This window comes from Agelaius phoeniceus, chromosome 8, assembly GCF_051311805.1.
Source record: "Agelaius phoeniceus isolate bAgePho1 chromosome 8, bAgePho1.hap1, whole genome shotgun sequence".
NCBI lineage: Eukaryota > Metazoa > Chordata > Aves > Passeriformes > Icteridae > Agelaius > Agelaius phoeniceus.
Window position 1 is genome coordinate 33,189,885 of NC_135272.1, and position 277,421 is coordinate 33,467,305.

Consider the following 277,421-nt stretch of genomic DNA (forward strand, 5'->3'; position numbering starts at 1 on the left):
CCACAGCACTGAGCAGCACCCAAGTGGGACCTTACCTCCCACATAGGAGATGGAGAAGCCCCTCTTGGCCGTGTTGCGGTCGGTGTGGAGGAGCAGTAGCAGCCGGTTGCTGCGGGAGGTGATGGGTGCCAGGCTCTCCCTCCCACACCACCGGCCCAGCAGAGATCCACTCTCGGTGCCACCATCAAAGGCAGACAAGTGATCATAGTCACAGCCCCCTGTCAGGCTGCTCCGGCCCTCCAGCTCCATGTCCAGGAAGAAGACCTTGACCCGGTAGCCCGGGGGCAGCTGGATGCTCCACTGGCACTTGAGGTTGTTGGGGTAGAAGTTGGGGTACTGAGGGCTGGAGAAATTCCCTTTGATGGTGGTGAACACCTCCTGGCACTCTCCTGCTCAGGGAAAAAGGGGAAAGGAAAAATCAAAAGCAAACCTGAAGCCTTCTTGTTTTATTGCTAAGAGATGCTCTGCCCTTCACCTCACTGCTGTCAGCCTTGTGTTTGGCCAATGGACAGCCAGCAGTTTTGGGAGATGGAAACTCCCAGGGCAGTCAAAATCCTACAGGAGCAACCCATATCCCCAGGGAATGGCACGAGCATGGGTGACTCCTGCTCAAGAGGGCAACCCAAGTCTTGGAATAGCCACAGTGATGCTGTTTGCATTGTGTGGTGGTTTACACTTCACACCACGGGCTCTCCTCAAAGGGATCCTCACCATGATCATCTCCTCTTGCTGCTGTGGGAGAGAATCACCACCCCAACCCAGGGCCTGTCCCCACATCCTTCCCATTGCCCCATCACCCTGAGACCCACAAACCTGAGTAGAAATGGGCCTTGAAGCCCCTGCCACCGATGTTGAAGTCCGACTTGAAGATGATGAGGAGGTGTGGGGTGGAGGAGACGGTGCGGGGCGGGCGGGCGCTGCCGCAGTAACGCCCCAGGCTGGGGGCAGCGATGGTGGGGCCATCAAAAAGGGCCACGTAGTCAAAGCCACAGCCTTGGCCCCCCTCCATCTGGAAGTCAGCGAACACCAGGGTGAGGGGCCCACCCCCGCTGGCGCCCCCGATGCTCCAGCGGCACTCGGCATCGTTGGGGTAACTCTCGGGATAGCGTGGGCTGGTGATCTCCCCAGAGAGCCCCGTCAGCTGCCCACCGCAGGCGTCTGCAAGGAGGCAAGGACGATGAGGGCAGTGGCAGAGCAGAGATGGATGGATGGATGCTCAGTGACCACCACACCTCCTCCCTGCTACCTTTCCTGTAGGCGGCGGCGAAGCCGTGCTTGGCCACGTGCCGGTCGGAGTGGAAGACCACGGCCATGACGTGCCAGGCGGAAGAGAAGGGTGGCGGGGGGCTGTGGCCACAGAAGGTGCCCAGGAGGTTGCCCCGGTCCCGGGCAGCCCCGTTGTAGACCTGGAGGTAGTCGTAGGCACAGGTGTCGTGGTACTCCAGCTCAAAGTGGCTGAAGGAGAGCAGGACGGAGGAGCCCTCGGCCACCACGATGAGCCACGTGCACTCTGTCTCGTAGGGATACAGCCCCGGGAAGTTGGGGCTGGAGAAATTGCCAGAGGGTGCTGAAAGTACTCCCCCACATTTGATGCCTGGGAGACACAGAAGGGGGTGTGATGTCCCCTTTCCAGGGGAAGCCTAGAAGGATGGAGACAGGATGCACAACACCAGCTCCGTCCCACCACCACAGTACCAGAACACCAGCATCCTGCAGAACTCCACTGGGCTTGTCCACCCACTCTCCCTGGAGGACATGTGTGCCCCCACCACCTCTCATCCCTCCCTTTTTCCCATGCTGCCATGTGGGGGCTGCAGCAGGGCTCAGCTGTGCCCTTGAGCTTGTCCTGCCAGTGCCAGCATAGCATCCCCACCTGTTTATGGCTGGGAAAAAGGAAGTTGGGAGGGAGTTTTTAAGGCTCCGTGGTACCAGGCTCGCTGGTGCCCCAGCTGCCCAGCCCTTCAGCTTTGTGCCTCCCACTGACCCCACTCCCTCCATATAAGGGTGGTATCAGAGAATTCGAGCTGGGAGAAGCAGGGGTGAAGGGCTCGATGTGCTGAACAATGAGTTATGCATGTAGGGATCGATTTCCTAATGAAATCTTTATACTGAGACATGGTTATTATAAAATAAGGCTGAGAGGGGCCGGCTGTCACCTGCCCCTGGGTCTGATTAGGGCTGGGGTGAAGAGGCTGATACAGGGGGAACATACATCATGTCTGGGAGGGATACAGACCCTGCACAGCCCCCAGGAGACATATGTGGGTTCCCAAACAAGGCTGGGCGCTCGCTGCCATTAATCTGGGCCAAGTATATTGCAAATCAATAGTCAGCCTGTGCACATTGCTTTTCATCGTGCTCACTGGCACAGTGACCTCCCAGCAAGGGGGTCCTGGGATGTGTGGGATGCAGCACCATGAATATGTTTCTGGTTACATCTAAAATCACCTTGCTAATTACTGGGGATAGGCAGTGAAGTAATATGGGGCTGGTACTGAAGGAATAACATTGTTGAAATAAATACCCAAGGGGAGCCTGTGGGAGAGGTGAGTAGCCACAGTGAAGATAGATGGATGGATTAAGGGCTGGGAGCCTTGGGGTGCTCTGGGAAGCCCAGGTGGGTTTATGTGGGGGATGAGCAGGCACCACAGGGCAGTGGTGTGCCCTCAGGAGCACCTGTACCTGGGCCAGGGATGGGTTTTGATTTCTGGCTCAGCCCTTCTGTGAGAAAGGCCCTGCCATTTTGGGATAGGGGATTGCTTGGGCCACCCTATCCCCTGAATTACTGTGTCATCTGCTAACCCTGCCCTGCATTCTGGGGGCCCTTTTATCTGGGTGAGAGATTCATTGCATGCCTGCCACATACACATACATGCATATATTCACATATATACGTATATGTGTATATAGATTTATATAGGCAAGTGCAACTCCAGAAGCTAACAAACCCTTCACCAAGCACCTCTACACCACAACAGGACAACCCCTACCTGCAATCCTCAGTAAGGTAAACATGAAGCAGAAACCCAAGCACGGAGCAGTGTCCCACACTTGCTGCCACCACAACAGTGACTCCAGATCCCAGCTCCTTTCCCCTGGCCTGAGCCAGCCCCTCTCCCTGCAGGAGAGCTGGATCCCACTCGCACCCCAGAGCCTCTGTGGTGCTGCAGATGGCCCTCCCTTCCTCAGGAACCATGGGTGCCCATCCAGCCCACCAGGAGCTGGGACCAGGCTCTTACCTCTGCTGGGAGCATCCCCGAGAGCCCTGCAGAGCATGGCCAGTGCTGCCAGACAGCCCAGCCCTGTGCACCCCATCCTCCAGCAGGGAAATCTCCCTCACCAGTGCCCAAGCATCCTTTTGGAGCTGTCTATCTGGGAGGAAAAAAAAAACAAATAAAGAGAGAAATAAATAAAAAGCAGGAGGACTGTAGAATTAATAGCGGAATGAATAATTCATCGCTTGTTTGAATTAAGAGCAGCAAGGTAACTTGATCTATTCCTCCCTTCCTTCACTCAGTTTTAATGATCTGGATCAAATGTCCCAAGGATTTACACTATACCAGATACCTTGTCAATACACTATATTTAGAAGAGATATTAATGTTTCAGAAATGGTGTATAACGGCAATAAGTCTGGGCTGACAATATGCCCTTAAGGGGCTATGAAAATAATTTAGTTCGCCAGGCAAGCCAGCGAACCAAAATGGGAATTTCAGACTTACCGCGGAAAAGCATCTCAGGAATTAACATGATTTATACTGCGGCACCCACTGCACAAAGCCAGCTGGTGGTGAGGGCTACAGAAACAGGGAGCAGGATGGAAAGGCAGCTGGCTGCCAGGTCAGCATCCCTGCAGCAGGAGTCCAGGCTCAGCGGGATGCTCAGCCCGGGAAAGCAGCAGTCGTGAGCACTAAAGATAGCAAATCCCACCTCCCCCGAGGAAGATTAGAGATGAATTGTGACTCATGGGCAAAAAACATCGATTATTATAGAACCTGCTAAGGCCTTGGAGAATTGCCACGTTCTTCCATGCTGGCTCACTTCTCGCCCAGGCTCTTGGATGCACTCAGCTGAAGGTAAGCAAGCCTTTGGGTTTGGTGGGAAAGATGTGCTCCTTGTGCTGTGCCACATTAGCTGGAGAAACCCCAAACCCAACAGCAGCTCAGTTCCTTCCCTCCCGCCCAGGAGAGAACAGACTTTCCTGCTGCCACAGCCCACACCCACATGAATGCCAGGAAACAAAATCCCACGAGGGCCTCCCAGCGTGAGGGACCTGTGCTAAAAAAGTCACCTTCAAAGCAGCAGGGAGAGAAGCAGTGAGTATCTCTAAATCTCAGGCAGGAGACAAGTTGCATTTATTAATTAAGCAATGAGGATCGATGCCCGAGACATTTCCTGTGGATTAATGATGGGCTGGGAGGAGCTGATGGCCTGAGGTGCAGCTAAAGACCATTAACACCCACTGGTCATGAATCCCCAGGAAATGCTCCATGCCAAGGTCGTTAAGTGCCTGCATATATTTATGGGGAACAACAACAACAATAATATTTGTACAGGCTCTCTCCCCTCTGCCCAGCCTTGCTGGAGCCATGCCGAGGGCTGCTGGGAGTTCTGGGACATCCCAGCCAGGAGCCCTCTATCCTGAGCCCAGCTGAGGCAGGGAATGTTGGGTTCTGCCCTGGGCATTGAGCATGAGTCACCCCACCAGCACCAGGACTAAGAGCACAATGGAATGAGGAGGAGCAGGGCAGCTCCCCCTGTCCCTGGGCACTGTGGGAAGATCCTGCCCCAGTGCAGGCTCTGGGAGATGCTGCAGTGCTGGCACATCTCCTGCTGACCTCCCAGGAACATTACAGAGCTTAATTAGCTGCTTCCCTAATGGCTTGGAGAGGAGGTCTGTCCTTGTCAACAAGTGTGGGCCCACACAGCAAAGATGCAGGCGAGGTCTGGCCATGGCACAGGGGCCTCTCCTGGTTATTTTCCATTGCCACAACCCTGGTTCATCCAGGAGGAATGCCCAGCCCTCCCAGCCACCATCCCCTGGGCTCAGGAACAAAGTGCTCCCCGGCTTCTGCATCACTGCACTATGGAGCAACATGTTTATCCTCATCACATCCATCCTGGCCAACACCCACTGTCTTCCAGCCTTTCCACCACAGCCTCAGCACCAAGCCAGTGCCCAGGACCCCTGCACAGCTGCTCCTCTCCCTGCCCTTAGCTGTGCTCTGCATCAGCAATCCCCGGGAGATGGGGGCCGGGCCGTGCAGCACCGCAGCTGTGCCCCGCTCCCAGGGGACAGCATCCATCAACCACCGGCACATTCACCCTTCTCCTGACCCGGGGATGGCCATTCCAGGCTGGGCCTGAGCCCAGGCAACCCGGCTGTCAGCTGAAGAGTCGGGTGGGAGGGTGGAGGGAGGCAGGGGAGAGTGACATGCAGCAGGGGAGCCAGGCACGGAGGTCTGGGTGGAAGGTGCTCTGGATCAGCCCAGGGTACTTCTGCTCCAGCCACAGACACGGTGGGTGATTTCAAGGTGTGCCTCTGTTCCTCTGTGGGCAAATTTATAAATCATGAGTCAAAAAGGCATTTGATTCATTTAAACAGAAAGGACGTGATCAGGACTGTGAGACTTCAGAGAAGATCAAAGGTTTAAAAACGGTCCCCAGGAGAAACGAGAATTATTTAGGCAGGAAATAATGAGATGAAATTAAGAAGGTATTTAGGCTGCACATGAGGAAGAAAAAAGGGAGCAAAGCAAAGCCCCTCTGCCCTGCACAGTGCTGCACGGGTGGCAGGGGCTTCCTGGGGGCAGCCAGAGATCAGGAGCATCCCACCTGCACCCCCCTGCCTGGCAGGAGAGGCAGGATGTGAGCCCCTGCCCTGGCTGGGCATTGGCCACCCACCCGAGCTCACACACCCCCAGCTCCAGGGATGCCCCAGTCACCAACAGCACCGACACCAATTCCCCATTAAACTGGCACCAAGGGGTGGTGCTGGGCCTCCAGAGCGAAGGAAACCTCTCATGTTTCCCTAGCAAGGAATATTCTGCACCAGAGCCTTTCCAGTCCATCCTCTGAAAGGGGCTGTCCCCATGGGGGATGGTTGGGATGAGGGGACTCGTGTTAGAGCCAGCCTGAGAAACAACAAAAGGCGGGAGGGGGAAGGGAGAGAAGGGCAGAAAATAGAGAACAAAGTGCCTGCGGGCGGTTTAAAGGCTCCTTCGAGTTCCTGCTTCCAAGGACATCATCTCCCCCATGGAGAATGTCTCGCAAAGCCCCTGTCCCCTCGGGCGGGACATGCCCCGCTCCTCCCGCTCGGCCGCAGCCCGCCCTTGCAGGATGGCAACCCGCAGCACTCACAGCTTGCTCCGTCTCTCACCACCCTCCCTTTGAGCCACGAACAAAGACGGAGCTGCGCGGCAGAACGGCCGGACCAGCTGGGTAGGGTTTAAGCATCGTGGCCCATATGTGCTGAAATACCCAGACATATTGGGGTTGTGTTTAAAGGAACAGTCCCAGCTTTCACGCTGAAAGCCGGCGCTTTTCCAAGGCGAGCGTGAAGTTTTTTACCTTGGGCCTTTTGCAAAAAGGTGGGGTGTGGTTTTAGCAAAATCTCAAGAAGGCATAATAATTTAAGCTAGGGGACTAAAAGCAAGGTTTTCAAATACTTAATATCTGACAAAGAAGATTTTGTCCATATTCCTAGCTAAGGCCAGAGCAGGGAGAACAACTGGAGAAAGCATCTCATTATTTTATCGGCCTGTGTACAAAGCATCTTCACCACACAGTGACTCAGGGAGGCTGAAGCACAGTATGGATTGGAGATGAGAGCTTGCCTTGGACTGACCATGGACAACTTCCCTGATCTCCATGCCTTTAAAGCCAGAACACCAGTTCTGGGTTAGGAAAATGGCTTTCTTGTCAGCCCTTTCTCCAAGGAAGTTAACATGAAAGCTGCAGCTACACTTGATTAATTCCAGGCATTTGGTAACTGGAGACAAATCTCAGCAGTGCAAAGGGAACTTACACTCCCTCCCAAATGTGTGAATCAAGCCCCCACTTCAGTGCACGCTGTGTTTTTTGTGTAACAAACTACATTTCCTTTGTGCAAGGTGTAGTGTTAGACACAGGTACAAAAGAAGCATGAATGATAATGCAATAATCATCTGAGACAGCCTGGGAAACCCCAACACAGGGTGAACTGGGAATGAACAGAAAAACACAAAGTATGCAGGACTGCTGTACTTCCAGGTGTAGATACTAAACACACCATTCTGAAAAGGGAGAAGAGTGGATAGCACATAGCTCAGAGGAAAAGCAGCAGCATTTTGGACTGAAAAAAGAGGAAGATGCCCAGGTGTCCAGGCTGGCTGCTGTGTCAGGCTGCCATCCCTGAGGGAGCTCCCTGTCCCACAGGGAAGCACCCCAGCAGATCCCATGCAGCTTTCCCTCCTCAGGTGGTGTTCCTGTATGCTTAGGGAACCTCCTCAGGCACCTGAGAGAGTCCTGTGACAATGTCAAACAGCTGTCTATTTGTAAAGAGGTTCAATTTAATGAGCCAGGGTTATGATGCAACACTTAGGGAACATGGAAAGCAAACAACCATCCTTCCTGACAGACAGCAGCCACCACCCAGCCACGCTCTCCCAGATTTAGGACATGCTTTTTGTGTCCCCAGGTAGCATTTCTAGGGCTAATCACAGGGTAGGTAACACAGGCTGTGCCAGGACAGGAGCTCAGCCTGCCTAGGCTCTCACTAGACAGAATGTATCACTCCATCCTTATGGAAACTTTTTCCATATATAGTTTTCAGAGATCAGTGCCACCTTTTCTGTATTAATGTACAATGGGGCAACTGAGGCACAGTGAGGCTGAAGGGACTTGCCTGACATCAGCCTGCACATGACAGAACCAAAGTGATCCTGACTCTGCTGTCCCCTTGGCCTGGCAAGGATCCCTGAGGATTATATCTCTCCTCTGGACACCCAACAGGGCACAACACCACTGCAGAGTAACACAGATTGCAAAGCAAGTCACCAATCCTCACGTCACAGCAGAGCTGTGTGCATGGATGCTTTCTAGTACCCCCTTAGGAGATCTCTCTCTCAAAATTGCACTTGAAGACTTCCATTAAAATTGCCATGCAGGTTCCTGAGGTGTGGGTAGCACAGCATGTACCAGCCACTCTGGAATGGCACCCATTCCTTAAAACACCCCAGAGTGAGGATCAACAAACAGCTGCTCCAAGGAGCTCAGTCTTCTGAGCAGGCCCTTTTGTGCAATGTCTGCAAAGAAACAAGGACATCCAAGGCTCAGCCCAAGGTTCCTCAGGAATGTACTGCTAAAAGACAAAACAGGAATTTTCTTCAATTCCTGCAGCTTTCAAGTATCTACTCATATCTTCATTGAATGCAGAAGAGCCACAAATTAATACAAATGGCTTTCTTCGACAGGAATTTACTATTGTCTTCATCAAGTCCTCATTGAGACGAGCAGTGTACGTGTTTTCCTGGTAGCTCCAAGGAAGTTTTTCCAGCGAAGTCTCCTGGAAAGGTAGAAGGTTTTGCTGTGTGTGATATTAAAAAGGACAACATTCCTTAGAGCTGAATCTGCCTCCTCCCCTCAGAGTGGTGCACAGGATGATTTTCACCTTTGTGACACCATGTGGATGACAGTGACCCTTCCTGAGAGCTGCATTCCTCTTCCCAAGCCCAGATGAAATATTTCCCTGCCACTCACTCAGAGGGGACTGAACAAAACCAGAGTGTAACTATCACAAGTAAATGCTGCAGAACTTTATCCATTGAGAACCATCTCCCAGGTTTCCTATTCCCAAATCCCCAGTCTATTCCTCTCCATTGCCTCTCCCATTCCCAAGTCTCTTTCAGTACCATCTCCCTTGACCAAAACTGAAAGAAGGCAGCTCTGCTCCAAAGCCAGCTCTGATCCCATGAGAAGTGTCAGCTCCTGTGGTGCTGGATCCAGCAGGGACTCCCCTGCAGCAATTAATCAGGAGCAGAAGGTGCTCAGATGTGGTGGTGACAGGCAGCACAATGAAATACAGACAGATACATAATCCCAAGAGGGAGGATGCACGAGCCAGCCTTGGACTACCACAAACCTGCTAAGAGAGGAGGAAAAAGGGAGAGAGGAGGGGCAGACAGTGTTGACAGGGGTCAGGTGGGTTTCGTGCCCTTTGCTGATTGAATTTCAAGACCTCCTCATGCTCTTGAGACAGCAGTCAAAGAGTTTAAACACCCTGAAAAGGGTATTTAAGCCATGTCACCACAGACAATTATGGTTATGCTCCCACAGAGCAGCTGAGGGGGTACCCAAGTCACCAGCACTTTTCCCTCTACCAAATCTCATCCTGCCGAGGCCACGTGTGGAACAGAATGTATGAGGCAGTTCCACTGTGAGAGATACAAGAAATGATTCATCTGAGGAACTAAAAATGCAATGGGATTCATTCCCTTAGCATAAATAATTCTTTCTATATCCTCCCAGCAATGAATCCTTATTTCTGACGGAAATAATTTTTAACCACCAAATCCGTGCAGAACACAGGCAACTTTGGGACCAAATGGAAATAAAAAAGACTGCTCAAAATGTAAGACCATTGAGAGGTATGCCCTCATCCCATGAATGTGGCAGAAAAGTAATTTTACAGAGGGGGAGACAACTTTTAGAAGTTTAAAAATGGGTCAGCAAGGAAAAATAATTGCTGGGAAGTTGGTGCTAGCAGACCAGAGGAGAGCTCTAGCCACGAGTGAAGAATGGAAGATAAGGACAGATTAAGGCACTGGTATTAGGAAGAAACAAGCTTATTTGCTGTTTAGGTGCAACAACTACTGTCTGAAATGGATGGGAGTAACCAACAGTGACTATGGAAGAGCAGCTCCATCCCAACAGAACAGGGAGGCAGAGAGGAACAGTGATGGCCACTTCCCCAAAATTCTCCAGACCAGTAGCAGTGTCAGTATATGTAGCAGATTTAAGAACAGCAGCTACTGGATCACAAATTAGGCTGGATGATTGGGAAAGAATTAAGCTCATGAATTGCTTATAGAAAAATGGAGGAGGCAGAGGCTCATCCAGCACACAGAACCCTCACACAAACACATTTCATATCCATTTAATTACCTGGCTTAGGACATAAAATATTCTAATATTCCAGTACCGAGCCAAATCCTGCAGAAGAGGTTTTAAATAAATTTTGTCAAAGGTAGGGAAGCAGCCAACAAGAGTTACAAAGGTTTCATCCTCTTCATCATCTGTTATGGACTGAAGGATGGGAATCATTGGTGCAAGGCCGGTGCCAGAGGCCAGCATGAGGAGTTCTCCATGCTAACAACAAAACAGAGAATTTGGAATGAGCTGTGGTGGCTGGAAATGGGTGTGCTCATGGTCAGTTCCTCCTGTTGCCACCCTGGTAAAGGATCTCTTGAGAAACAACATACCAGAAGGTCATGAACTGGTAAATTCAGATCCCAAAAAGTATTTTTCTGCAAAGGATTACAGATAGCACTTAAGGAATTTACATATCAAATCCAACAAAACTGGATTTTATCCAACTATAATAATTTATCCTAACTTTAGCCTTGATTTCAATTATTCATGTTTCAGTTTCAATTCTGCAGTATGCTTTGCTGACCCACTGTGTGTTTTCTTCCACTGGAAATGCTCCCTGGGTTTCTCTTGGTTGCTGCAAAGTAAAATCCTGAATGTCCTCTGGAGGGAATGAGTGTGTCAGGAAGCAGGACACAATTGCTCTGCATAGAACTTGGCCACTCAGATTTTAGTTATTTTTGTTGGGGGAAAAAAAACCCAAACAAACAAACAAAACCAAATCCACAAAAACCCCAAAAGACTTTGGGATCTTAATGACCAGTGTTTCAAATTTGCTCCTCATTTGAAAGGTCAGAATTAAGTAACTGAATTAGCGTGTGTGAGAAGTCTCCCTCTGAAACCAGATCTGCCTTTCCCTGCAGCCAGCCTGGTATTGGCAGGTGGGATCAGCGTTTGGGGAGCGACCTGACACCTCAACAGCTCAGGGAATACCCAAGAGAGGAGAGGATTAACACCTCCCCTTCACCCCTACTCACTCACAACACAGATGTGGGTCAAATCAGGCAAAAACCTATCCACACCCACTGCTGGTGCAAAGAAAGTCCCCTTTATTAGGAACTCCTAATGCAAGTGATGAACACAGAGCCTTGCTAATATTTTCCTGTCTCCCATCCACCTCCTCTTCCCTGTTAAATATTCTGCAGTTCAAGAAAGTGCTCCAACTGACTGCTAATGCTGTCACACTGTACAGTAACCCAGGAAGTCTCTAAAATAATCATGAAAACAGTAATCAAATTGATGTCTTCCCTTCAGAGTATTGAACAAAGCTTGCTGCCACAGGCTGAAGCATCCTATGGCTCTTAGGAACTAACCTTATTAGGTTGATATGGGAACCCTCCAAACGGCCCACGCCAAAAGACCACGTCTCCTCTTTTCCATGTTTTTATGTATTGTGACATTAGCCCAGCTTCATAGCACTAATAAAAAACATTGCACAAAAGAAAAGAATAATTATACTCCATTGGAAAGTTTCCCAGCTTCAAGTCGATTATAAAGTTATCTACATTTAAACGAAAAGGGGACAAAAAACCATTTCGTGTATTTAAAAAAGAAAGAATGATCTGTTTGAAAAATAACTCAAAGTTATACCCAAAACAAAGACATTTAAATTAAATCATATTGGAACCACTCCAGCTTGACTATAATGTAAACACAACCCCCCTCTCACGCAGCCTGAATTTCCAAAACTGGAAAAAGCTTATCAGAGTTCTTGCTTACAAAGCACACAGAGAAGAGTGTCTTGAATGCAAAGCACAGTGCAGGCCTTCAAGTGTTCTCCAAATCTCAGGGTATGGGGGTCTGGAAATGCCCTCTGGGTACTGTTAGTTATATAAACACTGCATAGCTCTTGCTTTGTTTCAGTCTCTCAGATGCTGCACTGATACAATTAGTGACCCAAAGTCAGGCTTCTCATTTGTAAAACTCTTTGTTTTCAGACCAGATCATCTGGATGCTGAGGGATGCCTCCACAGTTCCAAAAGAATATATTAATGTTGGCCCCATGGAAGAAAAACACGAGCAAAAAACCTGCCTCACTTTCCACCAGGCACAAACAACATTATCCAGGCTGTTGCCTGCAGGAATGCTGCTCTCACTCATGACTGAGGAGAAGGGCTCAGTGCTTGCTGGAAACTGAGAAGGGATGAGAAGCTGGAAAATGAAGGGCTTGTCCAAGCAGTCATGTTGCCATCCATGCCCTAAATGTGTGACCACTGGATGTTTAAAGAGAGAAATGTGAGCAAAAGAGCAGCCACAGTCTGGCATGTGGCTGGAGAACCAGGACTGGCCCAAGCAGCAAGAGCTGAAAAGCCCAAAGCTGCAGCACACAATGGGTCTCACAAGGATAAGCCTGGGGAAGAGCAACAGGACCAGGGGTCAGAAGATGGGATGTGATACAAGCCCACACAAAAGAAGTGTATTTGGGGGTATTTGGGGGTATTTCCTGCACAGGCATTGGAGAGAAGCCCGGCTCCACACCCCAGTGCCTTGGCTGGCCACCAAGCTGCACTGCAGGCAAACAAAATTGGTGAACCACAAAGCAGCTCAGAAAAAGCTAGTGAGGGAGCCCGTGCTTGTGCTTGCAAGCAGTGTTAGCTAAGAAAAGACACAGATGCTCCTCCCCTCCCAGCCTCTCACTTAAACCTGAAATATTAAGAAGTATTAGCACCAGTTGTTACATTCAAAAGGTAAATCACACTCATGTCCAGGCTCTGAGTTATTGTCAGAATTCTTTTATATTCAGAGGGGTCTGGGAAGGTGCTAAGTCTCGTGCAAAGAGTGTGCACTTGCTTCAGAGAAGCAAATTTTATACCTCCTTTCTTCAAACACATCCAGAAACCCAAGGCAAGAACAGAAAAGTTCACTTACTGCCTATTCCCGAAGGACAGGGGTAATGGAAACTAAAACAATCCTTCTTTCACCAAAATTATTAAAAAAAAAAAATTGAAGTGAAAAGTGATTGAGTGGGTTTAAAATGAGTTTTTCTAAATAAAAAGGAAAAAAAAAAAATCTCCTGGGGGAAAAACTTCCACACCCCATTTTACATGGAGAGAAACCCTAACATTATAAAATCACTCCAAAAGAGGGTTATGCTCTGTAAATGGCAACTCCCTCACTCTTAACTGTAGTATCACAAATGCAATGCCATAATAACAGGAGACAGAAGGGTTTGAACAGTGCTTGGATTGCATAGTAATAATAATATACTACTTTCCAAAATTGCCTCAATAGTGTGAAATATACCACAACCTACAGAGTGAGTTATAAAAATGGCTGCTTTACACTGGGTGTTACCAACCTCTTTTGTCACTGCCAAAGAATAACTATAGCTCCTTTTGGGATGAAAGGTTCTATATAAAGGAAAGGTATCATTACAATCATTACTATTATTATTGAAATGCAAAACCTGTGAGTAATGAGCTGCTATACATGAAATTTCAGTCATCCTGTGAATGTATCCTATTAATGCAACTCAAATGCAACGTTTCTCTCCCCTACCACACACCAATTGCCACAAGAATGGAGAAATGACCCTCCCACAGGTGTCCTAGAGAAGCTGTTCACTTTTCTAAAGAGCAGGGTTTGTGTTAGAACATACAATGCATAATAAACCCCAGAAACATGAAATCCTGGAAGACAGGCAGAGAACAAGTGGCCCTTCTCTGCAAGCCACCTGGGATACCCAGCACTCTGAATTTCACACCTGTACTGAAGTCTGGGTCTGCCCTGAGGAGTCCCTAGTGACATAGGGATGCAGTATTGGAAAAATGTTCAAGTCAGTATTTGCCACACAAAATAATCATTTATGAGCACCCTGAAGACTTACATGAGACAGACTTGTAGCCAAATCTCCTATAAAATCCTTTTGAACTCAACCAGCATTTTGTGGTTGACTCCATAAAGGTGAGGACACTTGTCCAAAATGGGCTTTGCCACCATGTCCACCTCAACAGATGCAGCCTGTGCCTATGGGACACCTGTGTCCCCTGTGGGCCACAAAGTCCCTCTCAGACTGCAGCTCCAGAGCCCTCTCTGCACACCAGGGGCAGCTGCCCACTGACAGAGGGGTGTTCTTCAAGGAAAATACAGAGGGGAGGATAAAGGCAAACAGTTCCCAAAATCAGTGGTTCAGCTGGGCTGACAAGTGGGTGCAATTTCAAAGACAGCCTGAAAAAGCAAAATGAAAGGAGAGAAGTAGAATGGACAGATCTTTCCATCTCAGGGGCTCTCCCAGGTGATCCCAGGGCTTCTGCTGCAAAGCACTTGTTTGTGTGTCAGCTCATTCTGCTTTCAGTTTTGTGGGGAAAACGGCAATTTTTATCAGCAAAGCAAAAATCCTTCAAAACAACAGAGAAACAGTCCATGAGGAATTTGAGAGAGTCTCACTTAAAACACTGACAGCATGCTTGGTTCTAAAGAAAACACCTTGTACTCTCATCCATATTGTCCAGGCTTACTTACTTTAATTAGAACTTCAAAGTAACCTTCTGCATTCCTGGGGCTAATTGGAGTATAGGCTCTCTGGACCTCCAAACCATTCACCACTCCTCTGAAGAGAAGAGAAACAGGAAACCCCTGTGACTTGGGTCATCTGGGGGGCTCCTGCAGCTCTCTGGGAGACAGGTCCTCTGCCCAGTGGCCCAGCCTGTGCACAGATGCAAAACATTTCCCTTCCAGAGGCAGAAATCCAGGGGGAACAGAATGGCTAACAGCACCTTTTGTTTTCCCAGTGGTGGCCTCAGCTGTACCACATCCAGCTCCTGGACACACCCCTGAGAGGGATTTTGTAAGAACATGCATGAGTGGCAAAGGGGAGAGAAAACACTTAAGTTTGCAGTTCCTTTTAGGCTGGGGTCACTTTCTGCATCCAGTCAGCATATGGTAATCAAATAACAAAAGCCAAGGCACAGCCTTGACCTCAGGCCTTGTCAATACAGACTGTGTTTTCCTGTAAGTCTTCCCTTTCCATGGAATTATCCACCCTGCTCTTTGCTACTGACCACGGGAATTGATTGCAGTGACCAAACCTTTCTGTGTGCTGAGCCAGGGCTGGAGGGAGGAGTGTGTGCTGTCAGCAGAGCCAGCTGCACACACCAGCCCTGAACGTACCAGGCACGTCAACAGATGCACATCAATGGCATCCTAACAGGACTTTCTCTATCTGGCAATGATCACCACAGATGGCTGAGAGACAGAAACTTTCCCCAAGTGGCCCCTTTCTGGCAAGCAGCAAACTACATAGGAGGGTTGTTTTGCTAGAAATCAGTCAGGCAGTGCTTGTGAACTGGGGTGCTCAGTTACCCCAAGATATAGGGCCTAAAACACCCAGCTCTGGGACAAGTGCAGCTCATTGTCTTCATTCCAACACGCTGGAGTAAATAATCTGTTGTAACATCTATTCTTTTAGATCTTTCCTTCTGCAAATGTATTTTCTTAATCACACCTAGTTCTTTCCGAGCCACCAACGCAGGGATAATGCTGAAGAAAACTACAGCTTTTACCATAGAATTAGTAAAGGCAGCGAGCTCACGAGCTCTTTCATCTGTGTCATTGTGGAGGTACAGAAATCATGATTTGCCTGCTATGAAGCCTTTGTCTATTGACAAAACCCTACGTGTTAGGTTACATAATGCAGACTGTTTAACTAGCACAGAGAACAATACCTTAACACGATATGTTGTCCTAAACTCAATCGCAGGCTGCTATTTCCCGGTAATTCAAATTTGTACTGGTAGGTGTCCTCTGTCAGCTGCTCCACCGAGCTCACGCTGAATGCAGTGAATGTATCTGGATTCAGCTCTGAATTATTGCTCTGCAAGAACAACAATAAATAATTACTTGGTTAGATGATGTCTTTTATTATTTCATTTTTCTCTGGAAGCAAACGTGTGTGCTCATTTAGTGCCAGAGATACTCAGGACGTATATTAAACACTGAGGCCCGGCGCAAATTCCAGCTCTCTGCTGATTCATTATCATGTTCTGCAGCGTGCACTTTGGGATCTTGCATTTCTCCCCACCACCACCTTTTCAAATTACTTTTTTTTACACCTTACAGCAAGGTCATCCTGTTATGACTCACTGCGATCATTTTCTCGTATCTGGAAATAAACAGAAATAATTCTGCTAAAAGAGCCAAGCGCTGCTTTGGGGGCAACTTTGCAACCTGCTGATGGCCACAGTGAACAGAAAATATTGTCAGTTGTTTCAGCTGATCTTTTTTGCTTGACCCAGCATAGTTAATCTAATGTAAAAGGGCACTGACAGACTTAAAAATTACACTCTGAAGACAACTGCTCCACCACACACAATGTATTGTTTTCTCAGCATCAAAATACGAGTCTAAAAATCAGGCAGAGATGAGAAAGGTGAGGAAAACAAAGCTTCTCCGAGGAAACTCGGAGAGGAGAAGCTGCAGAGCTAGAGCTGTAATGCGACACCAGGGAGAACTCTACACTTGGAAAATCACATTACAGCAGGGAGAGAGTGGCCAAGGGGGAGGGAGAAGACTGAGTTTGGGGAATTGTATTTACAGCCCTCTCTTAAGGCACCACTTGAATTTATCCCTACATCCTTCACCCATCACCACCACCCCACACTCGAACGAGTACGATCAAAGCACAGGCTCCAGGATGCGATGAAGAGAAATCGACCTGCTCCTTCTTTCCCATGAGAAGGCTTTTGTCTTGCTTTGCTTTGGCTCTCTCCCACTGTGCAAGCTCCTTCTCGTACACATCGTAGATGCAGGGCTTGCAGCCGCTGCCGCAGCACTGGGATGGAGAAGGTTCCTGGGGCCTCAGAGCCAGCCAGTCCTCCTCGTTAGCACTCTCGTTGTCACTCATTGCCTGCAAAACACAAGCCCTGCATCAAACCCAGCACGATGAAAAGCAGCGCGTGCTCATTAGCTGGGTGTTTTCGGAGAAGGACAGAAAACCTCTCTTGAGCATCTTGTGTGTATATGTTAAACTGAAAACCTGGAGCTGATCTGTGTCTGCACACCTCATTTTTGCTCGAGTGCTCAATGCCTCTGCACAAACGCCAGACCTCGCAGCCCAGAGCAGAGCCTCAGCCCAGCCTCGGGCCCTCCTCCCCAGACAGGCTGCCCAGGCAATGCTACACCCTTTAATCCCGCTCGTTCCGCCGTGCTGATTTCCTACAATAGAGCCGCTTGGTCAGCCGGAGCAGAAACATCTTAAAAATCTGCTGCTCGGCCCAGGAGAAAGGGTGACAAACCCAACGAGCAGGACAATGGGTAACAAGCCCAGGCACCAGATGCGGCCTGAGCTCAGCGCAGCTTTGGAACGGGGGTGGGCGGCCAGCTGAGAGCAGCGTGCAGAGCCAAGAGACCTGAGGGCGAAGAGGGCAAAGTCTCAGGCAAACAACCACTTTGTATATTCAATGGGCTTTGAATATACAGGTAGGGGAGGCCAGCAAGCACAGGATTTTATCTCTTGCTCCTGGTCTTCCCAATGAGTTGTATCCATAGAACATTCTTCAGGTCAAAACCGCGCTGTAGACCTCGCGGGGCCCCTCCATTCTCACACACGGGCTGAGTGAAGGCTGCTCACAGCGCGCTCGTGTCTGCATCCCTTGGACACAAAACGGGCCGCAGGAAATTATGAAGCCACGGGTGACGAAGCGCAGGAAGCGAACATTTAGCGCTTCCAGCAGTTTCACTGTCAAGGTCAATTAATTAAGTAACCTTCACCTCTGTAACAGAAACGCACTCATTTCAAGGGGGGGGGGGGGGGGGGGCGGGGAACGGAACAGAGAACCAAAGGCGACTGGCCCGGCTTCCTACCGCTGTGTCCGGGGACCCGGGGCACCCATGGGCTATGAACGGCGGGTAACCCTCGTGGCCGGGAGTGAGGCCGAAACGCCCGGGCTCGGGGCTGCGCAGATTTACAGAGTTTCGAGCACTTACTGTGCGCGCCCGGGGGCTCGGACAGGCCTGCCCAGGGCAGAGCGGCCCCAACCCCGAGACGCCCAAGCTGGCCCCCCCGGCTCCCGCCCAGGAACGGTCTCTGAAGTATCCCCACGCCCCACAGGTGAGGAGGGGCCTCTCCCCGCTCACCCACCCAGAGCCTGCCCTCACCCGCCAGGCAATTTGCCGACCCTCCCTTACCGCGGGGCGCGCCTGCCCGCCATTGGCCGCCGCCGCCGTCAGTCACCGCAGGTGACGGTGGGGGACGAGCCCTCGCCAAGATGGCGGCGGGCGGGCGCTGAGGCGGCGGCGGGAGGAGGAGGAGGAGGATGGCGGCGATGGCGGCGGGGCCGAAGGCGCTGAGGCGGGCGGGGGTGGCGGCTGCGGCAGTGGCAACGCGGGGCCTCGCCCGCGGCATTGTCACCCGCGCGGGGCGGCCCCGCCACCGCGCGCCGCTTCCGCGCACGCCCTGGACCGTGCGCGGGCCGCCGCCGGAGGTGCTGGCGGAGATGGCGGAGCCGCGGCCGGTGCGGGAGCAGGTGGAGCTGGACACCGTCACGTACGCGGAGCGGCTGCACTACGTGCCCGGCCTGGCCCGGCCGCGCTTCCCGCCCTGGGAGCGCGGCTGGCGCGACCCCTGGCACTCGCCGGGGCCGCGCTACGAGGAGATGCCGCTGTACAAGGAGCGCGGGTGCTACATCTGCCATCAGGGTGTCCGCATGCTGGAAGGTACCCGACACCCCGCGCTGTCCCCTGCCCAAGCACTCGCCCTGCTCCTCCTGCCAAGGGTTCTCCTCGCACTGAGTGTAAAACACGGGCTGTGGAGAGCCTGCCCAGCCCCATGAGCTGCCAGGCAGCCTCGGTCACACAGGGAATGGCTTGGGTTGGAAGGGGGCCTGGAGCATCACCACTGTCACTTGTGATAGATCGCTCTGGGTTGTGTTTCCAGGAGTGCGGCAGGCGCAGTGGCTCACCAAGACGAAGCTCGTGGAAGGTTTGCCCCCAGCCGTGCAGGGCATTATGGATAACCCGGCTCTTGGGCTCCAGGAGCTGGAGGAGAGGGCGAAACACATGGTGTCCCACGCGCGGCTCTGGGACACGGCAGAGGCTGCTCCCAGGAGGGAACGATATTGGTGAGTCCTCAGCTGTAGGGCAGGTTTTAAACTCTACAGAGACAATTCATACTGAGCTCTTCTGTAGAAAGAGGGCCTGCTGTGCAAGACCCTCTTCATCAGATTGTCAAACAAAAAAAGCAACAACCAGAGCAACAAATAAAACCCAATTCTGAATACTGGCAGTAGCACTGACATAAATATACGCTGGATCAAAGCTTCTTTCAGGCCAATGTCTCTGTTTCAACTCAAGATCTACTAGCTGATGCAGAGTATCAGTTTTTAAAATAATTGTAAGCATTACCTCTGCCAACTTGAAACAGGCCTGGTGTGTGTGATACCAATCTGCAATCTCTGTTAACTGTTTGGGAGTGCTATGCCATTGTATGTTTTACATACAGTAATTTTACAGCATTTGTGCCCCAGAAGCGTCTGCCTGCTATTATGATCTCATTTTTATGTAACTGTTTCTTTTCTTGTTTTACAGCCCAATGCTGTTTGAAAACCTGATACATATATGCCGGTTAATGTCTGGGAAGTATCCTTCTCTGAGCAAAAGGATGTTGGCTAGAAACTGCAGGATAGCAGCAACGTGGGAAAGAGGTCAGTTGCTGCTGTGGTGGAAGCATTTAGCTCTGTAGGATAAGAGGGGTAGCAGAGCTCCTGGCTTTAAGGCTGAGGATTTGGAAAAAATTAAACAATTTCTGGAACCGGGTAATTCTTTCTGGTTTAAATAGCACTGTTGGCATGGGCTCCCTTGGATAATGGCAGGATGCTGTCCCTGAGGAGATTATTAGGTGTTAATCAATATTGACAAGATGGTGGGAGAAGGGAGCCAGTCCCTTCGACCTGATTGTTTATTTTCTTGTGTCCTAAATCAGTGCTGTTGTTTTTCTAAGGATGTTTAGTTAAGAACTTAGCCCTAGCAATTAACGTTGGCATTTTAGAAGAACCTACAGCTGAGCTACTATTTAGGATGGGTTTGGAGTTGAGGGGGACAGAGTGAGCCTTGCAGAACAGACAGGCAAAAGGAAATGTACATCTTTCCCTGATGTTATTTCACTAGTGTTTGACTGTGGCCTAATTTCCCTCCCCAGAATCCATCCTCCTTCAGGTCCGTGGCCTGAGTGGAATACTCATGAACTCTATGAGCCCAATACCACCAGTAGCCTCCAAGGAGGAGATACTGGCCACCAAAGAGCATGTTCTGGAGACCTTCTATCCCATTGCACCTACAATCGACCTTCAGGAGGTGAATGTGTACAAAGAGCTCAATGATACAGGTCAGTGCTGATCATAATTATCTGTGTTGGGGTTAACTTGGGGCTCCTTGTCCTTTTGGGGCAGCTCAGAGTAGGGAGTGTGTGGGAATGAGGGAACAGGTTTGCAGTGCAAGTTCTCCAGACCTGTGGTGGGTGAGTATATTGTTGCCTAAGCAGGACTGAGGACAAGAACTCAAACGCCAGCAAACGACTTGAGCAGTTCCTGAAGATAATGGGAGAAAACCTTGGCTGCCTCGCGTCTTCCTGAGCAGTTTCTGACATGAGTATGTGCCCTTTAGGTTTCAGAGATGGTTATCCCTACTCTCACCTTCACACCCTGTTCTTCCTGGAGTCTGCCAACGTTCGCACTGACAGGTTCAGACCAGAACAGCTCCGTGCTAAAATGCTGATGTTTGCTTTTGGCAACGCGCTGGCCAAGGCCAAGGCGCTCCATGGGGTACGTATGGGAGCCTCCTGCTGGGCCTCTCTTCTTCCTCTGCTGCTGCAGCCCCTGCAGGGAGGCCTCAAAGCCCCTTACTTGTGTAATTTTTTACACCCCCTTGTGTAATTTTCACATCCAAGCTTCCCAGTCCGGAGGTGAAAACTCAACCTTCAGAAATCCACTGATGAGCAATGTTTATGATGCACTGGGGTGGTATGGGCAGGAACGAGGGAATAGGTTCAGCTGTAAAACTCTAACCCATCCCACAGCTCAGTATGTAAATTGACAGTTCGTTGTTGGCTGAAGGAGGAATTTTAATTAAACTACAAAATCTACATTCAAAACTTGTTTGACTAGAGTAATTTTCTGGGCAAGGTAACAATATATTTATTAAAATCTTGGCTTTAAACCAACCCAAAGATGCAGAATCAGCAAGTACTCCTACAATTTCTGTTGTAACTAGCTTTTGAAACATTCTCCCCCACATGCCCCTTCTTTTCCTAGAATGATCCCAAGGTTTTGGAGCAGCCAATAGTGGTGCAAAGCATTGGCACAGATGGACAGCTCTTCCAGTTCATGGTGTTCCAGTTAAATACAACAGACCTTGTCTCTAATGATGGTGTAAAAAACCTAGTCTGGATTGACTCTGATCAGAACCTGTATGAGAGAGCCCAGTGTGTCCCAGAAATCAAGAAGGGAGTTGTTACGGTAAGGAGAACTTGGGAAATGTTGGTGGAAATGCTGCCCTTTCACCACAGCTGGGGTTCTGGGAGCTGGCACAGAGCTGCAGGAAGTTTTGAACTAGCTGGAGTGACCCACAGGGGACATTGGCCTCATTTTTACCTCGGCAGGTGTTTCTCAGGAGACCAGTTCCTGAGTGTTTGTAGTGCTGATGTGTGACATGCCAAGCTTAACGTGAACTCCTACATACAGATACCCCCAGCTGAAATCCACCATCCCATAATGTGCTTGTTCAAAGCCAGCTCTGAGGAAGGGAACTCTCACAAGCAGCCATCAGCCTCTCTGGGGAGTAAATAGAGCACGGGGCTGCCAGTACTGGTTATACTGGGAGGGCATCTCACTCACAGGCAAAGGGGTTCTTCCCTCTGAGATTGACACCAGTGGAAGTACCCCCACCCAAGCCCTTCTGGGGAGGGAGAGCACAATTTGGAAGCTGCCATGCCTGAAAGTCTTATTCAAGCATGTTTAAAGCCGTTGTTTGTCTACATTAATCACTTCACTGCAAACTGAGCATCCGTGTCTTTCTCTCTGCAGAAGCCCGCTGGAATTTCTGGCTTTCAGCCAGACACATTCAAGAAGTTTCTGGCACTGTATCTGCATGGAACTGTGTGAAATTCAGCTCAAATGAAAATACTTCACCAACTGTACCTGCTGCTTCTCTTTGCCAGAACCGTCGTATAATTAAAGAAAGGTGGATTAATTTACTTTAAAAAATAAATTATATTGTTACAGAAAGTAAAATTTCTTTTTTTAAACTAAATAGTGCATGAAGAAACTCTTTCATTTTAGGGGCTCACCCCTCTGGATGTGGGTTAGAGAAGTCGTCAGATGCATCCTCCTGCACTCTTCCTCCATTGCCTGGGAAGAACATAAGCCAGTCATTATTCCTGTGCGCAGGCTCTGCTCTCAGTGTGCTTCTGCACAGAGCCAGACTCAAACCTATTCCCGAGGTTGCTTTGAGTCCCTCTGAATGCAGAAGAGACTTACAAAGCTTCAAGGGGAAAGCCTGAGCCACGAGGCTTTTTCATTCTGCCTGGCTTTGACTTTGTTTTACTCCTGGCTGCCGTGGGATGCGTCGTGCTGCCCTGTGCTTAGTTCCCAAAGCACTTAATCGGAGGGATTGCTTTGTTGGATCTGTAGAACCACAGTCCTTTTATCCCCCAATCCTGGATGAAGAGACCTGTGCATTTGGGGAAAGTGGTGTAGAATGTAGCGGGAAACTTTGGTGCCTGTAGCTGGTATTTGCTGCTAAAAATACAAAGGAAGAATTTCTTCCTGCCACACAGAGTTAACTGAGCAGGAAGCATATTCTTTTTAACATGGGGGGATTAGTGTGGGTTTTGTAAAATGAAAGCTAAATTAGCTGCAGCCAAATGTAGAATGTTTTGCAGTTCTGGTACCCTCCAGCACATGGGAAGGGAGAGGACAGCCTGCGCTATTTTAAGGTGTGGAAGAGCACATTTCCAAGAAATTCATCTCACTTCAGTGCCTTGTGTCAGAGGCTGGTCTGTGCTTTGTGATCCCTGGCCATCTGGATGAGCACCCCAGTTGTGTGTTCCAGCCCCAGTCCATCAGGCAGCTCCTCTCTGCAGGCTTTGGGAACATTCACCAGTCACATTTGAGGTCAACAATTGCACCCCGTAAATTGGGATGCAGTGGCTGCAGGCTAAATTAACAAATCCCTCCATAGTTAGCAGAAGTGCTTGAAAGAGAATAAAAACTCATAAAGCGTTGCAATGCTCTGCATCATCTTAATCCTGCCTGCTCCAGGGATGCCTAATTCAGCCCATCGGAGTGAATCTGTTCAGGTCTGTGATTTGCAGCCAGGTGTTTGGGAATACATTTTACCAGAGCTGTGCTCTGTGGAGCCTGTCACACGCAGTGGGTGTTTCTTTCTCGGGCTGCTGGCTCCCTGCTGTGTCACACGGACCCTGCCTGACATCCCCTCGCTCTTCCAGCTTCGGGTCATTACCCGTCCTAGGGAGGAAGCCCTGTAGGGCAGCCAGCTGCCTGTTAGCATTCCTGAGGAGAGAATTTCCCCGAGGAAGCCTGCTGGAAGAGCAGCTGTGGTGGAGAGGGGTTGTGTGGAGGTGAAACACCTCATGTGCTTCTCGTAGATGTGGGAATTTGTGGGGATGGTCTGTCTGGAAGAGGCAGAGTCCCTTCAGTTGCTTTTACCTCTCAACAAAGACATCTCTGTCAGGGCAGGCAGTTGAAGGGGAGAGACTGAGGGAAGCTGGAACCCTGCTGTGTCCAAGCTGAGCTGAGACAAAGCACAAACACGGGGAGGGATGGACGAAGGCAGAGCAAAGGCAGTTTTGAAAAACAGCGGAAGCAGGGAGACATGGGATGGTGAGCAGGAAAACAAGGCTTCAGGGGTTGTGTGAGGCACCAGGAAGGCACTGCAGGTGAGGGGATCATACACAAGGGTGTAAGGCCATGTCCCTGCTTTGCTGAGGCACAGCCCCTCTCACCTGAGGCTGGGGGGAAGTGGTATTGGAGTGTTGTTGGAAGGAGCAGCTGATCCTTGTGCAGGGAATGCTCCTCTGAGGGCTGATCCTTGTGCAGGGAATGCTCCTCTGAGGGCCTGGAGGGGAGCTCAGGCTGTGGGCAAGTGGAGCTCCCAGCTTGGCACCTGGCACAGATGCTCAGGTTGGCCCCTTGTGGTCCTTGAACCAGGCAGCCCCTAGCACCTCTCCCCGGTGTCCTGCTGCACGTCCCAAGCACACTGCATGGTTCAGCTCTCCCAGTTCCTCCAGTGTGGCCTGCTGGAATCGGCCCAGCTGAGGCAGGTGGGCTGGGGAGCCCAACAATGGGTCACAGGAGCACATCTGGGTTGACATCAATAACTTATAAAGGCTCTCAGCAGACGAATGGCGTTACCTCAGCACGGACCAGGGCCAGGCATTAACTTTTCATGAACGGCAGCCAGGGAAGCAGAACGTGCAAGAATGAGGTGGCAGGAGCCCGAGATGAGGAGGCAGAGGAGCCTGGCTGCCCACAGGAGAGCTCTGCAGGACCCAGAGGAGCCTGGCTGCCCACAGGAGAGCTCTCCACCACTCCACACTCCCTTCCCCTGAACCGCTCCCACTGCAAAATCCAGCTCCACAGGCTGCACACATCGTGCCAACAAGTACACACCGTGCTCAGCCTGGAGCCCCTGGTTGTTCTGATCCTCCTCCTGCATTTAATTTAATGAAAACTAATGGGGGAGACAATTATCCCTGAGGCTGGGCTCAGGAGACGTTTCGAGGAGGGAACTTGGCAGTTTCATGGTGATATTTAATAATACCAGCCTGTAACCCTTAAGAACCATCAGGAAGGACTTTTCTATGCCCCACAATAAAAACACAAGGGGCAGCAGTGCAGGAGCCTGCTGCTCTGGGCAGCCAAGCAGGGCCTGGATGGGCAGGGATGGCCCCAGGGGTCTGGGAGGGCAGGATTTCCTCATCAGCCTCAGCCCCTCAGGGGTCATGAAACCAAGTGATGGACAATGCTCACACTCTGCTTTCTGCAAAGCACAGAGGCATGTGATTGCCTGGACCAAAGACCTAAAACTTCCCAATCTTTCCCCCAGCCTCTGATGCTGCCCATTGGGGAACCAGGTTGGGCTGCCTGGGTTTCTCCATCCCCAGTAGCTCCTGGAGCTGTTTGTTCCTGGGAGGGTGTGTGCACCCACCCAGCACCGCAGCTCTTGCCCAAGGAGGGGTCACTGACCCCACAGCAAGCTCAGTATTTGTGTATTTGAGAACAACACTCGTGTATTCCCCTCCCTTTCCTACCTCCCAGCAAGGCAGGACTCTGGCAAGGGAAGTGGCAGCGCCCAGCTCCTGGCCCAGGGAGCTGCTGCAGGGCAGACCAGCCTCCATCACCACCACGCTGGTGTCCCAACTCCCCCAGCCTCTAACGAGCAAAGCCTGGGGAGCAGTGTACCAAAATCCCCTTTTCAGCCCCTAAAGCAGCCCCCTCTGCCTGCAGCCTGATGGGCTGGGTGTGGGGAGGGCAAGCATCCAGCCAGAACATCCTCAGCCCGGTGCAGAAAACACTGACCATTTCTAGGCTAAATTTTCAGAAATACTTAAAAAAAAAACCCCAATTCCAAGAAACAAAGAGGCTTCACTAAACCTCACCCAGGTCCTGAACTGCATCCTGAATGGTCCTGAATCCTTTTGGGATTTTGAATTCCCAGGCTCAGCCAGTCCTCCTAAAAAGCCACCTCAGCTCTGCATCACCTCTGCTCCTGCACCCCAAATCTGGGGCTTGGCCCTTGCTAAAGGCTGGAAAAAAATACCCAACTCCCACCCTGGGTCTGGCAGCAAACACCAGGAACAAACTGCAGAGCACCGAAATCAAATGTTTATGTTGATATTTATTACAGCAGGGGGAGGGGGGAGAAGGAGGGGGAACCGTTTCATTCAAAAAACCATCCCATACCAATGAAGACAATAATTTAGCTATTCATTTTAAAATACATTAAAACCGGTCCTTTCATTTCCTCACATCAGAACAAAAAAATTAAAATTAAAAAAAAAAAGAAAGGAAAAAACCCCCCACACCTGAACAAGATGTAAAGTGGAAAAGGTAAAAATTTGACCCCTTGGGGAGCCCCTGGGTATGCAATGCAACAAATCTGCATTAATTGGAAAATATTAACCTGACTGTAACTATGAGACTGACACCCTCAGACCCCCCATCCCACCCGCCCCTCCCTCCCTCCTGACTTTCTACAGGTAAAGCAGAATGAAAATGCCTAGGAAAAAGAAGGCAAACATTAAAAAAAATTATTATTCGTATTACACACTAAAAAAAAAAAAGTTGTTTTGTCATCTCATGTCTTGCAGTCAGAATAATAAAAACAAGCCAAATGTCCCCCAAAAACATTTCAATGAAGGGGTGCGGAAAAAAGACATCCCTTTAATAAAACATTATCAACAAATATCGTACACAAACTACAATGTATAATAATTATTTTTTTTTTCCCTCTCGGTAATTTTCGAACCAGACTACAAGGTAAGAAAAAACACTGAAACAAGATACAATGCTTTCAATAATCCGCACAAAGGTCAAATCCAAGGGAGAGAATATTTTACAGAATATGATATACATGGAGCAGAAATGGGAGCTGGAGAAAAACCAAGACCAAACTACAGGGTAGTGTCATGTACAGAGATCCCAACCCGCCGCCTTGGCTCGTCCCTTCCTCTCCCACCAGAAGGAAGGGCCTTCGATGCTTGCCATTAATTTTTATTTTCTTGTTACAGAGCGAGCCTACAGAATAGCAAGGTTACATTTTAACAACAAGAAATCCTTAAAAAATATCTCCATCCAGTTCCAAATCATAGATAAGTGAAATCCTGACAAGAGCACATCTCTAAAGAAAAGAAATCCCCCCGCAAAATACCCCCAAAGCAAATAAAACCCCCAGAAAATCCCAAAGTTAGCTGGAGATCACAGTTTCAAAGTCCCAGGTCAGATTAACCCTTTTTTTTTTTCTTTTTTTTTTCTGGTGGATTTTAAAAAAAAAGTTATTAAAAAAAAATCTATTTTTGCAGTGAACCAGCTGAAGGATTCTGGGGAAGGGAGGGACAAGAGATTTCTTCTTGTACTCAGAGGAGGGGGAAAGACTAACACAGTGCATGCCACAGTCACAGAGAGCAAGATCACGATTCATTGGAGGATGTGATCCTGGAAGGGGTCACCTGTTATATTAACAAGTTTATAACGAGGTGCTGGAGTCTCTTCCCCAAAGCAGATCTTGTTAACTGGAGGAGGAAGCGTTGTGCTGCAAACGAACCAAAAAAAAAAAACAAAACCAAAAACAACCCCAAAAAATACACGGGAAAAAAAACCCCAAAACAAAAAAAAAGAAAAAAAAAAAAACAGGCCTTCTGAACGAAAACCACCATTGTAAACTGTCCAGTTTATTTAAAAAAATGACTACAACAGAGACAACATGATTTCATATCTAGACTAGCTTCCTGGTGTCGCACGGCACAAACATACAACAGGTTCGGTTTCTGTCTTTATTTAAAAGAACAAAGCAAAGAGATCGGAGTTGGGTGCTAGAGGCTTCCGTTTGTTTCCAAAAAGAAGTGTCATGTACATATATAAACCCTTCTGCACAAAGAAGGGTCTTGTCATGTCTTGAAATATTTTAAGTTTTGTCCTTCATGTTTTATGGAATAAAAAGTTCAGCCTTTTTATTGCATGAAACTAAACCTGGGGTTTTGGCCCCCGCCACGCGTGTCCCTGCCCATACACCTAGCTTCTTCTTCTTCTTCTTCTTGCATAATTCGTTGAGATCCTCCGAACGGCAGCTGACTCTCTTGATCCTGGAGAGGAGGAGGGGGAGGGAAATCACACACTCATCGTCATGCTGGGGGAATACTGCAAGAGAGACAGAGCCACGGTGAGAAACCAGGCGGGTCACAGCCCCAGACATCGAAGGGAGGGATGGATGCAAAAGAGGCTGATGACAACTACACAGCAACCTAATTGGATCTAATAAACCAGGAAGAGAGGATATGCTGGAGACTCCAATTTATCAGGGCCTAATCTGCGCTTGTAACTTGCTTTTCCGGGAAGAAAATCAGCAGAACAGTATGGGGCGAGATGCAATTTGAAACAAATAATTAACATGCACATGTGTATATGCTGCTAATAGAGGAAGAACAGGAGGGATGTCTGCAGCCACCCATGAAGCCTCCAGTTGGCCAGGCCAGCACAGCCACCTCTGCACCAGCTCCTCTCCACCTGTGCACTCCATCCCACCACAGACCCCAAGCTCCCACTGCCTCATCTCCTCCTGCCCACTCTTCTCTCCTGCAGCAGCCTCCCACATGGCACAACGCAAGTCCAAAAGGCCCCCACTGTGCCAAGCCCACCCATCCCAGTGCTGGGACACCTCGGGGACTGTCCCCCCATCCCCAGGCAGGCACTCACTCACATTGTCATTTTGGAAGGAATGGAGAAAGTTGCCTCCCAGCTCCCCGTCGTCTCTTGGAGTGCCCGGGGGATTGCTAATGCCACTTATGTTGTTTGGAGAATTCTGTGGGAGATGGAGGGGAGGTGGTGAGCGGGTCCCCACAGCCCCCCTGAAATGCCACAGGGGGAGGACACAGCCCTGCCCACCCCAGTCACATTCCCTGTGTCCCCATCCATCAGGGTCACAGCAGCACCCCAGTGCTGAGGGAAGGGCAGATCCCACACACCCGCCCTGCAACCAACCCCACTTACTTTGGGAAGTCCATCTATGTCTCCTGACCCTGCAGAGAGGGGAGAGAAAGGAGAAGAGCCTTACTGGGCCTGCAGCCATGGCCCTGTGCCCCCCAGAGCCCCGCTGGCTTCCCCCCAAAGGCTCTGCTTTGAGCACTGGTGCCAAGTGGGGGCTGACTCCAGGATGGGAACAGGCACTGGGATGCTCTGCCAGTGTCCCCCAGGGGATGGAGGACATCAAGGCTCACCTAATGATCCGTTCATGTGATGGGGCTCCATCCCGCCCATGCCGCCCATGGGGCCGTCAGAGCCGGGGCCCATTGGGAACTGCGCAAGAAAAAGGTGACAAACCCAAAATCAGCCACAGAACAACCCCAAGCAGCTGCCACGGTGGCTCCTGGGGACTGTCCCTGCCCCAGGCATCCCTCTGGAGCAGGGCAAGGAGGGAGGTATGGCAGAATCACTGAATTGTTGAGGCTGCAAAAGTCCTTTGAGATCACCAAGTCCAACAGTCAACTCAGCACCCACTAAACCATACCCTGAAGTGCCAGATCCACACATTCCTTGGACACTTCTAGGGATGGTGACTCCACCACTGCCCTGGGCAGCACTTTCCAATGCTTGGCAACCCCTTTGATGACAAAAAGTTTCTGAATATCCAATCTAAACATTCCTTGGCACAACCTGGGGCTCTATCACCCCCTGAGGCTGCGGGGCTCATGGTCCTCTGGGTTCACCCATAAATTTGGCTGGATGGTCAACCTAGAGCTGCAGCACAGCACTCCAACCGGAATTCCACAGGATTTAAGGTTGCCCATATCCCACAAAACCCAGCACCTTGGCCGGAGCAGCAGGACTGCTGCTCTCTTAATAAGCATAAAAAATTAACAAAGTCGCCCAAGAGTTAATCGCTTTTTGATGGTTTGTTTTATTTCTGTTTTGTAACAAATGGCTGAAATCAATTAAACTGCTTTACTCTCAACTGATGAAGTTAATTATGATTTGTTATGGTATCTGATATGTAAATTATTAGAAAGCAGACTTACATTTGATCGACTGCCTGCGGGCGGTACTGGATTAATCATTGTGTAGATGTTGTCACTTGAATTTGTTGAATCTGTGGAACAGTGAAGCCCAGTAAGTCGGGTGATTAATTCATTTCTTAATTAAAACAAACTCATGCCACTTGAACTCATTCTTTTGTATTTTATCACCCAAAATTCCCTCTAACTACCACCATTTTCTGGTTAATTTGTATTTAATGAAGATCCACAAAGTTTTTAATCAAAGAAATTCAACTGTGAAAAATAATTCAACTCCTGGCTGGGAAGGGTGGGGGGATAATTCCTCACCTTCCTGAGCCCCCCAGCATCCAAATCCACAGGGGGATGTAGGAACATCCCCAAATGCAATCCCAAAGTGAAGAAGCCCATGCTCCTCACTTCCCAGAAAGCCAAAAGCCATAAAAATTGGTCATTACCAACAGGGCAGGGATGGCCCTGGAGAGAGAGGGGTCTCAGAGGGCTCGTACCTGCAGGACTGGGCATGATGGGTGTCCCTGGAGGGCCACCGCCGCCGGGCGGACCCTGCGGAAACAAAGCTGGTGTCAGATGTGCAAACATGAGCACTGCCCACCTTTCCATGTTTTCAAACACCTCCCCCAAAACCAGCCCAACAACGACTTCCAACCCCGAAACCCAGCCCAGTGCCACCTCCCACGGCACTGACTGCCCCCTCAAACCACATGAACTCCTGATGAAAGGACAGACAGCAGGGGCAGGAGGACTCACCACGTATGTACCAGGCGATGAAGAAGAGTATGGGATCTGTAGGGACAAGAGGGACAGGTTCAGCCATGGGTGAATCCCACCAGGGCACGGCTAAGACCCCCTGTGCCCCCTCAGCCTGGCCAGGATGGGAGTCCCAGCAGCCTAAGAAAGAGGCTGGGGAACCCCCTCTAATTAGCAGGGCTCAGCTAATGGGGAATGATCCCATTTCCATGACATTTCCCAACCAACCCAAGATACTCACTGAGTTAGCACTGCTGGGGTTCGGCCACGGTCTACCAGCGCCTGGCCCCCTGGGGACAAAATTGAACAGGGGTAAAAATAAACCTTGTGTTTTTCTGCAGACAGTCCCGAGCCCACGGTGAAACCTCCCAGTGTGGGGATTGCCTTACATGTTAATTCCAGGCATGCCAGGACCTAGGGAGTTGGGTGGAGGTCTCATGCCGCTGCCGTAGTTCTGCAACGATAACCAAGGGTCAGTCTACCGTAACATGCAGGACACCAGAGAGACAAGAGAAAGGGGGAAAAAAGCCAATAAACAAACAAAAAAACAAGCGGGTCTGTGTGCAAAAATGAGCTTTAAAAAAAAAAATTAATGACGATGAACATAAGAGGCAATTGTGTTAATAAAAAAACCCCAGGCAGCTGAATATGGATGGGAGCCAGGCTGAGCCCCAAAGTTCCCCCTCCCTGCTCTCTTTGGAGGGAAAACATCCCCCTCCCAGCTCTGTGCACAGCCCCCAGTGCCAGCAACAGCCTTTTGGATTTTTCCTTTTGTGCAGGAGAAAACGGGCAGGAGGAGGAGAAAAGGCACCACTTGGAAGGTTCCTGCTGCAGTGTAAGGATGAGGAAAGGCTGCATGAGCTCCCCCCGAGATGGAGCACTCCTTGCTCCCTGGATGACTGCTGGAGTAGGGAACACCAAGCCAGGCTTGTTTTTCTGTTGCTCCCCAGCTCTCTGCTCCATCCCCTGGAGCAGGCGAGGGCAGGCAGCCCCCTGGGCCCCCTCTCCTGCCTTATTCCTCCCTGGCTTAGCCTCCAGCTGGGACTGGGAGCCTCAGATCTGCATCCCTCATCTCCTAAAACCAGCTCTAGTACAAAGCCAAGCCCAAGGCAGTGGAGGAAGAGGAATCCCCCGAATGCTGCGCTCCATTTGGTCTGTGCTTTGCTCCGTGTGCCCTCCAGGCGATGTGCAGCCAGATTTAGGTCCAGATTTAGGTCGCGTTGCCACTCTTCCCCTCCCACCTCCCTCTCTTCTGTAATGCATCTTTTTGGACTGTGTTTCTGCCATTTAAAGAAAAAACTGCTACAGCAGGAGGAGGGATGGCTGGCCACTTCCTACACCACAGCCCCTTGGAGTGCTCCAAATTGGATTTTAAGTACAATACTTTAGTATTGTCAGTTTTTACCTGAATTTACCAGTGCACGGTGCACTGCTGAGGGCATCACTAAAGTTTGTTTTGAAGAGGCAGAAAAGGGTTTTCCCCAAACAAATTACCAGCAAGTCCCTAATTGATAGAAATTTCAGCCATTTACACTGAATAGCAGCATCAAGCCCCTTGTTTAAAAAAAAAAAAAAAAAAAAAAAAAAAGGGCTCAGCATTTTTAATTGGAGCTGAAAGGCTGGAAAATGAAGCCAGCTGAAAGATGCTCAGGGAGGGTGAGGAGGGAACGCAGCTGCGCCGAGCGACCTGGGCAAGGCACCACCAAAACCCAGAGAGCTACAAACCCTCTTCATATTGGTGCTGGCAAACCCTGTCCTGGCTTCTGCAGAGCTACAAATGGGACTCTTAAAGGGAAAAATGCAGCAGCAATCAGCTGAAAGGGATGATTCATCACTGCTGTGTAGTAAGGAGCTGCTGTCAGGGCTCCAGGATGTCCTGGCTGGATGTTCTGAAGCCCTCTGGAATCATCTGAGAAGTATTTAGGAAGGTCCCAATGCAAAGCTTAGAGGAAAACAAGCCCAGAGCACACAAGGTGTGAGGGGCTGCAGGGTCTGGGTCGGTATTTTTGGTGGCTGCCTGCGCAGGCGCCGATTCCTGGATGGCTGCAGGCAGGCAGCGCCTGTGGGTGCCAGATTGGGAAGCCCAGCGCTTCTCCAGGGAAAGGCTGCCTCTTAAAAAACCTCTCCCTAATGTACATACACAGGGAACGGTGGAGTCAAAAATAAAGCTCTGAACATTTCACAACTCCTGCCGGCTCCCGGAGCCGCCGCCATCCCACGCGGCGCTCAGCGCGCGCTCCCCGCTTCCAAGTTTCGCGGAGAGCTCTGGAAGTGGGAAGCAGCCTCCCCCGGGCAAGCCGCCGCCGCTCGCCTTGGCGCAGGCCATGCTTGCAAATGCCTTTGTTTTTTTTTTCCTTTTGGGTGTAATCCTCCAGGAAAGGAGGATTTCAAGCACAGCAGCAGCGCTATGGGAGGGCTTGCCGGTGAAACGATGCGTGCGCAGGTTTTTTGTCCCCTGCCTGAGGATGGATTCAGGTGCCCGTGGACGTGGCTGAACACCCCTGAGGAGCATCCTCAGGTTGGTGCTAAAGACATGACACAACTCCCTCTTTACACAACATTCACTTATCTCAACAGTCTCCAGGGGAAAAACAAAACAAAACTCCAGCGCCCGCTCATCTCCTGACAGACTCTGATCCTCGCGCTACAAACTCCACGTAGGCGACGATGCAGAGAGGATAAACCTCCAACCAAAATATGGTAATCTGGTTTTGAAGTCTCGTAGAAGGAACAAACAGGAGTGAGTCAACAACAAGCCACTCCATGAACTGAATCAACGGAACGACAGCATATATTAACCCAGATCTGCTTAATTTCAAGTTTACTCCCCTTTCCTGAAATACAGAGCTCAAGCAGGCAGCAGGAAGGGCAGGTGGAGGGGAACCTCGCAGGGGAAAGCCTTATTCCCTTTGCTCAAGGGATCTTTGCCATTTCTTTTTATTTATTAATTTCAAATGCAAGCCTCCCTCCCTTTCCTGCAGTTAGGGTTGTAACTGTTTCCCAGGCAGGCAGTGTAATGCACTCAAAGGCTGCTCCAGCTCGGAGCTAAGTGCCATCCCCTCTGACAGAAGGGCAGGAGGGAGGCTCTAATACCCTTAATGAGCTCTGAAGACCTCACTCCTGTTAAAAGGAGGGATTTCCAGATGCAAGACTAATGTAAAACACATTAACACTAATGGGGGGACAGAGTGTGGGGGGGAACTCCGAGCCCCAGGAGGTTGCTCCCATGGTTTGTGTAGGATGTGCTCTGGCACCGGGCTTACCTGCGGACCGGGACCCATGGGGCCCATCCCTCGCGGAGGATTCATCCTTTGCATGGGGCCGCCCATGTTGGGGTGCCCTGTTGGGAGGAAAGCAGGGGTGTTATACGGCACCACAGCCACTCTGCATCCCGAATTAACAGCTAATTAAGAACACCAGTGCTTCACACCCTGCTCTGCTGGGTTTACCTTGCTGTCGCGTGGGATCCATCGAATTGGGCAGCAATGGCTGTGTACCGGGAACAGCACCCGGGGGCTGTGAAAGCAAGGGAGCAAGATTAAAAAAAATAAATCCTGCATCCCCCTGCATCCTCCTGCATCCCACATCCCCCTGCATCCTCCTGCATCCCACATCCCACTGCTACAGCCTCCACGTCTTTGCCTCCCTCATCCTTCTGCAAACCCTCTCTAAACCCCAAACAAGGCGTTTCCCCCTCCCCTCATGCCAAATGCTGCTGTATTTTAGGAAAGCAGGGGAAAACCCGGGCTGAGCAGGGCAGTGGTGTCAAATCCAGCAGGGAAAGGTGACCAACAGCGTGGCACTCTGGTGACACACAGCACCAGGGCCAAACCAGGCAGTGATTCACTGGCTCTGGCAGGGAGATGCTTCATGTGCAGCAGAGCAAGGCCCCCTCCCCAAACTCACATTCCACTCAGGCAATGCTGCTATTTAAGCTTCAAAGGCTACTCCAAGCAGATAAAGGGGAAGAAAAATGCAGATACTGTCTGCCTGAGGGAAGCAAACTGTAAACAGCTTTGCTACACTGGATGCCAACACCGAGGATCCCCGTGCTACAGCACAAGCTCTGGGTGCACACGGCTGTGCAGAGGCACAATCAACCCAATCCCAAGTTTTTTGCAGGCTGGAAGCTGGCAGCAGGAGGAAGATAAACCAGGAGGGTTGCAGAGGTGGATATTTACACTTCTGCTGCCTGACCTTCCTGCCCGCCTATTTATTCCTCTTGTCCCTCAGGATGTGACCATAACCTCGCTGAGCTCTGCCTAGGTACAAACGTAAGTTTTTTATGTGGTGTTTGGGGGGAAAACATGAAATCTTTCTAATTAACTTTACCCACTCCTGGATGCTTGATCCTGCTGTGGGAACAGCCTCCTCAAACCAGTCCCCCCTGCCTCTCCTGCCTGCCCAGCTCACTGTGCTCACCGGCAGCAGAGCCTGGGATGAGCCAAGAACCACTGCAGGATGGGGTCCTGTTAAAACTGACCCATGAGGAGGTGCAGTGAATTAATACCTTGTTAGATCATCCATCAGTGGCCTGGGTGGAAGGTTCTTCCAGCCATGGGGGTCCTCCATTAGCCCCTTCTGGGTTTTTCTCAGCTACATCTCAGCTACGTCTCAGCATCAGTTAGTAAATTCCAAAGATTCAAGTCTCAAATCCAGCAAGCACAAACTCAGAGCAAGCTGGTACATCCTACTTCCTGACTATCCTGCTCTTTCTGCTAATTAGACCTACAGAAGAATCATGCTGATAGCCAAAAAAAAAAACAAGCTCCCAAGATAATTTTTAACAGACACCTTTGCTGCTCAAAGGAATTACAGGTTTCCTTTAATTTCCCTTTGGTGACAAATTTGGTCATTACTCTACAGATCTGCATGGCACCACTGTCAAGAAGATGAATTCCTTAACCAAAGGCCATGCATGCGTCCAGGCAGGGCGTGGGGTGGAAGCCTCCATCCACAAGGCCAGAAACAAACTGCCCTTGTATAAGCTGGGATAAGAGGATAAACCCAACCCAAAAAATTCAGCGGTGACCTGCCCCGCTTGACCCCGCCGCTGATCTAAACACTCGGTCAGCCCAGCAGCAGGATTATCTCCATCACTTTAATTTTCTGCTATTGCAGGGAAAATCCAGCCAGGCAGCGAGCATGCAGCATGGCACAGCCCTGCTGGGAACACCATGGCTGGAAAGCAGCACATTCCCCACTGCTGTTTCCACCCTGGATAGGCCCAAACCCCACAACAAAATTAAACCATCATCGTTAAGTGACACCTGATGATCCGGAACTAGGAAAGAGGAGGGTGATCAAGGAGGTGATGCTTGCCACCCAAACCCAAGGAGCATCTGCAGGACACCTGGCTCTCATCCCCCTTCCCAAATAACAGCTACCCCTAGGAAATCCAGGATCCTGGGAGTGCAGTACCTGGTTGCCCATCCTGATGGGGGGCCGGGGACCTCCGGCGTAGCGCGGCGACATGAATGGCTGTGGGGACACAAAAGGGGGTCAGGGCTGAGCCCTGGGGAGGTGGCACGCTCCCCACGCACGCTGGTTAGCCTGTACACACTGGTTTTGTTTTGTTTTTTTTTTAATTTTTTAAATTTTTTTTTTCTGGAGACATCCTTTTAAAAAAAGTGACGTTTCAAAAGGGGAAAAAAAAAAAAAGAGAAAGGTGTCTGGACTCTGTTTTTTAGACATTTTTCTCTGTAGGTTTATTGTTTGAGACGGTGTTTGACATTGGCAATACTAGGTGAGGCTGTTAAAATTAGTGCATGGGAAACCCTGAGTGTTAGATAATGTTCAAGTTTAAATATATAGAGATATATTAAAAAAAAAAGTGGCAAATAAGCACATACAGACACGCACACACAAAAAACCCCAGTGCTAAGTACTGAAAAAAAAAAAAAAGAAGAAAGGCTTAACGTTACTTCTTTTTACAACTGCTGCTACTAACAGAAGCTTAAAAATCCACATCAAGTTAAATTTCTCAGGCTACCTTGGGAAGGTAAAACAGTCTGATACCCACGATTGACTTCTCAGTCCATTGACAACTGCATATCCAAAAAACACCAAAAAAAAAAAAGAAAAAAAGAGATAAAGAAAAAAAAAAAAAAGAAAAAAAAAAGGGGAAAAAACCAACATTTTGCTTCGGAGCTGGGGTGCCCGGGGGGATGCTCCCCGGGGAGCGGGTACCCGCTGCCCAGCATGCTTACAGAGGGGGGAAAAAGAAGTAAATCGAGCGCACGTCCCGGTTCACAGCCCTACCCATCACTAGTGTCTTTACCTGACTGTGGGGTCCCATCATGCTGTTAGGATTGTGGGGTGGAGGCTGTGCGTGTGGCGAGGGCTGTGACCCAGGCGGTCCCTGTGAGGTCAGACAGTAGAAGGAGGTTATAGATTAGCACATGAAAGCGCAGAAAGAGCTAAAAAAGGATTCACGGGTGGACCTGTTCAGTCGGGGAGTCAGTTCTCCCGGTTTTTAAATAAATTTTTTTTCCTTTTTTTTTTTTAAATTGAGGTTCAATTCATTTGCAGCTGAACAATGAGTAATGATATATGCAAAAAAAATATATATTCAAAATCAGAACATCTGTCAAAATACAGTGGCCACATTGAGAGTAAACGGTCCAGTGGTTCAACCAAGTCTGCAATGATAAACACACAGGGAAACACTTTTCAGGGGCGTGCAACGAGGGAAAAAAAATATGCAGGAGAGGACCAGAGAGGTTGGGGGGAGAAATAGAAAAACTACCCCCAAAACAAAAAAGAAAAAAAAGAAAAAAAATTCTAAAAAAAATTTTAAAATAAAAATGATTTTTTTCCTCTCTCATCCCAAAGGTTGGAAACACCTCCGGGTTTGTGTTTTGACCGTGGTTCATTGCAGGTGCTGGAGTGAGCAGAGAGGATGAGGAGCACATCCCAGCTCACGCCTGGGCAGCGTTTGGGTGGCACAGCTGGGGCTGCACCACCACGCTGAAGGGATGCAACATCCTTCCTCGAGGTGCATTCCCTAAGGACGCCAGTGAAATGGCTTGCGAGCAAAGAAAGGATGTCTAGGGGAAAAAAGGAGAGATTAGTTGGTGCAGGTTTAAGACTGCAATGCAGCAGTCGCTGACATTTTGGGCTTGAACGCCCACTTTAAATTTTTTTTTTTTTTTTTTAATTTCCCTTAAAAGCACAAAATGAAAATTTGCTTGGAAAAACCGCGAGCTCGGTGCAAGAAATATACCGGTGCGTGTTAACGTGAGGAAAAAGGGGGGAAAAAAAGAAAAAAAAGAAGAAAAAAAAAGAAAAAAAAAGTATTTTTTGAGTCCAAGGAGGTGTAATTGGTAGAGAAAGCAGAGGAGCTCTGTCAGTAGGTGATGGGAAGCGACGGCAGGCTCCAGGACCGGCGCCGGAGCAGATGTTCTCTACCTGCCTCGTTACTAATTTCAACAAGTGTTCGCCTTCTAGCTGCTGCCAGCAATGGCATGGTTTGTTACCATGAGCAATTTTCTTAATTAACAGACATTAATTAGCCATTTAGCAATTTTGCAAGCATTTGTTTAGCAGCTTTCCTAAACATGAATACCACTGTGATAATGGTACTGATTAGAGGGTCCCCTAATTAACAGTACAGGGAAGGAAAATTGAAATCACATAAATTAAAAAGGGAGGGGAAGTTAATGAAGGCAGGACATATTTGCACCTGCAAATCTTTTGTACAGCGGAAACTTGAGTGCAATGTAAATAAAGTAAGAGGGTGGGTTTTTTCTTCTTCTTTTTTTTTTTTTTTTTTAAATTTTTTTTTATTTGAATGGTTCAGTGGTGAGATGGAGCCAAGCAGATTTAAACCAACAGCCTCCTGCCAGCTTCTCTGCTCCAGCCGCTGATATCCCACCACTTACACCACCATTTATCTTCCAGGTGCCAAAAGGAACCAGCCCCTGCCCTTAGTTCCTGGCCAACCTCATCTGGATGAGGTCACAGCACCTCAAGACAGCCCTCCCCACTGCCTTCTCCATCCATGTCCCACCAGAGAGGAGAAGACAAACCTCTGAGGTCCAACTGCAGCATCAACCTCCTTTAGCAGAAGTCCTCTCCAGGCATGGAAGTTGACTTATTTTTGCTTCTGAGCTGCTAACTCTGTCTGTGAATGCAAAGTGCAGCAGGGGCAGCAGACACCTCCCACCATCCCCCAGTAAGGTCTGGCCACCCCCAAAGCCCTTCCTACACATCTCAGCTGCAGGATTTGGGGTAGGGAAGATCAGAAGAGGTGAATGAGTGATGAAACCAAGTGGAAGGTAAAAACCAGGGCTGGCAGAGGCCAAACCTCAAGCCCATCAATGCAAGAGCCAGTGTCCTCCACAATGCCTGCCCTGTGCTGCAGGAGGGGGTCATTGCTGTCCAGGTACTGATGTCCTTCCCCCTGTATCCCACAGCAGGTGAGGGTGTGGGGTGAACAGGTACCAAACACACGGGGGACACGGCCACCTGAAGGCACCCTGGCTGGGCCTGAAGTGACGCTTGGGGTCTGCATTTCGAGCTGGAGAGCAAACACTGTTTGACTACTGGAGAAGAAGCATCTATGGGACACAGCAGCATTTCCACCAGAGAAAAATCCCCTGTGGCAGCTGGATCCAGAGAGCATCATTGTTTGTGCTGCTGAGTGCATCCTCTGGAGCGAGCTCCCGCCCCAACACCAAGGCTGCTCCCGGGATGCTCCGGGCTCGGCGCCACAGCATCCCTGCCCCTGCTTTATCCCATGTGGTACTGCTCCCAGAGGACACTTCTGGATAAGGTGACGCCCAGCTTGTGCAAACGTTTTGGCAGGCAGGGAGGAGCTGAAAGCTGCTTTTTTATTTCTCCTTCTTTTCTTGCTTGTTCTGTGCGGCAGCATCCAAAATGTTCGCTCCAAGCTGCGACCGCCGCGGCCCCCTCGGCAGGGCTGCCCTGCTCTGTCAGAAAGGCAGTCCCTCTGCATACTGTTATCTCCATAAATACTTGCAGATGTTTCGGGGCTGGGACCCGTGCTGGGCTGGGAACGCCTGCTGGAGTGGTTGGGTTTTTGCACGGGATTGCCTCGCTGCAGAGGGAGCAGCAGATGATCCCCATGGATCACGGCGGTTGGGACAAGTGTTTTGCAGAGATGACATGTGGGCTCCAACCAACAGAACATCCCCTTTTTCTTAAAAAAACGTGTGTTTAGCAGTTATTAACTACTCCTGTTAAAGGAGGAGGCTGAACACATGCTGTCCTGCTTCCTCCACCTCCCTCCATCCAGCCCTGGAGTCGCATCCCTGCGGCACAGCTCCTTCTGACACGCCATGCTGGGGGAGCAGGACCTGCTCTGCAGCTGCTTCACTCTCATCTCCAGACCAGCACTGGAAACCCCATCATCTTTCAAGCTTTTCCTTTTTCCCCCAAAACTGGACACTCTTTGTGTGGGGTTATTCTTCATCTTCCTGTAGCTGCCTCAAAAACACCCAAAAAAGAAACCCAACAGCTAAAATGGTGTTAGAGGAAACTGTTTCCAACAGCTGCCAGTGCCCCAACCTCCTCTCTGCTTCATTTCTTTCTCCCCTCTACACTCCAGGGACTTTAAAAGCCCAACCTGGCCCGCTGGACAGCCGAAGTTTGCTGCCACAGCTGCTTCCTACAGGGAGTTTCCAGGAGATCAGGTTATTTCCACTCTGTCTTTCATGAGCTCGACTCCTCAAACTTCTTGTAAAATATTAAAGATGGAAAATGGCACGAGCGATCATAGCTCTGTGTGTGTCAATTTATGTTTCCAGCGTAATTCACCACAAATGGATCATGTTTTATGGGCTACATACTTTCAGCTAATGGGGGAGTTTTGCTATTTAAAAACATTTTCAAGCACCTCTGGGGGTGGCAGAACAAGGCAGGATGGTACGAGAAGGCAAAGCATCACTGCCACGAGACACCGATGGTTTCGAGTTAGCAATAGGGAGGCATCTTGTGTTTAAAATACCTGCCCCTGCCTGCCAGTTTTGACGTTAGAAAACACTAAAATAAATTAGATGGATATTAATTAAAGCCATGCCTGGGTTTATTGGAGAGGAGATTTATTTCTACTGAAGGAGAGAGATGTTTTGCAAGTTGACAAGGAAAAAAAAGAGAGCTATCTCTGAAGGAGCCTTTAGGAGAGATGCTCCAGTTGCCTTCAAAGAGAAAGACCCCAGTTGACTTCCAGCGTGTGCTGCTGGGTGAGGACCTTCCCGAGACAAGTGAGGCCAGGAGAGGTTAGACAAGGCAAGGCAAGGCAAAGCAAGGCAAGGCAAAGCAAGGCGAGGTTAGGCAAGGCAAGGCAAGGCAGCAAGGCAAGGCGAGGCGAGGCGGGCCAAGTTCCCCCCGCAGACAGAGAAAGGCAGCCGTGGGCAGGAGCTCTGCCTCGCCTGCAGCTGGGGCTCCCAACTGCAGAAGCCTGGTTTTAAGGAATATGTTTAACACAAGCTCTTCAGGAAACAAACCCGTGTCAGCCAGAGCCAAGAACAGTCACCTCCATCTGGCTGGAGCACCCGAGAGAAAGTTGACTGCAAATCCCACCATATGCTCCAGACGCTCAGTACAAAAGCCTCGGGCATCCTACTAAACTTCCAGAAAAAAAACTTTCTCTGATGCTTGCTTTTCCTTTCCTCCAGTTTGTAGGCTACCTTCCTTCAAACCCTGCCTGGTGCAGGCTGGTACCAAGTTCTACCCCAGGATTTTTGGAAGAGTAGCCAGGGTGGCTGGAGCTGGTGGCACCCGATGAGCAGTGGGAAATCCCACTGAGACATCAGGACAGCAGGGGGAAAATGGTGGCATCCAAGGAGGGAGCAGGACAACATGGACCCCTTCCTATTGTCCCTGGCTTCACCATCCTCACCCCACAGGCGACCTCACCCAAAGGGGGGAAGTCTCCAGGACGTGGGGAGGAGAGCTGGGGAGGGCAGGGGATGTGTGGGGGGAGCCCCCCGGGCTCTGGAGGCCCCGTCCTCCCCAGCTCCCGAGGTCTGTCTGCATTAGGGGGCAGTGTGGGAACACGGAGCAGCCGGTGCTTTGTTTTGGTGCATCTCGGCGCCGAGCCGCTGATGCATAGCTAACGCAGCGCCGACATTGATTTATGGTCAACTTTCCATTTCATCAGCGCGGGGTACGGGGACTCTGCCTGGGGACAGCAGGCATGCCTGGGGGGGCTGCTGACTCGCCCTCCCCCCGGTTGTTTAGTGGTGTAAAGGTGTGGTATTAATTGCTTTCAATTTTTTGTTTTCCTTCCTGTATTTCCCTGGCATCCCCCCATCCCTCTTGCGAGGGATCTGCACCCCGGCATCAATCCAGCTTTCAAAACAAAAGCAGGAACGCCTCTGATGACCTTTAGGAGGATGAGCAGAGGGTTTGTTTGCTCATCTCAATGGGACAAAGAGAGAGATTTAAATAAAAGCATCTACCCATGCTGGCCATCAACCCAGCCAACCTTTTGTCCGGAGCGCAGCCGATGCTGTGCTGTTGGCTGGCACCATGAAATGCCCCAGCAACCCAGGAGTGTCATGGGCCTCTCCTCTCCATCATTTTGGGAGATTCTGCAGGCTGCACTTCCCTTGGCCCCTGACCTGAAGTGCACTGCTGGGCACTGGGAAGGGAATTTCACTGCAAGGCAGTGGCTGTGGATGGGCGCTGCAGCCTGGAGTCCTCCTTGCTTCTCCCTTGCCTGGAGCACTTCTTCTCCTCCAAGCTCACTCACATGTGTTTGGGCTACAGAGTCCCAGGTCCATATCAATTTTTCCCTTTGCCTGTGGTGGACATCTTCACATGCAGGCCTGGGGGGGGTTCATGAATTGCAAAGTTTCTGCTACCTGAGCTTTGCTGGTGACTCACTCCTCAGCTCCCTGTGTGACTCCCCACCATGCCTGGACACGATCAGGCTCTCTAAATCCTTTCAAAAACTATCTGTCCATGCCTGCTGCCCTTGGGGATATCCCTTGCAGGTCCCTGGTGCAGAAGAGCAAGATGCTGAAAACCCCTGAGCCATCTCCTGGCATGAGAATGGCACTGGCTGAGGTGGCACCACCTCACTCACTCCCAAGGCTGGCACACCAAGGGTTGGGGAGAAGTCCTTTCTATCTTCTGTGACCTTTTTGTTTTTGCCCTCTGAATTCAGGCACTTTAATCTCCTACAGATAGGAAATTACCCCCGAGCTGTGACTGGCTCGACACTGAGCCTCCAGCCCATCTCTGCAAGAGCTGCTCTCCAGCATCTCCTGAAGCTGGAATGAGCCCCAGCACCCGCAATAAATCAGACAGGCTTTCATGGAGGCGATGTTCAGACTGTGTTAAAAGGTGGGATTTTTCTTCTGCTTTCCATCCCGAGGGCTGGGAGGAGAAACCAGATGTTGGAGGGCTTTCAGGAAAGGCAGGCTCTTGAGATGTCACATGTGAGCCATATGCACCAGCACCCATCCTCTCTTCCCTCTGGCAGTGCTGGGGATGGGCAGCATAACCTGTCCTGGTGTTATTACATTGTCTGGGGTGTCAGGATCCACTCCTGCTTCTGAGCCACCCCCTACCCTAGTGGCTCCTGGGCCAGCTGCACGGGAGGCAGGGAGCCAAGATGGGTTGGTTGCTCCTGAATCAGACCCTCAGTGCAAAAGTGCTACAGGAGGGCAGAGAGGAAAGAAGGGGGCACAGCTTGGAGGCTGTCAACAGGAAAGAATCGAGACGGCAGCATGAGCAGTAGAAGTCTGGAGAGATGTGACTCCTCTCCCTCACCATTCCCACTCTGGGAAAGCCAACCCATCCTCTCGATGCCTTGCCCTAAATTCCTGCCAGTTTTGCAGCCCTCGCAGCTCGGCGTGAAGCAGAAGCCCCAGAGGACAGTCAGCTTCACCGCGGGGCGAGATCAGGACGTTTTGGAGAGACATTTGTTGGAAGCAGCAGCTTGGCACTGGGAGTGCTGGCAGCAGCTCTGACCTGCGAGATTCCATCTCCGCCGTTGGCTTCACCCCCAGCCCCGAGCGCTGCTGCAAGGCTCGCCTGTTTTAGGGTTCCCCATCAAAATCGGATATTCTTACTTTGTCAGAAGCATGTTCAGGAAATGGGATCTCTCTTTCTCTCTCTCTCTCAAAAAAAAAAAAAAGACAGGACCCTCCTTCCCCCTTCCCACACAAATGTAATCGCTGATATCGGGCTCAGATATCGCCACAATAAATCACAAGCTCCTTATCGAGCTCGCCTGTCTACTGCCCGAGAAGTTCTCCCATATACAAATCACAAGCCCAGATTAAAAAAAGCCCAGCTTGCCAAAACAAATATTCCTTTCAACTCTTATCCCATTTTTTACACGAACAAGTGTTTCATCCTCAAGCAGGAGGATTTTAAAGCACCGAAAGCTTATGTTGCTGCAAATCAGTGCAGCTCACTCCGGGCAAAGAGATTCCTGAGGAAAAACCCTCAAGGTTCAAGGTTTGAAAACTCCTTTTCTTTGTGCTTCTTGATACCCTGTCTGCCAGCACCACTCCAAACATGTTACTCCCTCCTCTGTCAGAGCTTGTTTTGGGATAAGGAAGGAGCGAGGGGACTTTGGGGACTTTGCTGGGTATTTGCTTACAAGGTGCCTCCATGGCATTCAGGGATTTGGCTGGAGCCCACTCCCGCCTGCAGCCGCAGCCAGGGTTTGTTAATGCATTCAGTGATTGCATTTGGAAAAAATCAAGTGGTTAACCAGAGGAGGGGGAAAAAGTTTCAGGAATCAAAATCCAGAATGTTTTCAATTACACACGTCTGTTAGGACTGGAGAACAAATACAATCCCAACCCAAACACAAACCAAGCAGCTTTGGAAAAAAAACATTGGTTGTAAATACACAGTAACCTCTTCGAGCAAGAAAGGAATTTGCTTTAAGGCCACAAAAGATAGAAAGCAAACGTGGAAGGACAGCAGAACACAAGTTATTCCTAGACAGGTCAGCTGTGCAGGCATGCTGCTTCCTTAGCATCCTCTTGGGGGAAAAAAAATCCAACAAAACACAGGCAGGACAGCGCTGACACCCAGAGCAAAAGCAAACACGTGCGTGGTTGGAGGGGAGGGAGCAGCGGGAGGAGCCACAGCCTACCTGGAAGAACCCGGGCGGGATGGGGCCCCCGGGCATCCCGTCATTCGGGGGAATGTTTCCAAGCACGGGACTCGGGGCAGCAGCTGCGCTCTGCGGGGAACAAAACCAGGGCAAACATGGTCAGAGTTATGACAAAAGCACGTTAAAAATGCCACCTCTCCTGCCACATCCCACTGAGTCCATCTGCCTTGTGTCCCCGGAGCCCTGAGCAGGATGCTCGCAGCTGGAGGGACACCGGCCTCTGTGACTCACCCACCGAGGAGATGGCCACACACAACCTGGGAGATGATTCTGGGGTTTGTTTATTCATTTACCCAGGCACTGAGTCTTGTTAATCCACCAAGGAGCCACATCCAACGTGTAATTTTAGGCAGAAGCTGTTTGAAAGCTTTAAAATGCTTCTCCTCTCATCTCCCCACAATGCTCACTGGTTTAGCCCTGTCCTTTGAAAATTATGCTTCCCTGACCTCACCAGCATGCCAAGGCTTTATTATTAATTTCCAAATTCACTGCATTCAACCTGTGGAGTCACATTCTCCCTCGTGCCTCCCTAGAATGAGCCACCAGACCCAAAAAGGAGGGACAGGGAGAGACAAGGGGTACCTGGACACCCCACTCACTCCTCTCAGCATCCCTATTATTCACTTCTGAGAAACACCAGCGTGATGGGAAGCTCCTACTCTGAAGAAAAATATAAGAAAAAGATCTTCTCTAAAAGCCACTGCTGGTGACACATCCCTGTCAGAAAGGAGCAGTACTGTGCCATCCAAGTGCACCCCAGTTTGCCCAACACCAAGTGACCCCATTCCAGTAACAGGGCAGTTATAAAGGCACCCCAGTGGCATTAATTGGATTTGGATCACTGAACTACTCCCCTCACCAATTTTTATGATGGATGTACTCACCTAAAACCATAGTGGGAAAACTTTCCACTGAGGAAATCCCACGAGCAGATGGGGTACATGTGAGCCTGCTCAGGCTTGGTTTCACCCAACAAACCCCACGTCCCAACAGCAGCTGAGCCAGCCCCGGCTCCCGACCGCATCCGATGCAGCAACAACCACAAGATGTGAGCACAGGGGGAAGCCAGGCTGTCAGGGCAGCCTGAAAAATTAAGGATTATTACTAAGGATTGCCAAGATGGGATCCCCATGTTTGGTCGGCAATCCTGCTATTCCTGATCAGAGAGCCTTGCAGAGGCAGGGGAGCACCAGACTAATCATTGCCTTGTGCCTTCCCAGGGCATCCCTCGTGCCCCTCACCATGCTCTCCAGCAGGAGCTGGCATGCAGGATGTGGGATGAAGGCCAGGACCACGCCAGATGAGGGGGTGGTTTTCCTACCCCAGCATCTCAGAGTTGCAAGTGTCACAGACAACAGTGGAGGCTGATTCCCCAGTAAGAGCCTCCCTTCATGAAATAACCAATTCCCCTGAGGCTACAGGGTCCTGCACCCCCAGGCACACCCCATGCCACGCTCCCTCCCCTGCCCCTGAACAAGGCATCCTGAACAGCCTTCCCCCCATCAGCAGCAAAGGCCAGATCTGAGTGTTTTTACAGTTAATAAAAAAAAAAAAAAAAAAAAGTCCTGGCAGGAAAAATAAGCCTGCCCATTCCAGGCTCTTTTTATACATCAGACGGCAGCAAAAATAGATGGGAGAGGGAGTGAACCCACTTCTCCCCCTCCCTCCATCCCCCCAAGTGGGTCAGCTATAAAAGTAAAACCAAATCTTAATCCAAGGCCATGAACATATTGCAGTTTCTCTGCAAAGCAGATGACTGTTCTTAATGCAAAAATATATAAGACTGAGCCCCAAACTGCAGCGAGCCCATTTGGAATTTCCTTTATTAAACCCTCTATCACGCAAAACGCTTCTCTCCCAAGGCGGCAAGCGCTGCAATAAAGCTGCCAAGGTGATATTTTATGGTTTCAAGAGATTTCCAGCACACTATAATCCTTTGCTTAGGGAATCTCCCAAAGCGAAATGGATCCCAGAGTGGTGGGAAGTGAGCAGGAACATGGATTTGGGGATCTGGGGGGAAAGGCTCCTCTGCTCTTCTCCTCCCCTCTGCAACAGGGAGCAGAGGGAGAAGGGCAGAGGAGCCAAAGAAAATCTTGAAGCAAATGCCCATTTTTCCACAAAACCACAGAGTATTTTTCCGTGTTAAACACCCTGAAACCTCACCTATGCCTTCGCAGCGTAAACGGGGATTTAAAGTTCCTCACACATGTGGCGCTTGGCAGAACTTGGTAATTAAAAACCCGCAAGTACCCTGAGCATATTGTAGGATGAGAGCCAAATTGGTCAGCCCTTGATGAATGATTTACAAGGCTGCGAAGTGACATTTTATTTCTTTTTTTTTTTCTTCCCCTCCCCATCACCGCTGCTAAGGTAAACACTGAGGCACCTTTAGCCCTGGTGAAGCGATGGGAGCGCAGCTGTGGCTGGAGCAGCTCTGTAAAACACTTGGGCATGCCAGAAATGAAAGAAAAAAAGGCAAAAAAAGACAGCAGGAACAACTTTTCCAAGCCTTAAGGGTGAGCACCCAAACCCTAAGGGTCAGCGCACAAACCCAAGGGCTTTCCAGCACCCATTTCCAGGACTTTTTTGGCCACACAGCTCCTCCCACATGGTTTATTTTCAACATTTTGTCCCAGAAACTCTTTTTAGGGACTCTTGGTTGCAGTTTGCTTTCCAAAGCTCCTTCCTTTGGTGAACATCTAAAACCCATCGAACTTCCCTGGTGAAGGTACAGACAATGTGCAGTTGCCATGGAAGCTGGCAGAAAATGGGCATGGAACTGCTGTGCCACCACATCCAAGCTGGAGCTGCACCGGAGGCACATCAGCCACACAAAGGTCTCCATTGGCGTGTGACACCCCAAATTTCCTTCCACTGAAACACACGGAAACCACCGCCAGAAATGAGCCAGGACATCTCTGGCAATGCTGGCACGCCAGCTCATTTGCCTTTTGTAAGATGGCAAATTTTCCCCACGTTGGAAATCAATATATATGCGTTCCTGGGGCGCACATGCATAGCTATATACACAAACACACATATGTATTTTTAATTCCCTGCCACACACGTTGGTATTTTTCCCTCTTTTTTTTGGTGGAAGCCAGTGGAATGATGACAATCTGGATCACCGCGTTTCGCTTCCAAAGCGAAGCTCTCAGTTAACACACCGGCCTGGTACGCCAGCAGATGCCGTCTAAGCCTTTAAATCGCACACTAATTGCACTAATTGAGCTAACAGTCTCTGTTTCGTCTCCCTACCCTGAGTCAACCAGCATCTTCTGGTACTGCTGTAGAGATCCAAGCTGTTGACTGTAGTGTTATTTTGTCAGCCATTAAACGATTCATCAGAGTCATTAATTGATTTATTACCGCTGCCTGCGAGTATAGCTTTGCAAATAAAGAAGGATGGAGGTCAGGAGGCAATGGAAAATGGACAAAACAGCACAGCTGGACAGGAGCTGGGCACTTGAATTATCGATAGGAGCCCACTTGCGCAGGACCACTGGCATCAGGTTATGGAGGGGAAAACAGGGAAAAAAGGAGAAGATGCGCTGTCTGGCTGTGCTACAAAGCTGGTTAGGGTCTTCAGCTACAAATCTATGCAGGATGTAAAAGGGCTATTAAAACCATCTTGTTTTCTTAACCTAATCCTTCAGGAGAAACCAGGTTATTCAGCTGTATTAACTGAGCTGAAGAGCAGCAGGGAAGAAGCAGCGGCGCGGCTGCCCTACAGCCCCTGGCGCATGCCCATCAGCACTTTGGTGTCACCCCAATCTGCTTTCCCAGGCCGGCTGAGCCGGGAACACAGCTCACCTCCGCTGTCCCCCAGCCCTGGGAGGAGCTGCGGTCCAGTGCTTTTATTTATTTACTTTCTTTACAGCAGGGCTGAGGTCTGTGCTGGGCGGGAGGGTTTGCAGCGAGCAGGGTGCGGCGAGCCGTTTCCTGCCCCCCGCCCTGCGCGCTCGGCCCCAGCGCGGCCGGGAGGCACCGCCGAGGGCCCGCTGGGGTTTGGGGGCTCAATTTAGAAACCAGAGCAGGTGGGGTGAAATTACCCTCACCGCCAGAGCGTGTTTGCTCCCAGCTCACAGGTAAACTGGCTAATAAAAGGCAACACCCTACAAGAGAGGGCTTGGGAAGCCAAGGAGATTTTTTGATGTGTTGCCCACACACGGGGCTGCTACAAGGGATTCTTCCTCCTCATCCCCCCCAATCTGTGGACCTTGAAGAGCAGCCTGGAGGTGGGCTAAGGCACTTCACCCCTTCCTGCAAGGCTCTCAGTGTCACCATCATGACAGCCAAGCCCCAGCTCACCACCCACCCAAACCTGCCATGCTTCACCAACACCAGCAGTGGTTACTATGAAATATCTATGAAAAATAGGTTCCAGCTGGTGGTAGTAACTCTGCCATTAAATGCAAGCTGGTGTCCCCACCACACACTCCAGGCAAGCAGCTTGCCCCAGCATCCCATGCTGGCTTTCACCAAACACTTATTTTTAATAAAAATAACATGCCAAGAGTGGTGCAAGGGAGAAGAGAGGATCCTCCATTTGTGAGAAGCATCACCAGCACTGGCTGCTTGGCCAGACACTGCCCACATCAACCCAGCAGTGATATGGGGAGAGTAAAAGTATCTTCACGGCACAGACCTAAAACCAAACTAAGGATGGCTGGGTATTTCCTTTTTGAGCTCCAGCTGTTTTTGCCCTCTCTCCTCTCCAGAAGAGTGGACCAGATGATTTTGGCTGCATCTCACACCTTGCAGCCACTGTGGGAGCAGCACAAGGCTTGGGGGCAGCTGCCTCTGGTAGGAGCACGCGGGGGTGCTCAGGCCATGCTGGTGATCTGGTATCTATCTGTCTCCTTTGATTTTATTTTTTTGCCTAGAGCACAGGCTTTGGAGCCTAAAGAAGAAACCAGCGTGCGGGTCAGGACTTAAGCAGGCTGCGTAAACAGGTAATACGGAATTTAATTGGACTCCAGTTAAGCCTTTTCATCTCGTTAAAGCTGCCTTCATCTTATATAGCCAGGTTTTAAATTTAATAATAGAACCCTCCCACACCTCAGAGTAACCCGATTAACGCCAGGGAGGACGACACGCCGACCGCTTCCTCTGGACCCAGCCCTCAGATCCTCTCCCCCATCAGTCCCCTCCACAGGGACTGTGTTCTATCAACGTGCACCAAAATAAATGCAACACCAGCCTGCTGCAGGTTCTGAGAGTGTGACTGCCAGCCCATGTGCCAGCAGCGGGCACCCACCGTGGCACCCACCACAAAACCATGGTGCCTGCAGAACCTCTCAGATGGGCTCAGCATTTTTTTGGGGCATGCTGTGCTCACCAGTTAGGGTATGCCAGAGTCCATCCTGCTTCCTCCACCTGGCTGGATGCTCCAGAAGACAAAACAAACCAGCTTTGGTTTATTTTAGGGTAAGAGAAGGTAAAAGAACGCTGGGTTGAAGCTTGGTGTGTTCCCAAGATATAAAAAAAACCCCCTCAAAACAGATTAAATGGGCTCATAGCAGTATCACCAAACCACCCAAAAGCCGTCGCTGTGCTCCCACAGGACACCACACTGTGCACACAAGTTCAGCTTAATTATACTTCTACAACAGCACAAGCTTTTTGTGCTTATTTTAAATCCATCACCTGTGAGCTGCCTGGCACACAAAGCTCCAGCACACACACACTGGTCAGCAACAGCCACGCTCGGCAACTTTTCCCCTCTCCTTTATGGAGAAAGAAACAACACCCAGCCCCATATTTTCCTCGAGCCTTAAAAAAACCCCCAACCATTAAAAAAAGGCACAACAGTTGAATGGCGTTTCAAGCTAATACGGGGGGTTTTTTTGTTGGTTTTCTTTTTCCCCTCCCTTGTAAAGGATAATCTGAGACAGCAGCTCCGGCTATGAAACAATAGGATTTTAATCTCTTAAGTCGGCGTCCCCCTTATCCCCGGGAAGGAAACCCCTTCAGTCATTTACAAGTTTGTAAATAAGGCTCTTGGTAGCATCTCGCGGACATCTGCTCCGCCAGCCCGCCAGCGTTCCTGCTAACATTTACAAACATCCTTCCACAAACACCCAGCGCGCTCTGCTGAGCTGGCTTTCTCTAAATATATCCCAAGGAAATAACTTGGCAGGGCCGCAAAAATTTCACAGCAACCGAATTAAAGGGGGGTGGAGAGCAGGGGAGGGGAGGGGGGATAAGCTCAGGAGGTGTAAAACAGACTAAATGCAATTAGGTTTTGCACACGTGTGTGCACAGGGAGGTTTACAAAGGGAAACTTGTGGGAAGTGAAGCTGGGCTTGCTGGAAGTGCTTCTCCTGACTCAGGAAGGGCTTTGCAGAGGAGAGCACTCCAGGGCTTCACACCATGTGGATGGGTGTACAGATTCACCCCAACCCTGGTATTTAGGGATGCTTTGCCATGGAGTGGGCCCTATCCCTGGCTTGGAGTGAAGGTGAAGCTGATGGTCCCATTGCCAGCATCTTCCCCAGCACAAGATCCGAGTCCAGCTACACCTCAGAACCAGTGTATGAACCCTCCCCACTGCCAAACAGCTTAAATGGGTCCCATGCAATTAGCACCCTGGAAAATGCTGTAAATACACAGGTATTAATTACTATCAATTCTCCTCTAATAATTCCAGCAACAGACAGGCCAGGCTCTTTTCCAGCAATCAATACCATCCATTTCAGGGTCTACCTGCCAAAAAAGTTATATAAAATAATTATATAAAATTTTCATTAGATAATGCAATTGCTTAGGACTATTAATCTACTGCTCATCTATCAGTGTGGGAAGCTCAGCTCTGTGAGGGACACCCAGCAGCTCCTTGCACCAACAACCTGCATTCCCTTCTGCACTCAACACTCAGTGGTTCCACCCAAACGTGCTCCTGATGTACCCACACAAGACTTTATGGAAAGCTCAGAGATTATTTTCAGATTTAAAAAAAAAATCACAGTCCTTAAACCAAAAGGGAAGTGTTCCCAGCAAGCAAAGCTGCTGGGAGAGGTAATTTCCTGGAGTTCACTACAAAATTGTGATGGCTTCAAGTTCCACAGTTCTTTACTCCCAGTGATGTTGTCCCTTGCTCCAGTTTCTGGGGTGTAACTATGTGGGATTGTACGGCTGGATGCTCAGCGCCATGTGCGCCAGCTCACCCTCCATCCTTCCCTTAAGCATCACAGCTAAAATCAAGTCCTCTCTGTTACCAGCCTTTTCAAAGGCTGGATTAAGGAAAATACTGCCTACCCTCTCAAAAACTAGTAATGATGTGGTGATGAGGTGCAGGCAAGGCTGCTGGTGTTGGCAGCTGGACTTCTGCTTCCCAGCGCCTGCTGCTCTCCACTCCTCTGCCTTCTTCCACATCCAAACTGCCAAGTGCATTTTGGAAGGGGTTGTAAGAAAAGCTAGATTTAAATTGGTAATCCAATTCAGGAAGGAAAAATAATAATAACTCGTGACTTTAGAAAAATGCCACGCCATTGCACCACGTGCATTTGAAGAAAACTAGTTTTAACTTGTCCAAAGGATTTACTGACAACTAACGAGGATATTGCCAATCCCATTGGCAAAACATCCCAAAGGCATCCAGAGCCCGGCAGCAATTTCCCCGTTAAAGAGAGGTGCAGAATACAAATATATTTTTCAATTTTTTTTCTTAAATTTTTGCCATCTTGTGTTTCAGCCAGTTGATCTCATCATTTGCTCTTTGCAATCAAAAATAACACAAAAACAAGCTGTGAGTTTGCATGGGGAGTCAGTGATATCTGGTAACTAAACCTCATCCGAATCCAGGGAAGAGGGTGAGACCCCCTTTCCCTGCAACTGCCTTTGCAGTGCAGCAGGAAACACCGTGACCTCCCCGGAAAAACATCCTTTTCCATTGTCTGGGCAGCTGGATGCTGTGGGATGGAGCACTGACACCCCAGCACAGCATCCAGCACTTCCCACCCCCAATCCAGCCTGAGAAGACCAGGCCCTGGCTTTACCCCACGGGAAAACATCCCAGTTTTCTCCATCCTCTCCCGCCGCAGGGAAAGAGAGGAGAGAATTAATGCAAATACTCCCATTCTTGTCGTGCACTTGAATGCCAAAATATCCCATTTGCTTAAGCCTATTTTACTGCGAGCAGCTGCCCCGGCATTATTCCCCGACACCAAAGGCAAAAGGGCAAAAGAAGTTGGTCCGGAGCAGGTGAACACCATCTGCCTGTCCCTGACAAGAAGCTCGTGGCCACCATCTTCGTGTGCTCACACAAAGCCAGCCCGAGCGCCTGTGAAAGGTGACGGCGGCGCTTCCCCAGCAGTGCCGGAACCTTTCGCGGGTCCTGTGCGCCCACGGAGGCGGCCAAGCATCCAGCCCCGCTCGCACTGGCCCCTGATGGATTTGCCTGCTGATCTGTGAAGTTTTACCACAGCCAGCACTTTAAAAAGGAAATCATTTTAAAAACAAGGAAAAAAAAATAAAAATTCCTTTCTCTAACAAAGCGGCAGGTTAACAAAAAAGAAATCGGTGTTTTTAAAAAAGGTGGCTCTGTTGATGTTTGATGGTGCTTTGTGGCGCCTTCTCTGCACAGCATCTTCCATGAAAAATGCTGTTGAAGGAGTGGAAATGCCTTAAATTGAGGTGGAGGTGGCAGCTGAACTCAACTCAGGGCTGTGACTGTCTGCATGGGGACAAAGTCCGGCACATCCTATAAACCCTGGCGAGGCGGATGGGAGGAAGGCGGTGGACTTTGCACGGGAGCAGCCAGACCTGGGGCAGCCCTTCAGAGCCCTGAATTCACTGGGATGGATGGACTCAGAGCACATCTCAGCGCTGCTGTATTCACTAACAAATTGATGGCTGTGGCCTTTTGTCCTTGTCACCACCCAAGTAAAACCCATCCTATAGGACCCACCCTCCTGGGAGCATTGCCATGACTGACCAACCCTCCATGTTTCTGCACCTTTGATTCATCCCAAGAAGCCAGTAAGGGTTTAGACATCCTTCATGAGGCTGCAGTTGCACTCCAAGAGCCAATCCAGCTCTCAAGGAGCCATTGCTGGGACAGCAACACTGGAGCACGAGGAAAGCTGCTGGCAAACCCCAATCCCAAGCAAGATGGGTTTTGTGACTGAGTGATGATGGAGAAAAGCCATCATGCCTTGATTGGCGTGATTCCCACGATTTCCAGGGTGATGTCTGAAAAATGGTGAAAATATTCTGCCCTCCATGCAGACCTTTACAGTGACATCCTGCCTTAGGAAAGGAGCCATGAAACATCTTGCATCCTGGCATCCCTGCAGTGTTTTGCTGAGCAGCAATGGAGCTGTGGTGCATCCTGGATCCCTGCAGTGTTTCACTGCCCAGTTTGGAGCTGCAGGGATGCACATCCCACAGCAGCAGTGGTGACCCTCCCCAAGCAATGCATGGCCACCAACAAGGTCACAACACGCACAACTTCCCAAGTGCTGTGTCCTGGGCTCATCCATCCCTGGGGAGCACGGACTGAGCACCACTGAAACTCTTTCCAGGCAAGCTGAAAGCTTGAGCAAGCAGCTCAGGTTGGAAATCAAGCACAAGGGAAGGTGCAAGATGTGGGTGTGAGGCGGTGGCAGGAGGAAAATCCCAGCTTTCCTCACCACCTGCCAGCACAGGATCCCAGCCCAGGCCATGGGCACGGCTTCACCCCGGCAGCACCGAGACCCAGCTGTGACTCCAGGGGCACAGACAAACCCAAAGCAGTGCTAATCGTCCCCAGAAATCATCTCTGCGCATCTGCCAGGGGTCAGAGATGAGGATTTTTGGGGAGGGGGGATTGCAGCAACTTTCCCCTCCTCTCCACTCATCTAATCCCCCAGGCTAATCCCTTCCAGCCATATGGAGCCCTCACATCCCAAACCTGCTCCAAGGCTGCCCCTTCGCACCCTCTGTGCCCCTGGGAGTAATGTTTTGGACCTCAAAAGTGATGTATGGGTGGGGAAAGGGTGTGATTCCTCCTCCAGACCCCTGAGGGATCCCCAACCACTCTACACACACGGTTTCTGAAGGAAATTCACATTAAAACACTCAAAATCCAGGCAAGCACAGCCCCGTGTCTGGTGTTCCCTCCCCCTTTTCAACAGCAGGGTTTATTGCAGTTATTTGTAGGTGCTGCCCCCCAAAAATAGTGTTTCCCAGGTTTGATAATTGCTCAAGGCATATCAAAATTAATAGAGCAGCTAGAGCAAAGGACAGGAGGAGTAAATCTGACGTAAGCCACTGTGTAATTCAGTGTTGTTCCCAAGAACTGGTGGCTTTCTCCACTGCCAAAAAAAGCCAGGGGCTAAGCTAGCTTGGAGGGGGTGCAGAGCTCCCCTGGTAGGCTGGGATTTCTTGGGAGGGGGAGGGTGAACAGGAAGAGGCATTTTAACCATTTCAGCATGTTCTGGAGGAGAAGAGGTACACATCCATGGGATAAGAGGGAATTCACCACACCACCTCCCCTCCTGCTCCGCTGCCTCTTGCCTGCCTAAACCTGGGGATTGGGAACACCTCTCCAAAGTGGCCTCGTGTTTTATTTACCTTAACACCAGCTCCCTGCATTGCTTTGGTGTTGCTGGCACTGGTGATCCAGGCACAGCTGAGCTGCAGGACTTCCCCATGGAAAAGTCCTCCTGGGGCTGCACAACTGACAAGGTGTACATTGGGATAGGGAAGGATTTCTGATAAAAATACAGATTAAAAAAAAAATTGTTTTCTGCACAGAGCGGTTTTGTTAGATGCAACTCCAAACCACATCACCCTTAAAGCTTGCAAAACATTAATTATTTCTCTTCTAAGAGCAGCTCTCCCTGTCAAAACACAGTGGTTAATACAAACCCCCCATTTATGAACTGGGAGCTTTTTGAAGCCAGCTCTGGAGGGACCCTATAAAACCAGCGTGCAAACCCCTGCCCCCTGACCCAGCAATAAACTGGTACGTGAGGCAGGAAAACTTAAAGTCTGGAGAGCAAGGGGGAAAAAAAAAAAGAAAAAAAGAGCCCCAGGCTTTCAGACAGCAGAGAGGGGGAGGGAGTGATGTGAATGTGAGAGAGCTGAGCATCACTGCAAGGTCTTGTTTAGGCTGGCAGTGCTGGGAAACACCTGGCTACAGAGCCAGTGAGTGGAGTTCAAGGGATGGACCGGGATGAGGAGTGCAGGCAGCACAGGCACGATGGTTATGGCCACAAATTGCTGGTGCAAACTTGCTGAGAGGCTTTTTCTCTTTTGTCTTTTTCACATCCACCATTTGATATCCATAGGTAAGAACAGCTCCTTCGCTGCCCACAGTCAGAGCTGCTCCTCCAACACCCTGACACAAGCCCAGGCACAACACTGGTGGCACAGCCTCCCCACACCCTCCTCCCCATGGTGGCATTCCTACCAGCTTGTGATGCTGACCATCCTCAGTCCCCAAAGCTGAGCATCCCAAAACCTTCCAGCTTTGAGAGCTGCTGCAGCCTCACCTCCCTGAGAGCAAAACCCCCCTAAACCCCACAGGGAGCTACAGGCAGACCCCGAGCTCCCCAAAAAGCAGAGGATGTCCCACGGTATTCCAGTTAATTTTCCTAGGTCTTTGTAAAGGCTGGAGAGAACCCCCCAACCCTGCCCACCCTGCAGATTCCCAAGTACTGCTGAAGCTCCAGGGCTCTTTGGGGTTCCTCCCTGCCCTTATCCCGGTGGGACAGAGCACCCACCAGGCTTTCCGTGGGATACAGCCTCTCCTGGGAAAACCCTTCCCAGCTGCAGCACGGAGCTGACAGGAGGGACGCGGGGCCTTTGTGCAGGCAGCACCCTGCTAAGCCGCACAAAGCTGGGAGCAGGGGGGTTCAAAGGCTCCTGGTGCAGGGAAGGGGCCCCTCCATCTTCCCCCCTCCCCGGGCACCGGCTTTTGTATGGCCTTGGCCGGATTGTTAACTCCCCTGCCGGAGCTGGCTGGGGCCTCCTCCGCCTGCAATCCCTGCGGATTTTACCTCCGGGCAAGAGCAAGGGGGGGAGAAAAAGGGGGGGCAGCCCAGTGCCTTAAAAGAGCCTGGTAAAAACAACAGACTGCAGTTGGGGGATAGATACACGATGGCTTTAAAAAAGCACACCGCCGAGGAGAGTTTGATGGCTCTGCCAAAAGGAAAGAAGTGTCTTCCCACTTGCAAACAAGAGTTAATTATAGAAAAAAAAGGCCCAGGAAAGTGTTAAAACCATCTGTGCCACGAGGAAGAGGCTGGGGCTGGGCGGGTGAAGGCAGCAGCGCTGACAGCTGCTGTGTACAGGCAGCCTGGACCGCTCCCCCGGTGCTGCCATCCTCCTGCCCTGCCACCCTTGCTGTGACATCCTCCCACCCTGCCATCCCTGCCCTGCCATCCTTGTCGTGCCATCCTCCTGCCCTGCCATTCCTGCTGTGCCATCCCTGCCCTGACATCCTTGCCGTGCCATCCTCCCTAGCAAGCCACAGGTCCTACCTGCCCTAGCATGTACTGGGGGTCCCCAGCAGGATCCCCCCCAGCAGCCTCCCTCCTGTGCAGGGGTGCACAGGGCAGGAGCTCCAGATTCATCAGGAAAAGGCACCATGAACCCCCAGAAGTAGCCTGGATGGCACAGAAGGGATGCACAGTGCAGCCTTGCCAGGAGACCTGCTCTAAACATGCCCCACTGAAGCATCACACTGGTACACCCCAAGAGAGAGACCTCCAAGCACCTGTTTTTACCCCACACCCTAGAGAAACGTGGCCCAAGTGATGCTGCCAAGTGCCCTGCAGTGCCTCCACCATCTCCTGGGCAGGGCTGAGGGTGGACATGCCTCCTGCTGTGGGAAGGATGGGATGCACAGGAGGCCAGGCCAGCCCGCAGGGCTGCGCACAGCGCCTGACCCCGCAGCCGGATCCCAACCGCTTCACAAATATTTACCTAGCTGGTTTTTAAACAAACCCCAAATGCCAGAGAGTTTAAAGTCCATGTCCTAAACAGCTCCTGTCTTGCTCTTGCCTGCCCTCGGGTCCCCAGCTGCCTGCCCAGGGAGCCTCCAAGCCTGCCCCGACCCCTGGGTTTAAGGAAACTGCAGGCAGCAGGCTCCTGCCTGGTCAGGCAGCCGGGCTGCAGGCAACTTCTGCCACTTCTGCCTCTGATTTTATTAGGGACATGAAGGCTGGATGATGCCTGAACATGCAACCAGTGCAGTTCAGAGGAGCCCTCATGTTGAGGAGCTTCTGTATAGATTCAGCGCAGAAAATAATTAGCCATAATTAAGGGCTTCTGGTTTATGGCTCCAACAATTGTTTAAACAGAAGAGCCCTGTTCAAATTAAGCTCAGGGCTCACCAATTAATATTTCTTTATCCTGCTATGGTTTAGTTTCAAACTTCTGCTCAGAGAGCAGCCTGGGCTGCTCAGATCAGGGCTGCCACTCCTGTGAGCAGGCAAAGGAGCCGCGTGGCTGGGCCCAGCCCCAAAACCACTTTATTTTGAAGCAAAAACCTGATGAGGGTAAGAGAAGAGAAGAAGGAATGGAAGGATAAAACTGATGGGAGCTGGAGAACATGACAGTGGATGAAGAGCAAGAAGGTGCTGCCAGTTTGTAGATGGCTCTGAGACGTGACATGGCACCAATGCCCATGGCACAGACGGATCAGCTGCAGTCTTGGCTCACCAAATCTGAGTTTTTGAGGCAGTTTCAGGCTCTTCTGTGTAGCAACTACCCACCAGGCCAGCCCCCGCCCCACCTGCGGCGCTCCCTCCCTATGGACAACATATGGCACGTCTCACCTCATTAGAGACATAACTAGCAGAAATAATAAGCAAGTCTTTACACAAAATCTGAACTAGTGCACTAGAACAGGCTCTTCAGCCCTGAGGTTTTTGGTGTGTCCCACCAAACCCTGTTCCAAAATCCAGATGTGCATCCTGTAGCCTGCTCATCCTCCACGCCACCAGCCTGGGCAATATCAACTGGGCAAAGCAGAGTTAAATGTGGAGATCAATATTCATATCAAGGCAGCTTCTGAGAGGTTTCAGTTGGTTAAGTAGCCTTGAGATTTTGGCTGTGAAAGGCAGTGCTGCTGACGTGGCCGTAGGTGCACTCCGGGGTCATCCATACAATTGCGATCTCCGGAGGAAGTTGCTGACGAGAGGGAATCATAGAATCATTTATGTCAGAAAAGACCTCTAAGAACATCGAGTCCAAACGTTCCCCCAGCACTGCCAAGCCCACCACTAAACCACGTCCCCAAGGGCCACATCTACACAGCTTTTCAATCCCTCCAGGGATGGTGACTCCATCACTTCCCTGGGCAGCCTGTTCCTAGGCTTGACAAGCTTTTCAGTGAAGAAATTTTTCCTAATATCCAATCTAAACCTCCTCTGGTGCAACTTGAGGTCATTTCCTCTCATCCTGCCTGTTACAGCTGCTAAGATAGGACGTAGGAACCCCTCATAGGTGGAAACCTGCAGGCAGCTCCACAATACATGTACTAAAACTTTACTTTTTTCCACTTGCTAATTAACACCAGCCCTCTGCCACTGTCTACCACAAGGGACCACACTGTGATGCAGTCCCACTATGCTGGGCCAGGTAAAGGACAAGAAAAGTGGAGCCCATACAATGGCCTGCTAGGAGTTTTGTCCCCAGCATGATGGGGACATCACATGAGGATGCTGGCCCTCAGCCTGGGCAGCTTCTCCTCTCCAAGGCAGGTCCTGAAGCCACCCCAGGGCCACCAAGGAAAGGCCAGATGATGCTGCAAATCAGCAGAAATCTTTCCACTGTTTTCTTCGAGGAAAAAACATGTTTCCCCCTGTGTCTGCTTCCTCCAGCAGAAAAAAACTTTAGAGACTCCTAGGAGCAAAACCCCAATGCTCCTCTGTCACCCAAAAGGGCATCCTCACAGACGTGTGAGGCACAAACCAGGAGCACTGCTGGCTCCTGCCAGCTGCAGGGTTTTTCCCAGTATGATCGAGGAGCACCGTGGGAAGCACGCAGGGAAAACAGCCATATCATAAACCAACTCAACTTCATGACCTGAACGTTTTAAGACATAGCAGGAGCCTTTGCACTGTGGCCATAACTGCAATATATCAGTTAGCCATCGCTTCCACCAAGATCTAGTGCTCCAGATCTCACAGCAAATGCTGACTTAAAGACCCATATCAAATACATTATGATACCACTGTTTCCCGTTACCCACGCTGATGATTCAATTAATTTAAAAACAGCAGTGAAATTTAATTTCACCATTAACCCTGCAATCCCCAGCAAATGCCAGCTGGGAAGGCAGCAGCCACCTGCCCAAGTTTGGATGGACAGGAGGGGTAGGAACAAAGTGAAGGGGCAAAAGATGAAATACAGATGTGAGAAGGAAAATGGGGCAGAGCAGGTTCTTTTCTAAACCCTTTGATGGGGTAGAAATTCGAGGAAAGTTTGCAGGAGGGACAGGAAGCAGACGAGGAGTTGCAGAGCAGCATCTGCAAAGGGTTTCATTGAGAACAGGCTCTTGCAAGAACAGCACCACTCAAACTCACAGGGTCCAACTCCAAAGACAAATGCCATGCAGAGCACAAAACACACCGGCAGACACCCTCTGACAGGGCAGCCCCTGGAGCCTGCCCAGGATCCAGCAGCAGGGCCAAGGGTTAACAAGAACCATCAAATGGAGCGCAATCTGCTCTTTCACAGGGTTAAAAGGCTGCCCTTTCCAGATCTGCAGGGATGGTGTGCACGTAGGCTCAGGCCTCAGGTCAAGTGGGGTTCACCCAGGGCTTCAGCAGGCAGCCCAGCTCCCCACAGAGGAACAGCACAGAAGGGACACGGCCGCCCGACGAGCTTCCCTCCCCGACACGTGGCCGGAGAAGAATAGTTAGCCTGAGCAGAGCTCTCCCATCTGCTTTTGTTTTCCACTCTTCAGTCCTGGGCTCTGCTAAAGCCCCTGAAGTCACTGGGCATCTGTTCTCCTCCACCCATCGCAATCTGCCAGCCAGGGCCGCTCTGACAGCCATCCATCACGCCGTAATACGCTGACCACGAGACCCAGTGGGACATCATTTTCAAGTCAAATGCTGCAGTTAGCATAAAATAAAGCATCGCCCTGGTTTGTTTTTTTCTTTCTTTCTTTCTTCCCCCCTTCCCGACGATCCCGCAGCTGCAGCAAGGGACTCGGTATGCAACAAAAGTGAAGGGGGGGAAAAAAAGGCACAGGAAAATGGCAATTCTACTCTTCTGAGTCATAACAATTATGACGTTGTGATAAGAAACATTTTCTATGAATTTTTAAGTACCAGTAATCCTGTTTTGCAATTGTCCCCCGGGAACAAGGCGACAGATTGAACGGGGCTGACAGTTATTTCCATCCTGACGAACGCGGCTCCGACGCGCCGTCTCCTCCCTCCAAAACTTCCCGGCCCAGCGCTCAGCCCACTGATCCAGCTTGTTTGGTTAGAGCTGGCTTGGTCACTGGTGTGACTGAGGACATCCCCAGACAGCCTCTGAAACCACCCCCCTGGCTCCAAGCCCCAAGTATAAACTCTTCTGTGCACCCACAGAGCAGAGCTGCCCTCCAATAGCACGCGCAGGGAGGAGATGCACCCATGAAGCCCCTTTTCCCTGGACACACAGCCATGCCCTCCAGAAACCTTCAGCTGTGAGCTACAGGCGAGTTGAGCATCTTGGTTCCTCCTATCCTGTCATAGGAAACACCCTTGGAAGTCCGGGAAAGATGGGGATCAACAGGGAAAGCACTGCTCGATGTTTTGCTACTTGAGATTCCAAAATTTTTACCACCACGCTAAAACTCTGCAGATTTATCTCACTGATACAGGAGAGAAGGCGGGAGGAAACACCTTTTTGTTCAAGTCTTTCAGACTGGGAACAAAACCAGCTCCTTTTACCTCTTTTGTAAAATGAGCACCGTCATCAGAATCAGTGCCGAGGAGCGAATTTGTTTTGCAGAGGATCAAATAAATAATGGATGACGAAGGAAAGCTGCCACGGCGAGACTGCTCGGGAGATGCTCTGCTCTGGCAGCCTTTCCCGAAATGCTCCTAAACAGATCCTCACACTGGCTCCAGCTCCAGCAGTGCTCCCCAGATCCAGGTACCAAGGGGTGCTCTGGCCAAAGGGACACTCTCCAAGACATCAGTGGCTCGTGGCTGTTGTCTATGGCAACTCGTACCAACGATGGGAATGTGTTTGAATTGCTGCCAGGCAAGGACAGAGATGTGGGATGTGCTCCTGCAAACCCAGGGCATTGAGTGGGCCCTGTAGTCCAGCAGCCTGGCACAGAGCAGCTTCCCTACAGGAAAACCCAGTCTGCTGTCCTGTGTTGGCCATTCTCAGCTACCAGCCTCTCAGTAAGTCTCAATGCTTTAAAAAATCGGTTGTTTTTTTTTTTTTTAAAAAAAGGAAATACTAAGTTTCTGCTTCCCTGCAAGCAGTCACCCCATGCCTCTGCCACCTCCACCCTGGAATGGCTCTGTGCCACCACACCAGAGCCCAGCAAGTGTGGGGGCCATGCCACATGCCCACCTACAAGGAAAGCCTGGGCCTTCAGTGCTCTATAGCCAGAAGACATTAAAATCAGCCTGTCAATTTACATGCAAATTTATTTTAGATGCGACAGAGGGCTTACAAAAGAAGGTGTACTAGATGCTGTTTGCTTCTGCTGAGGCTGTTGTGGTTTGGCTCCCAAAGGTATTGGATGGGTGAGCTTGAGGGGCAGGTGCTGGGATGCAGAGGCTTTCACCTCTGGATCAGTGTCTGCCTGAAACCCAGCTCCCCAAGCACCAAAACCCCTCAGTGTGACAGGGCAGTGCAAGCTGCTGCTGCTGCTGCTGGAGCAGTGCAAGCACGGAAGCGTGCCCAGCACCACCGCCCCTCTGCCTGGCAATCCCTCCTTGCTGTGATCCCACCTCGCTAAGATTCCCCCACATCCTTTGTCTTGTGCTTTGTTTGCCTTCCCTGAGCCTGGGGAAGCCTTCCTCCTGTCCTCCTCCTCCCCTCCTCCCCGTCCCCAGCAGGTCCCCGGGGCGGTTTCTCAGAAAGCACAACCGTTTCTGCAGAAAGTTTGGCACTCTGGGCCAATGGCAGGAGTTGCTTTAATCAACTCAAATGGCATTTTCTGCAGATAAGTCTCTCACTCTCGGCCGCCAAGAAAAAGCCACTCGGACAGCAGCAAGGGAAAAAAAAAACCCCAACACAACCCCCCCCAAGAGAGGCTGCAAAGTCACCGCACAGGCTTGCAGGGTGATTATTTATAGCCCTTCCCTCTGCAAAAGCCAAAAATAATTGTTCCAGCCCAATTAATGAATTTCTGAACGCTGGGCTCAGGGGTAGCCACCAAAGTGCAGCACTTTGAGCTACTTGCAATGTATTGGGCTCTAGAATAATGTATTTAAGAAGGGAGAAAACTTATTGTGCAGGAGCAACTGCAGACAGAGCAGAGAGGAGTGAGAATATGAAGGCAGCAGCCCTGCAGACCCCAAGGTCGGTGGGGAAGGAGGGGGAGGAGGTGCTCCAGGCACCAGAGCAGAGATTCCCCTGCAAGCTGTGGTGCAGACCATGGTGTGGCCCTGCAGCCCATGGAGCTCCATGGTGGAGCTGAGACCCCCACCCCGCAGCCCATGGAGCTCCATGGTGGAGGTGAGATCCCCCTGCAGCCCATGGAGCTCCATGGTGGAGCTGAGATCCCCCTGCAGCCCATGGAGCTCCATGGTGGAGCTGAGATCCCCCTGCAGCCCATGGAGCTCCATGGTGGAGCTGAGACCCCCCTGCAGCCCATGGGGAACCCCACACTGGAGCAGGGGGATGCCCAAAGGAGGCTGTGACCCCACGGAAGGGACCCACAATGGAGCAGATTGGGAAGAACTGCAGCCCAGGAGAAGGACCCATGTTGGAGAATTTTGTGGAGGAATGTCTCTTGTGGAAAGAACCCCACGCTGGAGCAAGGGAAGAATGGGAGGAATCCTCTCCTGAGGAGGAAGGAGCAGCAGAGACAACTGTGATGTGACAACTGATGAACTGACCACAGCCCCCATCCCCTGTGCTGTGGGGTCACTGGTGAAAAGGAGGGAAGAGAAAACCAGGAGTGAAGGTGGGCCCAGAAAGAAGGGTGGGGTAGGGGGAAGGTCTTTTAAGATTTATTTGTATTTCTCATTATCATTTTCTGATTTGATTGGCAATAAATTAAATTAATTTTTACTCAAGTTGAGTCAGTTTTGCCTGTGGGTGATGTTTCCCTGTCCTTATCTGACCCATGGGCCTTGCATGGTATTTCCTCTCCCCTGTCCAGCTGAGAAGTGACAGAGTGGCTTTGGGGGGCACCTGGCCCCCAGGTGGGGTCAGCCCAGCACCTGCAAGTGGCCCCTGGTGAGGTGGGATGGCTGAAGGCTGTGGGCAGCTCTGCAGAGCCAACACACTGGGCATGGCAGCGTTTCCTGGATGGGTTGGTGAGGAGGATGTGCCTTCCCAACTCATCTCCATGGGGCTGAACTGGGGCTCCCAAGGGGTTCCCCAATATACAAGTGGGCTCTAACAAGGTTTAACTACAGCCACTGTGGAACCCCAGAAACCCCTGTGAAGGTCTGACCGTGCTCACCAGCTGGGAACAAGTGAGGGGAAACACTGAGCTGGGATCCTTCCACCCTGCCCCAAACCCAGCAAGGCCAAAAGCCTTCTGCAGCCCCCTCCTCAGACATTTCTACCCTCCCTCAGCTTCCCGATTCTTCTCACAAACCCTCTGGTTTTGTTTGGAGAGCGTTATCCCTTCTCCACAAGCTCAACCCACTCACACCACCACTGCCTTTTCTACCAGCAGGAGAAGAGGAGCAATTGCATTTGCATGGGAAGAAAGGGGGGGAAAGCACTAGGCATCCTCTCCAAGTTCTGCAAGCAAACCTTCTCTAATACAAAAAAAAAAAAAATATTGCATTTCCCTGGTTTTGTCTGGGATAGAGTTAATTTTTTCCTAGTAGCTGGTACAGTGCTGTGTTATGGATTCAGTACGAGAACAACGTTGATAACACACTGGTGTTTTTGCTGTTGCTAAGTAGTGCTTACTCCAAGTCAAGGACTTTTCAGCTTCCCATGTTCTGCCAGTGAGGAGGTGCACAAGAAACCATGAGGGAGAATGGCCAGGAGAGCTGACACAAACTGGCCAAAGGGTTACTCCATGCCACAGAATGTTATATCCAGTATATAAACTGGGAGAATTTGGCCAGGAAGCTTGGGGACAGGCTGGGCATTAGTCAGTAGGTGGTGAGGAATTATATAGTGCATCAGTTATCTGTTTTATATTTTACTTCTTTCTTTCTATCATTCCCTTTTCATTCCTATTATTGTATTTTATTTCAATTAATAAACTACTCTTACCAAAATCCATGGGTTTTACTTTCCCCTCCTACCCCTCATTCTCCTCCCCATCCCACTGGGGCAGAGGTATGAGCAAGATATATGGTATGGTACTTAATGTGGTTTAATCTCAATCAGCAAATCATATATATACATATATATATACACATATACATATATATATATACACACACCCCATATATATGGCATGTGTGACAAACATCCACAGACCAAAACTGCTGCTGATGGAGCCAAGCCAAGGGGTAGTTCAGGGCTCCACAGCTGCTGTCCCTGCAGTCAAAACTGATCTCCCAGATTGGGTATCACACACCCTGGGAATATTCATCTCTTGGCTACCCCCTAGAGAAGCCAACCACCCACACCCCAGCATGAGCCCCAGCTGCTGAGGACAGGGCTGCCTTTTGAGGGAGAAAGCCTGGGTTTTCTCTGTATCCCATCTCTGTCCATTGGCTTGACCCACTGGAGAGTCTCAAAAAAATACCAGTTTTGTAAAAATTGGTAAAGCAGAGAGAAACCCAACTGCTCTGGTGGCTTCAGCTGAAGAGCCAGCAGAGGAACTTGTGTGGGAACCCACACTAGAGATGCTCCCATAGCAAACCCACAAATAGACACATTTCTTTCTTTTTAGAGACAGCATATACTTTTTCCTTATTGGGGAAGGAGTTTTCCTTTGGTATCCCCCTTGGGAGGAGCAGATGTGTCCTGCTGAGCCGCTCTCACGACAGCAAACCCCCGAGGTCCCCATGAGACGCGGCCTACGCCACAGAGCACCCTGTGCCAGCAGGTGCTTCCACCCCAGTTAGTTAGACTAACTTTCTGTTACTCTGCTCTTTCTAACCCGTACACTAGTCCTAAGGTAAGGAGGAGGATAAGTGAGGAGGTTCAGGTTAGGGTGGTGGTAGGAGACTGTAGTTAGGTGGCTCATGGTAGCGGGAGGAGTAGGGTGATTTCTAAGTCGAACAGGAGGAAGAGGATGGCTACTAGGAAGAAGCGGATTGAGAAGGGGAGTCGAGCAGATCCTAGGGGGTCAAACCCACATTCATATGGGGATATTTTTTTTTTTAGATTCCTAAACCCACCAAAACCTGCCATTCCCTACCACACAACTCATCCCACCCCACAACCACCTCCACCTCTGGATGACCCACGGAGGGAGAGGTGCATATCCTACATCCACGGGACAGCTCCAAGCAGCGCGAGCTGGGGATCAAGCCCGTCAGCGCGGGCTTCAAGCTGACCTGGAGGACCCCAGCAGGGAGGAATTGGGGGCAGGGGGACCCTATCTTTACTGGTGCCCCCCCTTTCCCGCGAGGCTGCGCCGGCTCCAGGCGCTGCCGCGATCCAAGCGGAGCAGATGGCACGCGCAACACTTACGGCTTCGCTTTCCAGCCGCCATCGCAGAGCTGCTTCTCAGCAGGGCGGAGGCGGGGGGGGAGACGGCTTTTTTTTTTTTTTAATATATTTTCCCTAGGAATTTTTGATTTTCTTTAAAAAAAAAAAAACAACCCGTGTATAATCCCGTGCTGGAGCCCCAGGAGCCCCCAGCAGCAGAAGGACGGTGCGTGCTGGCTGACTGGCAGCCTGTCCGTCTGTCCGTGCCTGGGGACCCGGCTGACCGCCCGAAATCCCCGCCGAGAGGGACAAATCCTGGAAAGCCTCACAAAGCAGAGATATGGGGGAAAAAAAGGGATGAAGTGATCAAAAAGGGCTTTCTAGGGATTCTGCTGGCTCGCCTGGATTTCCTCCCTTTGCCTTCCTCCAGCCTTTGCCTCTGCCATCCCAGTCCTGAGCAGAGAAGACCCAGAAGGAAAGCAGAGCTGTTTGAGCTCCCTGGGACATTGGTCCTCCTGTCTCCATCAGGTAACATGGAGCAAGGGAGATACTATCCCACCCAGGCTGATGACAGGCTCTGGGGCCATTTGCCAGCTTGGGGATCTGACTTGGGGTCCAGTGTCACTACATGCCACAGTCCTCTCATCCTATTCCAATGGCTCAAACCAGGTTTTCTACTTCCCAGTGGAAGCCAACACCTCAAACGAGGCTGGGAAACCATAAATCTGGGCATCGCAGACACCAGATTGCTTTCAGCAGCCGCGCTCTGCACAGAGCTCGGCGATAAGTAACAAAAAGTCTGTGCTTTGCACCACTGATTTCTTGTCTGGGGATGCATAAAACCTGGAGATGACAGATCAGCACCTCGATCCAAGAGCATCCCCGCCCTCGCTCTGCCGGGGAGGCGGGTAAACAAAGGCGGCTCTCCCCGGCGTCCGTCCGCAGGCAGCTGCCATCGACGCCGCCGTGGAGGAGTGGGAGGGGGGAAAAACAAAAGAGGTCTGCACGCTGGGATCTGTGGGAATGGGATGCCCCTGGCGCTATCCTGGCTCTTTTATTCCATGGGTAGCCAGAGGGAGCTTGGCCCCAGCCCTTTGGACACTTCCTTCCCTCGGGGTCTCCTTGCCCAGCCATCCTGGCTGGGTGCCAAGGGCACAGCCACACTCCATAACCACTCAGCATCCAGCAAGGGGGAAAACATCCCGGGTTTGGGCACAGAGAGTGGCTTGGCCATCCTGGCCAAGAGCTCAATGATGATTTGGACCAGAATGCAACAGTTCTGTGCCGACAGGCACTGTTGGGTGTGACCAACATCCACTCAAATCCCGTGCTGGACTGTGCAGGCAGAAGTTTGAGCCCCCATCCAATGGCACACAGAAATTTAGTGAGGCCAAATCAGTTAGGGAAGATTTGGGATGCAGTTTCTTAATTTAGATGGCTCCACCACTGGCAAGGACAAGCAGGTGATCACCAATGCTTTGCACGGGGTGGCGACTACAGCAAAGGAAAAGGGACAGCGCTGGGAAAAAAAGGGACAGCACTGGGAAATGCCAACTTGAGGATGTTTCCAAGAAAAAAAAAAAAAAACAAACTAGAAGGCTGTGGCACTGAAATGCTCACGTCTTGGTCTATCCATCTGTGGGTATGTGCTGGTTGTGCCCCTTGGCCCAGTGAGACCAGAAGAGCCTAAAGCAGCTGCAATAATGCTGCCACACTCCTCCCAAAGCCCACCAACCTTCCCCAAAACCCTGGCTGGATGCTGCATCTCAACTCCATCATCTTTTCCAACCACTGTGCTTCCCTGTTCATGCCCCATCTGTTTGTTACTAGAGCCACAGACCCCAAAACACAGGGTTTGGAAGTACCAATGAGCACACCTTTAGCTCTGGGGCCACATGGATTATTTCGTCTGGGTCCACCACGGCAAATCCTTTCAAAGGAGGAAAGGCAAGGCAGGAAACCATCTTTACAATCCTAAAGTTGAATAATTATCACCTGGGCTGCGGGAAGCCCTCTCCCCCTTTCTGAGCAAGAGCTCCCAGGACTCAGCAGTGCCCAGGGAGGGGATGGTGCTGCTGGCCCCTCCGGGGCTTTGCCAAGGAATGCCGGGGGCGGCAGCGGGGGGAGCAGCGGCGGTGGCGGTGCTGGGAAGGGAACCAGCTGGAGAGCTGCAGCCTCATGAAATAATGAAATGCCAAACCAACCCCTGCATCTTCCACAGTCTCTCAGGTCACCTACCAGATTAGGAGGCCTGTTGCTAAGGCAACCATATCTTGCAAGTGCTAGCTGAACTTCCCCATCGGTTTTAACCCTTTAAGGAGCAAAAAAAAAAACCACCAACCAACCAAACCAAAAGCCTCCCTAAGAAATATGTATAAAAATAAAACGAAGGGGTAATGCTGATGATGCAACCCACAGGAGACCAGCGGAGGCCAAGGGGGGGGCAGCTGGGAAGGGGAAGCAAAGGGAAGGCACCCCAGCAGCCACCTCCCGCACGGTGCACGCTGTGCTGGCTCCCTTCCAGGCAGCTAATAAAATTATTCGGCATCCGCACACACACACAAGACCCAGCAAACTTTTGATGCGCCTGGCACGGCAGCAAGGGAGTTAAAAAAAAAAAAAAAAAAGAAAAAAAAAGCCCCTCCCCAAAAGGCAACAAAAAGTCAGGTTCTGCATATGAAATGGGGGCAAACAAAGCAAAAATGGAACTTTTTTCTTTGTAATTTTTCTTTTTTTTCCTCCAGTGGCCTCGCAGACGCTGGGCAAGCCCTGATGGCTCGGCGAGCAGCCGGCAGCCCGGCGCCGCACAGGAGGGGACAGATGGCCGGCGCAGCAACGTCGCATGGAGGCGATGGGCACCCGTGGCCACCTCGCCAGCTCTGCTGCAATCCATGGCCAGGAGCATCCAGAACAGGGATGCACGACTTGTGCTCTGCAGCCATAAAACAGAATAATAAAAACAGCCCCTCCTACATGCAAGGATCATGTCCCAGTGGGGTGATGGGGATCACAGTTCCCTCCTCTGGGAGAATAAAACCCCACTCAGGCTGCACACCAGGCAGGGAGCCCTAAATCTTGCAGCCTGCTGGGTTAACAGGGAGGCCTGTGAGCAATAAGGGGGAAGAGAAAAAAAAAAAAAAAAAAAGGAGCAAGGCAATGCACAGGCAGCACAAGGGAGGAGGGAAAAAAAAAAAAAAAGGAGGGAGAGGAGAAAGAGGCATGGAAAGGAGGAGAAAATGTGGAGCGGCATAAATCAGGCGCGCGGGGGGAGCGGGGAGCACAGCAGCAGCACGTGCTGCGTTCCAGGCGCGCAGGCAGCGCACGCGGACGGCTCCTGCCCGCCAGGATGAGCACCGGGAAGCAACCAGCCCTGTGCCCCACAGAAAGGGGCCCCCAGCCCCTCCTGCTGCTGGTTTGATGTGGGGTGTGGGCTCTGCTGGCCAGCACACAGTCATTTCCATGTTAGCCTCTGTGGGAAAGAAAAACCCTCTGCTGGTGCTGGTTTTGATAGCAAAAATTAGAAGGGTTTCTGCACCCTTCTTCCCACTCCCAGGTCAGGCTGGGGACAGCAGGTGTCCTCATTTGAATTCCCCTCAAATGAGAGCAGCAAAATGGAAACTTGCTCCTGAAAGTCTCCATCTTCCCACCAGCCTGCTCCAAATTCATAATAAAGAGAGGGGCAAGGCTCAGTGCAAACCCAGCTTTGCTCTCACTGAGGGGCTGCAGTGAGATGGGCTCACACCATGCTAAGTGGCTGCTGGTATTGCTGCCTGGCTGTGATCCTGCCCTCTGACCTCACCCCCATGCCAGCACCCCTGCACCCTGCCAACCAGCTGACAGGAGAAACTTAATTAACCATGTCCATCAACCCCAAACATCTGTAAGCAGCAATATTTACAACCAGAAATAAAGAGGAGTGACCTTCGCGGTGTTGAAAGACAGTTGGGTTCTTGTATTACAACAGTGGGGACAGGCAAAATTCATTATCTCTAATAGCCATCCTTATAACCAGATTAAACACAAAGGCAGCAATTCCGTATTCCCTGACCCGCCACCATCCCCATCCCAAGCAGAGGGGAGCAGGGCTGCTCACACAAACCCCACGGCTGCACGTTCAGCTGATGTTTATGCATGTGGCCATCTCCATCCCTCCTACTCAGAAAAGACAATACACCCTGGCTCATCCCACCCCAAGGGCTGGGACACCCAGCTGGGGTCACACCTCTCCTGGTGCTCCTCCAGGCAGCTCTAAGGAGATGCTCAGCTCCCCTGTGAACGCTCTGGAGGCACCAGGGGTAAGCTCCCTGCTACACCAGGAATGCTATGCTGGAGATGTCTGCTCACAGGATGCAAGCAAAAAGCACTCAGTTTCCAGAGCACAACCAAACAGAGCCCAACCCTCCAGAAACCACCACTGTCAAGTCCCTCATGCTCAGACACCCCCAGCATGAGGAGTTTTGTCCTGAAGATGCAGCCAAGGCTTTCACCTCTGGCTGTGAGATCCTCGCGGTGCCAACCACCAGCCAGGGAGCCAGAGCCTGTTATTTTCATCAGAGGATGGTCTCTGTGGGGACCTTCAGCTGCCAGCCAGGAGAAACAAGCCACTGGAGAAAACCTGAGCCTCCTAATGGCTTTTCCTCCAGCAGCAGTGTGAGGGAGGGCAGCTCCTTCTCCAGAAGATGAGCACCAGCGGGGCCAGCTGGTTTCTCCAGTGCTCAGCAGCAACAAGTCAAACTGCTTGGAAAACACTTAAGGTTGGGGGGGGGGAAGCTTCAAATGGACCAGGCGGGCGACGCACCGCGCTGGAGCAACGGTAAAAGTTAAAATTAATTAGCTGGCAGGATGACAAAGAAGCCATTGTGCAGCACGGTGGAGCAATCCAAGTACAAAGGCTTTATATAAGTCATGTTGAAAACTCCTTGATGACTGCAGGTAAGGACGGACAAGCTGTCAGGACGTGCCACAACACCCTGAAGGGCTCCGGGACAAGCAAGTAAATCTGCTTTTAACGATGAAATGAGCCCTGGGAGCCTCAGCCTGGACCTTCTCTCCAGCTGAGACCGGCAAAGGTGCGAAGCACCTGGGTGTTATTGGTGCTGTAATACCCAGGATAAAACAAAACCATCTGTTTTGGGGTTTCTATGGAAAACTGCGCTTGAGCTGGGCTAAAGGGACCCATATGCAATGTGAAGCAGCGTTTGCTTCCTTGTGAGCTCCCCACCTCCATCCCCAACCCTATCCCACAAAGCACATCCCTGCCAAAAGTCCCCATGATGAGACCAAGCATTTCAAAGTGTGGCTGTCCCTGCCTCAGACCAGACCCCAAGAGGGTCTCACAGAACCAGAGCCACCTCCTGGTTCACAGCTTGCACAGGAAGACCCCAACAGCCAAAGTGTTTCCAGCACCAACAGGCAGACCCAGGTTCTGCACCCCAGGGAGGAGCAGGCACTCCCCCAGAGCCACAGGGACAGCAGAGAGGGGCTGAAGCTGTGATGGAAAGTCACTCCAAGCTGCCACCAGCCGTGACCCCCCCCCCATACCATTCTGCTGGCAGATGGGCAGAGGGAGGCTGGGTGTGATTTACACCCCATCAGCTGCACAGTGCTCCGGCAGAAAGGAGCCAAGGGGGAGAAAAGCAGCTCTCCCTCCTTGCTGTGAGCATCACTCGTGGGCAGGGAGATGTGGGGGTTTCAAGCAGCTTCTGCACTAGAGGCTGCCTCACACCCCATGGGGCTTCCCCCAAAAAACAGGATGAGCACCCAGCGAGGGCTGGGCAGAGCAGGAGGGCAAGGAGGATGCTCTGCTGGGCTTGGCAGGGCAGAGGAGCCAAGTGTGATGCAGCACCCTTATCTGCCCACCCCAAACCAGGGAGCTTCAAGGAAGCGCCCTGCCCCCTTCCTCAGCGTGCCCTGCCTTTTTTCACTAAAAAAAAAAAAAAAAAAAAAAAAAAAAAAAAAAAAAAAAAAGGAAAAAAACACAACCCCAAACAACCAACCCGGAGGCTGAGTTAAAAACACTGCCTGGGGCAGGAAGCAGCCACCTGCCTGGGGACACAGCTGGGCAATGCCAGCTACCCATGGGGTGACAAAGGAGCATTTCCCACCTTACAGTTATTAGAAATGGGTAAATAAGGAAAGCCAAGGCCTGGGACACCCTCACAGCAAGGCTGCTCTGGAAGGAAGGAGATGCCAGCCAGCCTCCTGTCATGGTGGGCACCAGGCAGTGCTGGACCAGGTGACCCAGGTATGATGCCAGCTGTGTGGGTGGGAGCTGGGAAAGGAGTGGGGCACAGCAGGAAATCCATGTCAGGTAGGAGGGACTGGCTGTGGGCTGTTTTACCTGCTGGGAATGCCATGGGATGCCAGCACCCCAGCTGTATTGGGCAGGTCATGCTCACCAGCAAGTCAGAGCTGCTGCAGTGCATCCCCCCTGCTTCAGTTTGTAGCCAAAAAATTCCAATTATAGGTGCAAGCTCAGCCTTGAGAGATTGAAAAAAAAAGAAAAGCCAGCCCAAATCCAGGGAAAATGGGAAGGAAACCCCCCCCCACTCCAGACCCTGTTTGAGGCAGGCAGGAGGGGTGGTGAGAGCTCATTTTCACTACAGAAAGCTGCCGCACCCCAGGAGGAGAGGCACCAGATCAAATGTTCAAGGGTTGATGCAGAAACATTAAGGAAAAAAAAAATTAAAAAGAAAATGTTAGCTCAAGACACAGCCAGAGGTCTTCCTTTGGACTTTATCTTAAGGCAGCAGGCGCAGCCTCACACATGGACAGACAGACAGACAGACAGACCAACCGACCCCACAGGCTCCCACCCAGCCCGATGAGCGCAGGGGTGGAAATCACCTTGCTGAAAACCACTGGTGGTGGTGGCAAAGGCCATGGAGGAGGAAGGGTAAGGCAAGAGGGAGGGCACTGGATGGCCGGGCACAAAGCACTGCTCTGTCCCACCACTCCAAAACACACAGGCACACGCCCCTCTATCTTTATCCACATGTACATCTCAACAGTGCATATTCCACAGATGTAATTGCATATGTATACATTTGTCTTCTGCTTAATTTTGATACTAACAGTCACTGTGCATGCCACATTAAGCTCGGGCAGGAGAATGAGCACTTATCCTCTTATTGAAGAAAAAAAAAAATTCATTAAATGCACAAATTCAACACAAAAGAAAAGCTGGTCTTACCACACAGAGCTGTGCCCCCATCCAAACCCAAATCTTACCCAAGCCACCCAGGTGTCCCTCTTGCCCTGACTGGCACAGGAGACTGGTGTCACTGCTCTGGGGATAAAAGGAGGTGGCAGTGGCTGAGCAGAGGGGTTCCATCACACACAGGCAACAGCACCCAGAAGCCGTCCCATATTTTGGAAATCCCCCATTGACTGCACAGCTGTAGCTTTGAACTCAGCTCCTGGCACTTGTGGCCACAACAAGGAGTTTTGAGAGACCAAAAAAAAAACCCTAAACCCGAAACCTAGGCAGAGGTGAGGTATTTGTTTACTTGCAGGGATATTTTTGCTCCCTGCCAGCCTGAAGGAAAGCACTGCTCGTGCTCTGCTGAGACCCCAGCCCTGCATGACCCCCAGGAATCTGCAGGGTGAGGACTCAGAGGGAGAAGATTCTGGGAAAAAAGGAGGAATGTGCCTGTGGGCTAAGCAGAAGCCTCAGCACAAGTCAGGGAGCCTCTCTGAGTGAGATGCTGGCAAGGCAGGAGTGTGATGCTCAGGGGGATCCAGCCCATGCTGTGTCCTGCAGGGCAGGGCAGATCCCAGCGCCAGCCAGGCTGGACACAAGGCACAGGGCAGATCCCAGCACCAGCCAGGCTGGACACAAGGCACAGGGCAGATCCCAGGAGCAGCCAGGCTGGACACAAGGCACAGGGCAGATCCCAGCACCAGCCAGGCTGGACACAAGGTGCTCCGGGTGCTGCATCCCTGCCATCCCCTCTGTTCCCAAGGAAAACCAGGAACAAATGTGGCTGCAGCAGCTCCCCCCGGGGCACCCCCACCAGGGAGGGCTCTGCACAGCCGGGTGTCATTCCCGGTGCCATTCCGGCGGTGTCAGCTCTGCCGCGGGGGTGTGAGCAGCAAGAGAGGAGCAGCAGCCAGAGCCCCCCGCCCGCTCCCCAGGACCAGCCCTGGCAGCTGTTTCCAATAGAACCAGGGACAGCTTTACAAGAGAAAAATCGGGAACAAAAGGCAGGAGAAAATCCAAGTTTCCAAGGTAAGGAAGGAAATGATCAGGAGCACAGGAAAGTCCCACTCGTACCCAACAGACGGCGTCCTGACCTAACACCTCCCCACCGCCGGACAGCAGCGCCCGTGCCCGCGGCTTCCCGGCACGGCACGGCTTGGCACGGCCCGGCACGGCGGCCCCTCGCCCTCTTTGTTCCTGCCAAGGGACCCCCGAAGGGCGGCCGGGGAGGGCAGGGCTGGAGCTTTGTGCTCTGCCGGAGCCCAGCATCTGCCGGGGGCAGCGCTCCCCCCGCGGGTCCCCTCGCCGGCCTCACCGCGCTCGCCCACGTGGCCGCCGGGGCAGACAATGGGATGGGGATGGCGCTGGGGCTGCCGCGCTCGCCACCACGGCAAGGCCTTCCTCCTCCTCCTCCTCCCCGCTGCGGGCTCTGCCTGCCGCTGGAAGCTGGCCCCTCTCAAGCACTGGGGGGAGGGGGATTAAAAAGATACTATAAAAAAAAAAACCAAAAAACCAACCAAAAAACAGGGAAAAGAAAAAATGCTCGAGTCCGGCTCGCTGCTGCACTCGTGCAAGGCGAGGGCATGCACGCAGCGGGATGGGCAATGGGGCAGCAGGGCAGCACCCCCGTGGGCAGCAGCCAGACCTCAGCACCCAGCCATGCAGGGGGTCCCCAGCCCTGGCACAAACCCCCATTCGCCCTCCCATCCTCGGGCAGGATTGGAGAAACCCTTCCTCTCCTCCCGTCCCGCTCCCGGCTTTTTTGGAGAACCCCCTCCCGGAGCGGAGCCAGAGAAACTTTGCGTGTTCGCACCATTTGTTGATATAAAACCCATCCCCTGCCTTACTTTTGCACAGGCACTCGGGGTGGGGTGGAGGGGGGGAACGTCTGTTTCTATTTGAAACCGTCAAAATTAGCATTCAGTAATTAAAAATCACACCCTTTCTCTTAATAACCTAACCAGCATGATACAATCAGGTTGTGCCAACTCTTTAATCTAATTGACTAATTACAGATTTTAATTTAGTCAGTTACTGAACAACTGTTGACAATTTGTTTTCATTAGGGACAGAACAGGATAAATATTTAGGCTCCCCAGTCAAAGACTAAGACATAAGCTCTGGGCTCTGACCTCCGGTTTCACAATGGAGCCTTCTCCATGAGCATCACCCGTGGAAAGGTGCTGCTCTGCAATGCCCTGGTCCTGCTGCTGGGCAGCAGGAAGTCTGGAAGCCGAGGTTGCTCTGTCATGAGAGCCAATGTTGTTTAAGATATAATTATTAAACTAATCCACCCTTGCATGGTACTCCAGCAAGAGCAGGCTTTAAAGGACACCCAGGTTCACCAGTACCCTTAACTGGGAGGGAAGGCTGAGGTAGCGCTGCCAGGAGAGGGAATATCTGGATTTATTTATTTTTGTTGCAAATTTTTTTTTTTTTTAAGTGATGGGGAGTTTTGCAGCTGCTCCTGGCAGCCTGCCACTCCTGAAAGATACTCCTCTCTCTGGTTACCTACCAGGGAACCCTGTCCCTGCAGAGTGGAGCTGGATGGAGCCCAGACAGAGCGCAGTCCCGCATGGAAACAGGACAGAGCTGTGTGTGCCACCACTGAGCCACATGCCCAGGACTCAGGCAATGCCTGTGGGGCCACACAAAGCTGTTCCCAACCCCTGTCGCTGCATTGCACTAAGCCTGCCCAAAACACCTCTTCTCCTTCACAATATGTTTCTCCTCCACAACACTGGCTGCACACAACAGGAGAAGCTCTCATGGACCATCACCACCACAGAGGTACTCATGGATCAACACTCTCTGTCCCACCCTCACAGCCTTGGGTGCCTCAAACAAGGCATTACAACTTTCACTGGTCCTGGAGCAAGAAGAGAGCCTGGCATGGCAGAGGAGACAGTCACACCAAAGCCTTCATGCACGAACTGCATCCCTTCCCAGGGGTCCCACAAGGCCATGTCACCTGCCAAGGCCATGTCCCAACCATGCCACGAGTTGGCCACACAGACCCTAGGGAGCAGATGGTGCTGGGACAAGGAAATGCTCCCTGCAGCCCAAGAAAACCCAGGCAGTGATGCTGGGATGGGGTGCCTGTCCCACACCTGGTGGGGTGTGACTGGCAGATTCATCATAGAAGAACCATCCCTGGGACACCCCCAGTCTGTACAGCCAGCAGACCAAAGTCCTTCCAGCCTCTTGGGCTTCACCTTGTTTCCACCGAGCACACTAACTCCAGCAAGCCTGAATTCTCCATCCATCCATCCATCCATCCATCCATCCATCCATCCATCCATCCATCCATCCATCCATCCATCCATCCCCACGAGCTTCAGAACCCCCTAAGATCTCTCTAAGGGGGACTTTTTAATATAAAAAGGAGGAGCCCTGGTTATCCCCAACCAAGACAGGAGCCCCCAACACACCATCTTTTCCCAGACCAACCACTGCAGCTCCAGCAGCAACCACCTCCACTGCTGCAGACATCTTTCCAGACCCAAGTTAGAAAGAACTGCAGCAGCTCTCCAAAGTTAAAAACAAAAACAAATAAATCAATGCTTTGCGTTAATGGCAAGTTGAAGCCACAGCTCCGCAGATCTTGTGCTGCAAAGAAAACAGCATTTCAAGTGCTCCCAAGTGCAGGTCCTCCTCGGGAAGAAACTGGGGGAAACAGAGCTAGGGCATGATGAAGTCAAAGTCTTCATCAGCTAAAGGCTACCCTGAGTTTTCTCTCCTGCATGTTGACATGAGCTGGCTGTGCAGGCAGAGCAACACCACAAAAAAAGTATGTAGCAAACAGTCAACTAGATTTAAGTTCATTTTCTGTAGCTCGAGGCCAAAATCGACTGAAGTGGTTCTGGTGATCAAGTTTTCTGCAATTCCCCTTTCTATGTATTAGCTCTTTGACAGAAATTCACTGCGGTATTTAAACTGGCAGTCATCACCGCTAACTCAAATTGTATTGGCTTTCACGGCGTTGAAATGCTCAACTGTGAGCAGCCATCGGCCAATTCCCAGATAACGCGGCGGCTGAAATCCCCTGTCATGACCAGAGATCCCCTTGCAAGCTCTGGGAGCGTGCTGGAACGCTGGCCTGCTCGCCACGGGGCTTGGAGGAACCTAAATCAATGGCTGACTTTTAGGAGTTGGTGCTTGTGGGGCTGTTAGCTTGGACAAACTCTTTGTGTACAGGTGGAAGGGGATGATGAAGAAACCTGCAACAACACAACTTGATAGTTGTGTTAACAGATGCACAGACATGCCAGAGATGGAAGGGTAGAGCAGAGCAGCATTCCTCCTGCCTGTGCCAGGTGAATCCCCACTCCTATCACTCTTCTTCCAACAAGCACCTTTCTACAAAGTCCCAGCAGGCTTTTGTCCCAGCCTGGGAGAAAAACCTTAGGGGAAAGGTAAAAAGCAGTATTTTCAAGCACTCACAGGACTCCACAGTTTTCAAGGATCACCTCAAAAAAGAGTGGTGGGATTTCTCCTTAGTTTCTTAATTTCCTTACTTTAATTTCTCACTGAAGATTTAAGCACTCAAAACTGGAGGGGGAAATCAGCAATTTGTCCTGCTGCTCCTAACAGTTTTCATACAGTTATGCCAGAAAATAAAGTGGAAATGACACACCACGCAAATCCCACCCTGCTAATAAGGAGAACTGCTCCCCCTTCCCAAAAGATCTCTGTCCCAGGCAAGAACCTCTCCAGTGTTGGCTCTGGGAAAGTGACGTGCCAGGCTCCCAAAGCATCCCCTCTTTCTGTCCTTACAGTAGCACAGTATCAGGGTTAACACACACCATATTTTGGGCAAACACCAAGCAGGACACACAGAGTTTGCCCGTTGCTGGCCAAGTGTAAACACAATGCTCTACAAACCTGGGGCAAGACTTAGATTGGGATATTTTTAACCACAGCCACCACATGAAGCAATTCATGACTCACTGATCCAGCCCCATTTGGGGCTCACATCCCATTTTAGCTGCCATGCACTGCTGATGGCTCGCTGGGTTTGCTGTTTGACACTGCCCACCAAGCTCACCAGTACCAGCAGCCTGCCCGGGAGCTGGAGAGGAACAAGGCTCTATTCACACTCCCACGGTTATCATTCGGTTCTTTGGTCAATATTTAAGTTTTGGCCAGGTAGGTCCCTGCCCTGTAAAGTACACGCTGTGCCAGGAAAACACCACTCCTCAGCGAGGCACTGCACCCTGAGCATCCGTCAGCAGCCACGCCACGGAGAAGCACAAGCCCTGTCTTGGGGCCAAAACACTGCCTGGGGAAACCAACCCAGTGCCACCAAGCCAAAGCACAGGGGAGTGAGAATCTTAGGAGTTACCCAAAAGGTAAAGCACTCGGGGCTCTTAGAAAACTGCATTACACTGAGAATTAAAAACAATCAGAATTGTGTCTATTTACTGTAAGCTTAAAGCAACGTGTATTAAAGAAGTTTATGCGAATCATCTAATGCACTCAGGCCTATTGTTAGAATTATTACCAAGCTAAAAAAAGATTAATTTCTCTAAATACACTAAATCCTCAGACACGATGAGGAGGCTGCTGTGGATGGAGCATTACCAAGTCTTGCTTGCTAATGTCATCTTCACCTGTGGCTCTGCTGCCCAAAGATCTACCTTTGCCTTGCTCCTGATGACCCCACTGTCCCATCTAGGCTCCCAAACCCCCCACAATTTGCCCCGAAACATCCAGGAAGCCAGCAGAAGCCAACAACTGCTAGACATGCTGCTGGTTATCAGCTCTGACCCCTGGTTCAGAAGTTCACCATCTTAATCCAACCCAGTGAAAACAAGCAATGCAGACAGCGGCCGCAGGGATGGACAGACAGACAGACAAACTCCACCTAGCAAATACCCAGACACACTTGTCCCAAGACCCAGCGGGGTGGGAAGAGACAAGAGGCAGCTCAGCAGCCAGCCCAGCCTCTCTGGCACTGCCCGTGCCCCAGGGTGACTGCTGTGCCCAGTGCCAGCGTGTGAGAGCCGCGGAGGTCCCCGAGACACTCGCCTGGCACTGCTCGCCAGCAAACCCTCACATATCCCCAGCCAGGCATGTCCAGGCAACCAGAAACTTGGGAAGGGAGGAAAAATGGTTTCCATACCATAGTCTCCCTGGAGCAGACAAAACCAGCTCCTGCTACGAGGTTTAAACGCGCTTGACTGGGGTCCAAGCCCGCAGCCAGGTGACTAATGCTTTGATGCACATTCCTCCCAACGCTGTGGATGCGGGCACCGCGTGCGGGACGGGAGCGGGCAGCCCACCCGTCACCCGTGGGGCAGACATGCCATGCACCCTTGGCAAGAGGGATCCTTTGCGAGACACCTCAGACTCAAGCATGCCACCATCCATCCCTGGGTCGTACTGCCAACTCTGCAGAGAGCAACCCAAACCACGGAGAGCCAAGATGCACAATGACCAACCAACCAACCAACCAACCAACGGGGATCTGCAACACCAGCTTCAACCAGACAACACCTCTCCCCTTCTGGGATCAAGGGAGGACTCAGGAAACCAAGGAAGCCCCCAGCCTTGCCAAAGGCAGGGAGATATTAACTGGGGCATTCAACAGCGGCTTGGGGAATTCCCCCTTCTCCTCCCCACCAAAATCCAACCCCCGCCCATCCTGCAAGGTGCCCTCAGCATGAAACACCTCACCACCAGAGTGTCCTCAGCATGAAATATCTTGCCATCGACCCTCTATAAACGCTTTGTTGTCCATTGCTATGCAAAACTTCTTAATTCTACCACTAGCCCGAATGCCTTTAAGTGCTTAAGATAAGTATCTGAGCTCATTTACATAATTGCAACATTATGAAATACTGTTCAGTCAAATCAGAACATTGCTGGTTAAAAAAAAACCCCACGCTTTTTGCCAGTCGGTTACGTTAGGTTGGCTCTCGGTGCGCCGGAGCTCCCCAACGCCGTAATTACCGCGAGGATTAGAAACTTGTTACTCACGTAGTCATGAAAGGCTTTGGCTTCACTCGAATGTTCACAAGTGTCTCGCCTTTCGGGAGCCGCGCAGTACAGGTCCCAAAACACGCTGCACGGCAGGGAGAGACGGGAGAACAGCAGTTACTCATCAGGGATCGGACACCCCAGGTCAGCGCAGGTGAGCGGCTTCCCAGCCCACGGCTGGGCTGGCACCTCAGCTGGATCCAGCTGTGCATCCCAGCTTTACACTCCTCGGACCTGACTCAGGAGTGGGGATGCTGGGCGCTTGAGGAAGCAAAAGTAGCCTTCAAGAGGCAACACCTTGAAGGGATAACCCCCGAGAGACTTCAGGGACTTCTCCAGCCTCGCAGCCGCCCAGCCCTGCTCCCCTGGGCGCCCCAGCGGCACCGGCACAGCCCGGTGCCTGCGGCTGGCCCGGCAGCTCTCCAGCGGGAGCCCTGCCCGCCGCTCCCGCGGGGCCGGGGGTGGCTCCGCCGCGCCTCGACGCCCGCGGGGAGCGGGAGCCGGGGCGGTTCGGGGCTCGCCGCCGCTGCTGACTCACGCCACTACCGGGGCTGTACCCCGCGGGGCCCCGCGCCACCGGCGCGCACCCCCCGCCCCCGGGGGGCTGCTCCCACCCGCGACGGGACACCCCCGCACTTACCACCACCAGGAGTGCAGGAAGCCGGGGGGCTCGCCCAGCGTGATGTTCTTCTCCCACCGGATCTGCGGGCAAGAGGAAGACGGCGGGGGGTGGGTTGGGAGGGGGGGGCGGTGCGGGCGGGGGGTGGTCGCGGGTGGGCGTGGGCCCCCACGCGCGGCGACCCCCCGGCGCCGCCGCCGCCCCGCGCAAGATGGAGGGCGGGCGTGCGGCGGCGCACAAAGGGCGCGGGGGGCGGCGGGGCTCACCTCGGACAGGAAGGTCTGCGCAGACTTCTGGGCGCCGACGTGCAGCAGGTACTCGTAGACGTACAGCGCCAGCCTGCAACAGCCGAGCGCCGGGTCGGAGGAGGAAGAAGCGCCCCGCTCCCGCCCCGCACAAAGCCGCCCGCCGCCACCGCCGCCCCGCTCCCCCCGCCGCCACCGCCGCCGCTGCCGCTCTTACTTCTCCCGCGCCTGCCCGTCCGAGGGCACCGCCGAGCCCTTCCCTTTGGCGAACATGGTCCGCGCCGAGGAGGAGGGGGACGGCCGCCAAGAGCCGCCGCTGCCGCCGGAGCCGCTGCGCCCGCCGCCGAGGGAGCGCCGGGGGCTGTCAGAGCGCCGGCCGCCGCCGCGCCCCCATCGCCCCGCGCCCGCCGCCGCTCGCTGCGCCCAACGCGCCGCTGGCCGCGCACCCGAACGTGGCCGCGCCGGGCGCCGCCCCCGCCGCCGACGGGCGCCCGCTGCCGCCAATCACCGCCGGGCGCGGGCGGGGCCTCCCCGCGCCACGCCCCGCTCCGGAGGCGGCGGGCGGCCTCCCGCGGCGGGCAGGGAGGGCGGGCGGCGGCGGCGCGCGGTCCTAGAGCGCGCCCGGCTCGGCCCGCGGGCGGCGCCGCTTCCCCAGCGCCGCGCGGCGCGCGGGCCCTTTAAGGCGGCGGGCCGCGGCGCGCAGCGCGCGCTGATTGGCCGGCGCCGCGGAGACCTCGGAAGGGGGGACTTGAAACCGCCCGTCGGGGGGGCGCGGGGAGCGGCGGTGCGGCCGGGCGGGCGCTGCCGCTCCGCGGCGCCGGGCGGGACGGACCCGGCGGGAGGCAGGCACGGAGAGGAGGAAGGAGGGAGGGAGGCGGCCGGGGGCTGGGCACGCCGCCTGCTCCTCCGGACCGGCCCCGGCGGGTCCCGCCCGGCGCCGCGCACCCCGGCCCCGCGCTGCCGGCGGTCACCCCGGGGGCCAGGCGCGCCCGGCTGCGCGGAGCCCTGAGCGGAGCCCGGGGCCAGAGTGTCCTGGCTGCCAGCTCCAGTCACGGGGCTCGTTCGCTTCGCTGCCCTTAAAAACACGCGGGGAAAGGCACCCCCCGCGGGCCGGGCGAGGGTCTGTGGGGACCCTTCCGCCTCTCTCCGGGGGCTCGGGCAGGGCCACGCCGTGTCCCAGCGCGCCTCCAATTTAAAACTCAGGGCTTTGCCTCCCTGCCCCACCAACATCTGCTTCTGCAGAACCAAACTAACCACCAGTGCCGGCCTCGGGTGGCGGCGCCCATGGGGACAGATGTTGGAGCGGCACAAAAATAAGAGCTTCAAACAGCTCCTTCCCCCTGCCCTGGCCTCACCTCTCCCTCCGAAGTGAGTGGCTGAACAAAACCCAGCGGCTGCGCGCCTGGCCGAGGCTGTGTGATGAGTTACCCCCCGCTAGAACGGGGATGCCGGGTGCGAGCGGGGCCATGCGCTGCGTGCGGGGGCTCGGAGGCTCCGGGCGGCGGCGGCGGGGGAGCCGCGGGGCGGGGGAGGGAGGGACTCCCGCGGCGGCGGCAGCGCTGCGGCGCCCGTGGGAATGTTCACGGCCACCGGGACCTGCCCGAGCAGGGCCAAACTCGTTCACAGGTTAAATTGAGGTTTAAATTGAACTGGGTGGGGGGGGGTGGGGGGGAAGAAAAAAAGTCTTGCAATGCGGTAGGTCGAAAAGGATCAAAACTTGCAGGATCGTCCAAGATCGTCTCAGCTGAAAAAGAAAATCTGGGGCTTCGCCTAAGTTTTGGGTTTTATGGTGGGGGCCGGGGTGGCGGCGGTGATGACAAGGCAGGCGTGAGGGGCTCTGCTCCACGCACATCTCTGCAGCACAGACCAGAGGGACAGGCCAGACAAACCCTAGACTTTGTGTCTCCCGAGCCTCTGCATCCCTCTGCTCCTCTGCTGCTCTGATGGGTTCAAAAATAACTGGGAGTGTCCCCTGGGACTGAGGCTATGGGATAAATCTGACCCTCCAGCAGCACGTGAGAAGTTCACTAAATATCCCTGGTTAAAAATAATACCATGATATCCTGTACCTCCTGCGTGGAGGTGGAAAGCACTAATGCCACTGGAATGATGGGCGCCATGCCCTCGGCAGCAAAAGGGGCCTCTCTGTGCCCAGAATATTGCCCTGCCCTGCTCCTGTTCATCGGGAGCTTGTTTTCTTGTAACTCTATGATTTTTTGGGATAGGTGAGTAGGCAAAACCCAGCCACTTCCTCTCCCCAACCCCTGGAGTAGTTTGGGACATGAAGCAAGCCCAGGGAAGTGAGATGGGAGGCAGGATCCCTTCCTCTCCAGGTGCCTTCAGCAGTCTGGTTCCAGGTCTCCAGGCAGGAGTGGAGGATGTTTCCGAGATGCTCAGAGGAGAGAGCAGGCCGAGAAGGGAGACAGGAAACCACCACGGCTTTCCCTCCTCTCTTGCGCACAGCTGTAGTTCCCAGCTTTTTCTAGTGGAAACAGCCAAAAGCAGTTGATGAAAACCTTCCCAAAGTGGCACCAAAAGAAATTATCAATGTTGTCATCCCAGGGTGGCAGAGCCTGACCTGCCAGGTGCCAAATGCCAGCATTTGAGGTGAGGGTGGAAACTCCCAGCCCGTGTGAATTCACCGGGCACCGGCCCTGCCTTCGCATCTCCCCCGACCTGATGATTAGAGCAAATTATAAGCTGGTGCTTTGGACCAACTTAGCTAAAGATCAGAAGGGAGACATTTCATATCATCACCACCGCAGAATGCAATTAAGTGGCTCTGCAAAGTTTTAACGCAAGTTGTGACAGGAAATTTAGGAAAAAATAAATTCCCCACACCCAAAGCCAGCAGCTTCATCTAGCCGAGTTGCAGGAAGATGTACCAAGGCTACCGAGCGCTCCCAAGGTGTGGAGGGCCACCTGTGGGCTACCTTACTTTGGCCAGACTTTCTCTTCGTCAGGAGTTTTTCTTGGGTTGCAGCAATTAAAGCACCAGAAGTCATTAAAAACCCCAAACCATCACCCAGCTGGTTGTTTTAAACACCTGCCCATGGATTTCTCCCAGCTGTCGGGGTGTCTCCCATGCCGGGGCTGCGTTGCATGGCACCCACCTGGTGGGCACCCAACAGATCCTGCTCCACTGAGCCCGAAGGCAGGAGAAGGTGCCGGGTGCCAGGGGGAAAAGGCAGCATCCCCTGGGCACAGCAAAGGGAAGGCTCAAATTTACTGCACACTGCCAGTGGCTCCGCTGGGACTGCTGTGGGATCCCCGTGGGCAGGCTCCCAGTGGGCAGGGATGTGCAGCAGGAAGGACAGGTTTGGGAGGGAGTAGCTGTGGGAAGAGTGGCCTCTCCACGTTGCATATTAATGCTCCTTGTGCTTTAATTGCGGTGGGACCTCTCGAGCAGAGCCATTAGCATGCAATGCGGAGGAACATGTATTTTTGGGATGCCTGCCTGGCTCACAGACTCTCAGCTGTGGGGAGGGGTAGGCTGTGGGATGCAGGGAGAGGTGTCTCGTTACCCCCCCCACCCCAGGGATGCCGCTGGAGTCGCAGCTCCTTCCTCGAGCCCCTGAATCATCCCCGCTGCCATCTGCTGCACCCTCGCTCTTCCCCACAGATGTCCTTCTTCCTTCCCCAGAAGGAGATGAGAACTGAGGACGAGGTGCCAAACACGACTTCAAACAGCATCTAATAAAACACGGGATTAATTTCTTCTGACTGGTGCTCAATGGCTCTGATTAAGCAGAGCAGGATTTAATTAGCTTGTTTGGACTGCCTCGAAGCCCGTGCCAAAGGTGGGGGAGTCTCAGCGCTTGGGTCTCCCCAGGCCCTGACCAAGAGCTCATGCAGGCCTTGAAGAGCAGAGCCCACTGCCTGCCCTGCCAGGATCCTCCTTCAGGATCCTCTGACCACCCTTTACCAGCCAGGATGGGTGCCTTGGCTGTGCTTAATCCCAGTGACACCCATGGGGCAGGCGTGGGGGAATGACAGGAGCAGGGTGGGGTTTGGTGGGGGACACAAGTTGGTGGCCCCACCAAGAAGACACTCTTGTGTCTCATCCTCTGAACCCCGTGCCTCTTGGCACAAAGCAAACTTGCCCTGCCACCAAGACCTTGAATTTAAAGTAACCCTGTTCTCTCCCTGATTTACTACCAGTTGCTGGCTCCTCTCCTCTCCCTCCGCCTGTCTCCTTTAACCCATTTCATTATCTATGCTAGCTTAGGCTTGTCTATGTGGGAACATCATGGTGAAGTTATTGCAAAATAGATGGGCTGTGAATGTAAAGCGTGGCAGCTATTCCCCAGCAGCTCCCAGCTCCAATTCCTCACCCGCAATTCCTGCGCTAACCTCGGCTGCAGGCAGGCACTGCAAAGGAGCCCAGGAGCACCCATGTGGGACACAGCTCCTGGGCTTTCCCCTGGGAAAGCTGGGAAACCATGCTGCGTTCCCATAGCTGGGCTTTAACTCTGTGGGTTCCTGTCACTGCAGAGGAGACAAACAGAGATAGAAGGCACAAAGGGAGAAGGAGACAGAGATAAAGCTGAGGAGGACTGCCCTGTCTGAGGAGCACAGGCAACTTGCAAGCCTCAAACTCACGCTTGTTGTTGGACTCCTGAGGAACGGGGCAAAGGCAAAACCCAAAATGTCAGACCCTGGTTACCCTGACAAGGTGTCACCTCTGCTCACCTCTTGCCAGTGCCAGCTGCTCTGGGCGAGTCTGGTTCTCCTTGTTCCCACCTCCTTTGCCACTAACCTGCATCTCCCTGCAAGGAACATTGTGCAATTAAATACCTCTCCCCACACAAACCAGCATGCAGGAGCTGTGGTCCTGCAGGGTGACAGCCCCAGCCTGGCTCCCAGCAGTGCTGCTGACATTCCCACATGGTGCTCTCTGTGTCTGACCCTGCTCCTTCCCTGTGGCTGAGCTCTGGTGGCTGCCATGTGGGGCCAAGCAGGGCACTGGCATGAAGTGAGGTCACATCTAAGTGCTGCCTGTCAGTCTCCTATGGCAATGGCATTGCAGGGACCCTCCCAGGGGGTGCCAGCAGAGCTGTGTGTGCCTGCAGACCCTATAGATGATGGGATGGTGCCCATCTTGGAATTTTCTCAGCCATCCCACAGGACAGCCTCTAAGCTGTGCCCAGTGCCAGCCATTCTCAATGAAGGATGGCAGCCTCTCCAGAGTAGCAGCAGTTTTCAGCTGCCTTGGGAGCCAGGCAAAAGCCCCACTGCCCCACCAAGTATCTGCAGTTCAACACCAGTGTTTTCCTCACCCCCCTGCCCTGGGCAAGGAGGGGTTTAGTCAGGGAACAGGATTACAGGATCTAAATCCAGCTCTGCTGGGGCTGGTTTTGAGCCTCCTCTCTCTGTTGGGGCAGAGCCTTTGGGTCCTATCTCTCCTGTTCCTTCTCCAGGCTGAGTCCTTTATCTGTCACCTCTTCCATCTGTCTCCGCCTGATATGTGCCGCCTGCAGTGCCCCGAGCCAGCCGCCCCCTCCAGCGCCCTGCAACGGGGCCAGAGCCCCTGGGACAGAGGGTGACCTTGGGTTTTGCAGCAGACCTTCCCCTGCTGCCCCGTGGGTGCTCCCCCAGCAGGGTGGGACCAGTGCCAGCTGCGTGCATGGAGCTGTAAATCTGCTGCCAGCGCGGTGACAGTTTGGGTACTTATTTTAGCAGCCTTATTTTAGGTAAAAAGCTGCTGCAGGGTGAACCGTGGTCCAACTGGCTCTGCTGCCCACGAGGGTTTCCTCCATTGCTCCTGGGAGTTTTGTGGGAGGAAGGAGGACCTCAGGGCTATAGGAAAGGCTTTCCAGTCAGCAGCCTGCCATTAGAGCCAGTGTCCTCAGGGACACTCACCTCTGCAGCATCCTCCAAGGTTTCAAACTCAGCTCTTGCTGCTTGGAAGGCTTGCTCTGGCTCCGCTCACACACCCAGCCATGCATGGCCACCTTGCTTCCTAGCAGGCAGTGAGGAGACCTGGCTGGTGCTCATCCATCCCCTGGCCTGCAGAATGCTGTATGGAACAGACTCGCCCCCAGGCCAAGGACCACACTCCAAAGGGACCCCTTTCCTGCCCCCACACGGCACTGAGCACCCCTTTTTCTAACTGAAAAAACCCCAATCCAACCCATTTTATCATGCTCACGTTCTCCTGGCTTGCACCTTCACTTTGTCACATGGAAACACTGTGACTGGCTCTGCCCCCTGAGACCTTCAGGCAGGGAGCCACTTCCCCCCCACCCGGCTTTTACCTTTACTGTTTTCTGTGCGGTGTCTTCCTTCTCCCTCTGAGCACTCACCGCTCATCCAGCCTGCATGACTTGCTGACCCAGCACTCCTGCCTGCTCCTCCATCCGTTTTGCCTCCACACGTAATGCACTTTCATAATCTTCCCCAGGAAGGTCGTGCAGAGCAGGTCACGGTGCTGCATCGGGGGCTGTGACCGTGCAGGGTCCATCCCTGCACTGCCTGGGCTCCTGCACCTGGGCCTCCCTCAGCATCCACCCCACTGCTTGGCCCAGACACCTCCAGGGATGTATTTTTGGAAACCCCAAAATGCCTAGTTAGAGGGCTGCCTGCAGGAGAGGTGCTCCCATGTCGTGTCACTGGTCCCAGGGAGTTTTGCACTAAGCCGGGCTCAGTACTTAGGCTGCCCACAGCCTCCCCACATCCTGGCCCTGCTTGCTGCCAGATGAGTGGGGAGGGGGCAGGGGCTGGTGACTGCCTGCAACAACAGCCCAGGGGAACAACAGCCCAGATGTGAACCCCAGCAGCCCAGATGTGTACAACAGCCCAGATGAGTACAACAGCCCAGATGGGAACTGCAGCCTGGCCCTGCCAATGCCACAGGCTGAGGGATGCTTTGTGCCAAGACCACTGCCCCAGTGCCTCCCTCTGCTCCCAGATTTCTTCTGGGGGCTTTGCCATGCCCACAGTGTGCCCATGGCCACTGCCATCATCCCACCCACGGAGAAACATGAGAGCCATTGCAGAGACCCTGCCAAAACCTTTCCTATTCTGATCAGAGCAGGCGAGGGCTGCTCACCACAGGGCCTCGTTAGCTTAATGAATGAATTTCAAAGCTGGGCTTTCAGATGACATTTGGGCATACAGCTTTGGGCAAAAGACTTCCGGAGTGCCAGGCTAGAACACAAGTCTCCATGTCTCCAAAAATCCTCATCTTCTGGTTTCTGAGTGAAATAATAACCAAACCAGGAGACTCTCATAAAGGAAATCAGCAAAGACAACTACTTTTATATGTGCGCTTAAGTATTTAGGTCAGTATTTTTAGAATAAATAGCCGTGGGTTGGTTCCTATCTTTTCACTTTCATTTTTCACACTTCAGCTTCATTTTCCTGAATCTGGTTATACTGAAGCAGCAATTGGGTTCTGCAAAGCACTCACACCTACCAGCACACTGACCTCACTGCCTCCTGCTTCTCCATGGCTCCTCTGGCCTCTCCTTCTCCTCTGAGATAGCACCATGGGTAGGAGCTGGATCTGTCCCCCTCTGCTAGAAAGATTTCCCCACAAGCTGGCGAGGGAAAAAAGAGGAAATGGGCTGCAGTGGGATCAGCTCTGCAAGGGAGTGAGGCTCTTTGCTGGTCTGAACCAGGAAAGGGATGCACGTGAGCACTGCCACGGCCCACCACGGATGTGTGTGGCTCCCTGCACGTCCCCAGCCCTGCTCCCAGTGCCATCCAGTCCCTTCCTGCTCCAAAGAGAGCCCTGGCCACGAGCTGGGCGTTGCACCCTGCAGCCTGCTATTAAAAGCAAACCATCTAGAAGAGTCCTTCGGAGTGAAAGCAGCTTTTAAAGGAAACATTGGCAGCCTCGTTTGGCTGCAACAGTGCCTGCTTTGCTTACGGCCTCCAAAATTAGAAGAGACTCAGAAACTTAGGATGGATATTACTGCAGCAGAGTGGGGAGGGGGTATGAGGGGGAGGCTCCAGCCTGCTCAGCCTCAGCTGTGCTTCCCCAGGAACCAGGATGCTGCTCCATAGCTCATTGATACAACCTTTTTTTTTTGTGGGGTAGAAGAAAAGATTGGCATGGGAAGGGAGCATGGGGCACAACGCCTGGCCAGCACGGAAATCCCGGGCACGCACGTGCTGCTGGAGGAAGCAGCGATCTCTGCTGTGCTAAACACGCTCGGCAGGAGCCACGGAGATGTGCCAAAGCCTCTTCATGACTTAGCTCCTAATAAACACGCTGCAGATGGGAAACGAGCCCTCGGCTTCCCCCAGCGTGGGCGAGCGGCGAGCTCACCCCGGCCATGCCCCAGCCCTGCGAGCTGGGGGGCACAGGGCATGCCCCTGCTGGCCCTGGGACTGGCTCTGGGCTCCTGCCTGCCCTGCACCGCCCCTGGGACTGGCTCTGGGCTCCTGCCTGCCCTGCACAGCCCCTGGGAGAGCTTTTCCCAAAGCAAAGCCTTCCTCTCCTCCCTGGCTCAACGGCCGCTTCACCTCCAAGAGTTATTCACAGATAAACTCCATAAATTTGGGGGACAGCCATTTTATCACTCCTGGCAGCTCTGTGCATTGCCTGCCACAAGGTGAAGCCGCGGGAGCTGGGAAGGGATGGGAAAAGCAGCTCCTGGGAGAGCTGGAGCAGCGGGATGCCTGGCCAGGACCGGCTCTGCTCTGGGACAGCTGGGGCCACGGCTGGCTGGATCCTGCCCCAGCTCCTGCTGCCCACCTGGGGTTTCTGAGGCTTTGTTAGACACAGGGAGGCTTGAGAGCAGCAAACCTCCTCCTCCTCCTCCTCCTCCTCCCTGCCTTGCCTCCATGGATGATTTATTTCGACACGCGACTCCATCCTGTTTTGCTGCATCACTCCAGGCGCTTTATTGCTTCTGGCCTGGGCTGGCGACATCCCTGCACCCATCCCTGACTTCCTGGGAGCAGAAAGGAGCCCTCAAACCCCTGCCACCAGGCCTTGTCAGGATATCAACATGCTCCCGAGTTTTGGTGGTTAGCTGGCCTTTCCTGACCTCCCAGAGCAGCTTCCCTTCTCCTGGCCCCTTCCTTGAGCTGTTGGTCCATCACTGCCTGGCAGCTTCTACCCAGGGCTCTTTAGGGTGCCCGTTGCTGGGAAGAAAGTCTGTGCTTGTCATTTCACTGGGAATATTCTGCTGGAACATCACCTGTAAAAAAAAGCACATTTTTAAAATTTCCATCCCTTATTGTGCCCTGCACTTAGAAAGGTGCAGTAGCTCTAAAGATTCCGTGAGCCCCCAAAGTGACATGGCCCCTATCCATAGTGGGTGAGTGGGCAGTGTGCTCTGGCAGATGGGCACTACTGCCATCCTGGCTGTACAGGCTGCATTCCTGCCTGGAACACAGCACCCCAGCCTGTTGCAGGACTGTCCTCCCACCAGGCACTGCTGCTGGCAGTTTGGATTTTGAACTTTAACTTTGACCAAGCTATAGGTTGTTTTATTTTCCATGTTGCTGCCAGCCTGGTATTCCCTTTTCCCACGGGAAAACCAAAACTCCGTGATGACTGCTGGAGATGCTAATGTGGAGGACGGGAGAGGGGCTTCCATCCAACACACTCCCTGCACCCCTCCAAAACTACCCCCTCCATTTCACAACCTCCCTGGACTGCCACGCAACCACTGAGAGCGGCTGGATTTGGTGCCTAAAATTCTTCTAATAAGGCTTTTTTTCCCTCTAAACCTGAGAGAGCAGGAAGAACCCCCTCCTCGTCTGGGCGAGATTTCCACACCTCAGTGGCGGTGGCGAGCGCTCTGCATGGCTCGCATTCAAATGAACCCGGCGCAGGCAGCGCTGCCGGGGGGCTGCCACCCATCCCCACGCCCGCCGAGCCGCTCATGTTTTTGGGAAGGAGCATTTGCCTGCCGTGGGCTCGGGGTTTCTGCCTCTGGCCGGAGCTGCGGTGTTGGGGTTTCCTGTTTACCCGCGCAGCTGTGCCGGCGGTTGGAGGGAGCTCGGCGTTGGCCAAAACATCCCCAGTGCCAAAACATCCCCGGTGCCAAAACATCCCCGGTGCCAAAACATCCCCGGTGCCCTGAGCGGCTCCGGGGCGCAGAACCCCAACCAGCCTTTTGGCTTTTAATGTAGGCAGCAGCAGCGATCCGCTGGTAGAGGCTGCATGCGCATAATTAATTAAATTGCATAATTAATAACACTGCATTATTCATAAAGGCCTGGGGGCCGTCCCCAGCATCACCCGGGGGCGAGTGCCACCCTGCCCCGGCAGCCCGGGACGCGGAGGCGAAGCCCCGCGCTGGCAGCACCCGAAGCCCCGCGGCCGCGGGCACGCATGGGGGCGATGCCCTCCCCCAGGGCAGCGGGAGGGTGGGCATTGGGGCCGTGTCCCGATCCCGGTTTCTCTCCGGTCCCGGTCCGGGTCCCTCCCCCCCTCAGCCCGAGTCCCCCCCGGGGGCCGCGCGGCGCCGCGCGGGCGGGGCGGGGCGCGGAAGGGGCTTCTTGAAACCGCCGCGCGCTGATTGGCCGAGCCTCGCTCCGCCCCGCCCCCTCCTCCTCACAGCCCCCCTCCCTCCCTTCCCTGCCGCCCTCTCTCCGCTCCGTGGGGGCCCGGGGGGTACCGGAGGGCGCCGTCCCCCCGCGGTGCCCGCCCCCGGCCGCGGGGACAGGCGGGGACGGGCGGGGACGGGCGGGGCGGGTCGCGGCTGCGGGCCGGGGCCGGGGCCGGGGCCGGGGCGGCCGCGGCCGCCGGGGGGGGGGGCGGGGGGTGCGCGCCGCCGCTCGGAGCAACGGCGCCCCCTGGCGGCCCGCGGCGGCACCGGTACCGCTCGGACCCGCGGGCGTCCCGTGTCCGTGTGTCCCCCGGGGCCATGTGTCCCCCCGTGTCCGTGTGTCCCCCTGTGTCCGTGTGTCCCCCTGTGTCCGTGTGTGCCCCTTTGTCCGAGTGTTCCCCTGTGTCTGTGTGTCCCCTCGTATCCTGTGTCCGTGTGTCCCCCGTGTCTGTGTGTCCCCCTGTGTCCAAGTGTCCCCCCTTGTCCGTGTGTCCCCCCCGTGTCCTGTGACCGTGTGTCCCCCTGTGTCCAAGTGTCCCCCCATGTCCGTGTGTCTTCCCGTGTCCCTATGTCTCCCTGTGTTCTGTAGCTGTATGTCCTCCAGTGCCCATATGTCCCCCCGTGTCCGTGTGTCCTCCCGTGTCCCTATGTCTCCCCGTGTCCTGTATCCATGTGTCCCCCTGTGTCCATGTGTCCCCCCGTGTCTGTATGTCTCGCCGGGTCTGTGTGTCCCCCATGTCCAAGTGTCCCCCCATGTCCTGTGTCTGAGTGTCCCCTGGGGGTGTCTGTTTCCCCCGTGTCCGTGTGTCCCCGGGGGTCCCTGTCCCTGTGTACCCACGGGATCCTATGTCCCTGTGTCCAGGAATGTCCTGTGTCTCTGTCCCTGTGTACCCCCAGTGTCCTGTCCCCCTGTGCCCCCAGGTGTCCTGTGTCTGTGTAACCTCTCCAGATGTCCAAGTGTTCGTGGGCTGTCCTGGGAAGGCCCTGTCCTCATGTACCCTGAGTGCTCCTGTCCCCAGGGATTCCCTGGGACTCTGCCTGCTCTTGTGGACACCTGGAACTATTCCTGTTCCCTTGCAGTCCCTGCCCACATTGGGACCAGCACCTCCCAGAAAGTCCTGCTTCCCCCTGGGCTTTTCCTGCTGCCTGCAAGCATCCCACCAGGGCTGGACTCTGCCTGGGTGTCCCATGCCATGTGCTGTCCCGTTCAAACAAACCTCATTGCTCTGAGCTTTGGTGTCTCAATTAAACCCAAACTAAACCCTGAGCCTGGCTCAGCCCCTGGCACACGGCCTCCCTCATCCTCTCCCTGGCAGGGTGGGCAGGCCGGCCTTTAAATTAAGTAAATACGAATGGAGGAGTTGAAAAATAGGTTACCTTGTAATTGATTTTTTTTTTTTTTTTTGCCTGCAGCTAAAGAAAAATTAGCCTCCCTGCTATCTTGTGCAGTGTGTTTGAGAACGTACTGGGGTGTGTAGTAGCTGAAGGGGTGGCATGACAGCTCCTTGGCCCAGCCTTTCCCACTGCCTCTCTTCTGAGATTGGCTTCTTTTTTTTGGTCCCTTTCCCCAGCAGTTAAACTCCAGGCTCTGCCAGGGAAATCTAAAGCTCTGATAGCTTGGAGGAGCCAAGAACAGGGCTCCTGGCAGAGCGATGCAGCCCTGAGCCCGTGCCAGGAGCCGTGGGAGAGCCCTTCTCTGAGGGAGACCCAGGCTCGTGGGGTGCCACTTTATCACCCTGTCCTGTCACCCTCTGCCACTGCCTCTGTGCCAGCCAGAGCTGGGGAGCAGAACCTGCCAGGATGAGAGGGTGGCACAGGGCAGGGCACCCCAGTGCTGTCCCTGAGCACTTGGAGGGCTCATCCTCCCTGGTCTCCCTTGTGCCCCCAGCCCAGGCTGTCCTCCCTCTGGTGCAGAGCTCCTGATGCAGCAGGATGTGAGAGTTTGATTTATGAAGTGCATTAATATCACTTTTTCTCCTCTTTTCCATAAACGAGCCATTTGTGTGGTGGTGCCTGTGTGCTGCCCTCCCTCCTTCCCATCAGTGCCCAGGTTTTGGGGGGCCTTTTCCAGGGAGAAGAGACCTTCAGCTCACCCACCCCTGCTACATGCTGGGGCCATGGGGTCCCTTCACATCTCCTCTCAGGGGCTGTGGAGGCAGATTGTCAGGGCCTGTGGGTGATGACTGCACCCCATGGCTGGGAGTGGGATCCCTGCAGTTTGGGACACATTGAAAGCCTCTCCAAGCCCCTGTTGTTGTCTCCCCAACAGGAGACCAAGCCCCTGAAATCCTGTCCAAGCCCCTGTTGTGGTCTCCCCCAGCAGCACAGGAGAGCTGCTCAGGCTCCACTAACCCTGTTCCTAGTGTGGGTCCCACTCCTGCCCTCACAGGGTGCTGGGATTAGCTGTGGCTGCATCAGCAGCATCTCCAGCATCCCCTAAACATCTGACAAACCTACATTTCAACAAAGATCAACCTCATACCACAGCCCCTTCCCCCCACTGCCGAGCCCCTGAGCACTTCATCCTCCCAACTACTCCAAGAAGCGATAAAAACCAATGCGTCACTTTTTCTTTTTTCCCCCCCTCTCAGCAGTAATTAATGGTTCAATTAACACTCACGACATCCAATTTCCATTGCTTTGCCTGAGCAGCCTCCTCTTACCGGGGCCTGGCTGCGAGCTCCGCGGCAAGCGGGGCTGGAAAGGGTGCAAAGGGTGAGCCGGGAGCCGCCGGCTGGAGCCGCCCATCTGGCCCGCATTTCTTCCGAAGCTGGAAACTTCTCCTCCTCCCGAGCGGCAGAGGCATATCCAACACTCTCCAACACGTTCCACAGCCTGCTCCGCTTTTGCTCGGGCTTGTTCACCGCGATGCGGCTCTCACAGCCCGGGCGCCATCGGCGCTCACGGCCCGCGCGTTATTTACCCCGAACGATTTTCCAGTGTTTTAACACCAATCCCCGAGAAATTTTAGCCGTCCCAAGGAGAATAGCTGCTTGTAACCGGTTGCTAATTACAAGTATGAATGTCAATTAATTCATTTAGCTAATTATCCACTCTCTGAGCATCACGCACCAAAGAACTGTAAAAGACGGGCATATGGTGATGGATCAGAAGGAGGGAGCTGGAGCCGGCCGGGGCGAAGGGATGCAGGCAGCCCGAGAGCTCGGGAATTACAACATTATGCTAATTGGGCCTGGAAAACATCAGCCTCTCCTTGCAACTTTTGTTTGCAGGCTCGAGCGTGGGTCAAGCATTTGAAGTGTTTCTAATTGTGCTGTTCCCTCTGACTCTGGCGAGTGGGAAGAGTCGTTTTCAGAAACCTTTTGATCCTAATCTCTGGCTGCAGAAACAAACAGCCCTAAGGAGGGAGGGAGAGATCCCTGAAGATCTTCCTGGCCAGGGGCCTGCGTGTTAAAGGTGGGGAGATTTTTCTGGAGGATGCCTGCTGTGATCTGGTTTGCAGGGCACCTGGGCTGCTGCAAGTGGGTAGGAAACCATCCTGGTGGGAAATGTCTTATTTGCTGTCCCAAAAGTGAACGCTTTAAAGGAAGTGTTGTTTTCTGAAATTATGGAATTTAATCGCATCTGGGTGTGCAGAGCCACCTGCAAGACATGGAAGGGCCTCTCTGTTCCTGCTCTTGGAATGAAGAATGCAGATTTTCTCCAAGTAGCTGAGCAGCGAATGCTCAGCGGGGTTAAAGTCCTCAGGCAACAATCTTCTTCCAGAGAGACTCTCCATCACCATAATCGGATCAATCACCTGGTGCAATGCAGAGCTTCCTCCATCCCCCAAAGGCTCCAAACCCCCTCAGGGGGTCATCACCCTGAGCTGGGCCCCATCTCCACCCCTGCCCAGCCCAGCCCTTGCAGAGGTATCCTGGTGTCCCACCTCCCCTCTGCCTGGGTCTAGCATTTTGATGAACATTTTCCACAACCAGCCTAAAATTTAGGCGGCTGAGGCAGGGGCTTTTGCCCTGTTTCAGTGCTTTGTTATTCTTATTTACAAAAAAAAAAAAAAAAAAAAAAAAGAGTGGGGCTTTATTTCCCGTTGAAATGGCTTAATTATTTCTCTGCTGGCTTTCCAGTGGCGATACTTGTGCTGCCGGTGCCTGCCAAGAGCTTTGATCAAACTCTTGTAGGCTGATGACCAAGAGTCACTTGTGAAAGTGTGTAAATCAAATACAAACAGAACAACACCTCCCCTAAACCCAACAGTCATCAATGCGGTGACACGGCAATTTGCATTTTATTTCCTTGTTAAAAAAAAAAAAAAAAAAAAAAGGAAAAAAAAAGTGGGGTTTGTGACAAGCCCTGTCAGAGTTACTTCAAAGGCAGCAGGGCCAGGGAGCAGCTGTGTATTGGATTGGCTTTGGAGAAGTTTGCCGAGGTTTTTCCGGACAGTGAGCTTGGTGTCGGCACCTGCGGTTCACACCGATATTTTCAGGTAAATCTAACTGAGTGCCCCTGGCTGGGGAGATGGGGGCAGAAGAGGATGACGAGTGGGCTGGGGAGGGGATGTCACCCCAGGAGCTGCTCCCTGGCGCGGGATGAAGGCGAGCATCATCACCCCGCTCCGCAGAGCTGCTGGCAGCGCGCCGGTGCCTCCCGCCGGCTCCGCAGCCAGCCCGACACATTCCCTGCTGCATCCAGAGCCAAGCTCCCGAGCGCCGGCCATTTTCCAGGCAGGCTCGGATCTGCCAAGCGCTACCTTAAGAAAAGTTGTGCCTGGCCATATTTGAGGAAGCGGGAGGGGGTGTGCGCTGGCCCCGGCCCAGGGCTCCGCGCCAGCCCGGCCTCGACGCCCGCGCCCGCAGGTGTCCGGACGCTTCTCCTCCGAGCCAGCCGTCGCCTCGACACCTCCCGCAAATGCTCAGCTTCTTCTGGCTGAGGTGAGGGCTGCGGGGAGCTGGGCACCGTGGGATCAGGGAGGGAACGCCAGGAATGGGGGAGCGGAGCTGCTGGCGAGGCTTCTTCTCCCGCTGCCGGCTTGTCCTGGCACGCATCGGCGCTGGGCGGCTCTTCCGGGGGAAGGATGTGGGGTGAAAGCCCCTTGTGACCCCCTGCTCACCCGGGTGATGCTGTCCTGCCTTTGGGGTTCGTAGCGAGCTGTGCTGCTGCTCCATCGTGCTGGGCACTGGCGGCTTGTCCATGGGGACGTGGCATCCTCGGGCTGCAGCGGGGACAGCAGGCCAGAACTGGGGACACCAACAACCCCCCAGGTCCTTCTGGGTGTGACAGGAGCAGTGCTGGGGGCTTTGGCTTGAATCAGCTTCTTTTCACTTAAAAGTAGGGGCGGATATTTGGGAAGCGTGGGCATGGGGTTGCTGGGAATGGTGGCAGCATGGGGAGGGCAGAGGGATGTGCTGGGGCTGGTGGGTGGCACGTTGCCATGGTGGTCTTGGCCACAGTAGGGACCACCACATCACCATGGTGTTCACCTGGGTGTTTCCTACTCCAGTGATCTCCGCCGTGGTGACCCCCATTGCAGAGACCACACAGTAAAGACCACCAGGGTGTGGACCTTTGCACCAGCTTGGTCTCCACTATGGTGGTTTCCAGCTGTGGTGCTCTGAACGTGGTGGTATTGATGTTATGGCAGTCTCCTCCCTGGGAACGCCGTGGGTGGCAGGGCAAAGCTGCATGGGCTGGGCGGTGCTGTTGGTGTCCCCATGCGTGTGAATTTTGGCCCTGGAGGTGTTTGCAGGTGCTCTGGGGTGGCATATGGCTCTGTTTCCCCCCTGCAATGGAGCCAGACCTTTGTCCCTTTGTCCCCTGGGACACTCCCTGGGGAACTTCGCCCCTGTGCCGGCAAACCAGCACCAGCCTTCCTGGGAGCCTCATGGGAGCTGCAAAGAGCACTCGGGCAGGGGTATGGATGGAGCTGTGGGCATGGCTGGGGCTGGGGGTGCTTCACCCTGTGCTGGGGAGGGCTGTGAGGGTGCTGGAGGTGTCCCTGCTGTGCTCACACTGAGTGATGCTTTCCCATGGGTGATGGCTGGAAAACCATCAGCCCCTGGTGAGAGGAGTCATCCTGTGTCCCACTCTTGCCTTTGACCCTTGGTTTGCACTTTCCTGGCCCCGTGCCTTGCTTTGCTCCATGTACTCTAAGGAAACATGATGTGTGGTCCCAAAAATACCCATTGCAGTGTGTCCTGGCCTTTCTTCTGGGCTGGCCACTCTCCTGCACCACACTGCATGGAGCTGCTGTGTTTCCTCACCGTGCTGTGACCTGGCAATTCAGTCCCCATCCTGAGGGTCCCATCCTGAGCAGCAGCTCTCAGGCTGGGGACCCTGCTCCATCCTGTTGGGCATGGGGTGATGGGGCTGGGCTGTGCTGGGCATCTCCAATGCTGCTGGCTGGCACCAGGGCTTTGTGACTGCTGGCAGTGGGACTGGCAGGCCGGGTCTTGGGGCATGGACAGCCCTCAATGCCCTGTGGAGATGGCAGAATTTCCCAAAGTAGGTCAGGGTAATTTTTTAACGTGTGCAGATTTGCTTGTTACCATGGATATTGCTCAATTATACACCAATAATCCGCCATGTGAACTTCATTGTCGCCCGCTTTCTTCCCCACCATCTCCCCCCTTTTTTTTTCTTTAAATACTTCCAGGGAGGGGTCAGGTTACACCGAGGGGCTGGAGTGGGGATAGGAGACAGAGCCCGGTGAGGGAAAATGGGAATTAGGTATTTGAGAGGTGGCAGTGGGGTGGTGAGAGAGCTCTGAGGGCAGCCTGGGGTGGCTCAAGGAGTGAGGCTGCCCTGCTCTGCCCAGACTCCCCCACCAAAGCCCAGCACTTGGGACCCCCACCCCAGTTTCACCCTTGCCTCTCCCTCTCATCCACTGTCTTGGGGGTGGCTGAAGCAAACCAGTGGGCTCAAGATTTGGGGGAAGAGCTGTTCTCCTGCATCTCTGCCCAGCACCATCCCGGGGAGCTGTGGCACCCACGAGGGTTTGCAGTGGAGGTTTGTGCACAGTGGTGCTCCCCTGGTGATTTCTGAAGAGGCCAGCTCTGAATTTCACAGCAGAAACATTCCCTGGAGCTTGTGGGTGTTTTGGTGCTGTGGGACACCCCTCTGCCAGGGTATAGGAGAGGTGTGGGGTGCTGTGGGGTCCCTCTCCCCAGTATTTGCAGGGTTGTTGGTGTGTTTGTTTTCCTCTCTGTGTCTTCCCTGGTTTGCTCTGTGGGCTCCTTACGCCTTCAGCAGCACAGGAAGTGAGCATGGCAGGAGGCAAGAAAAATATTCTGCTGGAAGGGATTTTTTTTTTCCTAATGCAAACTTTTTTTTTTTTTTTTTTTGGTAGAAGTGGGTCACTTGAGGGGTGACAGAGTAAGAGCATCATCGCCTGGGTACTGCATCCCGTTGCCATGGTGACCCGAGGGCTGCATCAGTCAACAGCTTTAAAAATGTGACAGTTGAGTGAGGCTGAAGATTTTAATGAGGACAGACACTTGCTGGCTTGGTTTCCATAACAAATACTCCACAAATACCCACCAGCTGGATGGCTGCAGGTCTCGGGGCGCTCCCCTTCCCCGGGCTGGGAGCGTGGGCTGGGGCTGCCTGGGAAGCAGCAGGGGGATGATGCAAAGCAGACAGCTCTGGCTGTTTTTCCCCCTCCTGCTAACGCAATCCAGGGACAAGGTGACACCATTGCCGAGCCAGCAGCAGGTTTGGGTTTCCAAGGAATGTCCCTCTGGAGCTGTTGGCTGGGGTTGTGGGGTGTAACAGGACCACCCCCAGTCACTGGCACCGCCTTGTGCCTGCATTGGGCAGCAAACCCATCCTGTTAAACAGGACGGTAACCCTTGCAGCGGGCTCCTGCAAGGGCAGGTGAGCCATCAGGAAGCTCCCAAACCTCAACAACAAGCCTGGAGAGGTCATGGGGCTAGGGAAAAGGTCATGGGGCTGGGGAAAGCAAAACCCAGTGCTGCTGGGGCAGGGGTGGGAGGCTGCAAGAGGCTCCTGTTTGTGTCTTGTTTTGTACTGACCACACTGGGTGCACTCTGTGGGATGCCCCAGCCCCTGATGGTGCAGGAGGCAAATCTACACCTTCCACTTTTTTAACCCCGTGCCAAAATCAGTCAATTCCATACATTGGGAAAAGAGCTGCTACCTCCAGCAGCCTGGTTTTAGCTGCACGGGAGAGGGATGTGTGCTGGGAAGCTGGGGGTATGCCAAGGGCCTGGCACTGTTGTGTTTAAAAGCAAACTGTAAATATGAAGCCTCTTCCACTTTTTTTTTTTTTTTTTTTTTTTTTGCTGCAGCTCCCACACTGCCTTTCCTTGCAATGCCACCACGATGTCCAGCTTGGACACAGTCACCCTGCACATGGCCTGGGAGCCTGCAGGCACCCAAGGACACAAGATGCCCTTGTGGAATGCCAGGGCTTGGCAGGCAGAGGGACTGGAGCAGGGCACAGCAGCACTGCTGGAGCCGGGTGCTTCCCATTTGCTGCCCCCAGTACCACCCATGGCAGCCTCAGCCCTGCCTGCTGCCAAAAATACGCCCCTGGCTGTCTTGTGACTGCAGCAGTGTCACTGCTCTGGCCAGGGGAGCTTCAAGGCACAGCCCTGGGTCACATGTAGCAGCATTGACACAGCATCACTGGCTGAGGGCTTGGCCACGGCCCTGCAACGTGTGCTTGGTCCAGCTCCCCGAAATAGCTGGGACTCTTTCATCTGGGCTGGTGAGCGTGGGACCTGACCCCCATGGAATGGCAGGCACCTGCCCCAGGTCTGCCCTTCTCCCTGTCAGCTCTGACAGCCCCCTGATAGGTGCTGGCGAGGGGTCAGTGGAGTGGGAGGGATGTCAGCATGGGATGTGGGGACAGGCCGTGACAGCCTGCCACACACTCTGCTGGGACACAGCCGCCCCATCTCTGCCGGTCCTGCTGTAACCAGAGCCACTCTGCTCCTTTCCAGGTGTCTCTTAAAAATGGTCAAGGGGAATATTATAGTCCCTGAAGACATCTTGAGCTTCTGTTGCAATGGCCTCCAGGTACCCTTCGTGCCGTGCAACTAACCCGTTGTGCCGCCAGCTACTAACCCAGGCCGTGCCAGGGGGATGCCACCCCGTGCCAGGAGCTGCACAGGCCTGGCTGCATCCTCTCCCAACACATCCCCACAGCCAGCAGCTTCTTCCCTAAGATTCAGGGCTGTCAAACGCCGGCAGAATGACCGGCGGGATGGCGGGCCAGGCTGTCTGCTCATGCTGCAGCAGGCGGCTTTGGAGCTCTTTGCATTGCTGGCTCGTCCCCCAGAGCCTGCTGGCTTCCCAAAATAGCTCTGTGCTACTCGTGGAGGCGCTTCTGCGTGCTGGGAAGCAGCCCGGGAGGTTCACACAGGGGTGTGGAGGCTTCTGGAGGGGCTCTGGTGGCCGGGGTGGGTCTCACTGTGGGGTGGGGGATGCCACCTTTGCCATGGGCTCGGTGCGCTCGCTGTGTCCCTGCCCGGGCGAGGTTTGTGCCGTTCCCGTTCCCGGGATGTCGTGTACCAGTAGCTATGGAAACAGAGGTTAGACCCGCTGGAGGAAAATGCTATTCTGAGAGGCAGCGAGCTCAGGGTAGTCGGGAAAGCTTCATTTTCAGCATGAGCCCATCTTTAAAGAATCTGGGCAAAGCAAAGGGCAGGGAAGCTGCTGCAGTGGGACTCCTGCAACAAGTGCTGAGAGCAGGAGCTGTAGCGGGAGCAGAAAGCGGAAGGAAGGGCTCTGACGAAGCCCAGACAGCTCCTCGTGTCTGCTCAGTTACTCACCAGGCTAACTGAGTTCATCCCTTGTGTAACACGACTCACTTGACATCTCTCATCAGCTTTTTTCCCTGCCAGCACCACCTCAGCCTCCTCTCTCTCCCACCCTGCTTCCCAAGGGGTGCCAGGGGAGCTGCTCTGTGCCCTGCAAATGGACAAGCCAGCAAGGAACATATTTCACTGCCCAAACAGCCCCAAACTGAGGATGCTCCTCCTCTGCTGCTTGTACCACATAGTGCTTCCTTTGGTGAAAGGGGGGTGTTGGTGGAAGGTGTGGAGCACTGTCCAGCCCCAGGAGGGCAAACCCACCCTGTGCTGCAGCACCCTAAAAATGAAGCTGTCAAGGAGAAAAATTCCTTCCCAGAAGAATGATTAACTTTGGGAGGGGTTTTTAATGGATTTTGGGAGGGAGCAGTGGGGTTGGGTGATAAATGGCCTGAAAACCTGGAATAATCCCCTATGGAGCTTGTTTTAGAGGGATCATTTCCCTTTCAGCTGCAGGCACCTTGTCTCTGGCAAGGGCTGGGTGGGTTTGGTGGCATCCAGGCGTGTGCAGGGCTGGGGTTCTCCCAGCTCTGTGTGGGGAGTGTCATCACAGGTCACTGTTCCCTCAGGAGATCTGCTTCTCCTGGGGGTAAAATGGAGCTTTTGTGCCCCACAGGGCTCGACCTCTCCACCCCGTGCCCGGGAGCCAGGGGAGCGGGAGGAGGCGCCGGGGGCCATGGCGAGCCCCCCGGCTGCCCACAACCCCACTGAGGTGCAGATGAGCCAGCTGGTGCTGCCCTGCCACACCAACCACCGCGGAGAGCTCAGCACGGGCCAGCTGCTCAAATGGATCGACACGGCCGCCTGCCTCTCCGGTAAGACATCCTCTTCCTCCAGCAAGCCATCCTCTCCCTTTGGTAAGCCATCCTCTCCCTCTGGTAAGCCATCCTCTCCCTTTGGTAAGCCATCCTCTTCCTCCAGCAAGCCATCCTCTTCCTCCAGCAAGCCATCCCCTCCCTCTGGTAAGCCATCCTCTCCCTTTGGTAAGCCATCCTCTTCCTCCAGCAAGCCATCCTCTTCCTCCAGCAAGCCATCCTCTCCCTTTGGTAAGCCATCCTCTCCCTTTGGTAAGCCATCCCCTCCCTCTGGTAAGCCATTCTCTCCCTCTGGTAAGCCATTCTCTCCCTCTGGTAAGCCATCCTCTTCCTCCAGCAAGCCATCATCTCCCTTTGGTAAGCCATCCTCTTCCTCCTGTAAGCCATCCTCTCCTCTGGTAAGCCATCCTGTTCCTCCTGTAAGCCATCCTCTTCCTCCTGTAAGCCATCCCCTTGTCCTGCTGGCTGCCCAGGAAGGCAGCAGGCAGGATGCACAGGAGCCAGCTCATGGGCAGCATCCCTGGCAGTCCAGCACTGTGTGTGCCTCAGAGTGACGCCAGCTGGGGACCCACGTCATGCCATTTTGCTGAGTAATTAGAGAGCAAAGAGAAGCAGGACAAGGAGGGGAGGAGACGTGCACTGCAGCATGCCTGCTGGCTTGGGGACAGATCAAAATCTGTGCCTGCTTCCTCTACAGTGCTGTCCTTTTCCTTGCCTGCTGTGCAGGGCATGGGGAGAGCAGGCTGGTGGCACCCCAGCCGCAGCCAGAGTGGGCTGAGCTCCTCCACTCAGCAGGAAGCAATGGAGCTCACCAGCCAAGCATGGGGAGGTTATGGCAGGGGAACATTTCTGCATTTGGATGGGGTTCCCAGAGCAGTTTTGCAGTCTGAGGTTCCTGGAGTCCCAAGGGAAATCTGCGCCGGCAGAGCAGCTTTGAAATATTTGCTGTGTACGGGGAGGTGGAATCAGCTGCTGGTGCATCTCCACAGCTGCAAGCTCATGGAAGGAAGGCAAACACCAGCACACCCTCCAAACCTTCAAACATCTGCAAACCCACGCTGCTGTGGGTGGAGAAACCCCAAATCCCACTCTGGTCTGGGATTCAAGGGGCTTCAGCAGGGAATGGGACGCTGGCTGGGTGTCACCGGTGCCACCAGCCTGGGACTGTGACTGTGTTCACAGGGGTCTTAGGATGAGGGAAGAGATGAGGATCTGACTCTATGTTTCAGAAGGCTTGATTTATTATTTTATGACATATATTGTATTAAAACTATACTAAAAGAATAGAAGAAAGGATTTCATTAGAAGGCTAGCTAAGAATAGAAAAAAAAAGAATGATAACAAAAGCTTGTGGCTCAGACAGAGAGTCCAAGCCAGCTGACTGTGATTGGCCATTAATTAGAAACAACCAACATGGGCCAATCAAAAATCTACCTGTTGCATTCCACAGCAGCAGATAACCATTGTTTACATTTTGTTCCTGAGGCCTCTCAGCTTCTCAGGAGGAAAAATCCTAAGGAACGGATTTTTCATAAAAGATGTCTGTGACGTTGGGCAGAGGGTCCCTCGTGCCCCTCGCAGCCTCAGCACGCTGCTGCAGGTTGCTGATGCCGTTTGTTTTTCCTTTCCAGCCGAGAGACACGCCGGCTGCCCGTGCGTCACGGCTTCCATGGACGATATCTATTTCGAGCACACCATTAGGTAAACACCGCATGCAGGCAAACATGGGGCTTTCCCTCTGCCCACTGCAATGTGGGCAGGGGCTGGAGCTGGAGCAGGGAGCAGCGTGCCCGGCAGAGGAGGAGGAGGTGCAGGGGCAGTGCCAGGCTGGCAGGGCAGCCAGGGACTGAGGCTGCAGGGCTGCTGTCTGCTCTGATTTATCCGCCGTCTGCTCGCCTGGGGAGCTCCTGCTGCGCTGGCTTCCCGGTATTTCCCCCAACGCCAGCTCCTCCCTGGCTTTGTTCAGGAAGCAGCTCTGATTTAGTGCTCTGGAAAGCTGGAATCTTGCAGATCGTGCCTCTGGAGTGGCCGTGTGGGTGGCAGAGGCGTGGAGGGGCTCACCCACCCAGCGGGTGCTCCCGGCTTTGTGGGATGTGTCAGGCTGGGCAGTGCCTGCTCAAAATTCCATCCCTGGCTGGTCCTGGCATCCCCTGGGTGCTGCCCCACAGAGCTGCCCCCTCTGATTCATGCAGCCCTTGAGATGTGGTGTTTCAGGGGACAGTGATGAGAGGGGACAAAAACCCTCCCAGGGTTCTGCCCTCATCCTCCACAGTCTCCCAGTACTGAGAGATTCCCACCCAGCATTCCCAAAGCAGTCTCCTCCTTTTGTACCCCCAGTAAGCCCAGGTACTGCCACCCACCTTTACTCATCTCTCAGAGCCCCCACACCCACTGTGCCTGTCTGAACCACCTGGGTACAATTCCAGGGGGCTCCCTGAGGCTTTGCCATGCAATATGGGATCCATGTGATATAGGATCCGTGCTGCCCAGCAGTTCCTGCCTTGCCATATGGGATCCATGCAGTGCAGGATCCATGCTGCCCAGCCACTCCCTGCTGTGCAGGCGCCAGTGTGGGTACCCAGGGCTGGCACTGGGGTCCCTGGCTGTCAGCTCATTTGTTTGGCACTGAGAGGCCTGACTCAGTCTCGGGTTTTACTGTCATTCCCAGGAAATGCTGAACTCACACTTTTGCCCTCCCACATGAGGTGCCCGTTGCCCTGGGGGTCAGCTCCATGAGAAATCCACAGTGTGGGGATGTGGTGCAGCCACGGTGCCACCTCCTGCTGGCAGAGGTGGCACCACTGGGGTTGATACCCTGCTCCTGGGGCAACTTTTCCCCATGGGCTTCAGGAGCAGGGAAGAACAGCCCCAAGCCCACTCCACAGCATTACATCTAGCCCTGCAAAGCATTTGTCCCTCCTCGGGGGTGAGCTGGGCACTGCTCCAAGGGGGCAGGGAATTTGTGCTGCTCCTGGCTCAGATCCCACCTGCTGTGGTCCAGCTCAAGGCTCTGAGCAAGGGGCCTGGCAGGGATTTCCTGCAGAGCTGTTGGAAGGTGGAGGAGTTTTGTGTCAGATCTCCTTCCTGGCTGTTTGTGCCTTCTGCTGCCCTTGTGCTGTGGGGGAGAGGCAGAGAGGAGACCCCAAATTATCACTGGCTTAAAACTCACTGGCTGGGCAGCAGATTGTCCCCATCCCTGTGCCCTGCTCTGTGGAAGTGCAGCCTCTGGGGAGGATCACACATACCCTTGAGTGGGGCTTTGTGTGGCATTTATGGCACTGGCCTCCAGTGTTTGATAAGGACAGAGAAGATAAAGTCCTTTCAGGGCTATATATAGACATGTGGGGCTGCCAGCCTGCCTGCCTGGCCCCTTGCCCTTGCATGCCCCTTGCCACAAACCCATCCAGAGCATCCACCTGGCTGCTTCCATGGCCTCTAACCCTGTCCCCTCGTTTGCTGTCTCTCTCTGCCCCAGCCAGCCGTCTGCCAGCCCTGCTGGGCAGCGGGACGGGAGGAGCGCGCTCGGGTACGGACATGTTTGGCCCTAGAGCAGCCAGCCTAGCACAGTGCTGCCGTGAGTTGGGAGCCTTAACCCCACTGACCAGGCATGGCATGTCAACAGGGGCTGCTCACCTAACCCTGCTAACCTTCTGGCATGTCAGGGTCCGTGCCAGGGGACGGCCAGAGGCACCAGCTCCTGCCACTCCTGCTCCAGCCAGAGCCAACGTGCAGAGTGTGACATTTACAGAGCTCATTTGGAGCCTGAAGGCACGTGTGAGGGCACAGGGTTTGGAGAAGTGGTGGTTACAGGGTTTATTTTTCCACTGAGTTTCCTAGCACTGGCCTCTTTTGGGGAATGAGGAATATTCCTGATTTAAACATGTTATTTGGTAAAGACTGCTGTCGGCGTCACTAAAACGTTTAATTTGCTCATTCCGTGGGTACCAGTCTGGAGTAGCTCAGGCTGCAGGGTCTGTGTGTGCACTCTGAAGCCTGCTGAAGGCACAGAGGAGAGCAGCAGCTTGCTGCCAGCAGATGTTTCATTTCAGAGATGGTGCAAAATGCCCCTGGCTGAGCCCTGCCTCCTGCCACCTCCCATTATCCCAAGGTATCCATTGCTTGTGGGGAGGCCCCGTGGCTGGTCCTGTGTGCAGGACAGTGGATGCGAGGCTGGAGGAGCCGTTTGCTCTGGCAGGAACGTGCATGCCCACATGGGCAGGGGTGCCAAGCAAGCCTTGGGCACCTCTGCCCCCCTCGGGTGTCCTGGCAGTACCCAGACCTGGGGACTCACTTGCACGCAGCTGCTCAGGGCTGACATCTCACTGCTCTCACGTCTCGGGGGTGGCTGTCTCCGTGTCCTGCTGGCCATCTGGCATGTCCCACAGTCCCAGGGAGCCTCACCACAGCGGGCAGTGAGCTGGAATGCCGTGGCAGCTCAGAGGGAGCTGCTTGGTTGCCCCAGTAACCCCAGACCCTTTCTCCTCTTCCTGTTTTTCAGTGTTGGGCAAGTTGTCAACATCAAAGCCAAAGTGAACCGAGCCTTTAACTCCAGCATGGAGGTTGGTGTGTGCCCCTGCCCCTGTCCCCCTTGCTGTGTGCCCGTCCCCACCAGCCACGTGGCCAAATCCCCAAATCCTCCCACAATTCCCAGCTTTAATCCCATTGTTCGTCATTTTTGGCTGGCTCTGGCCAGGGGTGCGTGGTGGGATGTGGGCTCCTGGGGAGCAGAGCCAGCTCTCAGGGGTGCTTTGCCCTCTCCCAGGTGGGCATCCAGGTGAGCTATGAAGACCTGTGCAGCGGGAAGCATTGCAGCATCTGCAGGGCGTACGCCACCTTCGTGGCACAGGGCCCCTTGGGCAGCAAGGTGAGCAGTGGCTGGTGCCTGGGGGGACTCTGTAGCCTGCCTCAAACAGAGGCAGTAGGGAAATGGCCTCTGTGAGGCTGGGCTGGGCTCAGCTTTCCGTCAGGGCAGCTGCTGTTTCTTCATGGGTCAGTGATGCCCTGTCCCGTGCTTGGGGGATGGACAGTGGGTGGCTCTGGGCCTTGTTTTGGGCATGGAGGGCACCTGCTCGCTGCTGCTCGTCCCCCAGCAGGGCTGCACCCTGCCCCATCCCTCTGCAGGTGAGGCTGGAGCCGCTGATCCCGCAGACAGAGGAGGAGAAGATCGAGTACAGCATCGCTGCCGAGCGCCGCCGCATGCGCCTGGTGCACAAGGACACCCTCAAGGACCTGCTCACCAGCAGCCCCCAGGAAACTGGTACTGTGCCCTGTTTGCTTCCAAAATATCCCTGATGCCCACTGGTGACATCCCACTTCCTCAGCAGGGTGCTGGGGTGATCACCACACAGAGGTTTGGGAATGTCACGGCGGGGTAGGGATCAGCCCCACCGTCCCAGACTGCCAGGCCTGGAGGTTTTGGGGTGCTGATGCAGTGGGAGGGCAGCTGTGGGGAGAGGGACTCGCTGCTCTTTCCAAGGAAAAAAAGGGACTTTTTATTTTCTGACTCCAATATTTACAGATTTTCAAAAGTGACAGTGGATTGGAGGGTGAAAGTGCCACCTCTCCAATGACACTGGACAAACAAGCAGTCCATCAAATTTCTCCTACCTCATAAAAGAATGCAAAAACAATAAGTTATTTACATAAAGCGTGTGAGAAGGCTCATTACAAGAATGTAAACATCAGAAGGCTTAGAAAAACTTAAAAAAAATCAGGGTGAGAGACAAGGGCTGTTGGGGTGCTGGGAGAGGGGTCCCAGTGGCTGTCCAACACCCTGAACCCTGCCTTTCCCCCGTGGCAGAGCTGGAGACGCGGGACGGCAGCGGGGCGGTGCCGGCGGAAAGGACGCGCGTGGAGAGCGTGGAGCTGGTGCTGCCTCCCCACGCCAACCACCAGGGCAACACCTTCGGGGGGCAGATCATGGCCTGGATGGAGAACGTGGCCACCATCGCAGCCAGGTGACCTGACAAGGGGGTCAGAGGGACCCAAAATAGATGTTGGCTCCGGCAAAGCACAGCTGTTAGCCCAGATGGAGCCAGGACAGGGAGGGGACACCAGTGGCTGGGTCTGGCCACAGCTGGACTGGAGGGATGGTGCCCAGCACGTCACCCTTGTGTGACACTGCACAGGGAGTCCCACGGGTGTGTGGTGCTGAGGGACCCCAGGGAAAGGTTCACACTCATTGCAGTTCACACTCATTGTTCCTTCTCACGGCTGGCTTTGGCCGTTGGGATCCAGAGGTGACATTTTTTGGGCTCTCCTTGTCTCTGGCTGGGTCGGGGAGGGTGCCATGGTGTGGGGCCATAGCCAGGGGGGTGACACCTGTCCCCACAGCCGTCTGTGCCACGCCCACCCCACGCTGAGGGCCATCGAGATGTTCCACTTTCGAGGACCGTCGCAAGTTGGGGACCGCCTGGTGCTCAAAGCCATCGTCAACAACGCCTTCAAGAACAGGTGGGTGCCAGTGGAGGGGGTGCCCTTCCTGCCCTCCCCACGGCCCTCTGCTCCCTCATCCCTCTGCTCCCTCATCCCTCTGCTCCCTCATCCCCCTTCTTTCTGGCAGCATGGAGGTGGGGGTGAGCGCCGAGGCCTACGGGCAGGAGATGTCTGTGAGCCGCAGGCACATCAACAGCGCCTTCATGACCTTCGTGGTGCTGGACCAGCAGGGCCAGCCCCGCACGCTGCCCATGGTGGCACCCGAGCCGGGGGTAAGCACCATCCCCAGCCTGGTGGCAATGGGGAAAAATCCCACTCAGACCCCAAGGGCTCTTGGATTCGCGGCAAAACAAATGGAGTTTTGTGATGGTGGGAATGCAGTTGCCCAATAGCAATCAAATTGAGTTGATTGCTCGGTGTAACTAATAAAATAAACTACTTGCCTGAGCAGAGAGGGAGGTGTATTAGCCATGCAATGCTTAGCAGAGTATTGCCTGCAAATTCCAACTCATCTTTTCTATAATTTAGGGGAAGGAATGTTGAGGTGGTTTTGTACCTTTCAAAGCATCCTAATCCGTAATTTGCTGGGATCCAAATATTTAGGGAAATCTGTCACATGAGCACAGCGGCAAAGCAAACACTCGGGCATCTCAGCTTCTTCTGGGCTGTTCCTTGTCCAGCTCCCTGATTTTTTGATGCCTTAAAACTAGGATCTCCTACTATGATGGAAATCATCTCATGGCCAAAGTTGGGCTCCCTGAAACCTCCTCTCATCCACTTTAAAACACCACACAATCACTTTCTTAAAAATAAGCTGCTTTTTTTGGCTTTTATTTCCCCAGGAGAGGACATTTGCAGGTGCTAGGGTACCTAGGAGTTTTTGTTTCAGGGGCCTTGTTCAGGTTTGCAGCTACAACAAGGGTTTTCCCTAATGTGCCAGTGCCCATCACTTGATCAGAGCCTGGTGACAATGCTGAAATAAATCACAATTAATCACTGACCATCACTGCAGTGTGGCCAGGGTGGCAGCCGGCAAGCAAGGGGGCTTCACCTTTCAGCCCTTCCCTGCTGAGTGTTTTTCCCACTCCAAAAAAGGTGTGGTGGTTTTTTTTTTTTGTTTTTTTTTTTTTTTTTTTTTTTTTTTGTTTTTTGTTTTTTGTTTTTTTTTTTGTTTTGTTTTGTTTTTTTTCCTCCATCCTCCTTTTCCTATTAACTTAATTGCCTTTTCCCATTTATCAGGATGGAGAAAGGAGGTACAGAGAAGCCAGTGCTAGGAAAAAAATTCGGCTGGACCGGTGAGCAGCAAAACGAGTGGGCTGTGGGGATGGAAGAAGGGGGAAAGGGGGGCTCAGCACTGGGGGGCAGGGACAGTCTGGGGGTGCTTTGTGTCCCCTCACAAGGGAAGCTGTTCCTTTGCTGCAGAAAATACCTCGTCTCCTGCAAACAGACTGAGGTGCCGCTCTCCGTGCCCTGGGACCAAAGCAACAAGGTAGGATGATCCCCCATGGCAGCTGCTGCCTCCTGTTCCTCCTCCTGCTCCCCCTCCTGCCCCTGACATGCTGCCCCTGCCCCAGGTTTATCTGAGCTACAACAACGTCTCTGCGCTGAAGATGCTCGTGGCCAAAGCGAACTGGGCACTCGCCAGAGAGAAGGAAAAGGTACTAAACCCTGTCCCCTCTCCCTCCGCCCCAAAGCACGGCCAATCCAGGTGGGAACAAGTCCCAGCTGTGCCCTGTGCTCCCCCAGGTGCGGATGTACACGCTGGAGGAGGACAAGTTCCTGTCCTTCCGCATCGAGATGTCCGTCTGCATCCCGGCCAGCCGCGCCTTCTCCCTGCTCTCCAACCTGCGGCGCCGGCACGAGTGGGACAGCCACTACGTGTGAGTGCTGCAGCCTCCCCAAAATCACACCCCTCTCCGAGTTTAGTTGTTAATTGCTGCCCCAGGATGTCTCTGTTTCGGCCCATGCATCCAAAGAACGAATCGGAGCTCTTCAGTTTTCTGTCTTGAAGTTGTTTATTAATTCTTATCTATAAAATTTTCTTTCTGCCCAGCCGAGATCTGCTCAGCAGGGCAGCCACAGGCACTCTGACTGCCCCCGAGGCGGTGTTGTCTTTTTATACTACAAACTACATATAACATATTTACACTTAATTCCCAATACCTATCACCTATGTTAGACAGTGAATTTCTATTCTAAACCAATCCCAAAGTGCCAGCATCACAGCAGAAGATAGATACTAAGAAGAAGAAGAAGAAGAAGAAGAAGAAAGGCTAGACACGCCCAAGTTCCTCCATCTTGTCCCCAAAACACCCATTCCAAAAATCCTAAAATCTACATTTTCACCCTGTGATAATTTTATTATGGTACCATTCAAACCTGTGTGACTTTCAGGTCCTCATACAAAGCTGGTAACTTGCTCCAGGGGTCACAATCAAACCCACAGGTGCTCTGGGCTGTGTGCCAGGGTCTCCAAGCCCCCTGGTGGGGTCCTTGGCAACTCTGGACACCTGGAGGGATGTGCTGAGTTCCGATACACCCCCAGGCTTAAGCCTTGTGGTTGAGCATCCCTTTGGGCTTTCCTGGCAGCCAGTGTGTTGCCTTGTGTCTTGGTTTGGAAAGCCAGGTGTCTGCTAAGGAAGGCAGGAGTCTCTCCTGAAAAGGAGAATGTAAACCCTCCCCACCCCTCTGAATTGCTGTAAATTTTAAATCAAGGAGCTGTCAGGCAAAAAATATGGGAGCAGGAAATAACAGGTCTTTAATAGGGAAGAAAATAAAAGGATAAAATAAACAATGCAGCACACTAGAACAACACTGACAGAGTCAGAGCTCAACCTGACACCCTGTGTAGGTTGAGGTAGCAGTCCAATTGGAAATGTGGCTGCAGCCCTCCTGGAGTGTCAGGTGTGGGTCTGGTGGAGCAGGGATCCTGTAGAAAAGGTATAGTCTTCCTCTGAAGATCCAGTGGAAGAAGAGGCAGCTGCTGTTCCTCTGGGAAAATCCAGTGGAGAAGCTGTGCTGGTGTCCCAGAATCTCCAGATTACACCTGAGTAGCAATTCTTGGCTCCTCCCTCTGGGCAGAGCATCTCCCAATGGGATGCTGTAGTTCTTATCAGCCACACAGTGACATTCCATAGCTGTTATCAGCAGATGTCCCCTCCCAAGGGAGGAGTGATTGTGGAAGAGATAAGGACAAACTGCCCACAAGACAAAAGACAATTGCCATACAACAGATGGTAATAGAATCCATCTTGCCTTGCAATCTGGAACACCTTGCTTGCTCCTGGAGACCCCTCACATGGTGTGTCCCTGTCCTGGCTCCATCTGGGCTGATGGCCGCGCTTTGCTGGAGCAAACATCTATTTTGGGTCCCCCCAAATATTTTGGGTCTGGTGGTGGGCTGTAAATGTGTAAGGCTCAGATTTAGGGGCACAGCAGAGTTTCTGTGACCGGTCCCCTTCCCTTCCAGGAGTGCTGAGCTTGTCCAGAAGGTCGATGACGATGACATGATCTACCACGTGGTGAGCCAGAAGCTCAGGGACGAGAACAAGCCGCAGGACTTCGTTATCCTGGCGTCCCGGCGGAAGCCCTGCAGCAAGGGGTGAGTGCCCAGCCCGAGCCCTGCTCCCTGCCACGCAGGCTGTGCCAGCTGACCGGGCTCTCTCGTCCCCAGGGACCCCTATGTGGTGGCCTTTCGCTCAGTGACGCTGCCCACCCACCCCGCCAGGGCCGAGTTCACGCGCGGGGAGACGCTCTGCTCCGGCTTCTGCATCTGGCCAGAGTCACAGGAGATGAGCAAGGTGGGAGATGCTGTGGCTGTGCTCCCACAGCCCCTGGGGGAGGCTCCTCCCTCCCCTGTGGCCCTGCTGACCTTGCCCTGTGCCTCGCAGGTGGCTTATTACAACCAGGCCATGCCGGGGTACCTCACCTACGTCACCACCAACGTGGCGGGGCTGTCCTCCGACATCTGCTCCACCTTCGAAGCCTGTGAGAAGTTCCTGCTGAAGAATAAGGAGGACCTGATCTCACGGCTGCAGGACTTCTAGAGCCACGGCCCCCTGCGGACAGACGGACAGACAGATGAGGGGGACACTTCTGTGGTGGAAGGGAACATGGGACAGTGGCACCCAGACCTCCCTGGGGGCTTTGGTCCCAGGGGCTGGGGTGGAGGGGCATTACTGTACCACCTCATCCCTTGCACTGATGTGTCACACCTCTTCTTTCTTTTTTATTATTTTATTTAGAAATTTTATAAGCTGATGTACAGGACTTGGTTTTCTAGTTCACTTAACGCTACTTGAATCTTTATATGATCCAAAATCTTCCCAAACCAGATTATTTTTTTCTCTAGTTCTCAGTGGGGCATAACTGGTTCCTTTTGAGGCAGCGAAGGGACAGAGGGGGCAGTGATGTGGGGTGGGTGCTGTGCCCCTCCCTGGTGTAGGGGTGGCTGGTGGAACATCCCACTCTCCCCAGTGCTGCTCCTTTTCCTGGGCAGGGCTGGCAAACATCCCACCCCAGCAGCAGCAATAGGAGTGTTTTGAAAGGATGGACATCCCTATCTGCTCTGGGTAAGTGTCTGCTCCAGGGGCTTGCTGTCTGGTGAGCTTGGAGCAGGGGTCCTGCACCCATGGCTCACCTGGGCTCAGGTGGAGCTGGGGTCCTTTGAGGCAAGACTGTGCTGCAGGAAAGGGGTGGTGCTCCCTGAAAGTGGCTTTTGGGGACTGCCTGGAGGTGTGGCTCTCATGTCTGGGACGGCCCTCGTTGTCCCCCTCTGCTGGGTGCACCAACACCTTGAGATGTAAACCCCAAACTGCCTCAGAGGTGCTGAAAAAGGAAAAGACAGAGCCAAACCTTGCTCCCCTAAGTCTGGGATGCTCTGGGAAGGGCACCACAATGAAGCAGGGGTGACAGTGGAAGTGCTGCTCAGTCACAGCACAAGGGACATCTGCCCTCAGCCACAGGCCTGTGGAGAGCCCCCTCCTCAGCTTTCCTGGGTCACACAGCCAGAGGCTTTCTGATGGCATTGAGGTTTCTGGAATAAAATGAGCAAGCCCTGGAAGTCCTTGGGCACGCAAAGCTTTGGGCACAGCAGGTCCTACAGGTGCCAGCTGTGCCCTTGCCTCTGCCTGCAGAGCCCTGTGCTTAACCCCAAGGATGGGTTTTGTAGAGCTTAACCATGAGCAAGTGATGGTGATGCTGTACTCGGGTACTCGGGGTGAGGTGAGGCCATGGGGTGCCAGAAATGACCACAGGGTCTTTTCCAGGACCCCAGGTGTCCCTCTGCAACACCCAGTCCCTTTGCCACCCAAATTCCCCATCCAGTTTATAAGCACAAGGAGCTCCTGCCCCTCTCCTGTGGCCATCAGGCAGTGGCTCCCAGCCCTGGGCTGGCTGTGGCCATAAACCCCTAATCTCTGCTCTATCTCCCATCATAAACATCTCCGCTCAAGGCCTGGCATGGCAACCTCCAAAAGATAAAGCCATCTTAGGCTAAACATGGTACAAACCATTCAATTTTTATATAGCCCTCTTATCTCCCAAAACTCAGAGCAATCCTGCCTTTTTATCACGGGGACAAGAGCCATCCTTCCTACTCACCGTTAGGAATTGCTGCTGCTTGATTAAAGTGGGATGATGTATTTGCCTGAACATTAAACTTTAACTGACCTCTCCCTCTCCTCAAGTATTGTGCTTCTTCCTGCTGGGAGGCCCTGGTCAGGCCTGGCTCCAGCCTGGCTGGGTCCCTGGGGGTGCAGGGTGATGGAGCAGGAGTGACCTGGGGGCACGGCAGAGCCTCCTGTGCTTTGTGCTTCTGCAGGAAAGCTGCAGCCCTACAGCATCTGCGGGCCCTTGGGGCATGGCCAGCAGGGCTGGGCAGCTTGGAGCATCCCTGGAACACCCATCTCCACTGCCTCATCCCACAGAGAAGGAGGGACCTGCTGCTCACCGTCCCTACCAGTCCTTCCCAGAGCCCTTTCTTTGCCCTCCCCATCAAATGCACTGCTCTAGGACCAATTCAGCAATCAATCACCATTTTCCTTAATCCCTTTAAAAAAACCAAGGGAGTTACCCCCTGCTCTGAGCAACCTTCCAACCTGCATGAAAACACCTTGGAGCTCTCACTGCTAATTCCTGCATGGAGGCAAATCATTTGGAGAGGCAGATCTGGGACCTTGGGAGCAGCAGGGCTCTGTGCTGGCTGCTGGCAGAGCCCACCACTGCCTTCCTGCCCAGCATGATGCAGGGAACAAAGCCCCACCTAAGGACCACGGCTGCCTTGCCTGGGCCCCTGCCATCCTGGATGGAGCAGGGAAAAATCCCCAAAACGCCAAGAAGCTCTTGGAAAAGAAAAGGCCATGAATACAGCTGGGGATTTACAGGCCAGCACTCCAGGTTGGATGTGGGTGCCTTCTCTGGTGTGCTGCCATCATGAGAAAGTTTAAGGACCTGATTTTATGGGTGCCTAAATAAATACATGGAGCTAATATATCACAATACAGGGCATATTTATCTGCTTTGCAGGAGTGGGATAGAATCACACGGCAGTGTCTCTCTCAAGGCCAGCCCTGCTGTAATTCATGCCCCGAGGCAGCAGCCGAGGGGAGGAGGAGGAGGAGGAATTCTGCAGGCAGCAGTATTGATGGGCTACTCCCAGAAGCTTTGTTTTAATTAATTTTCAGAGCACTCCTTGCAGTGGATCAGGCAGCTTTTTCAAAGCCTCCCTCCACCCACTGTCTGTGCTCTTGTGCAGGGTCTGGGGTGAGCCTGGGAGCCCCCCTGCTCCTTTGAGCCCCCAGGTTTTTGGTTAAACAGTGCAGAAACTGTTCTGTTTTTAAACAAGGAGACTTCCCCCTGGCCAGGAGGCCTCCGATGGCCACAGTGTAGGCAGGTGAATTTGTCCCAGCTTTTCTCTTCCCCTTTTTATTGACTTTCTGCCTGTTCCTGCTGCCAGGGGTCAGCGGGGCGTTGGCTGGACTTTGCCAAAAGTCCACCCCAGGCATGTGGCTCCCAGGTGCTGACGCAGTGCCCTGCCCTGAGATACGAGGGGATTGAAGAGCAGCTTTGCAGCCCAGTCGGGTGTGTGGTGGTGGTGAGGCTGGAATGGGGCTGTGCCAGCTCCAAAGCTTTCCCTGAGTAAGCAGGTTTGTGAACCTGAACTGCATTTGCCCTGTGAGCAGCAAGGTGACAGCAGCAACCACAGCTCAGCGCCGAATTTGGGGTGACCTGGCTGACATGAAGGGACCTGTCCCCATCCAGCACGCCATGGCAAGTGACACGGAGCCCTCCAACGCCATCAAACTGCTGCACCTGCTTGTCCTCTCCACCTCCTGGGGAATGCAGGTCTGGGTGACCTTCGTGGCCGGTAGGTTGGGCTGTGCTGTGCTCTCTGCCCAGGGGGGTGGCACAGGGAGGGGGCTCTGCCCCAGGACTCACCTGCCCTTCCCCTCGCAGGCTTTGTGATGAGCAGGCGCCTCCCTCGCCACACCTTCGGCTCCATCCAGCGCGAGCTCTTCCCCTACTACTTCCACATCAGCTCCACCTGTGCCTTCCTCAACTTGACCCTGTTTGCCATGTCCCACCCCAGCGAGCAGCTCAGCCAGGAGCACAAGACCCAGGTAACCTCCCTCTTCCTCACACACAGCCCCAACCCCTTCCTCTGCTCCTCTGGCTGGCTTGCAAACCACAGAGACCCACACACAGTTCAAAGAAGCCCCCAAGCACCCAAACTACAGCGAGCCAGGGGGCCTGGGGGAGAAATTGAACCCCCCACATGCGGGGTGGCTTTGCTCCCCGCAGATCATCATCTTCCTCGTGTGCATCGCTGCCTCTGTGCTGAACACGCAGTGCTTCGGGCGGGTGGCCTCCGACCTGGTGGCTGAGCTGCAGCAGGTGGAGAACAGCCACGGGCTGGGGCAGGAGCAGGAGCTGGGGCTGGCAGCCAGCGAGTCCCGCAGGCGGCTCCGTGCCTCCAACCCCAGGTACAGGCGGCTGGCGCGGAGCTTCGCCCTCCACCACACTCTGTCCTCGCTCTGCAACCTCCTGTGCATCCTGTGCAACGGGCTGAGCCTGCAGCACCTGGCTGGCCAGCTCTCTGCCCTCTGAGGGCACTGCCAGCTGGTGGCTGCACAGTGCCCAGCCCCTGCTGCCTCGCTGTAAAGCAACCCCAGCTCTGGGCATTAAACTGCAGCATCCTCGGGTGGAGAGACTCTTGCTGTGTTGAAATTTGGGAAATGTTTTCTCTAGAGCTGCCTGCAGCCAGCCTCTGTGATGGAAGCAGGAGTGTTTTATGGCTGAACAGCTTTCTAATGCCCCGTGTCTAAAGCTACAGTGTGCTTTAGACATTTTACATTCCTGCAGGAGAGAAATAAATGAGAGATTGACAATTACTTCTGATTAAAAGCCAAACGCTAATACAGAAGTACAGAAGACCCTGCCTGTTAGTGTAATGGATAAGGGTGTTATGTTGGGGTTTACAATCAGTGTCTGTCATTCTCTGGCATTTCACAAGGTGAGACAAACTGTTGTCACATTCATTAGGCAGAAGTCAGTCTACTTAAAATAGCCATGTTTATTCCAGGTTCTGTAGGACATTCAGTAAGGTATCAAAAGGGTCAGTCAAACACTGCTCCAAACAAAGAGCTCTGCTGTAGCCTGGCCAGCAGCACAGCCAAGCAGGGACAAAGCAGCAGCTGCTGAGTCCCAGACAGGAACCTGACTGCATCCACCCTGCTGCAACAGGCAGGTTCCTCCCCAGGCCACTGCTGCTGAACCCCAGCAGCCACAGCCCACCCCCGAGCAGATCTGTGATGTTCTCAGGTAAGGAAGTACATTCCCAGCTGCTCTTACTGCAACCACAGCCAGTGCTTGGCACTGCTTCAGGTTTATTTCAAAACCACATGCAGCCTATCATAGAGGAGACCTTCTGCAAGCCAGCTGGGTTCCCTTTTAAACAAATAATCCCCTCATGTTAGCCCTTCCTTCTCCTGTGCTGCTCCCCTGGAAGTTTCCCTGTGTGCCAAGATTATTTTCCTCCCCTGAAGAGTGCAAGGTATTTTTGTTCAAGCAGAAGTCTGCAGCCTGGAGCTGGGCTAACAAACAGCAGCCTCTTGCACAGGATTCCTTGTTTCTTTCTTGCTCATTACAGTCGATGCACTTTCTTGCCAGAGAAGTATTTCTTAGAGAAAGGAGAACGCTTGGCAAACACCAAAACTGTCGGGGTCCCGGCCTTTACAAAATACCTGCAAAGATCAAAAGGAGTCCTTGGCTTCTTTGTAGCTGGCCCAGTGTCCTGCAAAGCAAGTCACTCTTGCCCAGCTCCATAAAGACTGACCCCTCAAAGGCTGGAGATGAGATTTTGTGCTGATTAGCAGAGCCGCTTGTAGCCAGGGCTAAGCACATCTGAGGAGAAGTGTTTTATGAATCAACTCCTCTCCCAACAGCTTCTTTTAATTAAGGCAGCTGTTATTCTCCCTCTGGAAGGAGGGCTCTTTTGCAGCTGCCCTTACAGCCTGGAATCTGAGGGCCTTTGGGCACTGCTGAGTTTTATGGGGTGACAGAGATGCCGCTCCCACTGGGACAGACCGAGCCCCCCACGCTGAGCAGCAGCTCCAGCCAGCTACGAGATGCTGCAACTCAGCTGCACAGGAACTTTCTGGCTTCACAAACAGCAAATTCTTCTCTCTCACCAACAGCACCACTCCTGAAAGGCAGTTTCAGAGCAGAAGAGTGCTGTGTGCTGCGCCGGGGGCTGCTCACGCAGCAGCATGAACAGCGAGAGCATTGTTAACCTTCAACGTGCTCTTTAGAGGCTGCTGCCTGTTTTGCTGCTTCTTTTTTTTTAAAGTAGTATTGTGTAGATGGGATCTGGAATAGCTCTTCTGTGCTGCTCAGCTGTGCCCAGCTCCCTTTCCTATCTCCATCCAGGCCTGGAAAGAGCTGTTCATTTTTTTTGGGGGAAAACACGTGTAAGTTGCTAAAGCCAGGCACAAAATCCATGCAGCTTTATACCTTCAAGAGGCAGGACTATTAAGTCAGAGAAGAGTTAGGACTATTTAAGAACAAACTGGACTTAAGGCTCATACTTTTTGCCCTTTTTCCCCTGGACATGGACAGGTACAGCCTCACCTTTCATGCTGCAGCACTTGTAGCAATGTGTGTTCTGGGTTCACCTCATACATTTCTTCTCTTTCTTCATCTTCAAAATAGAGCTGGGAAAAAAAAATTGGGGGGGGTGGGGGTGGTGGTTATTAAATGCCTAAGGTACATGAAGGAAAGCACTAAGCTGCTGAAAGCCCAGTAACAGCACACCATTATCAGCTGGGGCTTTATCAAACCTCTGTAGCTTGACCCAGCTATTGGATGCAAAATGCAGCAAGGCAGAAATTGCTTTGTGTGAATTCCAAGTTTTCCCTGTATAAACCAGCTCAGGCTCTCCTGGCAGTGGCAGCAGGAAGGCAAAATACACAGGCTGTTCCCATGCTTTACAGGTAATCAGTCCAAATCTAAGGGCTGCATTTCAACAGGTGAAATGCAGCAATGTTATGAGATAAACTGAGTGGGTTTAGAGGTATTTGAACAAAAGAGAGTTGATTTAAGAGATTAAAATCCAGCAATGGTGCCTTTGACTGTAAATACACACAGGATTTAACCTGGAAAAGTACACAGCCACTGTCCTTCTGGACCTGTCTGCTCACTGTACACAGAGTTGTGCTGCTGCTGCCTGGCACAGATGACACTGGAGTGGAAAATGAAAAATAAACATTCCTATCCTTCTATGTACAACTTCAGAAAAATTCTCAAAACCTGCTGCACCGACTCACAACCCTCCTTTGCTAAAGTGTTAATAGAGATAATCTAGATCTGATTATGTGCTCAAGTAACTCCACTTAGCTCTGATAAGAAATTATTTTTAAAATAATACTTTCTTATTTGTATTGACCAACTCCACAATGCAATTAAAAAACCAGGCCACCTATCAGCCTGATGATTTAAATCTTAATTATTGTTGCAAAGATGGAATCTAAGCAATATCTATAAATACCTTCTGTCAAATACAATGTAACTGGAAAACAACTTCCATTTTCATCAGTGAATTCTGTCAGCACATGTGGACAATGTTTGAGTTTATAAGTGAGGGGTTTAAGCTCTCTTGATTCCCATCTGTGTAAGGTAACCAGATGCCAACACTTTCATACCCTCAGAGCTGTGCACCTTCTCACTCCAGAAATAAAAAAAAAAACCCACACCACAACAACCCTGAAATTGAAGGAAAGTCAAACTTCTCACCTCAAGATTGTTGGGAAGGTACTTTTTTTCTAAATCCCAAGGAGGTAACTCAGCAAACATCACCATTAAATGATCAATAAACCTAAAAGCCAAAATACACTTGGTCAGCTTAGCCAAAGTGCTCAGCTTCAGTAACTTGTACACTTGCATTTGAATGACAACAAAAATACATTAGCAAATTAAACAGATTTGAAAGTAAGTTTAGATCACCAATAGTTCCTTCCCTTCAAACTCATCACTTTCCCAATAAATCCAAGGCCCTGTAATTCAGGTTATTGGCTTCAAATTTGAGCAGTGCAACAACTAATTACTTTTAACTTCCCATTTTTACACTGAAAAAGATGTCAAATAAACACCCTGCATTTTGTCTAAAGTGGATTTTCCTTTGACACAGTCCCGTGCTTCACCAGATCAGAGTGATGAGAAAATGTCTGTGTGTCCAAGGCTTCTTTATTTTGGTACTTGAGGAGTGTTGGGAGGCCAGTTTGTCCTAAAAATCCATTTCCACTTCCTTTAGTCACAAAAAAGCACAGTGAACACTACCATAAAAGTACCACAACTTTACCAGCCTGTTTGCACTGGAATTTTAAAACCTAAACTTATTAAAAGATCTGAGGGATACGTCTTCCAACAAACAAAAAGTTACAAATTCCAAGTCTGTTCAACACTACAAGATCAGAAATTGAAGTTAATATCAAGGAGAGTGGAATTCTGAGCTTGCCAGTCTGAGTCTGAAAGGTCTGCAGCACTTCAGCCAGATCTGCTGGAGGCCCTGAGGAGAACTTTGGGGTCACTGCTGGTTATGAAATGTCCCCTTTGGAAGCTTTTAATAATTTTTAACTTTTTTTTTTTTTTCTGAGATCTATTTGGAGGGCTTTGAAACAGCACCTTAATGAATCTCTAAAATCCACACGTGTGGATGGTCACAGGTATCCCTGGCCTCTAATTAATTATTGGCCTGAGTAATTGCACTCCAAGCCCCTTCAGTCACCCTGGCTAAATGTGTTTGTCTGCAGCACAAATTTAGATAAATCACAGAATAATTCAGGTTGGAGAGGACCTCAGGAGGCCATGGAGTGCAGCCCCCTGCTGAAAAGCAGGGCCAGCTGTGTGATTAGACATCTGGGGCTGCTCCAGCATGGCAGTGTTTCACTTGCTGCCTGTTCTCATCTGCTCAAACACCTCCTCAGTGCAAGAATGCTGCTGGCAGAGCACTTACCTGGAGCTCTCATGGAAAGCCACAGTGAAATCTGTCTGCTCGTGCTCAGGGTACAGGAAGAGGACAGGCCAGATCAGGCTGCCATCAGCATCCAAGTGCACCTTGGCCCCCATGGCACTGCCAGAGTGGAACCCATCCAAGGATATCTCAGCCAGGCCATCTGACACTTCCTCTTCTTCATCTGAAGGCTCAAGAACCAGCTTGATATTTCTTTCCTGGAGGGGATGGAGGGGAAAGACCAAAAACCAACTAAAAATCCAACAGTTGTGGTGGGGAGAATAAGAAAAAATTAGCAGTCAGCAAAAGGTCAAATGATGCTATCCTGGTTAATGAGTCAGCTCTTAAACATGCCATCCAAAGCTTTCCCACAGTATCAGACTCAGGTGACTGGACTTCCCAGTAGAACCCAGAACCTCAGCCAGATATCCATGACCAAATGAGGAGAGCTGGGAATCCAGAGGAACCCACACGTGGAGAGAAGAGCCCGAGAACACATGTGGAAAGGGATGCATTTAAAATCCTTTTCTCTGGGGTCTGCCAGGCATCACTACAGGGTGCAACTACACACACCAGCTCCTGAGAACATCTACTCTTTCAGAGAACTGAAGAAAGCTCACTCTTTTCCTTGGAAAAGCAGAAAAGCAACACCAGAAGAGATCTGACTGTATGTAAGAGCCTGAAATATTTTAATGTAGTTTAAACATTCACTGAGGAAGGAGAGGATCCAGGACTGAGTCCCTCCTGTACCTTATTGAACAGTTATCTTCTATTCTTCCACAGAATTAATGCCTGTGGGCAGCAGAGAAAGCCAGGTTCACTGGGCTGATGTGATGCTGCAGCCAGAGCACTCACAAAGCTCAGCCCATCTCCTAACACTGGGTCTGTATTTTGCATTAGTTGGTACCTGAAATACAGACAGCTGGGAGGTGGGGATAGAGCCATGCAGGCCTGGAGAATCATGGTTTTAACTCAAATTTTTTTTGCTCTATCCCTCAAAAGCCAATGTATGAGATCCAATTTTTAGAGAAAAAAGAGAGAGCTCTTAAAAAAAAAACCCCAAACCACAGATAACCAGCCCCTCTCAGCGACTCACCTTTATTGCTGCAAGTAAAATTTCCTTCTGACGCTGATCCTTGCTCTCCATCACCTTTGCTTTCCTGGCATCCCTGTCCTGAATTCGCTAGAGGCAAGGAAAGGATGAACTGAGGTCACACAGAGCAGGTCAGAGCCCACCACTGCTCTTCCCTGACATTTTCTCCTGCTGGAGAAATCAGTTTGGGTCCCCAGGAAGGTTCCCTCCAGCTCCTATCCCTGGCACATCCCAACACAGAGCCCATGGAAGCACCACTCCATCCTGCTTGGGGAGCCACACTACACAGAAACCCCCCCAGGGACCCCAAAGAGACAAGCACTGCAGATGCCAGCCTGCCTTCATCCTTACCTTTAATTTGTCAGCTTTATGTCTCATTTCCACGAGCTTTTTCTCTTTTGAGTCTATTTGCAAGCCCTCCTCACACCATGCTATTGCTTCCACGAAATTCTTTAGCTCCATGTGACAGAGAGCTCCTGGAAGGATGAATGTTTTAAGTTTCCAGTGTTGGAGTCAGAGTACAACTGCAAAAGTGGTGATTATATAGACAGCACTAGGTCTGGCACTTCTGTACTAAACATTTCTGTCTTGTGTGGTCATGTTCAACCAGAAACTTCCAGCAGGTCAGTTGAGAAGAAAATTTAAAGTATTTAATCAGTTCTTACATCACTTAGTCACAGAAATCAGCAGAATTATGCTAAAAGTGTCTGTTACAAAAAAAATTTATCATTGCAATTAACATTTCAGTATTTGTTTTGTTAGGAAAAATAAGAGGGGGACTTTTATGGAGTGGGAAAAAAGAACAGCATTGTGGAAAACAGGAAAAGTTATCCTGTACTCCACAGTACCTCTGATAGATATAGGAGATGAAGAACAAAAGGATATTTTGATTGAAAATGCAAAGCAAAAGGCAGAGCTCTGTTTTGGGGAGAAACAGCAACAACAAGTGAAGAGATCTCTTCCAGTAACTGCTTTCCCTTTCTGAAATGAACTCTGTCCAGAAACAAAGTATGATGCCCACTCACAGTAATTTCAGCTTTATAAACACAATTATTAAACACGCAAGGAAACAAGGCAACAAATAACAACAGCCTGTTTCAGGGCTGGTAACAATAGCAGCACAATCAGTAAAGTTAACATCAGCCAAGCATTTGGAAAGGACTCTTGGTGCTCCATGCAGCAGCACCAGCTTTAACTCTCACCTCTTATGATGGCTTTGAGATGGGTGGGCTTCAGCTTTTTGGCTTGGATGGCATCATTGAGAGCAGAACGGTAGTTCCCTGTAAAGCAAGTAAAAGTGCTCACTTGTATTTAAAATCTATTTAAAACCTTCACTTGTATTTAAAATCTAACCAGACACCAAGGTGACAAAATGGTTTGTGCAGAGACCCTGTAATTCACTGTTCCTACAATCACAGCGAGGTGAGAGGAGGGTAAAAAAAGAGCAAATTAAGAACAAGAAGTGAAAGGACAGAGATCAGTCACACAGGTGAGAGGTAAATAAGGTGGTGTGAGCAGGTCACCTCCCTGCTGCAACACACAGCAGCACTAAAAGGGCCAGAACACCCTCCCCGTTGGTAGGATGGTGGTAGCTGTAAGAGAATCACAGAATTATTAAGGTTGGCAAACACCTCCAAGATCATCAAGTAATGGTTTTAAACTAAATGAGGGTAGACTTACATTAGATATAAGGAAGAAATTTTTGACCATGAGAGTGGTGAGGCACTGGCAGAAGTTGTCCAGAGAGGTGGTAGGAGCCCCATCCCTGCAAACATTCAAGGCCAGGCTGGGCAGGGCTCTGAACAAACTTTAGTTGAAGACGTCACAGCTCTTTGCAGAGGGGTTGGACCAGATGGCCTTTAAAGGTCATCCATCAATTCCAACCCAAACTAGTCTATTTTTGAACAGACTAAAAAACCCACTGTTTTTGCCCTGTCCTGGAGCCAAGGCTCGAGCAGCAGGTAACAGCTGCAAGGAGCAGAGAACAAACCCTGCACGCAGCCATGTGCTGAAGCGAGCCAGCTCTTCAGGCTTCGAGGCGCCTCCTTCTCACGGATAACCTATCACACAACCAAAACAAACAAAAAGAAAACCCCAAAAGGGGAGGAGAAGCAGCTCTGGAGCGCGGAGCCGCGTTCCCAGGCGGTGGGAGCCCTTACCCAGGTGGAACTGTGCGGCCGCCCGGTTGGTGAGCAGCACCGCGTCCAGCTCCGCGTCCCCGCAGCGCCTCCGCAGCCCCTCCGAGTACGCGGCCAGAGCTCTCCCGTAGTCCTTCTCCTTGAAGTACGCATTCCCTTCGTTCTTGTACATGCTGGCCAGCTCTGCGGGGATGCAGGGGGTCAGGCTGGGGCAGGGTTAGCACCTCACCCGCGCACGGCAGGGCAGGGCGCACCTGCGGGGCTCCGCTCCTCGTCGAACAGCAGCGACTGCAGGCAGGCGAGCTCGGGCTGCCGCGCCGCGTCGATCTCGGCCGGGCAGCGCTTCATGAACATGGGGATGGCCTCCAGCTCCTGCGGACGGACACACGGACAGGCATACAGCGCCCCGAGTCCGGCCCCTCGCCCGGCCCCGCCGCCTCACCTGCTCCCACGTGTCGGGGTGCAGCGCTCCCCGGTACCGCGGCGGCGCCGCCGGGGCTCCGGACACGCCGTCCTGCTCGGCCTCCGCCATGCTGCCGCTGCTCCTCCCGCTGCCGCCCGGCCCCGCCTGCCACCGCCCCCGCCGCGTCAGGCCCGGCCCCGCTCCTTCCCATCGGCACCGGCATCCCACCGGCACCGGCGTTACACCCGCCCCGGTATCCGACCGGTACCGGTACCGGCACCGGCATCAGACCCGCCCCGGCATCCCACCGGCATTGGCATCCCACCCTCCTCCGCCTCAATCCCAGCCCCGCTCCTTCCAAGCAGCCCCGGCATCCCACCGGCATCAGCCCCAGCATCCCAACGGCACCAGTATCGGCACCGGTATCAGCCCCAGCCCCACTGCTTTCGACCCACCCCCCCCGCCCGCCCAGCAGGGATATTAGGAAAAAGCTCTTTATCAGACAGGTTGTGAAGCATTGGAACAGCTCAGAGAAGCGATGGAGTCACCATCCCTGGAGAGATTTAAGGGGCGGTGGGTATGGCACCTGGGGACACGGGTTAGTGGTGGCCTTGGCAGCTCAGGTTAATGGCTGGACTCAATGATCTTAAAGGCATTTTGATTCAGTGATTTTATTACAGTATTGCTCATGATCTCTAGATCTCAGATCGAGGAGCTGTGGCACAGGGTGAGGTGACCCCTCCAAGCAGCTCCCTGTCCCATCAGTGCTGATGGGATGGCACCAAGCAGTTCCTTGCAGGAGCCCTGCCACGGCAATCTTCCACCTTCATGGGCCCTAGGTGTTCCCAAAGAGATGCAAACAGAGGAAAGTCACCTTCCTTTGTCTCTCTTACAATCCTTCATGCTGAGAACATGGCAGTGAGGGGAGCCCTCCTGTCCCCCTGTGCAGTTTTGGCTGTCCTGTGCTCCTGACAGAGGCCATGTCCAGTCTGTCCCTGCCAGGCAGTGAAGGGATGCCCCTGCCAGAGCTCCCACAGCCACACGAGGCTACAAGTGCTGGAAAAAGCAACTTCCAGGGACCTGTACCCAGAGGGAGGAACATCCCCAGCCCTGTGGTGAGATGTGTGCTGATTCCAGCTCAACCTCAGCACCTGGCACACCTGCAGGACACCATGGCTGGCTTTGACATGAGCTGGACTTGCCTCTGCTCACCCAGAGCCATTGCCAGGGCTGCTCAGATGAACTCACTGCAGCAGACATGACGGATTCAGAGAGGAGCCATTTAAGGGACTTGCACTTTACTCAGCAGCTCTATGACTCCTTCTTTGGTAAGGAACAAAACCTCGCCGGCATTCTGATCCCAAACCTCAAAGACCGGGGGGTCCTCGCAGACCCTCTTCCCAGCCACCACCACGTAGGGGTAGCCCAGCCTCTGGGCATCCTTCAGCCTCTTGCCGATGGTCAGCTGGCTCCGGTCGTCCAGCACCGCGTCACCGGCGAGCTGGGGCAGCGCCTGGGCCAGCTCATCGTACACCTGCTCCAGCAGCGCCGCTCCCTCCTCCTCCTCCCTGCTGCCCCTCTTGGGGGGGATGAAGCAGAGCTGGTAGGGCGCGATGAGGCTGGGCCAGCGGATGCTGTCCTCGGTGGAGAGCACCTCGATGGAGGCCGCCAGGATACGGGTGACGCCCAGGCCGTAGCAGCCCATTTCTGCCAGCTGTGGCTTGTTCTCGGCCGAGGAGAACACAGCGTTGGCGACCGAGGAGTACTTGGTGCCCAGGTAAAACGTGTGCCCCACCTCGATGCCTTTGGTCTCGCTGAGCTTCTCCCCGCACTCAGGGCATGAGGTTTGCTCCCCGTTTAGCGTCTCCACGTTGGCCGCGAAGTGTCCCTGAGGGCACAGCAGCAGCCTGTCCTCGCCGATGTCAGCCGGCAGCTGGAACTCGTGGGACGTGCTGCCGCCGATGCTGCCCGTGGCCGCCCGCACCTTGACGAAGGGCAGCCCCAGGCGGGAGAAGAGGCTGCAGTAGGCGGCGCACACCTGCTCGTAGGTGCGCCGGGCCGCCTGCTCGGAGCTGTCGAAGGTGTACATGTCCTTCATGTAGAACTCCCGGCTGCGCAGCAGGCCAAAGCGGGGCTTGGGCTCGTCACGGAACTTCCTGGTGACCTGGTAGAGGCGCAGCGGGAGCTGCTTGTAGGACAGGCCGCTCTGCGAGGCCACCAGCGCCGTCACCAGCTCCTCGTGCGTGGGGCCCAGGCAGTAGCCGTGCTTGTGCCGATCCAGCAGCCGGAACAGCTCCGGGCCCATCTGGTCCCAGCGGCCGCTGGCGCGCCACAGCTCCGCTGAGCACAGGCTGGGCAGGTTCAGCTTCTGCCCGCCCACGGCCTGCATCTCCTGGTCCATCAGCTTGATCAGCTTCTCCATGGCGCGCACGGTGGGCGGCAGGTAACAGTAGCAGCCGGGGCTGGTGGGGTGGATGAGCCCTGCCTGCAGCATCAGCCGCTGGCTGCGGCAGCTGGGCTCCCCGGGCCGGCCCTCGGAGCCCGCCTGGCCGCCCGTGGGCAGCGCCAGCGGCTGGAAGAGCTGCGAGAGCAGCAGGCGCCGGGCCCTGCCCGCGGTGCCGCCGCTGTGCTGGGCCCTGGCCCCGCCGTGACGGGCACCCAGCGCCGGGACTCGGCAGCTCCTCAGCAAGGCCTCCATAGTGGCACCGAGAGGGCTGCGGAGGGAGACGGGACACAGCGGGGTCAGGGGCTGCAACCACCGGCACAGAGACACCAGAGCTCGCACGGACCCACACACACCTGAGCGCTCTCCGGGATGCACAGGTCACTACACGGACACGGGAATGCTGCACGGGCACACCTGGGCACGCACACCCAGGTGTGCACAGACAGGTGCCCCGTCACAGCCGAGCGCTGCACAGCGCTCACACAGCCCTGCGCGCTTTCCGGGACACACAGGTACGCAGACACGGCCCGGGCACACCCGCACACACACACCTGGCTGCACACGCGGGAGCGAACACCTTCCGGGGTGTACGGGTATGGGCACGGACAGGTGGGGATGCCGCGGAGGAACACCTGAGCACTGACACACGTGCACACTCGCACACGTGCACACTCGCACACCTGAGAACTCACAAACTTGCACACGCACACACACCTGAGCGCACACACCTGTACACACAACTCACACACGTGCACACTCACTCGCACACGTGCACACGCACGCCCGCGCGCGCACTTACAGCCGCGGGGGGCGCGCGCCCGGCCCCGCCGGCGCGGCCAATGGGGAGCCCCTCCCTGTCACGTGGGCGGACACACGCGCGCGGGGAGAGCTGGGCGGCGCGCGCCGCTCTCTATGGTTCCGGCGGGCGCGGCGGGCGCCCCCTGCCGGGCGGGAGGAGGACAGGGCCCACACAGGACCGGCGCCGTCAGGATTTGGGCGTCCCTTCATAATTAGGGCGCCTTTCCGAGGCTTGGAAAGCCGAGGAGGTGCCGGTTCTTGGGAGAGGTTGCTGCTATGGAACTCGCTGCCGTCCCATCGGCTCTGAGGGACAGTGGCCATTTGTCTGTCCTGCCCTTGGTAGAAGAGGTGCTCATCCCCTCACAGAGCGCTTTGCCAGCTCCATCCGCCCCCGCTGGTCGTGGGGTGTGAAAAACGCCAATCACTTGTTTTTAAAAGTTTAATGGTAATTAAATGGTTATAAAAATAGCAATACAATTAGCGTAATAATAATTTAGACAGTTTGGATTAGGACAATATGAGACAATAGAAACAAAGAGTTATGGACAGTCCAGGTACCTTTTTCTGGGCCAAATAAGCCAAAAAAAGACTCACGTTAACAGAGGATTAACCCTTAAAAACAACAGCCTGTTGCATATTCATACACCTCATACATGATGCATAAATTCCATTCAAATACAGGATTCTGTCTGGGCAGTGTCAGCTTCTTCCTCTTAACCCTGATGGTGTCTTCAGGCCTGAGTGAGGCAGGAAGAAGTTTGTTTCTTCTGATAAGAGAGCAATAAATTCTCTTTCTCTGAAAGATTTAGATGTCCTGTGGCTGCTATCTCACTGCAAGTCCTTTCTTTAAGAAAAAGTATCTTACATAGCATATTTTAACATTGTTATAACCTAAACTATATTTAACACACTACTTAAAAAAAATAATGCAGCATAACTTTCTAACAGAACACATATAATAGTCATTTTAATATTTGTGAAAAGCCAAATTACGCAAAATATACGCATAAAATACGCATTTTTCACACCAGGGCAATGACCTGCTCAAAGCACTCGATGCCAAATGTTTCCTATTTGTCCCTGAGGAGCTGCACTTTGGGAATGGCATCAGCCAGGTCAAACTCCACGGCTTGGCCCAGGAGTTCTGTCCAGCAGGAACAGTTCTTGCACAATGCCCACCCTCGTGTAACAGTAAAAAAAGAGCAAATAGAGACAGGACAAAAGGGGTCCCTGAAAGTAAAGTACTCCACTGGAGTAGGAGACAGCACTTGAAAGAAGAGTTAAATAATCCTTTTTAAATAGAGGGAAATAAGAATGAATCCTTATTTTAAAAATGGGATTTGAAGAAATCTTCACAATGCTTTTATAATGTGAAATCCCCATGTTTACAGAGGGCTTGAAATGAGCAAAAGCAAGGAACTAAAGGGCACATCTTTGATGCTCCAGGTTATCTAGAAGCATTAAAGTCATTAAAGAGTTGAGCCAGTTCTGCCAGGTGACTCAACACCCTGTGTGCCCAGAGGGAGCTGTGGCAGTCCCTCAGCAGCTCCGTGCTGGGATCTGGCCCAGGTTCCCTGGCAGCTCCCAGACCAGCCTGCCCTGGTTCTGTCAGGCAATCACTTCTCCCTCCATGTTTGTCACCACAATTAGGCACTGCAAACGCTGTGGCTGTCTGTGAGGCTGGAGATCAGGATGGATCCTGTGGGAAGGGAATGTGCTCACACCTCGGACACCCAGGTGCTGCTGTGTGTCCATGGGGATCTCCAGAGCCACACTGCAAACCCCTTTGTCCATCTCCCCAGGCACTGTGAGATTTTCACCAGGACAGAGGGGTTGTCTCCATTTCTATTGCTGGAGCCAGAGAAGTGAAACACATTTCCATCGGTGACTTATTACCTGCTGTGCTGATCAAAGGGACAAAACCATCTTGGATTGATTCTCCAGGGCAGTGTTTTAACCAGGAGGGTTTAAGGCTGCACAGGAGATGTAGTCTGTGGGGAAAGCTGATCTCTTATTAAATCAGCAGACAGGACTGAGTGCGGGGCTCAGCCCAGGGGTTATGTGCCTGAAAGCCTGTCTGGGCTCCTTATTTTTTCCAGCTGTGCTGGGGGAACCTAATAAAGGTACTGCTGTCCCTGCAGCCTTTCACCAAACTGCTCCCCTGCTGCTTTGCTGGGGCTGATTTATGGCACTGGGGCCAAAAGAGTGGCCTGGGAGGGGCGTGCCCTGCACAGGAGGGGCTCAGCTCCTGTCTGGGGCCTCACTCCTTGCCCCGAGGGATTTCCGGGAGGGAAAATGCTGAGGATGGGGAGAAGATAAATGAGAGACCAACAAGGCACTAGCAGCTGTCTTGAATCAGTGCCTGGCACAGCACCAAAGAGATCAAGGGGTCAGTGTGAGAGTAGCCACTGGGCCGGTGGAAAATGGTTCTTCCCTTTCCAGCAGCATCCCCAGGAAGCACCAGGGCAGAGCTAGGGAAGAGAAGTCAGGGCAGGTGAGAGGCCAAGTCATTTTGTGGTCAAACCTCTCTCCATCCTGCAGAGGATTTGCAGTTTGGGCTCGGGGTGGGCACAGGGGGGTGGCACATCCCATCTGCCCTTGGACAGGCTTTACACAGCTTGTAGGGTCTGTGCCCCCACAGTGCTGGCTCACACCCTTGGCTCACAGATTTGATCCCCTCCAGTGATGTTACTATAACTGCTGGACAATGTTTTTATGCCCAGTGGAGTGGTGGTTACAGGTCCTGCCTTTGATTTGCCCCTTGGGGAATATAAAATTACTGCATAGCCCCTGCAGCCTGGCAGCTACCCCAGGTGCAGGGGCTCCCTGTGGGGTAACCCTTGGGTGCTTTCCACAGCTCCCCCTGAGCAGACAACACTTTTGTTTTTTCCCTGCTGTTTTCCAGCCCTGCCTGCACAGGGGAGGGGACATTCCCTGGGGAATGGAGATGCTGGGTGCCACGGTGATGGTTGCCATGGCAAGGGCTGCCACCATCCCCTTGGGGACCAGAGCTGTCAGCATGTGCCTGCAGGCAGTCCTGGGGACATGGGCAGCCAGGGGAGAGCTGGATGTGTGGGGGCAGCTGGACTTACTGGGGTTGCTCTTCTCACCTCCCAGACTGTCTGTGCCCGCTGGGAAGCAGCTCCTTGCACAGGATGGTCCAGGACACCCAGCTCCAGCTGGGAGCAGCCTGGGGTGGAAGCACAGCATGTGCTGAGCACCCAGCAGTGTTGTGGTATTGTGGGTCCCAGGATGAGGTGAGAGATGAGAATTGATTCCAAGTTCTCAGAAGGCTGATTTATTATATTATGACATTATAAGAAAATTATATACTAAAACTATACTAAAGAAAGAGAAAAGAGACATCAGAAGGCTAGACAAGAATGAAAAATAAAAACCCGTGACAGACTCAGAGTCCGACACAGCTGGCTGTGATTGGCCATTAATTAAAAACAATTCACATGCTGGGTAAAGAATTCTTCAAATCACATTCCAGAGGAGCAAAACATGGAGAAGCTGAGGCTTCTCATCTTGCCAGGAGAACAAATCCTGGCGAAGGGATTTTCCACAAAATATCATGGTGAGACAGCAGGGAGCACACGCTGCCCACAGGCAGGTGAGCCTGGCAGGAGCTCAGCAGTGCCCACACTGCCTCTGCCTGCATCCTCAGGCCTTTGCCCTTTTCAAGGGATGCTTGGACAACCCTTCCCATTAGTTTTGCTCTGTTTCACCTGCAAGCAAGCGGATGCACTTCATGGATGAGGGCAGCTGGGTTCGAGTCCTTTTAGGTGCCAGGAGCTCCTTCTATCCTCAAAAAAGTCATACTCTGCTGCTTAAAAGCCAGTTTTTCCTCTAGCAGCATCAGCAGCACATTGCAGAGCCAGTGCAGGTAGGAGCCCTTCCCTCAGTACCCATTCCTGGAGCTGCATTCATCTTGGCAGCTTCCCCATGGAGAACCAGAACAAAGCCTAAAGGGCTCAAAGCAGACAGGGAAGGCTTTAGTCTGAAATAGTCCACCTTGGCTAGGGATGATCAGCAGGAATCCACATGGCTTCTCTCCTTTATCCAGCTGAGTGAGGAACAGGCAGCTTGAAAGAGGTCAAGACATCTTGGTAATTGGTGGGGAACGTTCAGATTACACTTGAGTGGGGAGGTTGTGACACTGCTGCCCTTCTCTGCAGCTGGCAGGAGGGGACTGCGCTCAAGCCTGCAGGGATAATCAGCTCTTCATGGCCTGCTGTGGCCAGAGCTGCTCCTGGAGGAGACTGGGAGGCTCTCCTGGGCACTGTGTCCTCCTCCCTCTCCTGCAATGTGGGCTCCCTTTGGTTAAGATGTGCCACTGTTGTTGGATCACTTGCTGAGGTGAGTGGCTCTAGTGCTGGCACACTCAGCCTGCTCCTCAGGGGCTCTCTCAGACTGGGAGAACCTCAGGAGCAGCCAGGAGCCTGCAGTTCACAGGATGGGAACTGGGGAGGCCCACGAGCAAAGGCCAAGAGAGACAAACTGCTGGAATTTCCCTAGGATAGATAGGGATGACAGGAAGCATGAGAGAGGATTCCCCATCCTCTCTCTGCCTGGCTGAACACAGAGACTTAAAGGAGGGGGGCAATGACACTGCAATTGAGCAGTAATTAACTATTTTCAGCTGGGACTTTAGAGAAATTACTTACATGAGAAGAGGATGCAGATCCCGCACATCCTCCCAAGGAAGGTGTGATGGCACACACAGCTCACACAGGGTTAAACACGTCCTTCCAAACTCTGCTACCACCCAGAGGAGTTGCACATACCTGTTCTGCGTGGTGTTGCCACACCTGAGTAGCCCCAGGTCCACCACAACTCCACAGAAAAGTGGGTCTGAAAAAATGTTACCATAGCAAAGATGAGCAGGGAATGAAAACCTGGAGGCAGTGGAGAAAGTGAGATGAGCAGAAAATGTCAGCAGCAACAAAAGCTGGCCATAAAAATGTACTGGGAACATGTTGTTCTCCTAAAGTTCAGTTTATCAGGTCTTGTACAAGTGTTTAGACCAGACTGGAATAATTAAATCTAGGTGTAATTACACGTTAGTATGGCTGATTAAGTTTGCTAATTAATCTGTAATTATCATTTGGTGGGGGGAAGATAATGGAACACAGGTAAAACTGCAGCGAGTTAAGGAAATCCTGGCTATTGTTCCAAAGGAGGAGGGCTCTGAAGGGAAATGCCTGAGCAGTGATGTGGGTGAGGGAGGGTACAGAGACACTGCTGGGGCAACAAAGGAGGGTTGTGCAATGCAGCCTGAGCCCAGGCCAGCACGGAAGGGCTTTGGCACCTGAACTGCAGCTTCAGCAGGGCTGAGGCACTTGGCAGCCTGGCTTCCTCCCTGGGAAAAGAGCAATGTGCACCCGGGGAGAAGGTGTACCAGCTGTGAGCAGGGAGGGGCAGAGCACCTCCCACTGAGCCCACAGAGCTGCATGAAGACGTTTATCAAGGAGACAGAAGAGGTGGGTGTGAAACTCCTCAGGCTGCAGAGTGCACCGAGTCTTGACTCTCACTGTTGGCTGCTCATTCAAGGCAGGGATTAGATTTATTAGCATGAAATGAGAAGAATGAAGTAATTACCCATTGTCAATGGGTAGCACCTAAATGCAAAATGGGAGTTTGTCCTCCTCAGACAAAATGTCACGGAGAAAGAAGGAAGTGGTGTGTGTAAAAAATTGACAATTGGACATGAACATGAACAATTGGATCATGAAGCTGTCTGGAGCTAGTGGGGCATAAGTGAAGGGTTAAAGGCTCAGCTATGAGGTATTTCTTTTATTGCAGGTGTGTCTTGGGGAAAAGATAAGTGAAGGTTCACAGACTTCAAAGACATTCCTACAAACAGCACCTCCCTCACAATGCCCTGGGTGTCTCAGCCAGACTTTCTCAGTAATCACTGGCCATGTGGAACAACACAAGAAGCAGAAAGAAATGATAAACAGCTGCTGAAAAGCAAGCAAGCACTCATTAAAAGACACCCCTTGGAACAGTACGCCGGCCAGAGCTTTATTTTCAACAGCCCATACAACCAAAAACCAAGAGCAACAGCAATGGTTTGTGTGCATGTGTGTGACTGATACAATGCAGTACCCCATCACAGCATACAAAGTTTGCCAATAAATTAAGGAGTGAAAAAACAAACACAGTGCATACCTAAAGATCATCAGTACATAAGTGGAACACAGCCTAAGTAGAAGTATTTGCATATCCTCTAGCTGTTGTAACATTGCCCTTTCAAAGCTAACCAAACCATTCTTGCTCTGTGCAGGCTATACAAGCACTGGGCTAATCGTAGCTTCACCCCAGGGACAATTCCCTCGTGGGGGCAGGAAGGCAGGTCACACCCTGAGAATCAACACTTGCCTTCCTGTGTACCCCTGGTGCAGCCAGGAGGCGTGGCAGGCACTCCTGGATCACTGACACAGCTCCAGGGCCTGGGCAGCACTGAGGATACTCTGCACTGGCTGTGTCTCCCCATGGAATGCTGCCCCTGTGCAGGATTTGAGGGGGCACCTTACTTGCATCACTGAGTTACAGCCCAAGCTTATTCCTGCTACTGCTTTTTCATTGGTTTCATCTGGACCTTAAACATCCATCTATCAATAAATAAAATCATTGGTTTAGCACGCATAATAAAATTACACCTCCCACTGGTAACTGTTTGAGAAGTTCTCCGTGTTACCCCCTACACAACCCTCAAGAAAATCACTTTATTTTCCATCAGGCTCAGTAGGGTTTCAAGTAACAATTTTCAGTACTGCTTGGACAAGACACAGGCTTGGATTGGAACCCTGATTCTGGCTACAGGGTAAAAACATCTCCACACTTCTACACTCAAGTGTATCAAGTCCACGACTGTGCCATTTTCACCTGCGAGCAGCAGAAGAGGGAACTAACAGTATTTGCTGTTATTCCCTCTCCAGGTGACTGAAACAGTCCTTTTACAAAGCCTATCAACCTAACCCAGCTAAAATGAAAAGCAAAAATGTCACTCAAGTCAGAACCAAAGCCTGTGTGTATCAAGGTTCACATCAAGAGTTCTTATCCACAGCCACTTGCTTTAACAAACCTCCTAAAAATGCAGCCTTGACTTCCTTCTCCCACAGGCCAGGACAGAACAATCTGAGATGAGCCATATCTTCCTCCAACTGAGTACTTATAAGGCACTAAAATTAAGCCACAACCAAACAACCCCAAAAAACACAAACCCAAAAGAAACCCAAACAAACTGACCCACAAAGAAATTAAAATTTGGCTATATGAAATAGCAGCAATTTTTTTTTTCAGTGGTCTACAAAGCCAGAACATTGATACTTTGGGGCAAAAAAACCAATGCACTGTTGGCCAACTACAAAACACCTAAAAAAACCTACATCCATTCATACTTCATAATCAAAATCAGTACAAATCTGATAGGCACAAGTAAAAAGCATCTTCTTCACACCTCAGTGCTCAGTTTTCCAGCAGAAGCCAGGCCTGGGGAGCTCAGCTGCCCTGCAGGACAAGGAGAGCAGCCCAGCACCACCATCAAGCAGCTGGAGGAGGATGGAGTGGGGATGAGCCACTGCAGAGCTGCTCCAGGACACTGACTGGAGGCAAATGTTTTTAACAACATGATTAATTAGACAATGTGTTCAGCTTTGGCACCTATTTCTGAGCCCTCCCTCCCGTTTTTCATAAGTCATGTTAAATATAGCTGGTGTAACTCCAGTGTCTTCATCCATTCCCACTATTTTGCTTCTGCCTGGAAATAGGTGAACTCACCTATGTCACTACATTAGATACAAAGGCTAGCACTTCAGATTTCTTAAAAACAATCACTCTGAGTTTGGAAAACTGGTTTTAAAACATACGAAGAAATACTAAACATAAATGTGTAAAGCAGGAATTCATACCTTTAAACATCAATAAGAATGAGCTTATTTGGAGAGCAATAAAGCTTTTTTTTTTTTTTAAAGGATATACTGACTAGCTATAGGTAAATTCCTCTTTCCCTGATTGCTTGGTGAGCTCAGCCAGGCTCAGTGCCTTGCAGCTTTGCAGATTTTGTCATACACTTCTGGAAAGGCATCCTTGCAATTCATCTCCTCCCTCAGCCTGTGGTACAACGAGCCATCAAACATATCCCAGAACTCCTCACGGGTCATGTAACAATCTGCATACAGCATCTGGAAACTGGAGAGAAGGGAAAGAGAAGAGACAGAGATTCAGTGTTAATTGAGCCACAAGATTTGATATAGAACATTAAAAAAAAAATTCAGTTAGGAATAGCAAAAACTTAACAAACAAAACCATCAACAATGCTTTTTAAAAACAAGCAAATAAGACAGCTCACATGGATTATGTTGGTACACTCAGCCAATTTGTGGATTTAGTATTTTTTTTCTGCCTATTTTCTTGGGATCCATGTAGGTACAGTCATAGAATCTCATATTTGCCTGCATTACAATATCCATTCAAGACAGATCTAACAATACATCCTTTGACTTTTTCATTTCTCTGGACATTAAGAACAGAACTAAGAAGGCAAAATGAAACAGGCCAAGAAGATAAATTCATAGTGTAAACAAAGCATGGTGTAACAAAAGTTCATTTAGAAATTAAATCCTTCTTCAGCTGTGGACTCTTCCTCACTCCCACAGTGTGCTCTCTAAGCTGCAGCTTCCACCAGAGTACAACAGCAAAACACAACCTAACATAGAAGCTCTATTGTTTTGTGTGATTATGAAACTGGAAGATTAAGCAATTATTCATTGTTCATTTCCCAGTGACAGGTAGAAAACAGACACAACTTTGTCAGTAAAGAGCTTTAAATTAAAATCTTAATTTCAAGTTAATGAAAAAAAAAGCTTAAAATTCAGTTTGGGTTGCTTTGTTCTTTGGCAAATCACTTCTTGCAGCTTGAAGTCATTTGCAGTCCCCAAATCATCTCGAAGCAGCCTTGCCATTATTGCTTAGCCACATGGGACATGATCACTGTTAGACTGAGAAGTAGGTCAAAATAGAAATGGGGATAAATTAGACTGATGGTGTAAAAATACCATGTTAGTCGCTTTTTGTTCCTGAGAAACCAGCCTGTGGCTGCTTCTCCACTGACACCGCTCCAGCAAATTCGGCTGGCTCGAGTCCGTGACAGATGGTGGGCACATGCCTCACGCCCACTGTGGTCCTGTGCAACCAGAACCCAGGCAGGGAAAAGGAAGCTCTGGAGCACAAGTTTTGAGGGAGGGAAGAGCCACCAGCACACAGGGACTGACTGCAGGGACAGCCAAGGCTGGCCCCCCTGGGCAAGGACATCCCGGTGCAAGGACGGGGCAGAGCTGCTCCGTGATGCTGCAAGGACTGCAGGGAGAACAGTCCCAAGGGCAGCCAGGGAAGCTGTCCAAACTTTGGAGATTCCTGAATGAATCATTCCTTGGAATGAATATTCCAAGGATGTATTTCGTAGCAGCAGACTCTGCTCCCAGAGCAGTCTGGAGCTGAAAGGTGATCTGAAGTCACCCAGCTTCCAACTACACAGCGAGAACTTCAGCCAGTGTGTCCTTTGGTTTGGTTGGTTTTGCAATCAAATAATAAAGTGAAATCATATTTGACACTCACCAAAATTAGAAATTTAAATTAGTTTTCAATTATTGTGGTTGTTAAATTAATGCAGTATTTAATATTAAAGTTCTGTGGGATAAATAACTGTGATTAAACCACGTGGGTGTGAATTATATGTGACATTATCACTGTTCTGAGGAGCGGGGTCCTTACCCGTGCACACTTCTTACAAACTTTTCCATCTGCCTCATTGAAGCCCTGGCTTCAAACTGTTTGCTTTTGGGCTCTCCATAAGCTCCTATATCCACGTAGAGTTCAGCTTCATTTCCTTTGGGATGGACCATACCAGGATTGTTGGGCAATATGAAAGGACACAACCAAATAGGGTACACCTGCAGGGGCAGCAAAACACTTTATCACTTATTTTTTAACACAATCATCCTTTAAGATCTTTCACAAATGTGGCAAAATAAAGAGTTAAGAGAACTTTCTCCCAATCTTAGACTGAAACTTTTGCTTTCAGCTTTTCCTTCTCAGGTGTCCTGGTGTTGTTTTTAACTGTACTTTGTAATGAGCATAACACAAACAGATTGAAAATAAATGTCCTCCTAGAATTACATCTCCTCCCCTAAACATTTGAAATTAAAAGGGAAAAAAAATCTAAAACCACCCACAAATAAACCACCCCTGATCTCAAAGCAACAACTGAATAAACATTCTGAGCAAAAAAAAAAAAAAAAAAAAAAAAGAAGTGTTTTCTTTTCCAGGTCAGTCCAAAACTGAAATGAACACAACTGAAATTCTACACTAGCTAAAATAAATTAATAAATAAAAGCAAGAAAGGGAAATTAAGCTCCACAGTTGGTGCTTGGTGAGACCAGCAATCATTTTAGGTGAAGTTCAAATTTTAGTAAGTGATAAAATCTTTGAGAAGTGTCAGCTTCTACCAAAGCTTGAATCTTTTCTTTAATGTTTCTCTTTTTCAGAAAGCTGTGTTTATTTCTGCTGCAGCCTTGCATCATGGGCTCACAAAGCACAGCACTCCCCAGGACACAATAATGACCTTTTGCACAAGCATGATATTATGTCTTAACATCAGCAGTCACAGTCCTTATCACAAACAACCCAAGATTTGCTGAGTTCTAAGGAGATGTGTTCTTACATTAAGGTCAACATGGAAGGTCTGGATTGATTTTTCAAGGCTCTTTATTGGCACCAGCATGTCCTGCACAACGTGGTGCTGCTCATACAGCTTCCTAATGGCTTCTCCTTGGGTGAGCTTCAGCAGAGAGATTTTTGGGGGAACCATCCAGCCAAACAGGTAACGGAACACGGGGTTATTGCCAAAAGGAATGATATCCTTCAAAGAGGAAAGAAAAAAAGAGTCTGACTGAAGAATGTGTAAGTGGACCAAAAGAACACTTCAGAGCCCTCAGGGCAATATTAAGCCAGATTTTCAATAAATTTAATTGGTGATACTTTGCTGAAGTACTAAAACACAAATTAGCAAATTAGAGGGGCCTGGGCTGCACTTGGCTACAGAGCCTTGCCCCAAGCCTCCTCTGGTTACCACTGATTTGCAGTTGTATGACTCACAACATACCCAGCCCCAAATAATTTCAGAAAATAAAGAGAGCAACAGGCTATTATCTTGCAACAGCCAAGGGAGGAGTGCAAAAGGAGCTAACTTTACAGAAGTTTTGCAAGAATAGCCAAATTTCTCAATAGCATTTTAAAGCTGTAAAATTTTAATTACCACCCGCACAGCCCACTGCTGTTTACCTTCTGCAGGAGCTGAAAGGATCTGGTACCTCACTCCAGAGATTCAAAATGTAGTAACAGGAATATTTCAGAATGTCAAATCAAGTTTTGTGTAACTACACACAACAATAAACACATTTATGAAATTCTAAGTAATGACCTGATTACACATCATTACTTTAGGTGGGGCAGTTTTTCAGGCAGAATTTCACATTCATGTTTTCTTCCACCATCTGAATTTGGAAATCACTCAGTAGTGATTTAGTGCCGAAATACATACTTAAGACCTAAATTCAGAAAAGCACTAAACCAAAAATTAGGAGTTTCTGATACAACACCTTATATGTCAAGAATTGTCTTTGGATTTGCTGCACTCAGATGCAGGACTTGTAATTTTGCCATAAACTTTGCCATTTTTTTCTGTCATTAAAAACAGAAGTTGCTGCCAAGGGGAAGAAGGTAGATTGTACCTACACTATGAAGGGGCAGGGTACTTTCCTGCAGATACATTTGAATTTTGGAACTGGTCTTACTTGGAGCTCCCAGAAGATACTGCGAGTATGTCTGTGGTAATAATGTCTGGAAGGAATGTACTCCACTCCAGTCCTGTCAGCTTTCAAATACTTCTCCACATGCTTAAAAAACCATGGCTTGTAGTAGTTGCCAATTCTGTTTATCTACAAGAAAACAAGGATTCATTAGGTAACAGTTACACCTTGCTAGTCAACAGAGTATGTCCCCAAATTCCTTTCCTGGGAGGAATGTGTGTTATATCCTCTGGATAAGACTGTCACAAGGCATCTAGGGAGCGTTCACTCCACTTGCAAGGCTCCTTCTTAGCTTCCTTGCCATTAAGGTTAAAGTAAGGCTTCCATTGACAAGCTATTTAAGAACCCAAGAATGTGACAGAACTGAATTCCTAAAATGCCAATCTCTAACCCCATCATTAATCCAAAATCTCACATGGCAGAGAGGAAACATTCAGGTGGAGGGTTGCATGAACACTTAGCATGACCCTCCTGTGCAAGCCCCTGATGTGTTTTTATTGATATTAACAGCATTATAAGCTTGCTAGGAAGAGAGTTACTCTGAATAATTGCAGTTCAAAGCAGCATTGTTCAGTCTATGAGTCTATCCTTCTCCTCTTCCTCCTCCTCAGAACAATGAAATCAGTGGGTCAGTTCTCACCAATAAAAGAGATTTAGAAAACAGACTCTGTCATAGTAGGAATTAAAATATTCTGATGGACTGATCCAAATTTTAATCCTATGTTAAGAATAGTACAGCTTCAGTTAGACTTTGGGAGTTTTTTTTTAATTGTCAGTAACTTCCCTTTAGTTACCTTGCTTTGCTCAGCTTCATCAGTCAAGACTCCTGTCATGATGACTGCTTCATCCAAGGAATACATAAGTCCTTCCACAAAACTATTCTCCTTTTTCTTAGACTCTTCAGTGAACTTCTCACAAATCTTCTGCAGTCCTCTTACTGGCTCATAATGTATTTTGACATATTTCTTGGCAGGAACCATTTTTATTTCTGCTGCAACCAGGAAACCCAGAGTACCACAAGACCAAGGCACTGCATAAAATAGGTCTGAGTTTTCAGTCTGCAAAAAGTATGTATGTCATACTAAATCATATATCCACACCAATAACTGTCAATGACATTGTAAATGATAGCAAAGTAACATTTTGTCTTACTGGTGAACATCTCACAAGGCTTCCATCAGCAAGAACAAGTTCATAGGCCACACAGGTGTGCTGAAAAAGTCCATAGATATGGGATGAAGACTCAATGCCAGTTCCCATGATCAGGCCACCTTATCAAGAGAGCACACAATAAATCAAATGAAACACACTCCAAAATGTGGGTGATTTATGAGAGCAAACCTCTACTTTAAAAGCTCTTTTAAGACTATTAAAAAAAAAAAGTGCTTATAACATAAATACCACAAAGAACATAAGGCTCAACAGACTATTTCTAGAACCTTTAAAACAATGCAATTAAAAAACCCTAATGGAAGTGCAGCAAAATCAGTGAGTCTCTTGTCATCAGCAATCCTTACCTACTGTGAGATCATCAAGCTCTGGTACCACAGGAATAGTCCAGCCCATGGGATTCAGGTATGCAGTCAGCTGGCCCATGGACACCAAAGGCTCCACACGAACAACCTAAAAAGCAAAAAAACCAAAATAAAACAAAACCCACCCCCAAGTTCTCAACAAATACAAATTAAAGAGTTCAGCATTAATGATGCCAAAATATGGCTAACTGGATATACCTCCATCTGTTATCAGAACTCAGAGACTCACTTTCCTAAGAGAGCTGCTAAAAATAGTGGGAACTGTTTAGTGATTCCTCCTCTGCCTCAACATCTTGTTGCTCAGTGCCCAAAACCCATAAATCAATCTGGTCTTTTAGACTTCAGCACATAAAAGCCAAGCAATTCCATATGCTGGGTTTTTCAGATGGAACGATCCAAGCCCTCGTTGCAAACCCTTGAAATGTGACAGGTCTGCCACAAAATTTCGCTCTTTGTGGAATCTAATCCCTTCAGCTCCGAGTATTGTGAAGAAAAGTATAAAATCCATTAGAGTAAACGCTTTGTGGTGGGATTTGTTACCTGTCTTTCACTGTCTACTTCCAGAACATCCATTAAATTGATCATGATGTTCTTGTGAGTCTTCTTGTACTTGCCCACACGGAGCGACACCGTCAGCCAGCCGGGCCGGCCCGTGCACATGTACCTCCTGCTGCCTTCCTTCTTCCATTCCCGCACCTGCAAGGGCAACAACTGTCACTGCAGGGATGCTTTGGAAGCCTCTCTGCAGACCTCTCAACTCCTAAATAAAGTATGACCAGAGTGGTAGAGTTATGTAGAGGACACACTTCTAGTATCTTGTAGCTCTGGGGTTTTCTTTTGGGGGAAGGATTCAGAAGGATAACAAGACACTAACACAGTTTAAAAAATCCTCTCTAAGGGAGGTATTATTGCTGTTATAATCTTAGTTCTAATCCAAAACACACAAAAAGTGGTCTGAGCCTCCAAAGGACCAGGTCTAGTGGAGTCAACCTTAAGCAACCTGGTCTAGTGGAAGATGTCCCTGTCCAAGGCAGGTGGGGTTGGAACGAGACGATTTTTAAGGTCCCTTCCAACCCAAAGCCTCCTAGGATTCTACAAAAAGTTGGGAAGGAAAATGTATAAGCCATATGAATTCTGCAAAGCCACAGTGGTTAACACCCAGAGAACAAACAACTGCATTTTCTTCAAAGCTGAGTTGCTACTACAGCTGGTAAAAAAACCCCAGCCAACAACCCCAACCCCTCCGAGAATAATTCCATGCACACGAACATCCATCTGCATCCGTGATGTGAGAGACAAGGCAGGAAACAGAAGCGGACGTGACAGAATTACCACAAACACCAGAGAGCACAGAATCACTACACACATCTGCATTTCTGGGTGGAGGAAAAGTTTAATCTGGCCACGAAGCAGCTCCTGGAGCTGGCGGTGCCGAGCAGCAGGGTGTGAGGGGAAGCAGAACACGCTCCTGAGCCTGCGGTTCAGACACTGATGTGTTCCCATGTTGCACACACGTGTGTCCCTGAGCCTGCTGCGTGCCCAGCCCGGCTCACAGCACACCAGCAGCCGCAGGGTGGGAGTTCCACAGGAGTTCCAGCAGGATAAGAAGCCTGCAGGAGGCTGAAAGCCCCGCCGGTGTTTATCCCCTTGCATTTCCCCGCTCCGGCTGGACTTTGCCCTGGGTGCGGAATGGCGGGGTGGGGGGAAGGACCGAGAGCGGGACAAGGACACGCTGTTCCCTCGCAAAGCCGCGGTACCCCCGGGGTCCCGAGGTCCGGCCAAGCCTCACCTGCTCCTGGATGTGCCGGACGCGCTGGGCGTGCTGCCGCGGGGCGCTGTGGAGGCGCCACACGGCCCATGCGCGCAGCTGGTAGTAGATGTCGAAGAGGATGGAGAGCGGCAGGAGGAAGAAGCAGACGAAGACCCAGCGGTGGTGCACCAGCACGGCCTCCAGCCCGCGGTGCCGCACCCAGAGCAGCAGGAGCAGCAGCCCCGCGCCCACCGACCACAGCGCCGACATGACGCCCACCGCCCGCTCCCGCTCCATCACGGCCGCGCGCCCTTATGGGACCCCGCCATGCCGCGCCCGCCGCTCGCGCGCTCGCCGCCCGCGCCACGCCCCTCCGACCCCATTGGCCGAGGCGTGAGGCGAGGGGAGGGAGGCGGCCAATCGGAGAGCTCCGCGGAGATCGGACCAGGCGCTGAGGGCGCCGATTGGCTGCGCGCGGCCAGCCCCGTGCTCCCCCTCATCGCCGCGGCCACCGAGTCCCCCCCCCCTCTGCGGGGGTGGCACCGCCTGGGGACTGAGGGGGACTGAGGGGGACTGAGGGGGACCCGGCTCAGACCCCGGGCAGGGCTGGGAATGGGGACCGGGACCCGGCTCAAACCCCGGGAAGGGCCGGGGATGGGGACGGGACAGGGCTGGGAACGGGGACCGGACAGGGTCAGACCCCCGGGAAGGGCTGGGAACGGGGACCGGACAGGGTCAGACCCCTGGACAGGGCTGGGGATGGGGACCGGGACAGGGTCAGACCCCCGGACAGGGCTGGGAATGGGGACCGGGACAGGGTCAAACACTCGGGCAGTGCTAGGGATGGGGACCGGGCAGGGTCAGACCCCGGGAAGGGCTGGGGGAGCCGGGTCAGATCCCCGGGAAGCTCTGGGCACTGGTCCTGGCGGGGGCTGGGTGGGACACAGGGCAGAGGACAAGGGCTGAGGCAGAGGGGACTCCCTGGTCAGGGCGGGGGACAGGCCGTGGTGGTGCTGTGGTGACCGTGTCCCCTGAGCAAGGGGTGCGTCCTGGTGCCTTTGGGTTGGGGTCTGGAGCAAAACATCTCCGCATCTCTCACCTGTGCATCCCTCACCTGTGCACCCCTCTGGTGGTGTAGGCACAAGAACTCGACAGTGCAGGTATCTCCAAAGTGCCAGCAGTTCCATTTCTAGAATAAAGGAGCACCTCCCTCCAAAACACAGCTTGCTCTCTAAAACCCTGGCAGAAAACTCCTATCCATGATAGAACCACATGACAGAAGATAAATAAAGTCTGTGAGAAAGATGAGGCTTTGTTTTTTGAAGTTAAAATCCCTCAAGGGATGTGCAGCTTGAGAGGATGGTGACAGAGGTCCGGTGACAGCTCCAGGAGGTCCTGGCAGAGCCAGCACTGTCAGATATCCTGGAATGGCAAAGGCTGAGTTCAGAGAGGAACATGGAGTCCAGGTGTTCCGTGTGGACACAGCCATGGTGATGTGACACAAGTGTCAGCAGGAGAAATGCTGACCTTGTCCTTTAGATGATTGATAGCTGGGAGATGGAGAGTTCTGACAGGGAGGGATCAAGGTTCAGAGCTGAGCTGTGGCAGCCCAGCCACACCTTTCAGCCCTCTTCAGGGACATGGAAGGCTTTGTTGTGAAGCCCACTCCAGGATTTCATGGAACCATTCACAGAATGGTTTGGGTTGGAAGTACCTTAAAGATCACCTAATCCCAACCCTTTGGCCATGGGCAGAGCCACTGTTCCATTAGAACAGTTTGCTCAGGTCCCCATGCAATGTGGCCTGGAACAATTCCAGGGATGGAAATTTTAGCACACTGCTTTTTTGGGATTTGTCCCACGGCTTTTATTGAAGGACTAGACTGAGACTTCACAGCTCTCATATTTGGAAAGGGTCTCCTAATTTCCAGACTAAATTTATTTATAGCCAAATTATATTTGTTGCACTTGTGCCTAGTCTGCTCACTAGCTCTTCTTACATCTGAGCTGATTGATGTTATCTGCTTTTATTTATCAGTTCATCTGCTGATGGAAATTATTCATGCAAAAGAAGGTTCCCATGCTCTACAAGAGGTTATTTTAACCTCTCTAAAGGACCTAAATAATTATTCCTGATCTGAATGTGATCAAGCACTGGGCTTATTGAATAACAGCATCATTTATTCATAAGGGCATATTTATGCCATCAGTGTAAATACTATTTTGAAATTGTTTTTATGAAGAACCATTACAAGTGCTTATAATGTTTTTCATGTTTTGCTCTGTTTTTGTAAGGCTCTAGGCAACAGGAAGGGGGTAGGTGAGCTGAAAGATTGGGATGTGAAACTCCTTTAAAGCAGAGGAGTGAACCATGTTCAGATTATGGTCAAATTGCAGGCATAGAAAACACAGGAATGAGAAGGGGATGAGGGAAGGGGAGATAGATATTAGAAATGCTGCAGGTTTTCAATTCTAGTTATTCTAGTTATTTAGGCAAAACATCATCCAACAATCCATGTAGGCTTAGGAAGACATCATCTGCAAATCTGGTTGGAAGAGCTAAGGTTCTCTTGGTACCTTGGTGAGATGAAAATCCTTGGTTTCTTCAATTAAATTAACATTTTAAGTGTGTTTAAGCTGTTAGTGCTTCTTAAAAAAGCAGTCCTTTTCCCTTCCTCTCCTCCCTGCCTCCCTCTCCTGCCATCCCATCCGCCCACTCATGCTGTTCTGGGCATGCTGTGCAGTACAAGTGCTTCTGCTGTCACTCACTAAAACAGGTTGGAGAACTGATCTGACTGAAGAATTAAACATTTTCTGTTCAAATCAGTTTTTTTTTTTTTTTTCCTGCCTGGATCAGCTCCCTGTGGAGCTCACCCCATGCAGGCTTGTGCTGGGAGCAGAGCAGGGCCCTGGCACTGACCATGCCAGAGCTCCTCCTGGGGACAGCTCATCCCTGCCAGCCCTGCACACGACTCTGCTCCTCACCCAGCAGGGCTTGGTGGTGACCATACAAAGGCTTTTGGATAAAGGGTGCAGCTCTTTGTCCAAGGAGACAGGGAGAAGGGACACAGAGTCATGGAATCATAGAATTGTTTAGGCTGGAAAAGCCATCTCAGATCATCAAGTCCAACTGTTGCCCCAGCACTGCCAAGGCCACCACCCCAAGTGCCACATCCACACAGCTTTTAACCCTCTCTAGGGATGATAATTCCACCACTGCCATGGGCAGCCCGTTCCAGTGTTTGATAACTCTTTATGTGAAGAAATTGTTCCTGATACGCAATCCAAACCTTCCCGGCACAACTTGAGGCTGCCTCCTCTTGCCCTGTCACTTGTTCCCTGGGAGAAGACCCCGACCCCCACCTGGCTCCAACCTCATTTCAGGGAGTTACAGAGACTGAGAAGGTCCCCTCTGAGCCTTCTGTTCTCCAGGCTGAGCCCCACCACTCCCTCAACCTCAGATTTGTGCTCCAGCCCTTTTCCCAGCTCTGCTGCCCTTCTCTGAACACACCTCAGCCTCTCAAAGTCTTCCTTGTCATGAGAGGCCCCAAAATGCACACAGGATTCCAGGTGTGGCTTCATCAGCACCAAGCACAGGGGGACAATCCCTGCCCTGACCCTGCTGGCCACACTGCATGGTCATCACATACAGAGCATTTGAGCTGCACACAAAAGTAGGCTGAAGAGTTCTGTCTCCATAAGAAAAATATCAAGAGGCCTTCAGTGGCACCAAAGGAAGGCATTGAAAAGCATTAAAAAGCCCATTTTTTTCCTTGTAAACTCTCACAGCCCTGGTACTGACTGCCACAGAGCTGCTGCTGAGCAGTACCAGGACACTGAAAGGACAGGCATTTAATAGGAGTAGTTATGAAAACTAATAAAGAATTTTGGGAAGACTGCGAGCCTGCTTAAATCCATAAAGAAACCAGCCGGTGGTTACTCGGGGTTAGGAGTCAGCTGCTTTTGGTTTTCCTGCACGTTGGTTTGGTGCAAAGCTTGTTTGGAACGGGAGTGCTTCTGAGGTTGGAGGCAGGTGGTGCTCAAACTGCTTGTGAGAAGCTCCCTCTGCTGAGAAATCCAAAGTATGTTCAGTCACCCTGAAGGAAAAGCCAGTAGAGGAACGTGGTTTACCTGATGGTGCTCAATTGACCAGCTTCCAGTTGGGTTTTTTAAAAGGTATTTATCAATGGGATATCTATTGCCCAGGACCTATTTCTCAGGTTTCACAGCTGTTTCATGTGAGGGAGTAGAGGTGTGTGGTGGCTTGAAGAGGAGGAGGGCAGAGGGTTTGGTACAGCAGCTGTAGCTGGAGTGGCCTTTGGGAAATTGGTCAAAAAGGGAAAATGCATTTTTAGTTACTTTAGAAATTTCCAGATAGCTCTCAGGGGAAGTGAAACACCAGCTGAAGGTTTAGGCAAGGTTAGATTGGTGAGACTATTCAGGTGTAGGTGGATCTAATGTGAAAGGACTTGTTTAACATCCATGGTGGGGAAAGCTCTCCATGTGGATTCATCTGAGTCCTTGGGGTGACTTTGCTCTTTTTTCCTTGCCTTCCTCTGTCCCTCAAGGCTGCAGCCACCCTGTTCACACTGGGAAGGGCTTCACCAAGAGAAGGAATAACTGGTGCTGCAGGAATCAAGGATACCTGGGCTGTGTCCCAAGTGCTCTGATAGCAATGATGCCCCACTCCTCTGGTGATGAGCTACTGTAGGTGGCTGGTGGGACCCATCACCACCTTGGGGGGAAGCAAATGCAGGGTGTGAAGTAAAATTGAGAATATTGATGATGTCAGAGTGTGTCCTATCCTTCAGTGGCTGTGCTCTGCATCAGGAGGCAAGGTCAGCTGCTGGTCAGCACGTTCACAGAGCCACCAAAAAAAACCCCAGTGCTGCAGAACGTACGAGAGCTTTCGTGTATTCTCTGTGACGTGCATTAAATCCAGCTTTACAATTGTCTCTGAAGGGATACCCTGTCTGGCATTTATAAAAAGAATCACTTGTCAAAACAGAGAGCCAGACTGGGAAAGGAATTCAGCCCTCCCTTCACTGTCACCAGGGCAGTGTCCTCTGTGGCAGAAATGAAATGGCTGTGGCACGGCAGCAGGTGTGGAGAGCTGGTTACTGAGGAACTTGGGGTTCCAGCACTCAAACTACTGAGTGATCTAAGCTGAAGGAGGTCACACTCCTCTGGGTGAGCAGTGGGGACAGCGAGCTCATGGCAACCATCAGTTGGTTTTACAGCCCTGAGAGAGAGAAGTGGGTGTAGAAACTGTGATGCTCCCATCTCCTTCTATTGGTAGATCCTGGGGACACTGACTGTGCTGGGCATCAGAAACCAGCTGCAGTCACTGGAAGGCAAAAATGCATTGCTGCAGACTCATGGCAAAATGCACACAAGCATCGGTGGCTTCCAGGATGCTCAGGGTGAACTTTGTCACAAAGGCAGTTGTGAATCACAGCTGGTGGGGAGTGACTGCAGGGTACCCTCTCCCCCCACCTGCCTCTGGAATCTTATTGCTTGGAGAGGAAAACGCTGTGGGAACATGCAGGAATCATTTGGTGATGGTGAAGGCTTGCCAGTGTCACCTGAGGAAACACTGCAAGTTGTTTTTCTGTACGGGCCAAATTTTGCTCCCGTTTTCAGCTCCCAGCAAGCCTGCCTGTGTGTTTAGCATCCCAGTACCAGATGTAGTTGCAGGACTTTTCCTCCAAATAAAGCTGAGGCTTGCACTGCCTTGGCTGTGGCCATTTTCTCTGTCTGGTGTTGTCACTCTGTCACCTGTCTGCTTTCATTTATTGCAACGTTTAAAAATTTTATGGGCCCACTCCCAGATGATGTAAACTGATAAAACTCCAGGCCATGCTCCAAAAACATCAGTGTAACTGTAGGATCTGGCCCCTTGGGTTTACTTACCAATGCCAAAGAAAAATAGAAAAGCTGTGAGCAAAGCAAAAAAAAAAAAAAAACTGAAAAGGATGGCTGGAAAAAAAGAGTTTAAGATGTTGGTTATATAAGAGTTGTATAGCTGTTAAAGTCACCTAGAATATCCTTTTAATAAACGGAGAAATCGCAGCCAGATTAGTTAATAATTAAGGGTGACAAAAATACACCATTGTTCCAATAATAAGGAACTGTATTGGTCTTACTGAAGATAAATGGAGGCGTATTTAACGTGGTTCAGTGCTATGCTGATAGACTACAAATGTCCTTTTTTTTCCACTAGAAAACTCTGTACAAAATCAGGTCGAAAGCTGATTGCCAGTTTTTGTTCCCTCCACGTTGCTCGGCTCCTTTCAACAGCAGATGTGCCTTGGAAGCGACTCCCACGTGTGTGGAACTGAGCAGAAGGAAGCTGGAGGCTTTGAGAAGAGGTTCCTGCCCCTTTCTGTGGAGAAGAACAAGATGTGCTCCCATGTGTGGATCATCTCATGGAGATACAGAACGATTTTCAGGCTGAGGACTGGATAAATTGACTGGTCCTCAGCTCTGCAAATCAGTGGCTGGAAAAGGTGTGTGCACGGAAGGTGATGAGGATGTGATTGCTCAGTTTCCTTTAATACAGGGAATTTCTGTAGAATCCAGCTTGGCAGAATTGGTTGGAGCCATACCTAGTAAAATGAGACAGCAATTTCAGCACCTCCTGACACAACCAAATCCCACTTTTTTCATACTTCCAGTAAGCATCAAAATATGATATGATTGCTGCAGCACCCTGTCCATGGAGAAGAGTGGCCTTTAAATACCCATCCAGAGAAACCCTGAGACTCATAAATAAATCTGAGAATGGGTAAATGCACTGATCCTGCTCCCAGCTCATGGTAAACTCCAGGTGCCCTTCCAAGCCCCTCATGTGCTGAGCTGCAGACTCAGCTGCTTTCTGTCTCCTCCTGCCCTCTCCATCCTTGGCAAGGCCCATTTTTTTTTTACAGACTGCTTAAGGAAATCATTGAGAAATCAGGCAGCAATAAACCACTGTCATCCCAGAGCAGTTAATTACCATTATCTATGGTATCAGCTCAGAGCCTGTAATAAGCTCTGAACTTTTATTGCACTGAGGTGTCTGCTTACATCCAGGCTAATGAAGGTGATAGGGCTGGGATGGATTTCCCTCATGCTGGAACTGGCAGAGTGAATCAGGGCAGGAGAGTTTCATCCCTCTGTGAGGCAACCAAGAGCTGACACTTCTCTGTCACAGCAGAAATGCCAGGGGAGGGAAACCACACCTTTTCAAGTAAGATAAGTAGCCAAAGAAAAGTGCAGGATACTTTTTGGGGAGCAAGATTAACTCTCTGGATCCTGGGGGACTTCCCAGAGAGGTGGAGCAGGGAATCCTGTGTTCTCCATGTGGGATGGCAGGACAGTGTCCCAGGGATGCTGCTCATGGGTGCTTTCTGTGAGGTGCTGATCTAAGTCATCTGCAGATGGTAAATTGAGACCTTTCTTTTCAGTCTGAAGGTAGCTAACTTAGGCAATGTCTTCCAGCTGTTTCTTCACACGCATCTTTGCAAATGCCTGTTACTCACATTCACATCCCCCTCGTTCTTCCAAGTCAGTTCTGAGTCAGTTTTTCTCTTGCAGACTGAGGGGAGAGATGGGAGCAACCTGCTCGTAAACCTCCATAGGAGAAATCTCCTGCTAGTGCTGTTCCTTTCAGGCAGAAATCAGGAGAATATCAGGAGTGGGGTCTCCTCAGAGCCTCACACCACAGAGCTAACCAGAGTGCAAGGCAAATTCCCCTTTGAGGGAGCTGTGGCACTGGAGATGAGTGTTGGTATCCTCTGACTCTTTTAATGCCATTACAGAGAAGCTGCAGCCTGTTATTTCCCAAACTCACCTCCTGTCATTTCTTGCAGAGTTTCAAATTGTCTTCAGTTACCTAGAAACCCATGTAAGGAGATGTAAATGTTCTGGGTTAAAGCGAGGCAAGGTGTGCAGCAGAAATCACAGAGCTCTTGCTGGGTCAGCAGCTGATGTTGCAGATGAGCTGTGAAGAAAGCAGACAGGCTTTTGGGCACAGCAGGGCACCAAAGGCATCCCAGGTGAGTGTTTCACTGAATTAGAAGGGAATTCCTTACAGGTGTCTTGTGCAGACTCTTGATGTTGGTGTGCATATGCTGCATCAAGTGTCCTGGGAATGCTGAAGTATTTTACATTTGGAAGGAAGTTAGGCCTGTAGGTAAGTTACTCTTGTGGTATAGTAAATCCTATATGAATCCTTTGCTGTATTGTTTGGCTTGACTGACAACATAAATGAACTCTGGTAAGTTTATGTGCTGTTAAGTTTAAAAGCTGTTTATTGAAGAACTGTTGTGCCTTTTGGATGTATTCCTTTTTATCCTTACCTTTTCCTATCCTTTTGTCTCCCCCTCCCCAGCCCAGCCTTCACATAGATAATATTGTGTTTCTATCAGTTTGGATTGATTGACATTGGATCTTTTGTTTGCTTTTTTTCTCTCTGTGCTTTAACCATTAGTAAGTAATAGAGTGAACCTTGCCAACAAACTTTGTTGTGCTGTCGCCTTTGTATTAAATCTGTGTTTGCTGATACCTCAGCTGGTGATTCTTTAAGAAACCTTGGAACCCTCCTCCTCTCAGCCATTCTTTGTGTCTCTCCCCAGGCTGTCATGCTTCCAACAAAATGTTTGCAAGGTTTGCTGGCAGCATTTTAGTCCTCAGCAACCTCCCAGCACAGCACACTGATGTGAACAAGTGCTTGTGGGCAGCCTGATGCCAAGGCAGGCAGTGGGATAATGCAGGGCATTGGAAAAGGAAAACAGCTTGGAACATCTGGGACAGATGTATGTTGGACTTCACATGTGGTGGCAACCAGAAGAGCTGGATGGCTGCTCCACCCTTTTCCTCTAAAATTTGTAATTAATGCTGCTTTGAGATTCTCTTTTGCATTTTTGTGCTGAAAGATAAACAAAGCCCAGCCCATTCTCTGCTCCCTAGGGAGCTCTGTAATAGCTGCATGCAGCAGAGGCACAGAGAAGCACCAGGTCTTGGGGATGTCAGCATAGCTGTGTTGAGTTCACTGGGAAGCAAATTTAGCCAGTTTTGTGTTTAATCAAAGTTCTTTCTGCTTCTTTGAACATCAGCTTTTGGAATGAAGGATACACAGGAGCTTCAAGCTCAGATATCCAATGTGTGGAGTGAAGCAAGCTGCTGCTGTGCTTCAGCAGCCAGGGCATGTCTCCCCTGGCTCTCTCTGCTCAGGTGTGATAGATGGGACTGACATCAGGCTCGACTGAGGAGCCTACAGGGCTGGAAATCAATGTTTCCTCACTGCAGCTCACACTCCAGCAGGGCTGCAGCAGCTGTGGCGTGTAAAACACGCTGCATGGTGGGTTACCCACGAGTAACACAGCCGTGGTGCCTCTTCATGGGGAAAGAAAGAGCTCAGACATGGGGCTTCCCCGAGGCAAAAATCTCCAGGAGCTCAGGGAAAGTTTTGTCTGAGTAAAGGCTGAGTTGAGGATTTAACTATTTTCTTCCCCCACCCCTTGTTGGGCAAATTTCAAATCCTTCGCAGATTCTGTTGGAAAGCCCCTGGGAAGCTGCTTGTGTCCTCATCTGCAACACAGAAGTTTCCCTTACATGAAAGCCAAAGTTTTATCACACCCATTTCTCTACACAACAGCCCCAGGAGGAGCTGGCACCTCAGCCGGGTGCTCCTGTACTGACACAAGTCCCAGACAAGGAGATGAAGGAATTTGAGAACACTGCTTGTCCATAAAGTCTTCTGTGGACAGTTCTATCCATACTTTCCCAGTCCCTTTCCAAAACCTTCCACCACAGTTGTGCTCCTCAGTGTGGTGCAGATTTACAGGCTGCTGGCTGGGACATCATTACAGTTGAGTAAGCAAACATTTAAGCTTTAAAACACTCAGAGGTTTTGGGTCCAGTGGCTTGCTAGATGATGGACATAGCTAGTGGAGGAACCACAACAGAAACTGATATCAAACAACTTCATACACATCTTGTTCTCCTATTATAACTCAAACTCAGTGAAGCCATTGGAACTAAATAATAAGGTATATTACAAAGTACATATTATGGTACAAAAAGGACTTTGGCATTCAATAAAGTCTTGGGTCAAAACCACAGCTGGTCTGCAGGAGTAGCTCTAGGTGAACTAGCCAAAAATCCACACACCCCTTGAGGGGATCAGGGGGCTGATCCCCTTTGACATCCAAATGCTTGGCATTTCCTGATGGACACCACAAAGGAGAGCTCCCAAACCATGCAGCAGGACCTCCACAGAGAGATCCATGTCCAGCTGCAGGTTCAACCCCAAAGGACACCCGTGAATGTTGCCTCATGTGAAGACCTAGGACAAATATTTCCACAGCCTGGGTTTGCTGACTGGATGAAGTAGGAGTGCCTGAGCCAGTATATCAACTAGCACGACTAATTAGGCATTTTAAGAAGATGCAAATTAAGGCAAAGATAAACAGCAGTAGGTTTCTCTTTTGCTTTCCACGTGCTGGATGCAGGAAATCTCTCCCATCTGCACATCCTCATGGCTGTGTGCTGCAGCCCCTTATCAGCCTGGCAGGCTGCACCCAGTGAGCAGGGAAACACGAGGTGTGCCAGCCCCTGGGAATGGCTTCTCCATGGATCTGGACAACATGGACACCTTGTGCCTGCAGAGATGTGACCCCTGAAGCCACACCAGTGGATCTTTAGTGACTCTGTCACAGGGGGTGTGACCAGAGGTGCTTGCTGGGGGCAGCTGGGCGTGGGATGAGTGTCCTGTGTGCCAAATCACTGAAGGAGTCAATGTGGCCTGGCCCAGGTGCCACAAATAAGGATTCTGGCAGGGAGCCTGTGCTCTGGATTTGGTGCATCCAAATTCATTCTTGGCTTGGTGCTCTTGGTATCACCCACCCTGCCGTGACAGGGCAGAGAGTGTATGCATCTGCACACACACACCCCTAATGAAAAAGCTGGCTTGTTTATCTTGATTATACAGTGAAATGCACTGTTTTACATGTGATTTGCTGCAGCAGCAAAATTAGGTGAACAATGAATCAAAAAGCAGCATTTTTTTTTGTGCCAGCAGCATTGCTCAGGCTCAGCATCCTTACCTGGGGGAGGCAATTACTGGAACAATCTCCTTCCCTGTTCCTCTTTTGTTCTTGTTCTTGCAGGGGCTGTAACTGTCTTTTATATCTCCTTGTTTTCTCCGCTGCAGTTTCACTGTGCATGGGATGTTTCACATGTTTTGCACAGATATTCTGTCTTTATTCTGGAGAAGCCTTTTCCCTGTGCCCCACGTTGCAGCACCTTGTCCACCTGCAGGAAAGTGCTCAGAGAGGGAAAACACATTTTGGCCAAGGTGCTGCTAAGCAGACAGAGGTGCTGGTAGCACTCAGCACTTCCAGCCTCTGCCTTGTGGCGGAATATTTGTCATGAGTTTGGCTGCCTGCAGACCAGATCTCTGGGCAAGGTAGAAGGTTGTGGATGGTTATGGGGCTGAAAAAACCCATAAAGGGCACAAAGCCATCTCCCTCTGCAGCCCTGTGCTGGGAATAGCATGGAGCTGTGCACTGACACCACTTTGAAATGCTTCAGATGCTGTTTGACAATCAAATTTCAGTTAAATACAATATCTGAGCAGAAAAAGTTCTCTTACTGTCCTTCAACAGAGTGGCTGCTGATTCACAGTGCCCCCACATCACTGGGTGCTGGCCTTGGGGACTCCTGCCCCATGCTCCTCTTGGAAGGAGACCCAGCCTGCTGCAGGGCCACTCCTGGGTGAGCCAGCCCTCCGTGTGCCCCAGTTTGCCTTTTGTAAAACTCCACAGTGGCTGCAGGTAAATGGAGCTGTACACCCACAGGTTCTCGGCTGGGCTGAGTGCCTTCTGATCACGTATGAAGCAGATGTGAATTCCACAGCGGGGCTTTGCATCAGTCCCTGCAGCACGTGCAGGTAAACCTTGAGCTGGCTGTGAGCTGGTTGTGAGCTGGTTGTGAGCTGAGGAGCTCCAAGCAGCGCAGGAGCAGCAGCCCAGGGTATCCATAGGAATGGCTCTGCCTGTCAGTGATGCTCAGCTGCAGCCCAAGGGCAGCGTGCTGCATCTGTGCATCTGTGGATGAGTGAGGTGCACAGCCACAGCACAGCACAGCACAGCAGCTCTTGCTCAAATCTCCCTCCAGCTCCGTGAGGAGGAATTGTGCCTGAATCCAGATGCTGTCATACCCACCATCCTGAAATTCAGATCACAGCACCCTCAGCTTGTTTAATATCCAGGTGTCCTGAGTGCTGTGGGCCAATGGTTTTAAACTAAAAAAGGGTTGACTTAGATTAGCTATAAAGAAAAAAAATTATTACAGTGAAGTTGATGAAACACTGGCACAGAGAAGTGGTGAATGCCCCATTCCCAGAAACATTCAAGGCCAGGTGAGACGGGGCTCTGAGCAGCCTGATCTAGTTGAAGATTTCCCTGCTGCTTGCAGGGGGGTTGGACTATATCGCCTTTAAAAAGTCCTTTCAAACCCAAACCGTTCTAATTCCATGAACGAGGAAACGGGACAATATTAGCTTTTGACACGGAGCTGAGGCGAACTGAAGTGGTCACAAAGCAAGGCCGGGGCAGCGACCCTGACGTGCTGCAGCGTGGGTGTCCCACACACAGGACACAGCAGGGATGTCCCCAGCCGCAGGGGGAGCTTTGCATCCCGAAATCCCGGGAGCGCCGCGCCCCGACGGGACGGGAGCGGGCTGCGAGGAGCCGGGCAGTGCCGTGCCGTGCCGTGCCGCTCCGTGCCGCTCCGTGCCGTGCCGTGCCGGGAGGGAGCTCCGGTCCCTGCCCGCCCCGAGCCGCCGCCGCCCCCCGCCCGCCCCCGGCCCCGCCCGCCCCGCGGGCCGCGCTGGCGGAGCCGCCGCTCCGGAGCGGGGCTGCCGGCGGCGGTGAGTACACGGCTGGGACACGGGGGGACACGGGAGGGGACACGGGCACCCCTGCGCCCAGGGAGAGACCCCGCGGGTGCCTCGGGGACGGGCGCCGCCGGGGAGGGGACGCGGGGCTCAGGCACAGCCCCAAAGCCCGGCTGGGGGGACACACGGGCTCTCCTCCGTCCGCACCTGCCTCGGGAGGATGAGCGCACCGGAGTTCTTGGAAGCTCTTCCAAGGCATCGCTGCTACTTTGCTTTGAATGGGGAGCAAGCCCTCACTGGTAATAGTCACAACAAAATAACAAATTTGGATAAAGGCAGGAAGGGATCTCCCTACAGACGCGCTCACGCTTTGTTTGGTGCGTCTCTTCTGTGCATCTCTTCTGTTCCTCTTCCGTGGTTAAAGGTCTCCAGCCCCGCACGGAAGGACGGACTGTAAGTGCCGTGGAGGGACGGGTGTGGAGGTGGATTTCTGCTTGATGGCGGTGGGAGAGGTTCAAAATATTTTCTTTTCTCGTGTTGCTTGAAAAGAGCGTTTTTCTGAGTAATGCTTAGTAGACCCTATGAATCACCATCTGCATAACTTTATATGGGGGCTGCTATTCTCAGCGGCTCGCTGGAACTATGTAAACTATCAACATTATCTGTTTGTACATGAAACGTGCAAATCTATTCCCCGGGAAACTATTCCAGAGCAGGTCAGAGGACGAGACAGGGCCGAACAAAATGTCAGGGGTGCTCGAAGAGTGGAGAAGGGCGTTTGAGAGCCGGCAATTGCTGCGGCTCCGTGAAAACTTGTGCCGGGAATGCTCGTGGGGAGGGAGAGCCACATCTGGCTCAGTGCAGATGCTGAGTGCCCCGGCGCGGAGCCGGGAGAGGCTGCGGGAGCCTGGGGTCCGGCCCAAGCCTCGCCCCTCGCTCCCTGCTCCCCCAGGCTCTTCTTCCAGCGCTTGGCGTGCTGAGAAAACACCGCGGGTCCTTCAGAGAGGCTCGGGAGAGCTGTGGCAGCCCGGGAGGGGGCTTGGCAAGGGGGCTTGCGGTGGCACTGTCACCCAGCGGTGGCACTGTCACCCAGCGGTGGCACTGTCACCCAGCGGTGGCAATGTCACCCAGCAGTGGCGATGTCACCCAGCGGTGGCAATGTCACCCAGCAGTGGCGATGTCACCCAGCGGTGGCACTGTCACCCAGCGGTGGCACTGTCACCCAGCGGTGGCAATGTCACCCAGCGGTGGCGATGTCACCCAGCAGTGGCACTGGCACCCAGCGGTGGCACTGTCACCCAACGGTGGCGATGTCACCCAGCAGTGGCACTGGCACCCAGCGGTGGCACTGTCACCCAGCGGTGGCGATGTCACCCAGCGGTGGCGATGTCACCAGCGCGGCGGAGCTGCCCCCGCCCGTGCGGGGAGGCTGGGGGAGCTCCCTGCGCCGCGCTGGGTTCGTCGAGGGAGAGGAGAGTTTATTCTCTCGAGCTGTCAATCCATCACCTCCCAGAGGCTCCTCCATCGGAGGCTTCTCCTCCTTCCCTCCTCCTCCCCCTCGCTGCCAGCTCTCCCAGATGTGCTCAGTGCTGGAGGCGGCAAAATTCCCCGTGCCCAGGCAGGGGAATCACAGCAACTGCTAAAGCTCACCAGGGGATTCAGAGCAGCTCCCAAACCTCACCAGTCCGACCCCAGAATGAGGAGAGTGTTTGTTGCAGGAGGTGAACATTCCAGCTCTTGGTGCAGGTTCAGTGCAGTGTCTCAGTTTGGAGTGACCTGACATTTCCACACAGCTGGATTGAGATTTGCTGTAGGGGGTTTTTTGGGTGATTTTTTTTTTTGTTTGGTTTGTTGTTTTGTTTTTGTTTGGTTTTTTGTTGTTGTTTGTTTTTTTCCGTCTAAACAATATGCTGAAATTTCTACCTGAAAATGCATTGCTGTCCAAAGGAGCTGCATTCACAGGTCAGTGGGGTCCCTGTGCTCTCCTGAGAGAGGCAAGGTAACCTGAGTCCAGCTCTTCTGCTGTGTCCTGCTCATGTTCAGTGATGGTTTGGGGATGCTGACCCCTGACAGCATCTAACACCATCTCCAACAGTCCCTTCTCCATCTCAGCTCAGCCAAGCCCCTACCCTTCAGGAGGGAGCATCCAAACATGCCCCCATTACAGAGGGAAGCTTTGCCTTTTCCCAGCCCAGGAACAGGACTGCCTTCCCAGCTGATGGCCACTGGCCACAGCCAGCCCAGGTGGCATTTTGGGCTTGTGACCCTGGGACAAAAGCTGGACTGAGCTGTTGGGGCTCCCACTCCTTCAGCTTTCCCAAATCTCACTTCTCATCAGATTCCTTCATTAAATGTTGATTAGATCAGATAGTGCTTCTTTCAGTACAAGGTAATTTGCCTTTCCATTTAGTGGGCCCATCTGATAAATAACACCTTGAAATAACATAATTCCACCTAACCTTGATGGCACCAAGTCCTTGCTGGACTTCTGCTCCCTGCCTGGCTCTGGCTCTGCCCTTTCAGACCTCAGGGTACAATTCAGGAGATGAGCCCTGCCTGGAGGAATGGACACCAAAGCCACCACATTATGGTCCTGCTGCTGACACACAGGCAAGGTGATGGAGGCAAAGCTGAGTGTGGGCCATCCACCTGCCCACCAGCCTCTGCTTGAGCTCCTGCTCTGTGCAGGCTCTCCACTGGCACTGCCACCATGGCAAACCTTCCCAGTGCAGCCACCCAGGACTGGAACTCTTTGGGGGTGTTGGTGCTTCATTCCCTCATGATCCAAAGCTTTTTGTCTATTCAGAAGTGGGAGCTGAGCCTGCATCTTCTTGCTGGGCAGTGAGCAGAGGGGATGTGGGGGGACCTCTCTGCCTCCCTGGTTAGTTGGGAGCTGGGGATGCACAAGCTCACGGAGCAGATTCCTGCTGTTTGTGGAGAAAGCAATGGGGACTGAGATCAGGAACCAGTTCCCCCTCCCCAAGTTTTCCAGCACCAGGGAAATTCTCTGCATGTGACATTTAGCTGAGAAGGGCCACCCAGCAGGAACATGTGGCACTAGCTCACCTGTTTGGTTGTCAAACCAACCCCAAACCACCCTGATAGGAAGGGTGAAGCTGGTGATAACACCTCCAGGATCAATCTTGACAGGATCAATCTTGACAGGAGTTTGAGAAAGTTTGCACTGGAGCTGACCCAGGCAAGGAAGGTTTTGTGTGCCAAACTTCATGTGGATGAAGACTGAGCAGATTTTTCCAATGTCATCAGTTCTGGAGGAGAAAACAGGCACACTGATAATTTGGAAGTGATGACATCTTAAATTTATGTCCCTCTCTCCGACCTCTTCCATAAGCCATGCTTTGAAAGCCCAGGAAACCCAGCTGGCATTCCTCCAAGTCTGGGAGGAAGTCTGGAATAAAACCCAAAGAGAAGAGCTCTGAGAGCACCCAGAGCAAGGGTGTCCATCCTGCCTTTGTGCTGTTCCTTGAAAATTGGGATTTTTTACAAGGAAGGTTATGGGCCCAACCTGGTGCTGACTTTGCTCTTCCCACGGGCTTTCTATCTGAGATGGTGGAAATGCCCCTTCTGATAGATGATGATAATAATAATAATAATAATAGTAAAAATAATAGTAGTAATAATAGTAATAATAATAGTAGTAATAATATCAATAGTAATAGTAATAATAGTAATAATAATAACAATAGTAATAATAATATAGTAAAAATAAAAATATAATATTAATATTAACATTATTAATAATATATAAAATAAAATATTAACTATAATAAAATAATAATATAATTAATGATAAAATATAATAAAATAAAACTAGTAACAATAAGATATAATAATAATATAATATTATATTATTATTATATTATAACAATAATAATAATTTATTATTTTTATTTTTATTAATATACACTAATAATAATAATAACGATAATAATAATAATAATAATAATAATAATAATAATAATAATAATAATAATAATAATAATAATAATAGTAGTAGTAGTAGTAGTAGTAGTGGCTAAAGGGGCTGCAAACCCTGGAGACCTCCTCGCCCAGTAATTTTCTCCTCTGGCAGTTCTTCCACGAACTTCTCCCTCTCAAACCTGGCGCGTTTCTTGTCTTCCAGGCTCTCTCATGCCTTGCCTCACTGCTGTCCCCTGCTAATCGCTGCTCCCCAAGGATGGCCGCCGCCTCGTTCCGCTACGGCCTGACCATCACGGGGGCCGTGCTGCTGGTCACGGGCACGCTCTGCTTCGCCTGGTGGAGCGACGGCGAGGTGGGCTCGGCCAGCGGGGCTCGGCTGCTGCCCCCCCGGGATGCCGAGGCCGTGCCCAGCTCCTCCTCCTCCAGCGCCCTGCTGCGCTCCGTCAGTTTCTTCTGCTGCGGCATCGGCGGCATCCTGCTCATCTTCGGCCTCCTGTGGTCCGTCAAGGCCAACGCCAGGGTGGTGTCCCGGCGCTACCAGTACCATTTCCCCCGGGACCTGCAGTACTTCACGGCGGAGCCCGCGGAGAAGTGGAACTGCAGGTGGGAACCTCGTCCCTGCCAGCTCCTGGGCAGGGAGGGCTCTGGCTGGCCTGGGAGCAGGGTGTGACCACAGGGACCTGGGGTCCCTGCTCCTTGCCCAGGTCCTTGTGCCAAGCTGCCCCCTCAGCTGTCAGCAGCCTCTGTTCTGCAGGAGGTCAGTTAGGGGCTGGGCATGGTGAGGATGCTCTTCTGCCCCTGGGACCCTCTTGAAAACCTCATGGATGCCAAGAAGCAGCTGACAGGGTCACCCCATGACACTTCAGCAAAACCTGCCCATGTGCTGTCCCCAGTACACAAGTTAATCATGCTCAGACAATGGGGTTGATGGATGTTGGGATGCTCCAGTTGTGTGCTGGGATGCCCCACTGGGTGCTGGGATGTTCCAGCTGGGTGCTGGGATGCTCCAGGGGTGCTGGGATGCTTCAGCTAGGTGCTAGGATGTTCCAGTTGGACAATAGGGTTGTTGGGACGCTCCAGTTAATGGGGCACTGGGATGCTCCAGTTGGTGCTGGAATGATCCAGCTGTGTGCTGAGATGTTCCTGGAGTGCTGGAATGTTCCAGTTGGGTGCTGGGATGCTCCAGCTTGGTGCTGGGATGTTCCAGGTGTGCTGGGATGCTCCAGTTGGGTGCTGGGATGCCCCACTGGGTGCTGGGATGTTCCAGCTGGGCACTGGGATGCTCCAGCTGGATGCTGGGATGTTGATGGTGTGCACTGCTGGGCTTCCTCCTCTCCCCTCGCAGCTCCTGGGACTCCAGCGCCATCCCCACCTATGAAGAAGCCCTGACCTGCAGACCAGCCCACGCTGCCCCGGCCTTTGTGCAGCCGCCGGGGAGGAAGGAGGAGCTCACGCCGCCCCTGTACCGCTACCTGGAGGAGGACGAGGGCTGGCAGGGCGGCCGGCGGCGCAGCTCCTCGGACAGCGCCCTGTTCCGCCCCAGCCCCTCCTGGCTGGACCCGGCACAGCCCCAGGAGCCGCAGGCGACGCCTCCTCCCAGCTACGAGAACATCATGGAGAACATCATCGTGCGGGGGCTCTGAGCGCCGCCAGCCTGGGCCGGGACTCTGCCGGGGCTGCCCGGGGTCCCAGCTGGAAACTGAGCCCCAAACCTGGGGTGAGAGGAGGGTGGGCGAGCAGTGGGGAGGGTCAGCCCGGCTTGCCCGGCTCTCCGGCGCTGGGAGATGTGTTCAGAGCACCAAAGGTAGCTGGCATGTTTGAAAGCTTTCATATTTTTAATAAAAGCACTGCTGGTTTCAGAGGCTTTGCATTCCCTGCTCACCCTGGGGAGCTCCTGTCAGGCCTGCCCACTCAATAATAAATGTGCAGCACACTGAGTAATCTGGGCAGAGAAAGCCCAGCTCTGTCTGCACCACTCACTTCCCTGTGAATGCCCCTTCCAGCCCTGTCCCCATCCCTTCCACCTTGTTTCCCTACGTGCTGACTGCCCACGCCTCACTTCATTTGGTGCCAGCCATGCTCAGTGGGTCGTGCCTGTGCTCAGAGCATCCCAGTGCACTTGGCATGTCAGCAGCCTCCTGGAAAAGCCATCCTGAGTGGCACAGCCCCCTCCTCCCTGCCCTGCTCGGGTGGGTGTGCAGCCTTGCCCAGAGGAGAGGCCAGCTGTGACAGCTGCCAGCTCCTGCATCCCACCACAATTCAGCGCTGCCCCGGGCCCCCCGTGGCCCTGCAGGGCTGCAGAGTGGCTGAGGAGCCACAGCCACCTCTAACACACTGCTTGTAATAGAATTATTTGTCGTGAACCAGGTGTATCAAGGGAATAAAACAGGGGAATAAATCAAGGGAATAAAACAAACTCTGTCTGGCTGTCGGGTGTGTGCTGGGAAGGAGACACCTTTTAACACCCCAGCTCCAACCTAAGTGTACACAGGGCACAGGGACACTTTGTCTTTACTCTCCCTGAGTGGACCAACCTCACTCCATCCTTTTCTGGCTTTAGTTCCTCCTTCACAGCCCAGTGAGGCAGCCTTAGCACTCAGCCAGAGCAAGGCAGGGTCTGCTCCAAACCCCCCAGCCTCCAAAATGACCCTGGAGCTCTCCCTCTTTTCCTGTTGCAGCCCCGCAGCCCTTGAGAACACGCTGGGCCCTGGCATCCCCCTCATCTGGGGCTGTGCCAGCTCTGATTTATGACTGAGTCCAGCTCCAGTGCCCAGGGCTGGGAAAATCCCAGCAGCACCAGCTGGTCTGCGGGTCCCCATCCCTGCAGCCGTGCTCCTTTGTCCCTGCCCAAGGTGTGGGGTGTGCAGGGAAGGTTATCCCTGTCCCTTCCCAAGGTGTGGGGCTGCAGGGAAGGTTATCCCTGTCCCCAAGGTGTGGGGCTGCAGGGAAGGTTATCCCTGTCCCTGCCCAAGGTGTGGGGTCTGGCAGGGAAGGTTATCCCTGTCCCTGCCCAAGGTGTGGGGCTGCAGGGAAGGTTATCCCTGTCCCTGCCCAAAGTGTGGGGCTGCAGAGAAGGTTATCCCTGTCCCTTCCCAAGGTGTGGGTCTGGCTGAGGGTGCCTGCAGGGAAGGTTATCCCTGTCCCTTCCCAAGGTGTGGGTCTGGCTGAGGGTGCCTGCAGGGAAGGTTACCCGGACACGTGCTGGGTGGCTCCACTGGAGTGTGAACGGCAGGGCAGTGTTTGCATTCATTACAAACCCATTAAAAACTGGCTGGCTCAGCCCTGGGCAGGACCAGCTCGACGTGCAGCTCCTGGCAGCCTCTGGAGAGAGAAACCACTCCTTGCCTTACGCTGCAGGGGTGCTCAGCAGCCTCAGGTGGACGGGCTTCCCAAAATCTCCCCTCCTGCCTCCCCCAGCCGGAGCCCATGGCAGAGAAGAGCTTCCGCTACGGCTTCATCATCCTGGGCTTCTTCCTGGTGATGCTGGGCATGTTCATCATGAGCATGGAAAAGCCCCAGTACTACATCACCTTCTGTGTCCTGGGTGTGCTGCTGGTGGCCGTGGGCATCACATGGAGCATGTGCCAGTGCTACCCAAAGGTAGGATCCTTCCTGCTGCTGCTGCTGGGAACTTTGGGGAGATCAAGGGCTGGGTTTGGGGGGCTTTGGCTGCTGTGGATGTGCAGCCTCAGTTTCCCCAGGGGAAGCCAGCTACAGCGATCTGGAAGGGGAATTATTTTGGGAGGTTTGTGCCCTGCTGATGCCTGCAGGATGTGCCTCATCTCCTTCACCCCTGAGCCTGGGGCTTCGCTTTCAAACAGGCAGCAGGGAACAATCCCAAGGAAATAAACTTGTGTTCATCTCTCCCACGCTGCCCTTCCCTGGGCTCTGGGGCTTGGCAGGCTCCCAGGGCTCCCAAGAAGGGACTGTGGTGGCTGTGGAGGTCGGGGGGGCCCTCAGCTGGCAGTCTCCTTGGCAGAGGGCACAGCCGGCAGGAGCGCAGCCACGCGTCCCCGCCCTGGGAACAGCTCTGGCAGAAAAGGGCTTTTTCCAGGAGAGGGCATCTGCAGGACTGATCTGGGACTGCTGGGTGGCCCATCAACAACCTGGCTGCCCTCCAGAATGTGGCAGAGCAACCTCAGGACCCAGGACCAGCTGGGACCTCTGGAAGCAGCTGTGTTCTCTAGGATTGGGGTGGAGCAGAAAGCAGCTCCACTCAAAGCTGAGCTCAGCCCCAGCCAGGAGGGACATGTGGGTTTGCCACCGTGCTGGAGGCTCAAGGATGGGACACACTCAGTGTGGTCCCTGACCACTGACCTCCTGTGTGGGCCTTGGGACTCCCTCTGGGCTTGGGGACACGTGTGAAAGGCACTGAGAGCAGGGCTGTGCTGGACTCATTCATTCCTTACCGATTGCCCTCAAAAGTGCCATTTCCAAGGAAAACGTCCAAATACGGTGGGAAAAGACCCTAAGCCCAGCTGAAGGGACACTCTGGCCCTCTCCCCACTCTGAGGGCCGGGGTCCCTGTGCTGCCCAGCACAGCCCTGGGCTCTGCCTCTCTTTTCCCCCAGATAACGTTTGTCCCTGCGGACCTCGAGGCCGAGCGGTTCCTGGACCACAAACCCACGGTGCTGCCACACAAGGACACAGGGTGGGTCCCACAGCAGGGCGGCGTGTGCCCTGGGGACAGGCTCTGACACTGGGGACAGCTGCACCTGGTACAACACAAAATGCCAAGCAGGGATCAGGCTGGGAGAGGCTGAGCCTGAGGGACGCTGGGGGAGGCAGAGCATCATCCAGTGGTGCTCCTGCAGGCATCCCCTGGCTCTGCTGCTGGTGTGGGCAGTGACACGGCCTTGGTGGCCTCTAAAGCCACTCCCTCAGGTGATGGAGCCCTGTGTGCACGTGCCTGAGCATCTCCCAGCTCCTGGGGCCCAGGTTTGCTCAGCACCCTGTTATCCCTTTGCCTGCAGCTTGGTTTCCCCCTGCCCCAAGCCAGAGGCCAGCAGCACCTACGAGAAGAGCCTGCCATCCTACGAGCAGGTCCAGAGGCAGGAGGTGAGCTCGGTGTGCCCAGCCCCAGCCCGGGCACAGCCCCCCCGGCCCCGGAGCTGCTCGCAGCCATCCCTGCAGGCCAGGGCAGAGATCCACCGGGAGCTGCACGGCGCTGCAGAGCCCCTGCAGGAGCTGCCGTCCCGCCGGGAAACAGCAGCAGGCAGCTGGTAGGTGATGCCTGCGGGCCTGGGGTGGCACTGCTGGGATGAGGGGTGAAAATGGGGGGATCAGACCCCCAGTATTGGCGGGAGGGAGAGGATGCTGAGGGGTTTTTGCTGCTGTCACAGCACTGAGCCTCCACACCCTTGGCCCCACTGAATGGTGGGGATGGAGTCTCAAGCCACGAGGATTCTCTGAACCAAATTATTTCCCAGGAGGACGTTTAGATGGCCTTTGGTTGTAATTTGTATTTTGATGATTGCATTTTCGCATTTTGCTTTTATTTCACTTTATCAATATAAACAGCGTCCCTCACAAGAATAACCCCAAAGTTTCTGGTCAGACTTTGATAGAAATGAGATGCACAGCACGTCACCCTCAAACCAGATGCCACATATGATGCCCAAGCATTGGTTTGAGAGGTCCCAGAGGGCTCTGCAAGTGATGGGGGTCACTGTTCAGGGCATACGGGCAGCTGCCAAAATGTAGCTACAGCTGGGATGGGTGCATTGTTTTCCCATCCCAGCTGCGGGTTTAGGAAATGTTAGCACAACCATTATTTCAGCCCCTGGGCAGCAGGAACCTGGCAGGCAGGTTTTCCCCAAAAAAGCAGGCACCGAGGGCTGGGATAGGGACAGACATCGCAGGTCCCTCCAGCCAGGGCACTGGTGATGCTGGGACGGCCGGGGATGGCACCTCCTGCCCAGCAGCGTTTGCTGTTCGGTGTCCCCGCAGCCCGGGGGACGCTCCGCTGGCATCCCTGCTGGAGGAGATGGACACGCCGTCGCTGGAGGGCTCCGTGCCCGGCAGCCCCGCGCCGCAGAGCCGGAGCCTGCCCTGCTCCAACCATGCCGGCCTCCCGGAGCGGGGAGAGCAGCCCCGAGCCCCCCGGAAGGGCCCCGGGAGGGAGGACGATCTCTACTACGGGCTCCAGGAGGAGCCGGATGCTCTGCTCAAGGAGAGCGATGGCCTGTCTGAGCCTGAGAACTGATTTCCTGGGAAGAATGGCCACTTGGCATGGACTCACCTCATGGAGGGGATGCACTGATCATAGCCTGGGGGAAAGGGGGCTGTCCCCAAAAGTGCAGTGGCCCCAGGATGCTGCCTGTCCCCGTGCCGTGCTGCACCTCTTGTGCACACCCAGCCACTCAGGAGGCTGTGATTTCCCCCAGAGCCAAAGAGGGAACACCCAGCCCCTGAATTCAACAGAATATGGGACAAGGCATCCTTGCCAGAGCCGTTTGGGTGGGCACAGAGAAGCTGGGCTGGGCAGGATCTGGGCTAAGTGCTGTGCTTGGGAAGGGAAAGGATTGGCCGTGCTGTTTGGAACAGGATCAGGTGTAGGTGGGTAAAACCTGCTCAGGGCAGGTGGGTTTTATCAGGCAGAGATGTCCTCAAAGTCTTTTTCCCACTTACCCAAGCTCTGCTGAAATTAAAATTCAATCCAGAATCTCCTGCAGCAGGCAGCCAGGTTGGGAGAGGGGTGACGGAGGGGACAGATCGTGCTGTCCCCTGTCTCCTGCACAAGGACCATTTCCAGCACTCCTGGGGCACAGGGAGGAGGACACAGCTGAACCAAAGCCCCGGTGATGGCACTCGAGGTGGTGGCTTTGCACAGTCTGCTGGGTCGGTGTCATCAGCTGCAGGTGGCTTTGCAGGCTGGCACCCACTGTCCCCAAACTTCCTGTGAATAAAAAGTGTTTGTCCCAAACCACGTGGGTGGATCTCAGCCTGTTTGTCACCACGACAGGGACAGCACAGGGACTCTCCAAACCTGTCCCCAGCACACAGAGATGGCAGAGCTGCTGGGAGCCACAACCTTTGGCTGCTCAGGACTGCAGGGTGAGCCTGAGCCTCCCCAGGGCCACTGGGTCTGCATCAAAGCATCCAGCAGCATGGGGATGCTGTGAGAGTCCCTTACTCTGTTTTGGGAAAGCTGGGCTGGGTCTGCCTGTGCCTGGCATGGCCCCAGGAGAATTGGGAGCACACATCTGCTGGCAGAGGAGACCTCAGCAAATCCCTTAGAATCACAGAACTGAGCTGGAAGGGAGCTAAAAACCCCTGCAGCTCCAACCCCCCAGGTGGAAAAGTGGGGGAAAGCTGTCCCCCAGCAGCCCAGGGGGATGGGGCACAGAGCCCTGCAGGGATGTCCTGTGCTTGGCTGGTACAGTGCAGGGTGTGCAAAGAAAAGGCTGTGCCTGATGTGTCACAGCCCTGTGACACTGCTGCACCCTGGGCTCACCTTGGTGTCACACCCTGTGACACTGCTGCACCCTGGGCTCACCTTGGTGTCACCAAAGCAGAAGGGCAGGGAGCACTTGGGGTGTTTATGGCCAACAGGAGGGTGGGGAATGAAGGCTGCAGTGTTGGCTAAACATTGGCATGGGGCTGTGAGCTGCTCTCCAGGGGAAGCATTACTGGATGGATTGCATGGACCCAGCTCCTGCCTGTCCTTCCCAGGCTGGGGGAGCGTGGTGGCTCTGGGAATGCTGTTTGGATGGAGCCACATCTCACTGACTTTCAGAGGGTGCCCTGGGCAGGGTGTCACTGTGCTCCTGTGGAGTGTGGGAATCTGGTGGAGACCCAGAAGCTTTTACCTAAAGAAGCACAGAATGTTTGGGTTGGGAAAGGACCTTAAAGATTGTCTTGTTCCAAGGGACACCTTCCACCAGACCAGGCTGCTCCAAGGCCTGTCCAACCTGGCCTTGAATGTGTCCAAGGATGGGACATCCACAGCTTCCCTGGGAAAACTGTGCCAGCACTTCAGATCCAAAGTCCCTCCCTGCTCTCCTGCAGTCTCTGTGCTGGAAAGGGCTCTAAGGTCTCTCTGGAGCCTTCTCTTCTCCAGGTTGAGCACTCTCCCAGAATTTCCTCACAGAAGAGATTCCTACCTCATGGCTCGGCACTCACTTTCACTTTTGGCAAAAGAAATTTGTTTTTCAGAAGCATTTCTCCCGGCAGAGGCTGGGGAGGGGGCTGACACGGAGCCTGGACCCTCTCCCGCAGCTGGGAGTGCATCCCCCATCCCGGCACAGCATCCTGGAGCCCAGGGACTCGGCTCCCGCGCCGGCCGAGGTTAAACATTGTGGGAGCGGCACATTCCTGCATGGCATTAAGCGCCGCCCGCAGCCCCGGGCCCGGCTCGGCCCGAGCAGGGGGCAGCGTCCGCTGGCCACGCGTGTGACCCGCGGGGATGGGCGCAGATGGACAGGAGGGGCTGGTGGCGGTGGCACTCACGCTGGCCACGCGTGTGACCCCGCGGGGATGGGGGCAGATGGACAGGAGGGACTGGCGGTGACACTCACTCTGGCCACGCGTGTGACCCCGCGGGGATGGGGGCAGATGGACAGGAGGGACTGGCGGTGACACTCACGCAGGACGGGGACGGGCCCCAGCCTTGCTACCCCACAGGGGGGCAGGTAATGCCAGCGCACCAGTGGTGTAGTGGTATCATGCAAGATTCCCATTCTTGCGACCCGGGTTCGATTCCCGGCTGGTGCAGGACAGTATCCCGCCACTATGAGTGTGATGTAGCATTGCTATCTTGAAATTATTACACAGGCGCGGAAATCTCTCAGTTTCTAAGGAAACATTTCTTTTTGCCGACGGGATGCTCGATCTCTCTCAGCGGAGGGACAGCAGCAGGGATTATAGGAGCCCTTCCCCCTTGTTGAGATCTTCTCTGATGCCTCCTCTGCTCTCTCCTTCCTCCCCACCTTTACACAGACACACTCGCTGTGAGCTCCACAGGGAGCCAGGGCTGAAACAGAGCTCTTCTGCACAAGGTGCAAATTTTGGGCTATTTATTTCTCAGTTAGGAAGAAAAAAAAACCCTTCTGCAGACCCAGTCCTGGAGTGTGAGAGCTGGGCCAGATCCCTTCCCAGGCTTCCAATATCTCCATGGGTTCCTCAGCACATGGGGATGCACATGAAACTGGGGAATTCTGCCACCCCCTCCCTCCTCTTTGGGCTCCTTCCATCCTTCCCTGGGACACAGATTGTCCCCTGAGTCACAGGCTGTCCCCTGTGCAAAAGGGAAAGGCGGCAGGGAGAAGGAGACTGTCCCCCTTGAGACAGGGTCCCCCTGTGCCCAGCTGTCTCAGAAGCCTCCTGAGGCCCCTGTGGTGCGTTGTGGGACTTTGCAGCACTAAGGAAGCTGAGCCAAAATCAGGAGTGAGGCTTGATCCCATGATCAGTGTCCTGAAGGCTGACCCCTTCCAGTGTCAGCTCTGTGCAGCAGAGGGGTGACAAGCCGGGTTTGGTGTCCCTGCAGTCACACGAACCAGAGTTCAGGCTTGAGGTCTCATTAAAAAAATCAACATTTCCCCTGCAAACTGTTCACATCCATATTAAACACACCCATCCATATAAACCATGCACATCCTTGTAAAACATGCACACCTGTATAAAGCATGAATGTCCATGCAAACCATTAATTATAAAATTAATTTTAAATTAATTATAATTATAAATAATACATGGATAATGATAAATAACATATAATTATAAAACACGTTCATAATTTAAAACATATATGTGCATACAAACCACACACATAATTATAACATGTACAGCATGTAAAACATAAATTCATACAAACCATACCAAACACACACATCTGTATAAAACGTGTGCATCCATATAAACATTTAACCTCTGAGGAGCTTATAAATAACCAGCCAAAACCACAAATTCCTATTTCCCTGAAGAGCCGGGAGCAGGGACGGGGTTTGCCGAAGGTCAATGGGATGTGGGGCAGCGTGGGATCGCGATGCTGCGGGAGGGCAGAGGTGGGAAGCGGCGTGGGGACCCGCAGGAAAGCGCCGATATCATCCCGCAGAAAGGGCATCTGCCATGTGTGACGACTCTGTAAAAAATGCCCAAACAGGATTAGAGGATTTCACGGGAAATTATTCGTGGAGTGAGGCAGTAGGAGGCACATTAAAGCTTTCAGCCCTTTCTCAAAGCAGTCCTTGAGCGGCTGCGCTTTGCTCGCCAGAGCCCCCAGCGATCCGCCGGGACTCGGGGTGAGCAGCGGCCCCATCCGCCCTCTCCCCTCGGCCCCGTTAATGCTTAACCCGCCCGGCGTGCCCGGTGGGGCCCGCGGCCGCGGCGGGATCCGCGCTGAGCCCCGGCCAGACCGAGCCGCGCCCGCCGCTGCGCTCCGGGACCCGAGATCCGCGGGGGCGCTCCGGAATCTCAAATCCGCGGGTGCGCTCCGGGACCTGCGATCCACGGGTGCGCTCCGGAATCTGAGATCCGCGGGTGCGCTCCGGGACCTGCGATCCGCGGGTGCGCTCCGGGACCTGCGCGGGTGCGCTCCGGGACCTGCACGGGTGCGCTCCAGGATCTCAAATCCACGGGTGCGCTCCGGGATCTCAAATCCGCGGGTGCGCTCCGGGATCTCAAATCCGCGGGTGCGCTCCGCGGGTGCGCTCCGGCCCCTCGGCCCCGCTCCAGCTCCCCGGCCCCGCTCCAGCCCTTCGACCGCGCAGCGGCCCCTCGGTCCCGCGGGTGCGCTCCGGCCCCTCGGCGGTCGCGCAGGGGCTCCCCGCCAGTGCCACCCCCGGCCCCGAGGGTCCCGGCGTCTCCCGTCTGCCCGTGGGGTGCGGGATGTCCCCGCGGGGGCTGGAGCTGGCGCTGGTGCTGGCGCTGGCGGAGCTGGGTCTGGCCCTGCGGGCGGCCGAGCAGGGGGAAGCCGCCGTCGGGGCCGCCCCTCCGGGACCCGCTGCTTTCCATCGCGCCGCCAAGGTGAGGAGCGTGGGGAGGGGGCACAGCCACGCTCCTGTGTGTGTGTGTCTGTGTGTCTGTGTGTCCCGAACCCCATGCCGGTGTCCCCGCAGGCGTCGTGGCGGCTGCCCGGGCGCTACGTGGTGATGCTGCGGGCGGGCAGCGAGGCCGAGCTGCGAGGCACGGCCCGGCGGCTGCAGGCCCGGGCGGCTCGGCGGGGACACCTGGCCGAGCTGCTGCACCTCTTCCACCTCCTGCCCGCGTTTCTGGTGAGGATGAGCAGCGACGTCCTGGACACGGTAGGACAGGGTGGTGGCAGGGGACAGCAGCTGCACTGGGCGCCGGTGGCGGTGGCAGCCCCAGCCTTGGGGGCAAACAGGAGCTTTGTGTCCTCCCCGCAGGCGCTGAAGCTGCCGCACGTGAAGTACATTGAGGAGGATGCCTACGTCTTTGCCCAGAGCATTCCCTGGAACCTGGGCAGGATCCTGCGGCCACAGCCCAGCTCGGGCTCCTACAGCCCTCCCAGTAAGCGCTGGGGTGTGTGAGGGGAGCTTTGAGGGAGAGTCAGATCCCCTCTCCTTGAGGGATGGGAATATTCCTCTGCCCCATGGTGCTGCGGGTCTGGAGCTGCATTTTGGGAGCAGCCCAGGTGGCCTGGGCTGGCCGTGATGGAGGTTGCCCTTCTCCCCTGCTGCATCCCTGGCAGATAAAGGTGACCTGGCCGAGATTTACCTGCTGGACAGCAGCGTGCAGAGCAGCCACAGGGAGATCGAGGGCAGGGTGACTGTGACTGGCTTCGAGAGCATCCCCGAGGAGGATGGCACCCACTTCCACAGGCAGGTGAGTCCTGAGCTGCCACGTGCTGCCAGAGCACCTCCCTGCATCCACCAAATCCTGGCTGGGCTTGTGAGGCTTTCCAGGACAAGGGAGACACCTGGCCTGGACCAAAATGCTGGGCAGGATGGGCAACAGGAGCTGTGGTCCTGGGGGATATTGGGACCCTCAAGGTGGTGTGTTTGGAGATAGGCTGAGTCGGGCAGGGCTTCTCTCTAGGAAAGTGTTCTAGGGTAGCACGGGTGTGTGCCGGGTAAGAGAGAATGGGGGGCACGCTGTGGGATTGCAAACCTGCTTTGCTGCAATGGGCACGGAGCTGCGGTGCCCGTGCCAGGCCGGACAGTGTGACAGCCACGGGACCCACGTGGCCGCGGTGCTGAGCGGGCGCGACGCCGGCGTGGCCAGGGGCGCCAACATCCGCAGCCTCCGGGTGCTGAACTGCCAGGGGAAGGGCACCGTCAGCGGCACCCTCATGGGTGAGTGACCCCGTGTCCCGAGGGGAGCAGGATCCCTCCCGGAGCTCCCTGCGATGGTGTTGATGGTGTTTTACCGCTCGCAGCGCTGGAGTCCATCGGGAGGGCGCTGGAGGCTCGGCCGCGGGTGGTGCTGCTGCCGCTGGCCGGAGCGCTGAGCCCCGCGCTGAACGCGGGCTGCCGGCGGCTGGCACGGACCGGAGCGGTCATGGTGGCGGCTGCCGGCAACTACAAGGACGATGCCTGCCTCTATTCGCCTGCATCCGAGCCGGAGGTACGGCTGTGGGGGACCCTGAGGCTGGGGTGCCACCTCATCCCTGCGGGTCATGCCCCGGGTCACCGGGCTGGGGCTGGGCGCGCCACCCCTCCCCTGCTGTCACTGCCAGGTCATCACGGTGGGTGCCACCGACAGCCAGGACCGGCCTGCCTCCATCGGCACCCTGGGCACCAACTTTGGCCGCTGCGTGGACCTGTTTGCCCCTGGGGACGACATCGTCGGCGCCTCCAGCGACTGCAGCACGTGTTTCACGGCGCGGAGCGGCACCTCGCAGGCGGCCGCGCATGTGGCAGGCGAGCTGTGCCCCGAGGGGCAGGGAGGGCTGGTGCTGGCACAGGGCTCCGGGCATGCCCGGGCTGGGGGCATCTTTGTGCTCCCTGTCTCTCACGGGGTTGGTGTGTCTCGTTCGGGCGCTCCAGCCTGAGCAGCGCTCCCGAGGGGCTGCAGAGATGCCTCTGCCGTGTCTCTGGAGCCCTGCCGCCCACGGGAGCGCCGCGTAGGCGGCTCTGTCCCCTCCGGTTGTCACCGCGGCCTCCCGGGCTCTTGCAGGCATCGCGGCCGTGCTGCTCAGCGCCGAGCCCCGGCTGAGCCGGGCCGAGCTCCGCCAGCGCCTCCTGCGCTTCTCCACCAAGGGCGCCGTGGACACGGCCTGGATCCCGCAGGAGCAGCGCCTGCAGACGCCCAACAGCGTGGCGGGGCTGCCCGCACGGCTGGCGGCTGGTGAGGAGCTCGCTGCCCGCTGGGTGCTCGCACAGCTCTGCCCTAAGCAGGAAAGAGGTGCCGGGGTGAAAGCAGGGCAGGGAATGTCCCCCGAGCTGAGCCTGGCAGAGCTGGGGTGGAAGCACGGCAGGGAATGTCGGCTGAGCCTGGCTGCAGCCGCTGGCAGGGATGGGCGAGATGGAGCCTGGTCGGTGCCGTGGGCGCTGGGTGACGCTGTGGGTGACACTGAGGGTGTGTGGGTGACACTGAGGGTGTGTGGGTGACACTGAGGGTGTGTGGGTGTCTCTGCGGGTGTCACTGCGGGTGTCCCCCGCCGCTGACGCCCCGGCCCCGTTGCAGAGGAGCAGCGGCTGCTCTGCCGCTCCGTGTGGTCGGTGCGCTCGGGGCTCTCCCGGCGCTCCAGGGCCGTGGCTCGCTGTGCCAGCACCGAGGAGATGCTCAGCTGCTCAAGCTTCTCCGGCAGCGGCGGCCGGCTGGGGGAGCACATGGAGGTGAGCAGAGCAGAGCAGAGTGGAGCTGCTGCCCTGGAGGCCCGCTGGGCTCCGAGGGGTGTCCCCGGCCCCCCGAGGGGTGTCCCCGGCCCCCGAGGTGACGCTGTGTGCCCCATGCACAGGACAAGCACGGGCAGAGGCAGTGCGTGGCCCACAGCGGGGGCCAGGGCGTTTATGCCATCGCCAGGTGCTGCACATGGCCCAGGGCCGGGTGCCGGATCAAGGCCGGATCCCCGGGGGCCGAGGGGGCCCAGTGCTCCCCAGGAGAACACGTGCTGACCGGTAACACCCAACACACGGGCTTAGACCTTTGGGCATGATGGACAAACGTGTTTCTACCAGAAACGCTCTGGGATTTGGGTAAAAGGGAGGGTGTGGTTGCTGGGGTGGCAGGGAAGGGGTGCATGTGCTGTGTGCATGGAGGGGGGAAGGTTCAGGGCTCTCTGGGGACATCCTTGGCACCACTGTGTGTGCTGGGATGCTGCCATGGCTGCCCTGTGCCCATATCCCCTCTCCCCCGGGCAGGGTGCAGTTTCCACTCCCCATCCGTGGTGCTGGGTGCTGGTGGCAGGCCCGAGGAGGGGCTGGGGAGGGGGCCCAGCCGCTGTGCCAGCAGGACAGGGGCAGTGGCACACGCCCTGTGCTGCCCCAGTGCCAGCCTCGAGTGCCGGCTGCAGGAGCGCACGGCCCTGGAACACGAGGACAAGGTAGGGATGGGCCATGCTCCTCTGCCATGCTGCTGTGTCTGCATGTTCCTCTGCCACCCTGGTGGCTTTTGGGTGTGGCTGTCCCAACCCCAGCCCTCACTGCTGTCCCCAGCTGTGATGGGACGGGTGGCAGCAGTCACGTCACCCTCAGCTGTGGGGCCATCGGGATGGGCATCCCTGTGCTGACCCCTGGATGGTGAACTCTGCTCCCCATTAGGTGACAGTGTCCTGTGAGGATGGCTGGACACTGACAGGCTGTAGCACCCTGTCCCAGAGCTCCGTGGGAGCCCACAGTGAGGACAATTCCTGCGTGGCCACCGCTGGCCCTGGCAGCAGCTCGGCCGTGGCCGTGGCCATCTGCTGCCGGAGCCGGCAGTAGGGGCCGAGCTGGAGGGGAGGCTCCTGGGGCACAGCAGGGATGGAGGCCTTGCTGGACCTGTGTGTCCCTGGCTCCGTGCCTTTCCAGGGTTTCCAGAACAATCCATGCCCTGACATGCAGCTGATCCGAACTCGTCTCCCCCTTGCACACAGCGGGGTCAGGATCCAGGGCCAGCATCCAGGGTGGCTCTGCAAGAGCTCTCCAAGCATCCCCCATGCAGCTGGAGCCCTCTCCCATCACTGGACTCATCCCAGAATCCTTTCCCTGCCTATAAACACCTTGACAGAACAAGCCATGGTGTTGTCACCCAACATAGAAAAAATCCACCGCTTTTTAAAGAAGAAAGTGTTGTGAGGATCACTCCTTCCTTTCCTGCTTAGTTGCTCATTAGTTGTCAGCTAATGCTGCTTAGCACCTGGAAAATCTTAGTTTAGCCATTTTGGGGCAGTTTTATAATTGCCTAATCGTATTCCTAGGAGATTTCTTTACTTTTGAGTCAAGTGTAAGGGCTTTAGTTTAAACAGCCTGCTTGGTTAATTAGATTTTTATCTGCATTGCTACAGTCAGCTACTGCTTCATTAGTGCTTTTTTTGTTGTTGAGTCAAAGTTAATGATCTGCTGGTGTTATGTGTTAACAGTTTCAGGTCTTCCCAAGACACATAGGACCGTAGGAAGCTGCAATTCCTTTAAAAAACCCCAGAATGAAGAAAAATCTTTCATAGCACCTTAGTTTTTACATTTGTACCTTAAATATTTACTTGGAGTTTTATAAACGAGCATTTTATAAATGTCCTTTTAAAATAAAATTCATAGACCTGTGCTCTTGTGGTCTTTTGTCTGGCTTCATAGACATCCCCCTGGGGAGCTGGTCTGGAAGAGGGAAGGGGGACCCATGCAGCAGGGATTCTGCTTTGTGAGCAGCCTCACGTGAGATCTGATCCCTGCCTGGGGCCCAAGGTGCTCCTGGATGGCAGCTGGCACCTTTGGAAGCTGGCACAGACAGCCTTGCCCACGGCTGGGCTGTGCTCTGCCACTGTGTTGTCCCCACACTCACAAGACCAGGAGTTTGTTTTAACAACAGTGGTGCAGGGGAAACGGTTCCAGTTATGGAAACAAACATGGGCCAGCTTTGGGAATGTGCCCTTGAACTTGGGCTGCTGCTGCTCCTTCACTTGGGAAGGGCTGGAGCCCCAGGAAGGAGACAAAGCTTGGCTCAGAGCAGGGAAAGGCTGAGAAGCACCAGCAGCCACCAAAGCTGGGTCTCGCTTCTCTCTCAGTGCTCAGCAGCCTCCTGGTACTACAATATGTAATTTTTGTGGTGTTATCTGAGGATAGATGAAAAAAACCTCACAGTTTGATGCCACAAGCTCCAGATTAACCTGTCAGACTTGGCTGGGTTGGGTGTTTTTCCCCACCCAAAAGCCCCCAGCAGCTCTGTTACTCTGGCTTTAATTGGCAAGAGAAGACACACCCAGCACAAAATACCACTTTGAAAGGTTGAAACTAATTCTTACTTGTTAACTGAAGCTGGCAAAAGCCCAACCCTAATCCAAACATGTAATTATATAACATGGACATAATTACAGCCCACAATTTCATTCAGCTGGAACCTGAATTTTGCACAAAGAGGCAGAAAAGAAAAAGGGATGTCAGCCTGAGAGCTCCTGGACAGCTCTGACACCGAGGGCGATTTCTCAGCAGGCTCCTTGGGCTGTCACCTCTCAAAACACACACCAGGATTTCAGCTCTGCTGCCTGCCCTGCGAGAGGGGAGGATCCAGCACAAGGTGTGAGCATGTTCCACGCCTGATAAGCCAGACAGAGCTTCCCCAGCTCAGCTCAAGCCTTCATAAGCCTGGTGGAAGGAAACAACATTAAAAGATTAGCCCATGCTTTGTGCCTTGTACGTGGGTAGGCGGAAAAGCCTCTCGCAGTCAGGAGAGCAGGGCTGATCCCAGCGGTGCTGATCCCAGTCCTGGCAGCGCTTTGCAATGCCCAACCCGTGCTCCCAGGACCACCACGGGAGAGCAGAGCCTGGGTCAGGCTGCAAAAGTGGAAGTCCTTGTCCTTAGAGCAGGGGGCAAAGGCAGAGGGGGCATGGCAGCCCTGGCTGCAGCTCCTGGTTCCCAAATAAGTGAGTAATGGAACAGCAGCTGTGTGTGCACCCCTCTGGCCCTTGCCCCCGTGGGCAGGATGAATTCACACCCAGCTCACCCACAAATCTCAGATCTGACACACAAAATCCGCTCTAATCCGCCACCGTGAGCGTGGCCAGGGTAAATCACTCTGCTGAGGGCAGGAGAAGCTGCTCAGAGGTGCAGATGTGACAGAGCCCCAGCACACCCTGTGGCATAAGGATATACAGCAGGGCAGCTCCAGGGCCACGCAGCCGCTTCCAGTGACTCTGGACAGGAGCCAAAGCAGCAATCAGGGCACCCTCGAGGAGCTCAGCATCTGCAGGGCTGGCCCAGGCAGGTTCAGGGTAAGAGGATCAACAAGACAAGAGTGTAGCAGAGTGTGCACAGGCTAAAGATTACACTAGTTTTCTGTGAAAGGAATAACTTTATTCCATTGACCAGGAATCCCAAGACTGTTCATCAAGACTGCCTATTTTTCCAGTGCCAAATATCTATGCATTAATTGGACAATATCTCCCCGAGCGCTCACAGGCAGGCTGTGGCTGCTCCTCACTGAACATTTTGTAAGCTGTATAAAAACATTTTCATCCAAAAAGATTGGCAGTAAAAATTACAACATATAAATGCATCACAATTTACACAAAAACTAGTTTGGTTTTTTTTTTTTTTTCTTTTTTGTTGAACTCTATTTTCCAAAAAATAATCTTCAGCAGGTTCGAATGACAGCAGCTGGAAACAAAAATAAGTGACCAAGTATCATCTTATTGCAAATTATAACCACTGACTTTGTACAAGCGTGAGCAGAAGGGTGAAAAAGTTTGTATTGGTTTCAAGTAGACAGTGGTGATGAGCCATCCTGATGCAATTCCCACCAAGGCTTCCCTGGGCCTGCAGCTAGCGAGGATGTTGTTTCCATAGGAAATAACAGGAACCTGAAGTGACAAGTGGTGCCAACCCATGGGAACATGACCAGCTTCTCCCATCACCGCTGTCTACTGACTCCTTGGGAAGATTCATGGCCCATTACCAAAGCATTTGGGGGTGGGGGAAGGAAGGAAGGAAAGGGGGGTGTCTGTAAGAAATGATTAGTTCCAAATTAATTTAAAACGCGTCACGTTTAAAACGTCCCAGCACATCATCAGAAACATTTACAAAATGCTAACTCTGCCCTGTGTCTGTGAAGACATTGCTGTGCCCCCCTGCAATCCATCCTACCCCACAATAAGTTACAAAGCTGTACAGCTGACATCACGTCCCGTGGTTCCTTCCAACAGTGAAATGACTGGTTACTTTCAATATTAGTGCACAACAGTGAAAAGCTGTCTGCTGCTCTGTGTTTTGTCAGCAGCCTGTGAAAAGAAACAAAAAAAAAAAAGGCACTTTTTGGCTGGTTGTGCCTTTAACTTGGCAAATTTGTCTATTCTGGAGGTACCCAGGCACTCCTTAAGATGTCCCCCGTTTCTGTGCATGTTTGTTTATATAATTTTTTTAAAGTAAGGCAGAATCCATAAATAAAGGCAAAAAGCAGTGCAGAAAATGTGACAAACACAAAATGTACAAAAGATGAAGTTAGTTGGCACAAAAGAAGCTTGAATCCAGAGCCAGAAATCACTGAACTGCACTTGACATAGAAAACAAAACTGTGCTCAAATCATCCCAACTGGTTTCCAGTTATTTGTGAGCAAATTAAAAGAGCTGTGATATTTTAAACGTTGCCTGGTCAAGTGAAAATGCAAACAAAGCCAATTCTTTCTTTCCCCGTGTTAAAATTGCTCTAAAATCCGCACAACAGTGTTCCCAGCTCACTCAAGGAATTATTCATCATATACAACCAATACCAACTTTCTCAGTTATTTCAAAGCATAAGCAAGTGATTGCAGATCCATGACTGAGACTACATTTTATTCAATATGTCTCCAAAGGTTAAAAAAATTTAATGAGTAAAACTGCAACAGAATTCCTTCTTAAAGTGCTTTTTTTCTTTTAAACTACTCATTAACTTTTTCTTTTTTTTTCTTTTTAATTCACCAACATCCTTGAATAATAAATGCTTGCATACCTAGAGAACAAAGCTTTTCTTTTACTGCCCTTTCCAGCTGTCTGAAGGGTTTTTGGAAGGGTACTGGGAAAGATGACTCATTCCAGAGCTCCTTTACCAAATCATTCCATAAGGAATCACTCTTCTTACAGAGCAATCCTGCTGATCTTTCTCATCCAATAGCTTTACAAATTAGCAGGGAGACATATTAAATACAGAAGTCCTTATGTAAACCCATTCTTTAACTAATATTTTACAATGAAATGTAAGTCATCACACATCTTTACAGAAATTTGAATATTCCTATTCAATATTATCAGAAAGATTAAAAATTTGCCCTCCATACATAAGGGCAGTCTGTTTCTTTTTTTTTTTCCTGTATAAAAACCAAAAGAATTTTTTTTTTTGCAGCATCACAGAAAAGCAACAGTTTTACATTCACTCATTTAATGTTCACATAAAAATTCAACCACTAGCGTTTGTGTATTTGATAAAATCTTCTTGACAAACTTGGTTTCGGTGTTTTGGACTGTCACAAGCTACTGCAGGTGAAGATGCAGTTTTCTAGAGCATTTGTTGATCTGAAGCCTTTGTGGCTATAAAAATGCTTTTATCTTGCAGGGAAACAACCTCCTCCAGCATCTCCTCTGGTCCTGTGAAGCCACTGCTCCCCCAGATTCCCAATGGCATCAGCAACACGACTCCAGTTCCAGCAGGGACCAGGCATTGAATGTTTGAGCTGGTTCTTGTGTTCACAGGGATCTCCTCTAAGGGTCAACGTCATCAAGGTCACTTTTAGGCTCCCCAATCATCATAGGAGACTCTGAGCCCTTTCAAACACACAGGGGACAGGGAGAGAAGGACACAGTCACTTTTGTAAATGCACAGTTGTTCACAGTATGGTCAGTGATGGTTCTGACCTGACCCCAAGGCACCAGCTGCCCCACAGAGGCACACACCAGGGGTGTAAGGGGGTAAATCTGCCCTCATTTTACCTGCTGCAGGTGCCTCTCTCCATTCTCATTGGCAGGGCTGCTTTCTGACCCATTGCTGCTTCCAGACTGATCCTTCTCATTCAGCAGGGCTGTGGCATAGGCCAGAGTGTCCTGAGTTGCAAACAGTCCAAGAGAGTGTCAGGGAGTATGGTGATCGCTTCATTTCACATTTTTAAATAATTTTATTGTCTTATTATTATTGTTTTAAAATAATAATAGCTACTGTAGTGAGACAGCCAAGTCACAACAGCCGGGTGGTGAGACAGCCAAGTTACCACTAATGAGTGAATACTCATTACTGAGTATTCACTAATACCACTCAAGGGTTAATTTCTTCCAGGAACAACCACAGGGGCTGACCTTCCAAAGGAAAACCAGCCTGAAGTGCACTGAAATGTCACAGAATCATTAAGGTTGGAAAAGACCTTTTAAGATCATCAAGTCCAAGTGCCAAACCAGCAGCACCACCGTGCTCATCACTAAACCATGGCCTCAAGTGCTGCATCCACATGTTTTTTGAACATTTCCAGGGATGGTGACTAAAGTTGCCAAACCCAAAGATGCTTCCAAGAAAAGAAGTAAGCAGGTTTAACATCCTCTGCCAGGATGACACATACCTGTGCTGAAATAGTGCGCTGGAAGGTTTTTGCAGTGGATGTTTCATTGGACACGTTACTCTGAGGAGCCCAGTAATGTTCAGACATCTGCATAAAAAGCCAAAAAAGCCATACATTTGCCATTTTTACTCGTGTAAAGCCTCAACCACTTGTGATGGTGGGTGAACTAAGACTGGAGAAAGCTTCCTGAATCCTCTGGCAGCGAGCTGGAGATCTGGGGCACAGACACTTTAAAAGCAGCCACAAAGGTTACTGTCCCTCAGCTGCAAACCAGCACCCAACTTCTGCTGAGCTCCAAGTTTCCAAAGTGTCCCTGGGTATTTATGAAAGATATGTTGGCCAAACTATGTTGAGTTTAGAGGGAAGAACAAGCACTACACGTGTGGGAGGAAAAGCTGTATCAGTTGGCAGCTGTGCTTTGTGCAAAGCTGTGATGATTCTGTAAGGAATCCAATCATTTAAACATTCTCCTGCATCAACACACAGGCATTGGAAAAACTGCTTTTTTAAAAAAGCTGAAGCCTCCCAACATGAATACAGTGGCACTGAAAGCTTCCCACATAGCAAAGAATAATCACTGCAACCATTCACACTTGGTTTTATTCACTGTAAATGCATTTATGCCTGAAACATGTGGGGGGCTACTGAAATTCTGGCATTGCAACAGATTAGCTGCATCCAAGTAGTCCTTGTAAAAAATGAAGTATTTTGTCTTTAGAGCCATTTCAGAGAGCCATGCAGAGGATGGAGATTATCCTTCCATGATCATTGTTGTAAATGAGTGACAATTTCCCTGTTACAGCCAAATTACCTTTTTCTGTAGCCACTGCACAGCCCAACTCCAGTGGTGTGAATTCTCCTTGAAGTAATCTTTTGCAGTAGGGCACCTTGGGAATTGAAATGATATTTGTTAGTCAGGAACAAGGCATTCTGGACAACACAAAAAAAAAAAAAAAAAACAACCAAAAAAAAAATACAAAGACTTCTCTCTCTTTGCACTGCTGCCCTCTGTGTGCACTGTTATCACTGCAAACTGACTTAAACTCTACAGCTCTGTTGATAATTGAATTAGCAAGAGCAATAATTTTAGTAAAATATAGTCAAATCAGTCTACCCCACAGGTTCACATAATTCAGAATTATGCTTTATTGGGACATATGCCAAGTTCTAAACAAAGAGAATTTAGAACTCATAATATTTCAAAAACCTGGAACAGCTTCCCTATGTTTATCTGGTGTTAATGTCAGACTCCTGCTGTGCAGAATGGCCCTTTTCTTTATAAACACCAATTACCATTTGTTACCTGAGAAATCCCTTCAGGTACCAACCAGTGAAGACTACACTTCATACTGGCACGTGTACTACCAAGACCTTGCACCAGCAGCAAAGGATAAAAAACTGATCAAAACCAGGAGTAGCAGGTTTTAGAATAGTCACAGAGGGAGCTAAGGCAGGGATGAGGTTAAAGCCTGAAACCTTCATTACTCACTTCTGAGCCAGGGTAACCAGGAACTTGACACACTGGTAGCAACGGCTGCTGTCCACGTGGTTGCTGTGGTGCATCAAGGCTGTGGGGAGAAACACATGGATTAGAAAGCACAACCCAGATTTCCATGTACCAGCCAGTCTGGAAACAAAGATGAAGCTAAAATTTTAAGTTAGGGAATAGATTTTGTTTCTACAGATGTGAGCATGAGTATTTGTGTTAAACACACTGCTGTAAGTGCTGGTAGTCTTGAGTCTTCCACAACTCTACTGGATTAAAAATAGAACTGCTGCATTTTCACTTTGATCTTTCAAATGCAGTACCTGAATTTTAAACAGCCCTAATGCAGTTATTCTTTCCCTATAATCCATTCTATGTTAGATAATCACTATGGTTACATTTATCTGAAGGAAAAAAATATTTGTCTGAAACCCCCATAAATGAACCAGATCACCAGCTTCCACCTGGATCAAAGTTTGCAAAGCCAGAGGAATGTTTAAAGCTTCTCCACATAAACAAGCATAGCAGAATTCAACAGCCATGAAACTGTTCCATGGGAGACTCAGGCAAAACCCCAGGCCATTCCTACCAGCAAGTTTTCTCTACCATGAATTCCCACCTCTTTAACAAAATTCTCTGACTGAGGAGAAGCACAAACATTTCCACAGAGCTGCCCCAATCAGATTTGCTACCCAAAAGTTGCTCTGTCCATAGCAGTCAGCAAAGAACACTGTAGTGAAACCTCCAAAGCTGGCAAAAATTGTTTGGGAATTGCAAATTGCCAGTTTTAATACTGTTGAAGCAGAGCAGATGATAAAAATTACAGCAGTGCTGTACTACAAATTATGCACAAACATCCTATTAAGGAGCACCAAAACCTATTATGTGCTGATTTCCCTTTCCTGGATTAAAACCAGTCAGTGTGAGGGATGTTGTTCAATGCTGTTGTGAGGAAACTTCAAGGTAAAACTACAAGTTTCACTCCCAAACCTCAGGGCAGTTCTCAAAGCCTTCAACATAAAAATCCAATTGAACACTTGCACTTCTCCTCTGCAGTGCAAAAAAGGTCATGTATTGCTCAAGTTACAGCACAGAATTGGTCCAACTGGGACCAATTTATCCAGAAATTAAAATAATCACTTAGCTATTCTCTTACACTGCTGCATATTTCCTTCTCTGCTATCAGCCACACACGGAAACCACTAAACAGGGGAGCATTGATGAGAGAAATGAAGAACAAAGCTAAATATTCTTTCTCCCTAAATCAGAATCCAAAATAACTGAAGGTGAAAGCCACAATCTGAAGCAGCTCCTCACCCAAACAGCCATGAAAGAGCTGCTCCAGCTGCACTAACCCATCAGAGGGGCTCTCTGTGTAACCCCACATTTCATTTACACACCAAAGCTGCTGCTCCTGATGCACATTAAATAAGTTATTTCTTTATATAAGTTATATCTTATTACTTCTGAGTTTTTTTCTCTTTGAATGCTTCAGTAACTTCACTTCAGTGAAGTTTTGTATCGAATGGAAAGACAACACTTTGCAGGAGCAGCAACAGGTGAGAGCCACCTGTCCCACTGTGGGGCTCCACTGCAGTCAGCAGGGCAAGCATCCTGCTGGGCTGAACCAGGTTCTTTTTATGGTAATCAGGATGCTGACAGAACAAAAAGACTGGCAGCTTCTTGAGATATGGAGGAAATAAAAATTAATGTTAAGGTTACAGGATTCAAACAGTTCCTTTATTATGGTAATCAAAGGTACCTTTCTTCCCCCTCATTACACATAGACCCTGATCTGCCCCTTATTTAAATAAGTTAGCTCTCTTTCCTGTTCAATTCCTTTCTAGTTTGCTGTCACTGTAACATTCCAATGCTTATTTTGGATTTTCTTAGAGCATTTTTGGGGTGACAGTGGCTAAATCAAATGTGTCAAGTTTTTTTTCCCTGAGAAGTAGAACAATTTAGGAGGATTAGGAACCAGGAGATGGAGTGAACCTCTACCACCATGAGGGTCAGTAGGAGACAGGAGTGTTCACCCACTGGCTTACTTGCCTATTAATCCATTTTCAGTTTCAAAGGCAAATTTGATGCGCTCTACTTGCAATGGGTCTTCAATAACCTGTTAGGAAAGAAAAATATCAACTGAGGTAAGTTGTATGATGTATCTATTCTATGGAATGATTTTACCCACCCCCACATGCAAAACAAGTAAGACTGAAGTTTCATGTACCACTGGATTATCAAGACAGAAATTTAGGAAGTAATAAAACTCCAGACTGAAGGATTAAAATATGTGTGGATGTTGAAATTACCAGTGCAGTCCCAACTTTTTTCATTACACATCAATACAAAAATCTATCTTGTACAAGTTTTACCCTTCACCTACCAGGATCTCATGGAGTAACTGGAATATATTTTTCAGTTCATGAGGAGGAGCAGTTTCCAGTTGAGTCTGCATGTAAGAAAAAGTTACTTAGATAGCAAAATAAGCTGGTTAAGCAAAGAATTTCAAGACAGCTTTACAGATTTTCGAAAATTTATTAATTTAAACAGTAAAGGCCTAAGAAAACCTAAACCCCAACACCCCCTCCAAATCCACCACAGTGAATTGTTTTGCAGTGATGGCACAAGGCACAGGATGACCAAAGGCTGGGAGAAACACCCATGGGCCGGGCTTGTGCTGGCTTTGTGTGTACCTTGATGAAGTGCAGCACAGTGAAGGAGAAGTGCTCGTTGCAGAAGCAGCAGTACACCACCATCTCCATGAGCACCGACAGCGACCCCGTCAGCTCCCGCAGCGCGTGCATCACCTGTGGGCACAGCACTCCCTTCACACACAGCTGCCTCCCAGAAAACAAGGCTCTAACACAATGGTTTCCTCCCCAGGAAGGATGCAGCTCTTTTTTCCCCAGTGCCTGCATGGCCCAGGAGGCTGAACCCCTGCTCTCACAGCACTCCTTCAGCTCCTGATGCTCACCTCCAAGGGTTGAGCATCATCTGTTAAATCAGATCCACTCAAGGTAGCACCTGCATTTGACATGGTAAAAAGCTGCATAGGCCCTTGCAAAATGTGCATAAAACCAGACTGTGCATAAAACCAGGCCCCAAAGCTTAGAGATACACTAGAATATGAAGAGGACAAGAAACTAAAGGTGCCTTCTTGTTTAGGCCCAAAATAGCCACTGGTGTTGGATATTCAGTGTTTTTCATGAAAGAATTTGTCAAAGGAATACATCAGGTAAGTTTTTAGGTTCAAACAGGGCAGAATTTAGAACAGATACCTCCATTAAGTAGGGTTTTCCCTCAGACAAGAATAGCAAGGCTTCCACTTCTTCATGGAGTGCCAGAAGTGGCCCTGAAGCGGTGATGCTGAGAGGTGGACGCTGCTTAAAGAGACCAGGAGCTATAACAGCAAATACAAAAACAATCCACTCATAGATTAGTTTGTTCTAACACACCTTGAAGACACTGCTGCTCATTTGGCACCATGAAATCCCTCATGACACTCATCTCAACTAGTTTATAGCTTGTGTGCTACCACTCCACTACCACAAATCTCTTGCACCCTGAAGTGTCACTTATTTTAGTGACAGCAGACAAAAGAACTGCAGGAAGGCCAAAGCAAAATGTCCACAGACTGTCAGAATTTTGAGTTTTAGTTTTACTCCCAATCCCTCTTGCACATTCATCGTATCCAGAATATTTATAAGTCTCCTGTTACCTTCTGATTTTTGACTGCTTTCAACCTCAGACAGAAATTAAGTTATTCTTTTAAAAGACAACACCAAATTCCTCCTTCAGGAAACTGATGATTTTAACTTCTTCCTTTATTATCTTTATTTGGATGTTTCTGCCTCATAAGAAGTAACTAGGAGAGTGTTTAATTGTTTGTTATTCAGTAGCTTAGTCTAAATACTCCCCTTTAGATTAGCAAAAGACAGCATAAGGCTAAACAAAATACTGCCTGTGAGTCTTGTTCAGCCAACAACACAGCTCAATTCACTCACATGAGGAAATACCTTTTAGGGACATGGGGAAGGGAAGAAGGTACAAAACTGTTAGCATCAAGATTTCCATCCCCTCAAAATACTGTTTGCCCCTCAATACATTTACAGCAAAATCAGAAGTAATCAAAATTGTATTAACCATTTCTGCCTTAAATTCAAAATCATGTATTTTTCTCACTAATATTAAGTTACTCCCAATCAATGTAACTGAAATGCCAAGGCACCAAAAGACAAAACCACAATTCTTACCAACATTTCTTTGTGAGGAGACATCAGAGTGCAAGACAAGCAGTGCTACAGTGTTGTGAAGATATCCAAACTCACGTGCCTGTGCTGAGCTCCACCTGCGGTTCTGCTTGAGTCAAAGACAGATTTAATTAACTTTGGTTTATTTAATCAACTTTGTTAAGCCAAAATAATGTTCTTACAGTCCACCACCACGACCTAATACTTTAGAGTGGATAAAAATTTTATTATTATCAAAAACATCATGCTCACTTCTGCCAAAACAGTTATTTCCAGGCTAACTACACAAAGGTGGGCTCACACTTGCACGAGGTTTATAGAATAATTGAAGGATTTGTCTATTCTGTCATATGAAAAGTATTTATTCATAATTTAAACATCATAAAAAACCGTGGGGATGGCCTGTACCTGATTGCTCTGCCGGTTGGGGCCAAGGAGAAAGTTGACCATGTGCCTCAGGGCAGAGTGCCTGAGGAGAAGACTGCTAGCCCTTATTCCCTGCTGTGAAGAAAAAAACAACAAATTACCTTCCTGTGCAGCTGAAGAAGTAGTGCTCAAGAGAACAAAAGTAAAACCTGCATTTTCCACTCTGAAATCCCCAAAATATCCCAACACAGATCAATAAGATAAACTGCTAAAGATCTGTCTCATTGCACACAGCACATGACACAAACCAGAGCAGAATCAGCAGATGCACAGTAAATATCTTACTGTGAAAAAAAGTAGGCAAAAAGAATAGAGAAATAGAAATAGTAAATGCAGTCAGTTATTTTGCTCCCCGTGGAATAGAAATCCTGAATGTTTGATTTTTTAGTATATACAATTTTTTTTAAAGAGCAACCCCACAGAACCCTTCAAAACAGACAACCAAACTTCAGATGCTGAAAATGACATCTTCCCCTGGTATATTTTTGTGTGATTTTATCCTAATCCATTATTCAAAGCCATTTATTTAAAAAACAAACAAAATAATTACTAATAAAAGTTTTGAGTTTGACTGTGCTGCAAACTCTTCTACGAATAAAGATCACTAGCTGCTTTATTAATATCTTTTAAAATTTAAATAGCCATGAGAAAACAATGTTTTCTTACCTTCTGTACAAAGTTATTGAATAGCAAAAAGTACTGAGCACAGTTTTTACAGTTTTCAGGTACATCTTTATCCAGTAGAGCAAGTAGCACCTCCAGTAACTGATGTAGAGTTTTTAACTGTGAAAAAAAAAAAATTCAATGTAAAGAGTTGTCTACTGTTTAAAAACCCAAAATGTTTCAAACACCTCCTGGGCAGGAGGAGATGAGCATTAACCTAGAAATTAAGAGGGAGGATGAGCTCACAGAGCTCTGCCTGCAAACAGAGCAAGAGGCACCAGGGGATGTCTGGAGAGGAGGGGACACCCACTGACCTTCTCCTGATAAAGCAAGGCACTGTCGAGGGTTTTTTCAAGGATTGTGGCCACAGCAACTCGCACCTCCCTCACGCTGCATTCCAGGAGGAAAGTCCTGGAAGAGAAAAGGTGAAGCTGCAAAGAGAACTGGAATCACACAGCTGCTGTGATTCAATGTGGTGTTTAGTGTTTGTTATTTTAATGGTCCAGATACATTTTGTATTGTAATTTTGTGGGTAAGTTTTAACTGACATTCACACACTCCTGCTTGTACTAAGGCCTGTAATATTCCTATTATCATATTTATAATATTCCCATTAATATATTTATTCATTTAAATAAAAAAGCTCTGAAAGGTCTCATAGGATGCTGTTTTTCAATTCAAATGAAAAGATAACATTTTCTTTACACTGACACACTTCTTTCAGCATGTCAGATCTCCAATAATTTGTTTTCAAGCACCTATTAGCTGATCCTTATCTTGGCAAGAAGAAAGTCTTTCCAGTTCATCTGTGATCCTTATCAGGTAAGTATTTAACTTATCTTACCCTCAACACATTTCATCATGTTCTCCTTTCTCAACACTTGTAGAGCTGACCATACAAACTTAAGCACATTCCAAGTCCCTTCACTGAATTCATCACCTGATCCTCCTCCTGCCCACTGCACTATCTAATTTGATTTTCAACATTCTCAGAAAGCTGCACAGAGAAAATATAAAAACAAAACTCCAAGTCATTATCTAAAGTGTCTGCTTAAAGAATGTACACAGTCAACTCTTAAGGAATACATCAGTACAGGCCAGATCATGTTATGAGGAAGTTTTATCCACACATGAGACACAAAACACCAGGACTTACTTTACAAGCTCCCGGCCCTCTGGCCCAACAAAATACTCCACCAACCACTGACAAGCATCAATGCTTTTGGAGAGCAGTGCATCTATGGTGGCAATCCATTCTTCTGTATCAGCCCTTCAACGAAACAGGGACAACTATCAGTAATCCAGGAGCAACAACACCTCCCCAAAACTAAACCATGTTTCTTGTTTGCCTTACCTGAGTTTCTTCTTGGTTCGGAGATAGGTTTGGAAGAGGAATTGGACTGCCAGCTGTAAGCTCACCTTTGCCATGCAGGGATAATAGGGATGCTTTACCTTAGTCTGAAAGAAATATCAAATTTACTCCAGAGCAAAATGATGCTTGCAGCACACATGCTGTCTCTTATACACATCAACATGTTCTATTCAAGTTATTTGCTTCGCTTGGAAAAAACAAACCACAGCATTTTTCTGTGCTAAGTCAGTCTCCAGTGCTGACTTTGCTACTTAATAAATATGCTAAAACAGGAGCAAACTTGCTGTAAGGCCAACTAGACCTGTGGATTTCAAAAATGTAATAAATGCTGTTTGTTTATGACTCCATTTAGAAAAAAATCAATTAAGAAACTATTACCAGTTAAACTCTATCAACTTTGAAGTAACTAACACCAACTTTTGGACCTTCCATATGGAGAGGGATTTCTGTCCCTCTACAGGCTTAGTTTGCATCATTATAAAAGAGATGGATTATTAAATAAATTTTACTGGGGCAAAATGATGTTTCTCCCAGTACTAGAAAAGGAGGCTGCAGTTTGCTTTGAGGCAGATGTTATCATCAGCATCCAAAATTACTGGAGGCAAGGAATAGCTTGTCTGGGAAAGCAAAATCATGTCAACACTTCTCTTCCAGTTTTCCTGGTTTGACCCAAATAGCTTTTGTGACCATTTTACCCAAAATAATTGGAACATTCTAAGATTAAAATCCAGGTACTTACAGCATTCAGGGAAGCTAATGACAGAACAAAACTGAAGTAGTCACTGCTGTATACATCTCTGTTCTTCATAAATTTCAAGTTTTCATCTCTCACCATCTGTAAAAGTAAAAGAAGGCAAAAAAAATTAAAAATGTTGTCAAAATACACTTCTCAAACTAAAACTTTATCTTTAATGTAAATGTGTGGTGTTTAAAAATCAGTGTCAAACTTATTCTGTTTCCTTTTGAATCACTACTTCAGCAGAGGGAAAAATACATAAGGGAGATTTAAAAGATTTGGTATAAAAGCAGTGATTTTCTTTCAAAGATATTACAAAACAGCAGATGAGGGACTTAATCATTTGGTCATTAAGGGAGAAAAGGAAGAAATTGCAGATAAGTTCTATTTTTCGCTTGTTTTTAATAAACAAGCCAAGAGAATACCCCTCAAACGAGAAAGGCATGCCTAACAAATTTAGATGCAGAGAGCAAGGAGTCCTGGTGTAATTACAAGCTGCAGCCACAATAAGGTATTTAAATGCCAAGCCCTTCTTTTTTCAAATGAGATTTTGCTTAAAGACTCTCAACAAATTTGAGCCAAGCTCTGTTCATTGTGACAACACAATCCCAGCTACAAGAATGGCCAAAGTGGCTGTTAATGCCCTGAAACAGCCCGTGTGGAGGGCCAGACACAGCCTGCAGTTTATTCTCCCTGTGTGTGTGTGATGCAGGCTCTCCTCACTGCTCCTCCTCTTTCTAACACTCTTGTGAACTCAAGAACCTGAGGATCACTGTAATTTGCCATCATCTCCACTACTCCTCGAGTGTACTCCAAATGAAGCACCTTCTCTGCTGTTGTCTCTCCCTGCCTGCATGCTGACTGCTGCCAGATCTCATGTTTGATTAATCTGCCTGCAGCTTCTTCAAAGCAAAGAATTGATGGGCCAATTTCTTGAGACAGTACAGTGAAACCTAAAATAAGTACCACTAAAGAGCTTGTTAGTAACTTTATGTCAGAATCCAGAATTGCTTTTTAGTTTTCCTACAAGGGAATTACTTCAAGGTAACCTTTAAAAGTTACCATGTTTCTCTCACTAAATGCTCAAATTTTATGTGAGCAGAATTTAGTTGTCACTTTCAGTGTGCTCTACCTGATAAATTCTCACAGGCATTTTCTCTACAAAGAGCCCCTTTTTTTCTCCTTTTCGAACCAGCTTGGTCAAGATGGACAGACGGTCACTGTTGGGCCTGTGGGGTCGAGGTGATGACTGGGGTGAAATTTCTGGTGAAGAGGGAGCAGATCTGAAATATAAACAAGCTGAAGGTGAATAAAGAAATCCTGCAACAAATCTACAGTTTAGGTGTAAAATACCATTGCAGGCAGAGTGATCTTATGGCAGTTTTGAAGACAGCCTGAATATTTCTTGAGGCTGTCAATCAGCTTGAACTTGCTGCAATAATGGTAATAAACAAGAAGCTTAAAAACCAACCCAAAACAACAGAAGGGTCAATACATTGCTTTGCTGGACAGTAATTACTCAATTCTTGATTGTGGAGAGATACTGGAACTCTGATGGCTGAAAACTTCGAGTTTCCTGAATTTTAGGGTGCCAACCCTCAAGTAAACACCTCATTTGACCTGAGACCTTGGAAAAGGTTTCAAAAATTGAGTGATAGCACAGAAACAGTGTGTGTAGTTTGGATAGTATTGTGTGATCTCACAGGGTGAAAAAACTTAGATTTGGGATTTTAGTATAAGGTGATATATGGGAGCCAAGATGGAGAATTTTGGGTGTGGGTTAGTTGTCTTTTTTGCCCCTTCTTCTTCATGGATCTGGGTGGTTTTCTCTAATTGGGTGAAAGATGTTCACGTTATGGGTGATCATAATTGAGTTAGAAGCATAAATAATATAGATGTCAACTGTTTATTAGATACTTGACACAAATAGCCTTGAATAGACACCATTTTAGCTCACTTTCTCGACTTAGAAAGAGCTCACATCTCCTGAGTTTGTAATAGATAATAAACTTCAGAGTGAGACTTCAAACCCAACATCTCCTGAGTTTTATTCACCCTGACCTTGGAGCCAGAAAGAGCCTGGTATTCCAACAGAGAGAGGTCCAGATATCAATATGAGAGAAACCTTTCTGGATACAAGAGGAACTTACAAGGAGAGGTCCTCAGCTTCCTGCCTCACGACACTGACTCTGCTTTTCTTTGGCAGCACAGGGGAGTTCTGGTCGGACACTCTCTGGTAGAACAGCATGTAGGCGTTCCAGTAGCGCCGGCGCACGTCGGGGTAGGGATTTGCTGTGGGGATAAAAGGCAGCCCATGAAGGCCCTTGAAGGTTCAGTACCTTTCCCATTCCTATATGGAAGCAAAACTGGGGGTACAAGTAATGCGAACTGCGGCAGTATAAATTTGTCAGATCAAAACATCAGTCTGTGTCAGTGATTAAAAGGGTCTGCATTATGAAACAGGTGAATATTGGAAATGTACTTGGAATAAATTCCTTAAAGCATTGAAAAGTTCAAAAATATGATGCCACACAGTGTTCCATGAAGTCATTCTCACTAGCCTAAAAGAAGGGTTGTTTTATGTTTGGTTGGGGCTTTTTTAAACTATATTAACAAGGTGCCATTGTGTTTTTCAATCTCTACTATTAAGTCTACAAAGTGCTGAGTAACAGTGAATATGGCTTAATTCATATTCAACCATACACAATCTGTTCTGTCCTTCAGTAAAGGGAAGGCTTTGGGGAAAAATGGTTTAGGAGTATTAGTCCAAGTAACTCAAAGTACCCATAATGGACTAAGCTCTACTCAGTCCATTATAGGTACACTGAGTTACTGAAATCAGTATGAAATTGAAGCTACTGTCTGTACTTCTGCTTACATTGATCATAGACTTTTGGTCTATACTCTCCACCAAAACATTCATATTCCAGGGTTTCATCAGTCAAATCAAATTCTTCAACAACGGTGTCATTAAATTTATACCACTTTCCTTTTCCACATCCTCTGTGATCAAAACAGAACACAAACACAACAGAAACAAAGTTAGTTGATTGTCTCAGTAAAAAAAAACAAACCACCCTGAACAGCCTAGAAGTGACAAGCCTGAACTCACATTTGTTTTGACAGTAAGAAGAAAGCTTAGTTCAACTGATGTCAAAGTTGCATTTTAAAAAATAACCTTGATTAAAACTATGAGAAGCACATCACCTGCAAGTCAGTGTCACAGGGAGCCCTCAAACTGCAATCCAAGGTACATAAGAATTAATGAGCATTTTATTCTGGGATGTTCCATATCACTGTGTCATTGCCTCATGATAGGTGCTGAGAAAGGGAAGAGTGGTTCCAGAAGAGCTCTGGATGGCTCCATACACCTTCCCAGAACAAGAAGCCTTTAGACAGCTCTGAAACCTCCCCCACGAACCTTCTTGCCCGTTACCTCCTGTCCTTGATGAAGGAGTAGTAGTGCCCTGCATGAGCCTGGCCACTGTGGACAATCACACCCACGAGCTCGTAGTTTTCTGTAGGGGCAACCTTCTTCCTTGGGGAGCCTCCTCCTCCCTGCTCTGTGCTCCTGCCATTTTCCCCCACTTCTGAGGATGAGTCCTGACGAGCCATCCCTGACACAGTGTAAGGTTCCATGTTCAGCATCCAGGGAAACTGTTTGAAGAGATATTTTGGATTAATCGAGACACTGCAGTGTGTACACGCTTTGTGTAATTTTATGAGAATGGTATCAGTACTTCCCACATTGGGAACACCAAAGGAAAATATGGAACTTCAACTTCTTATGGTTGTTACATAGATGTTAAATAATAAACTCTCTTTAAGGAGGTTTTTTGCCTTGCTTTCTGAAACGACTCCAAGAATGTTGCAAACAAGGAAAGCTCTAAGGAAAAACACGTATTTTCTGTAGCACTACCATGTTGTAATGTACCACATGCTCAAAATCTCTGCTCAAAATGTGAGGCAAAGAAGGAAAAATGAATAGCAAGAATGAGAATCCACTGCACAAAGTAGCTGGGGAAGGCACCATAAAGCAAAGTTTTCTTACCCTTATTTGTTCATCGTATTTAATAGAACGGCCACTCTCCCAGTCAAAGCCAAACCTCATCAGGTGAATCACCAGCAGGCTGGGCAAAACCTTAATGCAGGTGCGCTTCACTGTAGTTCTCTTGAAAAGAAACAAGAATATCACCTCTATCTGACACCCCAGGCCATCTGCAGCATCCTTCTAGAGATTCACAGTGAAAATCCAGCCATGGGAAGTCATAGGTGTCCGTAGGATGACTGGGATACATCTCAATGCATTACACAAAACTTTACCATCCTGCCATCCCTCTAAACTTTTAGTTTACTTCAAACTTTTAGAGGCATTGAATCTTTTGTCTTCAATGCAGCAAGAGTGAGCAGCATCTAAGCATGGTTTCCATGACCATGTAATGATTATAAAACATCAAGCTGCACACGAATCTTCTTTCACAAAAATTAAGAATCAATACCTTTTCTTTGCACTTTTCACAGTAGTATGCATTGCTTCCTTCCAGAACCTCTCCTCTAACAAACTGATCCAGTGATATTTCCAGGCTTTGACATGAAGTCACACCAAGGTTGAGAGCCATGAAGGCTTCCTCACGCTCATACCTAAATTCAGGAAGAAAAACAGATTAGGATTTACCCAACTGGCAGGAACAAGACAGATGTTTAGGAAAGAATATTGCATTTGCCCCACAGCTATCAAAGCTGTGATGCTCACAGGGGCATTTAGCTACTTTCCAGTGCTACTTTGACCTACATACTTTAATAGCTCTGGGAGCACATAACTTGGTAACTGATGCACTGAATGTGACATTACCTGTGAGGACAGTCCTTGCAGATCTTCTGATCAGAGAAGATTCCTTGAAAAGTATTCTTAAATATTTGGTCTCTTCCTATTTTCTGTTGGAGATGTAAAGTTAAACATCAGTTGGATATATTGCAGGGTGGAAGACCAAGAAATCAGTAGGAATTTTAAACTCCTGAATACAGTGCAGATTATAAAATAAGCTAAAAGGCTCTCTGCCTTCTTTTCTAGAGATCAAAGCAAAAAGGGAAAAAAGGTACCATGGATATGCATATGAAACAGAAAAGAAATTGCTAAGGTTTTTACCTTGAGGTACTCATCCATTTGATCTATAAGACTGGTGAAGAACTCATAAGCATCTTGTTGCTCTCTAACATAAAGTTCCTTATTCCACATCTTGAAAATCTATATAAAATATATGTTAAAAGGTGGTTGTTTCATATATAAATATATCACTAAGAAAAGTATTTTTTATAAAAATTTATTTTAACATGTTTTGTTTTTTTGAATTAGAGCTTACTTTATAAATTCTGCAGTTGAAAAAGGCTGAATAAATGATTACTTTTTAAGTAGAAAAGCTATAGACTCTAAACAAAAAGGATGCAATACCTTCCAAAAGTTCTCAGGTACATAATACTGTAGCTTGCTTTCCATCAAATGACCAAAAAGAGATTGAACTTGATAGAACACATTGTCATCAGGATTGTCAGTATCATCATCAATGGAAAGCAAGGCCTGGAAGGAAACAAATAACCTTATTAAATTGGTTTTTGGAAAAATCATTACTATAAGCTGTCATGGCCCACAGCACCACAACTTAAAATTTATGCATTTATTGTGCATATTTGTACACACACAGTTGACTTTTCATTTTACAACTTATTTATGAATGGTGCTAAGATGCAGTGGTTCAAGTGAAAGTAATTCTAAAAAGAGGATTTTATTGGATGCTGAACTAATTACCTCTGGGAGACCAGGCTGCATGTACAGCTGCTGGAAAACAGCATTCATGTAACAAGTAGCACCACCATTCTTCAGTCCCACAAATCCAGAAATCGAGCGACTGTCCACTGGTGGAAGGTACTAGAACGACAAATACATTTTTTGTCCCAAAAACTTTGAAAAAATATGAGACTCCAACAATATTCTATAGCTTTTATAACCACCTTTGTATTGTAGAATCACAGAATGGTTTGAATTGGAAGGGACCTTAATGCAGCTCCACCCCTGCCATGGCAGGGACACCTTCCACTACCCCAGGTTGCTCAGAACCCCATCCAGCCTGGCCTTGGACACTTCCAGGGATGGGGCAGCCACAGCATCTATGGGTAACCTCTGCCAGGACCTTCCCACCCTCAAGGAAAGAGTTTCTTCTTGATATGTAACCTAAAACAACCCTCTTTCAGTTTAAAACCATTCCCCTTGTATGTGAGCCGTTAAGAACAATTTAATGGAAAACCAGAAATATAAATTCTGAAATCTGCAAGACCGCTGTATTCAGTCATTTAAATATTTAACACATTGCACAACACTGTTGAAAATGGCCTAAAATCTAATAATAAATAAAATTTGTAATATTTAGGAAATACTTCTTACTCAGACAATAACAGATAAAGACACACTGGAGTATCTGCTTTTGAGGAAGATCAAATGTATCTGCATTTCCCCTAAGCTAAATTGGGGCATTTTAAACTGAAGACCATGGAAATCTCATGAGTGAAACAACAAAGTGAGCCATGCCCAACACTCCAAACCATGCTAAAACAAATAAAAAAAGCTTCTGGCTTACATCAAACTCCTTGGTGAGTGCAGGGTCACACTGGTGGTGCATGGAAAGCAGCTCCTTTGTAATAAGCTGGAGGTTGGAGGGTGAGCTATCAGCCAGCATTACCAGCACCTCATAAGCAGCTAATCTGCTGTCTGCTGTGCTGCACCTGCAAAGAAAACCACAGCTGAGATCTACTGGCTAGATGACTCAATTATTTCTAATTCCAGAAAGCTGTATTACTCAGAACAAGCAACAATTAATGTTCTGAAGAACACTTTGAGTGATTAAACACCCCTGAGGGACTGCAGAGTGCTTTTTTTTTTCTTTCTTGGGGTAGGAGAATGGGGAAGAACCCAATGAGAAGAGTGGCAAGAGGAATATTCCTTTACTGACATGGATACACTTGCTAACATTCAGTAGAAGGAAAAGGAGGTGCTCTAAAAGAAGACAGAATTGGTTGCATGTCTGAGAACAAACAGACAGACACTCTCCATCATGTAACACTGATGGAGATAAAATGACTTTTTTACAGGGAGGGAAACTTGGGAAGAGCTAGACCAGACAACATTCTTGCTACAAGAGATGAGCTTAGACCTGAGCTAGACCAAAACCCCTCCCATCTCAGCTCTTTTCAGTAGTCATTCAGCACAGCAGCCCTTTCTTCTGAAGGCCAAAGGTTTTATTTACACTAGGCAATAAAAAGAGTATGCTTGGGATGAACTGCAGTGGAGCAAAGCTGGACCAAACACTAAGGTGGATCAAGTCCCATTCATTTCAGGGGTTGTTAAATGCTCCGCTGGAACCTTTTTGTAGGTTTGTGGAAAGGCAGTGAGGATATGCCTGATCTACCACCAACTACTCAGTGCAACACAAACAATCCAGCTGCACTAGCTCAGAAATCCACATGAGGATTACACCCACCCCTTCAGATATTGTATGGCCATAACAGCTGTGACAGGAAGGGGAAAGCCCACTCTTTTTTCTCCAGTTGATCTATTCTGGGCTCTATCAGCTTTCTCAGGTGCAAGGAGACTTGCTGGGTGTTAGCTTTTTTACAAAATAGGTAGGCAGAAGGGAAAAAGGAAATAGTGGAACTTTTGAGATTCTCTTTTACAAGGAGCTTGGGAAGTTAATTTCCTGCTCATGCTCCAATTTAGCCAACTTCCCAAGCAGTAACAAGCTAAAGGAATAATCTTTGGACTCATGAAATCAGCACTCAGTTGTGCCTGAAGTTCATAATTGATCTAACAAAGCACAGACTTTGAAGTACAGAAATGCAAGGATATTGGATCACACAAAAATGTATAAAATGCTATTTGGGCATTTATGTAGGAAGTGTAAAAAAGTGGAGAAATGCTCCACCACTGGTATTAAATCCTGCTATGTGTAGGGTTTAATACTGACATTTGCATTCAAGACATTGAAGAAAAAAAAAAAAAAGGAGTTTTTACTTTGGATGGAAGTCTTGCTGACTGATTGCAGCACTGCCTGCTGGGGAATGGCTGTTCAGAATAATCCTGGATGCTCGGAACAGGAAATCATCCAACAATGGCTTAATCAAAGATGAACCTGAAACACAGCAGTCTACTGTTAAATACTTATATTGTCACTGCAAATGCCAAAAAGGTGTTTCATAACAACAAAACCACTTCATAGCACCACATCAATAAATGTTTTATCAAATATTAAAGGTATTGCCAAAACCAGTCCTTAGAGCTCTGTATCACTTCTACTGATGTCTTCACATGACTGTCCAGTCGTGTGTTGATGCAGAATTCCCACCAGTCTAGTCAATTTAAAGAGGAATACTCACCAACCATTTCCTTCTCTGCCCCACAGAGTGAGAGGAGAGTCTTGATGAGCCTCAAGTGTCCTGCTAACAGGATGTTATCAGCCTCGCTGGTCTCACACTCCGCCGTGCGGTTGGGCTCAAAATTGTCCAGCCAAGTGATCTCATCTTCTAACATGGCAGCTGGGCTTATCTTCAGCTGCTCCATTTCTGATGCTGCAAGGAAAATAAAAAAAAAAAAAGGAACACAGTAAAAAATAGCAGCTTTGGAAATGCAGAATATAAATACAAAGAATTTCAAACAGTTTGGTAATGGTCTAGTTTTGCCCCCATGTGTATCAAGTAAACCTTCCACCACGGAGCTCAGTTCACTTTCCAGAAGGAATGAGCTACCCAATGCCAAGAACAGACCATGCCAGGCACTAGAACAGCACACTGGCAGGTCCCTCTGAGCTCAAGGTGCAGTAACCCCCTTCTGCAGGCAAGTCTACATCTTTTCTACAGCTTGGAAGCTGCCCTCAGAATGAAGGAATCAGGTGTCTGCACATACTCACATGTCAGGTCATCCAATAACTGACATCTCAGGTCAAAATATTCTGTACACTGGGACAAAAGTCTGAAACAGATATAAATAGAAAAAAGGTTTACTTAAAATCAATTTTTCTCTAACCAGCTGTCTTTAAAGTCTGTGTGCTCTGTCCATCTAACCCAAAGCAGCATAACCATCTAAGTGTGCTTCTGCATGCTGCAGCTTAAAAAAAATTCCTTTCCAACAGTTACTTCTGAATGTTAGGAATCATATTGAATCCTCATTTCTTCCCTCACCTCATGGCAATTCTAGTTGGCAATAAAACAACAACATGCTTTAACTTCTCAGTTACTCCTCTAGAAATTGCAAGATGTCTACTTCCAACACTTGCTGAGTGTTAATCCCTTTTTCCTCAGAGCTTCCACAGTGTTGCTCATTTCAAAATATGTCAGATTTTCTTCCTCAATAAACAGACATGTCACTTACCTCTGGTTGATTCCTCTCATGATGCTGGTTGGTGACCAAAGAGGCAGCTGGGCCCCAAGAACAACACTCAGGAGGAACTGGTTTGGCTTTTGTACATCTGGGTGAGCTGATGTGTCTGTCTGGCTAAGGGTGTACAGCTGGTCACAGGCAACGCGACGAATCTGCAACAGGGTCATTGTCATTGTCAAACACCTTCAGTTAATCAAGGGTTGCAAAAATCCCCCACACTCCTGTTATGTTAGAAATCCAACAGAAGAAATGCACATTGCAATGGTGCAAAACAGGCTATGAGCTCTGCACCCACTAGCCAGGGTTTCTAGGAATGTAACAAACCCTGTTCATCCCTGAGTGAAAATCTCTGATAAATACGAATTGTAAATACAGATAAAGGGTGAGATGCAATGACTTCATGCAAAATAAATAGATGACACATGATGAAATGAGGTAAGCATAAAAGTCAATAGATTTTAGAATATCCTAGATAATCTTAAATCAAAAAGAATGAGTTTTAGGAGGGTTCCGACACTTGGAATAAATTTTCAGAATTTCAGATGTATCCATCAAATTTTACCCAAATCAAAGTAACTTGAAACTTTCCCTAAAGTACTAGTTCTACAGAATTTGAGTCACCAAAATGTGACTATTTTCTTTAGACTAGTCACAGCACAGTCCTGTGCATCTCATGGATGAAACAAGCCTAGAAAATGTAATAATGTAATACTACAGCATTTTCTATCAACCCATCACCAGATACTGGAATTACTAACAATTATCCAAAGGTTATTTATTCAAATACTAATCTGTGGGAATACTTGCAATAAACAATTTTATGTTCAGACTATATGAAATTATCAAAACATACACATTTCAGAAGGAGCCTTTAGAAAATTTTTAGAGGAAGACTCTCACCTCAGCACTTGGTGATCCAAGCAGAATATCAATGATGAAATCAGCAACACAAGGCAAATTGTAAAAAGATCCTGGAACAGGAGAGTACCAGGCTATCTTATTAAAAATTACATTTTTAAAATAAGTCAGTTACAGTCTTGCATTAAGATACCACAGGACCTAGAGGACATCAATACTGAAAAGCAGTAAAGGCTATTTCCTGATTTTCTTCCCTCACCAGAGGCTGCCACCATGATATAACAGCATTTTCCTTGCCTTCCTGCACCACCAGTGTTTACACTTCCTGTACACAAAGACTCAAGTACTAAACAGGAGCTATGCAAACAGCAGCACGTAGAGAATTACAGACTTCAAAAGCAGTGCAAATATTTATATTCTAGCAGTAAGTCAGCTTTCTCAAAACATTTTACTGAAGCATAGCACTACATGCCTTATTTCAGTCCTGGAAAAAATCTCCCTGAAATTTTTAATGAAATGCTGTGTTTTTTGCTTGAGCTGTCTTAGCTAACAAAGCTCCAAGTTTCTCATTTTTTATTTTTTTTTAACTCGACTGTATCCAAAAGCCTCCTCCCACCTGGCTTATACTCCAAATACTGAATAACCCAATTTTTTTCCATACCTAGCTGCTGACTACGTAGCTGAAGGCAGGTTACTAAGAGAGACAAGGCTTCCCCAGCAATGAGAGCATCTTTGGTGGACACAGACTGCTGCCTCACACAGATCCCAGCGTGCAGTGCCGTGGGCTCCCCTTCACTTCCTGAACTGCAGTTACTTCCTGCATTAAAAAAGAAGAACAAGTGCTGTAATTCATTAAGTTTTACTCAAGATATTTTCAGCTTTTGGTCAGTTCTCTGCAATTTAAAAACTTCTCTGAATGCCTGATGAATGTACATAAATTTGCTCAGATTTTTTTGTAATTTAGTTGTATAATGTCCCAATTTAGTTGTATAATGTCTCTCTTGGAAGACCCAAGAGGATGAACATCCAATGAATTCAGCTTCAAAGTGCTCAGTTAAAATTAAACTAAATGCTTTTAGACTGGTTTAGGGACACAGTTAACCCACCTGAGCTGCTAAGTCTGTTTCTAATCCCAGCAGGGAAAAGAGTGTTGCTCTCTTTGATGGGCTGACTACTTCCCACGAGGTCCAGGCGTCCTGCAGCAGCAGCCCATGAGAGGCGCATGAAACAAGCCACTGTGGAGGTGAAATCATTCACCTCCATGGTCTGGAGGAACAAGAAACACCAATCACATCTGTGATATTCAACAACATTTGTCAATAACAGGGATGAGAGGAATGTATCTTCTGGATACAATGGATTGTGTCAAGTTGACATTTACATTTGTTTTCCACTTTGTTCTTTACACAGGTTCAAGGATTCAAAAGTCTCTTTGTTCCCAATGAGAGATTGGTATTGCTGTCTTAGGAGAAGTAATTAATTTTTTAATTCCCCAAGAGGATAGATACCCTTGTCACCTATCTGGAGGTAGTCATGCTGATTTCAATTGTTCAATCCATTTGGGAAGCACTGCCCAACAACCTAACAGCATACTTGTCACATTAACTATGAACTTTCTTTCAACTGGACTCAATGGGTTTTCAAACAACATTTTTTTAAGGTACTGAAAATAAAAAAAATTTCTTTTTCTCCACAATACCATCAAGCAAATTTAATTTTTAATGAGCTATTTGAAAAAAGCTTGTCCAATTCTTTCTAATTCAAAGTATCATGGATTATAAAGCCACAAGTCCAAGCAGGATCCTTCTCCTTTCAATTCACAGAAAATTAAAAGAGTCAGATCTTAAGAGTTAAGTGTGACTGAAGAGAAATCACAAGTAAGACTTCTTTGTACATCTATTTCTTGTCAGCACTTTTGGGGTACTGCTTCCCTTTGTAGTGCCAAAATAATTTATGAGAATATGTTAAAATTCAGATCAAGACTGGAAGAGATGCTGATGGTCAAGATTTTCAGAGGCTTTTACATGGAGCCAGGGCAAAAACCTGCATAAAAGACTGATTAAAAATGTCAGAGTTATACAGCTGTCATTGGAGACGACACTGCTACATCAGAACCATCCAACACTTCCTTACTTGTATGGCAACTCTTGCAGCTGGGATGATTTCTTCTACCCTGATGGAGGATCTGTCAGACACAGAGAGCTGGCGGTAGGAGGACTTCTCAGGAGTGCCACAGATGGACATCTGCCTGCTGGCCTGCCGGCTCACGTTGCGGAAGGGCCGCGAGGACAGAGCTTCCACCCCATCCTTGATGAAATCCTCATCCAGCAGGGTGGGCATTGTCTGCCCAACCAGCAAAAACCTGCATGCACAGAGTAAAAACATCATGGGCACTGTCTGCCCAAGCAGCAAGAAGCTGCATGCACAGAGTAAAAACATCATGGGCATTGTCTGCCCAAGCAGCAAGAACCTGCATGCACAGAGTAAAAACATCATGGGCATTGTCTGCCCAAGCAGCAAGAACCTGCATGCACAGAGTAAAAACATCAGGCTTGTATTTGAACGCTTGTAGACTGAATGGAACAGAACTCAAAGTACCAATTAATCTTAAATATTAAAAGCTGCATGCTAAAAGCCAAGAAAGCAGCACTTTCTCTAATGAGAAGCAACTACATACCTTGCAAGCTGCAGGCAGATGGAATAGACTCCTTGTCTTGTTTCATAGTCCACCTCTGATGGGATGGAATCTCTCTGCATCACATTCACCACCAAACTTAAAAACAAATCGATAAGAGACTCTATTTGGAAATGTTTCAATTAATTTGTCTCTATATTTCCTTCCTCCTATCCACTCAGCTGAGTTCCAGTTCAAAGCGACTTCTTTGGAGGCCAACATCCTAATTTTCTCCTTTTAAATCTACAGATGGAAGCTTTCTGCTCCTGTTGGAAAATGCTTCAAGACCTCTTGGGCAGGAGTGTCATGGATAGAATAACTAAGAGCAAAGTATACTTGATAAACCTCACACAATCAGTATTGTCAGGTCTTCCAAACCACTCACACTGTGCCTCAGCTCTTGTCTGAAGAGTCTGAATTTTCAAGACTGTAATTACAAATTTAATTTGGTTCCCACTGCATGACCTATACTGTGACTGCTTAAAATGTCCACCGGTGTCCACACAGAAGAGAGCAATGTGCACACTTGCAAATTTGAATTGAAACACTTAAATGTCACAAACTATCCAAGTATCGACTACTTTAGTACAAGCTACATTTCACAAGCTTATTTGTGCCTAACTTCATTTTGAGATTTAACAACATGTACTCTCTTAACTATGACAGCTACTGGACAGTGGTGGAACAGCCTTGGGTGGATTTTTTTCTCAGAAAAAGAAGCTGACAGGTGTATTAGTGTGCTACAGTATGGAAATAGGAAACCACACACAACTACTAACTAAATTAAGTACTACAAATTGAGTCAGGGTTTTGAAATCTAACCTCAAACCTCCTGCTCTGAGGAAGTTTTCACAGAAAGACTTGGCACAGTTTCTTGCCATTTCATCATCTGCAGTTGGCATCAGCTTGGAGCTCAGCACCTACAACAAATAAATAAATAAATAAGCAGATGTAAACTACCACCCCTCTTAGTGTTCTTTACCTGTTGAAGTTTGAAAGTGTAACAGAAAAAAAAAATCCACTACAAATGAAGCAATTAATAATACACTTAGACAAAACTGTAGTCAGTGAGAGAAATCTCATCTATTCAATAAATCTCAAATATTTAGAATAACCATGGCACCTACAGATGTTTATTCTGAATCAAAGCATTCTATTCTCACTGCAGTTTACATGTTAAGGGAACGGATGAAGTACATGGAATGTCATATTCTGGTTCACTTGGTTTTTCTTAGGAGCCCAAATTCTTCTTGGTTCTGGATTTTCAGTTCACAGTATCCCATAAAACACCCTACAGATGGCTTACTTACTGATTCACACCTTCTGAAATATAATTGTACCACTATTATTCTGTAAAACATGGCTCAGGTAATTCTGGAGGCCTTATGAACATCACCACTCTATCATCCCTCCTGTTTTAAACCAGCACTAAATTTCAGAGTGCAAATACACTCAGAAACATGGCCAGAAGGAAGTCTGTGGTCTCTGTGGGTCAGCTCTCATTTATGTCTATAATCTGTTTCACTTCACATTAAAAAAACGCAACACCCAAACAAACCCAGCCACCAAAAAACCCCAAAACCATCCACCAAACAAACCCTGGTCCCTCCCAAAATCCCAGAAAACCCCACAGATACTATTCACTTTCTTGAAGAGTCTCCTTGGCATGTACAGCCAACAATGCTGCAAACAAAATACATCTCTTCCAGGTTCACAGATCAGAAGAATGTTACAGAGTTCCAGGCATGAAATCTTATCACGCCCTGGACATCTGCAACATTCAATTTTCATCTCTTTCATATGTTCTGCAAATTTCCTGTGCACATTTTTTTCAGAAAGCAGTTCAGACTGGTTCCCATCTTTTCACCAGATCACCAGCTGAGGCGATAAAAAAGCACATATTCCTTTTCCTGAGAAAAACCACTTTCCAATTGGCTTGACTGGCATTGAGGAACAAGTCCACTCATATAATCTCCTCATCTAATCCAATTTATTACTTCTCATCTCTTGCCAGAAAAGCAAGCAATTTATTACTTGCTTTTATTATTTTCTCTGGCACAGAAGCAGCAGATAACTGTCCCATCCTACTGCTATATAACCTGTCAGCTCAACAAGACACCCTAATCCATTTGCTTTGAGTTGTAGAACTTGTCAACACATTCTAAAGACATAATCAAGTATCTTTCACTCCAGCTGTACAGAAAAGGGGGAATCCTAAGGCAGGAGTGTGATGACAGTGTAGGAAGATGAAGAGCTAACATTAGACTGTGGAAACCTAAAGGGAAGCAACCACAAGAAAATTGCTACAGTAATCTTGGCACACACCATGAAGGAAAGAGAATAATTTTGTCTAATGTTCTGGAAGCAGTTGGCAATTGCTCCTCCAACCTCAAGTTGTTCAAATCACATTTGTCATGGGTCCTTATAAACAGTGGGACCTGCAAGCAGAACTAAACACTGTCCAGCTTTTAGTGTGCAGGTTACTGTGTCCTACCAACAACACCAGCTGAATTCCTGTAATTCTCAAAATCCATTCTCTGAACTCTAGGAAAGAATCTTTACAGGGCCCTATCCAGGATTTTGGCTAAAGAATGTAGGAGAATGCTTAGGAGTAAAAGATTTCTATATATTTTCTATATATTCCACTCTACCTGTGCAGCCAAAACAGGCCAGAGGCCTCTTGGCAAAAGCATTGCATGTTTGGATAGTGAAAATTCTTCCCAGCTGAATGCTTTGGAAAAACACTCCTCCTTAGACAATGGGAGACTTACACAGCACAGAAGTTTCTGGCACATTTAATCAAGCAAAACCAATCCAACTTAAAATAGCTCCCATTAATTTTTAAGGGCCAACTTTTTTTTTTAATATATATTTTTTATATATACACACACTAAAAACTGCATATTCAGACATTTTGAGATTCAAGCAGGAATGTTATCTAAACAATAAGAATTTGATGTTTCTTTGCTCCTCTCCACTTACTTCAGAACACTTCTTCCACCTTGCAAATCACACAAAGAGGGGCCTGGTTTCTGAGTAAAGTCTCTGAAAGGAAATTTTCTGTCCCTTTTATTCTGTGTAAAATTTACCACATGTAGAAAAGCAGACTGTGTCACAATATTTGCATTTTTCATAATGATCCCTCACAGTAGACTCCTGCCCAAAAACCCTAGAAATACTTAACTCTTATTGCTCAGAAACACAGAAAAAAGCAAATTTATTTTCTTACCTCTAAATTGTAGAGCACTCTGAACGTGGACATGCCTGGAGCAAAAGATCTGAAAAGACTTTCTAGTATTGAACTGGCACTGGGCTGATGTTGATGTTTTGAAGACAAGGATGGAGATTTTGAGGACTGAGAACTGGATTCTGAAAGCAGTGTTTTCTAGGAGGAAAAAGCCACAGAAGAAGTATTTTGAGACTCCTCTGGTTTGCTGTAATTGGGAATCCATCTTCTACAGCCCCTGTAATAACCCTCTCACCTCTGGCTGCCTCGAAGTAAGTCAATAATAAATACTGACTTAACATGAACATTATTTTGCTGTAATTTCAAACCCTCTGTGTACAATAATCTGACAGAGAATTTAAGGAACCTGGTAGTAAAATCCTCTTTGTGTAGCTCACCATGATCAATTATTAAATCCATACCTTCCTTCCCAGGGAATCAAGCTGATCAAGAGCCTCCTGAATAGCTGGGTCAGTGGGAATCAGGAGCAGAAGTTTCCTCACTCGCAGCGTTATCCTGAAAATAAATCCCAAGTTACATGCACAAAACAAGGGTTCAATCACCCTGGCCTGGTGCCTGCACACAGTGGAATATTCAAACTGGGCACTGAGAGCAGTTCTTTAATATTTAGTAACCATTTAATCTGCTTACCTTGGCTCCTCCAGGTTGGCAAGCTGGTAAAGCATATCAAACACATTGCACACGAGAGCCATGACGACTCCAGGGAGGGATTTCTCCTGAGAATTGAGCAGAAATACAAAGGTCTTTTTCTCTGTTACATGTAAATTTAACAAAACTCTTCACTGAAGCAAATGGCCCAGATGCCAGCCTGACCCACAGAAATCCCAGCTACTTTCTAGGCTGAGACAACATTTACATCATTTCATTTCCCTTTTAACAGTCAATTTTTGAAGTCAGCTGTTATGAAAAGCAAAATACAAAGCAGATCAAGAGTGCTCTGAACAGGCCAGTTGATGCTTCTTAGTTCACTTTACTTTCACTTTTACTGCAGCTTTTTAGTAGTGAAAATGTGGAAATCTCTACCCTCAACAAATGCACAGTCTCACAATTAAACCAGATGGGTTCTATTTGTTTAAAAGACAGAGATGAATAAACACCAAACAGGCTACCATAGGTGACAGAGTACAGATTATAAAATCCAACCTGCATGCTCAAGGCAATTGTGTATTTAGATAATTTGTTTCAATTGCAGTTTGAAAGCTAAACCAGATTACTAAAGATTGGAAGATGTTACTGGAGCTCCTACTCTCTCCCCCATCTATCCCTGCTTCAGGAAAAATCTGAGGGAAGGCTTCAGGTCACATTCTGCTGTACCTGTTCCATTGCATAGGATGAACTAAATACACTGCTGCTGTTGCTGGAGCTGGTTGAGGAATCTGCAGAGCTCCCTGATGGAGTCCCACTTCCTGATGTTTTTACTGTAAGGATTTGTTCATCAGAGAAGCCCAGCTGGTGGAGTAGTTTCTGATCTTTGTTTACTGTTAGCTGCAAGAAAATATTTATTTAGTTCTGAAAAAGACTCAATTTCATCAAGAATGGGAATTCTTTGTAGTTAACATACCAGGCTGTCATTGGCAAATATCTGTATATTTTCCACAGGTGAATTCAACATCTTTGCTATCTTCCACCTGACACTTCCTACAGTTTCATTGCTATGAGCCTGTGAAATTAAACAACACTGGTTCAGTAAGTCTGCTCGAGCAGTAAATGCCAAGAAAAATTAAAATCTTCTGAAAGAGTCTTCCTGCATAGGGTGGTAAAAGTATTGTTTGTAAGAGTGTCAGGATAGGACAGCACAGAAATGCTCCAACACCCACAGTGAGCAAAAAACTAATTTTTCCCATCCTGGAATTTAATGATCAAAATACATTTGGTCCACAGGACACTTCCATGTACATATTTTCAACATTTTCAAGAAGAATTTTCAAGTAGACTGGAATCTTTATAACCATGTTACTCTATTCAGTCCAGGCATAAAACCACCAAGAGTGGCTACATAAGCAACAGTTCATGGCACACACAAGCTGGGCATACCTACCTCGATGGTGAAGGTATCTTTGGTAGACTCATATGTAACATTAAGGGTTAAAAGATGTCCATGGAAAGAGGCACCATGAGGTAGAATAGTTCTGGGAACAGAGTAAAGGTCCTACAGGAAGAGAAGGATGACAGTAAACATCACTCTTGAAAACAAAGCCATTTCTGTCATGGTGGGTAACTAGGGTTGCATGTTTAAATAACTTTTACTGGTTTGTAATAAAACTGTAAGTTGTGTTCTTAGCCTTGCCTAGTAGGAAATGAAACCTCTTACCTCTATTGTTATCACATAACGCTCTGCCAACAGCAGCAGTCTCTCAATTATTACAAGTTTAGTTGACCTAAAGATAAACATTGGAAACAAGAGTAACTTGTCTTGCAGATTCATTTCCAACGCCCACGGTAACTACCCTGAATTGTCTGGTTTTGAAAGCACCTCCTTAAACTTGGAGTTAATTCAGCAGAAATGAACTAGGAAAAGAGGCTCATGTTGTACTGCTTGAGATGTTGCCAGCTTCAGAGGAAGATTCATGTTTCTAAAGGTCCCACCCTATGCTCCTATATTTGAATTACACATATTCAGGTATAACTAAATTAAGCTTGAGGTTGAAAAAACAACCTATTCTCTCCTAATGTAAGAGTAACCACACCCACTGCCTCAGAAATATTACAAGATTAATAGGCTGGTAATAACCTGTAGGGTTTTTTTGTTTTGTTTTGGTTGGTTGGTTTTAATTTTTGGGGGGGTGGAGGCAGGGTGGTTTTTTTGGTTTTGATCTGCTGTTTTGGGGTGTTTTAATGTCTATTTAGATTTGGTTTTCTTTATTTCCTTGTTGTTTTGTTTTTAAACACAGTTTTTTCAAAAATCTCTGGAACTCCTATTGCATAGCAATTGGAATATTCAGTTGAGGAACCATCAGAATGTACAACTACCAATTACTGAGATTTTTAATTAGCACACAAAATCTTGTGGGAAGCAGCTGGGAGCAAATGTCTACTGTCTCCTTTTTTCCTTGAGAGGTTGGCCTACCTGTAAGGAGACTGAACTGATGTTGCCACGGTAGGCATGGCAGTTGCTGTGAGCATTTTGGTAGCTCTGGTGACAGCGTGTGTTAATGTTGGACCGCCGAGCGCAGAGCTGGCTGCCTGCAACACAGAGTAGAGCAAGAGACAGTCAGGATGGCCTGGAAAGCTCAGAGGACAAAAAATATTTGTGGAAAGAATATTTTTCTTTAAGTGGAATTATCATAGACAAGTGTTCTTATTCTAAGAAACATAACCAGAAAGATGTAGGCATGAGAATAATTAAAATTTGTCCTTTACCTCTAATCGTGTGTAGCAATCAGCAATGAATTTCTTGTGCAGTGAAACTGAATCCTAAAGATAAAATGTACAAATTAATTAGAACTTAGACTAAAATCAGAGGAGTTACTCATAAAGTGACAGAACCTAACAAATCACCCAGCTGAACATGCAGAGTATCAGGACTTCATGAATGTCAAAGGACATTTATGTACAAATATATGCCTACCTTTTTCAATCTGGGAGTAAGATTAATATAGCTGTAATTTATTATCAGTTGAATAGCTTCATTGGCAATTTCTTCATCTGGTGACTCCATTGCAATCTTCCAAATGAAATCCATTCCTATTAATTCCAGTTTTTCTACGCTCTACACAAGGAAGAACAACAGTAAAACATGACTGGATTTCTTACAAAAGAACCACAGGGACAAAAGTGCTGGAAAAGCACCTTTTGATTAAAACTTAAAGATTTTCTTTTCCAACATGCTGCCAAACTTTGGCACTGTGCAAAGTTAAACCAACTGCTGCACTTTTGTGTATTTATACAAGAAAAAAAATTGTTTACTGATAGATAAACAAGTTCCAAAGAACAATCTCAGTCAAGCCAACTGAAAAATTAAAAAATTTAAAAGCATGGAAAAATTTAATCCAGAATGGAATTAGTTTCAAAGAAGTCAACATGGTAACTAACCACACAATAAACCATCATAAAACCTGCTATGATACTTGGCAAAAAGTTCTGCATTTGAAGTAAGTTCTCTGTGATAAAAATCTAAAATGCCTAGAGAAAACTACTTCACATATAACCATTAATTTAACAAAACCATGAAGGCTCAGAGTAAAAAACTATAGTAGGTTAGAATTTAAATATGATAAGTCTAACTCCCATGCACAGAAGAAAAATAAAAAATAATTTTAAAAAAGACTTTCACTGCTAGGGAGAAGAAAAAAATTGCAAACTAGAATCCATGATTATGTTCAAAAAATAGTTCAGCCCTTCCTCCTGCAAAGTTTTACAAGCTACAAACCAGCTTCCAGCTTTCCATTGCTGAATTTTAACTGCTGGAATTGTCAAAATTTTAGCTTCAGAATTTAACAATGTTAATGCTACAAGGACATTCTGGTCCTTAATACAAACATGACCACATCAAACAGCTGCTACCCAATTCTTGTCTCACTTTCTCCTGTCCCTAAGAGGACACAGGCAGGACACAGGAACAAACTTGCCAGAACAAACTCACCAGCTGAGTTCCTTGCCTCTTCAGCCGATGGTCACACAGGTTCACATTTTCAAAGAATGTTTTAAATAAACTAAAACCTGTAAATGAAAAAATGTGTGGATTTTTTATACTGGTCCGGCTGTTTCTTTGTTTAAAAAGTAAAGTTGTCAAATACAGGAGATGAACTTTTCCTTCTATAATTAATAAAGCTCAAAATGATAGATCCCTTTATTACATTGATTTGTAGAACTGGTTAGATGGTTGATTTGAAGGCTTAGGAAGCAAATTTCAACCCCAAATCTGTTCACCAAATCCATTTTCTTACCATTCATAGTAATTTCATATGATTCCAGTTTAAGAATTTTTTCTTTGAAGAGCTGTTGCTGCACATCACTCTCCAGATCGTGCTGCCCTTTTGTAAACCACTCAAAGCACATCTGTAAATGAAAGACAGACATAATTTTTACCCCATTGTCACATCAAATATTTTAGTTTTATACAGCAAACTATGTCAAATGCCACAGTAACTCATCTTGCAGAAGTTTTATCTACAGCAAGAGGTTCAAAATCTCATCTCCTGGTAACCTCACATGTTATAGAGGCTGCATTGCAGCTTTAGGGTACCTATAGTCATCTTTCACCTAAATAATGAATGTATCCTTGTGTCTGCACCAACCTCCAGGTACCCCTTTTCAAACCAGCATCTTCAACTAATCCAATGTCCCTCTTCCAGTCAAATTTTGTTAAATGTTAACAAAAAATATTAAATGTTTGCCAATGTTAAAAGAGCATTGTGGCCATAAGTGAACTCCTAACAGTGGCTGCTGTAGCCTACACAAAGCATAAAATGCATGACTAGTATGTGTTTGCTACTCACACTCCACATGTCTCAACAAACACACATGCTGCTCATGATCCATTAAAATTCCTTCTGCAACCACAGAAACCAACTTTTCAAGTTTTTCTTACCTCTCGGTCCAACTCACAAACATCTTGGCCAGTTACAAGGCATTCCCAGATCTCCCTGGCACGATTCCAGCCCAAATAAAGGGTGGCTTCTTGCAGAAAAAATGCCAAAAATTTTAGATGTGCCTCCAAATACTGAGAAAGAGGAAACAAAAACTCAAGCTTAAGACTTTTCTTTCTGAAACAAGTACGCTGAACATTCTATTTTTTTTTTTTTTTTGCAAAATTAGTTGTCAAACAACAGTACACTTTGAAAAGCCTAGAAACAGAAACTGTTTTTGAGATTTATTTCTATTTTAAACATACTTTGTGGTTACCTTTCTAAAAACAAACACTGAAGTCTCCTTGGATTTGCTCTTACTTTGCTGGTGGTGATATTATTTGACACTAAATCAAAATTAGCGTGGAAAAAATAATTATCAAAGGATTAGCAACAAACTACTATTTTTGTGTGTGGCTTCTATGTGCTAATTAGCAAATCTGTTGCAGGTATTAAGAGCTTCACAACACACTCAAGGGTATCACCTCTACCAAGAACTGAAGCTGGTGAAGAAGCTGGAAGCTGCACAGGCTTGGCAACAACAGATCCTAGGATGGGGGGATCTACTTTGCACCAGGTAGAAATTTTGCTGAGGAATTTTGTAATTTTGTGTCATGTTTACACAGCTTTATTCTATATAATAACGAGGGTACAGCAAGCTTTCATATAAAAGTAGTAGAACTATAAATAAAAACTAGATTAATTATTCACCAGTGAATTTTAAAACTGAAATAAGAAGGTAAAGAAATCCAGTACCTCCCGGTAGGTGTATCGGCCATCCACCAGTGTTGCTCCCACCAGCCCTCCTGGGCCTGCCACAGATGCAGCCAAACGGTGACAGGATATCAAGCTTCCTGTCACCAACTTCACTATTTCAAAGTTTTTCTTTAAATCTTGAATAATGCTCTTGGCAATAAAATAAAAGAGAGAAAAGATGGTTTTAAAACGATGGTTAAACAGGGATATACACACAGCAATTTGCTCTTCTACAGATGCACATCTCTTAGCAGAAGGAGTCATGTACCCCCACTCAGAGTCAGCTGTTCCCTTACCAAGCACCCAACCCCCCTGATGTTGGTGTTTTCAGCTTGTGCTGAAATACAAGTGCTGCAGATTGCAAAGTCCCACACCTCCACACAGCCACTCTAACAGCACTCATGATTGCTGGTAGTTTAGTCTGTTTTCCAAGAGTCAATGTCAATTCAATTACAAAGCAGCTGGTCTAAACATTAGCCATTGTTCATTTCTTAACACAAACATGCCTGTTAATTATTCTACAAAAGCTGAGAATAAAACAAATTAGTCCTGACACAGCAAACAGATTTATACATACACAAACACACACTCACAAAGGGACAGCACAGCACCTCCACTCCAACAGTCTGTTTATGCTACATCACTAAACTACTTTTAAAATTGTTTATTAGCTATTTTTTTTTCTAAGTTTAAACTTCCACGTTTGGCTAAGCTACACAGACACAACAAAAGTTTCAACAGTCTTGCCAGCATATAGCCTTACCTTGTCTTGCTTTTGGTAAGTTTGCTTAATAAAGGAACGCGTGATTTCGTGGAGCTGACGCAGGGCTGGCACCACCCACACAAACTGAGGATTATTGTGCTGGGACGACTGGCAGCAGGAAAGGTAAAAACAATTACACATCTGGTATGTGCTCAACAACAGATTAACCTTCCTCTTAAGACTCCTGGAAGCCTAATGATATCTGTAAAGGCTGCTGTTTCAAAAGAACAGCTACCACCTCTGCTGGCTTCAGATAACTTGTTCCTGCTCTCTTTTCAAACACACTCAAAGTGCCCTTCTTCACTTTCTACAAGTCCCTTGATACACACATATACCATTTTGCTATCCCTATTATTAAGCCCAAAGTGCCAGCTCCTTGCTAAAGAACATGCAAATTAAGTAGCCAAAAAGAGCTCAGTTGCACCAGGGAGAGATGACAACCACCACCTTCCTCAATTATGGGAGATTAAACAGGTCTAAAAGGGCATAAAAGGGCAAATCCAGTCAAATGATATCACTTACTGCAAAAGGAAGAGCAATAGAAGAAAGCATTTCAAATACTACTGAGGCTTAAGAGACAAGAAATTTCTGATTGGTGCTGCAAGCAGCTCCCTGATAGGAAGCAAAGGACACTTAAGCTGCATTTTGAAAGAGATCCTACGAAGAATAACCCTCCTACCTCATTTTTAGAACTGCTCATCACTTTTCTGGGAGGCTTCATTTTCTGTAAAGTTTGACCACACAGACCAGCACTGAGGTTGCTTGTTCAGAGAAGTGATGTCTGGTTTAAACACTGACAACACCCAAATACCACCTACACACTCAGAGAGGCTGAAGGAACCTAACCATAAGAGAGCTCTCCACTGAAGAGTCCCTCACAAATTTGAGAAAGCTGCCTTGACATTACATTCCCTCCCAGTTTATGTCTTCATTTCCCTAATCAAGGGAAATAAGAACACCATGTATTTTAGAAGTCTGCTGTATATTTACCCCAATCCCTTCTAGTTTACAATCACAGCTTTTGTTAATGTTTCCCACTGCAGCATCTATGTAAAAGCCCTTGCCAGAATATAATTAAAAGGAATGAGATTAAGAAAGCATAAGAGAAAATCCAAAAGAAAAAAACCCTACAACTTTCAGATATTGAGAACCCAAGATTTGAAATTCATATTCATGAACACACACAGAAGTGTGATCAATATGAAGAACCAACATACTATACCTCCTAAACATCTAAAATCCTCTACAGATACTGTAACACAGACAAAACCTAATTTATCATTAAAGAAATGAACAATAAAGTACAAGCCTTTTTCTTTATTTACAGTACTTCAAACTGAAAAAAGAAGACAGGAGCATTCCTGCAGGCCTGAAGAAAAACTGCCTGCTATGTGAACAGTGCAGGAGAGAATATATGCAGTCTTTTAAGCCATGCACATCTCTGCTGCTGCCAGGAAACAGAACAGGCAGCTTTGGGAATGGCTTCTTTATGTTACAGGAAAAGAGTTAAGTATTTTACTAAAATACAAAACTACTACAATTGAAATATTGATTTGCATTTTGAGACTGAATGGTCATGCCAGAACACATGCTTTACTCAAAATAAACTAATCTAGGCTTTCACATGAAAGGGACAGTTAAAATACTGACATACCTTTACAGTGGTTCCATTTGCAAATTCTAACCTTGGGCCCATCCTGGTAGTTTCCCATAAACTGATCACTCCTTGTGCTGAAAATTTGCTTAAAACAAAGGCAAGAGACTTACTATGAGTCTCATGATCAACAAAGTGGCTCACACAAAGCCTACCCCTCTCGAGGACTCCCCAAGGTAAGAACTTACAGATGGGACACACAATTTGTGCATCTTGAAAGAAAAGGGCAACATCGAGGCTAGATAAGATTTCATTTTGGAAAAGATAAAATAATAAACCAACCCTCTTGATATCCTCTATGCATTTGATGATGTAGCTCCTTTTGATTGCCTCTTTCACTGCATAAGCATCACTGAGGATTGTCAGGTGTTCCTCCAAGGCCTGCTGGATAAGACTACACGGTAACGTTGGAAGATGAGCCAGCTCCCAAAGTACCTCCAGAACCTGCAGGAAGAAGGGCAAGGACAGTCAGAACCTAGGAAGTACAGAGCCTAGCAACATTTAATAAACAAAAATCTACATTTAATAAATCAAAAATCCAAAAGGAAAACCATCCCCTTGCCTTGCCAGTGGTTGTTTCCACTCGTGCTTCTCGGCCAATGCGCCCAATGAGGCTCAGCAGCTTCTGCCTCACTCGGTCACTCTCTGTCTCCCAGCTCTGGACAGCAGAGAAATCAATGTTAGAGCATCTTATCAGATTGTTACATCTCAAGTGTACACAAAAATATAATCCACATTTGATTTACTGCAGGAAAATCAAAATACAAACAAGCATGTTTCCGCTGTAAGTATTTCCTTCTTTCTTTTGCTGGGAGTTACTGCACTAATTTGCTCAACTCTTTTTAAAATACCATTAGGGATTAAATATAACAATGAAATCTCACTTTAAGTCCCTTAGGACTGGCTATCTAATGTACTTAAAATCCAAGTCAATTAGCAAAACAGTAGCAGATTAGGCTTCTGGGTTAACATAAAAGTTAAGTGGTTTTTAATAGCAAATTTTACATTGATATAGAAAAATACAAATGTATTCAAGGTATTTGCCTTTCAGTAGGCTGGATGCACAAGCACATCTCATTAATTCTCTTCCTAAGGGAGGCAAATTCATGTGAAAACTTACCTTTTGGATTAGAACAAATAAATGATTGAGCTGGTCAGAGCTAAACTTCACAGCAGCTGCAGCAATAATGGTGTGTATGTTCTCAATTACAGTGGAGGATTGTCCTGACTGAAAAGGAGGAAAACACAAGAAGGTAGGTCTTCAACACAAGCAAGCCAGATAAAAACCTTCATGTAAGCATTATCCTAGCATTATTCACACTAATGAGTGAGAATAGCAGCTTTTGACATGGTAGAAACACAAGTTCAGAGTAAATTGTCTGTGCTCCTCATTTCCCTGGCTGAGAAGTCTTTGGAAGTAATTCTAAAGCAGGAAACTACAAGTCTGCCATCATTACAGCAGCTTTAAGCTGCTGCAGTGGCAGCAGTGCAAACATCACCTTTTCTATTGCTTGGTGATGTTCACGTGTGAGGTGTCGAATCTTTGAAACTCTTCCAGGCTTTACTCAAAAATGAGCAATACAAAATCTCCCACACGCATGGGAGCACCATGGTAACAACAGCCAGAGAGGGGGAGGAAGTATTGCTTTTTATTAAAGAACAAAAGTGAGGGAGCTAGAATCACATTTCAACTTTGCTAAGCATTAAAGACTTGCTACCATGCCACACAAACTGCAGACCTGACAGTGTTCAATGAGTTTAGTCTAAAATATCAACATTTGCACAGAGAAGAAAACCATTTCCTGCAGTGGAAGATTAGTTTCTTGTCAAAGTTTCCATGTGTCACTTACATAAACACCCAAACCACCTTCCCTACACAGTAATAAATTGAATATCTTTAGAGTGCCAAAAGATCACTTGTCAGTCAATTATATGTCTGTACAGGAAGGTAAATGAGAATGGAGCCCACTCTCTTTCAGTCACATTCTGACTTTAAATCCATACCTCCAGCCACAAACATTAATATCCTAGTTTGGTCTAGACAAATATTCCTGTCACCTGTTTCAGGCTGACAACCTCTTATGCCAAGTCAAATACTTCTGCAGTCCCTTAACACTCACTGCAAAGAGCTGAACTTCTTTACAGGATTTAGCAGCTGTGATACAAGAAATTGCCACAACAATTGATTTTACATGGTAAAGGAAGAAGTAGAAGGAAATCTTCGCACTAATTATACTGTTAAGATCTCAACATCTCCACATTGCAATGGAGATGTATAGATTATTTTTAAAAATCCCTTAATTTGAATGTTTGTTTGTAGGGCAGTCTAAAAGCACCTGCCTAGCCTTGACCGCTTACCTGAATTCTCCAAATTTTAGTGAGTTCATCTAAAGATAATTTGCTGCCCAGCAGTTCAATAATTCCCTTTATACGATCACAGTATTGTGCTTGGTCTATATTACCTGTGAAACAAAGAAAGGCAACTCAATGAATACATTTCAAACAATATTAGATACATGAAATTTATATAAAAGAACGAATTACTTTAAAAGGGAGAACAAAGCTATCTTCATTTGGAAGGTCTTTCTTTACTGTTACAGACAAGTATCAGTACAAAGAAAAAGAACAAGGCTGTTTCTATTTTTATTTTGTTTTGCTTCATACATCTGATAGTACTCCTACAGAATGTTACTACTTGAGGAGGAAAACGCCTCTTTTCTCTCTTTTTTAGAGGCTAACAATATACAAACTTTGAGTAAAAAACCCCAAGTACAGCAGAAGACATCTGCACAGATGTCAAACAGAGGACTAGATGATAGTTACAGAATTTGCAGGATTTTACTTTATTTTGGAGACAACAAAACCCTTGAATTCTGGTTAATAGTGCTCATTAAAGTGTATTGAAAGGGAGAGATGAGATTTTTAAATTTAAGTCCTTCAAAGCACGTGCCAAAAGGCTTTGGGAGAGTTCTTACCTTCCAGAGCAATTGACAGGACCGAATTCTCCACGAGCCAATTCAGCAGTCGGTCTGTGTCTATTGCATTCTTCACTGACTTGGACACAGTGCTGTCTTCTATTAATTTTGTTACCTAAAAATTGCAAAACGTAAGATTTTAACAGAGAATTCCCACCTGCATCACACACATAGAGTGAAATCTATTCCAAAAAGCTCATGATGAAGCTTAAGTGTGAATCCTGCAGTATTTTGAGTACAGAAGGTGTTTGGGATTTTTTGGGTTGGCTGTTTTTTGCAGGGTTGGCTTTTTAACTTTTTGGTTTTGTTTTTTAGTAAGTTGTTTAAAGGCAAATTCCTAACCAGAAACACCATGTCATCAGTCTCTGATGCAACAGAATCTTATTCTCAGTTTGACATAGAAAAGCTGGCCTGTACTGCCAGGTATCTTTCTACGGATATGCCAGAAGTAGGTTATCTCAGGCCTCTGCTTGTTACACTCAAATCAGTGTCCTACTTTTTATCCAATACTGAACTGATACAGGCTCCTCACTCGAGGGAGAAAAAGCACTTTTCTGCTAAAATCTTCAAAAGCTGCACTTTTATAAATTCACCATGGATACACATAGCATTTATGATTAAGAACCAAACAGCAATGAGGTTTAACATCTCAATAGTGTCATAAATAGAGAAGGAAAAAAGCAGCAAAGATGGACTCTGAAACACTATAGTGTCTACATACAACTGTAATAAAAAATACAATACAAAATACTACAATTATGTAGTGCAATGACATGACATGAGTGGACTAAAACATCAATACAGGTTTTAAGTCCCATTTGGTTTCTTCTTCTGTTTCCTCTCAGTGAAAGAAGAAAAATGGGATATATCTCAGGATGCGCAGCATTATCCCAGAGTGAATATTCAATGGATAGCATAGACCACTGCTTACAAATCAATCTAAAATTGCATTTCTTAGAATAGTGCACTTCTCAAACTGTGTCTAACTGGGAGGCCTTGCAGTGGCTACTAATGCTATAAATAACTCCTGTTATATTAACTTGTTTTGGTGTTTATTTTGAACCGAGCTTTTGCTAAGGCAACATAACTTGCAAGGAGATATTGCAACATCTCTTTACTTAAGGCTGTGGTTTCAGTGGCTTATTAACAACCCATCCTACCCAAACCCATGCTCTCATGCACACACAGAGCCAGACAAAAAGCCAACCTACCTCTTTGAGGGAATTCATTTTTGCACTGAAGTGGGGGGATTTCAACATGCGCAGCAGAATGTCCAGTCGCAAGTCATCGACCGCCGTGACCAGGTCAGGCTGGAAGCGCATACACAGCAGTTTGATCCCAGACAGGAGCTCAGGGATACTCACCAGCCTCTGTTTGAACAACAAAAAAGGGACAAACAGAGGCATTGGTATTTTTGTTATTCTGCTATGGGTGTCAGTGACTCACAGAGAGTAGGTTTAGTGACCAAACAGACTGGTTAATCAAAACACAGTACCTGCTACATATGAAAGTATTGCTTGTGCAGTAGAAATTTTAAGATAATGAAACCTTTGGTTAAAGCTTCAGATTTGGTACATTGCTCTCCTTTGGTTCAACAGCCTATGAATACTTTCTTGTTTGAAATTAACTATTTATAACTAAGTAAAAAGTCAAGACAATTTAATAGAACTGAATGCCAAATTCAGGGTAATGCAGGAAGTAGCCACAAGTTACACAGCCACTTTACTACCAAATTCTCAGAAGCAAACAGCTATTGCAACAGTAATATGAATTTAACAGACTGCAAGTCCATAAATATCTTTGAGTCAGAGAAGCTGCTGCACAAGGGGACCAACAAAACAAAAAATTTGACAGCAACAGCAGCAAAATATTTAAGAAAGGGTCATAAACCAGGTATTTACTGAAAAGGGTATTGAATGGAATTGGATAAATGCATTTTCATTATGTCATTCAGTCAGAATTCAGAACAGGCTGTATTCCTGCCAGTGAGAAGAAAGCTATTGTTCTAATTTACACTGACAGCATTTCCAAGACACGCAGGAAGTTCTTCCTAAATATTTAATATGTAAAACATTACCTTGTCTTTCAAGTCCTTCTCTTCTACATTCTGTACATATTTAATCATTTTATGAATGACTGGATCCAGCATGGGCTAAAGAACGTGAGAAAAGGCATGACAATCATTTTAATGCTTCCTGAAATCAATTGCATTACTTGAAAGACGTGACTGCAGCAAAAGGAAATACTTAGCTGAAAGCTCACCACTGCCTTAGAGAGAAAGCTACACCTACAACAAAGATAAAGCTATCTTGGTAGCTATGTCCAGGAAAATAAAAAGCAATTAGAGTAAGAACCCATTTCAGACCACTGTAATGCAGGTTTGCAAATACAGACAGACCAATTGACCTCTAAAAACACATCAGTTATTAGGTGCATGTGCTTCTCTTACTCCCAGGGGCTTCTAAACTACATCCTCTTCAAATAAAGTCTTTCAGTCACTTAAGTCAACAGTTCTGGGTGGTGAGGGCAGGAGTGAGACCTGGAGTACTTTTGCACATACAAAGAGATCCCGGTGAATTTTTTTCCTGTACCACAATTTTTGCAGTGTAAACTCTCATATCCATGTCCTTCATCTTAGCCAGAAAGTTAAACTGAAAGCAAAACTCATCCTTCAGGCTGGATTCTTTCCCCACATGGTTTCTACTGCTGAAGCTTACTAATAGCAGTGGTAAAGCTTCTCACTGCTGCAGATGTAGATACATGACTACAGATAATTGCTTGGAAAATGTATCTGAACATTGTCTGAACCCTTTACTCATCACCTCAGCGTGCTCAAAATGGTTTTTGTACTTTCTGCAACGTGAGGTTTGAAGGCTTTTTAAATTAGTCACCAGTTTCACACCAACACAGTTGGAAATTAATTTTCAGTCCTCTTACAAGTCATAACAAAGACATTTTACCTGTACTACAGAAGAGTTAAGATACTCTGCACAAACTCCAAATGGTTGAACCAATGCAGAGATTGCCTGAAAGAAAGACAGCAAGTATTTAGGTGCATATTTAAGGAATCTTTTCATAGTAATCTATAGATTAAAAGGCAAATAAAGGTGAACAAGTATCATTTATATTATGTATTTCCAGTCACTTGCTCTGATTGTTTTTGGTGTGCAAGTCCTTTACAACAACACATGGTTTAAGAAAGATTTACTCTATGGCACGCAGTAGAGTATGTGCTATGTATTATATATGGCATACAGTATGTGTTATATATTTTTGTCTGAAATAAAAAATGCCTTCCCAGTTTTCACTAATCTTGGTCCTCTCATCACTCTGTTCAGTGTTCTCTGACAGATCCTGTTTCAGTCACAGAAATAAACAGACGGAAAGGAACATATCACATTTTGCTTGCTCTCTACAGCAATCAAAAGTGTGAATGCAAAATTTAAGGTTAAAGCCATATGGCAAATTTCTTTCCCAAAGCAATACGTGGGAGAAAGCTTTTGTAAATGTGTCATATACATGTCAAGATCTCTTCAATGCGTGATTTTAAAGTGGTATCTATCGTCAAGAAATTAAATGTATAAAAGCATTTGTTTGCCAATAAATAATATCAAAATCAGTTTCTTTTCATACTGGATCAAGAATTGTGGAACTGAGTGTGCAGCAGTGCAATCCAAGGCCCAAATTAATGACGCTGACCCAGATTTCCTTCCTAAGCAAGCAGTTATTAATCATTAAACAAAGTCAAGTCAAAGTTTCTATTACAGAACTGGCATGTATATCAAGGTTTTCCTTATTCTTCTGTCAAGCTCACATATGAATCTATCTGAATACAAAGCAGAAAATATCAGTACCCCAAGAAAAGAAGTTGAATTCCCTCCAAGTGGCATGTCACTGGAAGCAGACTGATTTTATACTGGGGGACAAGGTTCCAGATGACATAGTTTTCCTTTAGCCTCCTCATTCTCCAAAGCTTGAAAGAATTGGAAGTCTCCTGAATATAGGTTAGGAAGCTAAAACTAACCAAGTTAGACTTCATCACCAAAAATAGCTTAGCTCTGTTGAACCAGTCAGTTTTAAGACACTGCTCTTGAAAAGTTGTTTAGGATTAGACACTGTCTGTCTTCCTAAGGATTTTTTCCCTTAACAGTGATTTCTATAATAAATGACAGAAGTCAATTTGCTTGCAGCTAAATGCAGCTATGGGTGCAGTAAACAGAAAACCAGGGACATACTGATGAGCATACAACAAAACTACTTTGATTGATGTCTAAACAGAAGGCTGAATGCTAGCAGCAAGGTACACTAATTTCTCCTCTTCTCTGTGAAGTCTTAATTGCTCTTCAGTCAGGACTCCTATGTACAACCTCATTTGACCTCCAGCCTGACAGCACTTCTCCAGGGCTCTGTGGGAGTGCTGCTCTGGTACCAAAGAAAAGGTAAAAGCACTGCCAAAAGGGCCACTGCTGGTTCTACATGAAAGGTAAAATGGAAAGGGAGAAGTCTCATGACAGAAGATGGACTTACCCCAAGTTCAATATCTTCAGAATTGAGTTTGGACTGAATTGCTGAAAATCCACCCAGCTCTGCAAACTGAAATAAGATAATCAGTATTACACAGTGAACTCCAGTATTTTATCTTTTAAATAAGAGATTATAGAAAATATTCTACTGACAGTTCCTGAGATGCCAACAAGTGTCCTTTACCATGGAACATCCCATCCAAAGAAAGCTTTATATTTTCATGGGAATGCAGGGGCGCACTGGGGAATGCAATGCAATTATACATGACAGCAGGGTAAGCATCAAGCTAGAAACTCTGTCCTGAGTAAAAATGGATGGAGGGAAGAAAGGTAGACCCCACACAGCAACAGCTGACTGGACTGGCAGTTTTGCCTTGGGGAACCTTTGATTGCAGCCTCAGCTGGGCTCTCAAATTCCTCTAGTCATAGATCCCATGCTAGAGTAAAGGTGCTCAAGGGAGAAGGCAGCAACTCAACAAGCTACATTTTACAAGGCAGGATTAAAATCTCACACTATTTTTTTTGTGGCTGTCAGAGAAGTGATGAGTGAAAAAACAAGGGCAAGGTGAGGGGGGAGAAGAAATTACCCCTGAAGACCAATGAATTCAAGTGACAACAGTTCTGGTTTACATTTACCTACCCTGTTTACCAGATCCACCAGCCACCCATGAGGTTCCTTGAACAATAGAATAGGAACAAATTAGCAGCTGCAGCATCAATGCTAAACATTTGTCTTCTGAAACAGACATTTGGACACACATTCACCCCACAAACCCACGCCTCAAATGGATGCACTGTTACACAAATAAAACAGTGTTTGTAACAGCTCCTGTATTAAGTGTAGCTAGAGCTCTGGTTGGTTCTCATGAGCATCATCCTGTTTTGGACTCTGCCTGACATCACTGCCCATGTGCTGTGGCAACAGATCACATTGTGGCTGCTGACTCACAAGCAACTGTATTTATAGCACTGTAGCAGTGTGGAACATTACTTCCCCAAAGCAGCGGATGGAGAATATTCTTTCTACAGCCACAAACTTGTTTCCTGAAGGAGAAAGCAACTCCACTGATGCTGTTTTGGACCTACTCATCTGGAACCACTGTGACAAGACAGTGCAAACCTCAAAAACTGCCTCCTTGCCAGTGTGTTTGAGTTGAAGATATTTTATCCTTGGCTGTCAGAAAAGCCTGAATTCTCTACTAGAACTGAACACTTGGAGTTATCCTGGTCATTTCACACTCAACAACCAAACAGATGTCAATCCTTAAATACACAGATCCACTCGTTATGTGCTTCATGTCTAAAGCAAAACACAGACTGTTGTGCTACTTTAGACATGAAAGTTCACCCATTTCCAAATGTAGCCTCTAACAGAGAATTGGAACAATTTGAGAGCACAAATTAATGTCTACAGATGAACATACACTCCACATCTATTTGCAGTAATTCTTGGTGACATATTTAAACTTTGTCTTACAAATACTACACAAATAATCTTATCTGAGACAAAGACATCCACCCTAAAATTAGTTTTTAGGGCATGGCCATGCTTACCTTCTGAAAAGTGGATATGGGTGAGACAGCATGCATGTTGCCCTCCCCAAAGACTTCTGCCCAGTTTCTCTGGCACACCTTCATTCGATTCTTGAAATGATATTCATTGTCGGGATTAAATGCCTTCAAAGAAAAGCCCATGGCAATGAACAGCTTGCCTTATAGTACTTTCAAAACTTATCTTGATAATGGTTTCAGCTGAGCATTCTCCTGGCTGACAGTTAAAGACCTAGCAAAAAATAAAGCTGAATACAAGCCCCCTGCTGCTGCCTCTCAGTTCTCAACACATAAAGCATTTTGAAGCCTTTATACATCCAATATCCAATAACCACGTGAGCCAGAGGTCCATAAAACAGAGAACTGAACTCAAAGCATCAGTTTTAAAAAACAAACAGCAAAATGACAAAAATGTGATATATATTTTTTTAAACTGCTAGTTTTCAAAAGTTTTAACAGCACCCACTCCTTTGAATTGAATACTGGAGGTAAAATACCTGCAGCAAGCAATGGCTGCAGATTTTAAGACTATGAACTACAACTTAAACAGCTGGAAAAAGCATCAGCTGCATAAATACACAATGCCAAGTACCCAGATATTAGAAACTGCATCAGAGGGTCAAATACCATTGTAAGCACACCAAGCAGGCCCACGGGGATAGGATCTTGTTTTACTCTCTCTGCAACCAGGTCCACCAGCAGCATGAGCATGTTGTAGATTCCTTCATGGATTTCGGTTCCCCACTTGTGAACAGCGCTGGATGTCAACAGCTAACAAAGAAAAAATAAAAGCAATTGTTTAAAAGTTTGAGCACAATCACAAACAAGGACAAATTTATTAACTCCTGTGACTCTTTTTTCAGAATAAATGTTTTCTTGGAATGCACTCATCACTATTTGGAGTAGTTTTCAGATGTTCTTTCTGCACTAATGGCTTAAGAGTTAACTCAATTTGTAATTTTGCAGAAGAACACCTTAAATCACAGTTTATGACAGAAAATAAAATCTATCTAAGCGTTTTCCATTTGCATGCACTAGGAGAGATTGTAACCTTTGCAAAGAACAACCACTATGAAATGAATCTGTCTGCAGATTGAACACACAACTATTAAATCTTGAAACAGGCACCATAAAGCTGCACTGATTCAGCTGAGGTAACCATTTACCAATTCACACTTTTTGAGCAGCTTCTATTGGAAAACAAAGCACATGTACCAGGAGAAAGAGGTATTTAATGCTGCTCCCACCTACTGAAACATGTTCTTTAAATCTGGTTTCATGGTTGTTTATAAAGGACACTTGGCTGCCATCTGCAAATTCATTTAATTTCTGCTTTCAGATAAAAAACTTAATAGCTTAAATACAATCACTTTTTGTACCATTAATAGAGTTTCTTGTAAACATTTCAGCAAATTGTACTTCAGCACATCCTGAATTTAGATTTCTACAGATTATCCTTCTGAAGAACAATCTACATTGTTTATTTCATATACAAAAAATACCAAGTGATGTTAAACTATTGTATGTAAGATTAGTACTCTGATAATTAAATGGAAAAAGAACTTTTCCCTTAAATTTCTGCCTTCCTTAAATGAAGTAATATTCTCAGTATCTTAACACTAGGACAAAGTAACTTTTTAAAGGGTACGTATGGTTTTTTTTTTATACATATGGCTCAAATACTGGGCAGGAAATTTAGGCAGTACCTAAAGTGGATGGAATAGTGGGAAGTCAATTAGTTTGGGGAGCTCTATAAAGCAAATTCACAACAGCCCAGAGCATTGAAAATGCATTGAGAACTGAGGTGAAAGATAAAATTCCAAATGGATTGTGAAAAGAATTTAGCAACCCTAGTTGAAGTTGGCCAGAGTTACAGACTTGGGACCTTGTATGATTTAAATTTAAATTTCTATGATTTTCATCTAGGAAAATATTTTGAGTGTGATTTTAATCTTAATAACCCATTCAGCTGTTGCCTGAAGTCTGGATTACAAAACACTATTTCCACCACAAACAACACAGAGAAACATTGAATTGGCCTACTGTACCTACTTACCTTTTTAAATGCTTCAGGCATGCATCTGTCCATAAACCTCTTGCAATTCTCATCAGAATCAGAAAGACCTTTACAGAAAAGAGAGTGCTTTTTAACAGTATTTAAAAAAAATTACTTTTTAAGATGACCTCAGAGACCTTGCTGCAAATTTGAGGGAACACCAACCCAAATTAGCAGTAGTAAAAGTGTTATTGGTTCCTTCATAACTAGCCTGCATTTAAAGCCACAAAAAGCATGACTTGAGAGAACCTGCCTTTCAGAACTAAGAATTCATTTCCCATTACCTTTTACAGGTTTTTCAAGCATTATTAGCACCATAAGTAACTGGTAAACTTCAGAGTATACAATTCATACCTTACTGATGCTTCCCAGCCTCCCACCAAAACCAAATTAAAGCACAGCCTTTTAACACAGATTGGAAACAGAGAAGCAAACCAGAACCACTTAACAACTTCTATTCTTCCAAGAGATTACAACATTCCTTTAGTCTGCCATCAGGCATGACTGAAAATCTATCTTGTACTCTCATTATACACCAGTTGTTGGGTGTGGTGCCTCCATAACACTCTTAACCCCAGCCAAAGTACTGAATAAGTAGAGTCAAATTCAGATCTAATGCAATATAAGCACTTCACCAGGGAAAAGCAACCACTTATACAAGAATGGTACAGCAGGGATTGAGATGATAGCTTGCTTTTATGAATGGAAAATACCCAGCACAAGAAAAAAAAAAAAAAAGAGTCAGTAATTTAGCTCTGAAAAGATGCAATTCCCACAATTATTAGAACATAAAGAAACATGTGTGCCATTTTTGAAAAAAAGTTAAGTAAACAGATTACTTTAGAGAGAAAGAAAAGAGATCAATGATGTTTTTACAGCATTGGGTAGAACAGCTCACTGTTAAACACTTTCCCAGAGATGTGATTGTTGTGCAGGGTGTAAGAAAACAGCAGCAAGATGAAAGTGAAACACACAACTGCCCAACACCCTCTGAACAGATAATCTCTGTAATTGTGAAAGGGAACTTACCCAGTCTGGCCAGGTAGGTGGATGCAATTAGGCACTTGCCTAGAGACTCCTCCCTCTTGTAGGGTATGGACCAGTGATCTGTCAAAACTCTGCTCTCCAGCTCATACAAGTTGGTTGTTGGAAACTCAATCCCTTCACCAGAGCAATTCCCATTTTCATCGTTTTTCTGCAAAAGTTCAAGCGAAACAGTTTCCTAGACACATTAAAGGGTTTAGAAAAGGCAGCTGTGCTTGTAACAAGCATGTCAAATTCTCAACCCTGAGGCTGCTTGTGTTTTTCAAAGTAGAATTGAATATTTCAATTTGAATTGAAGGGATTACATACCTGGCTGTATTTCATGGAGGTGATAAGTACCATGTTTACATAACTAATTGCTAACTAATTGCCAATTTAAGCAGCAAATCTTGTTCCATAGCATATCAGATCCTAGAGCCAGGTGATAAGTACTTCCAGTCCCCGGGAGACTGTAGAGTACAAATTCTGATCTCCATAGATCTGCACATTAATCCTCTGTTCAACAACTCCTGTAGAATATGGGAATAGTTTACTCTAAGGGAAGTCCATTTCACCCCATCACTCTAGAAATACTGGATACTGTTTCAGTACATCAAGATTTTCTTTTACTAAAGAAAAACCTACATCAAATATAGTTGTCCTACAAGGTAATGTAATTATCCTTCTCCTGAAGTCATAATGAGTTACTGGCAAATATTCTGGAAGGTAAGAGGGAAAAGGCAAGCAGGTGACTGCAGCTAAGCTTTACAGGTTTCCTTGCTAGGGGCACTAAAGAGCAGCTATTTCTGTGTACAGGACACAGAATTACCCCTTGCTCTCCTCCAAGTGCCATATGAGGTAACTGCCTCAGCAGCGCCAAAGAAAGAGTGGACAAGTTATTCATTTATTTTCTTTTGTTTATTTTTTAACCTCTCATAGATGCCAGGTACCCAATGTGTCAAAGAGTTCACATGGACTACCTTTCCCTGCCTCCACAAGAGCAGGCCAAGCCAGCAGGAGAAAGGACAGAATGTCTGGATCAGGCCTGGCAGCGAGCAGGAGCCACTGTCAGGGACAGTGGAAAACAAGAGCAGTGATGGTAACAAGATCCCACTGAGAAAGAAGCCAGGGACATGGAGGGAGGAAGGACAAGCAGGAAACACATTCCAAAGTAAAAACCAGACAGTGTCAGGAAAGTGAGTGCAACAACTAGAAAGGAATAAAGCAAAAGAACTGAACTCTGGAGGAGGTGGTATACCAAGAACAAAATGAATGTATTCACACAAGTGTGCTTCCAGCTCTCTCACTGCATTTGCTATTTGTAGGATTAGACCTGTTTTAAAAAGTAAATGTGTCATTCACTTTCATAATGGTTCAAAACTATTAAGCCAAGCGAACAGCAACTGTGCAGAGCTTAACCTTTAAAGTTCACGGACAGCACGTGGGCTGGGCTCGCTAATGTTCTGCAGAGCAGCAGGACAATTTATAGGAGCAGAACACTGCTTAGAAAAAAACACATATTGGTGCTTGGGAAATAAAGTGCTGCTTTTCTCCAACCCCTTACTAAACAGTTTGTCTTTATGGGAGATTGTACTTTAGCAGACCTGAATATCAGCTTCAGAAACCGTGGTCACCTGATCCAGCACTGTGCATGGAAGCCTGATGTAATTCCCATCTAGCAAATCACACCCTGTTTAAATACTACAGGTTTTGGAGAAGGGTGGTTTGAAGGTCTCCATGAAAAGACATTGAAATTATTTAGAAGCATTTTTTAGAAATTAAACAGTTAATTATAAAGCTTCTGTAAAGAACACCCATGCAGAAAACAAAATCATTTCCTCCAGAAAACAAGCGTGCAGTTATAAAGAAAGTGCTCACAGTAACAGAGCAGGAATGAACTTTTAGTATAATAAAGGCAGAATGAGTATAACTTAAAACACCCAATTGCTGGGTGTTCAAGGACTACAGTTCAGCTTCCATTTGTAGCCAAGGAAAACAACATTTCAACAAATGTTACAGAAACAGAGCAACAGTTGCTTCATTCCCTGGAGGAAAGCATCCACATTAAATAAACGCTGCGACAGCAACTGGTATCTAAAGAGGTGCAGAATAGCAATAGCAGACCTTCAACTGGAGATGAAAAACTCCACTTCTTGTTCTGCTTTCCCATCTGCATCCCAGCAATGCTGCTCATTAGTTGCCTGTTTCCACACAAGTGATTGCCAGGGTCCATGACACAGAAATTCACACGGAAAGTGAAATAATACATGTTCTTCACAGTGCATTCAGCTCCCACATTACCCTAAATTATGCTTAGAACACATCTGGACTATTGCTAGATTGAGTCTACCAACAGAGCAGTGAAAAGATGGTTTTACAGAAAAAATGAGTGTGGTATTTGGAATATTGCCCTATAGTAATGGGAGCTGTTTGCATTGAAGGAGCATGCTTTTGGCACTTTCCAGGAATTAGAGGCAACGAGGCTTCTTGCTTGACAGTGATCTGCTACTAAAACCATGTGCAGAAAGTATCGAGTTCATGTATTAATTTTAGAACACATCACATCCACATAGCTCCACAGCGACTGTGAAACCTGTGACAGTCTCAAACACACACCCAGGCAGTTTAAAACCCAAATTCCCCTCCAAACCATTAATAAATTGAACACTCTGCGTTTCTGGGAGATTACAGCTATGTTCACATTATATTAGTGCAGACTGAGTTGTGTTTCTTAAACCAAATCCACCACAAGAAACAGTCTCTTTAAAGACTTACTGCTGCTCTTTCATAATTAGTGTCTTTCTGCACATGAAAAAGCCCAAACTGTTCACCACCCAATTTTAAAATCAATTTTGGCACTGCTCTTTAAAGTGAGGGATTTATTGACAGCAGCTGCTGCAGTAAGGTGAAACGTCAGCTCAGTTCTTGCATCATCTTATGCTGGCTGGAGATCTGCACACAGACCTCACACTCCAACACAGCCTGCAGAATTCACTTCTCTGCTGACACTCACAAATGTAACACAGCCCTGAACACCATAATTAATGCCATGTAACTGAGGAGCTCAGGAACTGTCACTGCAAACTCTACTGACAAAGGAGGAAATACAAGATTTTGAAGAAAAATTATGGTACATGCAAAAGTAAATAGGATACAAGGCTATGTCAAAGCCACCCAAAAAGGGGTTTGCTGAATCTTGGCTTTGGGGAGTTACATGGGGTTTGTTTGCTGGTTTCTAAATAAATATATATAAAGAGGTAGCTCCCTCCCCTCAAATAGGTGACTTCAGAATGGTGTCTGCCAGTTGATGATGATCTGTATCAGGACTCTGCAATTCTAATCTGAACAGACTTAGCACTGGACTGGCCCCCAACATGGTAAGGATTTGTACAGATATTCTTCCATAAAATAGCAAAGAGCAAAAAAAGCCCCCAGCCCTACTCCTGGAAACCAAGGGGTCATCCAAAGATAAACTGTCTAAAAGGCCATTACAATCACTGTTTTCTGCAGTAGGAAGTCATAGTGCACATCATAAATCTGTGACTCTTTCTGCAGCTGAAATAGTGACACCAACAAACTTCAGCTGACAAACCTTTAACACAGTTTTCCATGCTTTCTGATATATCTCTTATTGCACAAAAGCCCTGAAGAGCCCCTCGTTCTAACAGTCTTGGCTCTTCTGGCTTATTTTCAAGGTGTGAAAATGCAGTTATGGCTAAACACACACACATGCTCCCAGGAGAAATACCCTCACAGGAACAGGCTCAAGCACTGACTCAAGATTCCCTCTCTGGGGACCTGGCACCTCCCAGATTTGCTTGCGAGGCTGAATAAACAAAAATTGTTCAACATCTGATCAATAAAGCATTGCTTAAATCTGTAGCATAAAACCTTTTACTGAAGAGTAACAAAGAACAAAGATTAGCACAAAAGCTGAAATATGATTTAACTTTAATTGCCAAAAGGTCACAGTTTAAAGCTTCAAAATGTACTCATGCAGTATTCAGCTAATTAACTCATCAAACACTGTTTAACTAAAGCCACTGACAGTTCCCATACCCGTCACTTTACATAAAATAACAAGGAGTTTAAGACTTGTTTTGATTCTAATTGGCAGCCTTAGTAATGAAATTACAGTCAAATAATAATTTAAATTAGTTAATTTGATTTTGATAGGAGGCTACCAACAGAATCTATTATCACCATCACCAAATCACATTATGTGCTCTTGAATCCAGTATAACTTAGGAAACAAAACCCCAAAGTCTTGTTTCTTTCAACAAGCAACAGGATCAGACTTTTTAAGACACCAGCAGACCAAGCAGGTACCTCCACCTCATGCCTCTCTAATAAGTCATTTTCACAAAATAACCATCATTTTATAGCCAAGAAAACAGATTTTTGAAGTTTCATTGCATTGTTTAAAAAAAAAGCAACCACAAAACCTTGTTACTATGTACCTACAAACAGGACAAAGTTTAACTGCTCTGAAAAGCAGTAATGAAAAAAATGCATAAAACCAGAACTAGCTGACAAGAATTTTAGGTCCACCTTTCAGTTTTTAATCACAGACATAGACAACATGAAGAAATCAATTTTCCAGTGCTACACTACAGCTTTTCCAGCTGCCAAGTGCCAGCAGGGATGCTCCCCTCTGCCCAGCACTGCTGCACCACTCACAAGTGCTTGCAGAGCACTGCAATGCTCAGGTGGAGGCAAGGTGAGAGAAATACATCAAATACCCAGAAAAACAGAGCATTTCTCTGCTCTGATGTACTGTCCCCATCAATTTGTGGGAGAAGCTATGAATCCTGAAGTCATGACCTGACAGCCCCTCCACCTGCCAGACTATTGATTAAAGCAGTTTTTAGTTTCACGCCTGGATGTCAAACCTTTCTTTCTGTTAATTAACTCCTCAAAGGGGATATTCTGATACCTAGAACTCAAACACAAGTGTAAGAATTCAAAGCCTTTCAAATACCTCGAAGCTACCACCTTGCACTTACACATAAACACTAAGAACAAGGTATTGAATGTTTAAAAAAAATTGTCACATTTTCATATGTGTAACCTATTCGCTTTTTATAAACTGGTATTTCAGATGGTTAAAGAACTTTCAACTCTTGTTAAGTGGCAGATGTGGGAACAAAATTGGAGAGTATTTCCTAGCTGCCTGTTCCTGCACTCAGATTGAACCCATTGGAACCACACTGCTAAGAGCAAGCTTGGACTCCTCTTGTGAATATGTCAGTATTAGTAAGACTCAAAAAATGGTGTCATGTATGGAATTTCCACGTTATGTTTCTTATCTGGCAATAAGAAAACCCACAGTGATTTCCTGAATGTTTTACTGACAAGCAGACATTTACTTGCAAAGTATTGTCACACTTTTAAACTGTTTTAAGTCCTAAAGAGATACAGAATCTCATCCTTGAATTTTCATCCAGAGAAACATATTGGGATGCAAAAATTTTCAGTGCAGCAACAGATAGGAATGTTTATTGTTGTTTATGTTCTGCTAAGAGAACATAAGCTTGTTGGTGAGATACACAGATGTTTTGTTTTGTTCTTTTTTCATAGAAAGGAAGCTCTTGAAATTTCTACTATGGACTACTTTACACAAACAAATACAGTCTTGTCACAAGAAAAAAATGCTAGTATTTTGTCATGCCAATATAAAAGGATGATACCAGTCTACTACTAAAGGAAAAGAAATCCTATTTTACAGACTACGCCTAACCGAAGTTGATCTGGACTCTCATTCCGTCATAGAGATGTCCTAAGAAAAATCCAATTTATTTAGTGAACTTTCTCACAGAAGGTTTTAGACACTGACCTTAACTGAGAGTTGCACTAGGACACCATCAAGGATGCATGGATATATATAATTTGTTATAATCCTTTACAGCTACTAAGAGTTTAGACTAAACCCTTAGTAGTTGTAAAGGATTATAACAAATTATAACCAGAAAAACCCTATGGCTCCACCTTCCCTCTGCCCCCCATCTCTCACAACCAAGACCTGTGTAAGACTGGGAATAAGAACACAATATGAATTTGAAAAATAAAAATAAATTCAGCAAAGCTGAGGATTAACTCAGAGTTTCTGAAAACATGGCTTGTACTCTCTCCCTGATTTCCAGGGTGATGGTGTGATGTTACCAGGCAATACTCCCTGATGTACTTGCCTGCTTGTTCAAAGATAAACATAGTCCTGAGCATCACAGCAAAACAAAACAACCGAGGCTGTGTAAAAATAGCACTTGAATTAAACCCTCCATTTAACTTCAAAAATACAAGGAGCCTCTTTGCCCTTTTATACAACTATTACCACAGCATTCAGTGAAATCTGAGGCAGAGATTCACTACAACCACTTTTGGCAACGTATTTCAAAGTCTGATAAGTTGCAGGTGAGGGAGAGGTCATGGAAAGCACTGTTAGGAATGCCATTCATAAGGAAGCAAGGAAAACACTTATCTTCCATGTGTTTTCACTATTGTCTGTGGATATATTTAAAAACTTACTCCATTCGTGTAACTACAAACAGCCAGACTCGGAGTCAACACCATTATTGCTCCCAACCCTTGAGTTTTCATAAGCACAAAACCTCATGCTTGTTCCAAATAACTCAGATTAACTTAGTGTGATATCAGATAAACATTGTGCTTTTAAACAATAAAACAATGAATCACAAATGCTTAACATTTCAGTACTTAAAATTAAGTCAATACTTGTATCTCCATTTGCCAAAACACCAGGAATTAATAGAGAAGTGCTGCAGATCCACTACATAAAGTATTTACTGGAACATTTTAGTGACCAAAGGTCAGGCTCTGGGAAGGAAAATTAATTCAATAATGCTACTAAACACTCATCTATACTTCTGTTATACTGATGTATAGTGAGACAGAAACCAGAACTGACAAAGCAGCTGATTTTGACAGTGTGTAATGCCAAAGGTGTGACTAATTAATACAAAAAAAAATCTTTAAATGCCTCTCAAGATCATTCTGTTGGGCATCAGAAAAAACAGAACTGTTGCAAAGTAGTGGCAGGAAGATAAAGTGGCAAGAAACACTGGGAACGTTGGCTTTTAAAATTAATTTTTAATTTGGCCCCTGAAACATATATACCAAAGGCTATTCCTACAGCAGCACAAATACATGTTTTTTTCAAAATAAAAGCTTACAAAAGAAACAGGCACTTCCTCTTTGCCCTCCTCATACAAAGAGCTACTGTTCCTTAATCCAAAAGCAATCCAAATGATTTGCTGGAATTAACTTCTAACACTGGCTAATTTGTTTTTATTCTCATTCTTCCTCAGTATTTCACTTCCTTATTAAACAGCTGCCACGGAATAGCACTGTAAACTGGGAAGATGACCAAAAAATGCTTCCAGAGGACATTATACCAGAAACACTTCCTGCCCAGCTGAGAATTTGGCTGCACAGAGCTGTCTCCCACCTTCACTGACCCTGCAGGCATCACCTTCACCAATGAACCAGTAATTACAGAGTGCTCCTCTCAATCCAGCAATTACTCTAACGATCACATTACATGATAATGACTTTGTGAGTTATTCAAAACAAAGCTTACGTTTAAAATTAACCAGTTGCATCTCTCAGTATCACCCCTACTTCCCTAATTTCACGTAGCATCTCTATTAGTCTGTGTTACATCAAGAATGAAACTCAGAGTTATTTTCTTTCAAATGCTTTCAAGGAAGTGTTAATGGAATCAGAATATAGAAAGAGGTTCCACACCAGGGCCACTCATTTTTGAAAACAGTGATGCTGAAAACCAGGAGTGCTAAAATACTAATTCCACTTGACATTCTGATGGCATCCAGCCAGGGACTCGATCCCAGAATCCACCACAGAGCTTTATTTGATTGCTTAATTGTTTTACAAGGCCAATTCGTAGACAAGCCACTCTGTAAAACTTCCACATGAGAATGCAAGAAATACTCACTTTTGCAAAGCTCAAGACTACTTACAAGAGAGAAGACTGACTTTAAATGTGCAGAATTGTAGCGTGAAATCCATCTCATTTGCTTGAAGGCTAAATACCTTCTTTGTCTTTAAATAAATACAGCTCCTTCCATTCAAAGATCAAAGAACTCCACAAGCCTAACGTCCATGGTTCTCCTAATAAAGCACACCCCATTATCCTCATTTTACACATTAAAAGCTAAAGCACATCTGTGGCAGAAATGCTTTCAGTCCTGAGCTTTAATAATGAGGAGAGGTAGGGTTTGAACATCACAGTTCTGCAGCATGACTAGTGAGAATGTTCCTGGCACTGGCACTCACTACGGTTGCCGGCCTGTTTTTTTCACAAAATCCCTTCTCTTGCAGTCAAACAGCACCTTAAAAGCAATCTTGGACAAGTTTTATTATAAACCTTACCTAGTAAAATCTGGCATGTATGAGCTTTTGATCCAGTTCAACTAAAAACACATAAATCAAAAGAGCACATGCTGAAGGGGACAGGAATAGCCAGGGGGTAATATAATCTGTTCATCACAATTTAGCTAAAAGGTCATAGTAATGGCTCTCAGAAGCTGTTTTAAAAGTAAATTAAGGTTGTTTTAGTGAAGGTTATACAAACCACTGGTATATGTTTAATATTTTCACCTGTCCCTCCCCGCAATTTCAATCCTCACATTTGTTGAGCCTGCTCTTCTCCACCCCATTCCTCTCAAACTCATGAAAGCCAGCAATTGTGGCACTTGTGGCAATTCATGGACAGACTGACAGACGTTGTCATCACACTCATTTATAGTCTTGTCTTAAATTATAAGGATTTAGCAGCAGTTGATAAAGCAGCTTATCTGTCAGTCAGATGAAGAGATGAGCACGGCATCCTTCACCCGCCTCCCTCGGCACAGAATCGCACCGTGACAATCTGCATGCCGCCTAAGGAATAAACACAGAAACCCCACATTCCTGCCAAACTGCAACATTTGCTTCTGTCAACAGACATAAACACAGAAGTTATGTCAAACACACCAAGTTGCCTCTTGGAAAAGCAGGTGACCTCAGTCTATCAGTGTGGTTTGCTGCTGCAAAGGGCAAAACTTCCAAGCTGCTGGAAACCTCAAGGTGAACTTCCCGTGGTTTTAGGAAGACTGCACAAATGAAATGAAGCCCCCAAGTTTGTCTGGCCTTTTCCTTTTGATGAGTTAAGTGTGGTCATGCTACCAGCATCAATGCCAAAGGCACGCCACAGCTATTAACCCAAAACTGAAGCAACTGGGAAACACCAGCCCGCTGAAACTGAGGTTTGAACCTCATGAAATTGAAACTTATGCACACCTTCACTCAAGCCTCATACAGAAAGAAAGTACAGGGCATATGTTGGGCCAGCTCACAGCAGATATCTTGCTTCTGGGCCAGTTACTCCAAATTCAGGCTTCTTTAACACTTTCAGACAGCCCTGAAGATCAGCAGCCTGGACCACTGAAAAAAGATTCACACTGATTTTTAAAATCTTATCTAAAGAAAACATGCTTTAACTAGTATGATATGTATCTGGTTGCTGTGCTTCTCTCAAAGAAAACCACTAGACAAGCCTTTCTTTGATCCACATGAATGCTGAACAGATTCTAACATTATGTAATAGAGACCAAATAAGCATATGCAAACATAATGGATTCATTACTGATTAGGGAAAATGTAAAGTGTTTAATCATTCATAGACCTATTCTTATATGCATGCTAAAGTGTGCTCAGCCAAAAAAAGCACATAAATTCCAAGTACAGACCTGTTATACGCGTTTTGAAGAATGACTGAAGCAATCTTGTTATTTTTAAATTATAAATCTAATCCTAACTTTTGTTCATGAAGCATTAGATTGGAACATTTTACTTGGGGGAAAATTTCTAAGAATTCTTCTCCTGTGATTTATCTTCTCTTTATCTCCTATTGCTGATATATAAAATCCAAAAATCTAACACACCACTTCCTCCCCACTGAATAAAAGTTAAAACTGGCATTATGAAGAGAAGGAAGAATACACACTTGAAGAGCTGTTAGAAAGAGAGATGATACCGAGAGGAAGAAAACCAGAAATAACATCTGAATTACCACAAGACAGCATGGGGTACAATATGTTTCACCATAATGTGTATGACTACAATGAATAATATAGCTGCTTCTGCAATGGCTTTCTCTACAGCTTCATATGCCATAAGCTTCTGCTGAATGGAAAACTACTGATTAACCTGATTAATTACGATTAACCACTTAAAGAATAGCTGCAGCTTATTAAATGTAATGCTAGATTACAGCTGATGAAATAAAAACCCCCAAGAACTGATGATATATCACTTTCCCCCTTTCATAAAATGTATGTCAAAAGCTGTTAAATTGTACTGCAGTGTTAGACAAATATGCACAGGCAACAATTCCAGTCTCAGGACTTTTATAGACATAATTCTTTTATTACAAAAATACTGTTTTGCATACGTGTGCAGGAGTTGACAGATGCTCATCTGCAAATGAATCCAATTACTAAATTGAGGCATGAATTTATATAAAATTTCATGCAGCAAGACACCTCAATCCTTCTGAAATGCCTGCTCTGTGCAGTGATTTACCTACAATGAAATGTTTTGACTTCCCCCTGTGGGTTAAAAAGAACACAAGTCAGAGCAAACAAGAAGGTGAGTACCATAGGAAACTATTATAAAGCATAAGTACATTTGATCAGAAATACAGGATGAAATAATGGGGGGTGGGAGAATCCTCTGAGAGTTGTCAAAGTGCCATTTGTAACGGGAACAAGAGCGGGGAAAAAAAAGCACTTCTCTGAAGTTTACACTGACAGCTTCACTCGAAATGTCACACTGACAAGCCAGACTGTCCCAGCTCTAACTACATCCAACCCAAATGCCAACAAGAACTCTCGTTCACCCTCAATCCTTCACAGGAAAGGTTGGAAAGCAGTTCCCTGGCGCTTCAGTCAGGTTCGTTAAGGAGCAGCTCCGTTTCTACACAGCACACGTGCCATCCCAGGGATCACCTTACTCCACAAGCACACATCAGCAGCTTAGAGCAGCTCAGGACCTAACCCAGTTAATTCAGGGAGCAGGATCACCTATCTTTATTCCGCAGGGCTGGACGTCAGTACGCCGAGGCTACGGATACGGATGATCTGTGCAAGTGTAGTTACGCACCAGATACGCCCATGGATTCTTCACGAATTTATTTATGGACACATACACAGGCATGCACAGAAAACCCTCAGGATACTCGTCACTGGAGCCTGGGAGGGTACACGAGGTTCCCTGGGTTTATTCACGGGCTTAAGCATCTGCTCTTGAGCAGTTCTTGAGACAGAGGCTGTGCAAGGCGGCCCTTTGGTATCACACAAGAGGGGCTTTCTGCTGTTCTCACCCCCGTGAGTCCCACAGTCTGGACACTACTAATTAGCACTTTTCTTAGGAGCACACTGTGAAGTTTTGGGAAAAAGACCAGGAGGAGGAGAAGACTTTATAGGAAAGCACTACAAGACTGTTCCGGACAGCAAAGAGAGCACCCTGAGTGTATCTGCTGGTTGAAGGGTGCAGAGTTCTGGAAGAGGATGGAAGAGAGAGAAAGGCAAACAAGGAGGAAGGAGAGAACCTAGGAAAGGCTGACATTCTCCAGCACTTCTATCTACATCACAGCCCTAAGTCATGAGTTAAAGCTCTGTTCTGAAAAAACATTTGACCTCACTGGGTTCCTATTTCAGAACTTACGCTCAGCTTACCCAAATAAAACTGTACGTAAAGTCATACCCACCCTGCACTTTCCTTCACATTGTGCAAACAGTTTCAAAAAAATAGACAGCCCTTAGTCACCGGAATTATGCAAGAAGGCACAAGAGGGGGAGCGAAAAGCAGAGCCCTACGGTAGCCACACATTCCTGGAATGCCAAGGAAAACCCTGGGTGCGTTTCACCTTGCAGCGATCGCAGGGAACGGGCTGGGGAGCGCGCCGGGCGGGCGGCAGGCGGGGAATGCGGGGCCATGAGGAGCCCCCGGCCCGGGGAGTGGCGGAGGGTCCCCGGGCACCTCCCGCCGGCCCCACGCCCGGGCCGACCTCCGATGGCAGCGGGTGGCTCCCACCGCCCCGGGACCGCCCGCCCGCAGCTCACCTCGGTCTCCACCACTTCGTGGTAGGCGGGCGGCGGGTCGAAGCCGCCCCCGCCGCCTCCGCCGTCCCCGTCGCCGCCGCGGGGGCCCTGCCCGCCGGCGGGGGAGCCGTGCCCGCCCGGCGGGCCCTGCCCGCTCTCCATGGGCTCGTAGCCGCCGTAGTGGAGGCCGGGCCGCTCGTTGGTGAGCAGCGCCACGGCCTCGTTGATGTCGTTCTTGGCCAGGCGCAGGGCCTTGCGGATGGCGGCCGCGTCCGAGAAGCCCATGCAGAGCAGCGTGGTCATGTGCTGCTCCTCCTCGCTCTCCATGGCCGCGCCGGGGAGCGGGGCAGGGCAGGGGCAGGAGGAGGAGGAGAAGGGAGAAGAAGGAGGAGAAGGAGGAGGAGGAGGAGAAGGAAGAAAAGGAGGCCAGGGCCGGCGGGGAAGCCCCGCGGACCGAGAGGCGCCGGGCTCAGGCGCTGCCCGCCCCGCGCGCCGCCATGTTGCCGGGAGCGCCGCTCCCCTCCCGCCGCCGCCGCCGCGGCGGTCGCCCCGCCCCGCCCCGGCCCTGCCCCCTCGCACGCCCCGGCCCCGCCCCGGCCCCGCCCCCGGCCCGGCCCGGAAGCCGCGGCTGAGCCGCGGCCGGGGAGCGCCCGCCGGGCCCGCGTGACGTGATGGGGGAGGCTGGAGGATGAATGGACCGGCGTGGGGAGGGGGCGGGGCCGAGGGGGCGCGTGAGGGCGGCGTTGTGAGGGGACCGGGACCGGGATGGGGATGGGGATGGCGATGGCGATGGCGATGGGGATCGGGATGGGGACCGGGACCGGGACCGGGACCGGGACCGGGATGGGGAGCCGGACCGGGACCGGGATGGGGACCGGGACCGGGACCGGGACCGGGACCGGGATCGGGATCAGGATCGGGATCGGGATCGGGATCGGGACGAAGACCAGGACTGGGACCAGGAGCGGGACCGAGACCGGGATGGGAACGGGAACGGAAATGGGGATTGGGGATGGGAACGGGAATGGGAGCGGAGATGTGGACCGGGACGGCGACGTGGACCGGGATCAGAACCGAGGATGGGGACTGGGACGAGGATGTGGACCAGCGTTAGGATCCGAGATAGGGATGAGGATGAGGATGGGGATGGGGACCGGGACGGCGGTCGGGATCAGGGCGGGGACCGGCGGCGGGAGCTGGCGGTGTCTCACGGCCTGCCGGGGGTGGGCAGCTCGGCACAGGGTACCAGGCCCGGCCTCCCGGCGCTGCCGCTGCCGGTGGTGCCGCCGGTGATGAGGGCTGCTCTCCGTGGGCAGGGGCCGGTGCGGCACGGCCGGTGCGGTCACGGCGGAGCCCGAGGGGGGAGCCTGGCGGCCGGAGCGAGCGGCAGGGCCGGCGGGGCAGCCCTGCCCGTGGCTGAGGGAATGCGGTCGGTGCTACGGCCCAGCGAGCCCCCGGGCCCTGCCGACAGCTCCCGGCCCTGGAGGGACCCTGGGAGTGGGTGGAAGAGCTGCGAGGATGCTTTGGCTCCCGGGAGCACATCGTGGAGTTACTGGAATTACATTCTTTAAGTATATGATATTAGGAGGAAATTCAGCCCTGTGAGGGTGGTAAGGCCACCCTGGCACAGGTTGCCCAGAGAAGCTGTGGCTATCCCTGCCCTTGGAAGTGTCCAAGGCCAGGTTGGACACAGCTTGGAGCAACCTGGGACAGTGGAAGGTGTCCCTGCCCATGGCAGAGGTTGGGTCTAGATGATCCTTAAAGTACCTTCCAACCCAAACCATTCTGTATATACACAATGAAGCAGAGTACAATCAGGAAAATAAAAATTCTAGTGCCCAAAGCAGAGAGAAAGTTGTATGTATTCCTTAAACACACTTGATTAGCTCTTGTACTGCACCGAAGTCAGCAGATCTGGATCTTCTGGCACTCTCCCAGGCCAAATTTATTACCTCATTGTAACAATGTATTTTCTGTGTCCAGAGAAGAGGAGGAAGGAGGAAACAGATAAGATTTGTCAAGATCAGTGCTGGTATCTGCATATAAACATTTGGTTTTGGAGGCTCATGTTTTCAGGCAAACTATTTTGTATTAACAGTGCCTGACTCTGGGGTTAGGAATCCAGAAACCCCTGTCTGATGTCTCAGATACAAATCACATTCAGCATAAAGGAAAGTTTCAATTGTAGGGGACACAAGCAGTATTTAGGTCTCTAACGTGAACTTCAGAGCTCGGTGTTGGTCTTTGAAAGAGACAAACTGATAAATCAGTCTGTTGGGCTGGCAGATTTTGGATTAATTTTTAGATTGCAGTATGACACCAGTGATCTCATTTTCCTTATTTACTTTCCTGAAAAGTAATCACAAATCCTTCTTCTTGCTCACTCCCCTCTGAGTTTGTTTTTTTTCCTCTAAGCTGACATTCAGTGGAATGGAGATAATGTGTATATGACTCTCATCTTCACCTTCTGGATCTTAGGAAGGTCTTTTATTCAGGCTGATCTCCAGCTACAAAAGAAATTGTTATGGCTCGATCTTGGCAGGCTTCAGGAAAACTCCAGCACTTCAAATGCATTCAGTTAATATGCAGAATATTGACTCACTGCTTACTCATGTGACTAACATTTAAATGACACTTTCTCATTTTTAAAGGGTATTATAAATGATGGTTTAATCCTCACAGCCTGATGAAGTCAGTTGGCATAATTTTCCCCTACTAATGCAAAAAAAGTTTGTAGGAAAAAGTAAGACATTTATTAGATGTCATTGTTGCTTTTAGAATTATTTCAAGGAAGTGCTCCTGTAAATTTGTGCTGAGCTAATTAATGAAAACTACACAAGTGATGGAGGAGCTAATTGTAATCCCAAGTGGCAAAGGAAGAGGATGCTTTGCCATTAAATTACTCATGCTCTGTAGTCCAGCTGTCCTGAGAGAAGTTTGGGGGGGAATTTGAATTTACCACTAGGTGAGAATAACACTTGGACACAGCAGCTCAACATAACTGACAGTGAGGGGTGCTGCTCCTCAAAGTATTTTTTACAGACTTCACTGACAGCAGCTCTCTTGAGACTGCTTGAAGGACAAGATCACACATTCCAGCTTAGTGAAGGAATGGGCACATCCTTTTCTAGACATTATTCAGCCTGAAAGTCCCAGTTTGCAAATTTTTTTGTATTGCCATGTCTAGAAAAGTTGCAGGGAGAAGAAGAGCAAACTTGTCTGAGAACAACGAAAGGGAACAGTGAGTGATTGATTCTCTGTGGGGCACATCTCCCTAATCTTGTCTTTTGGATGGGCAAGGCACTTGCTGTTTAGTGTAGCTGCCTGTGGGGCAAAGGATATCTTTACTATATGAAAAAAAAGTATCTGGGATATTGCAGAACCAAGTATTTGTATACTATTGCAAAGCATTAATTTAGATTTTCTGAATGATGTTATCTTTCCTTCCTTCCTTCCTTATATTCCTTGTCCCACCCAGTCTCTTCCAGTTTCCTGTTTCTAGTTTATTTATAGCTTAATGTAATAGGTGGATTTTAAGCAAGTGCCTTGGGAACTAGATAGTGAAAATCCCCCTGAGTTATTGGAAGTCACATTTCTTATATGTAGATATTGATCAATTGTATTTGGTTGCCTTTAGCAGAGAGGTTCAAAGTGTTTGTGTAGAGAAAAAATTCACATCTCCCCTCCAAGACAGAGTTGCAATGGAGAAATAATAAAGTAGATGCACAGATGCTTTGGCTCCTCAGGTAGCTGTGCAGCCTCACTCAAAACAGATTTTAGCAAGCACAGGAAGTGTGTGAGTCTGTTCACAAGCACCAGCTGACAGATTCCTGCAATACACTTCTGGACTTGGTCTGTGGTAGGAAATTTTGCTGCCTTTTGTCCATCAAGAAAGGAGGTTTGAGCTGGGGCAGCTGCCAAGGCTTTGCCTGCTGTCAGCAATGATTTGCACAGAGGAGCTTCCCGTGGTCTCAAGCTGGGACTCATGCACACTAGTAATCATAATTACAATATTTAGCTCAAACACAGTGCTTTTAAGATGGGTATCTAACAAGCCTTTTGGGGGATGGAGGGATACCATTAGCTCCTCAACATGTATTAATTTTTGCAACAGCTACAAACCATCATGGGGCTGAAAAGGAAAAGAAGGTGAACAGATCTTGTGGTGTTGCTGTGCTTCCTGCAGCAAATCTGTCCCTGTTGTTATTCCAGCTTCCAAAGGGAACAGGAGCTGAACCATGACTGTTTTTGTGCAGCAGAAGCTGGGTACCCGCTGGCCTCCTGAATACAAAGATGAAGTTTCATACTGTTTCCCTTGAATGGAAACAGCATGATGTGAGCGTGCAAAGAGTGGAACAGTATGTTAAGGGAAACAGGACTGAAAGGAGGGAACAGCTGACTCCAGGGGCTGAGCAGATCTGCTCCCTCTGCTTCACTGGGTGGGTTTGTTTTCAGCTCAGAATATCTTGGGTCTCACAGCACAGCTCCACAGCTCTGGGCTGGAAAATGAAACAACTGCAAGGAGGTTGTTCCTTCTTCCTGAAACAAGCTTTGCAGCCTGTGGGAAATGAAATCTTAAGGCTGAACTTCAAAACAAGCTGGAAGTACTCAGATGCAGAAGTGCAGAGTGAAGCCATTCAATAGAGTCAGATTTGGAACAGAGCCCTGAAAAAAACCTGCAGTTATGACTAATCCATTTTTAATGTGTGTGGTTGTAGGTAAAATCACTTCTTTAAAAGATCATTTCTCTCCTTGTATTGGTTACAGCTCTTTACCGTCATTTCAGATAAATGATGTGTTGACACGTGAGCTCAGTTACAGATGGACTGCAAGGACAGAAGTGTTTCTGATGCTGGAGAGGCTCTGGCTGAGCTGCTGGTGAAGGGGAGAAATGATACAAACAGGATATTCAGCGTCAAGCTGCAGCAGCACCCTGAGAGACCCACCCAGGGGCAGGCACTTGAATGCTCACTCTCTCCTGCAGCCAAGTTAGCTGAGGAAACTTGACATAATAGTTGAGTGTAGAGCCCTGTTTGTGCAGGGACGAGCTCAGGCAGTGACATTTTAGAAGTGAAATAGTCTGAAATGGAAACTTCTTGTTTCCAACAAGTCTGTGAGGCACCACACAGTTTTACAGGGTGGCTTTTGGGTGCTTTTGTTTTGTGCTCGAGTTGTCCCAGCCTCGCTTGCTGGTCCCCTTGGAGGGATCCCTCAATGCTGTCACAGAGCCAGTGAGGTTAACACACTGCTACAGGGGACCTGTGACACTGTGAATGTCCTGGCTGTTGTGATACCAGCCCAACACTTACAGAAGACTTTGCAGTCCTATAATCAGTAAAGCTGTGAATAGGAGCAGGAAATCACTGTAAACACACATTTACTGTGGTGGGGAACAGCATGGAGACTGTTTAGGCAGCTAGAAAACAGCACAGCAAATCCAACTGCGATGGGATAGACTCAAAGTCTCCCTCATTGTGGCTAAGGGTGTGTGGTGTGGTGACAGAGCCTGTAGTGACACGTGGTGTGTGTGTGGTTATCTGATAGCCAGGGACAAAAGCAGTTGGAGTTTCCTGGTGTGCACTGGAACATGGTGCAATGTAATAGAGCAAAAGGGAACTCCTTGCTGGCTTCTTGCCCTCTGCAGATTCCTTCTGAATTAGGTGCTGGCCTTTAAAGCAAGACCTGCTTCTTCAGTTTCTCATTGTTTAAAATCTGCACTGAAGCTTGAGAAACAAGTCTGTGAAGCTGCAGGATTTTTTTTAAAGCTCTAATTAGTGAAACACATAATAGGTTGGAAGGAATCTGAGGAAGAGAATCACCAAAGGGAAACCATTTTATAGATCTGGTGCTTTTTTTTTTTATTTTATTTTACTCCATTCCACAACAGTATGGGCCTGTGTGGTGCTGGGCTTAAATCAGCACCAAAAAAAAGATTGATATTAAAGGCTGGTCCCTAGCCCTCTCCTGCTGTTAAAGGGCACTTCTGATCAAAATACCACCTTGTTTGCCCTCAGTGATTTGGAAACCCAAAGTTGTGCTCCTGCTGCCAGGGTTTTGTACTAGAACACTGCAGCTGCTTGGCATCAGCAGGAGTTTGGAGGTGAGAGAGGTGAAAACCATTATCCTGACTAAAAATCTGGAGGCATTTAGGCAGAGGGGCTGCGATGGAAGAACCTCTTTCCCTTCTGGAATGTTTTTAACAATACCATTGCTTCGGGTGCATTTTCACAGGATTTCTCCATTTCTCATCCAGGCAGATTCTGGCGTTTCATGCAGATTATGAAGTGCTGGCCGAAGGGCAGCTGGAACTCAGCTCTGGGTGGGAGGCAGCAGCTGCCCCTTGCCAGCCAGAGGCCTCAGCACAGAGCTTCAGGACCTGCAGGCGGGACTTGCATCAAACCTGAATATTTTTGGTTCCATCACAAGGTTTAATTTTTCAGAAGCACGAAGAGGTTCTTCGAGGCTGTGAGAGCCTAAAGCGTTGGATTTCTCCTGCCTCATCTGCTGCTGGCACGCACAGCCCTGTTGTCCCATTTACAAGGCATTTGATGTGTCAGTGACTCATTCCCAGGCTCGCTATCTGCACCAGCAAGGTGCTCCGGGGCTGGGTCGCACCCAAGTACCAGCCCTGTTACTGTACCCTGTTATCAGCTACTCCTTTCACTCCTGGGGTGCTCCCGGCCTTTGATCTGTTCCCGAACTGCAGCAACAACTTTTCTCGTTTTTTTTAATGCCTCATTACACCGTGCAGGGCCATCAGCACTCCCCAAATGCTGCAATCTCTGCTGCCTGCACGCTGCTCTCACAAGTACATCCAGGCTTTTTCTTGAAAGCGTGAAATAAAACTCTAAAACTCTTATTACCCTCAGCCCTCAAACAATCATGGTGGAAATCACTTTGCTTCAAGATGGCAATTTCCATCAGACACTACATGGCAGTGTAATGATATGGTTAATTATTCCCTTGCTTCTCCCTGCTGCATTTAGCTGCTGCTTTTAAAAACCTATGGAGCAGAGGCTGTTTACTTCATCCTTACAGCACCTGGTGCTGTGGGCTCTGACCAGTCTGTAAATCCTACTGAGCACTCCTGAATCCTGTCTTCCAGCAGAAGTCCCTTTTTGCTGGCCAGGCTGGATCTAGTTTAATTTGAGGCTGATTCTGTCAAAGCTAGAGACCCAAGTGGAAAGAAAGGTGCTCTGTGTGCTGAAGGACTGAAAGAGCTTTCTGTGTTTTACAGTTGATTTTTTTTTTTAGAGTGGCAAATGGGCAAAGGCAGAGACACACAATAATTTAAAATGTATTTGCTTAAAATCAGCTAAATTCATATTAATTGTGGAAGAAACCAGTAGCTGCACCTGAGCTGGTTCTGCTGGAGATGGTGCTTATCAGATGACCTTGCTGGCTTGTAGGATTTGGGGCAGAAACTCCAGCATAACAAGCACATTCCTCAGAGAGCCTTCTGAGCAGCCAGTTCATGCTGATGTGGTTGCAGATCAGTGATCCAACTCTGCATTAAGGGCTGGGCCCTGGCTGTGCGGTGGGGTGGAGGGCAGACAGACAGATGGACAGACAGGAGTGTTGGCTGCACTAGCTCATGCACAGGGCAGGCTGTGGCTGTGGCTCTGTGTTTTTCTGCTCAGGGGGTCCAGCCAAGCGTCCCAGCCCTGATCTGCAGCACGTCCCAAACACTGGAGTGCTGCCCGTGGTGTGCTGGTCCCGGTGTGACTTAAGTGATGAATCCTCTCCTTCCACTGCCCAGGCCGGGCTTGCTCTGTTTGTGCCTTGAAACCTCTCCTCCCCACCGTGCTGTGAGCTGTGCCAAACTGTTTGGCAAGTGAGAAGCTGTGCCTGCTGCACGGGCAGGAGAAGGGCCAGAAAACGTGTGAGATGTGGTCCAGGCGTGTGGGGAGCATGAGGTGTGGACCTGAGGTGTCATTTGTGTGCTCAGTTCATGACTTGCCCAGCCTGTTTCACAGACTTGTGATTACTGATCCTTGACTATATTTCAGGCCTGGCCTACAGTCACTAATTGTCAGTGTCCTGGGGCTTCTCCCAGGTTTTAATTGTCCCTATTAATGTGATGGATGTGGGAAGAAAGGTCATGCTGGAGAAAGGTGGCACTGTTTTTGCTGCTGCCATTGTCATTGTCTGGGCTGCCATTAAAGCTGCTTATTGGCATTTGCCCTCCTGTGAAATGTGTAGGTGAGCTATTTATAAATGTGCAGAGAGATTCCACATCTCTAGCTTGTGCTGTGATTTAAGAGTAATCCTCACCAGGAGGGGAGAATCTGTCCAGCACTGCAAAGGAGGTTAGGGGCAGAGCTGGAAATAATCCACCACTTGGGAGTCTCAGGGTTTCCTATGGGACTGGGGGGACTTCTGGGGGCAGGTGAGGAAATGGAGAAGCAGCATGTTGTTTCCACACTAGTTCTGTCCGTTCCAGCGTGATCGCCCATCTTCAGGGCAGAGAGAAGCACTTTTCCTGCTGCACAGCCCCCTCTCCTGTTCTCTGCTCTTCTACACAGCAAGTGCACCCAGCTCTCTCCTGGGCTGCATCCAGCTTTAGCCTTCACTCGCTTCTGCTTTTCTTTTCTGGAGCAGTTTCAGCCTGGTTTTCAGGAGGGAATGGCCCTTTTCTGGAGCAGTCCAGTCACAGGCACACAGCATTTAGTGTCTGTACTTCTCAAAAATTCTTCTGAAAGCAGGTACAGCCATTTGCTTACATTATTCCTCTCCTGCAAGCTGCAAATGACCTCACCTTTTAAAGCATGCAGTTTCCTGAAGAGCAAGATTAATGTAGCAGGATTGTTAGTGCATCTGACTGTCTTTTACCTTTCCAGAAGAAGACTTGTTGGTGACTAATAACAGAGAAGCTTCTCAGCCTGTCCTGAGTGGGAACATGATTCTTCTTCCTGACTCCCAGGTGTTGTTTGTGATGTTTGTGATGTTGATAAACTTGTTTGGAAATATCTTGCATTCAGCTTAAGGATGCTGATTAATGTTATTTCCAGAAAAAAATTGCTTTCATACCTGTTATAAAGTTTCCCTGTTAACATCAGTTTGATGTGAAACATTAGTAAACCCAGGAGCTGGAATTTGATGATCCTCGTGCGTCCCTTCCAACTCAGAATATTCTGTGATTTTCTGTAATTGAGGGAAATTATCCATCTTTGAGGCTTGCACCTCAATATCCAAAAGGCTCAGGTGGGATCACACAGACACGGGTGCATCCCAGCAGCTGTAGGAAGGTTAATGTGATGTGGCTGTGCTCAGGAAATGAGATTCTCTCCTTGAGAGCTCCTGGGCTGCTGGCTGGATCTGCAGGACACACTGCCCTCCTTTGGCCGTGGATGGGCTGTGGATCTGTGCTGGGAGCCTGCCTTTCCTGAGCATTCCTGGGGAACCTGCCTTTCCTGAGCCTCCCTGGGCTATGAACCTGCCTTTCCTGAGCATCCCTGGGCTATGAACCTGCCTTTCCTGAGCATCCCTGGGGAACCTGCCTTTCCTGAGCATTCCTGAGGAACCTGCCTTTCCTGAGCATTCCTGAGGAACCTGCCTTTCCTGAGCATTCCTGGGGAACCTGCCTTTCCTGAGCATCCCTGGGCTGGGAATCTGCCTTCCCTGAGCATCCCTGGGCTGGGGAACCTGCCTTTCCTGAGCCTCCCTGGGCTATGAACCTGCCTTTCCTGAGCATCCCTAGGGAACCTGCCTTTCCTGAGCATCCCTGGGCTGGGAATCTGCCTTCCCTGAGCATCCCTGGGGAACCTGCCTTCCCTGAGCATCCCTGGGCTATGAACCTGCCTTTCCTGAGCATCCCTAGGGAACCTGCCTTTCCTGAGCATCCCTGGGCTGGGGAACCTGCCTTTCCTGAGCATCCCTGGGGAACCTGCCTTTCCTGAGCATCCCTGGGCTATGAACCTGCCTTTCCTGAGCGTCCCTGGGCTGAGGGAAGGTCACTGGACCCTGCTTTGTGCTGTGATTTATAAACTCGGTCAGACATGCAGACTTTGTAGGTGATTCCAACATTCCCTCCAGGAGTTTGTGGCAAGATTTATGAGAAGCTTCAGCACTGTGTGAAATCAACTGTGAGAAAAATAGCTTAGGGGTGATTTTATCGTTCTATGCAAGAAAGTGATGTAAGAAACCACAGAAATCTGCTAGGCTGGTTCTTGAGCATGCAATGGAAGATTTTCATCTGGCTTCGCTTGTAAATGAGAGTTTTAAGTAAATGTTAGAAAATCATAATTATGACATAGACTTTTCAGAGAGTTTGTACTTCCAGATGTAATGGAGATGTGGGAGCAATCTGGGAACAGAGACTTGTTTGAAAGGGATGTTCTGACTTTACCCCTTTTGAGGTTTTGCTCACTCAGAGCCTGTCCCTGGTGCTGTGATCCAGTGTCAGGCTGAGCTCTGCACTGGTCCATACAGGTATTCTAACAACTGGGATGTAATGGTCCCACATTTTTCCATTTCTGCTACATGTTGTTCTTCTTCCTGCTCTTGTGTGGGTTATGTTGTCCTGGCAGAGTCTGACATTGTATTCAACCTTTTTCATGGCCTGCAGAGCCTCATTAACATTCTCTATCTCTTTTTTAGATTACTGAAATTTCACATTACAGCAAGATGGAGGTGAGGGGGAGGAAAAGTCAGCTGTTTCCCAGTAAGAATGTGTTCTTATGTTTTGTCTCTTATCAAAAGAATTACTGTCAGTGAGAAAACTCTCTGTGCCTTAGAAGTGCATGTACTCACAGCACATACCCTTGGAGGAGCAGGAGCTGGAAACAGGGAGTGCTTGCGTCACAGTGTCTCAGAACAGCCACTGGTTGATGGATATCTCCATATTCACATAGAGCCACATAGGGCTGGTTCTAAAAAAATAAAAAATAATGAAACTGTGATCCCAACTATCTCATCTCTCTTACCTGCCTTGCTCCTGGGGTCAGGTCCCCTCACTGTGCACACAAAAATGGGCTGCAAATCCCCCTGTGAGCCTGCAGCTCTGGGAAGCCCCCAGGGACAGGGATTACGCCCACAGTGTGGCAAACTCTGGGCAAAGTCAAAACCTTAACACCTACACAGGATTTTGGTGCTGCTGGGGAGTCCATACACATCTCCCAGAAAGTGCCTGGATCCCTGAGCTGCTGGAGGAGGCTGAGGGAGGGCTCAGGGAGCTCTCCCTTGGGAGCAGAGGGGAAGAGCAGGGCGGAGTTACCTGCATGAGAAAGCTTTGTGTGCTCTCAGCCCTGGCATGTCCCTGTTTAGAAACCCACTGTCCTGGGGCACAGGACGCCTGCTCAGCACTCTGCCAGGCTGGAACTCTTTCTTATGCTTTTTAAAGGAAAACAATAATCAGTCCTGATCTACAGCACCACACAGCAGAGAGTGCCTGTCCTTGAAGGGCATTCCCAGCCCCAGATGTGAAGAAGCCTGACTGCACACAGTGTTCAGAGCAAGGGGCATTCAAATATGTCTCAGCTTGTTTGCCTTTGGCAATTTCTTCCCAAAACCCCATATTATTTATGCCTAATTCTTACAGATGGGCCTGAAGTGCTTAATTTTGTTTTCTGGTAATCTTGGGGGGCTGCTAGATGCAGAGAGACATTGGGCTAACACGGGACTGGTTACCTGACCCACTCTTGTGGTCCTGTGAGAGCTAAACCACAGAATTAGGTGTGAAAACCTGTGCTGGCTGACAGGGCTCATGTGGCACTTGCCTTCATGGTGCTGGGGAACACGGGGCAGCCAGACTGGCAACACCCTTGGCGTGTGGGTTTGGTGAGCAGGAGAGACACCCCGTGCCCCTTTCTGGAGTCTGCCTTTTCCTCTGGCAGCCTGCAGGTTTTCTTAAGCCAGAACCTACACTTGGCAATCTCAGCCTGTGGACCACCAGAAATCAGATTATTCCAAATCTCCCTTGCTATCTTTCTAGTGATTGACAATTTCTGAGGACAGGCCTTTGAACCTTTGTATTTAAAAGTGTAATGAAAAGGAAAAACATCCAAAGAGGAGTGGGGGGTTCTTTTTCTTTTTTCTTTTTCTCTTTTTCTTTTTCTCTTTTTCTTTTTCTTTTTCTTTTTCTTTTTCTTTTTCTTTTTTTCTCTTTATCTTTTTCTTTCTCTTTTCCCTTTTCCCTTTTTCTTTTTCTTTTTCTTTTTCTTTTTCTCTTTATCTTTTTCTTTCTCCTTTTCCTTTTCCTTTTCCTTTTCCTTTTCCTTTTCCTTTTCCTTTTCCTTTTCCTTTTCCTTTCTTTTTTCCTTTCCTTTCCTTTTTCTTTATATTATTTTATTTTATTTTATATTTTATTTTATTTTATATTATTTTATTTTATATTTTATTTTATTTTATTTTATATTTTATTTTATTTTATATTTTATTTTATTTTTAATTTTATTTTTTATTTTATTTATTTTTTTCTCTTTCCCAGTGCCACCAGGCAGGATTTGAAGCCAGCCTGGGCTAGCTGCTGTCAGGGTCCCTGTGGCAGCCTCCCTGCAGTGGATGGGCTTGTGCATCTCCAGCTGTGGTTGCCAGCCTGGACAAGCCCCCAGGTGACCTCGGGGAGATCCGGACAATTTGATTCGCAGTTCTCACGCCTCAGCTCGACCAAACCCATACCCTGACCTTGTAGCTGCGGGCAAGATCAAAATGAGCGAGCAGCGGTTGTTTATTCACTTCCATGAGTCAGAGCCGTGATCGGGAGATAAGGGAAGGTGCGCTCCCGGTCGGAGCCCTTGCACGGCGGCTGCTGTGGCTCCTGCCAGCAGAGGACACTCTTGGATAGCCTATGGATCCTTCCCAGCAGGGAAGCATCGCTTCCCCCTCAGGCTGGTCTCAGCTTCACCGTCCCGCACTCCCAGCCCAGGCTGCCTCTCTCCCTCCGTCTGTCCTTGGCACTCCTCGCCCTGGCTCTGCTCCCTCTGGAGCTGCTCCCTGCAGCCCCCGCCATCCATTTTCCTCGGGCAGTTTTATCGCCCAAGGTCACCGTGTTGCTGTGTGTGGTGCTTTGCTCTGTCTCTGTCCCCAGGGGCAGGTAGCCAAGTCACCAATTTGCTGGGATTGTGTCAAGGACCTGCTGGGAGCTGCAGCGCTTGGCACGCCCGGGACCAAGAGACATAACCCAGACACAACCTGCCCTGAAGCTTGGAAGCACTCAGAGGAGAGATTTGGGTATGGGCCTGTTTAGGAGATTAAGTTCAGTCTGGGTTCAGATCACTCCAGTTCTCCCTGCTAAAACCCCCCCCCCCAAACTCCTATAATTCTATTCCCTGTAACAAGCATGAAGTGTAAGGTTCATTCCTTTTGAAGTTAGTGCCTTAATGGTTTGTGCAATAAGACTGACATGTCCTTGCTTGCTTGAAATAAATAATAATAAAAAAAAAAGGTGTCAGATTGCTTTTTCAGATGGAAAGAGGCATTGCTTAAGGAGCCTGAGCAGGTGGGTATGTGAGTGTTGTGGTTCTCTTCCTTCTGAGAAAAGCAGGTTGGGTAACTTGTGTGTTAAGTGGCTCCTCTCAGGGAAGGTCACTTAGGGAGGGCAGCATCCACTGCTGCTGGGAAGAGGCTTCTCTGAGCATCCCACCCCAGGAGAGCAGTTTGTCTGTGCTGGCTCTCATACAGGCAGCCTTGGGGAGAAGGAAATGGAGGAGAGACGGTGAGCCCTGTCACTCATGGTGGCAAAAATGGACTTTGCTCCTTACAAAGGCAGGGCTTCCTTAGGTCCAAACTCAAATGGACAAAACCTCTCTTGAGTCTCTACAGTTAAACATGTGGTTGGAACTTGGCTTGGGACCTGCCTCAGTGCTGGCTGCCCCTGGCTGCAGCCACTCTTGGCCTTTGGAGTCACCTAGCAAAGTGATGGAGCACTGTCCCTGCTCCAGGCAGCAGTGATGTTTTGCAGGGCCTCATTCTGAGTGTAAAACTGCTTGGTCTGTAAGAAGTTTGGGGATTATTATAATTTTGGAAAGGATGTTTCTTTTTTCTAGGATCCTCCAAGGAATGAGGTATCTCCTGATTTGCATCACTGCCTGAAGATCAGGACGGTGTTGTTACCATCCACTGTTCTGTTTTTCACTGCTAACACACGGGTTTAGAGAAATACAATTCTGTGTCTCTGCTCATGTCACTTGGCATAGTTGTCTTGAATTGAGACTTTAGTCCACCTGAGAATCTGGTCCATCTTGTACACACAGGGCTTTGTTTTATGTAGTGGTGTTTCTCCAAACACCTTTGCCAAGTGCAAATATTGCACCAGAGAGAAAATCCATAGCTGTGCTTTGGTGAGAACCAGCATGCTGAAGAACTCCATGCCTTGTGCTTAGACCAACAGGGCTTCAAGCACCTCAGGGAAGTGTTTTTAGGTGTCAGTTTCCTTTCTGTTTGGGAGATGTTCTCTTCAGAAAGTGCCCACAACTATTACTCTAGGAGAATTTCAGCTCACAAGTGCTTTTATACTTGAAGTGTTTTAAAAAAAAGGTAGGTGATTTTAGAAAGGAAGAGTAAAAATGGTCTGGCAGTCAAGTGATGTTTGAGGATGGATGTGGTGTAGGCAGTGTTCCCTATTCCCCAGCAGTATGTCAGGAGGAGGGAGGCTGCAGTCTCTGTTAATTATGCTTATGGTGAGCAGCCAGTGCTTCAGCTGGGACTGACTGTGCTGATCATGATTGATTGGAATTCCAGAGAAGGCTCAAACTCAGTGTGTCTTCTCAAAGTATGCTGAGATGATGATAACAATTCATTAAAGTTTTATATTCTTTACAGTGCTTTGTCCCTTGTGACAGTAGAAGCATTTCTGTAATCCAGAGCATGTTGGATTATTCCTAGAACATTTCTTTCCTAAAGAGTGTTTTTACTCAAAAACTGTTTCAAGTCAGTGGAAGTGAAACTTTCCTGCAAAGCCCCAGACTTCACGTGCACGTGGCCACCTGGAAATTGATGGAAAGAAAAGGAAGGTGCTGAAACTCCTAAGAGAAGCCCCCCTGCTTCCCAGCATCCCATGTTGCTTCCTGAAGTGGCCAAGGTGTTTGGCAGGGCCTCCTGGCTCTCGCAGAGACACTGAAGGGTCTCCATGTCACTGAGGTTTAGGCCATGTGTTGGAAAGGCAGTTTCCTCCTGCAGTTAAAGAAGAAATAGATATTCTGACATGAGAGTGTCTGCTCTGAGGACAAACTTCTCTGGAGAGTTTTCTTGGAGTTAGAAACCATGCTGTGGAAGACAGGCTGTTTTTTAAAGTGATGCTTTTTGTCTGAATTGACCTTTTGCAAATATCTTCGTAAACATGTGCAATATGCAGAGAAGGAGAGACCAGGGCCTTATGGCTGGGGTCTGGGGCAGAGGAGCAGGAGGACACCAGGGAGTGTCCTGCTTTCATGGAGATTTGGTAACAGATCCTGCCTTGCAAGATGATTCCCACAGTGTGGCTTCAGCATCTCTGTAACAGGGCCCCAGCAGAGCAGCTCTGGCAGGAAGATGTGATTTAAATTATTTAGGGTGTTGTCATGTGATCACAACTGATTGAGTTCCTGTGGCTTCACAAGTTGCCATCTGTTATCATCCCCATTATGAATTATGCATTAGCCTAAATCAAGGCTTAAACCAGAGGAGTTCAAACAGACTCCTCACACAGTGATACCATAAAACTGTCTTTAGGGTGTTAGTAGTGGATCCAAAGCACTGCAGCCACACGAGGGATCATGCTGGTTTGGTATCAGCTCTCTCTGCTGCCTCAGACCATCCTGGAAGACTCCCTTGTTAGTGGTAGGATTTATGCTGGGCCAGGTGTCACCTGCCTCCTTTGTGATGCAGGCTCATAAAACTGGTCAAAAGTTCTGTTTGTGTTCTGGCTAAGTGGATAGAAATGAGACCACAGTCCCACAGCAGAGCCCCAAAGTTCTCAGGATTGTGTGGTCAGGGAGCTGCTGCTGAAGGCACAGTGGCCACATGCCAAATTGTTGGCTGCCTGGATGTGGGGCCTTGGGAAGCTGCTGGCTTTGGAAGGGCCACCAGCCCTCCTGTAAAACCTGTCAGTTTATGCATGTGTGGTGGTGTCAAGTGGCCATTTGTGGCAAAACACTTCAAGACCAACTCAGACACTCATCAGAGTCCTCTGGCTTGGAAGTGTCCTGGTCTGAAAGTTCCTCCAGAGCATTCCTGCTCCTCAAGCTGGTCTGCAGTGCACCACGGAGTCAGTGCCCTTTTCCTGTCAAGGAGAGGTGCCTTAAGCCCCTCCAGCTCATGTGTGGATACTTCCCTCTTAGACCCATGTGCTGGGGCTCCTCCAAAGCTCTGGAAGCTGCTGCTGGCCAAGCTGTGAAATCATTCCCTTTTGGTTGTGTAGCTTATATTGGATCTCATTTAGGGCCTGCTGTGCTTCCAAGGGTGTGATTGATTCCCTGATGTCCCATCCTCTCCCAAGCCACATTTAGAGGCCAGGATTTCTCAGCCCAACACAAGGCAGCCCAGGGTGATGGGGCAGGCTGGATTCACCCACATTTGCTGGGCAGCAGATTGGGTCAGAGACCTTGTTCTGATGCAGAGGCAGGCAGTTTATTCCCATCCATTTGAGGTCCTATAAAATAAACAGTTCTCTTTGTGGGAACAGGCATCAGAGATTACTGCAGCTAAATCAAGACTTGTTTGGCGAGTGTGTGGGGTAGGGAACGCAGAAAATTCATGGCATCCCCAGAAGCCAAGTGCTTTCACACAGATTGTGTGGCTGTCCTAGGGAGGACCACTGGGATCTGAGAGCCAAGCAGGATGGATAGGCAGGCAATGGATGTCTCCTGGCATTAGCAGTGCTTGCAATGATAATTTCTGCTTGAATTTTTGGGCCATAAATCTGTTTGTGTCTGCAAGGATGTTTCCAGTGGCTCCAGCTTTATCCTAGTGTTGGGAGCTATTTTTCTACAGCTGGAGGGTGCTTGTTCCATCAGCTGGCACCAGGGCTGACTCTGGCTCCTGGTTTCTGCCCTTGGATATCTGAGGGCAAAAATCCTTTGGCTTCAGAGTGAGTTGCTCACACAATGTCCCTGCTAGAAATAGAACTGTGTCCCTCCTCTTTAAATCAGGGCCAGATTCTCTGTCTGCATCTTGATGTGTAAAGCCTTTCCCCTGGGAGGGAGCCAGCCTTCTTTTTTCTCCCAAATTCACAAGTGTCCACACCTCTTGCAGTTTTACAGGGGGCTGAACAGTCTCTTCAACAGGAATTTGGAGCATTTCCCAACCTCTCTTGAAAAGAGGGCGGTGGGTAGGACAGCAATAGTGCCAGTGTTGAGGTTTTTGTGAACTGAGCTGGTGACACCAGAGATCTTCTCTCACATTTTGCCCCTGTGACTTTGCAGTTCGGAGGTGAAGAGAAGAATGGTGAAGCTCTGGATGCGGGGACCATAATGGGTCAGGAAGAAAGGAGTAAGAAAGCAAAGGAGAAAGAGTTGGGATTTAGTGTGGACCACCAAGATGGGAGAAAAGTGAGACAAATTTTTGGACTAAGACTTAAATTGCTCCAAACCACAGGGTGCTGTGCCTGAGGGAGACAGGGAGGGAATGGTTTTGCAATTTCACCCTCAATCATGCAAAGTGCTGGACAAAGGGAGTTGCCTTAGATATATTGCAGTTGGAGCCTGGTAGAGCATTTGAGACGGGGTCTTACAAGATCTTGCCCTCCCTCCGAGGTTGTTTGGCTTGTTTTGAATAGGAACTCAGTTGTGGGGATTAGTAGAAATGACAAATGATACGTGGCTCTGGTCATGCAGATTTTCTACCAATGTGACTGATGAAAGTTTTTGATTCATCCATTTCACTGAGGGCTCCTCCTGTGCATTAGCAAAGCAGTAAAGAGCATTTTAATGACAGTTTTAGGTGTGATGTTTTTCAAACATTACTGAGTACCTCGTAGGTGAAGCATGGCAGAAACCAGGAAGTTTGGTCATTTTGGTGGGAAAGTGATGGAATGCTAGAGGAGGAAAAGTAGTTTTTCTATATGAGAGAAACATCTGAAAGCAAAATTCTTTAGGAAGGAGGAGCCCTTAAAGCTTTAGTGTGAGAGACAGCAAAGTGAGCCCTTGGGTGTGTGTGACAGACTGACAGCAAGATTACTGGAGTCAGGCTATTGGGCTGCACTGGGACTGGGAAAAGTGGCACAGCTCCATGGAAATTACAGAGATTTGGCAGTTTATCCCTGCTGAAGATACAGCTGGGGTAGAATTTACTGACAAGAAATTACCAATCAACTGGTTTGAAATCAGAGCTGAAAGCATGAGGGACGAGTTAAATAAATCTCCTTGCCCCCACACATTAAAGACTGGAGCCTGCTTATTGCAGGCAAGAGGAGAAGGAGAGAGGCTGTGCAGGAGCCTGCCAAAACCTCTGAGGTGTGAGAGTATCACTGAGCAGTGTGGGAAGACTTGGCACACTTGAAAGGAAGTGGAGTATGGCACTAAAGCCCATTCCTTGGGAGCAAGAGGGCTGGCTGGGAGGCAGCCTGGCTGGACCAATCTGTCTTCCTACCTCATCCTAGCATCCCAGCCAGTCCATTCCAGGAGATAATTGGGTGGTCAGAAGGTTACTTTTGAAAATACTTAGTTCTGTATCTTTATTTTCTTCCTGTCTTTGTGATTTCATCCCCTGAAAACAACTATCAGGTTGTTGAAGGCTGCATTTGTTAAGCAAGGAGTAAGCAGCTGGGTTTCAAACACTCACTGAGCTGGTCCTTCAGGCAACTCTTTGAGAATTTTGCACCAAAGGAAAAGGAGAGAAGAAAGGAGAAAGTGGAAGGGAGTGTTTATATTGAAATCTTTATTTAAATCCAAGAGCCTAGAGCAAAGCATCAAAACACAGAGTGCCTCATACAAGCCAAGACAGGGAATAGAATTCCCACTTTATTCCAGATGAGAAGTAGGTCTTGTTATAAAGGGGGCTGGGTGACAAAGCTAAATGTAATTTAAATTTCTGCTCCAATCTATTTTTAATTATTCATGTGTAGATTCTTTTGTAGGGTTAACAAGGAATTTGCCAGGAGCCAGGCCACAAAAGCTTGAGTCGTAGTTTTCCAGCAGACATCCTGAAAATACACTGTCACAGGCAATCAGTGTCCTTGGGGAGGTGGCCTGTTAGCAGGGTGTTTACTAATTGGGATCATTCCACAGTGGATAATTGTTTGTGACACCCACGCTGATTGGACCCACAATATCTTCCCATCCTGCAAATGGCCCGTGACAGTTCTGATGAATTTGGGGTTTGGAGTCTGAATAAACCCAAGGAAGGAAAGGAGAAATGCTTCCACTGGAAAATACATGTAGGAGAGCAGAGCTGTGCCCTGGGTCAGCCCCAGGAATGGAGACACGTGAGCACACAGGGAAAGGCCACTGGTGGGGCTTGTCACGCTTCCTATTTTTAACTAATGTATTAATTAATGGACTGGAGGAGGACCAGCCATGCCAAAAGAAAATGGGGAGAACTGGTTTATTTTGCACAGGGCAGGGGTGTCCTAACCCAGGGCTTTTGGACTTAAGGGGAAACTGCAGATTTACTGAAACATCTGAATGAGTTCAGATGTGGGTCAGGCTTTGCTGCCAGACAACAGCAGAAGTGATGCAGGTATGCCCAGCAAACCTGCAGCTCTCTGGGCTGGGAGCAGGATGTGAGGGTTGTAATTACCATTTTGCAGAGGAGATACAGAGATTTAAAAAATATTGTTTCTGGGGGCTGGCCCAAAAGGCATTTGATATTTTTTGCTATTATTGACTGATACATTGGTATGTGCTTTATGGCCAGTTTGACAATCACAGAACCATAAGAGCATTCCTGTCCACCTCCCTGCTCAAAACTTCTTTGCTCTTCCAATCCAAGCATTAATTGAATTTTCATGCATTTGACAGAAACGTGGTTGTTGTGTTTTGTCTGGTTTGTATCTGCACTGCACCAAGATGAGCAGGAGAAGCAGCAGGTTTAATATTTGCAGCTCAGAGCTCAGAGCTGCAGTTGGATTCTGTAAACTCCATGCAAGTGAAAGTGCACAGCATTTCCAGATTTCAGGCTAGGGGTGAAGTGCAGGGCTGGTCTCTGGCCATGGATAATGGTAAATATTCTGGGCTTCCCTGCTCCCAAAGTGTCCTCAGTGGTCAGTAATTTTTCTATATGTACTTCAAAGAGACTCTAGGAAACTTAGGACTGGGCATATATCAGGTCTAAGAATCACTGCTGCAATTCCCATATCTATTGTCTGGACCTTTTGGTTGGGAAGTAAAGAATTAAAGAAGCATTACTGTGTAACAAGCTTGGCAAGCCAGGGAAGTTATTAGTGCTCTTAGGAGAAATTATATCCATGTCCTGGCTAGTAATAGGCTAAAGTAATGGCTAAAGCATAGGAGACAAGGATTCAAAGGTGTCCAACAGCAAGAGAGTTCATATTCCTGTCCAAAACAAAGGTCAGTCATTCTTCTGATCCAGAAATTATTCCTGGAGAGAGACTTCTCCTACTGCAGTAGTCATGCTCCATTCCACAAGCAAATGAAGTTCCAGATGCAAATTGGCATGGAAAATTATGAGAAGCCATCTAGATCTGAGCTTTGAAAACGGGAAATCTTCAGATAATCTCTCATTTCTTCCAGATCCTCCCTGCCCAGCCCAGTGTGAGAGGCCTGCCATGGAAGGCAGGCTCACTGGGTGTTTTAATGGTGCTCCTTGTCAAAGTAATAATGGTGAATAATGTAGAAGTAATAGTGGTGGTGTGAGATAGAATAGAAAATCCCTCTTTTCAATGGTCTTATTCAAGTGAAAACAGTCTTATGAAGATCTGTCTGGATGCTGCAGAATATTCTCCACCAACTCATCATGCTGGAGCCTGTGATTGCACTGGATGAGCTCAACTGTATTTGGATGAGTTAGACGCTGGGAGAGAAACCAGTGCCTTGTCCTTGAGGCAAAGCTGAAGGTGCTTCTCAGGACATCAAAATCACGACATTGAGTAACAGTGACGGGCCAAGGAGTTGTGTAGGTTCATTATTTATGCAGGTGTGTTGTTCAGTTCCATATGGAATCACCAGTGCAATGAGAGCACAGCACGGACTGGACGGGTGAATGGAAATGCACAGGACCTGCAGGAGGAGATCCACTGTCACAGAAGGGCAGGTAGTGCCTGTCAGACACTGACCATTTGACACTCTATTTAAGATCTCCCCAGGGAAACCTTCCAAAGAACAACTGTATTCCCTGAAATAAAACTTTCAAGGTTTTCTCAGGACCTTTGTTAGCCTCGTGTTCTGTTGTGGTGCAGTGAGGAAACCTGCCCAAGAGCCATACAGAGAACAAAAATGTCCAAACTGAAAGTGTCCTGGCCTGCTTTACAGTTGCCCCTTGTATACAACAAATGGGGTTAATTAACTGTTTCTAAAAATATGCTGAAGGTTTCCCCAGCAGTGAGAGCTGGGGCGCTGCTCTGGTCGTGCAGCATTCCCCCAAAGCCAGCAGGATCACACAGGAGTGGTGTGGTCCAGCTTTCTGGCTCCTATCAGCAGATTATGACTTAAACGGGATCAAGGACTCAGACTTTGGAGTGGGAGCACTGGTTACATGAGATGATCATTTTTATGGGTCTTAAGAGAGGCAACCCATCTCCTAAAACCCAGCATCCCGCACATTCACTTAACTCGGATAATCTTCCGGAGCTTTAGCAGATTCACAGGAAAGGGTGGACCTGGAAGGATTCCTGGAGGCTGTCAAATAAGTATCCAGTGTTTCAATTGCAATGAGCTCCAGTGCATCTTCTGTAAATCTGTTTCAAGCTGTTTTTTCGGGGTCAGTGGAACACAGTATAAATCCCAGCTCGCTCAAGTCCTTCAGGCAGAGAATTTGTGGAATACACATATGGAAATACTTTTGCCTGGTGTTCTCTGCTCTGCACCTCTCCCAAATAGAACTTACAGTTGTGCTGCAGAATAAAAGGGGAAAAACCTCCGAGCCTGGAGTAATGTATACAATTCAATAATACATGAAATTCAAAGCCGCACATTAATCACATTCATGTTTAACTTTCAGATTTAACCCCCTGCAGGTTGGCTGCCCTTTGTTCTGCTTAGTGGAAGGGGGCATTCCAGCCTCTCCGTGCAGAGTTCAAAAACTGCCTCACGTAACAAGTGCAATTGGCTTTTTGGGCCTCATTGTATTCTCCCTTCGGGGCATAGTGTGAAGCTACTGCACAGGCTGGCCCCTTATCAAGCTGTTCAAAGGGAGGGAAGTTTGGATAGCAGAGGTTTGGCAGGTCACTGCGAGGGGCTGCTCGCAGGTTCAGGAGGCCAAGGCAGGAAAAGTGATGATGCTGCAAGTCAGAATCCAGCTGCATTGGCAGGTCTGGGCAGGAAGGGCAAGTTATACAACAGCCTCTCCTTTCCTCCCGCCACCCTCCAGCTTCCAAGCCCCTTGTTTTCATTAGTGTCAGCTCATTTGCAGATTTCTGTGAGCAGGATTTCGGATGGGAGTGCTTGCCTCTGACGTGCCCTTGTGTGTGTTGGATTGTTATTAACTGTTCCTGGTGGTTACCTTTGTCCAGGACTCACTCATCCAAGCGCTGCAGCTCCCTTGCCTCTGGCTGCTCAGACCCCGTTCTCCCTCCCTCCTTTCAATCCATTCAAAATGCTGTTACAGAATGGCTTTATCCCTTCCCTTTTCCCAGCAGCCTGGCTTTCCAGGGCTCCACAAATTAAGCCACAGGGAGAAGCAAAGACTATTCTGCTGCCCTTCATAGGAGAGCTGCCACAGGAACCTGCCTGCTTGCCTATGCCTCCACTGGCCTTGGTTATAAACACCAGTGGGGTGCTGTGGCTAGCTGGAGAATGAAATTATTTGCAGTAGCTGATTTGCATCAGGGTTATAGTCTGGGCTGATCCAATCACAGCAAGATGTGGCAGCAGTCATGGTTTGGCTGTGGCTGCAGATATAACAGGAGTAGCTTCAGGGGGACAAATCTGGGGGCTGGGAGCAGTCCAGCTGTGGTACTGCGGGGGTTAAGCATGTAGTAAAATCCTCACCAAAAACCTGATCAGTGACAATTAATTGACAATATTTTGGCCATTAGGGAGCTTAAAGTGCATCCACATAGCTGTAATGACATGGTGTCCAGCTTCCAAGTAATGGAATCATGGTTGGGTTGACAGGGACCTTCCAGATGATCTCATTCCAACCTGCTGCCATGGGCAGAGACACCTTCCACGATCCCAGCTTGCTCAGGGCTCCATCCTGGCCTTGAACACTTCAGAGATGGGGCATCTGTATCTTCTCTGGGCAGGGCCAGTTTCTCTCCACCCTCACAGCCAAGGATTTCTTACTAATATCCAATCTAAACCTGTTCTCTGTCACTTCAAAGCCATTCCCCCTTGTCTTGTCATTCCAGGCCTTTGTCCAAAGTCCCTCTCCACTTCTCTAGGCACTGGAGAGTGCTCTAAGGTCTTCTAAAGCCTTCTCTTCTCCTGGCTGAACAACTCAGTCTGTCTCCATAGGAGAGGTGCTCCAGCCCTTGGGTCCCAGTGTGTCAATCCAGGAGAGGCCAGAACTGAAGATGTTCTGTCTGAATGGAGGAGACACAACCAGCATCCCAAGAGTGCTTGTAAACATCTCAGAAAACAGGATATGGAGCAGACAGCTGAGGAGTAAACACGGGTGACTCAGTGAGACCCATCACCAGCCAAAAGAGCCTGAACTTTGAAGTTAAATGGTCTGAATTCCAGGGAGTCCAAACATTTTACACACCCAAGTGAAATGCCAAGTTCAAGGCATATAGGAGGTGTAGTGTTGGATTAAGTGCTCTCTAAACAGTGATGACCTCTTGCTGCTGGGTCATCCAAGGACATTTTCCATGCTAAATCCAGCTTCTGATGGTGCACAGCCATCAAAGTGGTGGGGGAGTTTGATCCTGCAAGGACCTCTCCAAAACCTAAAGGAGGAGAATAAAGAGGTCTTTTAACAGGGGGTGGAATTCAAATGTTTGTTAAGACTGAGTGGTAAATTTGTCACTCTCACCTGCAAAATTGTGGGCTGGCAGATTGGGCTGAGCCCAGTTGTGGGCTGACAAAGGCAGTGTGGCCTGAAGGACTTTCATGTAGAACACAAATATTGAGGTGCAGCAGAGGGCAAAATTTTCTGGTGGTGCCAGTTGAAGAGAGAGTATTTTATGCAACAACACTGAATTCAAATTGCAGTTATAAAGAATATACTGTTCATGTGGGGCCACACTGGGGTTTTAATTAAACAAATGGCAAAGCTCCCACTGATGGGGTTTGGCCCACAGCAGCTTCAGCTCTGGAAGTTATTCTGCATTATATAGAGAAAGAAGAAAACTTCCAACCTATCAAGCTTTGATGCTAAAAAACTTTTCCTATTTATGTCAAAAGAATGATTAGTGTCCTGTAAGCAGCATGCAAAAATTTCCAAAAGGCTGGATTATTGAACAGTACTTTGGAGTTTTAGTGAGAGATCACACAAGTGACTTTCCAAACTTACTCCCTGTGCTTCTGCACTGTTGAAATACATGGAAAAATGTGGAGCAGGCTTTCCAAAGGCATAAAGCATCCCACTTGAAATCCATATAGAGCCAGGTGTCTAATTTAGGCAGTCCCTGGTGTTTCACAGCTGCCATAAGGAGCAGTGTTAGGTAGGACATAGTGAAAGATCTCAGAAAAGTTCTGTTGACTTAAAAAGGAGCAGGACTCAGCTTCTGATCTAAGAGGTTGGACACAGGAGTAAGCATCTGTCAGCTGCCCAGTAATAATTGCTGTTGGTGTATTCTGACCCTGTGACAGCCCACAATAAATGGGAAGCAATTAGATTTAGTGTTTAAGTCTGTAACTCGTGAGAAAGCCACCCCATATTTGAAGAAAAGGCTCCCCAGGGACATGAGTGTGCATGTGGACTGAGATAAGCTGATCTGTGGTGGTTTGTTGCAATCACTCATGACTTCTGAGCCAGAATTCTGAGGTACAGCAATTTCCATCTCCTCTAACTTCTCTTGGTTCTCCTGTTCCTTCCTTTCAATTAATTTTCCCTTACAGAAAAGAGGGGAGATTTCTGTCATAGGCGAGTACTGAAATTGTAAGTTTGATGCCCATAGACCATTTCTTCTTCCTGTTTTCCTGACTGATGAAGATGAGCTCTATCCCATTTTCCTAAGGGAACAAGACCCATGGTGGTGGTTTCCTGCACGTTCTCTCAGCTTGCAATAGCACAATCTGCAGTTTGGAGCCTTTGCTTACGTCCATAAGGGTTGGATGGATGCTCACCCAACCACTGGATGCTCCTGTGCTTCAAAGAGGGTCACAGCTGGAAGATGTCTTTATGGTCAGCCAAACGAATCCAGGTTCTGAAACTGCCACATTTGGTTTGAAGTTTATAATTAGGTGGGCTGTAAAGTTCCTATTACACTGGGGAGAAAAATCAGAGGACAAATTTTAAGGTTCAAGGTGTGGGAAAGGAAACTGCCACGATATTCTAGGGAGGACAAACCTGTGTCTCTTTGCTTTACAGCAAGACAGAGGTGACACATTTTAGAAAGCTGTGTGGGCCTTGCTTGGGACAGGCTCAGCTTCCCTCAGAGCAGAAAACTGGTTCTAACATCCCAAATGTTTAAAAACATAGATAGGAATACACTTTGAAGGAACATGAAGTAAATCTGAGGCAACAGGTTATATCTAAAAGGACTTTTTTCTTAAAAGGCAGTGTCTGATGAAAGGCTTGCAGTCTCTCTTCTGTTCATATGCTGGGAAAAAAATATTCTGGCCACACTTCAGGCAGCCTGCTAGTTCACAGAAAGATTCAGTAACTTAACATGATCTTACTTGTACAGAACTTGCTGTTCTTTGACCTAACTCAATCCAGGAGGGTTTTAAAAGGAGACAAATAAGGTGTTTCTAATTAAAAAATTGAAAAAAAAAAGTTTTCAAGAAGGAAAAAAGCAAACAACAGAAGAACATCGATTGAAGAATTATTTAACTTAAAAAGTTGCCTAATTCCCCCCATGTTTCGACATGAAAGGTGGATCTGTGGCCAGCTTGTGAAGTGCAATCACTTGGCTACTGGCCCACGCGCATGGGTGGCGAGTCAGCTTCTGCCCTGCTCCTCAGCACCCTCTGATGTGCTGCAGCGTGGCAGGGGCAGGCAGAGGGACGCGAGCGGGAGCCCTGCAGAACGGGCAGAGTCAGCACTTGATTGGGTGCCATTTTTACAGCTGTTGGATGTTTGTGTTTGGGGAAGGAAAAGCTGATCCGCGAGTTTGAGACCAGGATAATTCCAGTCCTTCCCGCGCCTCAAGAGGGAAGCGATCGGGAGGGAGGGAGTCACAAAGTCTTTGAGATTCTGCAACTTGTGTGCACAGCTCTTGAGGTGACAGATTGGGGGAAAGGACCTTTTTCTTGGTAAATCTTTGGAGGGGAGAGCATGTAGGATATTTTAAAAATAGGTTTAGTTTAGGGAAAAACTTATTTGATCTCGAGTTTCACTGCAATTTTGATCATTCTCTCTGGCATCTGGTGCCCATTTAAAAGGTACAAAGTAAGGAATCAGTTAAAAGCATGCACAAGCAAATGTGAAATTTGTGCTAGAACAATGCACTTGGGGATTTTAATACAATAATTGACCCCTTCCTTGTTTGTCTGCCTAGCGCTCACTTTGTTCTCTCTAGATCTCACAAGATATTGAATTTACTGGCTAAAGAAGGGCTGCAGACTAGAGAAAACAGAAAAAAATGCTGAGAAAGCAAAACAAGAGGTTAGTGGAAAAAAAAAATCTTGTTTTCTCTGGGCAAATAGTACTTATTCTCTTTGTGATCAACACCAGACACTCTCCAGCAATGGTTTCTTGTTTTTCACTCCACCCTGAAAGAGTTCTAATAACCAGAACTATTGTTTCAGTGGCTTTACAGATTTGACGAAAAAAAAAACCAACAAAAAACAACAGAGACCCATACAATCCATGTCAGATAACAGCTGATCAGTGCTGAAAACCTGCCACCTCACAACTCCCAGCTACCAAAGAGATTTACAGACAAAAGCTCTCTTCCTCTAACTCTCTGTGTTTGTCATGCTGCAGGCTTTTTATGTTTTCAAGGTAAATCTTAAATTTGTAATGGAAAAGGAAGCTGGTGAATATTTCATGCCTGGCAGGCTGGGAGGGAGAAACCCCTCCTGGGTGAGTTGTTGTGCTCAATACAAAACAAATGATCTGTGCTGCAGAAGCCCCTGTGCTTCTCTGTGATGTGGGCACTGTGAAACCTTCATGCTGCCACTACAGTTGGAAATGTTTGTCCTTTGGCTCAGAAGATGCAAATTTTTGTGGTACCTGAGAGTTTAGAGCGCTGGTGCCATGTCTCAGGGCTGGGGTAGAGCTGGTGGTGGACTCCACTGAGCTGCTCTGCAAGAGGAAATAAGGACAAAAGCCAAGGTTTCAGCAGGGTCATTTCAGTGGTGTCTTCTTGTCTGCATCCTTTGCTCGTGTCCCATTGCACCAGACTCTCCCCTTCCAGCTAGATCTGCCTTTTCTAGGCAAGACCACTTCAGTCAAGGAGTGCAATGATTTTGGCATTTCCTATTCTAACTCTTGGGCTAATGTTTAGGTGTGTGGCCTCTGATTTAGCTCCTTGCTTCTCAGGTGCCAAGCAGCCATTTGGATCTTGTAACCAGGCTCTCCTTAGGCTGGCAGAACAAGGTTCCACCATGATCATGAGCTCATTCCTTTCTATAGCCATGCAGCCTCTTTGTTTCTCAGCCTGCTGGCTTTACCTGTCCCCAGGAGCAAGAGCTGGGCAGAGGAAGGATTGCACAGCCAGGCCCAGATGCATTTGTCTGGCTGGGGAATCCCAAGTTCTGAGGTCTGATAATTAAGTGTTTCATTAAGCCTGACACTGTGGTGGAGCCTGGAAAAATATGTGATGTGTGTTAGAGCACTTTCACGTGCTGGAGCACAAAACTCTGCTAGGAACTAACACTGGGGGAGAGCTGAGTCAGCTGTGTTGGGTTAAACCTGGTTCTAAAAGGTCTAAACCTTGTTCTGAAAGGATCTAGAGGGTCCTGAGTGAGGACAACGGACAACCGATGGCAGCTTGTCCCAGCACAGGCTGCTCCACCTGTGGCCTCTTCCCCAGGAAGTTCCTGTGTGGAAGTGGAATGAGCTGAAAAAAGAGCAGAACTGTCCTTGGGGGAGCAGAAGAAGACAAAAGAGGATGCTGAGGAGGGCCAGAAAGTCCCAGGGAGCTGGAATACTGTCAGAAGGGAAAGACATGACTTGGAAGGGTCCCAAAGACTTAAATGTGGGAGGAGATTTTCTCTGCAGCTTTAGATGAACTGAAAGGCATTTGAGCATGGCAGGTTCCCTGTCAGCTCCTTATCACTGTATCCAGGCATCCCTCCAGAGCCTAGCAGCAAAAAGAGGTTTCTCCATGAATCATTTACACTGAGCAATTCTGCTGCAGACACCACCTCTGCAAGACACCCTTTGGTCCTGTGCAGCTCTACTGTTCTACATCACATCTGCCCTCAAAATCTCTTTTATCCTGAGTGAGACACTGCTCATCATGATCAGAACAGTTTCATTCCAGAGAGAGAAAAATGAGAATTAAATGGCAAACAGTTCCAGCAAAAGGAATTACATCTTAGAAATGGAGTCAGGTTGTGCTGGAGTCAGTCACATCAGAATTGAATTTTCCCAAGTGCCAGCTGGGTTTATGGGCTGTACCTGTAGGAGAAAGAAAAGCCTTGTGTGATGCTGAGAAATCCCTGCCCAGGTGCCTGTGTGTGGACAGGTGATCTGGATAATCATTGTTAGATAATCATAGTTAGATAAAAGCTAAAGGATATTCTGTGGCTGGAAGGAATCACTGTGCAGCTTTTCTTTTACACCAGTGGGAATAACTTCTGGTCTCTGCTTTTCTATTCAGCCTGACATTTATTGCTCACAAACAATGGAAATAGCTCACATTTAAAGTGCTTGCTCATCTTAAAACCAAGAACCAATCAAAAATGAACTCTTTGAAAGAAGTTTTCAGCAATAATTTATTTCACTATAATATGAACAAGCTTGAACTGAAACTTTTATGACCTATGACTTGTCAGATTTTTCTTCACAGACCTTACCCTTTAGCACATTTTTCATGATAATACAAACCAATCTGTTTATTATTTTCAATTTAAAAAAGTAAAAAAGTATCGCATCCTCATGAAAATTGCTTCATTGTTGGGCTGTTTGAGTGGTCAGTGTAATATATCATTGTTTGATCTGGCAGAACCATCTATTTATAAGCTAGTATGTGTCAAACTATTTTTTTGGCAAAACCGGGAAGACACCTGGTTTAGTTTAGATTCCTCTCTATGTAATTCCAAACATCGCTCAGTCCTCTTGGATGGAAAACGTGGGCTGGGATCCAGACTTAGGAGTGCTGCTGTCATTCACAAGATGCTCAAGGGCCTCTGCTCTGAAGGTTCTCTGAGATCATAAATTCTTTTTTAATTTTTCTTTTTTTTTTCCTAGCTCGAGTCTAGGCATGAGCCCAGTGCAGGGCACACACGAAACGCGAGCGAGGCGCAGTCAGCCCCGCCTGCTGTTTCAGAGCTGCCTGGACTGACCAACAGGGCCAGCAGCAAGGCAGCCACTGCAGGTTTGCTGGTGAGATCAGGAGGACTGGGTCACCTCTGCAGAGCTGACATAAAGCTTGGGAAGGCAGCACAATCCTGGGCCAACCTTGGGAATAGAAATTAGAAACGCAGTAATTCCGCGGCTAAGAACATTTAAGGGAACTGGTGATGGATTTGCTGTTGAAAGGCACTGTTCAATAGCAGTGCAATAATGCCTTTACAGAGGTGTCTTTGTAGTTTGTTCGTTCCCTCTTGTTATATATGACATGTTATATATGACATTTTATATGTGACATACTGTAGCAGTACTGTATTTTAATACAGTTCCCCTTTTGAGTCAGCTAGATCGTGTTATTAGAAAAGATGCAGGCTGTGCCTGTCACTGTTCCATGGTTGTAAAGCTTAAGAGCTTTATATTGATGGATTCATATTGATTTCAGCTGTAATTGGTTACAGATCTCATAAAGGGTGCTGGGATCATCACTGTCAAATGATTGGTGTGATGAGAGTTGTAGTGTGCATGACGCTGTGTGTGTTCAGCACTTAGAGAAATGCAGTAGTAAAGATGAGGGAGAAGGCAGGTGAGAGCCAGGGGAAGAGAGGAGGAGGAAGAGAGAGGACAAAGAGAGGCACAGAGCCTGACCATATGCTGTGCTCCTGGTCAAACCCATGCACCTGGTCCTTTCTGTCCAGGAACATCAGAGCATTCAATCAGCACCAGCATCAGCCTTTAGCAGGCTTTGTTTTGCCTCTGTGGTGGATCTTCTGTCTTCTACCCAAGAAGAAGCACTTTGCAAGGAGCTGACCAGTTGTCTAAATAGGCTCCAGCCCCTCTTGATTATTTTCTCTTCATCCTCCTGGTGAGGAACATAGGTGGTCTGGAAAACAGAGGCCAAGTGAAACTGTTCATGCCCAGAGCAGCTAAGCAAAACTATGCTTTGAGGCCAACTTATTTTTCATAATTTATCTTGTAATGTAAGCCAATGCAGTAGTTTGAGGCAAAATTATTTAAAGCCTTAAAGGGCAAAGGACTTGTATATTTAACCACAGGCTAAGTCTGACTTAAGTACACTGAAGTCAGCAATGACTGTTGCTTCAGTGGCCTCCTATGTCCTGTTAGGCAAAGTCCTTCTGCTCCTGCAGCCTGTCTTTAGACACCCTCAGTAATGCAATCTTGGCAACACTCTGGAGAGAAGCAATGGGGCTTGGTTGTGAGTGGATGAGTGGTTATTTGTGACAGCTGAACATTTATCAATGTAGTGATTACCCGTGTTGCCATTTCTGACGTGTGTGGGACACTGAGGTACGGCTGAGAGAAGAGTTGGTCACTCAGCCCCAGCACTGACCTCAGCTCTGAGGGGCTGCCAGGAGAAATGGCAGTGAGGAAAGGATGCCCAAAGAATTTCCCTTCTTGTTACTTCAGATTGCTGAGGGTTCCTGCAGGCTGGATTTACCCAGCTTGCTGAGCTGCTCTGCTCCTTTGGCCAGGCTGTTCCCAAGGGCAGCCAGGGGGGCACAGCAGGGACAGCTCCTCTGGAGCAGACCACAAGGGTAAAGCCTGATGAGGTGGGAGAGGTGCACTTTAAACCTTCTTTTGCCCAGGGTTAAAGCTTCTTTAATCCTCCTGTAGCCCTTCTGATCCACCTCTTCCAATTTCTTACTGGAAGACAGCTTACAATGAGGGAAGGGGATTCTTCAGCTCTCCTGAAGCTGCCAGGACCAGAAGGAACATTATTCCTGTCACAGAAGGCATTCCCTTGTCTTCCAATGGTCTTAAAACTCTATGCATATTTTATTTTGTGTGTCTTTAGTGCAAATTTCAGAAACTGTCGGGTTACACAGAGTTTGTGTCTTGTCTTCTTGGACTCTGATATCTGTAGCACATCCAGCTTGAACTGTAGGTAGCTAAGTGGTTTGCTGGATCTGGCCCTAAATATTTCTTCTGCTCAAAATATGAAGTGTCACCTTGCTATTAATGGAGCATCTTCTATGATAGGGCCATTACTTTTCTTAGTTGTCTACTACCAATTCAAGGCTATTTAAATGAAGTTACATGGATATGCATGGCAAATGCATCCATTTAAAACCAGTCAGTAACTGTGCCAGCACAGCCTCTGATGGTTTATGAATCTGAAAAGTTAGCTAAGCTAAGAACCTATAGAAGGTGAAAAAAAAATTATTAAGAGCCAGTAAAGAGGCTACATTTTCTGCTTTTGTGTTAGAGATTCTTTCCTGTAGCTCTTGCAGAAGCAGTGGGACAGACTATCCCCACTAAATCATTCCTTTGAGCATATGTTGGGTTTGAGCTGTTATCCAGTGAGAGACAGCAGGATGCTGTGGATTCAAATAATTTCATATTCTGTGTGCAGTAAGAATTCAGTCCTGAGACAGGGGAACACTTTGATTTTTCTTTTTCCTCTGCTAGTAGATCACTGTAGAAGCAGCACTTAGCAGCTACTTAAAAAAAAAAAAACCTAGAAAAATTGTGCATCCTCTATGGCTTTTAAATGCAATATTTAATTTTTAAAAAGTTCTGTGTCCAGAGCCTGGGACTATTGCAGATTTCAATAAATCAGCATTCCATAATAAATGTGCCTTGAGCTGTTTCTTAGACTGTTGCCATTCTGTTCTTGGTGGATGTGGATGCCCTTCCACTTCCTGCAAGGAATGACATTTTATTTCTTGTTTTGCCAGTTTTCAGGATCCCAAGATCTTTGACTATCTGAACCTTGGAATTTTGAAATACTGTGTCACCTTTACCACTTTGGGGTGAAGGTTGAAAACTTCATATTTCTCAGAAAAACTGTGCTGGCACCTACCCTACTTCTACCCTCTGAGAAGAGATTCACAGTAATAGGGATATTTATTGAAGAGTTTGCAACAGTTTTAAGACTACCTTTTTACCCTGTAGTGAATTACACATCTTTGTTCTGCTCCCTTAATAGTTCTGAATTCTCTGCTTCCTGTTGTACCTACCCATTGCAATTACTCTTTTATATTTATCCTTCATTTCATAAGGGTAAAGAGGATGCAGGCTGTGGGAACAACTGAAGTATTTTGTCTTCCATATGCAAAATGGATTCCCAACACAGGATCCTTCCTGCTCCTGAATGTCTGTTTGCTGAGCCCCGACAATGAACACTATTTCCAGTTCTGTACATATCTTAGCAAAAAGTAGGGCCTGTTCCAGTGGTGAAGGCATAAATTTGTTTTATGAGTGTGTTACACAAAACACCACGAGCTAGTAGATTTTGATTTTTATTTGGTGGTAATCTTGATCAATAGCAGCTAAACCATTTACAGAAGAAAAATAAATGGAAAGAAAATTTCACATTTATATTCCAGCTGTGCAGAGGGATCTTGGGTTTTCCCCCATTCTCTCCTCCCAGAGCTTGTCAGCAGTAGGAATTCATAGTAATAAAAGCCAGACTTATTTCCAATGCAGGTGTTTCTGGAGTGATTGTAATCTTTTTGATTAACTGCATCTGCAAGAGATCTCATCATTACAAGCAGAGCAGAAGTTATGAAGGAAGGTGCCCCTAAAGTAGCGAGCTGGCAATTAAAATAATATGATATGCTTTGGCACATGGGATTGGATGGGAATTTTGGAAATACATAAAGGTAGGTCTGAAGATGTCATTATGCCACCAAAATCTTTGAAGCCTGCAGCAACATAATGGATTGGCAAAGGCAAAGGAGCCCGATGTGATTAGGTAGTGCTGAAACCCAGCTTTTGGAGATTAAGCTGCATTACTAAGATCAGGGGCCCTTATCAAACTCAGTCCCAGTAGATTGCCCTAAGTCGTCAGGGAAATGGCTACAGAAAAGTGCTGATTTTGTCAAAACAGCATTTCTCTGTTGTGGAAGTTCCTAGGATGACAGCCTTGGAGGCTGGGGTTTGGTTTCCTCGTGCCAAGCAGCAACAGGAGAGTTGGGAACATTACAAACTGAGTGGTCTCACTCTGTGTTTGGAACAAACAAGATTTAATTGAAAGGGAAATTGATTAACAGTTGCTAATCAAGGCCACATTTTCTTCTAGCCTCTCAGCTGGGGCATGTGAAATATTTATGAATGGTTGTCATTCCAAGCTGAGGTTTTAGAGGGAGCAGGGTAAATTTGCACAAGTAAAATGCATGTGCTGCAACCTGCCTAGAAGTTTTCATAGCCTAGAGAAGTTTTTACAATCACAGCCTAAGTAGAACTGTCACAAAAAGGTGGGACTGGGAAAGGTGGAACAGTCTGATGACAGCACTGTCCCTTCCTGCTCACCCTCGCTGATGCTGGCAGATCTTTTTCCAGATCTTTCTTGGTTGCCTGGAAAGAGATTTCTTCCCCCTGATGCTCATCATTACACTGATCCCTCCACTCATAACAGGATATCATCCCTTACAGAAACCTTTTGGGGTGAGAAGTTACTTCCATGCATGCAGAGGCAAAAATGGGTGATTGCCCAGGACGTGTGTCAGGGCTTGAACCTCTGAGTGCCAGTCCAAATCCCTGTTTTTGAGACAATCATCCTGCTCTGTGGTGTAAAATCAGCTGACACCTGGATGTGTGGCACAAAGAATTAAACTTTCTCAGCCAGGGGCATGGCAGTGCTTTGGCTTTCCCATCATTACTTGCAGAGAGACAAATGAAAGGATTCAGTGTCCTGCAGCCATGACCCAAAGTCAAAAGGCTGTCTAAGTTGTTACTGGAGGAGATCCAGTCATAGGAAGAAAAATTCTTGCCAAATCAGCTAAAGAAAGTTGACTGAAGTGTGTTTGAACAGACAGATTGTTCAACCATCTCTGCAGCTGGCTCAGTAGAGGAAACAGTTATTCCTGGGTAATTGGAAACAACTATGTGTATATATGTATTAAAAAATAATAATATATATTGGACAATCTTTCAAGCTGTCACTGATTCTCTCAGTGAGGAGGCTGAATTCCAGGGGTAGTAGAGGGAAGAGCTCAAACCTAGAAATTCAGGGTTGGTACCCTCCCATCCCAATAATCCCCTATTTTGTCATAGGAATCTCTGTGGCTCTGGATAGTGCTGTTTGACACACTCCACCCAGCCATCCTTATTCTTTCCTGCCTTAAAAAGCCACACCAGATTTCCTCTGCCTCATCATATATCATCAAATAGGGAAGGCCTTTTGGTTTAGTGAACCTGGTTGCTAAATCCAGGATGGGATTTCATCAACAGCTGAACATCCACGCAGAACCACGGCGTGTACTTGCTAGCAAAACATTTCAAATTCTCCATTCTGCATTAATTTGCATTTTGGGGCTTGGCAGCAGCACCAGATTTTGTATTTTTTTGGGATAGCACGAGAGCAAATTCTGTTCCTTTTGAAGCATTTCCCCTCCTCTGCCAACCTTCTCTGCTGGGCACATGGCAGGACACTCTGCTCTGGCCCTGGCTTTTCTAGTGGGGGCCGAAGGGTTAAACTGAGCCCCAGGCACTTGTTCTTCCAACATACCCTGCACTCCTCACTCTCCAGGATTTATGGTCATCTAGTCACTTGTTTAAAAGATTATTGGAAAAATATGTAAATGAAAGTTAATAAGTGTAGCAGAGTGGTGTGAAAGCAGACTTATTAGCAACAGGATGCGAGGCTCTGCACATGCTACATTTCTGTTGCTGGAAACACCATCAAAGAGCTTTCCAAGACTGCAGGGCCCAGATGGATTTTACATCTTTATGCACCAGCCCTGAGCCAAAGCTGAATTCACAGGTGAAGCTGACACCACAGCACATGGGGAGGTGTCTGGGCTGTGTGTCTGTCCCTCACCCCAGCTGCAGTTCTGGCTCCTGGGAGAAGTGGGGGAGGTCTCCTCAGAAAAGTGGTTTTGGGTAGAGGTTTAATAATAATAACAACAATAATAATATTTATAATAATAATAATAATTGGTGCAACTTTGCTTCTACGTTGGGAATTTAACGAGGCTTTGGCTTTAAGGCTGAAAATACACATCACAACTATTCCTTTTCCAGGCCCACTGGAACTTTTCCCCCTCTAGAAGTTAAACATCTCCTGCCAGCGGCCTGTGGGGCAGTGCATTAACCAAGCTCTTTTCTTCCTTTGCTGGCAAAGATGCTGTAGACTTAAATAGCAAACCAGCAGTGCCACAAACCCCATCTGCTTTCAGCAGCCACAGGAATCATGGCAAGGGTTTCTCTTGTGCCACCACCTGCCTGGGCAGCAGGACATGGAGCAGAAAGAGCAGAAACCCATTTTCCCCTGCTGTCCCTACTGCAGGCTCTGCTCTCCTGAGGGAGCAGTCCTCCAGTTGTGTAGCTGATGGAGAGATCTCACAGACACAATATCCCACACTGAGAACCAAAGGCAGGTCTGTGGGTATATTCAAGTTTTTAGGTCCATATGGCAAAATTTGTGAATTATTATTATTATTTCAGTGTTAAACAGTTAGGTGTACTTGAACTATACTCTGCAGAACCCCTCTTAGATTCCAAAACAGAGGCTGTCAGCACACCAGGCTGGATTCTGTAGCCTGGTGATGTAGCCAGAGGCCCCACTAAATTCCCTGTCTGTGCTGGTATTGGCTCTGTGATTCCCCAAACAGCCCTGATCCCTTTTGCCCGGGGAGCAGAGTGTTTGGGCTGCTGCAGAGCCCAGCTCTGAGTGCTGGGAGGGTGCCCCAGCCTCCAGCAGGCCCCGTGCCCAGATCCAGGAGCGCTCCAGGGATCCTGCTGCTCACATTCATCCTCTTGATCAGGAACCACCACTGGGCGTGTTCAAGACACCTTAAATCCAGCCTTTGGAAACCTCAGGCTGAGAGAGCCCTTACAAAAATAAGCCCTCAAACAATAACAACAAAACCAGCATGTGACTAAAAGCTGGAGCGAGGCACTGCCAGGATTTCTCTTGGCAACCCGTCACTCCGAGAATCTGCTTCTTGCCACACTTGTGCAAGGCACATTATTGAACATTTCCTGACTATTTGCCCAGGATGCTGTAAATGCTGTCCAAATAGCAGGGTCCTGCCTGCTGCTTTGATACATCTGGCTAAATTGCATTAAGCAGCACGCCAGAGGCTGATGGAGTCCCCCCCAGGACGTGCTCTGCCTGTCAGGCTCTCCAAAGAGCCCGGGTGATGAATGATGGTGCTAACATTAAACAGCCTGCCTGGGATGGCTTTCAAGTGTCCCTCCCCAGCAGCTTGCCTGCTGCCCTGTCTTCCAGGAGATAACCCAGCCCAACAGAACATTACCTCATTAAACAAGCTGGCTCTAATTAAAAACAGACAGGGCATCACCTCCCCTGTGTTAGCCTGAAGGGTTCGCTCTGCCCTTTAAATTCCTCTTTGGAAGATTAATATCCATGCACGTTGTGAAGAGTGACGTTCTCAGGAGCAGTCAGCTCAGAGCAAATATTAGATGTGATGAAAGTGAGCATCAACAACAGGAATTGCAGTCATGGGGGCTTCAGATGTTTGTGCCATTCCCTGGGAGGGTTATGTGGATGTGTGTGTGAGGGATCTCTCCATCCCCAGCTTAGAAGAAATAGAGAGATATGGATTTGTGCAAATCCCATATTAATACCATGCAGAAATATTGTTTAAGCCCAGGTTCTCTATCACACTATACCTGTATAAATATACATAATGCAAATATATATATATATATATATATATATATATATATATGTATGTATGTATATATTTTCACAGGACACTCACAGCAGAACCTTCTACAAACATCCTGCCACATCAGCTCCTCTGTTCCTCCCATTACTCTGAGTTTCAGGATAAAGAGAGGCCAGGTAAGAGATGCATTTGGCTGGCCCCTGAATGGATGGAAAGGAAAAGGAGAAAATGCATCATATCCATGAACTCAGAGCTCACTTTTCATGGCACTCAGGTTTGTCTTCCCTGATGGCTCTCTGGTTTATTTTAAGCCAAAGGTTTTAAGTTCAAAAATGACTTAATTTGGAATAATTTGAAGCAAGCCAGTAGCCTTATTTAAGTCACTTACTACTTAGTTTGGCTTTTATTTGACACAGAGCACTGCCATGATTTATGCATAATTCCCATTGCAGGAGTGGCCTGACACACTGGAAGTACTTTTACTTCAGAATTCTACTGCCACTACTTGACTGGCAAATCTAATCCTTGTTTGGGTTGTGTGTTCAGTTCATATTGAAGTGGTCAGTGGCAGACATGGGAATACCTATGGATTAACACTTCTTTCAGGTCCAGAAGCATCATGTTTTAAGAATAGCCTTTTTAAAGAATATTAGCTGACCTTAAACAGGTGTAGTCTGTTTGACTGGCAGCTTCACAGTTGCTCAAATTACAATTATCTGAAGTTACTATGAGATGTGTACTTAACTGTCTTTTTTTTTCCTTTCATTGATAAGATGATGCTTGAAGTCACAAAAAGCTGGCTTAGCAACCACTGTACTGGAAAAGCAGCAGAAAAGGTTCATTTTAAGTTGTCAAACATCATGTAAAAAGTCAAACGCAATTGCCTCTGGGTGGAAAAAGCTCAGTAGGTTGTTTGGAGGAGCATGGCAGGGGGAAAAGGCGCTTAAATATCTATAGTAAATTTTGATCTTGAACCCTTTGGTTTAAATTAAACTGGAGAGCCACCAGGGAAGAAAAATGGTGACTTAACTAGACCTAGTCTGTGACCTGACGAAATGGCTGTCTGAAATGCAGGTGACATAGGCAGTAATTTTAGGCCATG

General features: G+C 49.0%; 13 protein-coding genes, 3 long non-coding RNA genes and 1 other non-coding gene across 39 annotated transcripts in view; 8 read left to right on the plus strand and 9 right to left on the minus strand.

Moving 5' to 3' along the window:
• The window catches only part of CDCP2 (CUB domain containing protein 2), a 10,207-nt gene extending 3,301 nt beyond the window's left edge, over positions 1 to 6,906 (minus strand). Inside the window, exons 1-5 of one of the 7 annotated variants that reach the window (XM_077182532.1) lie at positions 3,996 to 6,906; positions 3,240 to 3,372; positions 1,247 to 1,594; positions 814 to 1,158; positions 36 to 389 (exon numbers count right to left, since the gene is read on the minus strand). In XM_077182532.1, the coding sequence (XP_077038647.1) occupies positions 36 to 389; positions 814 to 1,158; positions 1,247 to 1,594; positions 3,240 to 3,315 (1,123 nt within the window). In that variant the 5' untranslated portion in view covers positions 3,316 to 3,372; positions 3,996 to 6,906. Of the gene's footprint in view, positions 1 to 35; positions 390 to 813; positions 1,159 to 1,246; positions 1,641 to 3,239; positions 3,373 to 3,722; positions 3,900 to 3,995 lie in introns of those variants that run through there. The other 6 variants (XM_077182535.1, XM_054638681.2, XM_077182534.1 and 3 more) reach the window with 6 other exon arrangements.
• A 624-nt stretch (positions 6,907 to 7,530) lies between these two features.
• CYB5RL (cytochrome b5 reductase like) lies at positions 7,531 to 18,395 on the minus strand. 3 transcript variants are annotated; one of them, XM_054638577.2, is made up of 7 exons: positions 18,253 to 18,395; positions 16,781 to 16,972; positions 15,792 to 15,940; positions 14,590 to 14,677; positions 11,442 to 11,546; positions 10,144 to 10,347; positions 7,531 to 8,545 (listed from the first exon to the last, which is right to left on the minus strand). In XM_054638577.2, exons 2-7 carry the CDS (start codon positions 16,967 to 16,969, stop codon positions 8,342 to 8,344), a joined length of 939 nt encoding a protein of 312 aa, XP_054494552.1. In that variant the 5' UTR covers positions 16,970 to 16,972; positions 18,253 to 18,395; the 3' UTR covers positions 7,531 to 8,341. The 3 variants fall into 3 exon arrangements, with proteins under 3 accessions (XP_054494552.1, XP_077038653.1, XP_077038654.1); XM_077182538.1 differs by lacking the exon at positions 18,253 to 18,395 and adding an exon at positions 18,052 to 18,187; XM_077182539.1 differs by lacking the exon at positions 18,253 to 18,395 and adding an exon at positions 17,929 to 18,060.
• Positions 18,381 to 22,368, plus strand: MRPL37 (mitochondrial ribosomal protein L37). The gene is made up of 7 exons (XM_054638465.2): positions 18,381 to 18,780; positions 19,001 to 19,184; positions 19,651 to 19,766; positions 20,261 to 20,446; positions 20,725 to 20,882; positions 21,372 to 21,575; positions 22,143 to 22,368. The coding sequence occupies exons 1-7, from the start codon at positions 18,381 to 18,383 to the stop codon at positions 22,218 to 22,220; spliced, it is 1,326 nt and encodes a 441-aa protein (XP_054494440.2). The 3' UTR covers positions 22,221 to 22,368.
• Positions 22,369 to 26,502: 4,134 nt separating this feature from the next.
• SSBP3 (single stranded DNA binding protein 3) lies at positions 26,503 to 81,865 on the minus strand. Of its 6 annotated transcripts, none has more exons than XM_054638717.2 (18): positions 81,677 to 81,865; positions 81,481 to 81,553; positions 81,236 to 81,297; positions 80,596 to 80,680; positions 44,700 to 44,789; positions 36,894 to 36,974; positions 36,035 to 36,094; positions 34,063 to 34,129; positions 33,877 to 33,953; positions 31,003 to 31,067; positions 30,855 to 30,903; positions 30,614 to 30,649; positions 30,355 to 30,409; positions 29,870 to 29,940; positions 29,072 to 29,150; positions 28,845 to 28,873; positions 28,555 to 28,656; positions 26,503 to 27,995 (listed from the first exon to the last, which is right to left on the minus strand). In XM_054638717.2, the coding sequence occupies exons 1-18, from the start codon at positions 81,730 to 81,732 to the stop codon at positions 27,966 to 27,968; spliced, it is 1,167 nt and encodes a 388-aa protein (XP_054494692.1). In that variant the 5' UTR covers positions 81,733 to 81,865; the 3' UTR covers positions 26,503 to 27,965. The 6 variants fall into 6 exon arrangements, with proteins under 6 accessions (XP_054494692.1, XP_054494691.1, XP_054494695.1 ...); XM_054638716.2 differs by having other exon boundaries at positions 30,304 to 30,409; XM_054638720.2 differs by lacking the exon at positions 36,894 to 36,974.
• An 895-nt stretch (positions 81,866 to 82,760) lies between these two features.
• Positions 82,761 to 85,182, plus strand: LOC129124020 (uncharacterized). Its single transcript, XR_008534752.2, has 2 exons — positions 82,761 to 82,827; positions 85,103 to 85,182. It is a non-coding gene; the product is annotated as an uncharacterized LOC129124020 (long non-coding RNA).
• On the minus strand, positions 82,824 to 89,030 carry LOC143694667 (uncharacterized). Its single transcript, XR_013183323.1, has 3 exons — positions 87,322 to 89,030; positions 86,152 to 86,228; positions 82,824 to 83,941 (listed from the first exon to the last, which is right to left on the minus strand). It is a non-coding gene; the product is annotated as an uncharacterized LOC143694667 (long non-coding RNA).
• Positions 89,031 to 90,284: 1,254 nt separating this feature from the next.
• Positions 90,285 to 91,783, minus strand: LOC129123958 (uncharacterized). Its single transcript, XR_008534744.2, has 2 exons — positions 91,196 to 91,783; positions 90,285 to 90,611 (listed from the first exon to the last, which is right to left on the minus strand). It is a non-coding gene; the product is annotated as an uncharacterized LOC129123958 (long non-coding RNA).
• Positions 91,784 to 96,551: 4,768 nt separating this feature from the next.
• ACOT11 (acyl-CoA thioesterase 11) lies at positions 96,552 to 114,686 on the plus strand. 3 transcript variants are annotated; one of them, XM_077182546.1, is made up of 18 exons: positions 96,552 to 96,859; positions 100,892 to 100,967; positions 102,378 to 102,576; positions 104,208 to 104,277; positions 106,052 to 106,102; positions 107,075 to 107,135; positions 107,339 to 107,440; positions 107,698 to 107,833; positions 108,377 to 108,533; positions 108,910 to 109,029; positions 109,139 to 109,283; positions 110,251 to 110,306; positions 110,434 to 110,500; positions 110,586 to 110,669; positions 110,758 to 110,891; positions 112,481 to 112,612; positions 112,685 to 112,811; positions 112,902 to 114,686. In XM_077182546.1, the coding sequence occupies exons 1-18, from the start codon at positions 96,837 to 96,839 to the stop codon at positions 113,055 to 113,057; spliced, it is 1,896 nt and encodes a 631-aa protein (XP_077038661.1). In that variant the 5' UTR covers positions 96,552 to 96,836; the 3' UTR covers positions 113,058 to 114,686. The 3 variants fall into 3 exon arrangements, with proteins under 3 accessions (XP_077038661.1, XP_054494401.2, XP_077038662.1); XM_054638426.2 differs by lacking the exon at positions 106,052 to 106,102 and having other exon boundaries at positions 96,555 to 96,859; XM_077182547.1 differs by lacking the exon at positions 100,892 to 100,967 and having other exon boundaries at positions 96,558 to 96,859.
• Positions 114,687 to 114,813: 127 nt separating this feature from the next.
• TMEM205 (transmembrane protein 205) lies at positions 114,814 to 117,557 on the plus strand. Its single transcript, XM_054638680.2, has 3 exons — positions 114,814 to 116,377; positions 116,467 to 116,630; positions 116,812 to 117,557. Exons 1-3 carry the CDS (start codon positions 116,248 to 116,250, stop codon positions 117,115 to 117,117), a joined length of 600 nt encoding a protein of 199 aa, XP_054494655.2. The 5' UTR covers positions 114,814 to 116,247; the 3' UTR covers positions 117,118 to 117,557.
• A 6-nt stretch (positions 117,558 to 117,563) lies between these two features.
• TTC4 (tetratricopeptide repeat domain 4) lies at positions 117,564 to 125,345 on the minus strand. The gene is made up of 10 exons (XM_054638412.2): positions 125,190 to 125,345; positions 125,002 to 125,119; positions 124,769 to 124,930; positions 123,812 to 123,889; positions 122,961 to 123,085; positions 122,613 to 122,699; positions 121,520 to 121,734; positions 120,301 to 120,382; positions 119,140 to 119,222; positions 117,564 to 118,253 (listed from the first exon to the last, which is right to left on the minus strand). Exons 1-10 carry the CDS (start codon positions 125,277 to 125,279, stop codon positions 118,154 to 118,156), a joined length of 1,140 nt encoding a protein of 379 aa, XP_054494387.2. The 5' UTR covers positions 125,280 to 125,345; the 3' UTR covers positions 117,564 to 118,153.
• Positions 125,346 to 125,805: 460 nt separating this feature from the next.
• PARS2 (prolyl-tRNA synthetase 2, mitochondrial) lies at positions 125,806 to 128,461 on the minus strand. Its single transcript, XM_077182549.1, has 2 exons — positions 128,396 to 128,461; positions 125,806 to 127,864 (listed from the first exon to the last, which is right to left on the minus strand). Exon 2 carries the CDS (start codon positions 127,846 to 127,848, stop codon positions 126,433 to 126,435), a length of 1,416 nt encoding a protein of 471 aa, XP_077038664.1. The 5' UTR covers positions 127,849 to 127,864; positions 128,396 to 128,461; the 3' UTR covers positions 125,806 to 126,432.
• Positions 128,462 to 134,399: 5,938 nt separating this feature from the next.
• DHCR24 (24-dehydrocholesterol reductase) lies at positions 134,400 to 143,917 on the minus strand. The gene is made up of 9 exons (XM_054638657.2): positions 143,595 to 143,917; positions 142,346 to 142,501; positions 141,788 to 141,893; positions 141,423 to 141,541; positions 141,065 to 141,328; positions 140,256 to 140,399; positions 139,124 to 139,321; positions 138,175 to 138,353; positions 134,400 to 136,593 (listed from the first exon to the last, which is right to left on the minus strand). Exons 1-9 carry the CDS (start codon positions 143,850 to 143,852, stop codon positions 136,440 to 136,442), a joined length of 1,578 nt encoding a protein of 525 aa, XP_054494632.2. The 5' UTR covers positions 143,853 to 143,917; the 3' UTR covers positions 134,400 to 136,439.
• A 7,217-nt stretch (positions 143,918 to 151,134) lies between these two features.
• TMEM61 (transmembrane protein 61) lies at positions 151,135 to 162,238 on the plus strand. 4 transcript variants are annotated; one of them, XM_077182551.1, is made up of 4 exons: positions 151,135 to 151,321; positions 151,408 to 151,593; positions 160,582 to 160,982; positions 161,725 to 162,238. In XM_077182551.1, exons 2-4 carry the CDS (start codon positions 151,525 to 151,527, stop codon positions 162,020 to 162,022), a joined length of 768 nt encoding a protein of 255 aa, XP_077038666.1. In that variant the 5' UTR covers positions 151,135 to 151,321; positions 151,408 to 151,524; the 3' UTR covers positions 162,023 to 162,238. The 4 variants fall into 4 exon arrangements, with proteins under 4 accessions (XP_077038666.1, XP_054494659.1, XP_077038665.1 ...); XM_077182550.1 differs by lacking the exons at positions 151,135 to 151,321; positions 151,408 to 151,593 and adding exons at positions 156,502 to 156,736; positions 156,862 to 156,890; XM_054638684.2 differs by lacking the exons at positions 151,135 to 151,321; positions 151,408 to 151,593 and adding an exon at positions 156,320 to 156,470.
• Positions 162,239 to 163,805: 1,567 nt separating this feature from the next.
• Positions 163,806 to 166,584, plus strand: BSND (barttin CLCNK type accessory subunit beta). Its single transcript, XM_054638816.2, has 4 exons — positions 163,806 to 163,979; positions 164,951 to 165,030; positions 165,353 to 165,601; positions 166,329 to 166,584. The coding sequence occupies exons 1-4, from the start codon at positions 163,806 to 163,808 to the stop codon at positions 166,582 to 166,584; spliced, it is 759 nt and encodes a 252-aa protein (XP_054494791.1).
• Positions 166,585 to 169,023: 2,439 nt separating this feature from the next.
• Positions 169,024 to 169,094, plus strand: TRNAG-CCC (transfer RNA glycine (anticodon CCC)). Its single transcript has one exon. It is a non-coding gene; the product is annotated as a tRNA-Gly (tRNA).
• A 1,418-nt stretch (positions 169,095 to 170,512) lies between these two features.
• On the plus strand, positions 170,513 to 176,023 carry PCSK9 (proprotein convertase subtilisin/kexin type 9). Of its 2 annotated transcripts, none has more exons than XM_077182554.1 (12): positions 170,513 to 170,620; positions 171,437 to 171,622; positions 171,725 to 171,848; positions 172,030 to 172,163; positions 172,492 to 172,633; positions 172,717 to 172,904; positions 173,017 to 173,200; positions 173,457 to 173,627; positions 173,967 to 174,118; positions 174,241 to 174,400; positions 174,644 to 174,825; positions 175,043 to 176,023. In XM_077182554.1, exons 2-12 carry the CDS (start codon positions 171,470 to 171,472, stop codon positions 175,202 to 175,204), a joined length of 1,752 nt encoding a protein of 583 aa, XP_077038669.1. In that variant the 5' UTR covers positions 170,513 to 170,620; positions 171,437 to 171,469; the 3' UTR covers positions 175,205 to 176,023. The 2 variants fall into 2 exon arrangements, with proteins under 2 accessions (XP_077038669.1, XP_077038668.1); XM_077182553.1 differs by lacking the exon at positions 170,513 to 170,620 and adding an exon at positions 170,920 to 171,344.
• A 1,722-nt stretch (positions 176,024 to 177,745) lies between these two features.
• On the minus strand, positions 177,746 to 239,655 carry USP24 (ubiquitin specific peptidase 24). 4 transcript variants are annotated; one of them, XM_077182558.1, is made up of 67 exons: positions 239,139 to 239,655; positions 227,002 to 227,167; positions 225,973 to 226,040; positions 224,544 to 224,687; positions 223,920 to 224,042; positions 223,006 to 223,041; positions 222,370 to 222,435; positions 220,803 to 220,868; positions 219,920 to 219,994; positions 219,054 to 219,212; positions 217,843 to 217,957; positions 217,226 to 217,329; positions 215,988 to 216,095; positions 215,430 to 215,525; positions 215,150 to 215,311; positions 213,214 to 213,321; positions 212,451 to 212,600; positions 211,658 to 211,789; positions 211,014 to 211,125; positions 210,710 to 210,786; positions 209,696 to 209,836; positions 209,488 to 209,541; positions 209,195 to 209,310; positions 208,439 to 208,505; positions 208,166 to 208,276; positions 207,689 to 207,787; positions 207,442 to 207,612; positions 206,758 to 206,843; positions 206,529 to 206,622; positions 206,110 to 206,265; positions 203,703 to 203,800; positions 202,884 to 202,979; positions 202,340 to 202,568; positions 201,313 to 201,472; positions 200,868 to 201,023; positions 200,249 to 200,319; positions 199,340 to 199,500; positions 198,879 to 198,940; positions 198,349 to 198,540; positions 197,987 to 198,104; positions 196,557 to 196,701; positions 195,731 to 195,850; positions 195,377 to 195,502; positions 195,074 to 195,172; positions 194,780 to 194,862; positions 194,427 to 194,568; positions 193,979 to 194,098; positions 193,364 to 193,584; positions 192,806 to 192,930; positions 192,078 to 192,219; positions 191,060 to 191,210; positions 189,931 to 190,026; positions 189,174 to 189,277; positions 188,976 to 189,089; positions 188,134 to 188,230; positions 187,823 to 187,939; positions 187,139 to 187,228; positions 186,734 to 186,836; positions 185,759 to 185,880; positions 185,174 to 185,287; positions 184,864 to 184,929; positions 184,530 to 184,596; positions 182,481 to 182,559; positions 181,803 to 181,878; positions 180,992 to 181,078; positions 180,375 to 180,485; positions 177,746 to 180,209 (listed from the first exon to the last, which is right to left on the minus strand). In XM_077182558.1, the coding sequence occupies exons 1-67, from the start codon at positions 239,442 to 239,444 to the stop codon at positions 180,147 to 180,149; spliced, it is 7,791 nt and encodes a 2,596-aa protein (XP_077038673.1). In that variant the 5' UTR covers positions 239,445 to 239,655; the 3' UTR covers positions 177,746 to 180,146. The 4 variants fall into 4 exon arrangements, with proteins under 4 accessions (XP_077038673.1, XP_077038672.1, XP_054494282.1 ...); XM_077182557.1 differs by having other exon boundaries at positions 186,734 to 186,839; XM_054638307.2 differs by having other exon boundaries at positions 187,139 to 187,231.
• Between the last annotated feature and the right edge of the window lie 37,766 nt (positions 239,656 to 277,421).

What these genes read in the sequence shown, in the direction of transcription:
- CYB5RL (XM_054638577.2), bottom strand. Translation starts at nt 16,969, where the DNA reads ATGAGTGACAACGAGAGTGCTAACGAGGAGGACTGGCTGGCTCTGAGG. An exon ending in GGACAACATATCGTGTTAAG is followed by an intron (nt 14,678 to 15,791) that starts GTATTGTTCTCT and finishes TCTTCTCTTCAG; the next exon opens with AGGAGTGGTGAATGGTTTGG. An exon ending in ACTTTGAAGTTCTAATTAAA is followed by an intron (nt 11,547 to 14,589) that starts GTAAGTAAGCCT and finishes GTTTTTTATTAG; the next exon opens with TGCTATGAAGCTGGGCTAAT.
- MRPL37 (XM_054638465.2), top strand. Translation starts at nt 18,381, where the DNA reads ATGGCGGCGATGGCGGCGGGGCCGAAGGCGCTGAGGCGGGCGGGGGTG. An exon ending in GGGTGTCCGCATGCTGGAAG is followed by an intron (nt 18,781 to 19,000) that starts GTACCCGACACC and finishes TTGTGTTTCCAG; the next exon opens with GAGTGCGGCAGGCGCAGTGG. An exon ending in AGGCCAAGGCGCTCCATGGG is followed by an intron (nt 20,883 to 21,371) that starts GTACGTATGGGA and finishes TTCTTTTCCTAG; the next exon opens with AATGATCCCAAGGTTTTGGA.
- SSBP3 (XM_054638716.2), bottom strand. Translation starts at nt 81,732, where the DNA reads ATGTTCGCCAAAGGGAAGGGCTCGGCGGTGCCCTCGGACGGGCAGGCG. An exon ending in GGATCCCACGCGACAGCAAG is followed by an intron (nt 33,954 to 34,062) that starts GTAAACCCAGCA and finishes TCCTCCCAACAG; the next exon opens with GGCACCCCAACATGGGCGGC. An exon ending in TCACATGAACGGATCATTAG is followed by an intron (nt 28,874 to 29,071) that starts GTGAGCCTTGAT and finishes CCCTCTCTGCAG; the next exon opens with GGTCAGGAGACATAGATGGA.
- ACOT11 (XM_077182546.1), top strand. Translation starts at nt 96,837, where the DNA reads ATGCTCAGCTTCTTCTGGCTGAG. An exon ending in GTGGCCACCATCGCAGCCAG is followed by an intron (nt 108,534 to 108,909) that starts GTGACCTGACAA and finishes CTGTCCCCACAG; the next exon opens with CCGTCTGTGCCACGCCCACC. An exon ending in CGGAAGCCCTGCAGCAAGGG is followed by an intron (nt 112,613 to 112,684) that starts GTGAGTGCCCAG and finishes TCTCGTCCCCAG; the next exon opens with GGACCCCTATGTGGTGGCCT.
- TMEM205 (XM_054638680.2), top strand. Translation starts at nt 116,248, where the DNA reads ATGAAGGGACCTGTCCCCATCCAGCACGCCATGGCAAGTGACACGGAG. An exon ending in CTGGGTGACCTTCGTGGCCG is followed by an intron (nt 116,378 to 116,466) that starts GTAGGTTGGGCT and finishes TTCCCCTCGCAG; the next exon opens with GCTTTGTGATGAGCAGGCGC. An exon ending in GCCAGGAGCACAAGACCCAG is followed by an intron (nt 116,631 to 116,811) that starts GTAACCTCCCTC and finishes TGCTCCCCGCAG; the next exon opens with ATCATCATCTTCCTCGTGTG.
- TTC4 (XM_054638412.2), bottom strand. Translation starts at nt 125,279, where the DNA reads ATGGCGGAGGCCGAGCAGGACGGCGTGTCCGGAGCCCCGGCGGCGCCG. An exon ending in CGAGGAGCGGAGCCCCGCAG is followed by an intron (nt 124,931 to 125,001) that starts GTGCGCCCTGCC and finishes GCATCCCCGCAG; the next exon opens with AGCTGGCCAGCATGTACAAG. An exon ending in GCTTTCCATGAGAGCTCCAG is followed by an intron (nt 120,383 to 121,519) that starts GTAAGTGCTCTG and finishes TTTGGCTTTTAG; the next exon opens with GTTTATTGATCATTTAATGG.
- PARS2 (XM_077182549.1), bottom strand. Translation starts at nt 127,848, where the DNA reads ATGGAGGCCTTGCTGAGGAGCTGCCGAGTCCCGGCGCTGGGTGCCCGT.
- DHCR24 (XM_054638657.2), bottom strand. Translation starts at nt 143,852, where the DNA reads ATGGAGCGGGAGCGGGCGGTGGGCGTCATGTCGGCGCTGTGGTCGGTG. An exon ending in TCCGGCACATCCAGGAGCAG is followed by an intron (nt 142,502 to 143,594) that starts GTGAGGCTTGGC and finishes TTGCCCTTGCAG; the next exon opens with GTGCGGGAATGGAAGAAGGA. An exon ending in CCTTCCATGTTGACCTTAAT is followed by an intron (nt 138,354 to 139,123) that starts GTAAGAACACAT and finishes CTGCCCCTGCAG; the next exon opens with GTGTACCCTATTTGGTTGTG.
- TMEM61 (XM_077182550.1), top strand. Translation starts at nt 156,658, where the DNA reads ATGAGCGCACCGGAGTTCTTGGAAGCTCTTCCAAGGCATCGCTGCTAC. An exon ending in CCCGCACGGAAGGACGGACT is followed by an intron (nt 156,891 to 160,581) that starts GTAAGTGCCGTG and finishes CTTGTCTTCCAG; the next exon opens with GCTCTCTCATGCCTTGCCTC. An exon ending in GCGGAGAAGTGGAACTGCAG is followed by an intron (nt 160,983 to 161,724) that starts GTGGGAACCTCG and finishes CTCCCCTCGCAG; the next exon opens with CTCCTGGGACTCCAGCGCCA.
- BSND (XM_054638816.2), top strand. Translation starts at nt 163,806, where the DNA reads ATGGCAGAGAAGAGCTTCCGCTACGGCTTCATCATCCTGGGCTTCTTC. An exon ending in TGTGCCAGTGCTACCCAAAG is followed by an intron (nt 163,980 to 164,950) that starts GTAGGATCCTTC and finishes CTTTTCCCCCAG; the next exon opens with ATAACGTTTGTCCCTGCGGA. An exon ending in GAAACAGCAGCAGGCAGCTG is followed by an intron (nt 165,602 to 166,328) that starts GTAGGTGATGCC and finishes GTGTCCCCGCAG; the next exon opens with CCCGGGGGACGCTCCGCTGG.
- PCSK9 (XM_077182553.1), top strand. Translation starts at nt 171,207, where the DNA reads ATGTCCCCGCGGGGGCTGGAGCTGGCGCTGGTGCTGGCGCTGGCGGAG. An exon ending in GCACCCACTTCCACAGGCAG is followed by an intron (nt 172,164 to 172,491) that starts GTGAGTCCTGAG and finishes TGCCCGTGCCAG; the next exon opens with GCCGGACAGTGTGACAGCCA. An exon ending in AGGAGAACACGTGCTGACCG is followed by an intron (nt 174,401 to 174,643) that starts GTAACACCCAAC and finishes TCCCCCGGGCAG; the next exon opens with GGTGCAGTTTCCACTCCCCA.
- USP24 (XM_077182555.1), bottom strand. Translation starts at nt 239,444, where the DNA reads ATGGAGAGCGAGGAGGAGCAGCACATGACCACGCTGCTCTGCATGGGC. An exon ending in ATGAGAGGAATCAACCAGAG is followed by an intron (nt 198,941 to 199,339) that starts GTAAGTGACATG and finishes TATCTGTTTCAG; the next exon opens with ACTTTTGTCCCAGTGTACAG. An exon ending in GAAGCTGAGGACCTCTCCTT is followed by an intron (nt 191,211 to 192,077) that starts GTAAGTTCCTCT and finishes TTTATATTTCAG; the next exon opens with ATCTGCTCCCTCTTCACCAG.